The 261,983-nt window shown below is 39.0% G+C and overlaps 1 protein-coding gene across 1 annotated transcript; it reads right to left on the bottom strand.

Annotated features, from left to right (window-relative positions):
* Nucleotides 1-54,321: 54,321 nt before the first annotated feature.
* On the bottom strand, nucleotides 54,322-181,766 carry GLIS3 (GLIS family zinc finger 3). Its single transcript, XM_066338551.1, has 9 exons — nucleotides 181,569-181,766; nucleotides 175,957-177,073; nucleotides 100,816-100,977; nucleotides 98,819-98,929; nucleotides 80,329-80,470; nucleotides 73,125-73,284; nucleotides 64,692-64,873; nucleotides 56,262-56,441; nucleotides 54,322-55,023 (listed from the first exon to the last, which is right to left on the bottom strand). The coding sequence occupies exons 1-9, from the start codon at nucleotides 181,697-181,699 to the stop codon at nucleotides 54,887-54,889; spliced, it is 2,322 nt and encodes a 773-aa protein (XP_066194648.1). The 5' UTR covers nucleotides 181,700-181,766; the 3' UTR covers nucleotides 54,322-54,886.
* Nucleotides 181,767-261,983: the final 80,217 nt, after the last annotated feature.

A 261,983-nucleotide genomic window follows, 5' to 3' on the forward strand; every position in this document is an offset into this window, starting at 1 on the left:
AACCCAAAATACTGAAGTAAAGTGTGTGAGAGAAATCAAACTGATTCAGACCATGGGTACATCTAATCCAGTACACTTACTAGTCCAGATGGTATGAGTTAATGCTTAGACAAGTGCAATAAGAAGCATAAGTGCATTTTACTTGTTTAACTTGCTCACCCTATGACCATTTTCAGCGCAGTGATTTTCTGCATCCTGCATGATTAATCTTTTTTTTATATATATAAACATCAGAGAATCTTTTCCAAGAACTTCTCTAGTCACCCCTTAAACCCATGTATAAGCTTTACATTTGCAAAATCTTTTGTCAAGAACATCCAACTATCTGGCAGCTGTTATATGAGGAAGCAAGCCCTTTTGCTTTCTCAGAAGTCTAGTCCCATTGATTTTTTGTAGTTTTAATTCTCAAGAGTGTTATGATGTGAGGGAGAAAGCAAAGGAGGTATATATAGATGCTGATGTTAAAGGATAGGCAGCTAAGGCGGATCTAGACACTGCAATGTCCAGTTGCTTTCCAGGCATGATTCTTTTGGATACTGTGATAAATGCACAGAAGACTAAACAATTCTACTTAAGTAAGTTAGTTATTACTTACCTTTTGGGTAAATAGTAGAACATAGAACAATCTTACTCTTCCATTATCTTACAGCCATAACAAGTAATTCACTTGTCTCTTGAGTATTTTCTGCTTATCCCCCTTATGGAGTGAATATCCCCTTACTTGGTGATCTGAATACCTTTACTCCAGCTCTATGTAGTACATGTTCTCCACATGCCTACTAATTTTGGGATTTGTATAGGGTTAGGTAGAGTTGTCTTGATCCATAGGGTCAGTCCCTTGGAGTTTGCATAAGCAGTATATGGAGTTTTTTATGTTGACTTTTCTTCTTCAGTTAGTATCCTAGAATGTCACAGAATCAGAGTCCTAAAATATTTTGGATGAAAGGGACTTTTAAAGGTCATCCAGTCTAACCCCACTGCAGTGAGCAGGAGCATCTCCTGTTAGATCAGGTTACTTGAATCAGTGTCCAGCATGACCTTGTATAGTTCCAGGGATATCCACCAGCCTCTGGAAACCTTTGGCAGTGTTCACCACCCTTATTGTAAAATACTTCCAAATATCTAGTCTGTATACCCTTCTTAAGCTGAAAACCCTGTATACCCTGTATAAAACCCTAGATACCCTTCCTAAGCTTAAACTTACTCCTGTCCTGTCACTACAGGCCCTACCAAAGAGGTCTTGTGTTAACCTTTCTTTTAAGTTCCCTTTATAAGTACCAAAAGAGTGCAGTAAGCTTTCCCGAGAGCCTTTTCTTCTCCAGGCTGTTTAACCCCAAATCTCTTAGCCCTTCCTTATGGCAAAGGCGCTCCAGCCTAAGCCTTGTGGCACTCTTTTGAGCCTGCTCCAACAGGTCCATGTCTTTCCTTTACCAAGGATTCCAGAGCTGGATGCAATACTTCACCTCACTAGAGAAGAGGGAACAGTCACGATCCTTGTTAATCATTCAGGTACTCCAGAATTCCTCTATCAATCTGTACCAGACAGTTGAGGAACTGAGGCTCTTTTTCCTCTGCTGACTCAACTGCCTGTGCAGTCCACAAGTTTGACCTCAGGGATGGGAGCAGATGGCCCCACTGCTTTGCTGGGCAGGAGACTCAGGTGTGTGTGCACTTTAGGGATGCCTAGGCACTCTGTCATACTGCTGTGCTCTGCAAGTCCTGGGTTCTGATGAGGATATGCTGATACCTTTTCCACATAGAAAATACTTGATTTTTGTAAATTATATTTTGTCCTCACTGCTGGTCCTCTCATCAGAGGCTGATGAGACATTACTGGTAAACCATCAATTTTATGTCTTCCTCGTACTCTCTGTGAGCGCTCTGTCCACTCAGTTTTATAAGTGCTCTTTCCTGGATTCCTTGTCAGGTCCCATGTGGGCCCATGTTAATAATTCTGAGGCACAAGTCATGGGCAATACCATCATTTGCAGAAAAGGGCAAAGAGAAAGGTTGAATGAGAAAGATTGCAAGAACTGATCATAAAGAGCATCAGTAGAACTGGTGACACCTAGCCTTTTATGTGCATGCAAAGCACTGCAGAGTATGGCATAACATGCTCATACTGAGAGCTTTCTGCTCCTACCTCTGTGCTTGCTATACACTGGTGGACTCAAGTGGATGCAGCTTGATCATTGAGTTGAGGCTCTGGCATCTGCATTAGCAAATGAAGCATGTTATGTGAACTCATGGAATGCACCTTCCATGGGTTACGTTAGAAAGTGGTTGGAAAGCAGTACGAAGTTTGTATATCATCTCAGTTTTGTATCACCTGCAAGATGGCATCATGAAGGGAGCACGATAATGGAGTGTAATAGATTTTCCTTGACAGTGTATGAGTTTTAGTATGAACTAATATACTGTAGTACCACATCCATGGATAACTCAGAAGCTTGACATATTTATCAGTATTTTCAGTATAATGAGGAACTTATAGATTAAAAGGGAGGGTTTATGACCTTTGGAAGAAGTAGGTAACTCAGGAAGAGTACAACGATGTCATTAGCACATGTAAAGAGAAAATTAGAAAGGCAAAACTCAACTAGAACTCAATCTGGCCACTGCTGTGAAAGATAATAAAGAGTGGTTTTATAAATACCACAACAAAAGGAAGGCCAAGGAAAATCTCCACCCTTTATTTGGCATGGAGGAGAATGTTGTCACTAAGAATGAGGAAAAGGCTGAGGTCCTTAATGTCTTCTTTGCCTAAGTCTTTAACAGTAAGACTCATCCTTAGGGCAAATAGTCCTCTGAGCTGGGGTGCAGGGAGCAGAATAGGTCTTCTGCAATACACAATGAAGTACTGAGCCATTTAGACACTCAGAAGCCTGTGGGATTGCATGGGATTCATTCAAGGGTATTGAGGAAGCTGTCAGAAGAGCTCACCAAGAAAATCTCCACCATTAGTCCTGGCTAACTGGGAAGGTCTCAGACCCAGAGGCTGGCCGATGTGATGCTCATCCACAAAAAGGGCTGGAAGGAGGATCTGGGGAACTACAGGCTGGTCAGTCTGACCTCAGTGCTGTGGAGGGTTATGGAGCAGATGATCTTCATTGTAATCACTCAGCACATACAGGACAACCACAGGATCAGGCCCAGCCAGCAGGGATTTAGGAAAGATGGGTCCTCCTTGGTCAACCCAATCTCCTTTTATGACCAGGTGACCTGCCCAATGGTTGATGGAAGAGCTGTGGATATTTTCTACCTGAGCTTCGGCAAAGCCTTCGATGTTGTCACGCACAGCATTTTTCTGTAAAAGCTGGCAGCCCATGTCCTGGACTGGTGGCTGCGTGGCCAGGCCCAGAGGATGGTGGTGGATGGAGTTACATCCAGCTGGTGGCCAGTGGTGTTCCCCAGGGCACAGTACTGGGGCCAGTCCCATACAGTGTCTTCATCAATGACCTGTACAAGGGTGTCAAGTGTACCCTTGCTAAGTTTGTGGACAACATGAATTTGGGCGGGAACGTTGATCTGCTGGAGAGTGGGAAGATTTTTCAGAGGGATCTGGACAGCTGGATCATGGGCCAAAGTTTCCAGGTCCTGCCCTTGGCTCACAACAGCCCCAGGCAGGGCCACAGGCTGGGGCAGAGGGGCTGGAAAGCTGCCCACAGGAAAAGGAGCTGGGGCTGCTGGTGACAGTGACTGAACAGGAGCCAGCAGTGCCCAGGGGGCCAAGAAGGCCAGTGGCATCCTGGCCTGGACCAGCAATGGTGTGGCCAACAGGAGCAGGGCAGGGATTGTCCCCCTGTGCTGGGCACTGGTGAGGCTGCACCTCAAATCCTGTGTTCTGGTTTGGACCCCTCACTCCAAGAAAGATATTGAGGAGCATTGTCTGGAGAACGTGCTGGAGCGTGTCAGAGAAGGGCAGTGGAGCTGTGAAGGGTCTGGACCACAAGCCCTGTTACAAGCAGCTAAGGAAGCTGGGGTTGTTTAGGCTGGAGAAAGGGAGGGTCAAGGAAGACCTGATCCCTCTCTACAGCTCCCTGAAAGGAGCTTGTAGCCAAGTGGAGTTTGGCCTCTTCTCCCATGACAAGAGGAAACAGGCCTTAGTCTGCGCCAAGGGAGGTACAGGTCGGACATCAGGAGGACTTTCCTCACTGAAAGGGTTGTTAAGCATTGGAATGGGCTGCCCAGGGAGTTGGTGAAGTCACCATTCCTGGAGGATTTAAAGAAATTACTAGATGTGGCACTAAGTGCTATGGTTGAGTTGACAAGGTAGTGATTGGTCAAATGTTGTACTTTATGATCTTAGAAGTCTTTTCCAACCTAATGAATCTGTGTTCATGTGATTTAAAAGTTACTCAGAGTTTGGCTGCACTGTGTTTTTAATAAGCAAGTATCATACACAGAAGTGTCAGTAATTATTTTTAAAATTATATTGAGATATGTTCCTAGAGCACCTTTACCTGGATAATAAGTAAAAATAACCCAGTATAAGATATTTGTTGTTCTTCAGTATCTGATATTGCAAATGTAAAATATGTTTTGTAGGCATATATTATGCTACATTGTATCTGAAATAAAGAAATACAGATTTGTTTAAATACCATGAAAAATCTGAGATTATAGAAGCTACTGAGGATATGTATTTATTTTCAGAAAATTACAAAAATTTTTAGCCCTAATCCTGAAACTAATTACTTTGATCATAGAATTCAGGGTTTTTAGTTGTTTAACCAGAGTTAGGATAGTAATTTAAATAATTGCTGCAGAAGTAATTTTGCCCCAAATTTTTTAGTGTCAGGGAATGGTGTCAAATTGATGACTTTTGTAGGTGTGGCAATGTCAGGCATTCCTGAGTCTAAGCAGTGGTGTTTGTAAGACACCAAAAAATGTTCTGGCTGGCCATAGATGAGGCTTTAAAATTTCTTCTTTAAAATTTCTTTCTTATTCAAAGATAATGGCAGAAAAGTCTTTGGATGGGCCAATGGAATTATCGCCTTGATCTGTTCTGATTAAATCAATCTACTCCAGATAATGACAAAGGATAAAGTAATGAATTGTCACCTTCTGCATTCCGGTGTCCAGCAGAGTTAGTGCAAGTCCTTGCCTTCATCACAGTGTGGCTGGCCTTCATAGCTGCTGTAAAAGACCAAGTAAGCATTGTCCTTTCCAGAAAAACAACTTTGAAACACCTGAAGTAGTAAATGAATGCAGCACACAGTACTCTTTGTGAGAACTCTACTGCCTACTCCATGAGTGGGTGATATTGCAGATGAAATTCAAGAATCTAGTAGAGACCTTCTCTAATACAAATGTGCACCCGGAAGAACATACGCCTAGTAGATCTTAATTTAAATTCAGCTTACAATTATAAGCCGAATCATCCACTTATTTACATAGATTTTGCTCCTTTGCTGAAGTCAAATGGTGATACTTCATCACTGGCTGGGCTAGAGTAGACTGATCTAGGGTCTTGTAGTAGGCTTGGCATCTGTAAACAACAGCCTTTGTTTGTGATATAAGGCTTTGTATGTTGAGTTAGAGAGCCAAACACATACAATGTTATGGAAAACAGGTTTGCGGTGGGAGTTGTGGTGTACAGTCAAAAGCATTATAGCCTTCTTTTGGTATAAATATGTACAGTTTTGCACTACAGTTTTTTACCCATTGCAGTGAGCCTGGAGAAAACATTTATTCAAGACTCTTACGTATATTTTGATTTCTTCCCTAATTTGTACAATCAAATCTGTCAAATTCAAAACCTGTTACATACTAAAACTTAAAATCTGTTGCTATTTTGGGATTTAATTATTTTTTTGGTTTTGATAGCATCTAAAATTAAAATAACGTGAAAAGACTCAAAAAGTTTGAGTATTTCTAGGGATGGAGACTTCACAACTTCCCTGACCATACTGTTCACAACCACCCTCATTCAGCCTTTTATCAGTCACCCTCACCGTAAAAACATTTTCTTAGTATTTTTGAAAGGAATTTTGTATATTTTGATTTTTGCTCTTTCTGCTGTCACTGGGGACCACTGAGAGGAGCCTGTGTCTGTCTTTACTCTGCTTATCATATATTTACATACAATGATAAGATCTCCCTGAGACTTCTGCACACAGCTCTCTCAGCCTTTCCTTCAGTGAGAGATGCTTCAATCATCTCTATCATTATGACCCTTTGCTGGACTCACTCCAATATCTTCATGTCGCGCCTGTGCTGGAGAACTCTGGACTGTGCACAGCACTCCAGGTGTCTCTCATCAGGGTGAGCAGAGAGTAAGGATGAAATCTCCCTGGTTGCTGGCAACACTCTTCCTCATGCAGACAAGGAAACTGTTTGCCTCTGCTGTAAATGCAGGTTGCTGGCTCATGGTCTACTCATCCTGCAGGCCCTCCAGATTTTTTTGGTCAAAGCTGCTTTCCAGCTGGTCAGTCCTCAGCCTGTGGTGGTGTGGAGGATTATTTCTCTCCAAGTGTAGGACTTGGCATTTCCCCTTGGAGTTTCTGTTGACCCATTTCTCTCCAGCCTGTCCAGATCTGTCTTAATAGCAACACTCATCTCAGTTTTATGTCATCTGCAAATTTTCTAAGATGGCAGTCTTGTCCCACCACTTCTAGTCCCTTAATGAAATTGTTAAACAATGTCATGATTAACAATTAATGAAATTGTTAATCAGTCTCAATCCCTGTAGTACACCAGTAGTGACGACTCCACACCAGCTGGTGTTTGTGTGAGTCAACATGACCTTTTGAGTCTGGGACTGAGGTGAGGATGATAAGGCTGTAGTTTTCTGAATCCTCTGATTCAGAAAAAAAGAAAATCCTTTTCTTGAAGGTGGGGATGGCATTTGCTTTTTTCCAGTCTCCAGGAACCTCTCCCACTTGCAGTGACTTTTCAGAGATACTCAAGGGTGGCCTCACAAGGACTAGGGCCAATTCTCTCAGCATTAATGTGTGCAACCTGTCGGGTCCTGCAGATGCATGAATATCTAGTCTATTTAAGTGTTCTGTAAGCTGCTCCTCCTGCATCAAGGATAACTATTCCTTGCCCCAGTCTTTTTCTGTGTTCTAGTGAACTGGAATAGCTTTATCTCTTAAGACTGAGGTGAAGAAGGTTTTGGCTATTTGGCCTTTCCCATGTCCCTGATCATTCAGCAATGAGCCCACGTTTTCTCTTCTGTTTTTCCCAGCAATGAACGTGTAGAAAGTTTTCCTTTTCTCCCCATATCTCTCATCAGAGTCAACTTTCCTAACCCTTCATAAACACCTCTCCTCTCACATTAGTATTTGCCTAATAATCCTTAGCCATCAGGACCCAGCTACTTTATCACTCATCCTTAAGGCAGAGCTATCTCAGGTGTCTTGGGCTGCAAAGCAAGATGTAACTGAAAGTGTGTATTCTATTTGCCATCTGTTGAAAGCTGTGGGGCAGGTGTTTTCTTTATCTCTTCTCTGACCCATCCCTCATAACTCGGGGTGAGGGGGTGGGTGTCTTCTGTTAATGGGCAGCTGTTAAAACCAGGTGGGGCAGTGTTCTTTATCTCTTCCACCACCCATCCTCCCTCCAGGGGATATCTGCTGTTAATGGGCCATCGAGGCTGACTGCATGGCTGATACAATTACATCATCCCATTGGGAGATGTTCCACCCAGGGGGAGGAGCCAAGCATTCCTACCTGGATAAAAGGCTGGGATTCAGAACAGCAGCACAGCCTGTGTGCACTGGATTCCCAGAGGAAGACTGGACCCATCTCAGCACCACTGGACCCTTCTACAGGATCATCTCTGCTCCAACAGAACCACACCTGTCATTCCTGGAGGACTTAATGAGACTGCTACCAATGCCCTGGCCAACAGGGTGTCAGGTTTTATTCTGACTGTCACTGTTTTCTTTTTTTTGTTTGTTTACTTTTTTGTACTACTGCATTTGCATTTTTAATTTTCCTAGCAAAGAACTCTTATTCCTATTCCCATATCTTTGACTGAAAGCCCCTTAATTTCATAATTATAATAATTCAGAGGGGGAGGGGTTACATTCTCCATTCCAGGGGAGGCTCTGGCTTTCCCTGGCAGACACACTTTCCAAACCAGGACACCAGGACAGAGACCCATGCATCCTGGCTGCTCTCTCCAATAAAAGATGATGTCTCCTTCTCACCTTCCCAGCCTGTCCTTCCTGCAGACCCTGAATCTGCCCACTGCAATTCTCTCATTCTGTGAGCTGTCCCAACATTCCCTCTGATCACCAAATGTTCTTTCAGGCCTTCTAGTTAGTGCATATTGGTGCTTCTAAGCACTAAGTAACTGTCACTGTCATGATGACTAACGTATTTTCATAATCTTTATGAATCACAGAAACCTTTTTGCACTTCAGTATTTGGACCACATTTCACAAGAATCTAAACACAATATATGTGATAAAAGTGCACTCTTACTTTACATTACTCTTAAGAAAAGTCAAGAGTATATTTTCTGAATTTAGACATCCCTTCTGCAGAATTTCATTTAAGGTTTTAGATGAATGTGTTTTTAAATGACCGTGATTAAGTGGATGTATCACAAATTAGAAGATATTTCAAGTAACTGTAGCATGTTTTATCTTTTATTTTTGGCAAGGTGTAGGGGGAACAGTAAGATCTAGATTGTGCAAGTTGCTTACTGCCAAATTCGGTGTCTATTCAAATACAATGTTATCATCCAAAGGAGTACAATGACAGTTTTTGAAGACAAGAGAACAGAAACATGAAGAAGTGTGAAGATTTTTCCAGGATAACACACTGAACAAACAGATCAAAAATTTGAGGTCCTTGTATTCTGCATCTTGGTAAGAATATTTTACTTCTCTAATACCTATGCAATTATTAGACAAGTTCATAAGGCACAATTTAAACCCAGGAATTTCATGACACTGTTATTATCTCTATGTCCATTCAGAAAGTACAATCTGTAGGTCGTGGTTGGTGGCTGCAGAAACACAATTTTGGCAAGCCATCCAAAAGGTATATGTTCATAGTCACACTACAGACAGAATGGAAGGAATTTGGTTAAAATTAATACAGATCTTGTTCAAGCAATGGAAAGGGAGTTGTGGTGGAAGGGTAGTTATTTTAACTTCAATACCCACAAATATATTTGTTGCAAAAGTGAGTATACACTATCTACCAAAATCCAAAGCTAGAGTCCTGGCTGCCCATGAAGATCACAAGATTTGTTGCCACAGAAGAGATTCGCTGCCCCTTACGAAGGCCAAAACCATTTAGCTTTCAGGCCATCTACTGTTCACAGGGTTGTGTTCCTAAGCCTTTCATTCTGGTAGAGCAACAACATAGAAACAACATGGAATCACAGAATCATCTGATTTGGAAAAGACCTCCAAGGACATAAAGTCTGACCATTAAACTCCAAGATCACCATTAAATGTGTCCCCAAGTTCCACATTTACACCCTTTCTAAATCCCTTCAGAGCTGGTAACTCTACCACTTCCCTGGGCAACCTGTTCCAGTGCTTGGCCACTCTGTCTGTGAAGAAACTTTTCCTAATATCCAAACAAAACCTCCATTAGCACTCTTGAGCCCATTTCCATTTCTCCTGTCAGTTGTTACCTGGGGGAAGAGGCCAAACCCCACCAGAAATAAGATCTCCCCTGAGCATCCTTTTCACCAGTCTAAACAGCCCCAGTTCCCTCCAGCCACTCCTCACAGGACACATGCCCCAGACCCTTCCCCAACTCCATTGCCCTTCTCTGGACATACTCCAGCAACTTTCATGTCCTTGAAGTGAGGGGCCCAGATCTGGACTTGAGGTGTGGCCTCAGCAGTGCCCAGCACAGGGGGACAATCCCTGCCCTGCTCCTGCTGCCCACACCATTGCTGGTCCAGGCCAGGATGCCATTGGCCTTCTTGGCCCCCTGGGCGCTGCTGGCTCCTGTTCAGTCACTGTCACCAGCAGCCCCAGGTCTTTTTCCTGTGGGCAGCTTTCCAGCCCCTCTGCCCCAGCCTGTGGCCCTGCCTGGGGCTGTTGTGACACAAGAGTAGGACCTGGACTTGGTCTTGTTGAATCTCACACCACTGGCCTTGGCCCATGATCCAGCCTGTGCAGATCCCTCTGCAGAGTCTTCCCACTCTCCAGCAAACCAACACTCTCATCCAAATTGGTGTCATCCATACAGTGCCAGAGAGGGCACTCAATTCCCTGTCCAGACCATCACTAACCATACTAAGCAGAACTGTCCCCAGTACTGAGCCCTGGGGAACACCACTGGTGACTGTCCACCAGCTGGATGTAATTCCATCCACCACCATCCCCTGGGCCTGTCTGTACAGCCATTTTGCTTTCACAGTGTACAAAGCACCGATCCAAGCCAATTTCTCCAAGGGAATGCTGTTGGAAATGGTGTCAAAGGCTTTACCAAGTCCAGACAACATCCACAGCCTTTCTTTCATCCAGTAAGCATGTCACTGAGTCATAGAGGGAGATTGGGTTGGTCAAGCAGCACTCAACTTTCACAAACCCATGGCTCTGATCCCTCTGGTTGCTCTACAGTTGCCGCATGATGAGACTGAGGATGATCTATTCCATGACCTTCCGTGGCACCAAGGTCAGGCTTACAGGCCTGTAACTCTCTAGGTCCATTTTCCATGAATTTTTAGAGATGGGAATCATGTTCGTCAAAATCTAGTCAGCTAGGACCCTCATGGGTAGCCGGAACTGCCAATAAATAATGAGAAATGGCTCAGCAAGAACTTCCATCAGTTCCCTTAGTACCTCTGGTTGTATCCCATTTGGTCTCACAGATCTGTGTGTCTAAGTGGTGTTTCCCCTTGGATTGTGTGAGCTTCTTTCTGTTCCCCATCACTATTTTCCAATGGGTGCATACCCTCAGAACACCTTGTTCTGCCATTAGAGGCAAAGGTGCCATCACGTATCTCAGCCTTCTTATCATCCTTTGTCACTATTTTCCTTCCAGCATCCAGTAAGGCATGAAGATTCTCCTTGGCCTGCCTTTGTTGGGAATATATTATAGAAACATTTTTTGTTGTCTTTTATGACAGTAGTCAGATCAAGTTCTAGTTGGGCTTTGGCCCTTCTGATTTCCTCACTGTGTAGTTTCACGACACATTTGTCGTCCACCTGAGTTGCATGCTCCTTCTTTAAAAAGGCTTAAAACTCTCCTTTTTTTTTCTTGAGTTCCAGATAAAGCTCTCTGTTCAGCCAGGCTGGTCTTCTTCTCTGGCACCTTGTCTTTTGGCACATGGAGACAGCCTGCTCCTTGCCTTTAAGATTTTCTTCTTGAAGAATGTCCAGCCTTCCTGGACATCTTAGCCTTTCGGGACTGCCTCCCAAGAGTTTCTGTCAAGTAGTGTCCTAAACAGGCCAAAGTTGGCCCTCTGGAATTCCAAGGTAGCAGTTTTGCTGACCTCCATTCTTTTCTCTCTGAGAACTGAAAACTGTCATTTCATGATTAATGTGCCCAAGACAGCTAACCATCACAACACCCACAAGTCCTTTTCTGTTCACAAACAATAGTTCAAGAAAATGCCTTTCCTAGATTGCTGACTGACTAGATGTGTCAGGATGTTATCTGCCACACACTCCAGAAACCTCCTGGACTGTTGTATTCCAGCAGACATCTGGTAAGTTGAAGTCTCTCACAAGAACAAGATCTAAGTCTTCAACCCCATCATCACAATTATTAAGCTCCAGATAATCAAAACACTCCCTAGCACACAGGACTACCACACCTTCTCCCTTGCTCATCCCTTCTGAAGAGTTCACAGACTTCCATTTGCCTGGATCCTCCCACCATGATTCTGTGATACTATGTCATAGTATTTATTCCTCCTGCACACTGGCTTCCAGCTCCTCCATTTCTTGTCCGTGCTGTATGCATTGGTGTAGAAGCAGCTCATTTGGGATATTGATCCTGCCACCTTTTCAGAGACAAGCTCTACTGCTTATGTCACAATTCTCAGGCACATGTGTTGTTTCTAATGCATCAACAGCCCTCGCATCTTTGCTGTTGCAATGTCTTAATCCCCTGTGTCTATTGAGATGGCCATGCAAATGACCTCACTAGTGCACCACCCCTCAAACAATGTCATGCTGCCCTCAAGCTTATCTCTAGCAGGCCTGGTTTTATCCCTGTCCCCTTGACTTTATCAATGAGTCCTGTTTGGCTCCTGTGCAAGTTCCTTTTCCTCCTCTGAGACAGGTGTACCCCATCTGTTGCCAGCAGGCCTGGTGTCATGTAAACCAGCCCATGATCAAAGCACCTACAATTTTGCCAGTGACACCAAGCGCAGAGCCAGGTATTGATCTCTGATCTTCTTGTTTCTTCTCTCATCATTCCCTGCAAGTGGTAGGAGAAAGGAGAACAAACACTGCTTGTGTTCCTGATCCCTTAAACACTCATCTAAGGCCCTAAAATCTCACTTGATTGTCCATGGACAGAGACTAGCAGAGCCATGAGGCTCCAGTTCCCCCTAATTGCTGTTACATATTGTGTATTTGTGAGCAAAATCCTGGGAAGGGGCAAAAAAGCAACATGAAGGTACTTGTTTCTGCAAATTAGAATGAAAAAGCCTGTAGGAGCAAGGGGAGAATATGTCCTAAAACAAGGCTAAAAAGAAGACAGGAAGAAATACTACCTGCAGCAGGTGAGGATTTTCACAAATTTTTGTAGATGTCAAGTTCAAGGATAATAAAATAAGAAAATAAAATGCCAGAATTTGTTGTTACATGGGGTTTTTTTTTTTGCCTATTGCAGCTTGTTATCCTTCACTTCTTTTGATACATGGTGCCATTTTGCTGTGTTATCCCTAGCAGTAGGATGTAGGCATTGCATGTTGCTTTTGATGCAGACAGCAAAGACGTTATAGTGATTGTAAATGATGGGGTGTTGGGTGTCTCTTTAAATATTTTGGTATAATAAACAGTTGAGGTAGCTCTAAATTTAAAATTGAAGTTTGATTCTGGCATTTCTGGAATTCTAAGCGTAACTTCACAAATTTAATATTCTTTCAACCTTTTTTTTTTCTCTAGGGAATGTTAAAAGAATCAGCAGTAGAGATAATTCTGTCATGTATATTCATAGCCAGTTAGTGTCTCTTCAACTTTTAGGATACTCACACGTGATTATGTGCGATTCTCTGTCTACAAATGCAAAGAGGCAGGAGGATGCCTTCAGAAAAATATTGTTTACTTGTTTATGCACTTACAATAGTTGAAAGAATAGGATTCTAGAACAAAAGTATTGTAAAATTATATATTAATTGTAATATGAACTTTCTTATAAATATAAGGTATTATGTTTTTAATACTAGAGTGTTTTCTTTTTATGAGTTCTCATACAATAGTTCTTTATAATTACTTCGGGGTTTTGTTTTGTTTTGTGGTTGGGGTTAGTTTGGGGGTTTATTTTTTTTGTTTGTTTGAGGCTTTTTAGTTTGCTTTGGTTTTTTGGGGGGGAGAGTGTTGGTTTCTTGTGGGTTTTTTTGTTTTTTTGTAAATTCCTTGGAGGTCTCAAGATTATTACAGCTCTAGTTTTTATTTCACATTTTATATTTTTAAGATACAATATATAATGCAAAATCAGTGCTATGTTATTTGATTCTTCCCTCAATATATATTTCACTTTTCTTGTCTGGGTTCAAACAGACTTCATCAAAACATGAAAAGCAATTTCTCTTGCGCTGGCCCTTTTGATTAAGTCTCTAGTCTCTATGCTTATGAAATCCATATAGTTATTCGTTTACTTAGTATGATAGTTAATTTCAAAGTATGATCTTTTCACTTTTCACCAAAAAAATTTCCGGTTTATGCTAATAATTAAAGTAAACCATATCTGAAAAGTGACTACAGCACCTTTTTTATTAGACAAGGATTCTATGTGTACAGACAAGCCAGATGTGATGTGAACCCTGAAGATCTCATAAGCAGTGTGAGAGACAGGGGAAGAACTAAACAAGAGAGGAGGAAAAACTAACCTTCACAGGTTCATGTAACCATTGTAGGACTTCCTGCCCTTCTACTGAGAGAAGAGCCCAGTAGCCCCAGAAGAAAAAAGGGTTAAAGGAAGCCTGGGGTTTTACAGTGTTTGCTTGATTTTTGTGCTTCAGTAGGAAGCAAATAACTTGGGAGCCAGTATAGGATGCATTTAGCCATTGCAGAAGGTAGCATGCCAAGCACTTACCTTATCCACTACTCCTCATCTTTCCTTTTGTATGTATACTGGAATGTGTTTATGCCTTCTCAGGAGACATTTTGACAACAGCAACCCAAGTATAAGTGACTGCAGTGATAGGAAGACAGAGACTGAGTAGCAGTCAAGAACTAATCAGAAATAATTAAAAGCAGAAGAGCAAAGTACCTGTGTGATATTGTAGGGCTAACAAGATGCCCCATATCTTGTGGGGATGGTAGCTTGCTGATACCATTGCTGGCTGCTAGTTTATGGAAAGTGTAATTCTATTTTTCTCCTTCATTGCCCCAGTAAGTCTGTCTGGCAGTGCCTGAAAGTAAAAAAGTTGCACTGAAATTAAGAATGCATGATGCAGCAAGTAGTTTCAATATTCTTTTTTTTTTTCCTATATGATGGGTTTGTGTGAGCACATAAATCCTTTTCTAATCAGTCACTGTGGGAAGGAAGCTAGCTTAGCACTTTTAGGAAGCCTCCCCAGGAGACTCTCTCAAAAGTCATTCTGAAATCTTTGAGTAAAATTTCAAATATAAGAAAATTTAAGTTCTTACAGCAGTCCAAAGCAAACTAAGCTTGACATAAAACTGTCAAGCTTTCTGCACCAAGTTTCCATTACATATGAAAATTTAAGAATGGAAAACTGCCCTTAAGGACAGGTGGTTTCTATCTGTCCTGCCTCTGCTGCTTCTAAAACTTTGAAAAGCTCAACCATCCACACCCCAACTTGGATTCTAACTTCTCTGTGCAGATTAGGAAGGAAATACTGAATCTCATTTTCTGGTATTTTAAAATACCTATATGGCTGTAACCAGCTTATATCAGTACAAGAAAAACACCGAGGAAGTGGTAAAGCTGAACACCAGTTAATGCCATGCAAGTGTTTTGAGCTATCATAGTCCAGTTTTCCCAAGGTGTTAGTTTCCCAAAAGAGCTGGACAAAGAAATACTGCCACAGTATCTGGGACCAGCACCATCAAAAGAGAAAGTAGGGAACAAATCAAAACAAGTAGGTTGCTAATGGGTCTTTCAGCCTCCAAAAAATGGCTATACAGATTCTACTGTGTCTCCTGCTGAGAGAAATTATAGAGAACTCTGTCCTGACCTTTCCTGTTTGTCAGGGCCTGAATCTATGCTGCACCCCCTGCCTGGCAGGTAAGTGTTTATATAGACCATCAGCCCACTCTTCATCCCTAATAGCCACATTTATAGGGCCTTCAAAAAATTATGTCAGTCTTATGAGGTAAAAATAACATGCAGAACGTTTAAAGACTGCCCAGCAAAACTACATGGAAACCTAAACTTAAGTAGTCCTGCTGCTGCTATTTTAACCTTTGGAGAGATAATGTACAAAAGTGTTAGAAGTTTTCTACTATAGAAGTATACTAATTTTGTAGTAGTATTTCCACTTTCACAGAAGTAACAGCATGTCTCAAACTTAAGAGAACAAAATGAAAGAAACAAAAGGTAAGGAAATGTTTTTCCAGGCTTATCCCTATAATGGCATTCATGGGTATTGATTTAAAAAACTAATACTGCCAGAATGGCCAAGTGAAAATAACTAGTCACTACTTCCAGAAAATACTGTTTCAAATTTTTAAGAATTTTAAAGAGACTATACTTGCTCAGCTTATATTTACCTTGGCAAGTATTCTTCCTGAGTCACATGTTCCCAAAATGAAGTAATGTTTAAAGGTCAAAATACAGCCTTAAATACATGTGAGATATTTCCTCTAGTTGCGGAAGAACAACTGCTTTAATCCCCAGCCATTACAAGAAAAACAACCTGCCTTTTCATCCTTCTAAACATGATTAATGTCTTGCAACATTTTACTTGGTCTTGCCTCCGATTACTTTGCAGTTTGTTCTTTGTACTCCTGCCTCTCATTTACTTTCCTTCTCTTCTCACTTTAGGGTTCTAATGTATATTTTCCAACATATCTTTTGCTTCTTGCACTTTCTAAGCAGTATTTCACAGTGCCCTGTTCAAATCAACTATCCTCCCCGTACAGAAGGCCAGCAAATCCTGGTAACCTTGGTCCTTATTTTATTTAAAAAAAACCCAAAAAAACCAAAAGAAAGCCATACAGAACACATTTTAGCATCAACTTAACTTCTAAGTTTATGGAAAATTCAACTCTGCAATAATTTATCACACCTATGTGTGAATGAAAATTCTCTGACTTGGGACAAGCAATGTTTGCTTTTAAGCTAGTAGAGCAATATCAGGATATCAAAGCTCAAAGGCTGCTGCAGTTTGTGTCCACTAAACTTGGGATAGTTTTTGTTAATTCATATATGTAGCCTGTATGGGGTTTTTGCAGTCTGAATTTTCCACTGAAGGGTACTAGCTTACATGACTTCATCAGAAAACAAACACTAATTTTAACAAAAAAGTGTTTATCCTGTTGACTCCAGCCCTGCAGAAAGTAATGGAAATGCAGGGACTTTTGGGTGGGAAAAGGAGACTGCTGAGGATTACCAGTTACATGGCAAAATATTAACACCAAGGTTTGTCATTACTGCTAACATAAATAAATCAACAAATGGAGATAATATACATTTCCTACAATGCCCTGGAAAAAGCTGGAACCTGTCCAGGTGTGAACCGTGTGCATTACTATAATACAGATAAAGACAGTTAATAACAATGATAATAATAGAAGTTTAAGTTCAAGTCAAAATGGAACCAAGAAGCATTTAACCATTTCTCTTTGAAGAGGTTTATGGAAGAAATTACAGCATTTATATAGGCCAAAGTACAGCACTTAAACAGCTAAAATAGTTCAGAACAGAAAAGATTTACAAAATGCTTTCTACATACTAAAAGACAATATAAATTTACATTGGAGGAAGCCCTGCTAGGACTCATTAAAGTTTAAATAATTACCTTAGCCTCTGATTGCTGTCATCCATTACCAGCTGTTAGGGGTAAAGGGAATGGTTTATCAGCTGAGATTGACTTGGGGACCAACAGGCCGTTTTGGAGCCTGCTATTCACTCACAGATAGTTTAAATGCCATTAGCTTCCAAGAAATGAATATTTGGAGTCACTGGAATAAAAATCTCCACTAGAATTAGTACCGTTACTGCAGTAATACTCAATCACAGTCCTTTCACAGTAGTCAAAAGAGTCCCTTTGACAAAAGATCTAAAACGAGCCAAATCATGACCAAAAGATCAGAGGTAGACAAAGCAAAATCTGCTAAAAGTGAGAATACTCTGATTTCATTATTCTGCCAATACACAAATTTAATTAGATTTTTTTCTTTATATTTGAAATTATGCATGTTTACTTTTTCATTCTTGTGGAAATAGCGGAAATGATGACATGAAATGACTGAAGGATGAAGATGGCTAGAGACAGGTAGGAGAGATTTTAGTACAACCAACAAAGCTTAGCACATCAGAGTTAAGGATGCGATGAAGTTTCTTGCATTTCCATTTTTATATAGTAGGGGCTTTGGTGGAGACCTGAGAAAACAGAGAGGAGAGGATCAGATGAAGCTTTGATTTACAGCCTTCATGATTTGCCTGCATTGGCCTTGAATGCACAGAAGAAGCTGAGAAACTTCCACTGGGCAGGCAAAACCCCTCCAGCAGCCTGTTGGTCCACAAGTCAGCGGGGACCTGTGCAGCCTGTGCCTGATCTTTTTCCAATAATTTTTGTGAAATGTGAAATCAGTAATGAAGTAATTAGGAGAAACCTTATTTCATTTCCCTCGGAGTATAAAATGAATTAATTTGGTATTTGAGAGGAAAGGCCATGATTTGATATTAAAATGGAGAGTGGCAAATTAAACACTAGTTGTTATGAGCTAGCACTAGCTGACCCTCACAGTCTTCTGTGGAGACCTGTGAGCTAGTTGGCATTGCATCCAGTGAGCTCACATTGCAGAACAGTTTCGTGACAATACTGTCATTAATCCTACAAAACCTCAGGCAAACATATTTTAAAGAAGAAGAAAGGTCCCAAAACCTTAAACTGTCTCAGCATGTCTTCATAGAAGATTTGGTCCAGCCCTTTGGGCATGTTCATGGCCAATCCTGTAGCTGGATGCAGCACTCCAGGTGGGGGCTCATGGGATCAGAATTGAGGGGCATCCTCCCTTGCCCTGCTGGGTGCACTGCTTTAGCTGCAGCCCAGAACGTGGTTGATTCTCTGGGATGCAAGTGCACATTGCTGGTTCATGCTGAGCATCTCAGCTGCCAACATGTTCAGATCCATCTCTGCAGGGCTGCTCTCAGTCCATTTATCATCCAGACTGTATCCATGTCTGGGATTCACCTAACTCAGGTGCAGGACCTGAGTGTTAAACCTGGCCATACTGAGCTTTGTAAAACTCACACTGGCCCATTTCTTAGTGTTCCTCTGGATGGCATTCTTTCTCTCTAGAGTATCAACTTGCACCTTGAGTATCAATTAGCTTGGCATTGTCGGCAAACTTGCAGAGGGTGTACTCAATTCCACTGTCCATGTTGCCAACAATCATGTTAAATAATATTCATCTTGGTACAGATGCCTGAGGGACCCAAGTCATCACTGGTCTCCACCTGGACATCAATCGGTTGGCTGCATTTCTTTCAGTGAAACATCCAGCCAATTCCTTATCCACCAAATGCTCTATCCATGAAATCAATGTCTCCCAGTGCAGAGACAAGGACGTAGTATGGGACAGTATCAAATTACACAAGGACAAGTGGATTATGTCAATCATTTTTTCCCCATCCAAAAATGCTGTAACCCAATTGGGAGGCCACCAAAACAGGCAGGCACAATTTGCCTTTAGTAAAGCCATGTTGGCCATCACCAATCACTTCCCTGTCCTCCATACACCTCAGCAGGGTTTCCAGGAGGATTTGCTCCGCTATCTTGCACAGGTACTGAGGTGAGACTGACTGGGTCTTATATTGCAGTTCCCTGGGTCTTCCTTTTAAATCCTTTTAAAAAATGCAAGTTATGTTCCCTTTTTTCAATAACTGGGAACTTCATCAGGTTAAGAGAAGCAATAACTCCTTTAACCTGGACTAATCTCTTTGTTTGGCCAGGTGGGACCATCACTTTCTCTAGGTATTGCTGGTTTATTAGTAACAGAACACAATCCATCCATCCTGTGTAAAGAAAGCTAACATAGATTGTATTTTTTTTCTCAGTCTCTAAGTATGCCCTGCTTAAGTACAACTTCCTTCTTTGCTGGACATATGTAATTTCTTCTAGAATTATACTTGAAATATTTATAGTAACCTTCAATTCTATTAAAAATTTACAGTATCATATTCATAAAAAGTGTTCACAGCATAACACACCATATTATTCCTAGTTCATGCAATCATCCCCAAACAAAACTAAATATGGGAAACAAATACATGTCAGAGTCACTCACATTATATACAGGCATGTCTGAAAAAGATGGTTTAATAAAATGTAAAAGTCCTTATTGGGTAATCCAGACAATTAATATTTAAAATCCAAACAAATTCACATGGATTAGGTTCATCTATATGATATGATAATACTTCTGAGCTTTGTTACAAGAGACCTAAAGGTAAAATCAGTTTCTTTTACATTTAATATATTGAGACATGTATAGTTTCTAAAATATACTTTATAGAATACGGAATAGGTAAGTCTGGCTTCACTTGAAATCTGTTTAGGTGAAATCTACTCTGTCATGTCTATTTATCATGGTTTTTTCTCACCTGCTAGAAAAGTAGTGATGAAGAGTTTGAAACTTATTTTACACCTTTCTGATGGTTAAATCACCAAAGATACTGTGCAGTATATTTAGAAGAAGTAATCTTAGGAAAAACTGATCTTAGAATATACTTATTGGTAATAGGATTTTAAAGAATTTCTGAGGCATTTTGGAGGATATATATATAAAAAGGTACAATCTAAAACTGTTTTGAGGAATCAGGTAATAGCTTTTCATTAGTGTTAATTATTCCTAACTACACAAAAGGACTAGATGAATTCTGCTTAGGCATTCATTAAAATTACTGCATCACATGTACCCACTGAAATGACTGAAACCTTTCAAAGATCATGCTCACAGTAAGTTGAGAAAATGCAGATTATTATCTGTCTTTTGCATGGGACATGAAAACTTAGCAAATCAAGATCAAATACATTAGAACAAACTATTCCTGACAAAAGTTAACAATTTAATGGCAGGTTAGGGGGAGAAGTATGGCTAATGTTGAAATACTCTATGCTTTTGAGCATGTGTAACTTCAAGATAAAGAATGTTCCATTAAGAATAAGCATTAATTTTTCTCTCTGTAAAATATCTTTCTCTTTTTTTTTTTTAGTTTATGTAATGATCTCCACTTATGATGATGCTAAAGAAAAGGTAAGAAACCCCAGTGGATAGGAAGCTCTATCTCTTTACCTGAAGTGATAGTAGTAGTAATAGCACTTATAGTAGTTAAACATTTACTATAAAGTGGGATATAAGCAGACAAATACAGGGTAAGAAATCAGGCTTTTATATTAATGCAAAGCATATTAAACCTAGACAACTAAAATGGAAATCTCAACTGTTCCTTCTGCCCGTTCTTACTGCTACCACATGACATCAGCATAAAATTTGTCTGAAGTTTTTCAGCATGATTGTATTGATTCCGATTTACCACATGATTATGATCTTATTATCCTGCAATGTCTAAAGCTCTCACAGAAGGAAGGCAAATGAATCTGGTATTAAGGAATATCACCCTTGTTTAAGACATTTCTCATTATAAAACCGAAACATTTCATTTACACATTTAAAATTGACTTTTGGCAAGGCAGCAGCTGCTCTACAGAGGATTCTTGGCTATTGAACAACAGTGAATAAAGAGCTCCACACTTTTCCCCATCTGCGTTTCCAATTGTTAAAATAAAAATAACAACTCTGAATGGGAATTAAGTATTATTTTATACAACATTGCCGTGCAAAAAAAAATTTTTGGTGTTGTTAATTTAAAATTTCTTCATCTGAAATCCCCTCAGTACTGATTACATCCTGCAAACTTTATTCTTTTGAGATTAGTCTTCAATAATACAAATGTTAACTGGCAGAAGCTTTAACATGTCCTGTGCCTTTGTATTATCACAGTGTAACAGAGGTGATTAGGCCATGTCCCCAAAAGATCTTGTTATCAGCTGATAAGTAATGCTGCCAGGTCCAACCTCTCCCTGGCAGAAGAAACTGAGACATACAGAAAATCACTCACTATGTCCTTGTTCTAAATTGCTGCCTGGTTTAGATTTATAGTTTCAAGGCCATTACTTCAGGATACCAGGATAAGCACTTAACCAATAGCCAAGCAATAAATTAAGTTTCACTTACAGACTATCCACATAAATTTAAAAACCAAAACTTGTTTGTGGTCAAGAGAACACTTTAAGGCTGACTTACCACATTCAGCTTATTTAGGTGATACTTTTCTAGTAACTAGCATATGGATCAAGCTTACATGAGGAAAAGAATTTACTTCTCAAAATTGTGCAACTCTTGGTATATGCATGGAAATAAAAACTTTTATCTCGTGCTGGAAGGAATCATCAACCATTTAACTACTGATCTTCATGTTCAATTAAATCAGTGCTGGCTAGAGACTCTTAATTGAAAGAGGCAAAGAACTTGTCTCTGAGGCATTCATGAGATGCTAAAACCTAATACGATAAAAAAAAACTGTTAAGATTAAGACAGTATATATAAAATATGTAAATAATATAAAACCAGTGCTCAGTAGCTGTGACAATGTACATGGAACTGTAGCTCAGGAGCATTTTTTCCTTTCACTGAGACAGGCTATAGGAAAAAGTAAACAAAGCTCTATAGTTTGCATTATTGTCCCCACCTTCTGATCTTAAGGCCAGACAGAAACTGGGGATGGGGTGTGTACTTCAAGATGTTACAGTCACATGAATGGCTGAATGTCACTCTGATGATAAACATATCAACCATGTACCTCTACTGCCAATTGAACACTGAAGTGCCTTACTGCCCAGAGCTGCTTTCGAGCACTTCCTATTGTCATCTGGATTTGTATATCAAGTCCTCATTAGAAGTGTCTTTCCTAGTTATTCCAGAAATTATAAAATGAAAAAGGTATTAGGAGACCTGAGCCCAAGGGCACTGCACCTGTTACCAGCACAGGGAAATCAAATATCATTCTGTGCATATTTTTCACCATAACCACAAAACAAATATTTCCTTACATTTTGCCGTTATCACAAAACCCTTTGAAGAAAAATTCTTCAAAGATTTTGACAGACTACTTTTGTGCAGCACCTGGAAATATATTTGCTAATCAGCCTCCCTGAGTTTTTTAGGCATATTGAAGAAAAGACTGGAAATTAGGATTGGTGAAGAAGGCCATATGGAGATGCATAAAATCAGAAGATGACGTATGTTCTGTGTGCTTTGTAAACATCCAGAGGAGCTGATTTTATTGTGATATTTATGACTATCAGGGCAGCATTAACTCTTCATTCACAATCAAAATGACTCATTTTAATATTAATGTTTTGGTTTGTGGCCTGCCATATGAAAAAAAATTAACTATAGTTACTCTGCAAAGTCATACTTGAAGATGGTGGTCAGAGAACCTTCTATGCCGTAATTATTCAAGGCCTCAGAAATAAAGCAAATATCAAATTCTTCATATGAAATAAGCCAATATTCAGACATGTATCATAAATTCATACTACGATTATTCTACACCTCATATGAGTGCTTCTCAGAAGTTTTTATACCACATTAATTCTTTCAGGTAATCAGATTCATGAATCTCCCTTTTAAAATAAAGACAATGGATTGATCACAGCCCTCATACACACTGTACAGCTTCAAGCTGAGAGATGAAGTGGAAGTACTCTTTAGTAATAAATAGATGAACTGCATATTTATTTCACCAGAACAATAATGGAAGAGAAAACCTGTCAGCCTGATAATCATCTGCAAAGATGTACTTCATGTACCTCAGCGCTGAAGATGATGAAAATAGACATATTTACATTAGCATTACCTTCAGTCCAAGCATGAATTATAGGGTGTTTTACTGTAGTCAACAAGATGCTCTGGAGCAAAAGCATATCACTGTAAAATAATACCATTCATCATGACTGAAAAAAAGGAAGAAAAAATAAACAGCTTGTGCTGACAAACATTGTCAGTTCTGTGTTCTGTCTTTTCCTGACTTGTGCACTTTTAACATGATGTAAAAAAGCTGCATTCTTGCATGTTCATGTTTTGTTCAAGTACCATCTGCCAGGGACTGGGAAAAGCTGACTGGCTGCCTGCAAATGCAATTTCTGCAGAGAAACTTCTCTATTGACTGCAGGAAAGGCAGCTCCACCTACTGACATTCCTGTCTGTCTGCTTTTAAAGGGTGGAAAGATTATTTAAAGGTGGCATCTAATCTCATTTCCCAGAGGAAATGCTGTTCCCAAAACACTGGCTACTAAGTTCTGAGCTCTAAAGCTAGCAGTCAACATTGGAGTGTATTTTCTCTTTTAGAATACTTCAATCATTCTGTAGATTGAGTTACTTAAAACACAACTTTCTGATAGTATGAGATCTTCCAAAAGCAGTACCCCAGCACACTTAAAATGAGATATCAATTTGACTTTAACCATGATGTCCCCTAAAACAGCATGTCTATCTCTTTAGTTTTGGTCTTCTCCTCATATTTTTCTGTGTTGCAGATATTCAGATGTTTATCTTTATAACCTAGAGCATATTAGTCCTCAAAGGTCTTTCAAAGGATTTTTCAAGGAATGGCAAATTTTGATCAAGTTTGTTTCTGATGCAATGGTGCTATACTTGGTAAATTGGGTTTTTTTCAAGACAATACCTAACGCATGGTCAATGCCATTGAGGCAAACAACACGACTCAGACAGTGTCAGGATTTGGAAGGGGATGACTCATACCTTCTGAGCAAAACTTGGTCTTTGACCTCACAAGATTGCTTCTCACTTCTTTAGTACAAGTCAGAGAAACTGAAAGCACACCTTTCAAGTGGCCAGATGTGGAAAAGATGAAAATATCTGTTGTGCCCGGAACAGCCTAGACTGACTGCTGTAATGAGATGTTTGGGTGGAAATGTGAGTGAAGTGAGCTTGATCTGAATGCTAATGCAGCCGTAAGTAGAGCTGACCTGATTTCTACTGACTGAGTGGATGGGAAATGAACTTACACAACCTTTATTCTGCTTTTTCTGGGAAGGGAAGATGTCAAATACACGTGCATTCCAGATTCTTACAAAAATATATTTTTTAATTCTATATGGTACAGTTTTGGCCCCAGATTTTGCAGGATTTTGAATAATTTGGCTTAGTTCACTCACTTAGAAAAAGTAAACTTCTCAGTCAAAACAGACTTGCCTTGCTGACTTTGTTGCCTGTGTACTCCCTTTCACTAATTCAGGCATTTTACCAGTTTGGTTCACATTTATAAAAGTGACAATTAGCTTATCCAGTGTTAGTAATTAACACTGGTCAGTCCCTTAATATATCCAGTATATGTCTAGTCAGGTAAAACCAACTTGTAGTGGAATAGTGATCATAACCTGCAAGACAACCTTGCTTGATATGGTGCAGACATGCAAAGGCAGAAACAAGAGTGAGTTACTCAGAGGGTAACTTCAGCCAATATCTGAGAAATGATAGACTTAGGACACAGAAACTGACATCCCTCAGATATGAGAAAAAGCTGCTTTGCTTTCATTTAGTGTTTCAGTGGCAGTTAGGAGTGCTTATTTAAACAGTGAAGAGGTAAATATACCAGCAGTTTTACCAGAGAGGTGTCACAACCATTGTCAGGTTAGCATGCAAATGGTCCACCTAGGCAGCTGTTGAAAACCAAGTTTGGAAGAGAACTCTTGTTTCTGAGACTCAGAGACATAGGTTGTTGCCCCTCCAAAGCTCAAGATGAAATAAACTAACTTTGCCTCAGAACCTAGGGATCTAACTATTCTTTAACACAGGACTTCCATTCATCATGTCTGATTTTTTTTTTTTTAATGAGTAGCTTTATGTACATTATTTCATTATTATGCTGAAATACAACTTACTAAGTGCTCAGCACAAGAGGAGCTCATTATGGCCCAAGGTCAGAAGTATTTCAACAATATAAAATTGATCCTTAGAATTTCTCTGTTACCACTGCAAATGTGGTTCCATCTCTTTGCAAAGACACATATTGTAAATGTAAAACTTCAGGAGCTACATATGAAAACTCTCAGAGGCAAAATAATTTGTTCCATTGTTTGTCAGGTGATTAAACACAACCATGTTGAAACTCCTGTATAATGAAGTTGTACGACTTTGCAATAAATGCATTAAATTAACTGAGTTAAGGTCTTAATTTTCAGATGAGTAAGACAGTATTGGCTTTTTTCAAGTTTTTAATGCAGTTTCACAGATGCAAGGCTGATAGAGTAATCTCAGAAAAGATCCAAGTCAAGAAATAAGGAAATAAATAGTATGCTAGAAAGGAAGATTGATGACAGGCAGATTACAAAAATGATGTGAAAAACCACGGAGCTAGATGTAAAATGAAAAAAAATTTACTCCTTCCCAGAGAGGTTGTCTGTGTAGAGTCTGCTGTCACTACTGCTCAACAATATAGGGATATAGTCTTATTTTTCACCAAGGCTTACCAGATTGTGTCACTAGTGTTCAATCTACACAGAAAACTCTGCTGCAGGTCTCTAAAAATTCCCCATTATGTGAATAAAGGAAATGATTATTAGCATGTTTTCTAAGACATACTCTTTTGTGAAAAATGAATACCTCATATTTCTTTCTTATTTGGTTTCTGCCTCAAATTCTTCCAGTTCTTTATTCCCATCGGCTCTTGTGCAATCCTACTGTTCTATTTCCTCTTCTGTCTTGAGAACTTGAATTTTGCTGTTGGCTTATATTCTGTTATTATGAAGTGACAATACGAAAAATTTCTGTAGGCCCACTGAGCCCCAAAAGATACTGCTCCAGTTGAAGATATGGACCCCCTGCTAGGGACTATAATGAAAATAAGGACAGTAGTCTACTAAGGACTCCAGTTTCATTTAACAACTTCAAAAAGACTCAGGGTAGTGCATCATTATATCCTTAACTGCTGAGAAATTCCTGAAACTGGTGGAAATTTAGCATGGGGAAAGAATGGACACTAAAAGACTCTGAAGTTTACCTTCTGTGAGTTATTTTATGGCATGTTAAAAAGTGAGAGTAAAAAACCTATTTCTGCAAAGTTTCGTAAAAATGGATTTTCTTCTGTTTTCTTCTCCTCTCTCCCCTCAACAAAAGGCGTGGAATTTTATGCTTTTTTTGCTTACATCCACTTTTCCAGGCCTTAGTTTCTTGAGGATCTTTAAACCACCAACAGCATGAAAATAGTTAGTTTAATCTGAAATAATATTTGAAATACATGATAAAGAATCAGACTCCAAAGTAGTTTATCATTGCTTAAATTCTTAATTGATTTTCTGTTTTTTTCCCTGTTTGATTTTTTCCATTTTGGCATGTAAGATTGTTGGTTGTTGCCATGGTAATTCTATTTTTTTTTTACTGTTATTGAAGCTTTTCAGAAGAGAAGCCCTTCTTTATGCACATTTTATTTCCTGTAGAACAAATGATCACAACTGACTGCTATTCAAGTGTATAATGTAGCATCATCTTCAATACAGTGTTATGCCTAGATCCCCAAATTCCTGCCATAATGAACTCTTGCATACACTTCCTGAATGAAATCTGAGGTAAGGCCTTTCTAATCTATCTGCACAAATAAGAAATATCTTTCAGGGCTCAACTGCCATCCTAATTCTCAACTGTAATTGTGCCAACGCTCTTTTATCTCTGAGCAAAGCAAAATGTTTCACTTACAGCTCTTCATCATGCTAATGCAAATATACTTTCACTAAACTGTGATTTTCATTACCTACATGTGCCCTGCTGCACTCTGGAAATTTCTCTTCTTTCACCAATCATAAAATATTGATTTTCACTTTTTTGTGTCCTTTTAGTCTTACCTCCCATGTTTTACTTCCTCACCCTCAGGAATTCAGCTCCTTCCTCTAATCTGTCCATAGTAGTAGTCTTTGTTGCCTGTTATTTATACACACAAATAAACATTTTCACATACTTCTTTATGGTCAGAAACAACTTTCACTAAGTATTTAGGCCTAAATAATCTCCACTGCTAGTGTAATGATAAAAGAAAGAACATCCTCAAAAACCTCTGTAGAACTGGGGGGGGTTTTGTCAGTCATAGTTTTAAAAAGGCAATTAAACGTGTTTATTTATATTTTGGTGTCATTTCAGGCATCTAGTAATAGAAAGGAAACAGATAATCTCATGTCTTGTAATGGTATCCACATTTCACAATCCATAGTGTTTAGTCAAGCACAAGTATTTATAGCTTTGCATAATATATACATATATATGTAGTTATATCTACAAACAACTGTATGTATGAGTATATATCTAAAATATGTTTACCTCTCCATATATTTTTTTAAAAGTTATAACTTAAATGTACATTTATTTTTAACCTGAGGAGACGAAAATTATAGGAGGAAAGCACTTTCTTAAGCTTTTCTGTAAAAAACACAGGGAACAGGATTCCTAAACAGAAGAGTCTAGAAGTTTCTTGAAAAGATGTGATAGTTGCAGAAGTGTAATGCACTAGAAGGCATGCAGATGGCTTTGACAATGAGCAACATTTTTCTCTATTCGTCGTCTCAGAAAAGTGGAATAAAACCAGGAGAGTCTCAAGACAGATTCACAGGCTCAAAACCAATACAGAAACCAGTTCTGTGTTTCTTTGCTAAGCTACACATTTAATTGCCTGTAAACTAATCAACGCAGATTTATGGGTTTTTTTGCTTTTATCCCTATCAGACTAATGCAGCTCCATTTCAGGGAGCTGTCCACTTGGCTTTCAAACCCTCAGCTCTCACCCTGAATGAGCATTACCTCTCTGGTGCCACAGAAAAAAAATGGTGCTTGAGAGTGGCCTCTGAGGGGAAGTGTGCTCAACTTCCCCATGCAGCTCAGTGAGAAAATTCAGGACTCATCACTTCCCACTCCAAGAGCACAGAGCACGACAAATCTCTTCTGGTAGTATATTGAGGTTGTGCTGCACTATGATTCCTCTAGTCTTGTAATCCTCTATTTGTCCTGCAGAAGCACTCTGTGGCCAGTTACTGTATGGGCTGCTTTGGAATAGGAAATGATAAAGCTTTAACACCATTACTTCCATTATTGTTCAACATGTTAGGATAATTCTTTTTTGATTCACAAAATTTAACAAAGAGCTTTTCTAAATAGAGCTTGAATGTCTTAAAAATAAATCTGAGTCTTTAATGCTCTGCAATTATCTTGTCTATTATCTCATCTGCCACTTAATCTTTCATGCCTTCTCCTGCTCTTTTAACTGGAGGGGTTCCCATTTTTTAAAAAAATAACCCTTCAAACAAATTCTTGTCATTTTTTATTATTATTTTTTTCCTCTTCTGATGCTTCATAAAATTCACTTGAAGGAAATTCGTTTTGGGTCCTCATACAGAGATCACTGGCTATTTTAAACTTGAAAGTAATATCTAATTATGTGATTGCATTAGAGTTCCTGAATTTAACATCTTCCCATTTTTTACTTGCCTGAAGCACATAATGGTAATTCTACCACTTTCCTGTGTTAAGTTGTATACAAAGTTTTTCTGTTGAGACATAGTAGCATTAAGGTGACTTTGGAATGTAGATCTGTGGGGGTCAATTTCTAGATTTTTCTCCAAAGTAAAGACAGGAACTGGTGCTGAGTCCCACACAGGATTAGATACATAGGCTCAACACCATTGACTTAGAGACAGCGTACATCCAAGAACTGTAATTTGGCTTCATGCTGTTTTAATGCATTTTTCATCCATATTTTATAGAAGATAACCTGTGATTAGTGATAACTTCATCACAGCTGTTTTTAGAAGTGCAAGAGGCCCAGTAGTTGGTTCCTGCCTTATTTTCACTGGTTAATTCTGCACTACCAAGTACCTAGGGAGCAGGGAGAGGGAAGAAGATTACCTTTTGCTTCCAAGGTACTGAAGGCCAAAGATGGCAATTAAATGTACAGACATTTTATTCAACAATATCTCAGTTTATGACCACCACCACAGTAAAAAGTTTCATCTTATGTTTGCATGGAATTTTGTACATTTCTTCAGAGGGTGGGGAGGGTGGGATTCCTCTCTGTCCTGCTGACAGCATTCCCAGTGCCTCCAGGAGCCTCTCTGTCTTTTGGCAAACAGTGCCATTTTCATGTTGATGTCCCCAGGCCCTCCAGGCCCTTCCCAGCCAAGCAGAGATGGATCCCACAGGAATGCAGTGCAGGGTCTCACTGGCTGTGGGAACTCTCTGCCAGCAGTGCTGGGGACCCGTGTGGGATGAGGGGTAAAAATCTGTGGGGCTGCCCCAGCACTGCAAGAGGGGATTGCTGTGGAGCTTGTGGACGTGTTCAACTCTGGTGCTGGTGTGTCTGGGCAAAATAAGGGGCCAGTAAGACTCGGAGGTTGAAAGGGTGGGAAGCCCCTGTTTTGGCCCCTGGCACAGGTATGCTTTGGGATATGCTTCTTGGGTGCCAGTCTGCTTCTTGGGTGGCTCCCAAAGTCCTGGGATGCTTGGAGTTCAGAGCTTTGCTTTCCCAAGAAACACCAAGCCAAGGTATGTGGTAACCAGATGGTCCCCAGCAGGGCTTTTTGTGAAGCCTGAATCCAGCCCTTTTCTGCATTCCAGCCGTGGCAGTGGGGTTTGGGGCTGGAGGAGCTGGGCTGCTGCTGTACTGAAGGCTCAGAGGGTTGTGCCAGAGGGATGACTGAATTCATTTGGGTGTGGAGGCACCAGGAGGGAGAGAATTGACAGCATGCCCTGTGTCCATGGACGTGGCTTTGCTTCAGGTCAGGCATCGTGGCTGACGGCCACAGAGCTTGGGCAGCGATGCTCTGCTGCTTGGAGAGGGAAGGCTTGGGAAGCTCAAGTGAAAGGGGCTCTGTTGCAGCATTTATATAAAGAAGTTCACAGCACGTTCCACACATTCTCCCCTTTTTGTCTTCATACATTAACAAGGCACTGTTAGAAAGCACTGCCTGAAGTGCCTTTTTTTTTTTTTTAGTTTTGAGAGCATCATGCTCTGAAAAGCTTCTGGATCTTTGTTCAGTGGCCACAAAGCCAATGATTTTTTAGCAACAGCACAATGAAAGCTGGGGTTCTTCCAGCTGGAGAACCCCAGCTAGCAACCAAGATCCATGCAGCCACTTGCCACCCCCTCCCCACTGGGGAGGAGTATTGGCAAAAAAAGAATAAACGAATTTAATATTTTTTAAAAATAACAATACTATTATGACTAGTCATAATAGCAATGAAAAAGAGAGTAAGATAAAGTAACACCTCCACCTAATTAGTACAATATACCAAGTGGCTGTGAGAGACGCGTGTCCCGGAAAGGCTCTGGATGTTCATTGCCGTGCGCAGGGCCATGAGGCCGCCCGCAGCCCCGGCAGGAGCCCGGCAGGAGCCCGGCATGTCCCCGGCAGGAGCCCGGGATGTCCCTCGGCATGTCCCCGGCCGGGCGCTGCCCTGCCGCTCCTCCCGGGCTGAGGTGTCGGAGGCCTCGGAGCTCTCCGCGGTGCGCTGCCGGCCGCCCCCTGCTCCCGGCAGCGGGATGGCGGCGGGGCCGGTGCGGGATGAGCCGCGTCCCCGCTGCCCCACCGCGGCTCTGCCCGGGCCGCAGGGGCCCGGCCCCGACTGCCGGCAGCCGCCGTCCGCCCCGAGCCGGCGGCAGGCGCGGCCCGAGCGGCCGCCGGGCGGAGCGGGAGCCGTGCGGGCCGTGCCCACGGGGCCCGCGGTGTCCCGGTGTCCCCGGGCCGATGGGGCACGGCCCGGCCGCCGCCGCCTCCCGCTGCCCCCGGCCCGGCCGAGCCGCTCTCCTGCGGAGCCGCCGGGGCCCCGCTGCCGAGGGACGGCCGAGGGCTGGAAGGGGAGACGGCGGCCTCCCGAGGGGTGTCCTTGCGGGACAAGGAGACCTTCCTGCGGAGTGACCGAGCGGCCGCTCGGCTGCCTCCCACACCCGCTGCCCCCTCCGTGCCCCCGGGAACGCTGCCCCGTTCCGGGAGAAATCGCCCTTCCACAGCAATCTCCCGCCCAGCCGGGGGCACGGAGCGGGCACCGGGGACCTGCGGGAGGCGCTCAGGGTGCTGTGGGGCTCTGCCAGGGCAGGGCCCGGGTCCTGCTGAACAACTCTGCGGGTGCAGGTGAAGTGGCTCGGGATCCAATCGTATTCTGTAGTGCTAAACAAAGCAATCGTCCTACTGTATCATTTTGCGCTACTCTTAACACTGAGAGGTTATTTGACCTCACCTTTGGTAAGAAGACACAGATCTCTCTGAATTTGTTGTCTTGGTTTGGTTTGCTTTTTTCCCTAAAGTCTAGGACACAGACTTTTTCACTGAAAAATGATTTTTAAAGGGAGATTTAAACAAGAGGTTTAGTCTCACCCATGAGATGTACCTTCAGTCTTCACATCTTCCCATTATTTTGTCCTTTTGCAGGTCAAACTTATACAAATTAATAGTGATAAATGTACATCAGTTATAGCACCTGAGCACCTATAGCACCTGAGTCATTCTGCAGTCTATAGCCTGTAGTGAATTCTCAAACTAGGCTTATAGACTCCTGTATATTTATAGGTTTACACTTCATGAAAATGAACCTGAATGGTAGCAACTGACATCTTAAAGCATTGCTATATGTCCTGAATGATTTATGAGAGTTTAAGGTTGAATCCAGAACTTTTTCTAAATCACAAAATCATAGAATCATAGGATGTTAAGGGTTGAAAGGGACCTTAAAGACCATATAATCCCTACTTCCTTGCCATAGGCAGGGACACCTTCCACTCAAGGCCTTACCCAACCTAAAAAATAAACATCTATCTGGAATATTGTTCTGCATCTCTGGGATGTTCTTTCTTCAGAAAAAAATCTCATCAAATTTCAAAGCTGGTTTCTGAAAAACATTTAGCTAATGTATAGAAGTCACTGACTTAAAATTCAGCATGCATTACATAAAAACGCAAACATGATGATCTCTCACTGGTGGATATAATTACAATGTCCTAGAGGGCAACAAGACTATTTATTGTCTGTATTCCGAGAATGTTGCATGTGAGTGAGTATTAAGGTGCCTTCTGCATGAGCAATAACCTCATCATAGGAAATTGTATTGCTTGGCATATGCAAATGTATCTGTTTGGAATGACTTGCAGCTGATTTTTCGATTTGTCCTGGGGCTGCAAGTAGAATGTTGCAGCTGTCAATAAGGAAAAAACATCACCAACATGATCGTATGGTATCTCTAAATTCATTTAGTTGCATTGCTTGTCTATCTTGTCAGAATCTTGTTGTCATTTAGGTAGTATAGACAGGTAGTATTAGGTAGTAATAGTAGTATTTAGTAGTATTAGGTAGTTAGAAAAAATTCCAGATACTTTAAGAAAGGCATGAGAGGGAGCAAGCTTTAAAAAGAAGGGAGAACACATGAAGTAATTTTTGGCCCTAAAAGCAGCTGCTGAAGCAAACCTCTAATTATTATATTTTTAATAACATTTTCTTATCCTTTTAAAGTACTCCGTACAAGCTTTATACAATCAACAGGGGAAACTGATACCAGTAATGAGGGGGATTAGGGTAATAAGTTAGGATGAAATACATCACAACAGTAAAAAGGAATCTTTCTTTGTTGGTTTAAAGAATAATCAATGACACTTGTAGCAAAAGTGCGTGAATGTTTTGGGGTTAATTATAAGTTGTATTTAATGTTTTAAAATGTTTGTAAATATTTTGGACAGTGGGCTGCATTGAAAGTAAGCATATTCCTGCAGGAGAGTTCAGTTCAAGGCCACAATATCGTATTACCTTGAGACAGCATGTTAAAATGAATGCACACAAAAATGAGTCTCCATGGTCTGCTTTTATTGTTATAATTGCACAAAGAAGAAAGAGAGAGACCTATCAAAAATGGTCTATGTAAAAGGGATTTTCTTTTCATGGAACTTTTTTATAAAAGATATTTGAAAATACAGGTTGTAGCCTCACAATGCCCCTTTTAGTTTATGAGATCAGGCAGAGAAACTTCTTACACCCACACATCCTTCATACTGCCCTGAGGGCTGGCAATTAGTAAGATAAGTAGATCTCCATTTGCAAAAATAATGGTTTTGCCACTTTTGATTCTCTTGAACTTTCAGAGAAAGAAATTGTTTATGACTGAAATATTACATTATACTTTGCTTCACCAAGAAGAGCACTATAAAAGAAATTCAGGGAACACTGCTATTATTTTCACAGTAGGCTACAAATAAAAAAACCCCTAAAACTTTCTACGCAAGCCATATGAAGTAACACAAATAGCTTGTATCTTAGACACATTTAATTCAATAAATAAAACCTCCTGTCAAGTTGCAACAAAAAAACCCAAAACCATAACAAAAACAACAACAACAAAAAGCTAAAACAAAAAAAAAAAAACAACACAACTTCCTAGCTGTAAGACATGCCTAATGCCTATTCAGGGTAATGGCTGCCTCATCAAGCAAACAAATACTATTAAATTCCCTTGTCAGAAGGATCAAATTGCTTCTCAGAGAAATTCAAAACAGTTTTTGGTTTGTATAACAATCCATGTAAAAGTGTATTTGGTGCATGAAGAAAACTTTTATGTGTGGACATAATACAGATACAAATCTAAACATATGTGTTTATTGTTGAGGATTACCCAGTCTTTAAGCCCTTATTTCATGGCATTGGGCTGCAATGCTTATCTAATTTAAATATGGTGAAATATTTTAGTGAGGTCAGCATTGAGAACTGATTGGATCCCTCTGTTTTTTCCTATGACATATCTGGAAGTATTTTACCTTTTTCCACTGGTAGAGAAGAACTGCAAATATCTGTATTTTCATTGATTTCACAGGCATCCTCAGGTGACCCAATATATAGCAATGTAATATGCATATTGCATATTATCTCTGGTGTGTCTGTATCCTAAACGACAGACCAGATGATATCACAGTTTTGTGTTTTAACTGAAAAGGTGCTTTCCTGAGGCCCTTATTTCCCCCTTTCATTATCCTAGTACCACTGCTAGATATTAGGTCAGTGCTTTCAGTTACATAATGAACAGATTCAGGCTGAAAAAACAACTATTAACTGTGACAAGAGGTTTCTTCATCACTCATATTTATGTTATTGATTTGTTCATCAGAACAGTGGCAGGGTTTTCTTGTAACACTTTCACATGTAGTGTTGGATCACATGTAACTATAACCTAAAATGTCAAGTGACAGCCTAAGATATATATGTATGTATATATATTATCACAGGCTGTCTTTGAATTGTCTCTCACAGCTGAAGGACACATGATGGTTAATGCACGTTGGCAGATTAGCCTGATGGAGAAAGGTTTCTCTTATTGGTGTTAATTTTTGAGTGTTAGTTTTTGATGCCACAGTTTTCTGAATCTGAGACCATTTTTTGTTTAGAACAGAGACCAAAATGCTGTGTTATAATAATCTTTGAAAAAAAAGAAAAAAGATTTTTGTGTTCTCTAGACTTTCCCTCCTTAAATTGGTGAACACCTACAAGAAGTGTGCAAAGCAAGTCTACCTTCCTTAAGAAATGTGGGAAGCTTATTGTCCTGACACTTCTTTCTGTGGTTCAGCAGAATTAGAAGAGAATATATTTTTGTCTTGCCACTTCAGGAGTGGTTGCTTTCCCAGCTTTGCCTGCATTCCTTCTCCTGAAAAAAGCTGCTGGGTAGGAGAAAATAGCGTCTTCCAGGCTTTGATCCTTCAGTTTTCCCAGGTCTTGCCTTCTAAACAAATCAGTTAATCTCATGACTTTCCAAGAAGTGCTTTGTTTTCTGTAAAATTTCTAAAATTTCTGCTGAGAAATATATTTGTCTGGCTTTGTTAGACTGAAGTCTAAGCTGATGGAGAAGAGAGAGACGGGGAATTTAAACCATGTGAAACTCAGAATTGCCTGCAAAAATGTTATGCCACCCTAAGAAATTCTTCTTAGAATTCTTCTTAGTCTGTTTAATAGTTTGAATGTTATTGATGAATTTTATAACTTATTAATAGAAGTGTCATGTCTAAATTCTGGTGATTTAGTCCTTCCCCTTCCATTGGGTTGTAAAAATGTCCTTCACTTCAGCTCCAAGCTTTCAGTTATCTTGTGTCTCCAGGACATGTGCTGGATTTCACTGCCAGAAGACCAGGAATGGTCTACAGCTGGTCTGTATTGTACATATATTGCTTACCTGTAATAAATTATTTATCTTACCTTTAAAACAGACACAACTTTTATGCATATGTCTATGTTAGACTCTTTCTACTTTATATGCATTTTCATAATGAAATAAGTTGTATGCAATAAATTCACAAATGCCAGCTTCTTTCTTTAAAACAAAATTTTAAAATTAGTTTAACATTTCAGACACAGTGTAGAAAATTCCAGATGTTTTCTATGGCGGTTGTAATACAAAACATATATCATGCTGTCCTTTTAAAAATGAAATTATGTTGTGTGTTATCAGTCATTGTAGGAATTGGTGTATTTAAAGAAAAAGAGATAAGTAGTTCTCTAACTCTGCATCTCCCTTAACTATTCTCCAGAAAAGTGCAGAGTCACCGAGCTGGTTTGATGAAGGGCTTCCTGTCATTAATACATGACTCTAAAAGGAAGAACTTAACACAGGCTTAGCACAGAGTGTTTGCAGAAAGAGCTGGAAGGGAGCACTAGGAATCTTCTCAGTGCCATAAGCAGTGTCAGACAGTGCAGGAAGTGTCTGGATCTACCTTTTAAAGATTCTTGTTCTCTGGGTCATAAAAGAAATGCAGCATTTGTACAGTAAAATGATTTTCATCTGATAGCTTGACTTTTTTTTAAATTTTTTTTTTTTTTAAATGGACGCAGGAATGTAGTTAACTAGATTAAACCTGTTTAAGATACAACACTACCTTGTACATCTCTCAGGTCTGGTGCTAGTCCAGCTACAGAAGAGCTGTTTTATTCGGGATGTCATGAAAGAATGTGTCCTTTTTGTATTGCTTTTATTTGGTTTTTTGATGATAGTGAGCATTGAACTATTCTTCCAAGTACATCTTGACTTATAATTTAAATGCAGTGCTTAGTTTTTTCAGCAGGGGTCATCAAAGGTCTGGAATTTCTTTGTCTGCTGAGGTGAACTGAATGATGACATTTCACAGCTTTCTCCAGGGCTTGACATTTGGAAATGTTCGTGTACCCTCTTACACTCTATTGCTCAGTCTGTTGTAACTATAGAATGCATTCTGAAGACTTATTTCAAATACCTAAGACCACAGTGTTTGCTTTGGCAGACAGCTTAGTTCAAGAGTATTTTTTATGTGGTATTATTTTTCTGTTAGTGAATAGTGTAAATGAAACTGTTAGAAAATGCAGGAGCCATAATAGTTTTTGTTCATTGCGAATATTTCTAAAAGCAAATACACGATAAGGTGGCAAAGCTTGGATTAGGTACAAATTTGATCTTACTCTGAATTCTGGACTGTTTTGAAAGCAGACAGATCACTTTTCAGATGTGGCACCATTATAATATCTCCCAAAGACAGCAACAAGGAAGAAAGCAGATACACATTTGTCTAATGAAACACTTCTGGTAACTCCTTTTTCCAGCACTGGGTGAAATGTGTACTGCTGGGCATAAACAATGCAGTATAACGTCAGTATGACTCATGTTATCTGTAGGCTTTTGTCACTAAAACACTACAGAAGAAGTACATATTTTCCTGAACCAAACTTGTTGATGCAGAATTATCAGATCAAGTATGTTCTCCATCAACTTCAGAGGCTTTTGGACGTAAACTGGAAACAGTTTAACTCACTTTGTTGGCCAATTTAGGATGCACTTCCTAATCCAAGCCTGACAACATAGTCAGTGAGAGCTAAGTTCTGGGTGGTAACAGCAAAATCAGCAGCTTCAGCTGCTCAGACTGAGTCTGGGGTACCTTTCTTACTGTTTCAGCTGGTGAATAATGGCAGCTTCCTAACCCAACATTTTGTTGAACAGAAAATTATTTCTAAAAGGCTGGGACGGTTAGGCAGTGTAACTAAAACATATATATTGGAATATGAGTCCAACAGACCACAGTTCAGACAGTAATAAATGTCCTGGCATTACTATGTCATGCCTGCAAATTTGTGGTAACTTACTGTCTGCTCCAAACTTCATTATTGTTTCCCATGGTAGGTGTATTTAGTGATCACCTCACTTCCATTAGATTAAATGCCAGACCTGTGACACACGGATTTGTCTCTTTTTAGATGACCTCCAAGTTCTCTGTAAAGTGTACCTTCCACTCAAGACATTAGCCTTCAGAACTTCCACATTTCTAAAATATACAGCTCCATGAGCAATAAATCACTATTTCCTATGGTTTCTATTTCATGTTTGCATTACTATTTATCTAGGATTAGATAAAGAATAAATATATTGCATACTGCATATAAATAAAGATCTTGCATTCATCTTCAAATCTGTCCTATAATGAGACGTTTTCTCTGTATGTTTTCATTTTCTAAAGGCAAACTGATTTCATGCTGCATCCTGACAGTGAGTCACTGGAGTGCTGATTTGTTTTCTCTTCTTCACTCTGTTTTATATGCATCTGCAAGAGCTGTTATCATTGATACCTGTGTCACATTTGTCTAAAACTGACCAAAGGCATTCAAAAATGCTCAGGGGAAACTTGGTTGACATAAATATTTAGAGATATTAAAACATACTGTTGCCTTTACTCCGAGGAGAAAAATCCTTAGGAAAGAGACATCAAACACATCCACATTGTCTGAAAGAGAATTTTTATGCCTTTTTTGCACTTCTGTGGTTTCATTTGTAACACGTTCATGACAATTACCTTATAAATGCCTGGCACTTCAAGTTGTTTTGTCCTTATCTAGGTCTTTATATATATTTTTGACCACATATATTGCTAAAATCTTCAAGTGCTTTTATGATAAGAAGCTTGATAGGTTAAAAGAAATTATTAAAGCAGTAACATAAGAGAGTCATACATAAAGGAATATTAAAGATAAGAAAAAACACCCCAAAATATTATTTTGTAACAGTTGCTGTAGATTCTGTATGTTCTGTGAGTTGCCTTGTGGTCCTTTTTGAAATCTCAAAAAGATTACATACTCTGAGATACTCAGTTTTACCAAGAATACTTATCTGATTTACCATCATGATGGTCATGGTGAGCTGAAGGTAACCAGACAGAAAATGTACATACTTTAGCTGAGATTAATGCAGCAGTGGTGATTCAGACCAGCCATTCCTAATTCAATAAATAATTTGTAGGTCTGTACAATTAATAATATTAACTGCTTTTTTTCTGAAAAATATCTCTTTAGCAGTCTAGGTCAATAATAAGGAAGCTGAAGTAAACAGTGAGTGGAATGCCAACACTGATATACTTCTTTTTTGAGATCAATTTCAATAAAATTTTCCAACACATAATCCCTTTGTTGGAAGGACAGTGAAAGATTATTTAAATTTAAAATTATAGATTACCTGAATATAATTTAATTTGTCTTAGTATGAAATGTGTGTCATAAGAGATAAAAGCAAGAAAGTGTTCAGCAAATACAGTGTCTGTGGTTGAGTGGCATGTCATGAAATAAATCCAGTGTATATAATGATGCCCAAAGAATTTCCAGTTTTCCCCATCTGTTCTGTACTTTACCTGTGCTGAATTTCCTTCTTATGCTTTATATATAAATAGGCACACACACATATATATACACATATACATACATATATATATATATATGGCAACTATAAATATGGAAGTAATATAGTCTCTTACTCCCAAGCAGGAAATAATTAATGTACATGTAATGCCTTCAATTGTCTTGAGTTTGTGGTTATCTTCTATGATACTGTTGATAGACAATTACATCTTTGTAAGCTTAACTGTTTTCAACAGTAACACTGAGAGAAGACTAGTGGGCTCTTCCAAAACCACACGCAGGAAAAACTGTTTTGCCATCAGTCTTTTACCTGGTTTTATCTCACAGATCTCAGAATTGTTATATCGCAACACTGAGGAGAATGCTCAAGTGGTGTCAATACTCGTTACACACTTGTCAAGCAATTTTGCCTCTTGAGGAAATATGATAGCAAATAGTTATCTGAAGCCTCTGATAGTTAACTTTTTGTAAGCAGCCCTTGTTCGGCTCACCTAGGAGAAGTAATTGATTTACTTTTTTTTGCAACTTTCCAGCAGTTGGTATAGGTAGAAGGCCATGAGCTGTTGGTGCTGATCATCTCAGGTCTCTGCCCATTTCATTTTATGCAGTAAGAACTTCCACAGATAAGGAGCAGATATGCATGCATGCCAGGCTGCAGCACTAGGCTCATCAAGTTTACCAGTGTCAGTCTTCAGTGAAACCAAAGCTCTATCATTTAACATCATTTAACAGATATCTCTGTCAGACTTGGCCTATGCTTGTCTGACTCCTCGGACCTAAGAAAGCTTAAATTAACTCCTTTCACATACAGACTATGGAAAAACATTTCTCAGAATCAGAAATACAATGGGTGATAGTCTCTCTGAGCATAGCTGCACAATATTTTTGACAGGCATTTTCAATAAAGTATTCCCTTCTCACTGCTTTTTATGTTCAATTTAGTGAAGAATGGCAACTATTAGGAAGAAATTTCTTTTAGCAAAGACAGAACATCATATTACTCATTGGAACCATCCTTGAGACAAACAACCTGGAAAAACAAATTCAGTTTCTATCTGCCTCTTGTAATTGTCTTAAACACTGTTAAGATCCCCAAGGGATTTTGCCTACTATGACAAAGTGTATAAAACCTGAAACCATTGGTGCCCAAATATATACCTGCAGGCAATATGCTTGGGTGTTCCCACATATATCAGAACATTTATGAACCCATTCAACTCTGTTTTTTGTGGGATACCCCCACTACTGAGTAGACCAGAAGAAGAGGATGGACAGGACAGCCCTGGATCCACAGGGGTGGTGATTATGTTTCTGCTTAATCTGTCTCTCTTTCCTTCCCTCCCCCCCGTCCACCTCTCTTTTCTATTTCTTTCTCTCTTCACCTAACATTTACTGTTAAATAAATTCTTTACCATTGACTTTGGCATATGGTCTTTTTTGCTCCTTAATTTGGGCAGAGGCATCTCTGTAATTATTAGATCATAACACTCTCCTAGGAGGGAGGCAACATAGCAAGTCATTAATACTCATTAACATATGTATAGACATCGACAAAACATTCCTAATTTACAAACAGACCGGTAATCTGGTTTTTGGCTGTGGGAGTAGGAGTGTGTGCTTGCTTTTTTGTTGCTGTGGGGCTTTTTGTTTCCTGACAGACAGCAGTTTATCTTTACTTGTCTTTCATTTATGAAACTGTAAGAGTCAAAACTAGCACACTGGCTTGCTATCAGTGTTATCTGTGAAATTGTAACAATGGGATATGTTGCATATTAAATATGGAGTGCAATAATACTGAAGCTGACAATTTGAAGTATGAGAATGAACTAACTTGACCATCCTTTGCCATCTTCGGAATAGATGTTATTGATTCAATATTCACTTTGTTCTTCAGTCTATTTGGAAGAATTCTTACAGGCTGAGTAACATTTATGTCCTCTCATAAATGTGTGTATTAGTATGTAATTCCCTGTGCAATCCCCAGAGTAACAAATGTTTCTGTGCTTCAGAAGAGAAGAAAAGTGAAAAGAAAATTATGATTGCAACAGTGAATAATACTTGCTGTGATTCTACGACGCCTCCTGATTAAATAACTGTTATACCATACCTTCCAGTGCTTTGCAGAAGAGCAATACAATTGAAACTGCTCTGCAGAAAGTATAATGCTGTTGTTTAGATGCTTTTGCTTATTTTTTCCATTTCATAAAGATGTTATAGCTTTCTTATTTGAAGCTCCCTCCCCTTGGGAGGGAGACAGCTAGATTAAGCAAAAGAGTAAGTTTACTTTTTAAAAGTAATTAACTTTATAGGCTATTATCCCCATAAACGGATGGCTTGTATGAGGAAAACTTAAATATACTAACCCCAAACTTTCTGAATTTTTTAGGAGGACAAACCAGATAAAATTAATTATCAGATGCAAGCAATAGCAGTAGAAAGTGTGATAGCATTGAACTACTTCCCAGTCACAATTTTTGCTGACTCCTACAAGAAAATGCTCTTGGTTTTATTTCATTTTGGCTTTGTTTTCTCCGGTTTTATTAGTAGAATTAAGTCTGACGTTCTCTGAAATACTTGTGAAATCTGTTTATTTTACCCGTTATAAATCCATAACTTTGGCTTGAAAGTTTCTTCTTTTCAGGTTTTAATGAAAGAGGAAGGCTGAGAAGATTTTTAGTGCTCCAGCTATGGACTTGGCCATCTTTTTTCTGCATGTCCTTTACTTGAAATGCCATATAGTTGCCATCATTAAATGCTATACAGTACTGGAGTTCCTACAGCTGACTGCTAATAACCTGGCAAACACGGAGCAGGATATTTTCATGTGAATTATGTATCCTTACCATCTTTTCCAGGTAAAACTTAAAGTGAGGTGTTGAACTCTGACAAATCAAAATGTTTCAAAATGAGTCTAGAAGTAATTTCCTGAGGCATTTTCTTTCAAAAACATTTAGACACTCATCTGTTTCTTGAGTTAGCTTCTCAGCAGTAATACACTTAGAATTGAAGATGAGTAGTTTATTCATAAAGTTGTAATTTAGGGTAATCATTGCAGTTGGTACATTTCCATCTTGTGCTGTTTTTTCCTCCCAAAGTACTTCTTTGACTGATAGTGTACTGTTAAGGTATGGATATTGTGTTTCTTTGCTTTTAAGTAGCACTTGAATTAGAATCTCCTAGAGTTTCCACTGCCTTTTTTTTTTTTTTTTATAAACCATTGTTAGTTCTGCTGTTTTGCAGCATTTCAGAGTCCTTTGTTACTTGTTTAACTGCCTCAAAACAGTCAGAAATTTCAAGACAAATGATTTACTGTTGTTGTCATATTGGAGATTGGAGATTTTTATCTTTGCCTTCTCTTCCAGTTGCAGCCATCCTACAAATACGTACAGCCAGTTTGCATTGCTTTACAGTGCAAACTGTACAAGTATGGAACTAAATCTCTTAGAAAAATCAATAAATACTAATTCAATGCCTGAGATGCATAACTCAAATATTCATCATCACCATCTATGGCTGTTTTAAAATCACTCTTAGAGAGATTTTGTCAGAATAAGAACTCGTCAGATTTGACTTTTGCATTTTGAAATGCTTTGCTTTACAGTTTACAGTTAATGGATGGCAGACAGAGATGAAAGATGTGCAGTGTAAATTGTTTCTCTCAGCATTACTACGAGAAGTATTTAGACATGGCATCGTTATCATACAGTGATCACAGATATGATCACAGGGCTTAATGGTTAACCATGAAGTGTATGAGTCACAAAGCTTTTTGATGGCGCTTACTTCAGAGGATATTTTCCACTGGCATAACACGTGAGAAGAAATGTAGCTGAATTTAGGAATACGTAATCATGTCAGTCCAGACTTCACTGTAGTTTGACTGTGGAAATGAGACCATTTTATCCACACTCCATCTTGGTTTTTAAGACTGCCAAGTAATAAATTTCTCACTTAATTCACTTTTAGGTCACCTTATGCTGACACATCTGTGGCAGTTTTGCTTTTGAAAAGTAAAGAATGTGACAATAGTGACAAATTTCTATGCATCTGCTTGCAAATAGTTTTTAGTTTCTTTATAGCCTATCTTGTTACCCAGAACATCATATTGAAGATTCCCGGAGCAAAATACAACTGCTACCATCTGTCTTAAAAACTAAATTCTTTTAAATATTTTAATAGTAGAGTGTTCTTTTGAGTTCTTTGGAGTCAGGGTCCCAGGGGAGCACACATTTCCCAGCACAGTCACTTTTTAAGGCTGAATGCCTGATTCTGACTCTGCCAATACTGATTTATGTCAAGCTGGTTCCAGGAATTTCAGAGAAACTGCTGTGGAATTTCAGATTACAACTGCTATAATTACACAAGTACATATCTGATCATTACCAGCTTCCTATAGAAAGGAAAAAAAATCCTGTGAGCTTGTTTTAAGATCTCTCCCAAAGTTTGACTGTACTTTCCCTTGTACAGAAAACTGATATTTCATTTTCATAGGCATCATATATTAACTTCACAAATATTTTTATCAGTGCAACCTTTCAAACATCAATTAAGTACGTGGCTCATTTCTGCTAAACACAAGCATTCTATGTATTCCCACTGTAAGCATGAAATTAATTCCATGGAAACAGTGACACCACTTCAAAATCAGAGTAACTTAGCTCAAAAGCAGAACTATCAAACATAAAGGAAGTGGAACAAAATTAGCATTGTCAAGCAGTAGGACTGAGACAGTAAAAAAATTTAGAAATATCACATACCAGCTGAATGAGGCATGTCAACAGTTATAGGACTGATGGCACAGTTTCTTAGAATTCTATGACTCAGCAATGTTATTTGGGTTGGCGTAAGACTGGAATTTTTTAAACAATTTGTATATTTTCACTTGTCTTATGCAACTGCCACATGTGTTACCAGGGCTGTTGCTCTGAAACAAATAGAAACCTTACCCTCTGTTTTGTTGATTTTGTTTGTGCACATAATTTTTCTTGGTTTTATGCAAATTAAAAAGTCTCTTGAATAGTAGAAGCAGCACATGCTTGCAGTTGCTCTGCTGCTTGAAGCATGGCTCTTGCTAATTTCACCTTTTGCTTTTTGGTATTGAAATAACTCAGCACCCAGTACCAGGTTTTGTTCTTTGTTTCGGATGCCTGTAAGTTTTTTACACAGCAAAGAATCCTTGAGTTCAAAAAGGCATGAGGAGACTTTCCCTGACATTCTCAAGAATATTCTAGACACCTGTGACCCTGAATAAAGAGGTAGGTGTGGGGCCTAGATCTCTCAGCAAATGCAGAGCCCAGGCAGAACCTGCTGTTATTTTTATCAGCACTCTCCTCTTGTTGCAGATAGAGGAAGGTAAAAGAGATAAAGCCTCAAGGTTGTTCCACTCAATTCCTGCTTTTAGATAGCAGCTCTTATTGTCTCAATATGTTATTATTCCATAACAGAACTTACCTTGGCTGAAGAGAAATTATGCTCACCAGCATCCCTGAGTTTTCCTCAGTTGCTAACCATGAGTAGCACTGAAAGTGACCTTGTAACTTTCAGAGATGCTTGATGGTGATGACCTTGTAGAAAAACAGCAAGTCCAGGAGATAATCTGGGCAATGCACCTTTCCAATGTATCCTCACTTAGAAAATGCACACTCACAAAGGAGAGTCTGGAGAGTGGGGGTGGTGGGGTGTTTCCTTTGCTCTGAATTTGGTCTCGGACATAACTGGATTATGCTTTTCAATTTTTTTTCAAGATACGCCATGCATATATTTAAGGGGGCTATCACAATTATGATGTCCAAGGAATTCTTTAAGAGGGCTATCACAATTATGTTGTCCAAGGAATTCATTAAGAATGTAACCCTTTGAAGAAGTGTGGTCAGGCAACCTTTCTAACCCTGTTTTTTCTTGAATGCCCTTTCACTCCATTAGATTTTGTTACTGTGTAAAGATGCATGTTTGAAATTTTCACGTACAGTCTTCAGGATTAATTAACTGGAGGCTGTGAGCAGATTTAGAGAAGCAAAGAACCTCCCAATTCTTGCATGTAAAATACAACCCTTCTGCAACAAGCCTTTACACACTTGTGCAGGTTAAATGATGTACAAACGGGTGACACACTTATTAGTTGCCATTTCTCATCAAGTTCTCCATCTCCTCTGCTGAGAAGAGTAAGCCTATTTCTGGAGTGCATGAAATGTTGTTGTACTGAAAGCATGTTATCCCAGACATCGTGGTGAATTATTAACATGCCATCATGTCAGGTGCTCTTTGTCCCCTTTTTCTCTCACTCACTTCTGATAATTAGCTGAAACTCAGCATTCAAAAATACTGCCTTTGTTAAATGCCTGTGGGATGAGGTAAGGCTACAGGATTAATTCCAACATTTTACAGACCTATACATACTTTTAGCAAGCAGCAGCTTTGAGGGGCAAAAGAAGTAGATTACTCAGTTTTTCTCTCCTCTCCACCAAATGCCAAGTATATGAAATTTAGATGAGCTTTTAGTGTGCTGGGCTTGATTTGGTATTTGTGTTTATTACAGGCTTTTGCAACTACAGACTGTAGGAGAATCACTCCTTGTTCAGTTCCACTGGGGCCTAGATTAAAGTTAACATTTCTGTGTTCTTTGCTTCTATTTCATTGACTTTTCTGTTATCATCCCTGTAACAAAAACCTGGATGAGAAGATCACAGAGGTTCTTCCTGACTTTGGAGTGAGATTTTCTCCCACACAGGGAGAAAAATATGTACTTTCCACCTAGGGACACTTGTCTTACAAATGAATCTCAGGGTATTCAGTAAGTGCCACAGAAATACTAAGGAAGACTGCATACCTGGTATCAGTTCTCTCTCAAAAAATGCGATACAAAAGAGTAGAGGAATAAAAGAACAGGAATCTGTGAGTGCAAAATTCTCCTCTGTGGTATAGTTTATGCAGTTGGTTGTGTCAGGGAGGAGGGGATGTACAACTGCCATGCCAAATGACAGTGCTTGTGAACATGGCAACTTGTTACTAAACAGGTACATATAGTAAAGTGCCATTGAGAATCTGCTCAAGGGTTTACATGGAATTGAAATAAGACTCTCAAGTGCAGTGGGCATAAAATCAAGGTAAAACAAAATTAGAAGGCAAAACCCCACAATTGCAAGGTTTTCCAGGTTGTAAGCTACCTCTGCCTTTCAGTAAGTAGTGATTTTTGTTTCTGATTATGTTTACAGTAGACTGAAAAAATGTCATTTTAGTCTTATAAGTGCTACTGGAAACTAAAACCCCAAATTTAGGTTAATGAAGTCATCTCCTCTTGGTTTAGGAAAAAAGCCTTGAGAGCTTTAAAAGCCAAAGTAATTTATCAACTCTTCCATGTCCTTTCTCTGTCTCTGTACCTATACAGAGATACATTGTACTATGTCGTAATATGACTCCTTTTATTTTTTCCTTCACGTCACTTTTCCTTTAGTGATGTGTTTCCTGAACTTATCTCTGACTTATTTTTGCTTTTGAATCCAAGCTTCTATTAAAATTTAGACTTGTATATGGTTCTCAAGGAAGACATCAACATCAGTTTTCCTACTTACCTTTTTATGCAAAGAGAAAGGGGTAAAATTATCCTCATTCACATTTGTGCAGCCCCAAAATGACTTAAATGTTTAGTGTGCTTTGTCAGGAAGACTTTCAGAACAACATAAAAGAAAAGATACCACAGAAGAGAGAACCAACAGAAAAGATACTTTCCCCCTCTCCTTTCTTAGTACTGATTTTAGCATAAAAGTATGCTAAAGCCACTAAACAGAAAGTTACAGCAGTAAGAACAGGACAGTATTCACAAGGATTATTAGGATGCAATATTGGGAAACTGCCCAATATTAGGTTTAATTGGGAAACTGCCCAATATTATGTTTCTGCTCCAGTTTTTCTCTGGTACAGGCAGCCAGAATTACATCCTGTACCTTTGGTGATGCCAAATAACCACAGGTCCTCAGCTCCGGTGTAAAATGCAGCTGGCCAGGTTTCTGAGGATCCTTCCTGCTGGTGGGATTCTCAGGCAGCAAGAATCACCAAACCCACTGAACCTTTTCAGAAAGTGCATTTGGGAGAGGTGCAGGCTGTGTGTGGGGCACACTGGTCTCCAGTTGTTTCAGGGAACCTTTTGTCCTCACAGTCCTCCAGTTTGCATCACCAGGCTCAGCACTGGTGATCCCTTGGTCTAAAGGAGCATCAAGGTCCCTTTTGGCTGTCATTTCCCTTAAGGCCCTTGTTTATCTGCTAACAGCCTTTAATGTGTGTGATGACTCGTGTAAGGCCATAATTCATACAGTGAAAGCAACAACTTCATCAGTAAGGGATGAAAAACTGATCAGATGAGCATTCTGGCTTCTGCTGGCTCCTGTATGGTAAATGTCCTGTTTGAGGTCACACACTGATGTAAGAGTAAAATGAAAGACAATGGGACTGGTATGATCAACTCTTTTGGTCTTTTTGAGCCACTAAGTGCAGCCTCCTTGACTGTTTTAGGATTAGGCTTAAGGATCAAAGAAGAAAGTTTAAAGTGAATGCAATGAAGCTACTATTACTTAAGTCCCTTTTAGCAAAATTCAAATTTCCCCCTCCTTTACTCAAAGTAGGTTTGTTCAGCAGCATGCATAGCATGTGATTGCTATGAAAAAGGCCCACCAAAATAAAAAGTCCAACTAGCCAGCACAAACCCTGCACCTAACAATCAAATGGGCTGTATACCACCTGAAACACGCAGGTCCAAGTAGGAAAAAAAGTGCAGCAACAAGAGTATCACAGTGGATATGACTGCCATTCTTTCCAATTCAACCTTTAAGCAGCATTTCCATTAGTTGGAAATATCACTATAGTGATTTTTAGGAAAAAGTTAAAATCACCCTATTATAAATGTTGGTTGAGCTTTGGTTTGAGTAATTCTGATTGAGTAAATCTGCACAGTTCTGTTTTGTTTCTATTATTTTCTTCAATATTCTATTTCAGCAGGTTTCCTAAAATTAATCATTTTAATACAGTTTATTTTCTATACATACCTTGATGACAAAACTGCTGTTGTATTCAATGCTGTTGAGAACTCTCTTAACAAAGTCACAAAAGAGAAAATTGACATTGGAACTAGAAAATTTTAACAAGCATTCTTAGGCTTCTGCAAAAGGGTTGGAAAAAAATGTATTACAGGAATGCAGCCTTCACTGATTTTAAAGTTCCAGGGTCAAAACTTCTAATTTCTTTTAAGAACTCTTTTAACACACTGCATAAAGGTTTTGTGCAATAATGGTGCAATGTAACACGATTCCTACTTTTTCAATGGAAAAGCTGCCCCAGTAGTACTGCTTTAACTTTTTGTCTAGGATCTTCCCTCATATTCTACTTACATAACTTCCATTAAAGTATCCTTCCTCTTCTTCCAGTCAAAGATGACTACAGATTAATTACAACTGTGTGCTATGCAAAGTGGTGGGTTAACAAGTGAAATCACAATGTTGCCAGTCTAGTAGTGACAACTGTAAATATGGCATTGTTGCAGAAGCCACTCTGGGTTTTATTTTTCCAAGAAATTCTAGCCAAAATTTTCAGGGACTAAGAAGGCCAGTCACCCTTTCATGAGCTTAATCAATCTCACTCTGTCCATTCCTAAAATAGCTGAAGCTAGATGATTTACATGCAGCCAGGCTTGATGTTTGCCCACTGATACATTTTCGATCAAAAGGAAAAAATGTGTAACATTGAGGAAACGGTTATTTTTTTTCTTCTGTCTGCCTAGATGTATTTGTAATGCTTTATCCTGTGTACCTAGCTGCAACCATGCATAAGGTTTGCATTTTTTAGTAATAACAAAGGCATGTTGGAGCATTTAACTAGACACATAGAAAGGTGTTCTTTGTTACAGTTCACTGAACTAACCCATCTCATTTGTGAATCATTAATGATACTGACTGCTGGGTAAATTTACTTTGGTTGTAAATCTATAAATGGCATGGGAAGATGTGGTAGAATGACTTTTCATACTTAGCTTTTAAATGAGAACATTATAATTTCAAGGAAGGTGAAGGAAAAAATATAACATTTTGGAAGAAGACATAGGAACCTTTAAAGTGCTAACATTTTTCATTCTCTGAGATTAATTTCACTATTCTGTTTCTTGTAGTTTTATTGCAATGAGTATACACAATCATGAACAAGTTGTCCACTTTAAGACTATCCATTAAGGGAGAAAATTTTAAAAACTGCTTTTCAAGGAGTCCTTTTTATGGTGGGTAATAGACACAGTCTAAAAATCAAGGAATTCAAAACATATATGACATTACTTGGAGTTACAAAGTGATCCAAGGTAGGAAACAGAAAGTTTGAATGAGAAGCATTTTCTTGAGGATCATGGCATGAATTTCCTGAGGAGCATGGTCTAGGAAAATGCTCAGTTTTGTTTTCATATAGACATCCTCACTCTTACCTGCAAATATAAGGTAACATGTAATTTGGTACAGTAAATATGAGTAGATACATATTCAGAATGGAAGAATTATGGGTTTTTTTCCCTCCTCTTATTGAAGGAGATTGCTGTACATAAAGCTTTATTGAAGTATTTTCCATTAGGGCAGAGCTGATTTAAATTCATGAATACAGTGGGCTTTGACACAGTTGCATGGGAGAACTCCCAGCTGTAAGTACAAACAAGCAATGAATTATCATCATCTCTCCCGCCCCCCAAATTTTTATCTTGTAAGAATTTCTGATGTTTCAAAAAGGAATTCTGTTCTGAAATAGGAAAATCCCAAACAATAACGCTTTATCAAACAAAAAGTCTAGAAATTGTTCTTTCATTCAGAAATTGTTCTTTGGAGGAATATACCTGTCATGTAATGACATAATAATGACTATTTTTCTACAGGATAGTTTGCAGGACATCAGGACCCACTGGTCCAGCTCAAGCACACAGGAAAAAGCACATGGCTTTGAGGTATTTTGAGTCATGTTACTTTCCACTGCATATGCAACTTGTATACTTCTTGTATACTCCTCATTTTAAGAGCTCTCCATTAGAAAAGAAAAATTTAATTTTGGAACACTTGAGTTCAGCAACTCTCAGTTCTTCGTGGAATTGTAGAATTCACTAACAATTACTTGCTAAAACATGGAGCATTTTTCCTACACTAAATTAAGATGCAGTGTAAATAAGATTGCACTGGGCTAAGCTTATTTTTAGCAAAACTCTACAGGCTCATATGTGTCAGTGACTGTGGGATTAGTAGTTTGTTATCTGCTCATGGTTGACACAGAGCCAATCATGTCAATAATTTCAGAGTAAGATCAACTAGGACCATTATTTTCAAAGGTCTCTTTACAATCCTGTAACAGGATTTTTCTGCACTTACATATTTTATTAGTTTGTATATTGTCATTTGATTTCTAGTCCAATATGTGGGTGTGGTAGAGGTAATTTCTTATCTCCTAAGCATGTTGGGTTCTCAGGATGTGTTTTGGACATAATGCATGTCCAAAAGCATGCATCAACTTCTGTCTCTGTCTTTTGTTTGCATTTTGTCTAATACTGAGTTTAAAAAAAAAGCTCTTTTCCTTGCATTAGGTGCTCTGAAATAGTTTAATTGCTTGAGTATGTTGGAAACAAGAACCAGACAAAAAGCAAACTACCTTGGTATGTTGTACTGTCAAATCACATGACCAAAGAAACCCCCCCAACATTAAAAATTATCACAGCACAAAAATGCAATTAAATTTTCTTCTTTTATTTGTGTCTCCACCCAGGGTGTAAACACACACCAAGGCATTCATTTATATCTACAAATCTCTAGCCTCACCATAACAATAATTAAATCCAGACTTAAAACTCTGAGCCAAGTGGGATATTTTGAGAAATCTCCAAGAGTTTGTTTCCTAATTCTGTTTCTAATTATATAAATCCATACAAATACGAGTAGTTTTATGGTGAAGGACAATGGCTGGAGCAGTTATTTATAAGGGCATCTCAGAATAATATGTTCTGTAGGTACTGTAACGGAGTTACAATTTTCCAGTTTTATTTTGTACCATGCACACACACCTTTCACTTTTTACCTTTTACATAAAACAGAATGTATGATACAGGACAAAATAACTTATGATTGTATGAAAAATAACTGTAAAAAATCACAAAATTACACCTACTAGTAGAGCAAAAGGTGTAACTAATTCTTTTGAATTTTCATTTTTTTATGACATGCAACAGACATTTCTTTAGAGCAAGATATAACAGCCAGATATACAAGATGGCAAATTAAGATCATATGTATATACGTAAGCATGTATAAATATACAGATTACTCTGTAAGGTTTAGCAAAAACATAATCCCACTTTCTCTCCTCACCAAAGTGCTTTGTGTAAAAAATATTACACAAGATGCTGCTTTCTGTACAGATGCTGTTTTCTGTGCAGAACAAAAGGATTTCTTTTTCTTAAATAAAAAAATCACTGAGCTAATTTTAATTTGTGGTCTTTTTCTTTTGCTTTACTTGCTTCAAGGAAATACATATATATACAAAAAGCCCCAAACCAAGAAAAAAAATTCATACAAACAAGAAAAAAGTGCCATTTAAAAATATCTGCTATAAAAATTACACAGGGAAAACAAGGAATAAACAGTTAAAATGTAGTTTTCACACCCATTCACACCTTTTCAAGAAAAGCTGAAAACAATATGCAGCGTGACAGATGGCCTTAGCACTGCAATTTTTTCAGCATCTGGTAGCAGTAAACGACAATGCCTGTGTGTTTGTGTGTATTCACACATAGAAAGGGAGACCCAAATACACATGTGCATTCTCATCACTTCCCCTTGTACACATGCACTTTGAAACTTTCAGACTCCAGTGTAGAACCGTTTCTGATGCAGATACAGACCACTGAGTGAGGAAACAGCTGAATTGTATAAAAGGATTACTGTAGATAATTTCTTCTTAATATTGTTTAATGTCGGTAGTCTAAAATAAATTCATCTCTTAGATATGAATCCCTTTAGAAAGTTAACAACATGGCGAGTAGAATAACAACACAAAATCCACTGAGGCACAAGTATTTGCAAATAACTCAGTTATGCAGAAAACCCACAACACTGTATTTTCATAGGCACCATTTTTGATTGTGACAAACAGGATTCCCTGTTTAAATATCCAATATACACGAGATACAATGGGTCTTTTTACACAATTGCCCTCAGTGATTAAACTGATGCCTTGAAGTCAGTCCAACTCCAAAGAGAATAATGAAATAAAAGTCAAGAATCCTCTCTGTCTCTGAATGAGAAGTAAACAAAGGCATAGCTTTTTACAGACTGGTAGCCCACATTCATATGCTTCACTTGACTGTTCTCTAGGGCCTTCTTTTTAGGATTAAGGCTCATGGAAGGCTGTAAATATATATATTATATGTATGTAAAAGACTGAATTAATGACTTGCAAAAGTTTCCTTTTTTAAATATAACTGATGAAACCCCAAGTTAAAAATGCCCTTTTAGAATTCTGTACTCCCACTTTCCCTTTGGTCAGCATGTTTCAAAATGTGTTATCCCCCAACTCTACAGGAAGTTGTACATTCAGATACTAGAGAAAACAAATTTCAAAAGGTTTATAAGTTTAAAAGCAGTACAAATTGGAAGACAGCAACAGTATCTCAGTTTTGTAAACAGCAATGGAGGAATTCTGGACAATCATGTGGTTAAAAGGCTTTTGAAGGATTTATATATATCTGAGAAAAGTATATAGGTACATGTCTATGTACATGCATATGTCCACATGTAGTCTGATCCTGCTGTGCTGACTTTGGTGGAACAAATCACAATTCCACACATTTGAAACTGAAATTTCTGAATTTGTGACTAATTACTGCTACTGAACCAAGTTATGCTTGTGCAGTGACCACAGAATGGGCTCTAAGATAGCACCAAATTAAAGCTTTATTAAAAAGCAAAACTTGTGGTCAATAATGCACATCATGCAAAAGGACTGTTTTTGATTGCACATTTATAGCTGTGCAGGATGCCTGGTGTCATTTAATCCAATGCAAATCACACGTGGTAACATCTACACCTCTTAGTGCAAGCTGGAGCAGGGGGACACATTCTCTTGTGATGTGAGAAGCAGAATATATAGGGGAAGAATTTAGCACAGAATTAGCTGTATTTCAGTCACTTCTCATTGTTCTTCATTTATGTGCATGGTTTTATCCATATATTCTATGTATCGGATGAAAATCTCTCCATTAAATATATAAGCACATGACTGCACATAGGAATATACTTCATGAGTGCAAACCTCAAAAGACTGCCAGTGTGCACAAACATCTGGACATAAATTCATCTACTCCACATAATTGCAGATTAAATTATGAATTTGAGCCAAAATAGACTTAAAAACCCTCAAAAATTTGCCAAGAAAGAAAAAAAAAGTTTGTATAAACCTTTTTTTTTTTTTTTTTTTTTTAAATTTATCTTTTTAGAAGAGTGATTTCAGAAGCATAGTTATGATCCAGCCTGCAAGTATGAGCTTTCTGTCCTTGCTCTTTCAGGTCATGAGAATATTAAGATGTACACTACATAATAAGAAGGCCACAAAATGGGTGAACAGGAATTAAAACCTAAAAACTCAGTCTTACTAATGTAAGAGTTGGTCTCAAGGTATACAGGATCACAGTGATAAAATCTCCACTGCAAAATACTGGTTTTAACTCATGACCTTGTATGTTTTATGAAGGACAACCTAATTTGCTTGCATCCTGGACTAAATTTGAGGACCTTGAGCCTGACATTGATAGAAAAAGTCAAAACCACCAAACCAGTCCAGTTTTATTTCTCTAACCAAAGGACCAATAGTACACTTAAGAGTAGTTCTTCTTTCTGAAAATGTGTTACGGAAAAATACTAGGACAATCAAAATTTAATTGAATCAGTACAGATTTAACAAAGTATGTGGAATTTAAGGAAGAATCTTTCCTAGAAAATATTTTAAACCTTCCTGCAGAAGATTATAGCACATATAGCAACAATGCTCTACAATCTAATTAAAAAGCAACTGAAAGTTAAAATGCATTTATGCTTATCTAGCAGATGTGCTAAATAGAGACAAAGTCCATGTAACTTCTTGTGTATTTAAACCTTCTTATTCATGCTTAAATGATCAGAATTAATATTGGGAAAATAGTAGTAGCCATATTGTATGGCTTAGAATAAAGAGGGAAGGAAAGGACACCTAACCTGAGGCCTGTAAGAAATCCTACATCAACAACCTTTGATCCAAAAAATGCCTCCAATAGGTAGTACCAACATATATGTCTAATTTATCTTCTTTATGGATACTGGTGTGTGTTAAACTTTGGAACTATCACATGCAGACAGGTTGTGCAAAAACTGTATGCCTTTGAAATGTTTGTAGTATGCTCTGGTTCTGTTTCTTTTCCTTTTTTTGAAAAAGGAATTTTCTAAAGCTGTGTTCTTCCGGAAGTGCACCCATTCATCTTGAAACTATTACAGCCAACAACCAATTTTACTATTTGGTCTCTGAATTCCCTTTGAGAAATAAAATGAAGAAGTAATTTTAAAAGCATAGTTGATGTACAACAAATAAGAAGAAAAGAAATAATTGCTAAGGTTTTGGCAAAGCTTGCTTTCTCCAAACATTCTCCTTCTCAGCTGGCTGCTTGATTAAATGAAGAATGCTTGGTAATTGCTTTTTTCCTCTCCATTATGTATGTATATCTAGTCATATCCCCATACATACATGGCAGTTTAATGGAGAGAAAGTATTTGTAGGGCTAAAACAGAAGGGCATGATGAAACAGAATCAAGTTGTTGGAACTAGACATGCATTACTTTAGCCTTCAGTGTACACAGAAGAAAGCTGGCTGGAACAATGATCCACTGCATTTACTTGTAGGAAACTGCTGTCCTCTGGCATGCTGCAGGCTGAATCACCAAAGATACCTACAGACCCTGCTGGAAAGTCACACACTGAGAGAAGAAATAAAACAAAAAAAACCTCCAGTTAATAAGTAGTATAACTATATAATGAAGTAGGTCCTAATCCTTATGCATAGAACTGGAAATGGTTTTAGATCGAATACACAAATAAAATAAATAAGCCAATATATGTATGAAATTAATCACATAACTTACTGCTTTCTAAGGCAGGAATTTTCAGTTCTGTCATAATCAAGTCTGAAGTAGAGCAGATTTCATTGCAACTAACACCTCCCCATTTAGTGGCTGTTAAAATTGTGATGATTTAAAAAATAAACCTCATGCTTGTTTAATAAATTTCATCACATTGAACACAGGATAAAAGACAACAAAATTTTGTAAAATGTATTTGTTGTAAAGTAGACCCTGCCACAGAAATTACTACCTTTTACAAGTGTGAGTGGTAAGCCCAAGAGGAACTGTATGTTACTTGTTCTTGCAAACACACACAAAATGTTATCCATCTTTTGGATTACATTTACACACTGTGAGATCCCTCTTTGTTATTACAGGTGCACTGGCTTTGAAATACACTTCTGAAGGACCAAGACATATAAGGGACTTCAAAGCACAGTAAATGTTAAGTGGGTTGATTCATCCTGCGTGGAAGGACAGTAAAAGACCTGGGCATTAATTGAGTGCTAAGATTAGGCTCACTGTCTCATACTGATCCTTTGCACAGAGATCTTTCATCCTTCCAGAGCAGCATGCAAGCCCCTTAAGTACTTTTTATCTAGGCACAGACTAAGTTAAGTGCACACAGAGGAGTGTGCAACCCGGGCAGTTTTAGTCATGGAAACGTGAATAAATGAAATTGAAGACTGATAAAAACTAAACATGCACCAAGCAAAATCAGTAGTATGAATCATCTCAGGCCCCTGCCACAGTATGTTTAGTTGAGTGGAGTGGCTGTACAAATATCACCGGGGGCTTAATGGACTGTATTTCAATTCAAGTACACAAGCCAGAGACTGTCTAAGCCCCACAAACTAGAACCTTGAGAAGCCTTCAAGAGTGTGCAGACTGCACACAGGCCAGTTGTTACTGTCACCTTTGGTGACTGCTGTCCTCCCAACACCAACCACTCCACGAGGGCCTGAAAGCCATCTCCTCTTTGTACCGAGTCTAATCTGTTGTGTCACGTCCCACCCAAGTACTCAGCTCATGCACGTCTGCCCAAGTTCACAAACTGCACACAATCATACACGGAGTCACCAGCTGTAATTTACCTTTGATACCAGAGTGGTCTGAAAAGCTCCGATGGAAAATGCCAAGCCCTGCCTGGCCCGCTGAGGTGAGAGCTGAGCAGTCAACAGAAGGAACCATACTGCAAGAAACACTGTCTTGTATGTCCTTCTGAGTGTCAGCATAATGTGGAGGGCAGAAAGTCTGAAGCTGCCCATAAAAACCTAGAATGAGAAGAAGGCCGTCAGTAAAACACCAGGACAGGGATACAAAGGATATTATGTGGAACCATGTCCATGAGAATGATGAAAACCTCAATGGCCCTACCACCAAGTGTACAATAATTTTAAAGAAATAAAGCAGTAATGATATGATGCTCCCAAAACTTCTTCAAGTTGCTACTAATTTCAAACACAATCTGCTACATGGACATCCTGATTCCACCACGACCTGTGAGAGGCACTAACTGGCTAGAAGCTGAAATTTTCCAGATTTCTCCCTGTGCTGAGCAATCCTGTGTCTGGTACTCTCCAGAGTCACACTGTGCATCTGCCTGAAAAATCTAAGAAAATGCTGAATTCAAAATAATAGAAGATTATCCATGGAAAGTCTGAATAAAATCCAAGGATCTATCACTTATGCAAAACCTGCTGGCTGATGGTCATACATAGAGGCTCTGGGCAAAAATTTTTATAATGGAAAGAGAGCACAAGAAAGTAATGTAACTTTTGTATGTACAAGTTCTTTTCAGAATTCAGTGTCAATTATCCATCTTTTAAAATAGAAAGTAATAAACAAGCAACAAGCATATGCAATTCTCTTCCCCTCAGTTATTTAGCACTATTCTAAATGTCTTTGTGTCCATCTGCAGCGCATCAAGCCGCAGTGCAGATGTCTTAGAACTGAAGCCAAACGTGACACAGCAAAACATCCAGACTTGGTGTCTTTATTCACACAGCATTGTGCCTAAGATAATCTACAACACAGCTGAATGTAGGATAATATGAAAGAAAATAATATCAAATTCAGGCAGTAGACCTTGACCATACTTGAGATATCTTTTAGGGGACTAGCTGTAGCATCAGATTTCTCTGTTTTCATGCAGCACTGGAGAAACTTAAAAAAATGGCAAACAGGTTGGCTAGTAAAGTTCCAGCAACTGAACATTTCAGCTGCAATTCTGGATTGTGTATGTTTGTCTTTATTAAACTGTTTAAAACATGCACAAATTTACATCAGCTGCGTTTCTCTGAATCAGTGCACTACAGCCAAGATTCACGATGTCAAGGCACAGAACAAACAGCTACTTTTCTAAATGACAGCATAACTTCCTTAGCAAAGTGAAATATTTTTGAATATGATAAAAGAGCTGTAAGCTGAAATAATTACTTCTAAAAGCAAGTAGTTCTTGTTTTTTTATCACATAAAGAGCCTTGCACTGCGAGATGCTGAACATCTAAAAAGCCCTGGTGGACAGCTCAGCTCAAATTCACACGTGCAGTTGTGGTCCACACACCACAACTTGTAATAGATGTAATATCATCCTTTTCCTATTGAACTGTTGTGGACAAAGATTTCATTATAGATATGGGATTAATTACTGCCACAATTCTAATTTACACATGGTAGGAAGTTTCTAATGGACATCTTTTTTCCTCCTCAGTCATCTCTCTGCCTGTCACAAGACAGAGAGAATATTTTCTCAAGAAAATCATTATAGTTGCCATTCAGAAATATGTGCCATGTGTGAGTAGCCTTTGCTGCTGTGGCATGTAAAAATTCCAGCTGTCTTTGGTCTGCAAGACCTCAAATTAGTGTTTCTTTGGGGTATATTTCTGCATGTCCCCTAGGCAAATCACACAAACACCAAGTAATCATGTGGTACCATCTGGCTGTGAAGAACAAAAGGAAAAAAAAGAGTGAGACCCAAGTAACCTACTGTACTAACAGACTGATTTGCAAATGTGATAAAATAGAACTGTTTCTGTTTATTAACATCTTATTTGTAATATAAAGATAGGTGTTACTAGTAGACCTGTCAGTATAGAGGCACTAATACAGCTAAGTCATATCAGCTAACAATTTTTTTAAAGAAATAATAACTTTTTCTTTTGTTTAAATGAATACTTGGCTTTTTTTTTTTTGTTGTTTTTAAATTTCTTCCATGACTAAGACAGTGCTGGTCATCAGCTTAACCCACAAACACATGTGAGCAGAGTTACAGACACAATTTTAAAGGACAACCTGATTTCTAATGCAAAAATGTTCACAGTATCAGACGCATCCTAAAGCAAATCAGCTTTGCCCATGCCCGAAGAAGTTTTGCATTACTCCACACTACAAGCACAATAAATTTTCTCACTGTGAAGAGGGAAGAGAGAACTTTTGCTGTTCTTTCCTTTCATACCTAGCACATCTCTTCTGGCTTGTCTCAGAGCAAGCAGTACCTTGTTTTTGCAGCTGCCTGTGGGCTGTAGGTGCCTGTGCCTTCTGAGAGTAGTTTTCCATGGCTGAAAAGATTCATCAGTACAATGCAGGTGCTGGGCCACTGGTTGCAGATTTCCAGCACCTGCACTGTCTTCTGTCTACAAACACATATTCCATTGGCGTACAACAGCATCTGGGTGGGAATTCTCATCCCAGTCTCCAGGTCAGATTTTCAGTGTTCAGTTTTCAGAATAGTAATGCAGTACAAGATACTACAGTCTAATGAAAGCAAAAGAAGAGCTTCACTTCTACGGCTCAGTGAGGCATCTAATGTCATCACTTCTGAACATTCCATGCAGCAAAGGATATTGTTAATTTCACGAGAGCAAGAAAAGGGAATTTTTAGTCAATTATGTAATATTAACTGAAGCAATAGAAAGCCCTCTCTGACATATTTCAATCACTCTGTCCTGAGTGATTGAAAATCACTCAGGACATAAAACTTGAACTGTAGACAATGTTCTCCCAAGAAAAAGACATTTCACAATACAAGTAGCTATTAGATACAAGAAGGCTGTCTTGGATCTCATACATATTCTCTCTAAAGGATATTAATCTGAGATCACCATGATCTTTTAAGATGTTCAGGCTCTCAGAAACTGTGTCTGTTTAGAACTTGTTTTCTTCAAAAAGCTTTTGAGCAATGAAACTCTTTCTTCCTTGATAAAGCAAATTTAAATGGAACTGACAAGTTTAAGACTACATTCTGAGGCAAATTGTCACCATTGTCTAGTAGCAGATTGAGCTGAAGTGGCCACAGTTACAGCACTTTAAATCTTGAAAAGGCAGGTTATGAACTGCAGGAGATAGAAATTAACAGAGCTTCCCACAGCCACTTCTTGTATACATAATAGCATGGTGTGGAGACAACTCTGTGGTGTTTTTCTGCATTGTAATGAATTGACCAAGGAAGACAGCAATCTTTGTATTGGTACTGGGAAAACAAGAACTCTTGAAACATCTGCTTTTGAGAGAGAGAGTTTAGGTAAGCCTTTAAGCCCAACAGAACAATGCTTTCAGTGCAGCATATAGGAAGAGACAGCTGTGCTTAAGCTGGAAGGAGTATATTCTGACAAAATACCTTGTAACAGTGACAATAGGTTACTTGATCTTTGAAAAAACATTTAATACCCACATTGTGGGTGTTGAATTGCACTGTATTATATCTTTCAATGCTAAAAAAAAATTTAAAAGTTTAGTCTATATTGTCTTCATACCAGTTTTAAGTACAAAGATCTTTAGAATTCGAACTTTGAGTTGTTAGCTGTGTGCATATAGTTCCTGTCAGCAATGTCTATTTTCAACATAGGCTTTCCTAAGAGGATGAGGCAGACACAGAAATGCTAACGTGGGACTAAGTATGGCTTCAAGGTCCAAGCCCTTGAAAGTCTACCATTTTTCGATCTCAGAAGATAGCATTAAACTATAACTTAAATTTGGACGTGTAATAGGCCTTCAATTCAAACGTGACATTCACTCAGATGAGGGTCTCTACTGGGCCTTCTTCTTTTAAAGAATGATGACCCACATCTTTTGTCCTTTTAAACCCTCTTTGGACTGTAGGAGAGGGAGATGAGAACACAGCAGAATTGTTCTGGCCAGCCCTGAAGAGAAGATGCCCAAGGAGATATAAAGGTCAGTGCACAAGCTGGTTCTAATCCTGTGTGGAGCAACAATTAATCCAGGGTGATTTGTGAACCCTTGAGAGGCAGGATTCTTCAGAAAGCCTTCTACTTTGGAGCAACTGGTTGTGCTCCCAGCTTCTAGGATTCCTAAAACTCCCATGGCCATGGCCCCAATGAGAGGAAGAAGGTGTTAAAGTTATCTATATAACTGAAAGACAATTTTGTTCCACACAGAAAGACAGACCTTGATGTCTCAATGCCTTTCCAGAAGATGAGTTCCTGCCAAATGTTCAGCAAAAAAGGGAATCAAGTAAAATGTTTTGTACTGTGAAATGAGAAGGGCTAACCTGTTCCCTTCAAGCCTTGCACTAGGAATTTACCAGACCTGTTTTTCACACGTCATATGACAATGAACTGTATATTAAGAAATTTCACCTTGTACTCTGTTGGCCATTCATTATTAGTCAAGAGTTCTACCAGAGAATATAGAAAGCCAACAATAACTGCTTACTTCCACTGGGAAATAATTTCATGTTCTTCTAGTAGTGATCAGTGATTCAAGGAGTTACTACTTTGTGAAGAAAATCTCCTGTCTCAGATCCTATTTCTCTGTGGCCAGTACAATACAAAGAATGTAACAGGATTGGCACTCTCCTTTCTCTCCTTCACATTTATGGACTCAGGGAGATGCTTTCCCCTCTTTGCCTAGAGAGACTGCTTACATCAGTGGAAGAAAATAAAAGAAGCCTTGTGTCATAGTTTGACACTAGCCTAATGCCAGGCACCTACAAGAGTTGCTCATTCACTCTCCTCTGCTACTGCTGAGCACCAGATGGAAAAAGGGGAAAAAAGGGTTCATGAATGAGATAAGGGCCAAGAGAGAACACTTCAAGGGCAAAACAGGCTCAACTTAAGGTTGCAAAGTGAAATTTATTACTAACAGAATCAGAAGAGGATACTGAGAAGTGAAATAAGCCCTTAAAACACTCTTTCCCCTCCAGCTTCCCACTTTTCCCTCCTTCCCACCCACAGCTCAAGGAGACAGGGTGTGGGGGTTTTGGTGTTTGTCACCTGAGGTTTTCTTCCACTGCCCAGGGACAGGAGTCCTTCCCCTGTGAGACCATGGGGTCCCTCCCATGGAGACAGTTCTCCATTAATTTGTCCAGCCTGGTTCCAATCTCACGAGCAGCAATCCTCCAAAAACTGCTGCAGTGTGAGTCCCACCCACGGGCACACAATCCTCCCAAAACTGCTGCAGGGTGGGTCACTCTTCCACGGGCTGCAGCCCTCCAAGGACACGCTGCTCCAGCCTGGAAGCTGGGCCCCCTCTCTGCATCCAGTCCTCCACAGGACCACAGCCTCCTCCTGCAGGCATCCACCTGCTCCAGCACGGGCACCTTCCCCAGGTGCTGTGGGTGATCTCTGCATCCCTGTGGATCCCCAGGGGCTGTGGGTGATCTCTGCATCCCTGTGGATCCCCAGGGGCTGTGGGTGATCCCTGCATCCTCCATGGATCCCCAGGGGCTGTGGGTGATCTCTGCATCCCCGTGGATCCCCAGGGGCTGTGGGTGATCTCTGCATCCTCCATGGATCCCCAGGGGCTGTGAGTGGCTCTCTGCATCCCTGTGGATCCCCAGGGGCTGTGGGTGATCTCTGCATCCTCCATGGATCCCCAGGGGCTGTGGGTGGATCTCTGCATCCTCCATGGATCCCCAGGGGCTGTGGGTGGATCTCTGCATCCCTGTGGATCCCCAGGGGCTGTGGATGGATCTCTGCATCCCCCTGGATCCCCAGGGGCTGTGAGTGGATCTCTGCATCCCTGTGGATCCCCAGGGGCTGTGGGTGATCTCTGCATCCCTGTGGATCCCCAGGGGCTGTGGGTGATCTCTGCATCCCCGTGGATCCCCAGGGGCTGTGAGTGGATCTCTGCATCCTCCATGGATCCCCAGGGGCTGTGGGTGATCTCTGCATCCTCCATGGATCCCCAGGGGCTGTGGGTGATCTCTGCATCCTCCATGGATCCCCAGGGGCTGTGGATGGATCTCTGCATCCCCTGTGGATCCCCAGGGGCTGCAGGGGCACAGCTGCTCCACCATGGTCTCACCACAGGCTGCAGAGGAATCTCAGTTCTGGGGCCTGGAGCAGCTCCTGCCCCTCCTTCTCCACTGACCTTGGTGTCTCCATGTTGTTTCCCTCACATGTTCTCACCTCCTTCTCTTCTCTGGCTCCGTGTGTCTACTTTGAATTTCTTCTTAAATATGTCATCACAGAGGCATTACCAGCATCTCCCCTTGCCCCAGTTTTGGCCAGCAGCATAGCTTCTCACAGGAGTCATCTTTGTGGACCCCCTGCTACCGAAAACCAGGACACCATGCTCTTCCCAGGATGTTTCCTATGATATCTACAATGGTAATTCTCAGGCAGCCTGATCAATAAGCAGAATTCCAAGACTTTTAAAAGTCCGGTCTGCTATGTGCCTTGTGTCTATAAATATGGCAAACTGTATTTAAGCAGTTGAGAGGAAACAACAATACTTCTGTCAACACAGTCCTCAAATGTTAAGGTAATTAGCATTCAGTCTCCACACTAGCTAAGAAAAACAATCAAACAAAACAACCCACGAGCTGTTAATTTTCTTCTTGGCTACAGAAGAAATATACAGGACTGAAGAGAGAGAGAGGTCTTGTGGAAGCTGATTACACGGCACAAGTGGGAACACAGCTGCAAGAGTCTTTGTGCTTACAGAAGAGTTCATACAGAATTCACAGAATGACTGGGTTAGAGGAGATCTCCAAGATCATTGAGTCCAACCCAGCCCTAACACCTCAACTAAACCATGGCACCCAGTGCCACATCCAGGCTTTCTTTAAACACATCCAGACTCCATCCAGGTGGGGGTGACTCCACCACCTCCCCAGACAGAGCATTCCAGTACTTTATCCCTCTTTCTGTGAAAAAAATTTTCCTAGTATCCAACCTATATTTCCCTTGGTGCAGCTTAAGGCCGCATCCTCTCGTTCTGTCAGTTCTGCCTGGAGAAAGAGCCCAACCCCAGCTGAGCACAGACACCTTTCAGAGGGTTGTAGAGAGTGACAAGGTCACCCCTGAGTCTCCTTTTCTCCAGGCTGAACAGCCCCAGCTCCCTCAGTCATTCCTCACAGGGTTTGTGCTCCAGCCCCTCACCAGCCTCGTTGTCTCCTCTGGATGAGCTCAAGTGTCTCAACATCCCCCCTAAACTGAGATCCCAGAGCTGGACACAGCACTCAGTGTCCTTCCTAAACTGAGACACCCAGAGCTGGACACAGCACTCAGTGTCCTTCCTAAACTGAGACACCCAGAGCTGGACACAGCACTCAGTGTCCTTCCTAAACTGAGACACCCAGAGCTGGACACAGCACTCAGTGTCCTTCCTAAACTGGACACAGCACTCGAGGTGTGGCCTCACCAGTGCCCAGTACAGAGGAGGAATGACCTCCCTGCTCCTGCTGGCCACACCATTCCTGATCCAGGCCAGGTGCCTTTGGCCTTCTTGGCCACCTGGGCACTGCTGGCTCATGTTCAGCTGCTGTCACCCCCAGGTCCCTTTCTGTCTGGGCACTGTCCAACTACTCTGTCCCCAGCCTATGACAGAGTTTTTTGTGGCCAAAATGCAGGACTCAGCATTTGGACTAATTAAACTCTCCCCATCCATCCAACCACTCCAGGTCTCTCTGCAGAGCCCTCCTACCTTCCAGCTGATTGACACACACTCCCAGCTTCGTGTCTTCTGCAAATTTACAGATGAAAGCCTCAATCCCCTCATCCATGTCATCAGTAAAGATACTGAACAGGGCTGGCCCCAGCACGGACCCCTGAGGGACACCCTGGGACTGTCCCCAGCTGGATGCAGCACTGTTCCCCACCACTCTCTGGGCCCAGCCATGCAGCCAGTTCTTAACCCAGCAAAGAGTGCTCCTGTCCAAGCTGTGGGCTGCCAGCTTTTCCAGGAGTTCTCCATTTCCCCACAAGTGTAAGGGAGAAAAATATCCTGCCTCTTGAAAACCTGATTAATGCTTATGTGCTAAATCAGGAGAGATCAGAAAATTAAAAGCCATCACAGAAGTTTTTGCCATTCTGTTTCAGGAACAGCACTGAAAATCAGTCTGAAGAGAAACATGTAGCTCTCCATATCAGGACGATTAGCAGCTAGCTAAGGTAAGACTGTTAAGGAGGTCTGAAGGCATGTTTCTGAAGGCTTCCTCCCAGGGTCTTTCAAGGAAAAGTACCTTAAAAATATGAGTGCCAGTCCCTGAAGCACTTAATTTAAAGATAAGCAATAGCAACAAGCAACTAACATCAGTGATGAAGATTCTTCCTTCTTACCCTGGATGTGAAGGGTGTTTGGCTGCAAAGAAGGGCTTTCTGCTGGCTGGTATGTCTTCAGAGGCATCCCTGCAAGCTGTGGAAGCTGAGGAGGTTGTGGAGTCTGTCTCTGCATTATGGGATGTTGAATGGACATTCTCTGGGGGCTGATGTGATGAGGAGAAGGAGCTGGAGCAACAAACCTACAAGTTCAAAAGCACAAAACTGTAAAGTCTTCAATACGTGAGAGGTAAGGATTGTTTTTACTTTATTTAGATCACTTGAGTTATTAGCATAGATACAGACTTCCAGAATTAACAGTGTGCAGCCCAAATGGAGATTACATATTTTCACGTGGTTTCACGTCATTAGACTTGGCATCTGGGAAATTAGCAGGCTGAACTGCCCCTTATCATGGAAAACTACTTTTAACTCACTCCTTCTGTGCACATGTCTAAGTCATAATTGGAGGAGATGCCTCAAGGGGGACCTGATTTTGGAAGCACTGCCAGCTGTTTATAGTAAGGCTTTGTATCAACTTTATTTATCAGTAGATAGCTGTTCTTCCCCACTGACAGTGAGAGATCAGTTCAGGTCACTGAGGTGTTAGGTATTAGGTTCAGGCCCAGATTTCAGGCTTTAGAAATCTTCATATGTTACACAGAACTATTCGAAAATTAACAATCTGATGTCAATATAATGCAGGTAAGGGCAAGTGTTAAATTGTTTTCTAAAATCTGACTACATCAAAATGTTGATCTGGACTCAAACGATAAACTTACAAGCCTGGCAGAGGAGAGAATGCTTGAGAACAGATGTGGTGGTGCAGCTGCCACAGAGGTTCATCACCTCTGTGGTGTGTTTTACACAGCTCTGTCACTCCAGCACTACAAGGATATGCACTACTTTTGAAGATTTTACACAAGTTTTATGGAATTTAACTTTTTTTTTTTTCGGATTTTTTTTCTGCATTTCCTTTAAAACTGCATATGTCAAAGTATATTACAGTTAGGTCATGCTATATTTTTTGCGGACTAGTTGGGATCTGGCTAGTTAATGAAAGCTCAGGAAGGGCTCTGGCCCATTTTTTTTCATCAATGAGAGGAGAGCTGGAAACATTCCCAAACACCAAAAAAGAGCCATGATATTTCTGAGTGAGTGGAAAGTGACATGGTAATCCTGATGAAGATCAGCCTGTCTCTCCACCACTAAAAACAAGCTGCAACTCTGCTGAGGAGGAAGAGGAGCACACCCTCCTCTGTGTGCTCAGTGGCTGCTGTTAGGAGGGATCAGTGCCTGCAGTTAACAATATCTCCTGGTGTTCTAAAGTATGGAACTGCTCCCTGCTGTTCTGAGACTGAAACTCAATGTATTAGATTTTTTTTTTCCTTTCTTTTCCCTTTTTTTGTTGTTGTGGTGGTGGTGGTCCAGTAAAAACATGTTTTTCCTGTTTTTGGGAAAAACAGGAGAGAAGTGTAATGAAGTTTTTATCACATCCTGAGTACAACAGAAGGTGAAACTCCAGTAGCAGTTCTACAGAATGCTTCTGAGCAGGGTCATCCTACAGGTTATAACTGCATTTAAATCCAAGTCGCTTGAGATAAAAGATTATGCTGCAGCTAAGAGTCTGCATCTACCAGATATTATCTCTGTGATTTTGTCTTCATTTGAAAGGTATTTACTACATTTCTGGTGAACTATAATCTATATTTGGAGTGTAATAAGTAGGAAGATGAACTCTGGATGATGTACTGCCCATTCAGTTTTCTGTGAGAAGCACATTTTTAAGCGTATTAGGTAGGGTTTGGATGCTCCTGGTGCTGATGTGATATTAACTTCATAAACATATATTGCTTCAGAAATGCTATATGGATGGAGGAAATAAAGATGTTATTGCTGAGCCATTGAGTCTTTAATGTGTCAAATATTTCATTGTTCCAGATAACTGATGCAGCATAGACTGAAAGACATACCAGGAATAAGAGAATAAAGCATGCACATATTTCACAGTAATACTACAAAACAATTGTTTTTTTAGAAAGATAATTCAGTAGTTATATTGTGATAAAAACATCAGAGGTTTTTTAAAAGTGCTATAACTATCTGGTTATATGTCTCCTGAGTAAAAACTGGAGTTAGTTTTTTGTATAGCAGTCACATAGAAAGAATGTTATCTCCTGACAGAGAAGGAGAGCCAAACACAGACAGTCTTTAAATACTATTTTTATTTTAAAAATCATGGATATCATCCTTTGTGTTTTGAGGATTAATTTCTGAAAACTAATTTCTGAAAAATTATTTCAACCAGTAGCCACTAATGGGAAAAATCCTTTTCAAAACTCAAAGTGGAAAGCAGAGTTTTACAAATTTACCTTTGATTTAACATCCAAAAAACTTCCTCCCAGTAATAATGCATTATATTTTACAGCCAGACGGGATTCCTTTTTAGCAGACATAAAAGTGGTCTTTATAATTATTTATAAATCTACCTGGCTTACCCATATCCACGACTACAGTTATCTACTTTTTCTTTCCTTCTGCTCAACAAAAGAGAAACTTGCACTTGTTGCAGCCCAGATTTGTCTCTGAACAGATCTCATTATATCCTGGGAGTGCAGCTAATTTAATTTTGCTCCTGAAACACTCAGGGCCAGCTTGTAACCACTTGGAAACTGCAATCAAGAGCTATAGGCAAGCCCAGGTGTCAATTCAATCAGGAACCAGCCAGATTTGCAGAAAGTTGCCCTTTCCTATGCCCCTGATAGGTGTAAAATCTGAGCAGGAATGTTTCTGGAGCCTCTAAGAAAATTTTTCTTTTCCAGTTTTAGCTGTAAAAAGGTGTCTTGCTGGAGAATAACTAGATTTGGTAGGAAGCAAGATGGATAACAAAGTTACCAAAGCTTACCTGTTTGATTAATAAAATGCTACATACAAAAGGGGTTTGTTAATGACCAGGACTGGTCATATACAGTATAAATGGTGTATTTACATAGTAATTTCATTCAGTTTATTTTCTCATGGTTGGCCACCTACAAATAAATCCTTGGTGCAGTGGAAGAACAACCTCTTATGTCTCTGTGGCAAGAATATATATAAGATGTTTCTCCACCTAGAAACCCATGTGCTTTGTAACTCCTCAATTTATTTCACTACAACCAAGTATTTTTTTACATATATTGAAAGAAAAGAAACTGCACCTGCATATAAGAGACATAATTTACCTACCATTAATCCATGCTACACAATGGCACAATATGCTACTAACATTAAATATTTGAGACAGGGACTATATAATTATGTTGGATGTATTTCTGTCTTCATTCTCTTTTTTTTTTTTCCCTCAACTTTGCACTGTAAATTAAAGCATATGTCACTATTCAGACAAAATGAATCCTTACGGTTGCTACAGATATGTTTCTGAAGTGGAAATTTAACATTAAACCTGAAAACTTTGGTCTTTTTTTTTTTTTTCTTCCAGAGGCCATAGTTTTCTTTGAATGACTTGTGAACATAATTTATATGGGTTGCTGCTCTGTTAAGTGGCTGGGTCTTTTTTACTGGCCTCCAGCAGTTTGGGAAAAATCCAGGTGTTATGCAGTTCACACAGCAGGGTGATCAGACTTTCATGCTCCCTGTAACAGGTTTCTCTCTCCAACAGTGTCCTGTACTTTCTGACAATGATAAATGAAGAACAATCCATGATCATTCCTTCTTGAATGCATTTTTATTTCTAGGAAAATCCAGAAAATCTGGGATGATGTCTCCATTCTCTGCTCTGTCATTGTTCTGTGAACCCACATTTTGGGTGGCTCCACACTTTATGCTGTGTGTTAGTGTCTTCACAGACCCTCAGTCCACTGTCAGTGAAGGAAACATTCTGTTGTAACACAGCATTGTGAAACCCAGCATGTGGCACAGTAATTTAGTCTGGCTACCTATCAGTGACAATCAAATAAACATGCTTTAAAAAAACATTTAAGGAAAGCACACCTTTTGCCAAGAACAAAATTGAAAAAATAAAGGTGTTTTCCCAAAAGTTACGATTATATTCATTTGACCAAAATAACAAAACCCTAATTTTTTACCTACCTATGATGCATGTTTCTCTCCAATGGTTTCTCTGCTAAAAGTTTTGTGGGTTTTTCTTTGTTTTATGGTTGTTTTGTTTGTTTGTTTGTTTATTTTAAGGAATGCAATTTTCTTGCGTAACAGAAATATTTTGGGAAAGAAAACCAAAAGAGAGCTGAAAGAAGAAATGACTGGACGGAAGAGCAACTTCTCTGACCAGTAACTCATCTTCTTTTTGGTGAGAAGATGAAAGGAGAATTTAAGTGGAATTTAAAGTGGAATTTAAGGAAGGAAGCTGTGAGCAGGCACCTCAATATACAGACTCCCTGGAGGCAGACTATGTAACATTTTATAAAATCCCTCAGTATTTTCTGTGCCTATATTGTACCACAGAACTAAGTTTCTTGTAAATGTGAAGAAGGGGAAAAAATACCTTTGGAAAGAAAAAAAAAAAGAAGTGTGAGAAAAAATTCAGACTTTGTTAGGTTTACTCTGAAAAGAGATTGTAGCCAGGTGGGATTCAGTCCCTACTCCCAAGTAACAAGCAACAGAAAAAAAAGGAAACATCCTCAAGTTGTGCCAGAGAAGGTTTAGATTGAATAATAGAAAAAACTTCTTCACAGAAAGGGTGGGCAGGCATTGGACCACACCTCCCAGTGGAGTCACCATCTCTGAAGGTATTTAACAGACAGGTGGATGTGTGGCATTTGGGTACATGGTTTAGTGGTGTGGCACTGTTAGGTTAACAGTTGGACTTGATGGTCTAAAGTGTCTTTTCCAGCCTATATTATTCTAGGATTCTGTGACTCCATGGCTCAGGTTCAGGGTTAGCCTCACTGACTCCTCTGATTCGAGCATTTGTCATTTATATGTGTTGTTTGCTTGCTAGTAAGAAAATGTGGCTAACTGGCAATCCTCTGAAGTGTCCCACACCTGGAAAAAAGTTAATGTATTTATTTCAAAACCACACTGTTAACCAAGGACCCCATTCGAGGCAGCTTTTTGTGTGCAACCTACAAAGGGCTTTGTAACATGTGAATGTTGGGAGTCTGAGCTTCTTGGGAAGAACTATTCAGAGGCTTTTTTAGCTTCTGGAAGTCTAGCTTGGAGCTACTTACTATTTTACTGTGAAATCATAAAGGGAATATAACCACACATTGAAATAAGCAAAAAGAATCACTGTTGTAGAACTTACTACAGAATAATGGTGCTGCTGAACTGAGTACTTTGGCCCTAAGTTCTTGTCAGCCTGACAAAGTCTCTGGAAATTCCTGTAAAGCTGGGATGAATCATACTTTAGGGACATGCTGCTAGCTCTGGTTCACAGGTGGATTAAAAAATCACCTGGTACATCACGTCGGTGAAAAATTTTGTTCTTGTCTCACACTGATTAACAGGCTAGTTCTTGCTCAAAAGCAAGATGTATATTTGGAAAATTCACTGTACAAGGAAAGAATTTAAAAATACTAATTTCAAACATTTAGCACCAGCAGTTTTGGGGCACTGAGCTGCATGTATTAACTATCCCATATAAACATGTAATTTTTGATCTGAGTTTTAATCAGATTGTTCTTTCAGCTTGTTTGTATGCTCTGGCCTTCTTGTATTTAAGGAAGTGAGTGAAGGGGAAGTGCAGCATATATTCCCTATTATAGATGTAGGTACACATTTGGTACCTTTATTGAACAGCTGCAGTACTTCACACTAGCAGAGCACTCAAAGTTAGTATCAAAGAGCTGGGACAGACAAAATGTAAGTCTGCACTTTATTATTTATGTTCTTTCCTTCGATAAACGAAGTGGTTTCTTGGATTCAAGCTCTCTAACTGCCTTGCACGATGTGTTCTCAGAGTTTTGTGCACATGATGAATGCAGTGTAAGATGTGTTCCATATTTGGTTCAGTTTTTCACATTAATAAGGCTTAATCAAGTCCACACTTTCCCTCACACCACCTAGAAGAGAAAGACACAGAAGAAACCCTCCCATTATTTCTCTATCCCATGGCATCTGGAAATGTAGACAAACTGCTTATTTCCTTCTGCTTCTGTCTCTCAAAAAACTGAGTCTGCTTGTCCAAGAAGTGGCACAGGCTTGGTCCCCAGCACCATCAAAGAGCCAGGGCAGTTTGTATCAGCTTCAGCCCAATGAATACAGCCTTCTGCTGGAGCAACTGCTGGTCAGCCTGTGCTAGCTGTGAAATGACCCTGGGCATGCACAGTGTGTCAGAACCACACAGCACAGACCCACAGAACAGTTTTGGTTGGAAGGGACCTTCAAAGGTCATCTAGTCCAATCCTTATTAGCATGTGGGGCAACAAATCCTCTACTTGCACCCCTTAATCCTGCAGACCTCTCAGCAAGGAGGTTGAAATGAGCAGGGTGATTCACACCTTTTAACAACACTCTCTCTTGCCACTTTCTCTGCTGAAGGTTTGTTCACACTTTCACTGTTCTCATCACACCCAAGAAGTGAGCTGACAGCCTACTCACCAGGCCCCTGGGCTAGATTCTGGATGCAGGTTCTGTCTTAGTTCTTCTTTTAAAGAATTCCCTTAAGTTTTACAGTATGTATTGTAATTAAACCAACACTGCAGTGATACTTCTTTCCTTTTCTGAATTTAAACTACCATCTGTCACATGATCTAAATGAAGACACTGGAACTTTTATTTAATCCAAAGCAGCTCCACATATGGGAATTAGCACTTAAAGCATTCTTAGAGAGTGTGTATACACTTAACACATGAAAAAGGAGTATACCATGTTAACTTTTTATTATTCCACAGAGTACTCTATTATCTTGACGTTTGAAATACCTTCAAGGAATTGAATGAATGAATGAAGAAGTCTCACTTTAGGCACCTCTGCTATGGTTTTACAGTAGAAGAACCTTGGAAATGGGCCAATAACACCACTGTCTTTTATAATAATATTTATACCTGTAACAACTATTAATGTGTCCCTGCCTGTCACCTCATGCTCTGGCTATCATTGGGTGTGGATGTTAGACAGGCCATGCACTGAAGAGAAAACTGGGAGAGAAAGGCTTCTCTGTCAGGCAAGAGAACAGAGATAATCCCAGAGGATGTGCCCAGAGGGACAAAGCCAGCAGAAAAAAGACCAGGATCAGGGGGGCAGGAGTGGGAAGGAAGGAATAAACCAAGCAGGTGAGCTCCAGTGATCACGAGGTAGTAAGCTCCACCTCAGACTGATGTACAAAAAAAGCTCAACAACCTCCAGTGGCTCCAGAACTGGCTGAATTCACATGTGAAGTCTGAAATAAAAATGTACTTTCACCTGTTGTGAATTTCCCAAGACATCATGTTCTTCTATCTTCTTGATACAAGGCAGAATGAATATTGCTTTCATCCAAAGAAATTATGCTCATTTACCAGTAATTGAAGTCTAGAGAAGGTTGTTTTCAGGTTTGTAATTGGGGATTTTGTACTCTTCAAATTACTGTCATATCTGTCACTCAAGAAAATTAAATACTTTGAAATACATTAGTGAAATACAGCAATTTATCACTTAGAGCACTGAAAAAGAATTAAATATAATGTTTAAGTATCCATGAGCAGATAGTAAAAGTTTAGTATTTTGTGTAATGATGCTATCTTCCTGACTTTTCCACTAAAAACGATTTACTTGGGTCTCTTCAGACTTGTGGTCTGGTAGACTTCTGGTCCAATGAACTACAGATTTCCACATCTGTAGTACCACACACTACCTAAATCATTGGAAAGATTGCTGAAAATAAATTAGGAAATGTCTAATGATGAAAATCAAAACACATCCAAGCAACTGTTTTTTTATGTCACTGAAATATCTAAAATCATAGAATTTGCAATACCTAACCAACATATAATAAAACATACATAACTGTCATAAAATAAATCCTGACTATAAATCAAACTAAAACTAGTGAAATAAATATCTTCTCATTATCTATAGTCCTTCATAAAATGGCAATTAAAAAAAAAAAAGGCAAAGTCTTTCTTCAGAAATACCTAGTATTGGGAGAATATGGACAGAATATGACTCTTCTTCCACAGACAGACAGAAACATGAATCTTAGGGCCCTCATTCTAAGGTCATCTGAACTTCAGTGTGCCAGCTGGTCTCACTTCCCTTGCTTGAGCCCTTCGTTGGGATCAAGAAGGGATTGAAGGAAGTCCCTGAAATGGAGATGGATGGAAAGCCTCCCTCCCAGGCTGGAATAACACTGTTATTCCATTTCACCTCTCCATCTCCTTATAAACCTCTACCCAGAGAGCAGTTTTTAGGCCAGGGCTGCCACCAGTGCCTTTCTGTAAACCAGGAATTGTATTTCTCCCCATCCTGGCAGCTCTGAAGACAGTGCAGCCTCAGGTTCAAACACAGGGTCTTACCTCTCTGGGTCTGCAGCAGCAAGAAGAGGTATCTGGGGAGGATGCAGAGGGCTGCCCTGGAGGTTATGTCCTGGGGAAGAGTGGCTGCTGGGGTGGGACAAAGACACTGACCCAGCTGCTGTTCCACTCTGGTTTATCTGTGTGCTGGGGATCACAGCTGCTGAAAGTAAAAGAGAGAAATAATGCTCATGGGCAGAAAACAGCACTGATAACTCACCCAACAACAACAATATTGATAAATGACCAAGCACCAATATGTATCCCTTCCTGTCAAGATGTAGTGCCAGCTCTTAGCAACTAAGAAAATGAAGGGTTTTCTGAAGTGCTGCTTTCCACACAAAGGGAAGAAGAAAACCCACATGAAAATAGGTAAGCACTCTTTGCCTCTTCCAAATGATATTCCCATAAAGCCAGGCATCTATGGTCACAGCCATGGACAATTCCATTGTCTTGGAATTTTTCTGTCTGAATAAGGCTGCAAATCTTCTATACTTTTCTACTGTAGAAGAGGTGTCAAATACTTCCTAAGATATGTATGTTCAGAATTAGTGAACAGAAAGAATAGTTTAAAAAAAGGGAAATGCTTTCTACATTTCCCTCTCAGCTGTAAAAATCACAAATTTCTTGAAGAGCAATATTGCTATTATTGGCCCAGATTCCTCAGCAATACCTACAAAAATTTTAAACCATCTTTAACAGCTTAATAATTTTCTGTGAGTTTTCTCTTGTATTCTTTTCAGTAAGGAAAGTTTCCTGCCTCTTTCCTGCCTGACTAAACAAAAAGCAATTAAGGACTTTGTTCAAATGTCCTAATTAGTTGGTCCCAAATCCTGAATTTTCTTGTAACCCTTTTTTAAAAAAAAAGTTTAAATCAGACAAATTTATATTTTTCTATCTCTGAAGATCCAGTTATCCAGCTATTTCTACTGACATCTGTGTCAAGTAGCTTATGCTGATGTTGACTGGCAGACAAATAAATGCTCTTATATATTTTATGAACCCAGAGAATGAATTAGATAATCTGTCTAAGGAATTAAAAAAAAAAAAAAATAAACAAACCACCTCTCCTGTTTGTCTATTGTATTCTCTAATCTCTTAAAAAAATACATATTGTTCAGGTCTAGTTTACAGTGTAAAATTCTACCTATAACATTTACATTATGCTAGTGAATATGTTGGAGCTAGAGATTTGAGTTTCTTGATAAAATCCTAGAGTTTAAGCCAGTTCCCTTTGGGGGCACTGTCGCCAGTAAAACACCTCTCTAGGCTGAAATATCTGCATAGATGCTGCAATCCTAGCAGAAGAAAGACTGCATTAGAGATAGCCTCATCACAGATCAGTCTTCAAAAAAAATATTTCACAGGTCATAATTTTCTCATTCACAGGTGTGAATTTTGCTACAGAAGATCAAAAGGGTGAAAATTGACCTCATCTCTCAACTCCTGAGCTTGTTCTTGGGAAGACTCAATTAATCCTCACAAGCCCACCTTTGTGACACACTGGATATTCACCAAGCTAAGACGGTTAAAAAAAGGCTCATGAGTTTAATTACGCTGTAGCCTCTTTAATGAGCAGCCCTGGACATCTTCCATCTGGTGAAAATGACACACAGTGCAAGATGACAGACAGGAAATCAGTTTGTGAATAAAAACATCCAACACAGATGCTGCATACCCTGATGTCAAAGATCAGGGGAAGTTGACACTGATGGTCAAGGCTGGAGGAGTGGAGGCTGACCTTGGTGCCAGGCCCTGCTCTTTGCTAATTTCTAATTTCCAGAATTATGTGGACCAGAGCCACCTAATCTAAACCCAAGTGACAACAGACATCTGACAGTAGAAGACATCCCAAACCTTAAAGAGGAACAGAGGAAGCAGATCCCACAGGAAGATGAGACATCACTTAAAGACAGCAGAGTAAATCACAAAGAAAGGACTGAGGACATTTTCTTATTGAGACAGGGGAATGGGTTTTTTTTTCCTCCACTTTACTCACACACCCCAAAAATTGCTTTTGCCATGTCTGTCTCTCAGGGTAGCAACAAGAAAAGTGCAGAAGGAAAAACGCAAAGGAATGAAGTTCTGAAATTCTTATTTTATCTCACATGCAGCACAGAAAAAAATACTGAAAAACAATCAAGCACACATTCTGACAGCAAAAAACAGAGAGAATATTTAACTAATCCAGATACTGCAAAGGAAAGCCCTGATTGTCTAAATAAAAAGAGACTACTTAAATTATTCCTTGGCAAAATAGGGTAATTTGCATTTTACCATGACAAAAACTAATAAAACTGCTTCCAAATATACAATGGCTTGGTTTACCAGTGACCTTTGCATTAAAACTCAACCTCTTCAGGATCAGGAGTAAAAAGGCTGAGTTATGACCAGGTCTTCAGCACAAGGTAGCAAGAGGTGTTCTTCCTGAAGTAGCTGTTCTCTACCACAGCAATTATTAGCATTCCATGTAAGGATTTTGTAAGCCAGGCTTGCACATTTTCTAGCTGGTTCAGACTGTGGTAGCACAGGCTCCCACAGCACTGCCCAGGACGTGGTGGATCTGTCTCTGGGAAAAGTTTATCCGTAGCCAAGCACAGGCAGCCACTGGCTAGGATTCCCAACCTTCTGGCTAGGTTTCCCAGCGGTACTTTATTTTTCTGTTTCTGATGATGAGAGAGAGTAGAGAGTGTAAAGTAACAGCTAATGATGACAGGGACTAGAGGACTAGGTAGGATATTTAAGGATTAAACACACATGTATCAGCTGCAAAAACGTCTTCCTTTACTCAGGATCTGTAAAATGCTCAAAGCATGCCAGAAGAGTGTATCTGGGCTCTCACTATGCTTTGGAATAAAGCAATGTAGGAGACCAGGGAACACCTGCTGGCAGTGCAACACAACTTTTGTCAGTACAACCTCTTCCAAAATACTGTGTTAATCAAAGCACCTCTGAGGGCACCCAATGAAGTGAAATCACAATATCAGCAGCTTCTGCCTGGCAAAAGTGCCACTATTAAAACCTCTCAGTGTAGACGTGGCACTGGTCCAAGCTGCTACCTGAATCTTGTAATTACTACATAAAGGGAAACACTGTCAGGCAATAGCACTGTACAGATATATGGCAGTCAAAAAATACTGTCAGTGACAGGTTACTTCACTAGTGAAGAATGATAAAAACCTCTGGACACTATAGTAAAAACTGCTAGAAAACTTGTTTACATTTTCTTGGGATCAAGCTTTCCTTGTGGGTTTACTGTTATATGTGGGTTACTTGCTCAAAGTGTTGCCAGTAAAGTCCAAATGCAGAGTCCTGCATTTTGACCACAACAACCCATTTTGTGTATGATCCTACCTGGGAATAGACCACATTAAGCAGGAGTTCCAGATATAATACAATACTTAAATTCAGCCTAAAAGGTGAAAACAGAGGTCCTCTTCATTATTGGTAGTCCTACATTACTGCTTCTTTTGCAGCCATTCCCTATGCATCAAATACAATTCTATTTTTCACAGCAAGGGCCATTCATGTGTCAGGTCCTCCTTTCATTCTTGTTTTTTTTTCTTACAGAAAGGAGCTGTAACTAGTTTCCAAGGCTGTCATCCTTAACCAACTACATTTTAAAGAAAAAAAAAAAAGACCTTTTTTTAAAAAAAAAGTTGTTTTTTTTTTTAAAAAAAACCCTAGGCTGCTTTTTTTTCCCAGACATTTCTTAGGGACTCACTAAGACAATTGCTTTAATAAAATTATTTCAAGAATTAATCATTTCATTATTCTATTCCTTATACTCTACCTGCCTGTTCTACCTACCTACTTTCCTATTATTACCTTAGATACAATTCCTGGGGGATTGGATTGTTTCTTATTATGTGCACATAGCACCCAGCTTAGTAGTATATCGGTGAGGGAAAAGAAACAAAGAAAAGTGTTACTCAAGCAAAGCACAGCAAGTCATATGCATAGAAGTAGTTAGGTCAAAGTTTCACAATACAGCGTAAGATATTATTTAAAAAATACTTAGAATTAAAAAACTGTCTGTAACTTTAAGGATACAATTTTTAAATTCCAACTTACAAAGAAAATCATGCACTTGACAAGCTTTAGAAAGATCCCTTGGTTGCTCTGGAACAGAGCTAAGTGTGATATTCACTAACTACTTAAAAATTAATTGCACATTCTGGGTTATGCTTAAATATGAAATGGTCAAGTTTTATCTGAACAACACAGTAAAATTATGGGTTTTTTTTCTGCTGCATTATTTATGATTCTTCCAGTTTTAGTGATTCTAGATTGCTCTATACAAAGTAAGTTCATACTATTACAAAGTAGAAAAGAAATCATTCCTATGTGGTTATTATGAGTGCATTGCTCTCATCTTCACTCTGTGAACCAAGTAAACCCAAACGCCTAAGTATTTTTCATAATTTAAACCTAAATATTACCACAATGCTTAGCCCTCAGTCTATCTGCTTGCTTTAGACCCAGAAATGTAATTTTGTGTTAGTTTTAAGCAAATAATGTCATACTACCTCACTGCATTAGTAAGATTATAGTCAGTTTGGATTTCTTCCATGAAGTCGTAAAGACTACAAGATAAGAAAAAACACTTTTTGAGACTTAACTCCAAGTAACAGATGTGTAATCAAAAAAGATTACAGTTATATTTCATTTAATTGTGTCTGTGTTTATAGATACTGTATTTTAACAGTACTGAGTTTATAGGCACTGTATTTTAACCAGTACTCCTGGTCACTACAGGGGTAAGTGAAAATGGACTTGCATGTAAGCATATACTTTTGACTTTTCTCATATATTTCTAATAGTTTGCTTTCAAATATTTATTCTGTAGACTTCTTCTACAATAAAAAAACTTACCTTTGCTTTAAACATGCATCAATAATAAGTGAAGTCAATTAAGAAAAGTTTGATTGGACACCACAGGAAGAATTATACTTTAAAAGTAGCACAGAGACACTTTAACTAATATGCTGTCTCAAACAGTACACAGTAAAAATAATCCATTTAATTTTTCAGAAGTCCCAAAGCTGTTAATCATATTTACAAAAAACCAAACCAAACAGAAACAAAAACAAACAAAAAAACCCAAACCACAAACAAACAAACAAAAAACCCCAAACAAACAAACAAAACCCCACAATAAAACCAACCAACCAAAAAAAACCACCCACAAAACCCCCAAACAAACAAACAAACAAACAAACAAAAAACCTCTTTCAGTGAATTTTGAAGGGTAGCTTCTCTGAGGCAAGACACTTATGTTTCTGTGTATTTTATCTCTATGGGAAATGAATAGTTTTCATGTTTCCATTTCAATAAAATAATTGAAACAACACAAGTGAATAGAACTAGGAGAAATTTGCCAGGTTATAGATAGCTGGGAACACATGTAAGAGAAATCAGATTATTACTTGCGCAGAAATTAATGCTGATTGAACAGCATTACACAGCAATGAACATTGTACAATGAATAATTGCCATAAAAATCAACTCACCATAAAAATTGCCATACAATAGGAAGCAGTGCCAGGAAAGAAACTACCAAAATAAATTATTATATCAAGGGAGGTTCATGGTTAGTAGTGCTGCAAAGATCAAGTACTGAAAGACAATGCATGAATGAGACTACAGAAAGTAATGTCAGTCTCAGAGGCTGTCAGTAGACATCATGAGGGCAGACAATTGCCAGCTGAGGGCTGGCTGGAGGCAGCAGCTTTACCCAACTTGTCCAAGCCACTGTCAGCCTGTGTTTGGATGGCCCAGGAGACAGTTTTAAGCAGACATTTAAGCATAGTCTGGAAGCTAGGGAGGAGTGCTCAACAGATTGCCATAGCAATCTCCTCTGAGGATATCCTCAATTTCTGAAATCTGACACACTGTCCCATCCCAACTTCCATTCTGTCTTGGAACTTGAAAAGGAAAAGGAAAGCTGAGTCTTTGTTATCTCTTGGTTTGGCATGTTACACTTGGTGAAACCATTAAATGATTTTTTTTTTTTTTTTTAATCTCAGCATTCCTCACTATCCAACTCCCTCTCAATGTACAATGTAAAATAAACAGCTATAACCAACTACATGTTCCCAGAGTTTCTCGTCTTTAAAATCTGAAATTTCCCTTTTTTTTCGTGTAGCAATGTACTGAGTGTAGTACACATTAAGTCTGTACTCAGACTAAGGCATTTAAAAGTTAACAGCACACAAGTAATACCATCTACTTAATAAACTAGAATACAATCAATCACACCTTCAAATGTCATGACTTTTGTCATATAAACCTACATCATCACCAGCTCCTGTGTGACTCACAGCAGCCTTGACAAAAACATGAAATAGAATTGATAGGTTTACAAGCCTCTCAGTAAAATAAAACCACTTATTCAAGTGGACACTTCATATAATGTCATTTTCATCACTGCAGATAACATCAGTGAAGACAATTCATTCACTTTCTGGTTATCACTTAAAAGTTGAAGTGATAAAAGACATAATACATTCTGCCTGAAAGTTAAAAACAGATGCCCTCATAACTACTAAAATATTGCATTAAAAATGCTAACATCCTGTCCATTGCCCTCTTAAGTTTTAAGGCTTATTATCACTCACAACTTACCAATTGTTTCAAATTTATTTAAAATGTTAACAAAAATGGTACATGTAGGCAGGTATGACAAAGGTATTTTAGTAGTAAAATCTCAGATATTTAACTGAACCAATACAATAGGATTACTATACTCATAGTGTAAATGTTTTTAACTGTATATTTATAGTCAAAATATGTGAACTCATAATGCAGCATTTCAGTTCCTTAATGCAGATCAATTGTCAAACTGGTAAGTGATCCATGAATAAGGCAGAGGAAAAATACTATGATTTAAAAAGAAGCTTAATATATTCAAGATGTCTACAGGGAATGGTAGAAGTAAATTGATAGCATAATCAAATGCCTTATAGAGCAAAAATATCCATCTATATTGCATTAGGTCTTTTCATGGGCATATTACAATTTGTTCTGCTTCCTTCCAAACACATATAAAAACATGCTCAAAATCTATCCTTTTTTATATTACTTTTCATATTCTATCCTTCTTGTGAGATAGATATGGATTTCAGAGTATATTCCAATCTACCAAATGATCCTTAATATTAAGTGAGGAATTAAACAGCAGCTTTTTATCTCTCTTGTTCTATACCTGGGTAAATATCACAGGCAGGCCCTGGGGAGTGTCCCATGGTGTTATCCACAGCATCATGTGGTGAGAGGGCTGGCTGGAGGGACTGGATTGCAAGGCAGTCATTCAGGATGTCCTGGCCAATCTCTGAGCTGGATCGCAGCTGAAAAAGAAGAGATAAAAAAGGAGAAATTATAACAAAATATGGACATGGACAAAAGTAAGAAAATAATCACAAAAATCTTTAAGACAATGAAAAATTACAATGAAGAAATGTTGAGATTAGAGGAAGAAATGGAGCACAACCAGAAATCATCTCTTTTAAATCCTCATGAATACCATCCTTGCATTCTAGCAGGCACTCTTTGAATCTCAGGAAGGAAACATTTCCAGATGCTTAACAAGACTGTACATAGGACAAAGACTACTTGTACAGGTAGGACCATGGACAGAAGGACTTCAGTGTGCTCTTTTGCCACACATGCAAGAGAGGAGTGGCCTGGTTAATGGGCACTGGAGATTCATCAAATGTCTGGCTGACATTGCTAATATCAGCAGAGGGATACTATAATGGATACAAGTACTTTCATGCGTTTAGGGTTTTCATGATTTTCAGGGTTTAGTGCCCTGAACTGCCTCAACACAGGATCAGAAGAGCAAAGGTGCTCATAACACTGGAACAAGCAGCCATGAGAGGTAATACACAGGAAAGTCAGCATGGAAATGGGACTACTTCATATGGACTAAAAATTGTCCTGAGACCCCATTCTTAAACTGACTAGGACTACATTTTTTTCACATTACAGCAGAATTGTGAGTGCTCTGTCACTGCCAGTAATCCTAGCTGAATGCATGGCCATTTGCCTGGTACTTGATCCATCAATAGCAAGTCTGTTAATCTGGCTGATAACCAGAAAATTCACTCTACACACAATTAATAAACAAATTTATAACAAGAGTTTTCCTTTGGATGAAATTGGATGGAGAGTCTCAGTGTGAGGCTGCACTAAAATACAGTAAAAAACCCTACAATTTAAAAAAATCCCAACACCAAAATAAGGAAAAGAGAGAAAGTCTGCTGCAGCACCCTAACAAGGGTGGTAATAACTGTAATCCCAAACTGCACCCTGAGGTTTAGGGCAGGTTATGGATGCTGCTGCAGGCTGCTGGGACTGATGCCTGTCCTGATTCTCTGCCTGATGTTGATGTTATATATTACAAAAATTTCCCTGTTCCTTAAAGTAATTTTGGCTGGTTTAAAAGCCTGGAAAATTAAGGTCTATGTAGCATTGCAGTGGCTGAGATGCCCACAAACATCCTGTCCTGTCATCGAGGTTGGTGCAGCATGATGGAAAAAACCCTGGCCTGGTGCACTTAGATGTGCTGCACTTTCTCAAGAAGCAAATTCTACAGAGGCCACAGAGACTTCTCATCTCTTGTTTGGTGCCACGGGGGTGAGCTGGTAACAGTTAACTAGAACACAGCCTAGCATCTCTAAAAGGTGAGCAATGGAAGGAAGAGGAACAACAAGACAAATCTCTGCAAATACCATTCTCAGAAATTAATCACAGGATGGCTTTAATTTGAAGGTTAGTTCAAGTTCCAACACCCCTGCCACAGGCAGAGACACCTTCCTCTAGATCAGGCTGTTCAGAGCCCCATCCAACCTTGCCTTGAACACCCCAGGGATGGGACAAATTAAGAAAGAAGAGTAAGAGGAAATTACTCTGAATGCAACCATAAAAAAGAGCCATTGCTGCAAGATGATCCTTGTGCCCCAAAATGCTGATAAACACTCAAATTACTTTTGACAGTATGCACTGCTGTAAAACCATGGCAACTGAGTGGAGAGTTGGTCTTACACATCATAAGTAGCTGGAGATACTACATAGCTTGTGATACCTATGCACTTACTATGCACGCTGGAGATTCCTTCTCTTAAAAACTTAGCCAGGCATTATTAAGCCCAAAGTCACACTACCTTTGTGAGGTACATTTGTTTTTCTAGAATTGTAGGAAGGGGGAGAATGGATGTGGCAGAGGGAGAAGGGAAGAAATACCTTGACAAATTATTTTGTTTATTATCCATATACACAATCTTTTGTAAGCACAAATGTTTCTTCCACTTTGGAACATGTCACTGTCTGCTGTTATCCAGTAATTGTGCCAGGTTTGCTGCTATCACTAGTAACGTGGCTTTTTCATGAAACTCAGTGCTTGTGAAATTAAATGTCAAATATGTTCTCATTCAAATCCTTACAGTTACATTATTAATAAGCTTTATGTGAATTTAAATTTTTCTGGAATCTACAGTGAATATAATGTGAAAAATCTGACTTCTATAAAAGAATCAGGATCCTATCATATAGAATACACATTCACAGAAGCTGCCTGTGTAAAGCTGTCTGAATTTTTTTTTAAGAAACAGATCAATTTTTCTATATCAGATGGCACTCAGGGATAAAACAGTGAGAAAAACAAGAAAAGGAGAGCTAAGTATTTACACATTTGTTACAAGAATTAAGTAATTCCTGTAAAATAAAGTAGGTAACCACCTATTTTACAGATTTTCTAATTTGCATGGTTCAGTAATCTCGCATTCACAAATCCTTTGATATTCAGAACAAACCTCTCCTGACAATCTGAGCTGGCATAAATTTTCTAGCTTTTCAAAACTCATAAAAATGGAGAAAACCTAGGATCATCAACAGAAAAACAAAAATAGAGAAAGAAACACTGAGACAGCTGTGGTCAGATTTCTGAGGATGGTTCTTATTTCATGCATTGGCTATTGTTGATTAATATTTGCAGTCACAGGGCCTAAAAATACAACCACAAGGGCTATAAACTAATGTATACAAACATACATGTACGTACATGCATCACAATATTTAACATACGTATGTAATGTGTAATTTTAGAATGACAAGATATTTAAGGTACATAGGATGAAATATCCTGAGCAAGAGGTGGGTATTCCACTGACTTGTGCAACGGCAGATGCAAAAAGCTAATTCAAATTACCACTAAAAATATTACCACAGGCCTTCTATATACCCCAGACAACAGATGCTGGGAATAATTTCATTGTCCCCTGCTGCAAGGTATGCTTGTAATTTGCTCTTTAAGAGTAATTACTGTGGTACCCTTGCAAAGAGGACAGCAAGGACTAGAGAAGCCTTCCCTACTGTATTGCTTGAGGAATAGGACCAGAAATGGGTAATTTTCCTTCAGCAGAACCAGCCATTAAATGACAGCTGCTTCCAAAACTAGGCACAACCAGAAAATTCCATTTCCCACCATTATTGTTTTCTTTTGACAGAGAAACAATGCTTTATTTGGTTACTGGTCCTCCTTCCTCTGCCATTTAAAACTCATCCTCCTTCCAATGTTTTTTGAGATCTTTTCTCTGTAAGGAGGCATAACCTGTATCATTTTTGGAGCAAAACAGAGGGAAGAGCACAGTTTCTGGTAAAAAGGCAGTTGATCGAAGCATTTCTTCTTCCTATAAAGACATGGAGGGTAAAAACCTGCTGTATCTCAGTCAAATATTTTTACATATTTCACAGAAAACTTGTAATTAAAATTTTTAACTAAAAGCAATGTCTTGCATTATGAGAAATGCAGGCAAATCAGAGCTATGATTCTTCTTTAGTCTGTCAAGAAACACAGAAGAGACAATGAAAAGACAAATGATCTTAAAACCAAGCAAAATCCATGAACCATTCACTGCAAGCATAGAATTTTATCTTCAGTTAAAAAAGCTGTAAAGGTGAAATAATAATAATATAGCTGCTGCCATCCATTTCTTGCTCTCTTTTAACAACAATGTTGTGGTTTTTTTTTCCAGCCTGGACTGTAGACTTACCATCCAAGTGAAAAAGGAAGTTGACATTCTCTTTGACTTCTGTATGAAGCACAAATGTCCCAGCACAGATGTCCCAGCACTGTGACTGAAATACATCACCTCCCCATGACCATTTTGCTTCTCTCATGATCACTCAGCTGAGCACTAGTATAATCATGCTGGAACTGAAAACTTGACAATCTGTTCTTAAGACCTATATGGTTATAGATTAACCTCACTGAGTAGTGAGATCAATAACTGACAAGTCTGCCATGCTGAGCAGAGCCATTTTCTGTGTGCTGGAACTTAACCTAAATTTATGGCTGACAAAACTGCAACTTAACAACCAATTGCTCTGACCACTTAAAACTTCCCTGTATTATTTGGTATTTGTTGCAAATAATAGCTTTTTATGTTAATAGCTCAGTTTTATGGTAAAACTTTTGAGGTTTTGTATTTGGAAATACAGAAGCATTTCTTGCACTTCACATAATCACAATGTGCCAGTTTTTTCTAATATAGAAAACAAATAATTTTTTAGTCCTGGTTTACAACTGTTTTACTTCTGTGCCAATCAGCTAATGTTTATCACCTTTCAGAACAATGGACAGATATTCTACTCCTGTACATTTAGCATATGAGTAAGTAATTACCCAAATTAAATGAATCATGCAGAAATAATCAGAATGGTGTAAGATTCTTCCTCAGTTTTCAATTCCACTATATTTGAGTTCAAAAGAAGAGGCCTGTTGATTTGATGTATGACATAATCCCAGAGAAAATGTCTCCTTACAAGAAAAGATATATTTTTTCATTTTACTCTCACCAATGTGCGTTTTATTTGACATCTATGTGTTTTTGTACCACCTGGCTAATTTCTCCTGTATAAGAGAAGTCAGACACCATCAAGGAAAACATATAATAGGTGTGTTTATGAATACACTTCATAAGAAAAGAAGCAGTATAGCTTGAGAAATCCTAAACCACACAAAATCGTTCAGTAACTTCAAAACCTGCCTGTACGTATTCAGATTAACTAGATTGATTCTTCAGCAAAGTGTAGACCCCTTCAGCCATTCAAAAATGCCAATTATCTCATCAAATCAGAACATTTTAAATCTCTCTTACATAAACATGTGCTTAATATACATGCATATGTAAGTGAGACAGTAGTTATAGTCCATTTATTTTTATGCAGGTTAGATTTGTGTCTACCATGTCTAAAACCAGCAAAACCAAAACGAAAATCAAAAAACCCAACCTAAATACAGCTATGTTTCATTGACAAGAACATTTTTACACAAACTGTAATAGTTCCACAGATGTGCTTTTGTTTCGCATATAAAGACAAGGATGAATTTCTGCCATTCACATATTCTGTGTATTAAGTTTACTAATGTCATGTACAGAGTAAGTCAGTAGTTTTTACTCATTTTCATTGTCTGCAATTTAAGCTGGCATTGCAAAAACAATGCATGCCTGACCTGTCTATGCAGAGCCACATTGTATTAGCTTTTCTGAATGAGTTCTTGGAATTTCATATTTGCCTGTAGTTAGAGTAAAATTATTTTTCTCCTGTTAGTGTCAGGACATTGAGAGTACACAGATATCACCACCAAAAAAATTGTAAGTTCACTATGAAGTAATGTTGTAAGAGAGTATTTGCTTATATTATGTTTTTTCTTGTTAGATACAGATCATCCTTTTACTCACAAAGATGAGCTTCAAGGTCCAGTACTTTCCTGCACAGTGCTAAACTTTTCTGACAACAGACAATGACACAGATTCAATAAAAACTGCCCTGATACTTGCCTCTGGGGGCTACAGACATCTTGGGGCAAAGAAGCAATGCAGACATGCCATGGGTTGCAATGCAGGATGTGACCAGGGGTGTGTATTCTATTATCATCTGCTGACACCGGGTGGGGAGGTGTTAATGGGAAGCTGTTAAAACCAGGAGGGGCAATGTTCTTTATCTCTTCCACAGCCCATCCTCCCTCCAGGGGATATCTGCTGTTAATGGGCCATCGAGGCTCACTGCATGGCTGATACAATTACATCATCCCATTGGGAGATGCTCCACCCAGTGGGAGGAGCCAAACATTCCTACCTGGATAAAACCTGAGATTCAGAACAGCAGCACAGCCTGTGTGCACTGGGTTTCCAGAGGAAGACTGGACCCATCTCAGCACCACTGGACCCTTCTACAGGATCATCTCGGCTCCAACAGAACCACATCTGTCACTGCAGGGGGCTTAACTGGACTGCTCCCAACACCCTGATCATCAGGCTGTATTCTGACTCTGTCAGGGTTTCTGAGACTTTTTGTTTGCTTGTTTTTGTACTACTACCTTTGTGTTTTTTAATATTCCTTTTCCCATATATTTGACTGAAAACTCCTTAATTGCAAAATAGTTTGGAGGAAGGGAGTTAATATTCTCTGTTCCAAGGGAAGCTTCAGCTTTCCCTGGCAGACACCTGTCTTTCTAAACCAAGACAAGACAGAAGGGATTCTTCTGTACCCTTTGTTTTCAGTGAGTCATCTGCGCAGGACTTTGAGAGAAAAATGTTCTCCAAATTGTCTACCACAGCTTTCAGATATGCCTGTGTGTGCCTGTGTGCACATGTGCTACTATTCCCTGCTTTTAGATCCTCTTTCAATTAAACATTTGACCAGAAAAACAATAAAAGTCAAATTAAGCTAGCCTACCTGCACATTAGTGATGTTAGGTTTTATGCAAGAAGTAGTTACTCTTGCAACTCTCCAAGTTTTACTACATTGAACACTTGAGTTCAATAAAAGAACGCTTTCCATCTTCATGTTCTAGCATACATCAGAAAAACATATCAAAAAGGTTTTTCAGTGTCTTGCATTAAAAATCAAAAGGACCTGAAACCTACACAATTAGGCAATTTTGGTAAATTTCAAGTCAGGAAGAAATTCTGGTTTTACAGCAATACTATAAGAGGAAAACACTGTTGCATTAAGATAGATAACACTAAAATTAATTTGTTTTTATTACATATAGAAAATAGAGTTTTCCTTTGTTTGGTATTATTCTAATTTGAGAAATATTTTGGATTATATCCTCACTAAAAAGATACAGACCACCAAGAAGACCACTTTAAGAGGAAAAATTGCAGCTGGGACAGATATGAAAGGAAACTTCAAATTAAAAAAAAACCCTGAAAATCTTACTTTAAAGAAGGAAAGAACAGTTTGAGTGAGTGCAGTGGCCTTTTTCTAAAATAAACAAAAGAGCCACAGTTCTGTTGAAAATTATTCCTATGCTCTACACAACTAGAAGGCACTCATGCAGATGTTTGAACACAAATACACACACACACACACATATATATATTACCTCTCTTCCTGTCCTTTGATACAACATCAGGTTGTATCACATCTAAAATGTTACATAAATATACCCGTGACCCTTTCTACTTCATCCTCTTATTCAGGCAGTTCCAAGAGGCTTGTAGCTGATTTTTGTGTGAACATCAGTCTAATAGCTGACCTGTTGAATTCAAAAAAAAGGAAAAAAACCTACTATTGCATGCCAGACTGATTTGGAGATACAGCTATTATATGATATTGCTAAGCATCAGTTTTTCCAAGTAAATGCAGCCTGACAAAGAAAACACTTATAACTGCAGAATTACTTGCTTTCCCTTTCTGAAAATACATCTGTTTGGCAAGTTTCACTTCATGAGAGGAAAAATGTGTAATATAATCATATACTTATCCACCAGGTGCTTCATTTTGCACAAACATATTTTTTCCCTATCACAGATTACTAGAAATTGCCATGGTAATCTGTAGATAATATCAACAATTCTTAGTATACAGAAAGAGGTTTTCAGATTTCATTTTTAATTTTTTTTTCTTTAACTGCAGCCTCCTTTATATAACACTGGCCTCCATTTTAAATATTTGATTCTGCATTTGCCTGCACTGGAACCTAAATGTGTGTACCAGCTCATACATGAAAATACTCTCTTCAAAATATTACCTTGAATAGAGTCAAGGACTAGAACTGAAAAACTCTACTTCTGTCAGGAGGTGAAAATTATTAGCCTTCAGGCATATAACTTTCTACTATTGCACAGATTCCTCAAGATGTCCCTGTACATTTTCATTCACTGTCTGTGAGTTGTCTGTTTAGTGTGCTACATGGCACAATACCCACACCAGCCAAATAGGAACTTTCTGACACAGTTTTGACTATTAGAGAGCAGGGATTCTTTAGTGCAGTGTCCTGGTCACTCAGGGAATCCTTCCTCCAGCTGAGTGTCCTGAGCATCACATAAAACAGCGTGTTTATCACACACACCAATCACACATTCTTTAGCTATCCCCATTGACTAGATGTTTAGGTATTGCTTTATTTTATAGTGTCACATCCCCAATCAGAAGTCCTTCTAGGTTCTTTGGGGTCTTCTTTGGTGGTTTTCAAAGTCCCACATCCTTTTCATGTGTCTCGACCCCCACTTTCCTGTAAGTGCAATATTGTTGTTTTGCATAACTTCTGCTTCATCAGCAGAGCTGGGCTGGAATTCTGCTTGTATTTTGTGTGGCTTCTGTTTGCCTAAATTGCATCCCTCATGTATTTCTCCAAGACTGTACTGTTCTATTCTCCTTATCAGAGTAAAATGCTGTTCAGTTTTACTGTCCTTATGAGGCAAGACAACGATGTGAAGCACTGGCTAGGCTGGCACTGCTAACTTTCCCAGTTTCTACTGCTGCTGATTTACTGCAGGACACTTCTGTGTCAGGTTGGGGTTTTTGTTGTTGTTGTTAAAGCCTTAATTCAGCTTGCAGAGCAGTCTCACAAACAGCTGTGCCAGAGAAAGGGCAAAGCAGTGCATCACAGGGAGGAAACAAACAGGCAGATGAAGGTCCCCCTCAAATGGGCACTGCAAGTGAGGCCAATATGTGACTGCTTCAGGAGCTGTGCTGAGGACTCCAAAATCAGTACCTGCCAATGCAGCTGTCCACACCCATATCCAACAGCGTGAAACCACAGAGAATGTCTCAGCCTGGAACAGGAACACTTGCTGAGGACAGTACTGAAGACTTGAAGGGTATTTGTGCTGCTGTCAGGGTGCTGAGCTGCAACCTCCTACACATACTATGCACAGTTTAAATCTTGCTTGCTCAGACCCTGTTGCTGCCTAAGGAGCATAAAGAACAGGACAGTGCCCTTAAAGCCCAGACTAAAGTGTGACAGGCTAATGAGAATCACAGAATTACAGAATCACAGAATCGCTTAGTGATTTATCTTCTTTTTGTCAGGGTCAGAATTAAATGTGTGAGATGGTATCTGTTGCTAGAACTCAGGTGTTTATTAATTCTTATGTGAGCGATTTCTACAGCACTTCTAGCTAACAAACTAAAAATGGAGCTGTATCTCTCCCTCTACAAGGCCTTTTAAAGATAAACTCTCCAATTAAGAAATGACACCCTAAATAATTTTTATTTTTAACCCAATAACCAAAAACGCGTGGCCCGCAATGTGGACTTTTCTACCCAATTACAAAATACCACCCAGACCCATGAAGAAGAAGGTGAAAAAGAAGGACTGGCATACACCCTAAAACCTCCACCTTGCTTTTTATATATATTACTATATTCTAAAATATTAAGTTCTAAGTTTTCCACCACATTCACCAGATGTGTGATATCACATATTTCTATTCAAACCATGCACCCATAATCCCAGTTCTATCATTCAATTTTGGAAGCCTGTTCCATGGCCTCAGGTCAATGCAGTGTTTGCTTGGGAGTCAGTGCCTGTCAGCACAGAAAATCTAGAATTCTCAGTGACCAGGGTTCCTATATCATTTAGGTTGAAAAATACCAGTAGGATCACCCAAGTCCAAGTGTACACCCAGCACTGCCAAGTCAACTCATAGACTCTCTCTACTGGGCCACCAAAAGAAAGACAGATTCCTGGTCTATTAAGACCATGTTCATGCATATGCTTTGACAGGGAAGTGAAGACAAAGAAATAGAGAAAAGGATATTGTTTGCTATCAAAAATGGACCTGAAGAACATGAAATAGTATTACCATGAACTGACAGCTGTTCACAGAATTTTGAGACAATCTAGATTTTTTTTTTTCCTGCCATGGGTGTAAATATAATGAGGGTGACAGCACTTGTTCTTTCTTATGTTCTTTTTTTCTCCCTGGTGAAGAAAGGTTTAAATGTAGTGCTGGCAAAGCAAATCTCCCACAATGGGTCTTCCTTGAGAGGCACACACCTTGTGTATCCCACCACAGCAGACACCACTGCTGCAAAGCTGGTGTGGGTCAGCCACAGCCTGTGCTACACTTGTTTCACAGTCAAAAGAACTGGTCACTCCTAGTTTCAGAAGTTTTCCAACAAATTGTATAATTAAATTCCTTAAACACTGCTACCCATTCGTAATCCCTTTTTGCAAACATGCCTTTCACGAAAAATTGCTGAATGCCATGGTGTCTGATTTATATTTCATTCTGAAGACAGGAAGTAAAGGGATTAAAGTTGGGGATTAAAACACTTACTCCTTACTGCATTTTCTTCTGCAGAATAGTTTCTTAGTTGCCATAGGCACTGCTCACTGACCCCGTGGCCCTGAGTACACTTCTTTTTGCATTGGTGACATCTTTTAAGTGGACTTCATAGAGAACAAATGAGGGAAAATATCCTTATTTTCAACTGCTCTCAAAGCCAGAAAATAGATTTGCTTCTCTTTCAACCCATTCTCTCCCATTTGTAATTTAAACACTGAAATCTGAACTAAGAGTCTGAATAAGGTCAAGCAAAAAACTGAAAGACACAGAAGCCACTTATCTCATATGGTAGGTAATATGTTTGCTCCCCATGAGGAAGGTGTTCACAGAGCAGTTCCTCCAGATTAATATAGTCACATAATGAAGACTGTCACTGGTAATTAGCTTAGTGCCTGAATGACCTTCTGAAACAGCAGTGGTGTAATGCTCTAACCCTCCTTGGCTTCCTCCTTCCTTATCAATTAAGTGTCCTCAGTTAGAAAAAAATTATTAAAAAAATTTCTTTCATGTAAAACACAATAAGCACTGCGTTTCTTGAGTTGCAAACAAACACTTAGTCCAAATGCTGAGAAAGAATGGAAAGAAAAAACTGGAAACCCATCATGAAATTAACAAACCTAGCTAAAAGAAAAAAAAATCCCCATGCATTGTTTTCTTCTTATGTTATTCACAAAATCTAAAGGCTGGTATAAAATTTTGTTTTTTCTAGAACCTTGTAATGAACTGGTATATTCATCAGTTGTGTGGTAAAATCAGTATGTAGTCACAATAAAATGCCTGTTTCTACTGTACTGTAAAGGAATTAAAAAACTATCAAGAGGTATGCAGCACTGTAAGAAGTAACAGGTCTGTATTATTTTGCTGAAGGAATAATATATTTGACATAACCCACATAATAGAAAGCCAGACAATCTCTCAAAACTTAACAGAAATTTCCATGTTAACCTTTTGTATATCTTAGCTCCAGAGAAATATTGTTCAATAGGAAAACATCATGTCTTTAAGCAACTGGGTTTTCTCCCATTTATCATTTTCACTGTCAGGTTGACAGGTTTATACACTGTACTACAGGTTTGGCTGAGAAGTGCTGAGAGCAGACCTGTGGAAAAGGACTTGGGAGTGATGGTTGACAAAAAACTCAGCATGAGCTGGCAATGTGTGGTCACAGCCCAGAGAGCCAAATGCGTCCTGGGCTGCATCCAGAGCAGTGTGGGCAGCAGGGCCAGGGAGAGGGGATTGTGCCCCTCTGCTCTGCTCTGCTGAGAGCCCACCACAGGAAGGACATGGAGCTATTTGACTGAGTCCAGAGGACGCCACAAATTTCATCAGAACACCTCCCCTACTAAGACAGGCTGAGGAAGTTGGGGCTGTTCAGGCTGGAGAAGACCCCATAGAAGATTTCCATTATCTGAAGGAGGCCTGCAGGGAAGCTGGAGAGGGACCCTTTTTCAGGAACTATATTGATACAAAAGGGTGACTAGCTAAAAACTGAAAGAGAGTAGGTTTGAATTAAATTAAATTAAATGCCAGGAATCCTTTACTGTGAGGGCGGTAGAGACACTGGAAGAAGTTGCCCAGAGAAGCTGTAGAGGCCCCATCCCTGGAAGTGCTCAGGACCAGGCTGGACAGGGCTTTGAAAAACCTGGTCTAAAGGGAGGTGTCCCTACCCATGGCAGGAGCACTGAAATTAGATCTTCTTTAAGGCGCCTTCCAAGCCAGACCATTCTATATTCTATATACATTACAGAGCTCTAAGAGACAAGAGGTGAGCTTTTAGACAAAGGAATATAAAATAAGTAGACTTCAGAAGAATTCAATTATTAAAATCTGCCTCTAAAGGTGAGGACTTTATATTCCGTTTTTGCTAATATGGAGGTTGCACAATGGGAGAAGAGGAATACCTGTAGGACCTTAATAAGCAAGGTGGCTTCTGTAAAGCCCCCTCAGTTCAGATGGGAACCCTTATCAAGCTCAGCAGAGGCCACTTGGCAAGGGAATGCCAGTAATTGCTTTGACCAGATGATTTATATCCTTATCCCATAGTTTTCACTGTGCTCCACACCTTATGTGTGCACACCTTATGTCTGCTCTAGTCCTAGCCTCTACTACAAGTAGGAGTGGATAAGGCTGAGGTCAGTCACACTGCCTGCTTCATCTTCATCAGTGCAGTTTATCGCCCTTTTTCTTATTGCAATCAGGAATAGTATTCTGAAAACTTCCTACCACTGCTAGCTAATCAATCGTGGAAGAGCAATAAATGCAACGGGGAAGAAATCATGCATAAATAGCACCAGGATTAGAGAAATTCTGACTGCTTCCTGTGTTTTGCTCCTGTGCAGCAAAATAACACCTGAAAAAATGTCCTTCCAGTCAAATATCACAGGAATAAACGATGGAAGCATCCATCTGATTGGGATAATGTTTTGCTAACTTCTCAGAAGTGACTGTTCAGCCATCATTTTCCAGCTGACCAATCTGTGTGAAAAAGAAAGATTATCAGACAGGAAGAAATCAATCTAGAAGCTGTGCACATACCCCTTATCTTCTTCGGTCTCACTACTTCCTCCATCTCTTAGTGATTTGGTACATGTACCATATAAACTATAACTTTTAAAAATATCCATCATGTCTAGATAATTGTTGGAGGTTAGGTTTCTTTCCTTTTGTTCCTTTTTACTTATGGAAGTTTTTTCCCCCATAAGTTGCTAGGAAACACTAACAACTAGGTACTTAAGAAAACAAAAGAAGTGGCCAAGCTCAGGGAAGGACAGCATCCATTGTAGGTTCCTGTAGCATGTAACAATGGAAAATCTAGAGGAACAAAAACTTAAAGTGAGTGAAAGAGAAAATACTTACACCCAAATTTATTTATTTATTTTTAACTGTATGAATATGTAATTTTAGGAAATTTGTTCAAGTGTTTGGAAGTGTACAAAGAAAGACTGGGAGGAAGTTTGTCTCTGAAGTTCTAAGGACAATAGAGAACAAGAAGTTTGGCAAAAAATCTGTGTAGTCTGTTGGGCTGTACAGTTATCCTCCTGCTGAACTGCCATGAAGCATAATGTGTTGTGGCACGGCATTGTGTGCTTAATCCTATATTTTTTAATTAGTGCTGTCGATACGCAAATTTATTTTCAGAGTTTTCTGTTTTATGTAAAAATACTCTATTCTCATATTGATTTATTGTAGGAACAATTACACTACCATTTAGCATAAGAAGTCAAAACGATTATTTTTTTGTTTAATGCCTGTAAGTCGAAAAGAGTAGTTTGGAATAATTGACTAGACACCATTTGTGAAACAAACATCTCATATGCTCTCTGTTTATTTTCTGTAGTGATGTCTTCCTTTTCTCAATACACTAACCATGACTAAAATAACAAATACAAGCAATAACGTTGGCTTATGTAGTGTTAAGATGCCATTGCCATGTGTTCCCTGAGTTGCACCACAGCGCCCCCTGCAGCAGTGGAGGAATCATTGCATCTACCCCGCCCACTGGGAACCACCAGCGCCCCTTCTGGCGGTACCCAGAACTGCACCAAAGGGAAAGGGTACCAGAAAGGGTCACTGGGTTTGTGTTCTGTTTGCCGTTAATCCCAGACTGTGTGTTGGTTGTTTGCTTTATTATACATACTAATAAAGAACTGTTATTCCCATTCTCATATCTTTGCCTGAGAGCCCCTTAATTTCAAAATGATAATAATTCAGAGGGAGGGAGCTTACATCTTCCATTCCAAGGGATGCTCCTGCCTTCCTTAGCAGACAACCTGCCTTTCAAACCAAGACAGTAATTTTCAGAAATATCCTTTGGACTGCCTTTCCTGAAGGTATGCCTCTACGATACTTGATTTCTGGGAGAGGGAGTACAAAAATTTTTGTCCTAGGAAAAAAACCATGAAAATAAACGTACCTCCTGTCTTAGGATAAGACGAAGTACTGACCTAGGAGTATCACTGATGAATTTGCTGACATGGTAACCAATTTATCTGGTCAGTTCAATCCTCGTATGGGCTCCTCCAGGCCCATTTGAGTGATCTAAAGGACAGCTTTTAGAGGAAGTTGTCAGGTAAGCATTCAATACCTCAAACCTCATCCAAATAATATATCTGACCCATAAATAATTTTAATAAAAAGACCAAAGATATGATCTGGCCACTGTTAGAACTGCCAAGGAATTAAAGTCTGGTCAGCTGAACAAGGAAATCATTTGGTATAAATCATCCTTCAATTCAAAGTCCAGACTAAGACTTCTGCATTCCCTTTAGCTGGTCTAGTTTATATCAACTGTTCAAATTATCTATTCCTTTTTTAAACAAAGATGGAACTAACTAGTTGCATCTTAAATTATTTCACTTTCTTTTAATTAAATAGAAACAATATGTTAAATAATATCTAAATAATAGTTTTGGTTTTTTTGGCAGGACACATAGGCCTAAAGTACTATTATATATGACAACAGTTATTCATTGGCATGGATAAGATTAAAACTATTTAAAAGCATAGCCACAGCATTGTTCAGATGGTAAGGTCAGTGTTACTGAACTGATCTTGTCTTTGCCAAACAGCTGCACAAAATCAGAAGAATTTTTTTGTCCTTTTAAAATGACCTCTTAACTGTTTGAAAATGCACTTTTTAAAAAGAGAAAAGCTTTAAGAAAGGCAATAGACATTGCAGATATTCATGACAATATCTACAAAGCCAGTGGAGAGTCCATTCCATTCACATGGGAATTGCACTGCATTATTAGAAAGTGAATTAAATATTTTCTTTAGATTTAAAAACATGGATTTCTTCAGCATCATTGCGACAGAAGCAGCAAATTACTTTTCATGGTATACTTGAGTGGAAAAGACTATGATCTCATACTTGTACAAGGCTGAGTGCTATCTTACACAACAAATGGACCTTCATGAAGAGCATGATGGTGGTACTGACTTTCTATTGACATGATGGTGGTATTGACATGCTTCAAACCACTGGATCTCTCTTACAAAGAAGGCTGAGGGAGCTAGGTCTGTTTGCCTTGAGGAGAGATGACTGAGATGGGACCTCATCAATGCCTGTAAGTCTCTGAAGAGAGGATATCAGAGGCTTTTCTCAGAGGTGCCTGGCAATTGGACAAGAGGCAACAGGCAGAAACTGATACTCAGGAAATTCCAGCTGAACACAACGAAGAACTACTTCACTGTGAGTGTGACTGAGCACTGGAACAGTTTGCCCAGAGAGGCTGTGGAGTCCCCCTGATTGGGGATATTGAAGAACTGTCTCACACAATCCAGTGCAATGTGCTCTGGGATAACTCAGAGCAGGGAGGTTGGACCAGATGACCACTGCGATCCCTTCCAACCTGACCCATCCTGTGGTTATGTGTTCTAATAGCACAGGATCTGGATTGTGTTAATGATACAGTATGGACATGATAGTGAGTAGATGAGTAGAATGATATGAGTAGAACAGAACAACATTTTACAACATCAAGGACAGCACAACAGAACAGCACAGCCTTGGAGAAATAGATAAAAGATGTAACTTAGGCAAACAGAACCCATGCAAAACGCAAGCAGGATGCCAACTCAGCTCTGCAAGGCTGACAATCATTAAAAAAAAATTATACTGTGCTTACTCAAAAGCAGGGGTCCCTGATCAGGCACTTAAAAAGGACATGGAACATTGAAAACAGACCCCAAGGAACCTATAAGGACTTTTGATAAGGGGCTATGTAAAACAAAGTAAAACATATACATCCAGTAAGGGGGCATAGCTAATGAATATATGATCACTACATGGTATATATAAAGTGTTTGAATGATAAACACTCTGTTTACCCGAAAATCGGGCATTGGATTGGAGACAGGATCCTTGGAGTGACCACCAAACTGCAGTAAAGAATACCTGCCCTCTAATACTCCAAACCATGTTAGAAAGTTTTTATCTGGCTGTGATATCACAATGTTCCATAATTTAATTTTCATTATCTTCAATAAAAAGACTTTCAAACTAAAAGAGCTCTGGATTCTTGACTTTGAATACAGTACCATCAGTTCACAGATGAAAGACATTTGTGCTTTACTGAAATCAAAAAATGTAGCCAACTGAAAATAGGCTTACTTGACTAGCAAAGTTATAAAAAAAAAAATCTCATAAATTGTTGTCCTTTCAAAGGTTAAATGAGAACAAGATTAAAAAGAGAACACATTGCAAAAGTAATTGTAATTGAGGAGCATGTTGTACATTAACATTCCTCTCAGCATCACTTTAATCTCTCATTCTGGGAACTGACTAGTTTTCTTTCACTGACTTCTTGGCTTAGAAAAAACTTCATCTATCTTCCCAATGGGAAGATGAAAGAAATCCTGGCACAGTCAGCAATTTTTCCTTTTAAGTATATGATAATAAACAGTGCTTTTTACCCCACCAAAATATTTTAAAATTACAGACTGCATATTATCTGATATACAGAGATTATACCTAAAATGTTTTACTAAACATTTTCAGCATCTGTTCCCAGATATTTGCATGGTATTTGTGAATATGTCTGCCCTCATTTTTATGAAGAATTTTTCAAATTACACAAAGGCGATTAAAGCAGGCATGACTATCTTTCCTCTCTCATAGCTCTGCCTTCCTTTGAAGAGTAAATGAAATTTTATTGTGCTATCCATTAAATTACTTTTATTAAATGCATTTTTTCTGGGATCTTCTTGGTATATAGGATTTCATGTCATTACCTGGCAAGATTCCCATTTAAATGTATTTAGTGGATAACTAGGAGCTGAGAAGGGAAGGAGAACAGTGGCTGCATTACAGATTTGCAGAAAAGGAATTTTGCCTTATATGGTAAGTCATAGCCACAGATCAACAGAAGGTGCTTAAAATAATTGAGAGATGGAAATTTAACTATATCCAATTGCATAATCCCATCTTAGAGAGCCAAGGAAATATTCAAATATTGAAGAAACACCTACAGAATTTGGGGTGAAGACTCAACGTAAACATCAGCACAGCACATAAGATTCAACTCTTATGAATATACTTCATCCTGCTATTTCAGTCTGTGCGACATCAAAGACACATTTGCAGGTACAGTCTTGGAGACCCAGCAATTTAAGATGCCACAATAATGCCACTTGGTATGCAGGGGGAGGTTAAAGCGAGGATTAAAACCAGTCAGGCACGATATATTAAAAGAAATCCATGACTAACGGGGTGTGACAGCAAAAGGTTTCATTCTTTTCAACAGAAAAGATCCCTAGGGCTTGAAGTATTAGTTCACTGTGCCTTTATCACTTTGGAATTTTTATGGTTATTTTTGATGAATTCACATTTTTGTAATTACCTTTTGGCATTAAGCCAATTCTCACTTTTAATTAAACCCATAAATAAACTTAATTCTTCATTAAGAGGTTTGTTTTTCTTATTTTTCATTATTATTACTGTCAGGAAATATTTCAAATACCAAAGCATAATGTTAGTTAGCAATTATAACTTCACAAAGGCCCAGTAACTATATATGTTGCACCTTGTAAACATTATGCCAGTGATTAATAGGAGCTATGATGAAAAATGGTAAAAAAAAATCCCTTAGGTCACAACTCAGCTCTTTAAAGATGCACTAATACATACAAACAGTTGATGACTCATGGACTTGACATCCACAGGGAATCAGCATTGTGAAATATCTTGTTATTATTGGAAGTATCTGGGATATGGAAATACAATTTAGAGCTTAGTCCCACCTGCTGCCCTCAAAATCCACCCTTCCATCTGAGACTGGCCAGTATTTTCTAACACTGTGTATTTACCAAGTAGCAGAACTTGAAACCAAGCATTTATGTTTGCAAAAATAATTTTTATTTGCCCTGTTGTGTCTGTTTAGTGATTAACCATCCCATCAGAAAACACAGAACATTAAATCAGGCAGCCTTATTAAGTCAAAGATGAAATTATCTACATACAAACAACATCCATCTATAATTTGCTCTTTTTTCTAATTCAAAGTCTGAAGTCAACCCAAGTACTTGAAGATGCATTGAAACATCTAATATTATAATACTGATTTCTTCACATAAATTCTACACCTGTCAAGACAGCAGGAAAATTACCTTTTTCCTGACTTGTTGATCTTTGGAAGAATGGGCTTTCACATGTTTTCTCAGGGAACTTGGATCTGTGTATCGCTTAGTACATCCTGGAATCTCACATGCATAAGGTTTCTGAATAAAAAAGAAGAAGGATAAATCTGCTGTTATATCACAGATTATTTTAACTCAAGAGAATCCTTTTTGAGCTGTGGGATGCTGCAAACCACATGAACACAGAGCAAACACATTGTACATTATTACAAACAGAATGCTTGGCAATTTGTTAGAAAAGGAAAGGATGAAGCAAAGCTTTAAAGGAAGACAAACAAAAGGAAAGCTTTCATTACAGCACCTTTCATGATTACCTTTTTTTTTGCTTAGCAGTACAATGAATATTGCTAGATATACTTACAATTCTTCCACCCTCAGAGCAATCTTTGACTTAATCAGAAATTAGTCGTTAGTGAATCAGGTAAGGAAACTGCAGTAAAGGCCCAGAAAGACTCTTTAGGATTATAGAAGGATCTGCTTCAGAAAAAGAGAACAAGAAAAAGTTTTAGTTCACTAAATTACAAAAGAAGGCAAGCAAAAACTCAGCCAAGCATTGAATACTGAAGTTTCAAAAGTATTAAATAAAAAAAAAAAAAAAAAAAGCATTTTAATATGAACTACTGCCCAACTCCTTCAGCTCACACTTTCTAATAATACTTCATTTTTGAATGAAAATATCCTGCAATATCTTTATAGTTTTCTTAAAAGAATACCAAATAAATCTAACTCATATAAATATCTCATCTTGCCTGTTCTAATCTGTCTTTCTTCCCTGAAGGTTTGTAGGTTCACAATACCAAGTATTAAGTGAACATTAGATCCAACTGTTTCCTGAAAGCAGCTAATCAGCAATTTATCCACTTTTTCAGAAATTTAACCGCTTCACAAAGAACTTCTGGAAACACCTTGTACAAAGTATTAACTTGCCAGACTGTTCAAAATGGATAATTCACTTTTTTAAACAGCCATTTAATTCAAATGGCATTGTTTTAATTGTATTTCTGGACTTCTGCCCTTTGGAAACTGTCTCTGAGAAAACACAAGGGGTTTTTTTCAGAAAAAGAGGTTTTTAAACAAATCTCAGCCATGACTCAAATTTACAAGGGACAATCTGTTGGCATGAAAACTTTTAGATTTGCAAAATTATTCTACTTCTCTTGACTGATGCACAGCCTTAACTTTCCATCAAAGAAAAGCACTTTATATTGCAGATGGCTCCAGTTTCCCCAAGGATCAACTGAGTGGAGAGAGCTACTGCCTCCACCTGCAGCAAGACCATGGACCTGTGGTCTTTTTATCAAACAGCCTGGGTCCATCCTCTAGATTACTGAGTCACTTTTGAAGCTGCTTTTAACAGCCTCATCAGAACATCCACCCTCCTGTCTCTAAGGTTATGGGCTGCCTGCTGCCACCAAGCTGGAGGTAAGGAGCAGATGGTCAGATGTAGTAATGCAGCCCCACCTTAGTGGGTGTTTCCATGAAAGGAAACGCTTAAGACTCACCCCTTGCTGTTCTAATAAGGTAGAAGCCCCAGAAACTTCCATGTTCTTTTCCCACTAATTAGCCAGGTGCCAAGCAAGGGCAGTAGTTGAGCTTAAAAAATGTTTCTCCAAACCTGTAGCTAATCCTACTGGCAGTAAGCCAAACCGTCCCTCCTTAATCATCCTATACTTTAGAACCAACTCAAAAGCGCCCAGTGCTTTTTAAGGTGTCAGAGGCTTCTCCGACACCTGTGCTCAGTTTTTGTTTGGTTTCTGCATCGTTTGTTATTTTATCTTTTATTAAAACCTTTGCTTTACAAAACACGCTTAAAGACCTGTCCCACAAAACTATTCTAAGCCATTTCTTTGCGAAGACTGGCCCCTCAGAGGTGACAGACCTTCATGGGGTTTATCACATCTGACCCTAGGCAAGATTCCATCAGACTGATGTACAGGGAGACTGCAATGGAACCTCTGTGCCCTTACAGTGTCCAAGTGTGTCCTCTGGTGCTTGGCGCGGTCGCTGGAGTTGCTGAACGCCTTCTGGCAGCCAGGGTGCTGGCAAAGGTACGGTTTTTCACCCGTGTGGCTCCTCAAGTGAATCTTGAGATTTTCTAGTCTGGAAAAGGCTTTCTTGCAACCCTCAAACTAGAAAAGAGAAAGAAAATGTTTGAAAGGAAAGCACACACAGTAAACTGCAACAGCAAACACTGAACAGAAGAGTAAAAGGGTGTGCAGAGACCTTCAGCCTGCTATGGCTGGGTAGCTCTGCAGGGTCTGGTTTCTCAACGTGGGTGATGCTACAGGATTCAAACCATCTAAGCTGTAAAAATGTACCTATCCTCCCTGCATGTGGCTGAACTAGGAGAGTCTGTCCTACATTCTGCAGGTGGCACACTGAGACCCAAAGGGACCGACCAGCTGAGAGCGCAGCACCTGTCTGGGAAACACAGCACCAGCTCATTCTCCTCCCTGTAGCACACAGAGAGCAAACACTGAGGCTTGTAACAGGGCATTTCCACAACCAAACAAATGTTTCCAAACTCCAAATTTTAGTTACCCCTGAGTTTTAAGCAGATATTCCCTCATCCTGGTTGGCCCCGTGCCAGCACAGGGGCACTGGCTGGGCATTGTAAATGTCTCTCAAAACCCGTAGCTGTTTCTATTGGCAGCAAGCCAAATTAGACCTCCTAAAACATGAAGTATTTAAGGAGCACAGAGGTGCTTGGGTGCTTTTTTGGACTGCCTTAGCCAGTGCAACAGTTCTCTCTACACTGTGTTCGACTTTCATTTCTTTTGTTCAATACTATTTGCTATTTTTGTCATTATTAAAACCTTTTCTTTTACAAAGCACGTCTAGAGAAGCTGTCTCACTATCATTAAGCCACTCTGGGAGGCTGCAGGTCAATCCTCAGACTTGATTCATCTTCACAGGGCTTATTAATCTCTGGCTGGGTAAGACTGTATCAGAGATTCCCAAGACCTCTGCTAACTATCCCTGTCAGCTCCCCAATATCTTTCCTTGGATATTAGCAACTGAGCCTAACAGAGGCATCTCTCAGTACCAATCCAACCTACAGAGCAGCAGCAGAGACATGCAGGGAAATTTCACCTTGCTAATGGTGATGCAAAAAGTGAAATGATTTCTGAAATGTATTTTTACCTTTCTGCCATGAGTAAATGTACAAAGTACTGAAACTACTGTAAGCCTGTCGAAATAGGATGTAAGTCCTATGGAGAACCAATAACCACGCACAGAGTACTTCTAAACCTAATCAAGTGCTGCATCTGTGAAGAAATCTATGTTTATATGGACAAAAGACATGTTTTTCATCTATCATGTTCTCATAGTATACTGTAGCCTAGGGGAAACTAAAAGATCCATTCTATTTGATACCAGAAACTTCATATATGCTTTATTTCAATTAGACCTAAATATTAATGAAAATCAGAAGTATAGGCTTTCTAAAATGCTATCAGTCAGGATCAATTAATCCCATTAGTTTCAGTTGCTTCATATCATACTATGCAACATCTAAAGCTTCTGTTGCATAAAAAACTTCTAGTTTGTGGTTCTTGCATGCTTGCAAAAATAATAATTCTGTAGCAGAGATATCAAACATTTCTAAAGCTAACACAAAAAAATTCCATAATTTCACTACCTATTAGTTTTATTTACTTGAAAAGAAACAGGTCATTTTTCACTGGTGTCAGAATGACACAACTGAATTTCATCATATATTATGCAGTTCATGTACGTTTACAAAAGCACAAGTAGGAAAAATGTCATAATTCTGGTCATAATTAGCATGCCTTTCTTAAAAATCTGTAACATCCTCAAAAAAACAGAAAAATTGTGTAAAATTTGTATCACTTAATTTTAAGCTTAAAATTTGTATCACTTAATTTTAATCTTTTGGATTACGGCAAAAAAGCATTACAAGTTCAAAGGACAAAGTATAAACCACATTACCTACGAACTAGCAATATTAAAATGGAGTTTAAGAAAAAAAGGCTTGATACAGAGGATAAACCACCCCTCTTATACCATAATTGCAATATATCTTTTCCTACACATGCACTTCAGAAAATATCTCAACCCATGAAAAAAATCTCTATTTATATTCCATCCATTTATCCAAAACAACCATTGTTTTCTAGATTATCCAAGTTTGATCACTGAACATTAATTTATGCTTGTATAAGTAGCGCTGCCTTTAAGTTTACAGACCTTTAGTATGCATACCAAACATTGTTACAAGTGTAAACATACTTCTACTCTTAAGGATGCATTTTTAGAAAACATTACAGGATAATTAAAAAAAAAAAAAATTAAAAAAGCCCCACACGAATATATCTTAAAATTGCCTTGATAAAAATATCACTTTTCTAGGAAAAAATAAAGAGTGGAGAGAGCATAAAAACTTGGGAATTAAAAAAACTGATGTAAGAGATTAATCACAAAAGTGAAATAATTATAGAATGGTTTGGGTTGGAAGGGATCTTAAAGATAATTTTGTTCCAACCTCTCTGCTATGAGTAGGTATTCCAGCTGCCCCCACAAGTAGGTACACCTGCTAGAACAGGTTGCTCAATGCTCCATCCAGCCTTGGCTTGAACACTTACAGGGATGAGACAACTTCTCTGGGCAACCTGTGCCAGTCTCTCACCACCCACTCTCACAATAATGAATTTCTCCCAAACATCTAACAGAAATGTACTTTTCCAGTTATAAGCCTTCAAAAAAATGACTTTCAAAAAGCAAAATAATTCAAGAGGACCTCTTGTAAAACTAGAAAGAAGTCTATTTGATTAGCTTGTCTTACACAGAAAAGTTATTATTTTGTAATAACATTATGGAAGAACAACCATACATTCTAATGACTGTAACTATGCTATACATAAGAATAATTGTAGTATCTCAAGAAGCCATTAATTTTATAGGGTAAAAAACTCAGACCAATGAAAACGTTGTAGAAGCATGACTCTGTTTTGGGTTTTTTTCCAAGTTATTAAACTTTAAATTTTCAAGTATGCAAATGAACTTTAACATGTAATTGATTGTTTACATGGCTGTAAAATTACCATTAATTTTACATGAGCAAAAATGTTTAAGTAAGTAGAACTGGGGAATCAACATACAAATTTAAGAATTATTATTTCTGAAGACTTCTGCATTTCTGAGTATAAATTGGAAGAAAAGATAGTTTTCTCTTCCCTCCACAGCCTTAAATTACTATCTAGCACACTCACGAAGCAATATATAGTCGTGTGTAGCTGGAAAGGTCATTCTAGCAAAACAGTCTACAAGCTTGTATTATTAAACAGACCATCTTTACTCAACAGTTAATGAATGGTTCTTCTATAAATCAAATTTCTTAAAGCTTTGGATATCTTTGATACTTAAGATAAAAGGAATGAAAAGGTCTCTTTTCAACAACATAGAACATATTTTCTATCCTGATAAACAGATTTCAGTGGAATTATTTCAGAGAAGACAGGATCACTTATGGGGGAAAAATGTCAGGTAGTTGATAGATGCTTTTGAAATGGAACTCATAATTCTCTAAGATATTAACTGTTGTAGTAATTAAGTATATGGCATACCTTTAACATTCTGGATCTGTATAAGAGTCCTAGACATATCCTGATTAAAATAGATTTTTTGCAAATGTGAAATTAATTGTGCAATGTTTTCCCAAACTGCAATACAGAAATCAGTTACTGAGCTTTTATTTTTAGTACTGCATGCAAATTAATACCATTAAGCAGCTCATACAGAAAATTTCCCCTCTGTACTTCCTAAAATTCTTTTTTCAAATATATTTTTATTTACTTTCTCCTTTTATAAGGACAATTATGAAAAGCGAGAAACAATATATTTACAGGGAAAGGCAAAGCACACCAACAGAAAGAAAAAGCAGTCTTATGACTTTAAAACATTTGTGTTCTCATGAGTGCATTGTTCATCCTTGTTTACACAGAGATGATGTTCAGCATACAACCTTCCTGTAAAATGACAATATAATTTCATAGGTTATATAAAATAATCTGTGCAACGTGCAAAACCCTGCTGGATGCACCATGCATTTCTGAGCCCTGACTGGAATTCACTATAAAATATATTAAGACTCTTGAACCACAGAACAGTATGGTAATACCTATGTGAACACTTCAATTTCAGTAGCAGATAGTCAGTGGCCAAGTGACTAAGAAATTAGTCAGTTTTCTCTCTGAAAGGAACTGTTCTGATTATCTCAGTTGATCACTAGTATAGCCAGGATTGAAGAACTTGTTCTAGAAGACAGCTGTCTGAGCTCTGATCCATTCACTGAAATGCATGTAGTCTTCATATAAAAGTCAAACACAGCCAGCCTAGCTTCTTCTTAATCCAGTATCTAACATTATCTGGCATTAAATATATTCAAGTTTTCCTGTCTGAATTGGTTTTGCTTTAGCACCCAGGCAGCGTATTTTCTTTTGTCATTTTTCTGCTGTATTAATATTAGAAGCAATGTAAAAAGTAACTTTTGATTCTAGGTATTTTCTGTTATCAAGTCACTTAACCTTCTTCAAAACAATTTATACGTATCAAAAGTATTTGCTTTCTCACTATACACAATGCTTTCTCAGACATATTTCAAAATTGATTCCAACCCCCCCACAACTGTAACAAAATTAATTACTTTTAAAAATAATAACACCTAAACAGTATTTAACAGAAATATTCAATCCAGTATATAACATAATGTTACTATCCTCAAGTTTGGGTTTTCAATATCTTTTTCCATCTGAACCAGTTATACAGTGATCCACAAGTATTTTTAAGCATCACTGTATATGGCAAAGGATCATCTTTTATTTTTTGAAGTGTGAAGGATAGGCATGTCCCTTCTCCATTGTCATGTGTGAGGAAACATTTTATGGGATATTACGATGAATACATTTCATTAGATGTGCCTCATCTGGGAGAGTGGTGGTTTTGCTTTTTTAATTTGACTTTGCTAGACATTAGCCTGTCTATAACCATTAAATTGCAGCAGCTGGCCTTCTGTGTACAAAAGCTAGCTATTGTCCACACAGTATCTCAATAACAGACCTAGATACTTCAGGGACAGAATATATTTGTTCTACAATAAAACTGAATGTATGTCTCAGGCAAGAAGCAAAAGAGACTGAGAGCCTCTCAAAAGTCTCTGATATAGGGAAACACACGAGCTACATTTAAATGACCTCAGAAAGTTAGATATGGCATTGGCTTGATGGAAAGGTGAAGAACCTCTTTAAATCTCTGCCTATCTCACTTGGGGGAACCCAACCCTAAGCACACACAGAGGATGTATTAACCAGGTGGTTCAAATGCACACCCAGAGTTGCAAAATACCAGCTCATTTGGCTTAGTAACCTGTTCAGCCATGGGGAACCTTTCACAACGCAAAATGAGAAGAAAAATGTGCACCCAGAAACTAAGATACATATCAGAGGGGAGAAATTCCTCACTGATTTTAAAAGGCAAATGGTATGAGAAACTTTACCCTAGCAAAAATACTTTCCATGAAAAACCAAAAGAAAATAATCCACATCTCTACTTTCCATGCCACATTTTCATTAAGTACAATGGATGCCAGAGTGGTCCAAGGACACATGGCATTATTACTGTGGGACTGGGCTTTCCCCATTGCATCCACAAGAAAACCAGCAATTTCACAGATATACAGTTCAAACCAGACCTAGCTCTTTTTTTTTTTTTTTTTTTTTTTTTTTTCTAGTCAATGCATGGCACACCCACATTTATCTATGACTGATTGCACATGACCACATGGACACATGCTCTAAAAACTTCTCACACAATATGATTTTGTCTCCTTCTGACTGCTTCTGCATTCACCTGGGATACAAAACACATGATCAAAATCTCAGTGGTAGACTTACCCATGTTAGGTATTCAGGTAACATGAATCAAACTCCTTTTTTCACTTATTCCAGGATCATCCTAGCCTTAATTCAGAGCATTTACAGAGGATTTTGGTTACAGTTGGTATGATTAAATTCCAACTCAGTCTTTCTTAGGAAGACATAAGCTATATGCCTTCAATTCTGCTCACATTTCTTTGCATTTGGCTGATTTACTATGTATCTCTTTATAATGCAATAATCCAGCAAAGTCAGTAAGATCATCTCTGTCAATGGGACAGTCTCAGTGTCTGTAGCTCTACTAGACTGTTGAAAGTACAAATTTAGTTTAATTACTTAAGACCACTATTCTGAGAACAAGTGAAGCACTCTTCATCTAGTATGTGCCTTCCTAATGAAATCTAATACAAAAAACTTAAATCATGGAACTATGGAATGTTTTAGGCTGGAAAAGACCCTTCAGATCAAGTCCAACCATTACTCCAGTGCTGCCAAGCCCACCACTAAACCATGTCACCAAGCACCTCATCTACAGGTCTCCTCAGTATCTCCAGGGATGGTGACTCTGCCACTTACCTGAGCAGTCTCCAGCACTTACAACATTTTCAGTGAAGAATTTTTTGCTAATATCTTATCGAATCCTTCCCTGGCACAACTTGGAAGTTACTTTCTTTCATCCTAACACTTGGAAGAAGAGAGGGACATCCACCTCAGAACACTCTTCTGACACATGTGATCAATCCATACAAGGTTAAAACAGCAAATTAGTGTCTGAGATTGGCTTCACAAGCTATTTGACTTGCTTACTTTTGTAATATTCATAAACTGACCATAAGCATGACAAGTAAAAGTTTTAAATTTTAAACTTTGAAGGGAGATTTCTTAATAAAAATGCAAGCCATTCCTAGATTTTAGGAAATGCTGTCATACATGAGTGCACAGGTGCAAATGGAAGAAATGGTATTCTTCAAAACTATCTAGAAAAAAAAAAAATCTAGAGTAGCATATACACAAGGTCCCAAAATAAATCTTTGAATTATTCAACAGCCATGCAGCATTTTCTAAGATTCACTAGCAGCTAAAAGGCACATTCATTATTTAACAATGTCCATCTGTCAATTAATTTTAAATGCTTTGAAATGCTGACCAGGTAGGTTCTTCTGTGTCAGCACCAAGGCAGGACAAGGACAAGGTGTCTCTCTACAGCTTTGTATTTATCACACCAACAGATGTAAAAGCTGTTCCTTATATGGCTATCAAACAAGAACAATGCATTTCAAGCATTAATTAATAGTCTTTAATCCATTTTCCTTCCTCAGCAGTATTAGCAGGATGCTGCTCTGCAAAAGATACATTTTCAAAAAAAAAAAAGAAAGAGAGTAAGACCTCATATGAAAACCTTTTAAATAGCTTTTTCTATTCCCAGACTCTCCAGCCTGGCAATCTTGTGAATGACACATAATTAGTGTCAGACATCATTCAAACTGCTGACATCAGGTGCTCACTGACAAGGAGGCTGAAGTTACAGCTGAGATTTAAAGGCCCAGGTTCATCTGGTGCTGTGCTTTTAACCCTTGGAGTGTTTAAATGGGGGAAGATGTAGCATTCAGAGCAGCACTTCACCTTAGTGCCTATCTGAACAGAACACATTTTCTAATGGGATGGCTGAATGCTTTGGTGAATGCACTAGCTTATATAAGGTCATATATTTTCCCCAAAACTGTGCAAAGGCTGGCATTTATTTTTGTTTTTATAGTTAGGCTTATGAAATTATATGTCTTGGAATTCATTGTTCCAGTAAACAGTGACAGATTATGTTTACATGCCTTACACAGATTATAGTAGATACTTCTTTACCCAGTCTTTCAATGACAATTTGGTCCAGAAGTAATTAATCTCTTTTTCATTCCTCTTAAAAAAATAGAAGGTTCCCTTTACCGCAATATCCTCACTCCAAGTTTTTCTGGTAGATTTCTTAAAATTTTACAATCCAGCATGCATAAATATAAATGCAAACAAAAGATAATTACAGACCATGACAAAACCTAAAGTAATTTGTTATTTAGCTTCATTGTACTTTCCTACCTTAAATTAAAAGGCTTATTATACTCAACAGATGTAAAATAAAGTTCACATTATTAGTCAGATGTAAGACTTATGGGACTAGTCAGTGCATAGAGCTATAAACTCATATTTTAAGAGCTTTTAACTAAGCAGCACATAATGCTTTTTTGTATTGAGCAAGATTAATAGACTACATCCTAATCTGACTCCAGTTTTCCAAGACATCCATCTCTTTGGGTATTTTTAAGTAAGAAGAGACACATGTGCCTAGACAGGCAATGAAACCAATGGAAAAGAGGATATATCGATACAGAGCAAAAAATCTACATATTGGTTCACATGGGAAACTGAATCAGGCTCCTTTTTCAGACAGTTGACCATGAAGGCAAATTTCTTGCATTCCCTTTGAACAATTCTCACTTTTTGGGTCACACTGAACAGACTTCATTATTTCTGTATATAGACAGATTACTTGAGTGGCTCCATAAAATTTACTTTTAATCTCCTTTCCTGGGAGATCTGTATTCTGATGTCAGTTTTGTTAGGACAGTGGACAAAAGATGGCATTTCTTCTTGCAGTACAAGAAGAGGTGAAGTAACTGTCCCTACCTACCACACTATTTCATTGTGAAAACTCTCTTTACAGATGGCTCTTTTTATTCCTGTGTTTCTGACAAATGTAGCATGCTCTTTTTTTTACTATTTCATATCAGATCTCCAGAGGTCTTCATACTTTTCATGTTCTAGAGATTTGTGGCACAATGTAGCCTTATTTTCTAGGTAACACCATGCTTAAGCACACAAATATCTCAGTTGAAATTAAGCACAGTGCAACGAATGTTATTTATCCCTGAAATAATGGTGTCAGGAGATTCATTCACCATGGTAATGTCTCTTGTTTTCACCAGTCTCAGTAAGCATGGCCATTTCAGCCTCAGAAGCTATTTCTGTTGCTGTAGAGAAGGTAAATATTATGACAAGTCCCTTCAAAAGGAACTATTACTGAATACATCAGCTGCTACTGATTCAAAAACCATATGGTACGGAAACTATTAGAGGAAAAATGAACATTTTGGGAATTCTTTCTTTGCTTCCTTTTAAAAGACTGTGCTTACATTTTTTTTTCCTGGTTTTACTCCTTTCTTTCTCTTCCTCTTTAGCTTTTCTAAGAGGTTGTCTTTGAGTCTCAAATAACTGAAGCTATCATCTGTAAACATGCATCTTTCTCTACTAAAAGTTGTTCACTGCTAAGGCAGCTACTACTATCATTAAGCCCCGGAGAAGTCCTATGCGTTTGAATACCTTTTCCTTCTTGAATGTAGACATGTAAGAATTAAACAACCTTTTGTCAAGTGAAAAATCAGTTATTTCCTTTCAGGTATTTAAAAAAAATATATGCAAGAATACCATCTTTAAAAAAATGCAAACATGTAGCTACATCTCACTTCTGCAGTTCGGTTCTCTGCAGGATTTCATACCAGAGATGCATTGCAAATTGAGATTATAGGCTTTCAAATACAGAGATGAGCTAGTGTAAATCATATTCTCAACAGGAAGATTCTGTTGTTTTAGATTTTGCTCCTTGTGAATTTCACAAAGGACTAAAATCAGATCTCTATTACACTAGGGAAAAAAGGTACAATAACCAGATTTGAAAGATCTGAAACCATGAAGCTGAAATGGGAAAGAAATTGTTTTGAGGCTTCTTCCTCACCATACTCTATGTCAAGATTATCATTCACGATTCATTCTGTTTTCTATAAATAGTAACATCACACAAACATCTATTTCTATCATAAGAGTATTCCATTCTGTCCTATCCTGCCCTGTCCTATCCTATTTATAAACATGCAAATTGGGACTGAAAAACCGAAACAAACGTACCTGCTGTTCTATAAACACTAACAAAGTATTTCTTCTTACAGTTATTTGAAAATATTGACACCAAATTGCCATTTTTCATAGATACAAGGATATTACAGACAGGAAAGCATTAGGACAGTTCTCAGTAAACTCACTTATGGTGCACAGCTCACAGTTGATACACTAAACCTCCAGCATGGTGTTTTACAAATCTGGATATGAGGTTCTTTTTATTCCCAGCAAATGTACACAAGGCAAGCTGCTATCTGGCACAGGGTCCCTTGGCAAACTCTATTATTTAAAAAGACAAACCTTAACTTTCTTAGTTTTTTTTTGTTTGTTTTTTGTGTTTTTTTTTAATCCTTTAGATCACTGTCAAGAGCAAAATGAGCAGTAAAAGATCCATTTGATAGTTCCTGAGTGCAGCATTTGCATTTAAATGCAAACATGAAAAAGATACAGCAGAAAACATGCCAAAATACAGCAGAACATCTCTAAAAATGCTAACTTCATGTCTAAAGAAATTATGTACTTTTGCTGTCCTGGGGAAAAAAAACCAAACCTCTGACTGGTTCTAATTTTGACAAACTGAACTGATATAACTTTGAGGGCCTAGGTAAAGTTGTTTTATTAAAGCAAACGCATAAGGTATAATTTAATGGGTTACTTGTCTACATTAAGCAGTGTTCAGCTTGAAGTCCCTGAGACAAAAAGCAAAATACATACAGGAAGAGGCATCATTATTAGAAGGAAATTTGCTTGGCAAAGCCTGGACTTGAATTTAGAAGTTCAAGTTTCACTCAAAAAATGCACCAAACAATATATTAAAAAGGCAATTATCTTAATTTTAATTCAATATTTACATATCTGCTGCAATGTTTTCTTCTGCCAAATTGGCTCAATCATATGTAACCTCTAACATAAACACAATTTTTACACATGTAAGTAGAATACTTTATCATAAAAATAACAGGATTGAACTGTGCCAGTGTGCAATGGTTTGAGAAGTATCTTTTCCAAAGTATGCTGTTTCATAGAGATACACAGAAGCACAGTTTCAAGGACCAAAAGGTCTTATATTCTCCATTATGAAGCAACAACCTCATAATTTGCAAATTTCACATGTCAAAATTTATTTTACTCTTTTCCATCAGAGAGATAGTGCTTAGATAGAATATTTCTTATAGAATTAATAAGTTCAAGCTACTCAATCCATGGTGTATTCGTGGTCCACTCAGTTCATAATGGATAAAAGAGAAATGGACTTTAAATGAAGAAAGGAGCATTTCTGTTACACTATGGCAGAACCACAGCCAGTAATTATGATTTATAACAAATGTGCCGTGGAGACCAAAACTTTACAAGTATTATTTCTAACTTTTATTTCTTGCACTGCTTTTTAGTATTCTTTTTCCTTAAAATATAACATGTGCATCTTTATAGCTATGGCCATCTAGTATACTTGTATACACAGCCCTAAGAATTACTTGGCTATCCTCTAACTATATTACTAACTTCAAATTTCCATCCTTATGGAAAACAGACACAATGCATGTTTTTCCACCTCTGATTTTTTCTCCCTCTGATTCATAATACTCTCTACCATGATAATGCCATCTCACTGATATTCATGAGAATTTTAATCTTGATAATCGTACATAAGAAGCAAACTAGAGTATATTACCTTGTGCTGCTTTTAACTATCTGGACAGAAGTAAATCATGCTTTTAAGGCTATATACATCAGTCAATATTCAAAAATTTCTAATATTTGGAATGGCTAATTTGGGGTTACAGTTGTAACACACTCACTTTAACAGTCTGAAGCATATTTAATCACAACATGTTCTGTAATACCTAAAAGCCACCCCACAAACCCCAAAGCTAAGTAATTAGAAAGTAAGGAAAAATAGTATTTTAATGTTTATTTTCTGAATTCCAGAACTTTTTAAAATAACTCAATTACTTCTAAATCAGATTAATTGGTGCTTTATTGAAAAGTACACAGATTAGTATCTATGGCTATTAAAATATCTGGACCAGAAAACTTCACAGAATCTACTATTCAGCAAAAACTTAAGCAAATTAAAATGTGGCAAAAGTGACTTCTTAAACAACCTAAGCATGGCTGCATTACTGCCAGCCTATACTTAAACAGTTCTGTCATAATAATCAGGTCCTAATTCTGCAGTACTTAAATACACCCCACTTTCACTGCAGTCAGTGAGAATTCTGAACATGCAAGGAATGTAGAATTACAAGTAGTTTCTTAATCCTTAGGTCACAAACCGAGATAATTATAAAGCCTCAACTCATAATGTTGCTGGCTGAACTGCTCTGCAGCACCTTTTAGGGCATTAATGGCAGGATTCTGCTGAATTAGACTTAAAATCATATCAGGAACTTGCCTCTGCACTCTAATCTGTAATAGGTAATTTAAACTAAGGAACCAAAAGATTAGAGTGAAATGTATTCTAGCTGTTTAGCAATGTAGCCTTACCTCTTCTTCCCCCTTTGTCCCATGTTAAAGGAGAAATCAATAATACAATTCAACATCTAAAATCCCACTTTCTCCTCTTCTGAGCAGAGCTACTTACACAGCTGTCTTTTCAGGGCAAAATACAGACCACTAGCAGAAAAGAACAGTTGTGGAAAACAAGGCAAAGAGGCTTGAATTTTAATCAGTGGGAGTCCATCACAATAGCAAACAGACAAGGAGATTTATTTCTTGCCCTACAAGTAAACCACATAAAACTTTCCACCAATATCCAAAATGCACTTTTAAGCCTAGTAAATGTTTTCTGTTCTTGACTGCTTAACAATCTCAGCTTTCAATTAGGGCCTGTTTGTTCAACTAGTTAAAAATGGAAAAAAAAAAAAAGGGAAGAAACAAAGCTTTAAAGAAAAGATTAAGCCTTGAATTTTATGGAGAAAGAACATAAATTAGAAATTCTTTTTGAATCTGGAGTATGCATTCTTTAATCTTCTGCCCTGCTGGGGAGTGTACAAGAACAAAGGCAGAAAGAAGTTTTTTTGCTTCATTGAATTTGTTCAGTGGAAGATATGCTTTTGACTGTCTCAAAAAAAAATCACAAAATTCACGTCAACTCAGACAATACTCCCACATTTTATAAGCTTGTGCATTAAAAAGAGAGCTAGGAGAGCTTACAGAAACCCACCTGGTGAGCAAGCACTCCAGATTCACAGGAGCAAGACTGAAGGCCATGTGGAAGTGAAGCAAACAAGCCATGACTGTGAGAAGATGGTGACAAGACTTCATGTACTGGCAGTGCAGTTCTTCAGTGTGGTGTGGCTTCATAAGCAAAATAACTTTCAAAATAATCAGCAGAACTGACTGATGGGTGTGAGTTAGGGATAAGAAAAACAGTGAAAGAGGTTAAGGGTTGGACAAGGTAGAAGTGTTGTTTACTGATTCTTTGCAGAAGCATTTACTAAAATCTAAATATTATGCTTTAAATTTAAAATTAAAACAAGGACAATTTGATGAAAAATACAGAAGTCAAAAGGAATGCTAAAAGCAGAAATAGGCACCATCTTCCTTCCAAGATAGCAAATACTCTTTGCCTGTTTGTGCCTTGTCGAATTGAGAAAGATTTTTGCTGAGATACCATGACAGTAAAAACAGCCCCCCCCCCAAAAGAAACCCTTAGAAGTTATTTTTCTCCTTTTGATGCAGTGTACCCAAGTGCACAGAACCAAGATGTACATACAACAGGAAAGAAAACAAGGCTGCTTTTCCTCCTCTTCCTCCTCCCTTTATAAACCAAAACCAAAACCAATAAACAAAACCCAAAAATAACCCCCCCCAAAAAAAACCCCAAAAAACAAACAAACAAAAAAAAAAACCCAACCAACCAACCAACCAAACAAAAAAAAACCCAAAAAAAAACCACCAAAAAAACCCCACAAAAAAACCCCCAACAACCCCACAAAACAAAATAAACCATAGCAAGGAAGCAGCATGAACTTCAGGTAATGACTAGGGTTTACAGCTTTCTGACATTCTATTTAATGCCAGCAGAGCTCATCCCTCAATTCCAACAAGCTGAGTACAGACTGCATCACCAGCAACTCAATTTACATGCACCAGAACCTCCTGTGTCTTGCAGACATGTCTCACAGGAGACAGAAGAAAACATCTGACAGAAGAAAACAGCAGAAATCACACTGTGAAGGCAGTCAAGGCTGTACTGCAGGAAAGTCCTGGCCAGAGCAGGGCCACGAGCCTGGGCTGGACCATGGCTGCAAATGACAAATGACAGTCACCTCACTCTACTGTCCCCAGTGCATTAGGGCAAAGGAGTGATGTAGTAATGCACACCCACCTTAGTGGGTGTTTCCATACAAGGAAAGGTTCACAACTCACCCCTTGCTGTTCTAATAACATAAAGGACCCAGAAACTTCATGTTCCTTTCCCAGTAACTGGCCAGGTGCCAAGCAGATGTACTGGTTGGACTGGCTGGACTGGTTGGTTCTACTGGTAAGACTAGTACCTAAAAACCTGTTGCCTATTTCATAGGGCAAGATGCCAAAAAACTCACCTGGACCATCAAGTACTTAAAAGCCTGCTCAGAACTGCTCAGTTGCTTTTTTGGACCACCTTAGCAGTGTAAGAGTGTTCTCTGCACTGTGTTCTCCTTATATTTCTTTTGTTTGATAATGTGGTTTTTTTTTTTTTTTTTTTTTTTTTTTTTTTTTTTTTTTTTTTTTTTTTTTTTTTTGTCATTATTAAACCCTTTTATTTGACAAAATATGTCCAGGGAAGTTTTCTCGCTGTTACTGAGCCACTCTGGGAGGCTGCAGGTCAACCCTCAGACCTGATACATCTTCACAGGGTTTGTTACACTCTGGCCAGGTACAAGACTGTATCAGACTGAGATAACAAGGTGATGAGGAATCTGGGAGCACAAGTATTTGGGTCAGAACTCGGTTTGGAAGGAGGCAGGGCCATCTCTAAATCAACAGATGTGTCTGGGTACCAGGTACAGGATTTGGTGTTCAGAGCAAGGCTGAGCACACAGAACACAGTCTGAACGTGGCAAGGCTTGGAGCTGGACTGTGCTCTGCAGAGCTGCTGGCACGCACTTGCTGCTTGTAAAACTGTGGTTAAGGCACAATATGTTTTTTTTTTTTTCTAAAGAGCTCAGCAGCCAACAGCTTCTGGCTCAGGAAGATGCCAATGCCAGTATTTTCTGACTCACTACAGGATCATTATTTCTCCTGCCACGCAGATGATACAAAAAGATTCAAGTTTCCAAAAACAGAAGACAAGGTAATGCAAAACCTATGTGGATGCCAGTACTCATTTAAGTCACTCACATAACAGGGGGTTTCAGTCCCATCTACTGAAGTGCTGCCTTATGCAAACAAAATCCTTGTGACAAAGGACCTAAGGTGTAGGGACTGTGAGGGATAAATGCAAAACAGTTCCCCCAGATAGGACAAAAAAGCTGCTCAGCAATGAAGAATTTAATACAGGAAAAGTTGAGAATAAGCTAATAAAGACACTGTGGGGTTGAACATATTTTTATTTTCCATCTTTCTAATAAAGTTAAATCATTCATACAACATCAGGTCACTTTTAAACACTGAAGACCTTCTAACTAGTAAGAAAAGCATGCTAATATTTCACATCAGGCATACTTTAGATCTGTGTTGAACCTTTTTTTCTTCCTGGGGCTCCTGAGAAAAGTAGCATGGCAGTGACTGAGAAAAAAAATTCCTATGTAATTTAGGATTAATCAGATTCTCTGCTTTATAGCACAGGTCATCCAGTGCATATAGGAATGCATTTCTTCCCCTAACTGAATGAGAAGATTAATCTCTTACACATCCTACACAGAAGTGGCTCTCACCACACAACTGAGGTTTCAGCTATAATAAACCTTAGGTGATCATTAAAGAAGAAGGGCAAGAAAGAGTGAGTGCAGGAATTCAGTAATAAATGTAGGGTGTCAGTGGAATAATCACAAGCCTTGATAAATCTAATGGTTTTGTTCCTAATGGCTTTGTTCCTATCGTGTAATGGTTGTGTTCCTATCATGAAATAGATGATTTTCAAGGGAAGCCTCAAAAGATTTTAAAGGAGCAAAACACTTTGGAAGAGAGTCCAAAGCTAAGATGAGAGAATCCAGCTCAAAACATGCAGCAAAACATGCAGGGCCAAGAAGAAGAATGAGATACACAAAACAGGGACAGGAAGAAAAATAAGATCAGTACACATGACATAATTATGGAGCAAGTACATAATGCCCTCTCTCAAGTGAAGTGTTCAGTGAGTGAGTTACCAGATTTTATTTATTTAAGTGGTATGTCTGACGCCACAACTGGCTGTGGAATACCTAGAGGACATTGTAGATAATAGCAGGTTGGTGACTGTGCCTAATTTTTATTGCTTGTAAGCACAGCCAAAGAGAAAAAACTCAAATACCTGCAGATTCAGATGCATAGGGGATGAGCTATGCAATTTTCTGAGAGCAAGAATAAAAAAGCTTTGGATTTCATCAAAGGAAAATAAAAGAATGACTCAGTAAATAACTATCCTTGTGAAATTTTTGGTGGATATTACATTCTTCTTAATATGTGTTTCCCCAGGGCAACTTAACATTTACCTCATTCCCTGTGAATCATTAGAGCATTCAATAGTCTTTGAAAATAATCTTTTCCCGCTGTGAAAGGATGTTTTAGAGAAGCTACAACAGATATCTGAGCTATATTTGCACTGTTGGACAAAGTCATTGTGTGTGGTTTTTCTTAACTGACAATACAAAGCTTATTTTCTATTTTAATTGTTTGTACTATTAATACAAGGCCAGATGATAAAAATACATATAAGTGCACAACACAAGGACTAATTTAGGATGAATAGCAGATTAAACTTACATTAGTTAAAGGAAAGAGAAGACTAACTCTGAGCATGGATTATGCTCACTTCCTAATCAAGTGCAATGCTAGAAGTGCATGTTGATGAATACCAGAAAATAAGTTAAAAACATAGCAGAAGAGCTTTATTGCACTTCACCTCTTTGGAGTTCCTGTTTCAAAATAACTTTATGTTTACACTGCTATGGAAAAGGTTACTATCTTGCTAGACAGATGCCCAATGGCAGGGCAAGCAAATCTGGTATCTATTACAAATATATTAAGTGGATTGATAAATCTGATAGGCATTTGTAATTTATTACCTCATAGATGGTTTCAAGTAACCACCACACAAGAATAGTGTGTGGGAAGGAGAGGATGAAGAGTGAGAGGGAAACTGGCATGGTTTTAGAGATGTGGAAGAATAAAGAAGCTGAAGTGAATGGGCAGGCTCAGGATGGATGATGCTGGACTGAGCACTTACTCCAGTCACACCAGCAGAACTGTGAAAAACACGTGTGATATCTGTATTCTGTTCTCTCCTTTCTATCCCATAGGCTAAGAAAGCATTGAAACTGGAATGGTTTATCTTTGAAGGTCAATTGAGTTTCAGACCTTGGAGATAACTCAGAGAGGACAGTATACTGCACTGGCAACTTGTGCATCCCCTAGAAAACTGACCACTTGCAGAAAGAGCTACGGCTTCATTTATTTACTTTCAACATTGTTACTCACAGGGGGAATTGGAGCCTACCAGTAAAGAAAAATGTTGGTGATGATAATATTGCTGGTAAAATGGCAATACAAAATCTTTTGCTTCCTGCATTAATGTTTACTTACAAGGCTGCAGATCTGACAACCTTTGCCAGCTCAGCATTTGATGCTTATTAACAGCACACTGTGTGATTACAAAACAACACACATTATGAGATGCTGATGTTGAAGCTATGTCCCTATAGTGACTGCTTTGTCTTTAGAAAAAGATATGTTTAGATCAAACATTAGACACTCTCCATCAACTACATTCCAGCTCTTACTTTGTTAGTTACATTACCTAATTTCTTCATTTTTGGTAGCTTCGTTCTACAGTCTGAAAATTGGGGGAAAGCCTGAGTAAGTCTTTTGCATGTAGCTAAACCAACATACACATATTTACCTGAAACATTGCAAGACACTATTGTCCAGACAAGTCTAAAGGCTCTTATGAAGATTTGTCTTTGGTTTCGACAATGTATAGCATGAACAGTGTTTGAAAGGCAGTTGTTTCCTTCAGTTTCTTGATATCCCACCAAAGCAATCTGAGTTGATTCAAATAAAGCCTACTGATGCTTTTGTATCACTTTAGAAGCTAATGGCAACCTTCCACCTCTTTTGTTGAATGGTGTAATTGGCCTGCCAGAGAGGATCTGGGATCTTAACATGTTTCTTGTTTGGCTGAGCTAACCAATTATTCCACAGTTGCTATCCAGGCTGCAGACTTTTCTTCACTGGGGTCATTAAGCTTGTCAAAACTAGTTTGTCACCACAACTGCTGACCCTCATTGCTTTTGACAGCAGCACAAGTGTCAGACTAAAGAGGCCTTTGCATTACAAGAAAGTAAATGACTGATCAGAGCCCACCAAGCATCCTGACCATATGCCACAGCATGCCCTTCTGACACCAAGAGAGGTGGAAACAGTACCAACTAAATTACATGAGGTCACCAAACAACACCACTAATCATTTTGTAGAATAAGTAAACAAGGCTTCAAACAGCTAAAGAGGAGGAATACTTGAAGGCAGTGTATGACTTACATGGATAATAGTGAAGCATTGTTTACATTTTAGTTAAAAGATGATGCAAGTCACTTAGTCTGAAACAAAACTCTGTTAAAGATGTTACGAGCTGAGTCAGACCATATTTTTGGAAAGTTGATCAGACACAGCAGCTGGCAGCAGTGCAGTTTGAGCCCAATCCAGCATATCATTACTAGATAATCCTCTCTATATTCTTGGCCACCCAAGTGATGTCTGAATCAGGCCAGTGGCAGGTTCCTTATCTGATGTAATACTAGCCACTAAATACTTAATAACAGACCACATTTACTACAGTGTGGTAAAATTTGTCATGAAACCATCCACATATACCTAGAATTTGCTTTACTGAAAGTACAACATGTAAGAACCTAATGATGGAGTTAATCCCTCCTAATTATCCATATCACTTTATTTTGGTGGCAAATAATTCATAACCCACTCCTTCACTGTTGTGATCATATTCAGTTTAATGAGTAACTTGGAATTAGCATCCTGCCCTCTGTTGCTATAGGGTATTTGACAGGACAAGAGAAATAATTGAGAAGTTTCAGAGGAATGTTTTCTGTCATCACATTCTTAACTATTCAAGGCACCAGTTCTGGAAGGGCCTTTTATCCCCAACACCACAAGAGCTCCTACTTGGTTCAGCTGAGATGACTTGTACAGCCACAAGCTCATCCCAGAAATAAATCCTCACAGTGTCAGGACCTTCACCTGTGTGCCACCCTACAGTATTAAAAAAGTTCTGTAAATATAGTGACAGCAAGATGTGTTCGGTTTTCCCCCTAGAAGTCTTCAAATTTTGTCACTTCTTCTCCACACTTTTTGTAAAGCAGTTGTTTTTCTAAGCCTTTAAAGATACCTTTTTAATGAAAGCAGGCATATGCAATGCAGCTCAGCAAACAGGATCCAGTCTCAAGAGACAATGACTGTTGTTGGATTGTATGTCTATGTGAAATATGCTTATTTAAACAAGGCTGAGTGACTTAATGGTTCACAGCAATGTAATGACTTTGAACATCATTGTTCCCATTTTAAAAAGGAAAACAAAAGAAGAAGAGGAAAAGGGACAAAGAAGAAAGAAAAGCAGAGTAGTGCTTCATAGGATCCCAGGATTTTGTTGAGTCCTAATGATGTCATTCAGTATTTAATCTATGGTGACAAGAAGGCTTTTTTCCTCCTTTCAGCAAGAAAGTAAATTCAAATTAACAAAGTCCTGTATCTGAAGCCAAGATCTGGACGTGAATCTTAAATTGTTCCTAGCCTTCTCTATCCCTTCCCCCTAGACATATAGACTAACCACAACAAAAAAGCTATGCTTAAAAATTCACATAATATTTTGAGCTTATTTTTAATTTATACTCGGATAGGTTTGTACAAAGAGACTATTGCAGTCACTGGCCAAAGAAAAAAAAAATTACAGTGGTCATTGTGGTATGAAGAGTTGGACGAATGACAAATATTGCAACTTGCCAAGGATCACAGACAAAACTTTTTAAAATATGCACATTCCTTGACTGGCAAGTTTTATTGTTAAAATCAGGTAGGGGTGAAACCAATCTGAAGAGGGGAGAGGCAAAACAGACTAGGGAAAGAATGGATGTGACACTTCATATTTCTTACTGCTGATCACTTCTAGAGTGAGGTACTTCTCATGGAAAACGAATTATATTATTCTTGATGTTTTTATTCATGGAACAGCATTGAGGTTAGGAGTTGCCATGTGCAGAGGAAGGTGAAAAAATGTTTTTCCTTTTTGTTTACCTTAATGGTTAGCATTCACACACAGCCAAATGAACTCTTGCTCTCACGTGTTGTACATCAAAATTCATAGAGTCCAAGTGAATGGGCCAAATAATACCCAAACCCAGCATTCCTAGTTTAGATCCTAGGAAAGCTGAATTTAGAATTTTTTATGATTGTCCACTAGCAGCCTGAAGCAGTAAAGTTCAATGTAAAAATAATGACTAAATGCATATGAAAGGTTCCACAAAGATTTTAAGTCAGGAAAGCAGCTCCTTAAGTTGCAAAGTGGTTTAAGTGGTGTTTTTGGTTTTTTTTGGTTTTTTGTTTTTTTTTTTTTTCTTAAGGATTTCCACCAAAAGGCACAGGAAACAACCCATTATTATATATCTTTTATTTTCTGAAAAGCTAAGAAATGTAACTACCAAATGCAGATTCTTACCATACTAAGTGTAATGTACCTTATATCACCAACAGGTGTCAGGGAATGACAATAGGTGTCAAAAAAAAAGGAATAAATATACCATGCAAAAGGTACATAATAAATCATCCACACGTAAATAATCCTCTGTCATCTTCTCATAATTCCTTTAATGTGCCCAGAACATATAATTGTTCCAGGAACCAACAGGAAGGAATCAGAGTTGTTCAGATTACTGTCATAATTTCAAGCAGAAATCTGTGACCCTTGACTCCTGAAGATACAGTGAGAGAAGTATAGCATCAATGAAAAACCTGAATTTTGATAGTAGCTTTTCAGAGTAGTCATTCATCCCAGAACTAGACTTACCAGGTTAAAATTCAAGGTCAGGTCGCTACACCTAACTGACCTGCACTGTAGAAACACCCATGTTTTTTCTTCATGGGAATAAAGTACATTTTTCAGTGTAAAAGTTACAGATTCCTGCAAAACTATCCCCTTAACTGGTATATGGATCTGGCTTCTATCAGAAATCATGCTTTATAGATCTTAGAATGGACAAAACCAGCAAAGCTGTGAAAGACAAAAGCACAGTACGACTACATGTAAAGGCTGGTAGGTAGATTTCCCAGTAGTGTTTCTAGTCAAGTTTAAAACACATCTCTATTCAGTCTGAGCATTCTGCAAATCTACATATTTTAGCCCAGTTTTATAAAAAAACTGATTTCAAACTGTCATGCATGACTATCCAGGGAAAATACGCTTTTAGTGTATTCCTAAATATTTGTGCTGTTCATACAAGAACATGAATAATTTTAAGTAATAGAAAACAGCTTGTGTACCCAACCAGAATATAAAAAAGATTTAGAGTAAAGGGCTCAATGAAAAAGGTTAGGATGAGCATGTGAACACAAGTTAAGAGTCGTGAGACACTACTGGTCTCTTTTACACAGAAAATTTCACAAGTGAGAAACTAATGTGAGTAAGATATAAATGTACCTGTAGAAGAAGTGGCGTTTTGCATTCATTTTAATGACATCTAAATACCTACACAAGCACAGCAACATCCACAATACAACTTAAGGAAAATTATCTATATTCCTTATTACAAAATACATCTGAGGCCGGAATGTGCTATTGGAATGAGCTGTTCTATGAATATGAAAAACCAGACACACTTACAAGCCATTCTATACTTAGCTATAGAAGAAAAAGTAGACCTGAGTTTTTAGATTATCAATCATTTACTAGTAACCTGCACTGTAAAATGGTTAAAGATCTTGGTGAAAAAATTGTCATTAAGAGATGCCATTTACAGCTCCAGGGCGTATTGTGACAGGACAGGCAGAAATGGCTTTAAATTGAAAGAGGTTTAGATTAGGTATTAGAATAAATCCTTTGTCATGAGGGTGGTCAGGCACTAGAACAGGGTTGTCCAGAGAACTTGTCTTCTCACTTTCCCTGGCAATGTTCAAAGCCTTGTGTGATACGTTTGAGCAACCTGTCCAGTGGAAAGTGTCCCAGTTCATGGCAGGGAGACTGAAACCAGATCATCTTCATGACCCCTTCCAACACAAAGCATTCTGTGACTGTGAAACCAGCTGACAAGATCTTTGAATCAAAAATACACTTTGCTAGCTAATTTAACACAGTGATTTTAACATTGTTCTAACTTGATTGGACATACAAGGAGCAGGTCAGTAAGATAAAGCACCTGATGAGTACAGGTGCCAGCCAAAGCTGACTCCAACTTTAACTTTTGGCACAGTGCTGCCAAATGGTTTCCTAATTGCTCCACCAACACCTCTGATGGAAGTGATGATGCTGCAGAGTTCCTTCATCCAAGAAGTCAGGTAGGTTAATTTCCATCATTAGTACTTAAGCAAGAAGCCTTAACAAATATTCACACAACTAGGGAAAACCTATCCTATTATGTAACTTTCAAAGCCAGTAAACACAGGAAGAATAAATGCCAGCAGAAACCAGCTACTGGGAAAAGCTTTGTATTGTGCCATTCCACTGTCCAAAAAACACATTATCTATGGTTGTGCCTGAGTAGTCTGGATTTTTTCAAATTGTTAATACTTGTAGCACAAATTCATTCCTCAGTACTTTGTAGTTACATGTTTTCCAATAATTTGTCAGCTCATAAAACCTCGGTGGACCTTTGTCAAGCAAATGAAAGGTCAGAAGAGCTTTTCATCAACTTTCCAGTGGGTGTGAATTTACAGCTTCATCTACAGGTGTCTTAGAATGTCAGGAATCTTTCTCCAGATGATAACAAAAAAAAAAGGACAAAACGTGAGGGAGGATGAGAGAGCTGCAAATTTTGTTCCAGGGAAACTCTAAGATTCATCCTCAGATTTCAGTGTAAGTTATTAAGTTTCACTCCTCCAGATACAAAACAGAATTTCTCAAAAACAATTTTAAGAAAAGTCAGCAGAGAAATTCCAACTGCCTCAAAACTGGACCCTGACATCAGCAATGCAGTGCAGAACTGATTGCAAGGATCCTCTTCCCTAGATCTCCTACCTAGCCACAGACCTAGCCATGGTTCTAGGTTTTTGTGTTGTTTCTGCTGGTTAAACCTGCATGCAAGTTTGCATAACTTAATAATGTTTTGTGTCAAAGCTCAGTTAAATTTTTGACTAATTATTGGCTTGGTTGTGTTCTGTGCTTTGCTAACAAAACAAAACCAAACCAAAAAACCAAACCAAACCAAACCAAAAAAATTCAACATTGAGTCATCAGATCTTGGGCTTCTTGGCATGTATTTTATCTACCTGTAATGGAAAATGTAATTTTAAGCAATTCAAAGAGAATTTAGGGCAATATTTTACAAGGTTTCAAAGAACCAGATTCTTTTTTCCTATATGGAAAGCTAGCGTGCAGACTGCAGGTGAATGAATTCTTGGAATCTCAGTTTATAGGACTGAGTGTGACATAATACAACCCAAGGACATAAATAGAAAATTATCTAATTTACAGAAACAATTTCACCTCTCCTAGGGTAAATTAATTGCAGTCTCTTTACTTGAAAAATTAAGTGTATATTTTCCCAATCTCTTCAATGTCAAAAAAGAACTGGAAAATCATGACTAAAACAAGCTATCTTAACTTCTGAAAAACAGGGCTATAATAACTTACACGTCTTATTTTCCTCAAATTACAATGTGCTACTAACAACAGAACAAAGACTCACCAGAATTTTCTAATTACAGCTATCTATACCACAGAGCTGGATTACAAATCACTGTTTTTTCCCCTCTAATGAGAAAGCATTTCTTGAGTATTTACTTGAAGCAAGGTCCCACTAACAGGAAAGGATTACGCACTCAGGATCAGGTGTATTTCAGCTATTAAAAATGACTCTAAATGGAAAAAGATACAGCACTTTGCAGACAAAAGTGGGCTAAAACTCCACAAGTTAGTGCTGATGAGGGAAGATGTGTAGTCTTGTCCCTCCAAGTAATACTCTTGATTTTCCTTGTCCACCACTATCTTTATGACCCCCTACAGATGCACAGAGTTTCTGAAAACAGTTTCTTCCAAGGCTTATGGCTGTGCATATGCAGGTTATTAACAGGTGGATGGGTTTCCTAAAATCTGTATCACTTTTTAGCCTGATTGGCAGGGATGTTTCTAGAAAAGCACAATTTCTTTAAAAATAAACTGAGAAATCTCTCATTACAGTTATACAGCACTGCTGGAAAGAACCCAGCAAATGACATTCCTGTGAGTTGCTGCAAAAAATTCCATGTGAAGTGAGTTATTTTAACATGAAGCACAGGTACAATAATTTATAGGCAGCACTCTGAGTGACAGGTACAGCCAGCCAGAGCCTCACACAGATGTTACAATGTCCTACTCTCCTTTGAGACTCAATGCAGCAGTACTAAGTGCAGCACTTCGCACAGAAAAAAGGTCCTCTCTCCAATTTACTCTTGAAAATCCCACAAAACATGGACAGTAATAGGTGTTAAGAGCTTATACCAACACAGATTGTATTCCTCTTTCAAAACTGCTTTGGAGGAAACATTTTATTTCCTTTCTTTTTTCTTTTCCTCCATGCTGGCATAACCTATGGTAGGATTTCACCTGGTTTATTTAAATAAACTTGGTTGCCGTTTTCTCCAATCAGCAATCAGTTTCCACCAAAAGTCCCCAGTTGTAAAAGTGCTGGTGTATTTTTGGAAAGGTAAAGCAAAGACAAAGGAAACTTCGTTTAAAACCAATACAGACTTCTGGGGCCACTGGTTAGCTTGAATCAATGCCTGTAAATTTTTATTTGATTTTAAAAATTCTTTTGGCTGATTGCAAGAAAAGCAGGAGCACGTGTTTAGTTTTTTTCTAAAATGCAACAAATGTTATTTTTAATCTTGAATATTACTAAAGCAACAATTCAAAAATGTATTTCTGCTACTAAAACATACTTAATTTTACCTTACTTCATACAGAAAGTTTTATATAGAAAGTTTATTTTATACTTACTTCTTGGAGTGTTTGGAGTTTTTAAAATTACCTCACTGGCTCATTTTTCATGACAGAAGAAATTGAGATGAACCCTCCCAGTTTTCAGAGAATAAAGAGAAGACAGATGCCCAAGAACAAGAGGGGACAAGAAACTCATGAGCTGATAAAGAGGAAGACCATGATAATAAACTTAAAATGGAAGGAGGCTGAAAACATCATCATTCTCCCACCTGTGCAGAATCAGCTCACCAAGGAGGTAGGAAATCTCCTCCAAGACTAGATATGGTGCTTGCAGCAATGTTAACAAGATTTTTTTAGAAATAAGCATCTTCCTTATCTGCACACACTGTATTTTCAGATGAGTGAGTATACAGCTGGCATTGCTGCAGACTTCACATTGTGCATACTCTCAAGAAAGTTTGTAGCACTTGTGAAGCTTAGCAGACCTAGGAAACAAAAAAAAGCTTTCCATGGACTTTTAGCTTTCTTTTTTTCTTATTTTTTCTTTTTTTGCAGCTATGGAAATCAAGAGTTGAAACAGCTTACCACAACCACCCTACCTTGGCAGGGTAAAATTTGGCACAACATCAGGATATCTTTGACTCACCTCTGTCTGCTTCAATCTGGTTCAATATTTTGATGTGTCTGTCTGGATACTGGCAGTAAAGGATGCTTTTGTGAACATTTCAGCTTTGGAGAGTAACAAAAAGAACAGACTTGATAATGCCCCTGCTTTGTGCTGTGGGTATTATATTCAGTTATTTTACTGTTTCACTTCTCAGAGAAATTTTCCTTCCTTTCTCAGAAATCCTGGCCTGCTCCTGTGATTCATTCAAACCCAATAAAAGCTAAGGACATAGAAACCTTGGTAAATTCATACTAACAGCTGACACCTTTCAAGTTATCAAAATTACTCTTACAATGAAGTTCTCCTGTTTCTTGGGACTAATTGCACACACAAATGATCACAAGTTGAAGATATACATTCTTAGGTAATTATCATTAGTCACAGTAAACAAAATGTGAATAACTGAAAGCTCAAAATTATTGACAATGTTAATTCACAACATATGGATTCAAAGGTAAAAAATTCAGAGTTGTGATCACAACCAGCAAAGTAATCTGAAGTAGATACAAGAGCAAAATTTATTGAACATTAACTCACACAGTGAAAATCCAAGAAAGCTACAGAACACAGAAAGCTGCTGAGAGGTACACTGTCCTATTCAAGTGAAAAATAAGTATTTAGAGAATTCATATGATGTCACAGATTCCTCTGAGGAGGCAACTCTCTAGACCCTTCACAGCTCCATTGCCCTCTCTGGACACGCCTCCAGCACCTCAATGTCTTTCTTGGAGTGAGGAGCCAAACCAGAACACAGGATTTGAGGTGCAGCCTCAGCAGTGCCCAGCACAGGGGGACAATCCCTGCCCTGCTCCTGCTGCCCACACCATTGCTGGTCCAGGCCAGGATGCCATTGGCCTTCTTGGCCCCCTGGGCACTGCTGGCTCCTGTTCAGTCCCTGTCACCAGCAGCCCCAGCTCCTTTTCCTGTGGGCAGCTTTCCAGCCCCTCTGCCCCAGCCTGTGGCCCTGCCTGGGGCTGTTGTGAGCCAAGGGCAGGACCCAGCCCTGGCCCTTGTTGACCTCCCACCACTGGCCTCAGCCCATGATCCAGATGTGCAATCCTCTGCAGAGCCCTCCTGCCCTCCAGCAGATAAAAACCTCATTCAACTCAGTGTTGTCTGTGAGCATACTGAGGATACACTCGATCCTCTCATCCAGATCATCAAGAAACATATTAAATAGAAGAGGTCACAGCACTGGGTCCTGGGGAGCCCTGCTGGTGACTGGCTGCCAGCTGGATGCACCATCCACCACCACTCTCCTGGCCCAGCATCCAGCCAGTTTTTAAGCTCAGACTGCATGTAGTCCAAGCCATGAGCTGCCAGGTTTTCCCAGGGAATGCCATGGGAGATGGTGTCAAAAGCTTTGCTGAAGTCCCCAGCCTTTCTCTCACCCATTATGCAGGTCTTGTGAGGTACTCAGGATCTTGTAGGAGCTTCATAGATCAAAGAATTTGGAGGGAGATAAACTGAAATAAGCTAACATATTCCAACATCACCAAACAAATTTTCTGTTACATAAAAGAACATAATCTTGCAAGCTAATGTTTAAATGTCAGAAAAAGATGCTTCCAGCACAATACATTTTTGACTTCTAGCACATATTATGCATGTAAGCTTAGGGAAATTCAAGAGGACAGCTTATTTAACAGCAGTTTAACTCTCACCTCAGCTAACAGTGAAAAATGAGGGTCACTGCTTTAACAGGAGAGAATAATAGTACTATTTAGACCCATAAGGCATAATGTGATTTGTACTTGATATCATAAATAGAAGGTTTCTGTAAAAAACTGTGGAGTGTGTGTGCAGCAGGTCAGTTAGGAATATTTCCTAATTTGAGCTCTGTAATCAAGGCTATAAAAAAAATGGAAAAAGTACTACTGACCCTATCTTCTGTCTGAATCAGTACAGACTGTCTGGCTCTTTGTCCTCTTTTTTTCTTGCTTTCTTTCAGAATTTTATTCTCACTTCCCTGTAGCTGGTTTCCAACAACTCAGCTAATTAAATACCACAGTGATGACAGTGAATTTCAATAGTACTATGTGATTGCTCCATGGACTCTTGCCAGCTTCTTAGCTCAGCCACCAGAGAAGTTCTCACTGTACAGCTGAAGCAAGTCCATCACGTTTCTGCATATACTGCCCATTATACCACCCCGTAAAATGGCTTGGCATTTTATTTCATGCTGTAAGAGAAGGGCAATGAACTGCCCCGGCAATACTAGCCATAAAGAAAATAAACCAGAAAGAAAAGGATTGTGGCTTATCTAACAAAAAATGCCAGCGTTGCAAAGATGTCCACATTATGGTTTTCAGTTAATTGAAAGGAAAAGCCTCAGTGAGGAGACAAGCTAAAGAGAAAGAAAATCAAAGAACATAAAGGAGCAACAATGTAGGTAAAGAAGGGAAGAAGAGGAGACTTTTGATTTATGGGCAGGGCAGAGAAAACCCAGTGAAAATACTCTATGAAAAAGATTATTTCTTTCAGTGGTTCCAGCAGATGCTTCTGTCAGGTTAAGCATTTGAAAGCAACTGCTTCTTGAACTAGAGTTGTTTAAACTGTTTTCTAAACTGAATTTGGAGAAAAGCTGTTACCCCACTTTGTGTCCCCGAAGTGATGGTCAATGTCTACTGCTGAGATGGGTTTAGATGGCAAAACTGAGGCAAAGACAACCCTCTCTGAGCAATGGTTTACTCCCAGTGATCAATACCGAGGTGTAAGACCTAGATAATTTACCTGGAGACCCTGCAGCCCTCTGATATCACATTTCCAGGTTCCAAACCCTGGGAAGCATTCACATCCAAGACCTTGAATACAGATACACAGATACGCCCAACTAGAAACGGTGCCTACAGTTTTTGAGTGGGACAAGAGTAATCCTTGGGAACACATCCACAAATCTTTAAAATGTCAGAAAAACGGGAATTTAAGATGATAGAATAATCAAGACAATCGAAATACCTCACTTCCAATTTCTTGGTCAGATTTCTTGGCATATTTATGAAGTTTAAAAACACAAGTAAACAAACCTACTACAATTAAGGATAAATTATCCTCAAGTTTCTTATAAATTGATATAGGCTTTTATGGCATAACCAAAACCGTATTTATGAGTAAGGAACAGCCTCAACTTTAAAATTCATAAACTGGAACCTTCTCAAGAAAGTAAACATTACCATTTCCAGGACTCAAGAATCTGACTAAGGTCAAGATACAAATAATGTTAGAGCTGAACAAATAAGGTTTTAATCCTTAAAATTCTTTCTTTTTCTTTGCACTACAACTAACAATGTCCCTGCAAGTTGTTCTTGAATGGAAATAGAACTCTTCTCTAAATCAATGGCCTTGAGAAGTTACAGGTTGAATTCTTTTACATTCTCTGCTTGAGAGCATCTTGTTACACAGACTCTGTATAATCCTTTAAATTACTGTTCAGAAAGAGATCTCACGTTCCTGAACAGAAAAAATGGGTTCTTTTACTGGTATGCCTGCCATAAAACCTTCACTCGTTCCTTGTTGTGATTGTCAAAGTATTAAAAAAAGCTTGCTAAGTTGCAGGTTTTCTTTCTAATATACTGGACATGAAAGCTACAGGTTTATTTACACCATGCTGTCCAAAGTACACAACAGACAGCAGAAGTAAAGTATGCAGACCTTATCAAATCACAGTAATGTGATTTCTTACTGTATATTCTTCAAAATAATTTCTCAGTATGTTTTAGATAAACTTGATATAAAAATACATGTTACTTTTATCTTAGTGTTGCATGTCAGTACTGAGTTCTTAGAAAAAGAATGTTTTTACTCTTGGTCAGGATACTTAGGCTCCATGAGAGGATAAATACAACCAGCTTGTGTAGTCACGTTCAGCAAAAAACCCCACCAAACCTTCACAGGCTTCCAGTGTATTTCCTGGGTGATCAGTAGGATAGGATATGGCATGGATGGGTTTTAACTTTAACATAATTCTGACTATAACTGGGAGAGAGTGAAAGAGCAACACTATGGTTTTAGTTTTTGGCATATTTGTGAAGCGTTCATGGAAAAAGAGGGTCAATATAAACCCAACTTAGGGTGCAAACAGTCCCATGAATGGAGTACTGTCTTCCTGGTTGGAAAAAGTCAGTGATACAGGTCTAACTTTGGTACAAACATTCTACACTTGGACACGTGATTAGCAGAATCAGTCCTGGAATAAGAACAGACTCCACGTTTGTCATTCTCAAAATACCATGTGTGAGAACAGCTTTCCATTTGGTATCCATGAAGGATCAGCATTTAAACATTTCTGTTTTGTTCCAGTACCCTGCTTTCTAAATCAGTAATACTAGGCTCATGCAAAAAGTGAATCTTTATTTCAATTACTTTATAACTGGTTTGGTTTATGTTGGGGGTTTTCCTTAAGTTACTTTGTGAATTCATTACTACTTTACAGAACAGCACACTTTAATTCCTTTATTTTGTTGCAGAACTATTGTGTTTACTTATAGTGAAGAACATGACATGCAAAAATGCAATCCTATAATTTGTTCTGCCTCTAGCAGCATGTACTCTGAATTTTAATACACCTGCATATATAAGAAAAAAGTTTACTAGAGACCTAATTAAACAAAAGGCTAGCATATTAATTACAGACCACTTCCAGAAGCATTTCAATTTTCCATTTGTTCTTGCAGTGAAAAGTTTGAACCTTTGAGATGACATGCCACTAATAGGTTAATCTTCTTCTTTTTCAGTGCCCATTTATACAGAATAACGACAATCTGTCCATTTGCTCTGTGGGCTTCTCTTTCCACTCATGGTATAAAACCCATTCAGGAAATAATAATAATTAAAGAAAAAAGCTCAACAAACCTCCAAGAAACTGAGGAAATTCTTTTCTGGAAAGACTTTGTTGGTGGTACATTTTACATTTAAATGTGAATATTGTAAGCATCAGGTTTGGATTCACATTACCATTAGCATCCCAAGAATGTCTCCAGTAGCTACCTAAAGCTAAGAATACTTTAGTCCAAACACGAACCTGTTTTAGTGCCAACAGCTGAAATGTGTAGCTTTTCCTTCCAGCTCCTAAGCTGAGGGTGCCCTTGTGCTTCATATCTTTAATGTGTATAAAATCTAAAAATAGCAACTGCGTTCTTTAGATTAATTTTATTCATTAAAAAACCACACAAATCAACACTTTATTAATCATAAAGGAAGAGAAAAACTAAAGATTATATCTATGGAATGACATTTAGAGTTCTAATGTCTTTGGTTCAGGTGTGTAATTGGTTTGCCACTGTCAGACTTATAAATGTGTAACTGTGCTTGAAAGTAAAAGTATTTCACTTGGAAGCACAATTTGTAAAGTAAAGCGAATAACGAAATAAATTTCCATAGTTAAGCTCAGTGCTAAAATATCTTTGATCAAATCTCAGCCTAGAATTATATTTTCATACAATTTTAATCCTCAATCCATAGACTGATGGATTGGATGCTGTATTTAGCTCATAAAATTGAGGAAAATCACATAATGGGAAAAAGGAGTAATTCTTTACAGCCTTGTAACAATTTAAGCAGGAGACATTAGAACAGCTATTGTGCAAAAGTCAAGTGTCCAGTTTGAGCAGGAGTATGGGTTGTGGAGTAAAACAGCACAGCAGAAAAAATTTATTGCCCATACAGCAGACCAGCAGAGTGTTTAGGTGAGTAAGTGTTCTCATTTTCCAAGATGACCCATACAGGTTGTTTTTTTTTTTTCCTCACCTTCTCTTAGTACTTCAATACTACTTCCTGTGCCTGCAATCACTTTAGTTCCCCTCCTATTTACCCTGCCTCACCTCTTCAGCCCTTCCTGCAACTCCTTCTCTCCCCGGGACCTGCCCCTTGCCACTGGTGGGAAAAACAGCAACCTGTGACGCAGCAAGGTTGAAATAAAGGGCACTGACTGGACAGAGTGTTTCCACCAATCTGAATTATTGCATTAGAACTGCATTTCACTTAACAGAAGTAACAATTTAGGCTCTTACTGGATCAAGTTACCAATTTTCAAACAAGCTGCAGGAATTTCAGATGCACTTCAGATCAGACCCTGTCTTCTCTGTTTTTTTTTGGACAGAGACTGCAATACTGAAGCATTTCCTCTACCAAAAGAGGAGAGAGCAAAAATAAAAAAAAAAAAAAAGAAAAAAGAAAAAAAAAAGTTGTGTGAAAGAGAAAGGATTAAAAGTTCAGTCTACTATTGGATTTGTTAAGTTTACTTCCTGTATGTATCAGAAATTTTACTTCTTATTTGTATCAGCTTTCCAACTGTGGTTTAAAAATTCTGTATTTCTTGGAAGATATAATGGTGATTGGTAAAGTATTTCATAAGACCTTTATCCTCACAGCCACATTAATGACTCATTTAGGGTTAGCTTCCGTAAGTTCAGCTAACCCAAATGACTTCTTTACTTTGTCAGCTAGATTTGCTTGCTGTGTTATTCCAAATATCCGTTTATATGGATAACTGCAGGATGTGATCTTGCAACATTTTAATGTTCTTTCCAGTTGTGGTCTTTCAATCTCTTTTCTCTCTGCGAAAAAGTCATACTCTCTGCCTCATTCTCTCCATCACAAGGAGTGTTTTCAGAAACATGTATTTCACAAGCATTTTCTTTCAGGCTGTGTTTAAGTTCTGTATCGTTATAATGAGTGGCATATTAGATTTTTTTCTGCCAGGGTTGGCCTGGAAAAACTGCTCTATATTCATCAGGGACTGAACAAGAATTGTTCTTCAGTACTCCATTCCTTAGCTAAAACTAACACAGCCCTTAAGTATTGTCTAGGTTTTGTTGATCATTCAAATGGTCTTCCTGGATTCTAGAAGTGAGGCTTTTCACTTGTTCATGTCTACTTGAACTGCAGTGTTTAACTGGAGAGATTATCACGGGATCAAGAATAAGTTAAGGATGGTATCCCATGTTATACAGACAGTGCTACCACCTAAAAAAGCCTGTGTCCTAAAAGTCCTCACTTGCCACACAACAAAATTATTTAATGAGTTCAGCTTGAAGACCATTGTAGTATTCTTTCTTTTTCCCTGAAAAATCTGTACTCAGACAAATGTTACTAGGCTCCTCATGGTTATTATTACTGTATAAGTACAATCTCTTTTTTTTGTTCTTACTGATACCATTCAAACTAAACCAAACCAAACCAAAACCAACCCACAAACATTAAAAAAGAAAAAGTTTTGTATTCTGATCTTAATTACTCAAGTTCTGACTACACTGCTCCAGTGATTATATATGTATCATGTGCAATCACCAAAAGCTTTCCAAAAGAATAGTCCATCTGTGTATTTATAAATGTACTCTCATAAGAAGTACTGGGGTCAGATATAAACTAAAACCAGCACGAGCAATTGCACTTTAGAATGAAGCTGAGCCTTTAATAATAGAGCAGATATCGGAGAACAAGGATGATGTCATGAACATGTCTTTACTCAGTCTAAAGAATCCAAATTATTTCTTCAGTTGTCTGGCTGTAGTCCTTATTTACACAGACTGACTCACCAGAGAAGGAATTTGGGGAGGGAGGAATCACTTGAATCATGCAGCCTGACCGGGCATCATCCACAGAGCTACTCACTCTATTTTCCTGAACTCTTGGCTCAACTGTATTTACATATTTATGGTGATAACCTCTACTGCCTCCTTGTCTGTCTAGTCTGTAAAACTGTGACAGCACATTATTCATGTCATTAGGATTTTTCCTACCTCAACATCTAATGTCTGACTAAATCCAGAGTAACCAAGTACATGAGTCAAGTTTTCTATTTTCACTTAGTGTCTAAGCATAGCCATACAGTGCCAATTACTAGCCTGTTTTAGGACTCCATAGATTTTCAGTGAATTTTTCTTTTGTCTCTAAGAAAGTTTTGAAATTAAAAACTTAGAGGCTTTGGTAGGCACATTACACATCATACATTAAGCATCATCTAGTTCCATCCCTCTTGTTCCACTGGACCAGTTTGTTCAGAGCTCCATCCAACCAGGCCTTGAACATTTCCAGGGATGAGGCATCCACAAATTCTCTGCTCACTCAGTTCCAGTACCTCACACCCTCACAGTATAGAATTTCCTTCCCAATATCTAATTAAACTTACTCTCAATTTGAAGCTATTCCTCCTTGTCCTGTCACGACATGCCACTGTAAAAGTCTCTCTCCAGGTTTCCTTTAGGCTCCCTTCAGATACTCTCAGGCCACATTAGGTCACCCCAAAGCCTTCTTTTCTCCAGGCTGACAGTCTGAATTTCCTCAGCCTTTCTTCATAGGAAAGATGCTCCAATCCCTCCAATATTCTGGGTGCCCCTCCTCTGGACTGCTCCAGCAGCTCCATGTCCTTCCTGTGCTGGCCCAGAGCTGATGCAGCCCTGCAGGTGGGCTCTCAGCAGAGCAGAGCAGAGGGGCACAATCCCCTCCCTGGCCCTGCTGCCCACACTGCTCTGGATGCAGCCCAGGACCCCTTTGGCTCTCTGGGCTGTCAGTGCCCATGGCTGGGGCGTGTCCTCCCCCAGCAGCCCCAAGCCTTCTCAGCAGGGCTGCTCTGACCTGTTCACCACAGCCTGGGCTGGTATCAGGAGCTGCCCCAACCCAGGGGCAGCACCTTGCACATGGCCTTGTTAAAACACAGGGAATTCCACAGATTCGCTTCCTGAGCTTTGTCCAGGTCACTCTGGGTGGCATCCTACCCTTCGGGTGTGTTGATTGCTTGGTGTCATCTGCAAATTTCCTGAAGGTACACTCAATCCCTCCATATGTGTCATTAATGAGACATTAAATAATTCTGGTCCAAGTACAAACCCCTGAGGGACACCACTTGTCCCTGATGTCCATCAGGACTCTGAGCCATTGACCACAACCCCCTGGATGCCACTGACAACTTTCCTATCCACCTAACACTCCATTCATGAAATCTCTCTCTGTTTTAAGGGAGAAGGATGTTGTGGGGGACCATGTCAAGGGTTTATATAAAGTCCAAGTGACATCTGTAGCCTTCCTCTGCCCATGATGCAGCCACCCCATCCTGGAAGGTCACTGGATTGGTCTGGACAGACCTGCCCTTGGTGCAGCTGTGCTGGCTGTCCCAAATCCCCTCCCTATGCCTTAGCACAGCTTCTAGGAGGATCTGTTCCATGATCTTCCCAGGCACAGAGGGAAGGCTGACAGATCAGTTGCTCCCTTAGACAAAGAAAACTGTAGATAGAAATTTGGCAAATATATTATCCATGTCTATTACCTCTCACATGATTTTACAATGATGCTTGGAGACTGGAGTGGATGTCCCTTGTTGTGTTTCAGCATAGGAACGTGATGATGCAGTTTTTACAACTTTAATCATTTAGTAATAGCAGGGGGATTGTTTGGCTTGTGTTGTGGCTTGGTTTCAGGTTGTTTAGGATTTTTTGGATGTTTTGGCTGTTGGTTGGCTTGATTTGGTTTCGGTTTTTGGTTTTGTTTTATTTTGTTGGGTTTTTTTTTTTTTTACATTTTACCTAAGCATACAATCTGAAAAGTATAAAAACCCCCCATTTTTTCACCTTCTTACACTTGCTCTCCCTGATCAAACACAGGCAAGCCCTGAAAAAGTGAAAAATTACTGCAGTTAAAGCCCAGCACGACAGCGTTCAGAATGGCTGCAAGGTTTAATTCGCATTTTCTACACTGCAAGCCCTCATATAAAGTAATAGTTTGTTCCTGAGTGCTTTATGGACTGCAGCTAAAATGGTGCTCACAGGGGCTCGATCCAGGTACTTTTCACATGTTACAGTATACCCTGTGAATCACCACCGTGGAAGGTAAGAGATATTGAACTGCGCTGAGCAGCACCTATCCTTTACGCAAACAGCTTACAGCTGCAATATTACATGATTCAGTGAAGTAAAGGGTCTGTAATCAGCACCCCTAAACATGATCTGCTACAGACCACGGGCGCACTCAGGAGACAATTCCCTCCTGTACAAGAGCTGGAAAACTTTACCTGTGAGGTTCAGATAAGCTTTAATTTTTATGTATGCAAAGATCAAAAGGCCATATATTAACACAGAACCTCAATATATTACAACAGTATTTGAAGATCAAGCAGTTAGGATGGAAATTTCTAGAGAATTAAATAGTTACTCCAATGTTAATTCAGAAGAGAGCTCAAACTCAGATACATATTTTTTAAAGGTTAAAGAAAAATTCCAGTGGAAATCAAGTCATAGCAAACCAGAGATTAAAGAACCAGCAACTGCAGAGAGCTGTAGATCTTAACAGATGACAGATTAGTCCAGACCTAAAAGGCATACACAGAAATGAGCTTACAGCAAATGCCAAGAAAGTTAACTCTGAAAACTCATAGAGGAATCATAGAGCTGGAAGAATTTACTAAGAAAAAAAAAAAAAAAAAAAAAAAAAAAAAAAAAAAAAAGGAAAGACGAAGTTAAAGCATGACTGAAGCAGTCAGTTGAGCTATAATTCAAAAAGCTTGAATGGGCAGAAACACCTAGCAAAGGCATCAGATCCAGTATATCACACAGGACTACATGCTATAATGACTGTCCATAAACCCTAAGCATGGGACAAGCAGTTCAAGAAAGTACTGATGTACCACAAACAGCACTATATATATGCAGGTTGATTAATTGTGCTTTTCCAATCTTCAGTGTTTTCCAGTTTGCATTACCCACACTCTGTGAGTTCTTCACAAAGCTTAGAAAACACCAATTTTCCACTTTCTAGGGATCTGCCTGAAACCTGCACTGTGACTTAGTCTCACCTATGTATTTGTGCTGGTAATTCTGAGAAACTTCATGTACACACGTGCACACATACACACACACACCTGTATTCCTTACATTACTATGCAGGGTGTAAAGTTGGATGGCCACAAATAAAAAAAAAAAAGCGCCCATTACCTCATAGTCCAACACTGCAAAATTTGGCCCTTAGCATGCCCAGGTTTTAACATAATAAACAAAAAGCTACAAGGCATACAGTGAGGAGGAGGTTTTCATACAACTGCCATATGCCACATACCCCAGTAAGTGACCCTGTGCAGCATCTGGAAAAGCCTGGCTACACCCCCAGGACACCTCAGCAGCCCCCAGAGCCTCCACTCAGGCACGGGGATGAGGGTGACAGAGCCATGGGAGGGGACACAGCCTGTGCGTCTGCCTCAGCCTGTGATTACAGGCTTGATGCCCCTCGTCAGCAGCCTTGCCAGCAGCACAGAGGAGCACTGGCTTCCCTGAAGGGAATCACACGTTCAAACAACCCACAAACAAAACAACAACAAAAAAACAAAAAAAAACCCCAACCAAACAAAAACCCAAAAAAACCAAAAAACAGAAAACAAAACAAAAAAACACCAAAAAACAAACAAACAAAGAAAAACAACCACCACCACGATCTCAAATGAGATCTATGCCCTCTAAAACCACGAGAAGCCTGAGGCACTCCAGAACAGCCCCAGGTGTGGTGGAGAGACTGCACGACCCTCCTCTCTCAGCCTCCTCTCTTCCCAGCAGGAGCCTGAATATAGCCTTCAAGCACAGGCTGGTAAAATTTCTGCTGTAGTGGGTGGACAAATGAATGACCTCTTCACACAGCAACTCTAAAACATGGGCTACACTATAGTCAGGTACATTTTGGTTAAAACAACACTGAAGGAGAATAGAAAAGGCCAGTTCAGAAAGGATGTTCTCTTTTTCATGCTTCAGTCCTGTATCCTCCTGAACATATTTGAAACACTGCTGCTGTATCTCATGCGTCAACCAGGTTCTCAGGAAAAACTGAAAAAACCCCAGTCAGTCAGAGGCCAGCTAACCCAAACACATTTCTCACAAGAATGAGCAGGTCTGACTAAATATGTACATGGAAAACTCATATTTTTCCAGTTGGATATACTCTGTTTCCATATCCTCATGCAAGCATTTTCTATAAAAGTATCATCTATAAAATCACTATACATCCTAAGTAAGAATACCAAAATGTTTAAAAACTTCGAAAACATTTCAATTTACTGAATTTCAAATGTTTCATCTAAGCTTTAGGTGCAGCTGTTCAGCAAAACATGTAGTCTGCAACAGTCTGACATAGATCATAACAAGTTTTGTACTGAATTGTTTGTGTAAGGAACATGAATCCTGGCTTCTAGGTTAATTTCCATGTCATAACCTAATCATGTTGGCTAAACTGCACAAGCTCTGTCACCTCAGCCACAAATTGCGAGCAGGTTAATCATAGCTTCTGTTGCTGCTGTAGTTTATGTCTGGCGAGAACATGACTAAGAAGACAGTTCTGGTCTGGAAAGTCAGCAGGAGGGATCAAAGAGCAGACAGAGAGCCCCTTTCCTGACTCAAGTACGGGCCCACTACCCTGACCACAAGTGGGACCAAAACACCAATTTCACCACTGACTATATCTGGCAAAGATGAGATGTAAGAAGCATACCCTCAGCCAGATCTCCCTGCCCAAATCTAGTTTCCAGGAAGAGTGCTCTGAGGCTGTGGCTCTGATGTGCCCCAGACTCACAGCATTTTTTTCCATGTGTGCAAACACGGCTAAGGACAGAGGATGTTAGCAGCACTGAGCTTGGCAAGATTGTGATGACTTAAGGATTGCAAAAATAAAATATTGTAAAATATTAGGTGCCAGAGAAAATCACAATCAAGCACTGAGAAGTAAATATTCACTAAATTTGTATGATGCTAGTTTATCCTACAAGAAAAGAATACCACCAAAACCTCTCAGAAAAACCTTATAAAGGTGCTGTCCTGATGAGAAAAAAAATTCCATTTAAAAAAGAAGGCAGTGCTGCATGTCATTTCACTCTCACACCATTCCCTCTTCAATTCTGGCACTTAAGTCTGAACCGGCAATTTATTTCTCTGTTTATTTGTGGGACCGAGCTTATGATAACCAAAGGCTTGTTAGCAAATATCAAAAAACCTAGCAGTTTTGATAGACATAAGGAAATACTCAGCCTCTGAATCTATAGATCTAATACAAAGCTCCGAGTGATTTTCTAGAATCCTAGAGAAGGTAAAACTAATGCACTGCACAGCAGAAGAAGCCAGTTTGGGGTTAGATTTCAATTGCAACAACTCATCCTATAAATCACACTTTGTAACTAGTCTTCTATCTTATTTTTGTCTTGATTTTTAATCTTTATTATTATCTTTATTTTACCTGCATTATCTTAATTTTAATGAATAACTCATCAAATATCTACTGATCAATTCATACATGTATTAGTACAATTACTGATTTGTACTTTTTGTGAATGCTTGGAGTTCAGCATATATAAGATACTAAATTAAGTCAACAAATACATTTGTAAGCTAACCAGAAAACAAAAATAAATCCTACTACATAAACAGCTGAATACGGCCTCAGCTCAAGAGTTATGTGCATCGAGGGCAGCTTGCTTTCAGCCCCCTTGTCAGCAATCGGTTGTACTGTTCACCCTGAACCTCAGGAAAAACCCTTTTAATTAGCATGTCATTTTAACCCCTTTACGTAAAGTATATGAATAAAGACATTCTTGTTCAGCTTGTTTTTCTGCATTTAAGGATTAAACACAGGGAAGATGGTGACCAAATTAAGCCTTCCTAAAATAATCTGTGCTTATGTATTCTTCAGAAGACAGCAACATGCAGCAGAAGATGATATGCGTGCTCGCTGCCCCCACTTAAGCACAGACCATCCCTCCTGAGAACTATGTGGTTCTGTGCATACTTAAAACTCCCACACAAGGAGTACTAAATCACTCCTTTCTTACCAAGTGACAACAGGAGGATACTGCAACTGCAGTATTTTTCAGATTCTTTGAGGATTTTGATGACGACAAAGACATTACAGTCCCATCACCAGATGGCAGATGGTCACAGAACAAACCACCACACAGAAACACTTACACTGGAAGGATGGATTAAGTCTCTGTGGTGAACAATGAAGCTCAGGAAATTTTCTGGTGTATCATCTGCAGCTACAGTCTCAACAAGCACATTTCCATTGGTGAAGAAAGAGCACACATGGCTTCTTACAGTCATGTATTATCTTGAGTGCTGAGGGAGGATGCAGAAGAGCTTTTTACCACTCTTCAGCAAATACTGTGCCATTCAGAAGTGTTTTTCTGAGTGTTTCAAAGTCACATACTCTCTAGTAAACTTTATGTGCCTGAGAGAGAGAGATACATTAGCCTAGGCAATAAAACCCCACCATATTATCTTTGAATGATTACTATTTGTCATACCTTTTACTTGCATAAGTATGACCATCTGCCATAATGATTAATCACACAGAGTAGTGCATTTAATCAATTAAAAATAATAAGATCTCAGATCTCTGTAGCATGTTTTTCCTTTGCACAAATTGTCATTAAGTGAATCTGAACAGTTTGTCAGAGACAGCATAATTGGATATTGAAAGCACAGGTGAAAGTCAGAATCCTGTCAACCCTAGCCTTGCAAATAAATATAATTGGACACTGAGAAAGTCAGTAATAAATTCAACCAGGGACATAAATACCTTAACAATTACAACACTAAATTTTCCACTTTCGTGTTCCGTGCAGGGGCACAGGGAAAAAAAAGTGAGCCAATGGAAGCCATTGCCATCATACTTCCATCAGACTCACACAAATATGATTGGTATTCCCAAAAAATGCCAGCTTGGTTGAGCACCTCAAGGAACAGACAGAAAGACAACTATTTTATGACCTGACTGGGAGTCAAGAATGAAAACTGTGCTGAGTCACTCAGCTCTGTTGACACCAAATATTTGCACACATTGTCACCACAGAACTGCAGGTGCCCATGGGACTTCGAGGTCAAAAAATTTTATGCCTATGGACCTGCCCAAAGCCAGTAGTTAAATAAGGAATTTCAGGACTCTCTGGTGCCAGCAGGGACACAGGTTTCTTCTTCTGGGTCTAACTCTGTTTCTGTAACAAATAAAGCCCTCTAACAAAGGTCTATGCCCTCAGAGTAAGTGTCTCATAGCTTGCACTGAAAGATGACACAGAATTTCCAACCCATAAAAGAGAAGCAGCTTCCACCCTATACCTTTTCCTCCATGCAGTACTTAAATTTGACATTTCAGGAGTCAGGCTTAGGAGTTAACTCTCTGCTTACTGATTACACAGTGAGAGATGAAAGATAGATCCAGTCATGTGAATGGATCATTAAATCATTAATCATGCTACATTAAAACTGAAGAAGTTATGTATAAATTAAACTGCATATGCTTTCCACACGAGAAAAGGGCAAGAGGCATATAAACCCCCAAAACTTTCAGATGCTGACAAGTCTACACAGACAAACAGCAGAAGTCTAAAATATACTTAGACAAAGGAATACAAGAATAGCATAATTGCATTGTTCCCCCAATCACAAGCAGCTCAGCTTGTTTCTACCTCAAGTAAAAATTCCTATTTCTATAACAGATTCTCTTCTAGGTGTGTTCTTCCATAACTATATGTCCTTTCATCTAAGCCAAAAATGCCAGGGGACACAAAAGTACGTGAAGATACAAGACTTCAATTAATAAATATCTCCCTTGATTTATAAGGAATGCAGCACTTGTAGAAAATAGTCTGCATATAGCTTTTAACAGAGGGGTTTATGTTTACATGTAGAAAGAAAATAGTTTACATCTGAACAAAGCAGACTAATTAAAAACTCTGCTACAGTCACCTTATAAAAGGTGACCCTGAAAAATCCTCAACTAAACTTTTGGGAACCTATAACCATCCCACCCCAACCACCCCCCCCCCCCCCACCCCGACACACTTGCAAAGACATAAGCATTAAAGGATGAAATTTTACACTAAAAATGGAAATTTACAATCAACCTATCAGAAATTTTTCAAGACAGGAAAATTTTTTAAATATTAATTTTTTTCTAAATTATTCAACGTTCTAAAAAACCTATTTGGTTTCTGCATTTATTAATTATATATATGTCTTAGGTCAAAAAAAATCTTAATTTCCTTTGTCTGAAGATTCTGATCTCAACCTTCTACTTTATCTTCATTACTGTAGGCTAATTTTCCTTTCAAATGAATATTTCATTCCATCTCACTTCCTATTTCACATTTTACTTTATTTTTCCTTCTTTCACATTTCTAAGACAGGAAATCCATTTTAAGTCAGAAATGTTCTTGTAAAACATGCCAAAATAAATATCTTGTGACTCATTGCAGCTATTGATCCCTGTTCCACACTAGAAAGGAAATGGGACCATCAAGCCCTTACTCTGAGGAGCTGGATATTTACCCTGTTCTGCAGGAGCTCATGCCTTTTAATGAGGCAAGCCCTCATTCAGTTACCACCAAGAACTATCAGACCAACTGGTCAGTGAGGGTTGAATGTTCCCTTGTAAGCCCCTCTGCAGACCTGAGTCAGAACCCAGAAATGAGCCTTGAGATGAACTGTTGACGTCTCATTATACATCAGTTCCCCAGATCAGCTCTTGTTGTGAGTGATGGAAGTCGTCAGAAAAGCATAAATGCTGTTCTGGAGACTTCTAGCACTCTAAATCTGATATTCTAATTAGTAGGAACAAGGTTCTAAAAGCTGGCAGCAGCCGCAAATTAATGATCGCACCATTGGCTAACAAGCTCCAAGAAAAGCTGGGAGAGAAAATCCATGCAAGACTATTTTCATCCCAGCTTGGATGGGAGAAGCTCTGTCAGAAGAGCAGGGGTCTAGAATAGAGAAGGCACATGTACAGGACCATTAACCTCTTAGCTTTTCCTCTGCTAAAAGACTGAAGCATCAGTAGCAAGGTAAGGAGTTACAAGAGTCTGAGTAGCATCTGGGCAGTGTAAAAGCAGTGTCCAGCAAATAGTTATTTTTATCAGGCTCATAGAAAAGTACAGCAACAAATGACCTCAAGAAGCCAATGATTTGTGGCAGGCAGCACCTCCTCTACCCACTCATTTCTGGAAAAAGTTAGTAGAGACACTGTAGAAAAGCTGAGATAACCCACTCAAGTGACTGTTTCAGGATCAGATGAATTGCCCTTTGGAAATGTTTGTGTCTGCATGTGTGGCCTCCCTCCAGAGAATTTGGAGAGCCTGGACAACTTTCTGAGGAGAGTCAAATCCCACTAATGGAGTGCAGAAATCAGAGCAGGAACAGCTACCAAGAGCTAAATGGCAGAGCCCACATTTTCATGGCAATTTTCTTCAATACCTGTGTAAGAAAAGAGCTCTGATCGCTAACAACTGCACAGGAAAAGTTCACAGGTGTATAAAAATTATTCACAGGTTTGAAAGCATACTCCTACTCAGGCTGTTTTAGAAAAGGTGCATCTACTAACAGTGTTACAGAAGGGCCTTCCAAGATCACTCACTGTACTTTTTTAACTTGCTTTAGAGAAAGGCCAAAGTGTACACATTTCTTTAGCTCAGAAGACTGTCAGTATTGTTTCTGCACATTATGTTGCTATTCAGAATATATATTTTAGCAGATAAATTTTAAGTTTATTTGTAATTTGCCTGAACACTACAAATACGTTCAAATTGAGACAGTGTCTGAAACTTAACTAAACTAATTTAAAAAATCTAATATGGTAGGACAACCAGTGGATTACTTTCAAATCACACAGAGAGAAAAAAAAATTTATATGGTCCTCTAATGTCTACTATCTTCTGGTAGTAGTTCTGGTACTACACCCTGGTAATACAGAATTCAGTGAACATTAGCAAAGGTGAGTCTGTTTTCTTTGTGAGTCATTGCTTGAAATACACTTCAGGCAAGACCAAAGACATATAGAAAAAGTGTTACTTTCATAACATCTGAGGGTTCTGCTGAGACACAGACTTCTGCACAGATACCCTGGAAATGAAAGAGAAATCAGGCTTTGGTGCTTTTACATCCCCAGCCACAGAGTTGATTTTTGCAAACTTTATTACACATTCCATTACTGCTGAAAGGCTGTACACACTGCTGTGCATACTTGGAAACAGAACAAGTTCTGCTTCACTTTAAATGGAAATACACAGTGTTAACTTACCAGGAGCCTGGGCAGGCACAGCACTCACTCTGAGTGGTTACCACACAATTAAGCCCAACTGGCTTCTTGCTAAATCCAGCCTGCTTTCCAGGAACACACTTTCCATGTTTTATGGAATCTTGGGGAAGTGGAAGCCTGTAACTTCTGGTGCTCAGATCCCTGGCCAAAAACAATAGCAGCTGGAGCATCACTGTACCTATAGGACTGTGGGACTAGAGAAAAACCTTCAGAAAATTCTTGGCTGTCCAAATCTGAAAGTGAGGTTTTAATAAATCATGTAGATAAAGAGGTATTTCATAATCTAATTATACATGGGAGTATTTTCTGTGGAAGGGATGCTATGGTGTCTTTCATTTTTGACATTCCATAAATAATACTTCTTCAGTGATCATTTCTCTTGAAAAGTTCAAAAGAGGAGAGCTGTGTAACAAGTTACACAGCTTGTTACCAAGCAATAAACATTACTTTGTCAACACTCAAGGAAACTTCTAATTACATGAGTCAATGGAGGTTACAACTAATAAACAGTTAGGAAAACTGGAAAAAGTGGGTTATGGAAGAGAAAATGTCTGATGAAAAGTGTAATGCTCAGCCATTTACTCATGTCTTACATGAAGCATTTATTTACAAAGGAAATAATGATGGAAATGTAAAAATTATTAGATCATAACAGAATTTTTTTTTGGTACATTCACCAAGGTAAAAGCACTGCATTGAACACACATTTAAAATCTTTTTTGAAAAAGGTATCCCTTGAGTTTTTAACAAAATAAAAGGCATATTCTGATCAGAAAAAAGCACCCTTTTGCACACACAAATATGTATTTTTCTGCTTTATAATCTGTCGATTTTACTGCTATGCTTTTACTGCTCTTGTGAGACTACTGTGAGTACTGTGTCCAGTTCTGGGGCCCTCATCACAAACCTTTTGGAGCAAGTCAGAAGAGGTAACTAAGCTGATAGAGCAATGGAGTAATTTCCTATTAGGATAGGCTCAGACAGCCAGGATTGTTCAGCCTGCACAAAACAAAGCTTCAACGAGACCTTTCAGCACCTTCCAGCACCCAAAAGGAGCCTACAGGAAAGCTGGATAGGGACTTTTTACAAGGCACATAGCGACAGGACAAAAGGAAATTACTTCAAATGAAAAGAAAGTCCTTTTAGAGTAGGCATTGGAAGAAATTCTTTAGTATGAGGTTGTTGAGGCACTGGAACAGGTTGCCCAGAGGGGCTGTGGATTCCTCATCTGTGGGAATGTTCTAGATCAGGAAGGATGAGGCTCTGAGCAGTGTGGTCTAATTAGAAGTTCCCAGCCCACGGCAGAGGGTTGGAAACAAGGTGGTCTTTAAGGTTCCTTCCAACCCAAGCCATTCTATGATCCCTGCCAAAAGTGTTTTTATCATTAGTCTGGACCTTGAGAACTAGATATGGCATTTAGCTTCAACAACAAAGATTTACTTTAATGGCAGAAATAACTCAAGAAATACATTCTGACAAAAATTTCTATTTGGTGTTATTTTTGAAATACCAGATCTTTTTGCTCCTTCAGGGAACAGAATAATATTTCTTTTATTAAAAAAAAAATCCTTACAGAAAACAAAAATTACATCATGAAAAATCAGATATTCTAAAACACTATTTTTCACAATACTAGATATATTCCAACCACTGATGAATTTTACTGTATTTATTTTACTGGCTCCTTATGAACTAGCTTCCATTAGATGGAACAAGGGTCATTCCTTCTCTGGCCTAAGCATCACTCATTTCCATCAGATATGATTGTAAAACTGCTTCATCTTATTAATCCAAAGACTACACTGGTTTCTTTACGGGCTCTAAATTGGGAAAGTTATTTAGCTTCAGAAAAAAACCTGTCTTTTTACTTATTCATATTCATCCCTACTTTCCACTCCTTCTGCTTCAATTTTTCTCTTCTAAAAACGTAAAGAACTACCTAGATACAGCAGAGAGTTATAAAATTCTCAATTAAAAGAAGTCCAAAACATATTTAAGGGCTGAATTTTGCTGGTATATATTATCTACAATGTGCAAGAGAAAGCAGTCTGACCTGCTGCTGGTTTTTTTCCTGCTGGGGAGCAGGAGCAGTGTGCTACACAGAAGGTAACACCCAGCCTGAGCTAGCAAAGAATGAGGTGGGAAGTAGGAAAACAGTCAGATATGCGTCACTGTAAGCCAGGGGTATACAAAACACAAGTTTAGATGGCTACACATCATGCTAGATGCCACATTAACACAGTGACTGCTCCAGCACTACCAGAATAAAGGCATTTCCATGCAGAATATCATGCAGTATTACCCAGTCACTGTTGATTTCTGTCATCCAGCTTCAATAATCTCAAATTAGAGAGATTAGGAAGAGAATGGTCCTATGATTAAAAAAATGCTTCTTAAAAGATGCTTTAGTTAGATGCTGAAAACCCAGGGCAGATCAACCTGTAGGTGTTACTTGTGCTTCCTACAATGCCAGCAGGAGAGTAAAACACAAGAATAGGCTTTGCCAAAGGTAGATCAGCACTCCTCAGCATCCTGATCTCTCACCCAGGAGAGAACCTTGGTTTCTCTAACTAAAAAAAAAAAATTAGAATGTACCCCAGATGCATCCTAGACTGAAAATCCCAGGAAATCAAATCTGTACCATGATTTCCATGCAGGGTTGGGGCAGGACTGGCTAATGCAGATGGGACAACTGCAGCTTCTACAGTGTAAGTGGCACTTGCATGTCAAATTATAAATCCTCATGCTACTGTATGGTGATTAATTTATCCTCAAAAGTTTTAAGGTGGAAAATATTGCTACTCAAGGAAGTTATTTTATTCATGCCACTGAAACAATTTTCAGAATCATTAATATTTTCTGGTTTTTGAGAATTCCTTTGTATCTCTAAAACTTATAGTAGAAATAACCAGCCTTCAAGAAAATAGTTAATTTCTATGCAATTCCTATTTATTTAGAATGTTATCCATGGATGCAACAAACACTTAAGTATATGCTTTATTCACATGCCTCAATATCCTGAGTAGTGTTGCTTCTCTGAACCTGAACCATGGAAAAACACTTATCCATTTGCACACGAACAGCACATAATATTTCTGCTTCTATCCTTTTGACTCGTTGTAGGGGGCCCACAAAAAAGCCAGTAGTGTCACAGAAATTCTTTCAGCCCTTTTCTGCCCTTCTCCTTATACAATAATTATATTTCATCTCCCTGGAACTGGGAAAAAAAGAAAACACCCTCTAAGATACAAAAAGCAAATACAGGAGGTAAATACAGTAACTGAATAGAAGAGAATATTTAGGATGCACATTTATGTTGGTATGTTTAATTATGTAGAAAGTTGAAAAAGAGTAATAAGGACACAATCAGAGACATTAAAAAGAACAATTAAGGTTTTGATAAAAACTTTGCAATGCTTCAGCTAATAAGAGCATCACTGGAAATTATCCTGTCTTTTCATTAAATTACAGAATGGTTTGAGTTGGAAGGGGCCTTTAAAGACCATCTGGTCCACCCCACTTCCATGAGTACAGACAGGTACCACTGCAGCAAGTTGATGGAAAGCTCCATCCAAACTGGCACTGAATAATTCCAGGGATGAGAAAGACAATCCTTCCAGGAAAAAAAAGTACCCTTCTTTCAGGGTCTGACTTCCCTCTGACCCCTCTCAAGATTCACATTATTATCTCCCTTGTATATTACCCATTCCTCCATTTTTTCTGGCTAGGTTTGGATTTTGGTTGGTTGGTTGGTTGGGAAGTTGTTTGGTTTTGTTTGGTGGAGTTTTTTATTGGTTCGTTTGGTTGAGCGATTTTTTTTTTTTTTTTTTTTTTTTTTTTTTGTTTTATTTTTTGGTTTTTTTAAGATAATCAGCTCTACCTAACAACAAGTACCTCTGCTTGCAGTATTGAATATTAAAGAGGCTAACTACACAAGTTGTCTTGCCCTTTTGCATTTGAAATTCCTTGGTTTAATATGAAATAAATTTTAATGTCTGTCTTCTCATAGTTTTAATGTCTCCCTAGCATTTTCAAGCACCGAACAGTTTTGTTCTACCTCTTCAAACATATATTAAGACTTAAATGTTTACAGAAAGCATTTAGTTGTCTTTACATTGGTTTCTAACAGACTGCACAAAGTAAGTGACTCTTAAATGTCCAATTACTGGCTCATTAACAAGAGAGAGGGATGTACACTTATCAAAGAACTATCTTACCTTAAAAATTTAATTCCTTCCATGCAAATAAGAAAGGTTAAGATGAAAGTTCCTATTTTTATGCAGCCCCATCTTTAACAAAAGTAAGTTCGGGTAGATGCACTAGAAAAAGTCCTAGCAGAGATCTACAATTTGTGCCTTATGTTTCTCAAGGAAGTCTTGAAACTACTCAGCTCAAAATAGGTTTTTTAATGATTGTACATAATTAAAGATGTGATTTGTATGAAATATAGCAAACCATTTCTATATGCAATACTGATAAACTACTGTAAGACTTCTCTAAATGAAAACCAAATTTTAAGCATCACCCACAATGGCTTCCATGTGCTGGCAGAGATAGATATTCAGAGAGAATAATTAAAAGATATATTCTCAAATATTCATATATAATTCAGAACTGTACAAATGAAGCCAAAATGTCCCCAAACCTAAAATCCCACCCATGTGATTCCCATTTGAATTCTGTTGTCCTGCAGATCTGGATTAGCTCACCTGTATCAACCAGAAGAAGTTGGGGAAGCATTATGCATGCTGAAATCAGTTCTGGATAACAAGTGCTGATGTGGCCTGAAAAAACTTGAACAGAGAACTATGTCTCAAAGCATCCTGTTCACTCAACACATTTTTAGGCAGAAAGAGAATACAACTGATGCTCCATGCTTTTAAAACGTTCTTTCTGCACTCACTAGGCCCTGGTCATCCAGGGATTACAGCTGTATTGGCCTTTCAAAGAGGGCTTGCACAAATAGCAAGGTGTTCAGGCTCTTCCTATATAAAACCATGTACTATACAGGGGGTCAGGAACAACTGTTTGGGAAACTTGTTAGCCTCTTCTGGAATTACAGTAAAATTATTTTTTTTCTTTTTTTCTTCCTTTTTTTCCCCAGTATTTGCTCAGCTGTGTGCAATATCTGCATGTCTATAACATATATCGATTAGTTGTATTAACCTTACTTTCCCATTAAATGAGGTAACACTGCTAGAAGCAAGGTGATTTTATACAAACAAAATTGCAACTTCGGCCGAGGAGGAGAGCCTGAAAAGTTCTCTACATGGGGAAAAAAGCTAACACATCTCTCAGTTTACCTGTAGCAGCATCAGTAAGGACATCGAATTTGATGCACAAATCAATCCAAAGGAAAAATTCTATGTCTCATATGGAAGAAATTAACATATTCAATACACAGATCTGGTCATACATCCAGGAGAAGTACAACTGAACAACAGCAATGTGTCTTCAGCTTCTTGGGGGGACAGAAGGAGCCAATTTGAAAATTAAGATCTGGGGAGAAGGGCAGCAGCATGTAAACACATGTGCACAGAAATACACCCATAGCTGAAATAACTGAGCACAGAAAAAGATACGGGGGAAAGAAAACTAGCTGCCTTCCTTAGGCTTTTCTGAATGGTCACTAGCAACCATTGTATTTGCAAAACACAAGATACACTTATTCAGACATTTAAAAATTCTTACCACTCTATCCATCAAACAGAAATATCTACTTACCAGAACTGCCCAATTTAATACAGGTATATGGGAGAAAGTTAAAAAAGAGGTGGATTACTGATGGGACATCAATGATCTTCCCCATGGGAAGAGTATGCAAGACTGTACTATACAGAGGCAAGGAGGTCTTTGAGAATCTATTTCCCAGTCTGTGCTTTGGAAGTGTGCTTGGGAGTTCAGGTAGCAGTGGGTGTGACTCAGTGCTTGTCTTGGATTGCAATATGTAACCAAAAAATGTGTATTCTATTTGCCATCTGTTGAAACTGGATAGGGAGGTGTTTTCTTATCTCTTCTATGATCTATTCCTCATAACTCTGGAGGGAACCTTCTGTTAATGGAGCACTGCTAAAACCAGATGAGGCAGTGTTCTTTATCTCTTCCACCACCCATCCTCCCTCCAAGGGATATCTGCTGTTAATCGGCCACTGAGGCTCACTGCATGGCTGATACAATACAGCATCCCAGTGGGAGATGTTCCACCCAGGGGGAGGAGCCAAGCATTCCTACCTGGATAAAAGCTGGGATTCAGAACAGCAGCACAGCCTGTGCACTGGATTCTTAGAGGAAGACTGGACCCATCTCAGCACCACTGGACCCTTCTACAGGATCATCTCTGCTCCAACAGAACCACATCTGTCATTCCTGGAGGACTTAATTAGACTGCTCCCAACACCCTGACCAACAGGGTGTCAGGTTGTATTTCTGACTCTGTCAGGGTTTCTAGGATTTGGTTGGTTGGTTGGTGGTTTATTGTTGTTGTGGGTTTTTTTGTTGGTTTGTTTTTTTTTTTTTTGGTACAACTACCTTTGTATTTTTTAATATTCCTAGTAAAGAACTGTCATTCCTATTGCCATATCTTTTCCTGAAAGCCCCTTAATTGCAAAATTATAATAATTGGGAGGGAGGGGCTATACATTCTCCATTCCAAAGGAAGCTCCAGCTTTCCTTGGCAGACACCTGTCTTTCCAAACTGAGACAGATTTTTTCACACAACCAATTAACTATTTGGCTTTTTCTGGAAATATTCATCTATCTTCTGAGGACCACATGTAATCTGCAGCAGTAAGAAGTGTGAAGCCACAAAGAGCACACCTCTCTGCAGTGGCCCAACATGGACAGCAATGCTGGTACAGAGACCACCACAGAGCCCAGAGGTAGCAATGCAGTTCATCAGCAAAAATGGGGTTGTTTTCAAGTGTAAAACAGTAAAAGTCCCTTGATTCTGAGAGTCAGGATTTATTAGCATGACCTTTTTACTGAACAAAAGTGACAAAACTGTCTGAGTGTGCATGGGTTTACTGTTCTTCATCACCACATTAGAAATAAGTGGTCTAATCTGAAATCTCAGCATTGTGGGGTCAGTAGCTAAATACCTGATTGAGTGGTCTGCAAAATTGACTGCATTCATTTGGAATTTTGGCCTCTTATTTTATTGGCATGTTGTCTGGCAGTGGTCTTCCTATTTATTCTTGCTGAATACTTCAATATGCAGAAGTCTTAAATCTCTCCTTTCTGTGTTGCCAGGACTTTCCAAGGTATATGAGGAAACAAACTAAAGATCTAAAATTATAAAACACTTCAATGTTCAAGGTAGGCATTTTAGAGTATGCAAAATATGAATGAGGTTTATATATGTTATAAGGATGTTTTAATAATATATATGGGAATAAAATTTCAAATGTGAGTACCCTGAATGTTCATTTTCTGATGCTGTCAGCTTCTTTACGTCTGTAAAAATAGAATAAGCAAGGACTGTTTAAAAAGTTCACAGCACCCTGTAAACACCAGCTGAGCCAGTCCTGCTTTTGTAAAGTATAATAGACCCATCACCTGCATCTAGACTGGTGTCTTGGAAAAAACCCAAACATAATCAGTAATCTTGAGTAAAGGAAATTATTCATGCTCACTCTTTAAGTAAATTTTATGTAGTCCAGTAACTTACGATTTAAGTAGCAAGTATGGTTTAAAAAGACATCTAATGTCAGTGTTGATGTTAGAAACCAAAGGTGAAATGAATCTAAACAGTCCGATATAAATAAATATTTCTTTCTCTGATTTCCAAGTTCACTTCAGAAATGAAAGCATAAATTTTACTTTTAATCAGTAGAATTCCTCATGGCCTACTTTTTATTCATTATTTGCTACCTAATATTGACTTAGAGCAGTGGAAATGTGCCAGAGCAAAGATGTGGAAGTGTCAGAGCTCCCTTTCTCACGGTAGGATTTGCTGTGTTACTTCTGCCACTGTTGCAAGTTAGCACTGAAAAATGCCCTTGCCTTGCTGACAGTACACAGAGAAGGTGGCTCTGAGTTATCTTTTCACAGTTCAAGAGAATATAAAAAGGAACAGAGGGGTGTACCCTACACTGTGCTTCGTGATACCAGTTGTACAGAAAGAGTTTGAAATAGGTAAGCATCAGTCACATTACTGGATTAAATACATCTGTGGTGCTTACAGATGCAAGTATCACAGAAGCCACAGATAAATCAGCTGGGAAGTGAAATGGCAGTGGAGGAGAACACAAGTAGAGAACTACAATACATGCTCAGTGGATACAGCAAACATCTTTAGGAACAGAAGGGGCCTGATACAGCGAACATTACCCAGAAACCACAGTGCTAATTAGGGCCAGTGCTGACCCAGCCAGCTCACAGGCAGGCTGTGAGTACAGCCTGTACAGAAAATAAACTACCACTTAAAGGATGCTAAGGCAAAGCTGATAAGGGTCCTGTCCTTCAGATAACTCCCATCTCCTGCCATGGTACAGATCAACCTTCTACAAGAACAGTGAACAGCATATTAGAGTTTTGACCCTGAGAATCAATGTTTTTAGTCTCTCAAGTCAGGATTTTGCAATTATTCATTCCTGTGACAGATCTCACTAAGCTACATATCCTGTAGAACTCTCTTAAGAGAAAATTCTTTCCAGCATATAGAAAAAACAACATGGTATCTCTGACACATTTTACAAGTACACATGAAGATCACTTAGTTTGTTCTTGAATATTTAAAATCTGTAATAAACATTTTAAAACTATTTTATTGTTTCATAGGTCAAAGCACTTTAATACCATCAGATTTCAACTCCACATAATAGCTAAGGACAAAACATAGCTAAACCAAGCTTAGAAAGAGGTTATTTAGAACAGATGTTACAATGTTTTCAGCAGAACGCCATTGTAAGTAAAGATAATCCAATTTAATATCTGCAGTGACAGATTATGGAAACAGTTACCCCTCCTGAATAACGGAAACACTCTTCTTAATTACAGACTGTAGCCCACACATTTTATTTAATTGAAGCTTTCTAACTGCTTGATATTTTATTTTCTTCAGGGAAATTTATTTTGTATCCCTATTTGAGCAAGCAAGAGAAGTGTTTTTCTGTAGCTACATCATACAGGACTAATAACACAATGTAATTCTTACTCTTTGGTCTTAAATGTTGGCAAGTATTTACTTGCTGTTTAAAGGACACCAGGCTTACTACTTAATCTGACTGATTCAGCAGTAGAAAAGCATTAACCTAATGCCCAGAAGCTGAAACTATACAAATAAAAATCACTATATTTTAAATATACAATTTTAATTAATCATGGAAATTATTTACTAGCATGACTACTGAGTCCTCCTTCCTGAGGTTTTCAAGATTAAATGTCTTTCTGTACAGGATATTTCAACTATTCATAAATTACTAGTTCAAAGTTTAACTGCATAAAATCTAAAGGTCCCCATTAAAGGGCTACTTATTTAACAGACAAACAGCATCACAAAATAAAGTCCATCTCATCAAAAGAAGAGACATGTCTCTTTCGTCCTGTGGGCTTCAGAATATGTTAATTCATTTGAGAGTCTGCTGTGTCACTTCACACAAGTGAATCGCGCCTGTATCACAGACAGTACTTACTCAGAACATCAACAGCATGTCAGCTGAACCCTTGATCTCACTAAAATCCTGGTTTGTGAACCTTCTTCTGGTTTCACTGAATGTTAACAGTAACAGGTCTGTTCAAGGCATAGTAAAGATTTATAATCTTACTTATGCACTTATAGAGAGCAATAATTTCAAATACCGGAGAAATATAAACATAAAGAATAATTTCTACCCCAGTTTATACTTTCAGATTGTTATGGGTTTATGCCACCAGATGTTAAAGTGGGGATTTTTAGACCATTAGAGCATACTACACACTCAGCATTCTGGAAATGTAACTCAGTCTGATCCCTTTACAAAAAAAAAAAAAAAGTTAGTCATTACAGAATACTGTTCAACAGTCATCTCTTTGTTGAGTTCAGGTATTTCTTTTTTCTCCTCACTTTGTAGTACAATTGCAGACATTATTCTTAATGCTGATATCAATTTAAGTAAGATTTTTAGAGGCAAGTAGCAATTAGCAAAAAAAAAAAAAAAGTGCTAAAACCACACATCTGGTTTATCTGGCTTTAATTTCATGCTGTGTCTTCATGAACACTTCAAATTCCCTGGTGCTGTTTATGATCTTGGGAATCTTTCATTACATGTGCATCTATGCTGATGGATCCCACGAGGGTAAAGTGCCCATTCTTTGGCTTCCTCCTCACAGAACTGATCCAGCACTGTATCAGCCAGGCTAGAGAAGATTTCTTCCCAGTGGCTGTTCCACTATTGTGTTTTGGATACAGGATGAGAATGGTGGCAACACACTGATATTCGGGGTTTTGCTAAGTTGTGTTTATCCCATGTCAACAAACTTTTTTTCTTTTTCTGGTGTTCCACCAGTGAGGAGGTGAGCAAAAGAAACTGTGACAGAGCAGAGCTGGGACAGGGGACCAGAACTGACCAAAAGGATATTCCACACCACAGAACACAAAGTAAATAAACTCGGAGGGATTTACCTGGAAAAGGAGCTGGTCTGGGTTCAGGAAGAGGGGTCTGGCAGCAGTATGAGCAATTTCATTTGCTACCCTTGTTTTTTTTCCTTTTTATTATCATTATTATCACTTACCATTATTGCTGTATTTTACTTTATTTTTGATTATTAAACTGTTCTTCTCTTAACACACAAGTTTTGCTTCGATTCTCCTCCTATTCCATTGGGGTGGAGGGAAGGAGAGGGAAGACTGAGCAAGCAGCTCTGTGGTGTTTTACCTTCAGCTGGGCTTAGAGCCAGGACAAGCACTAACCAGACATCAGTAGAACTGAAGAACAGAATACTGGAGCAAATAGCTACAAGAAACCTTTTTGTTTGGTTGTGGGTTTTTTTTTCTTTTTATTTTAATAGCACTTGCCAATTGATACGTCCAAGATTCCTTGTGGAGAATCCCCAGACAAAATAACATTGCAGACCCATTGTCCTGTGATCATGTCTAAAGAACTGCCTTCAAGATGAGAAAACTGATACAAAACCAGTTCATGAAACTAAAGAGGAAAAGCTGTTTGTGGATCTAGTCCAGATTATTTAGTTAAAATGTCTGAAAATGTTCTCATATACATAGGTGCGCGAAAAAAAAAAAAAAAAATTCAAATAGAGAATGTTCTCAAAAATAGCATAGGGCTACATAATATGTCACCAGATGGCACTATTAACATAGTCTTCAAGCTCTTCCAAGCATGTCAGCAAGTTTTTACCTTAAAGGTAGTATATCTTTTTTGTTCTTGTTTTGGTTGTGAGGTACACAAAAGAAGTCATTGCAGATAAAAGACTCTCGTTACAGTTTGAGGGACAAAAGCACTCCCAGAGAGTTAACCAGCATCAGAGAGACAGACCATGAGTCTTGGGTGCAAATTTTATAATGTTTTATCAGTCCTTCATGGGAGTTGCAATTGCAAGAATTCCCTGACCTTAGAGGGGACCACAGATCTCTTTTCTGAATCTTTCTTCCCACTGGGAAGACTGCTGCCTCAGATGACAAGGAGCAGCTACAACAGCAAGGCTCAACTACCTCGTATGTAGTGCAGCTATAACATCATTGCTTTACCCATATGAATAAAACTTCAAAGTTTTATTGAAAATACTTTCCTTCCCTGTCTCCTAGGAGAGACCATATCCTGTTCACTTGGAATATAAAATTCTAAGAATGACAGAGAAAATGGTGAATGCTAAAACCTCATCTGTTTTTACCCAAGTTTTGCAGTGATGTGAGGTGTACAGTGAACCTTCCCCTGAAATGTCATAATCTGGTGCTGTCTGGTGTTTAGCCAACCTAAGTACTTTAAAAATCTGGAAGAGACACTAAAAAATTATATATCCTGTTTTTTGCATTACTTTCACAATTATTCTAAATTACTCTGTTTATGCAGGGGAAAAAATTATGGAGCCAAGCATGTCCAACTGAATAGTGTAATGACAATACTTCAGAGAACTCAAGATTTCTGTCTTAAGCAATGTCCATTCCTGTCTCAATATTTCGTAACACTGAGTCATAAACACTAAGGAGGAAAACAGAAATTAATATTGGCTACTTCTCTTTGCCTCTTACACCTTTGCATAGTAGTTTTCTCAGAAAGATACTCCTGAGATAACAAGTTTTTAACATAGATTTTTAAAATCTAGACTACTAGAATAATCTAAGCAACGCAGTGTACTTTTACAATAATGTAAAAGTAATGAAGATGTCCCACATCTCTACAGAGCACTACTGACTTGTCTCCTAAAAACCATCATGAAGGAATAACAGCTTACCACCTCTGACTGGGTGCTGTTCTGCATGCTTCAGGTTTAATTACAGAAATCCCAAATCTTCAAGGAATTCACTGGGGAGTATAATGAGTAACTCTTTGCATTAGAAAGATTCACAGAACTTTGATCACTGTCCCAGGAAGCATCAGGTCACTGTGAACTATACAAGCTGATTAGGGTCAACCATCATCATTCTACATGCAAGCATTGCTGCTGTCAATTGCCCAGTCAACCATAACAAAATATGCCCAGTAATAACCATTCATATCTGATGTGCTAACTAGGAGTTTAGCTACTTAATTCATAATGAAGTAATTGTGAGGCTTTTCATCTTTCAATGTAATTCCATAGAAAATTAAATCAAGCCATAGTATCTGGATAAAAGAGACTGTAATGATCTGCATGTTAGTGGTTTGCTTTGTTGCTGGTTTCATAAGAGAAGCTCAAAACTCATATCTCAAACTAACTAGAAAAATCTCTGTATTTTAAATATCTGAGTCAACAGCCATGCATGTGAAACATTTTATATGAAAACATTTTATATGAAAAGACACATTACTTCTATTCTGTGACCTTTCTTTTCCGTTCCATAGTCGGCCTAGGATCTTAATTACTGAGAAGGAATTTTAAAAGATAGATGTTAAAAACCCCATTAGCCTATCCATCTTATCCTTCTCCCTCCATTAAAATGGTCTAATATTTCTATTATGTTCAGTAATTGTACATACAGTATACATACTCTATAACATCGCACAGAATACACAAATGTGTGCACAACGTTCTGAAAATGAGTAAGGCACATGACCTGTGGGGTTCCCTGGTTCTCCCCTAACTAGTCACTTAAGAGACTGCAACCACTACAGCCAAGCATGATTCCCAGACATCCTGAATAACTGAGGCCAAGGTGGAAGCTACACTTTTCCACAAAACTTAAGAGCCTCTCAGGAAGTTCTTTTCCCTGTCAGGACATTATCTATCCGAGGCAGGCAACCAGTTACACACTGACAGTTACCACAGGTCAATTGTTCTTCTTTCATCAGGAACAATTGATTTAGAGACAGTTCAGCCTAAATAAAATAACCAAGATACACATGGCCACTTTTGCGTTTCCATAAATCAGTACTCCAGGACATGAAAGGCAAGACCATGAAGTTGACAGAGTAGCCTGGAGCGACCACGTTATTCCCCCTAGGATACAGCAGATATCCTCACTGACTGCTCAGTCCTAAATCCTGCACCAGTATTCTAGATCAGATAAAAATCAGCAGTGTTCAGTGTTCTGTTCTAGCTACTGCTTTTTAACCATTTACTCATGGTCTGCTTAGGTTTCCAGTCTATCCCACATCCAAACTTTTAGCCCAGGTTCCTCTGATGGCTTCTTTGGGCAAATTAATGCCAGAAGCTCTTCATAAGGTTTTTGAAAGAGACCATTTCTTAGCCTCTTTGATCTGGACCACAATTTACCTGATAGTGGCATCCAGCTCAACCCTTGATCATTGCCTGGGTCTGGCCATTAAAATTGACCATAATTATTGTCTACAGAAATTTTTCAGATATTTCAATTATTTTAACTTCAGGGACAACACAAAAGGTACACTACTATTTCATTTTTTAACTGGAAAATGCACTCCTGTCTTGTCACACTTGTACTCAAAAACACCTGAGACAGTCCCATCTAATCTGAATAAACACTGACTATAAGCACTATGATAAATGTTCTTGATGTATCTGCTTGGGAATGCATGAAAGAAGATTCTGTTTCTTGCTGTATTCTGCTTTCCTCTGTATTCTGACATTTTGTACTAGATGCCTCTCATGTCTCTGTAGATAGGCACCACTGCAATGACCTCTGAAGTAAAAAATAAAGCAAATTATATTTTACATGCATATGGCAGTCTGATTTATAAGACTGCCAGATGTCAGTCTGGTAAAACATAAAGCATAAAAAGAAATAGAGATCACTAAAAATGGGAACTGCATTTCATTGCAAATAGAATTCTTATGCATCATTCAGCTACATAAAGATGTAAGATTTTTGTCGAAAAATACTTTCAGTGACACATACCTTGACATAATTATAAGAAAGTGGTTTTCAACATGTGGAAACTTGCAGGGCAGAAGAGTGCAGTTGGTTATGCCTTTTCTTAAGAGCTGGGCTTTTAACCTGATGCACAGGCCTTATTTTTTTTTTTTTCTCTAAGTGCTTAGAACTATTTAATAGTTCACTGTTCGCAATGGACAAGTCACTCTGCTCCTAACAGATGCCTTTCCTTTAGGGTACCAGATGTCTCACACCACTGTTGCTAAAAAACTTTCCAACTGGGATAACATAAGGAAACAAACTGTCCATTTTTAACCTGTTTAAAATAAGACAGCTAAAAACCTGCAACTTACAGCCCACCCTTGGGGTGTTCAGTCCCATTTCAAGACAAGGGCTTTTTAAATCTAACTGCTGATCACTGGAGCCAAGGAATACAGTCTTCACTCAGCATCTTACTGCAAGGAGCTACGTACTGCATGGCATGCAGCTTGGAGATTTCAGATTGTACATTTACCTAACTGTGAATTCCTATTTGTGAGTCAGAACTGTTCAGCTTGAAAGCTGCTGTAATTAAGCTGACATGCCATTCAGTGACCTTGGCATAATCCTAATGAGATCTAAGTCACAGACAACAATTACTGAAAAAACAGAGGTACAGTTCAAACAAAGGAGAAAGTACTAACATTTTCCACGAGCAAGATCAATGTATTTTACAGCAGAGAAACATAAAAAACTGCTTTATCAGCTAAGTCTCTTTAGCCACCACAAAAAGTGGCTTATACCTGGGTAGTGCATCTGGCAACAGAAGCAGGCAAACAAATTACTCTAGGAGATTAATTGACTGCAAACCAAGGCCTTTAATAGTGCTTCTTTCAACAGACAAAACACAATGCAGGCATGCCTTTTAAAGAAAGTCAGCAATCAATGCTACTCCAGAGTCAGTCAAGTTTTGTAGTTACTGCTCTACACTGCAGGTAAGGAACATTCACTTATGCATTTTCCTGTAATTCCCATTCATGGTCTCCTGACTGAACTGAGAAATCAGTTTTCGTCTCTCTCTGAGAGGTTATGGGCCCTTACAACACAGAGGTATTTTCTTCTACTTACAATTAACTGAGAAAGGCATTTTAGAAGTGTTTGACATTTTTTAAAGAAATGCTAAAAGCATCCACGTTTCATAGTGCTATTATACTGTTGATGGCAGGTGTTCAATCAAGGGAAAATATACATCTAATATTATACACCTAATATCTTAATAAAACGAAGAGCTGTGAAGCAGATACTCCAGAATTAGTACAAAACTCTAATTATGTTAAGCAGTAACAGCCATTTTTTCTTAGAAAAAAATCAAATGACAGGACAGCATATGCTGTTTTGTTACTTTGGCTTCATTTAAAATAATACAACTCCCACTACCAGTTGGAATTTCAATGCAAGTTTAGCCAGATGAGACTCTTGTTTACGGCTATAGGAGAGTCAGCTTTAGCTATTCTTGGAGGGTATGGTGATACCTCTGATTTCTGTTCAAATATTTGTGAATCACCCAAATTTCTCAAAAGAAATCTGTCATCTATAAAAGGATTAGTCTTGCAAATTAGCTATTTGTAGTGGCCCAAACTTGTGTTACTTTGCAATGTATCTCTAGCAATCTAATTCATGTTCTGCCACGCACATGTCAGATGGTATAATTCCTTCTAACAGTTGAGGAAGAAACTTGTGATCCTCCCTGATGTGGGTATTCTGATACATCACTCAAACCAAAGGGCATCCACAGTAAGGCTATTACATTTTTATTACCACAAACCATAAAGATCATACACTTGTCAAGTGGACAAGACTGAGATACTTTGTTTGCTGTTCTAACAGACAGCAAAGGGAGCCAGCATGTTTTACACAACAGATATTTTATGAAGAGTTATTTATAACAAAGAAAAAACCGGGCTTTCAAAAATATGCAGTTCTCAAAAATCAAAATGCCTGTTTACATACACTGATATGAAGCAAAACTAATCAAAATGTATTTTAAACCACTTCTTTACATACAAATGCAATTTGCAACTAGCTCTGGACTCAGGGGAAGCCAGTGAGGAAAAACTTCACATTTCCTGGGATGGATGCCCCTGGGACATACGGGCCATGTACCATACACCTGCATGCTTATCAGGATGTACCTCATTAACTTCCCTAAAATAATGAAACAATGGTATGATAAAATCCACCTGACCACCTGAATATAGCCAGGAAGTTGTTCCAGGTGATAATGACATTTTTTCTAAGAGGCCAGCTTCAAGGAAAGTAGGAGGGGTATTTCTGTGAAGTGCTCAGTGCCCCACAGAAAATACAATAAAAACACCCTGGATATCTTTGATGTAAGGAAAGTGATCAAGCTCTTTACTGCTTCCCTATCCTTCCCTCTAATTTCATACAAAGCTCTTATACATGACCAAACACTTGATTTATTGCACCTTTTTTTGCACCATAAGGACCAATGCAGAAATTTAAGTGATTCTGGGCGACAATTAACTAGGAAAAAGTACTCCCAATTTTCAACAATTGCTTTTTTTTCTATAAGTCATAATACGCTTCAATTTTTTTCTCACCAAAAGATGCAGCTAATTACACACCTGAGCCAAAAAATATACATACCTTATTTGCATCCATGTTCACTGACAAGACCAGCTCATAGGAATCTCTGACCCAGGAAACCAGGGTAAGGAATTTTGCAAGGAAAACTTTCTCCTGGTCAAGGATGACTGGGTTTCAGATCACCTAGGTGATGTGGATACCCGCAAGTCCATGGGCCCTAACGGAATGCATCCATGGATGTTGACAGAACTTGCAGACACCACTGTGGGGCTGCTCACAATCATCTTTGAAAGGTTGTAAAAAATCAGGAGAAGTGCCTGAGGACTGGCAGAAAGCAGATGCCATTCCAGTCTTCACAGCAAAGGTGACCAACCTGATTGCCTCTACCATGAAACAAGTATATGGATGGATAAGGGAATAGCAGTGGATATTGCCCACCTCAACTGTAGCAAGTATTTAATCACTGTCTCGTACAACATCCTCAAAGATAAACTCAGGAAGAGTGAACTGGGTGAGTGGGCAAAGAGGTGGATTGAGAACTGGCTGAACAGCAGATCCCAGAGAGTCATAATGAGTGTCACAGTGTCTATTTGGAGGCATGTCTCTAGTGGTGTCCCCAAAGGTTCAAAACTTGTCCAGTTCCACCAATAACTTTAATAAAGGGACAGATGTGTCCTCAGTGAGTTCACTCATGACACAAATCTGTGAGGAGTGACCAATACCCTAGGGGGCTTGTGCAATCCTTCAGAGGGACCTCAACAGCTTGGAGAGATGGGCAGAGAAGAACGTCCTGAAATTCAACAGAGGCAAATGCAGGGTCCTGCACATGGGGGAGAATAACCCTGGACACTAGAAGAGGCTGGGGACTCACCTGCTGGGGAGCAGCTCTGTGGAGAAGGATGTGGGTGTCCTGGTGGACACCAAGCTGTCCAGGAGCCAGCAGAGTGTCCTTGTGGCCAAGGCCAACTGGGAGCATTAGGAAGAGCATTCCCAGCAGGCTGAGGGAGGTGATCTGTGATGTTTTTATATTCTTTTCCTCTTTGTGTTAGAGCCAGGATTAACACACAGGAATCAAAGTTCTGTGTTCAGACTCAGTGTTTATTATTTCTTACTTTATTAGAGCTGTGAGTTCTAACAAGCAAGTTAGAGAAACGAGGTAAAATGGAGTACGTCTATCTCTTTCTGAGGTTATTTAAGTGCTAATCACCCAATAATGAGGTGACATCTACATTATTTACATTTCTGTCCCAATAATGACCACTCCAGGCCCACAACGCAGACATCTCTCACATAGTTACTGAAAACCATCCAAACCCATCCAGAAGAAGGAAGAAGGTGAAGAAGGACTTAGACAATGCCCAAAGTCCCCCATCTTGCCCCATATATTAATTACTATATACTAAAATCCCAAATCTAAGCTTTTCACCATGTGAGATCACACAATACTATTCAAACTACACACCCACAATCCCAGTGCCATCACTCAACTTCCAAAGCCTGTTCCATGGCCTCAAGTCAAATGTAGTGCCTACTTGAGGGTCAGTGCCCTTTTAAGAGAAAGCCTGAAATTTTCAGTCTCCAGGGTTCCAACAGTGATCCTTTCCTTCTACTCAACCCTGATTAGGCTGTATCTGGAGTACTGTATCCAGTTCTGGGCTCTCAGTACAGAGAAGACATGGAGCTCCTGGAGCAGGTCCAGAGGAGGGGAATGCAGATAATTAAGAGACTCAAGCACCTCTTACAAGGAAAGACTGGGGTAGCTGGCCCTGTCCAGCCTTGAGTTGGATGATAGGAGATCTCATTAATGTGTTTATGCATTTGAAAGGAGAGTGTCAAGAGGATGGAGTAACAGGCAGAAACTGACGCACAGGAAGTTCCACCTGTACACGAGGAAGAACTTTACTGTGCAGGTGACTGAGCACTGGAATAAATTGCCCAGAGAGGCTGTAGAGTCTTCCTCAATGGGATATTCAGGAATGTCTGGACACAATCCTGTGCCATGTGCTCTGGGATAACCTGCTTGAGCAGGAAGGTTCCTTCTGACCTGATCTATTCTGTGATTCTGTGAACTACAAGTATTTTAGAGATCAGGCTTACTGAAACCCTCACAGGATATTTTACAATTCTGACAGTTCCTTCTCTTACACATTTAACAGGTACACTTGAAAGCAAACAAAGTACTAACACTTTACAAGTTACTACTTACTAATTATTGTGTACTATATGTATAGAAACAGTCCGCTCCAAAAGGGAAATAAAATGCATGTGTGAACTCAGCAGCTGTAGCAGATTAAGTGTTCAGAAATCATGATTCACCATGGCTTTGCAGGAGGCCAACAACATGCAAAGCTCAGGTAATACAACAATTTGAAACTGAATGCCCATGGATCAGCTCATCTTCTCACACTACAAAATCTTGCACATAGTTCTATCAGCAAATGAAGAAAACGGTAATACTTCTCCTAACTTGAGAAGTAATTCAGATTTTCGTATCAACAAACCTGAATGACCAAAAGTTGCTGGCAGATCTGTTATGAACACAACCAGAAGACAACCTCAGAACACAGCATTTGATTTTACCCTGCAGGCAGATATAGATGAAGACACTAAAAGAAGATAAATAATTAAATAATGAAATAAATGTGCCTGTTCCATAACAGGGACAGATGTGTTCCACTTATATATGTTCCCAAAATACATATGCCTTTTTTACCTTGGTTGAATACTTCACAGCTTCCTGTGCAACTTTATGTAACACATTTAAATTATTTTCTTATTTGTTTTTGAAGTGGTGACTGGGGAGGAGGGTGTGACAGCAACAACATAATGTTTTATGAGATCAAGACCTTGAAAAATCTAAATTACTGTGAATGTGCAGAATGGATAACTATTTTTCTGGGACTCAAGTCAAAACACTTTTCTTTGTAAAGATTTTAATCAACTTTAAAAGAAAAGGCTACCTGTTAGTAAACTAGGTCCTCATTTCATTTAGAGAAATTGCATTTTGCCTACACATTTAACTTCAGAAGTAAAGTTACTTCACCTGCACAGTTTAGTTTCAGGGAAGCCTACTGTCCAAGCAAACCAGGACACTGCATAAGTTAATGCAAAGAACCCCAAACACCATTCAAAATTTAATGAGTTCAAGGTATTTAACTCAGGCCCCTCTTTCCACGCAAAGGGATTTTTAAAAGTAAGGTTTGAGATTGTTTGCTTGTTTAAAAAGCCTTTCAATAAAAATGAAAACTGTTGGAATACACAGCACCTTAAGGTGTATCTACCAAACCCACAGCAATGAGTCAGATTCCAAAACATCAACAGAATATTTCCTTCCCAGAGTCACTCTACAGGTGAAACAAAACAACTATATTATGATTTCCTCCACCATTTTAGAGATGATGTTATTGTTTGTATGGCTCACCAATACACTGAGGGGGGCTGTCAGGATCACTGATTGTATCTATAGGTCATAAAGAGCCCTAACCCTAAACTCTGAGGTTGCTGGGTACATGCCAGAACAGATCCAAATACCACATATCCAGGATTAGTGTACTGGCCAGCTTCCTCTACACAGAATTCCTACACAGAAGGACCAAAGAACTTTGCAACTGGTACAAAAGCGACTGAATCCTTTATGTAAAGGTTAAAAATGGAGAAAAAATTGCAAATTTTAAGTACTCATAAAACAAGAAAGCCTCTAATTTGTGTTTTGCCTTCATCACACATGAGGTAAAGCCTGGTAGCCTAATTTTCTCCTCTTCCTTGTCAAAGTTTAACCACTCAACCATGTCCTTCCATATCATCCTCTGGAGAAACAAGTAGCAGAAGCCAGAAATACCACAAGCAGGTTAAGAGGACACAGCAAAGCATAATGTTTCCAGCCTCTGCCACCAGCACTCTGTTGCAGAAATGTTCAACATCCCTACATCCCTTTAAGTGCTCTCTATATACACACCTGAGACATGACTCCACCATTACCTTCTGGAATATGGAATATTCCTAAAGGAATATGCAGCTGCCTCACCCTGTTGCAAGCTTGTTTTGTGCTCTCTGAGCCTCTAAAGGCCTCATGATTCTCAGTTATATCACATACACATTATTAAAGAAAAAAAGTTATCTCAAGATAAGAGGTAAGTTTTTCTGAGAGATTGATAACCTACCAGTTTTTTCATCTGTTGGGACTAGAAATAGAGCATTGTTTTGTCTTATTCTCCTTCCTTTATAAAGACTGTAGTTTTACTGCAGTTCTCAAAGTCATTTATCCTTACTGAAGCCATTCATTTCCGTCTTTTGTTCCTCTTTAATTACTCCTAACATCTTTGACACAAAATTCTATCAGAACTTCACAGCCATGTAAGTCTTCAAGGGCTGGATGATTACTGTCCTCCTCCATATAAGCAACCTAAAATTCTCCTTATTGAGGTCACTTTAGCCTTCTCTATCTCCCTCAGGTTCATAGGGTGTCCAGGTGTACCATCCCCTTGCTGACCAGATACCATTTTTTGCCTGATGGTAACAGAGGGTCTGTCACACCAGCAAAACACAACATGAAACAGCAAAATGTTAACATTTTAATCTTAATTCAGCTGTAAAAGCCATGCTGATGGATTCAGTGACTCACCTCTCCTTTCCTAATGGAAAAAAATAAAGTACCCACATACTATTATGATGACGAAAGAACTGAAGTTAATAAATAGAACCTGATAAGTTTATTTCTGCTGTCTTCTAAGCCTTACAAAGACTATCTAAAAGCTTTTCACTGTGGATGGTTGAAGGATGATGGGAGGGGAGTGTCCAAAGTGGCCATCACCATTTTTCAAGATCCCTGATGATTCAGATTCAGTATTCAAGATTAGAGTTGCATTCAGTGGCCCTTCAGCTACTGTAACAATCAGAACTGGAACTAGCGAATGTCTGCCTTCAGAGAAAATGTCATCTCTCACAAATTTGCTAGATACACTTTTGAGAACCTTCTCACAATCAAAGGAGGTCAACAATCCTTCAGATGGCTTGCTTTAAATTTGTAACCAAACTCTTTGCTGATTCACTGAAATGCCACGTCCCCCAACCCACGCTTCACAGAGATTCATCTAAGTAACTTTAACAGTCTGAGTTTAATTGGGGAAATATTGCATATTTTCAGTTACCGTGCCTACAGGGCTATCAATTATAATGATTTCTACAGTATTTATTCAATCTATATTTCTCTTTGACAACTTACATGATACTGGACCAGCTTCACTGTTGCAGGCATAAAATCAGTGGCACAACATAGCAGTTCACATTGTTAATTTAAGTAATGGATTCAGGCCACATTTATCCAGTCATTCAAAACTCAAGAGTCCTTATGACACAGTCAGAGCTGAGCAACCTTGTTTCCCAATAGTGGCTCATTTTTAAAAATTCAGTCCCAATAATTTCAGCAGTCTCAACATAAATACTCTCTAATTCAGTTTATGCATATCCCACTCCTTTAAACAAACAAAGCAGACCTCAGGCTCATGCCATCTACCAACTTCTGTAACAGATTACCATCAAATTCCTAAAACAAAGTTGGACAAGTATGTCTGAATCACTTGGAAACTTTAGGATCACAGGACTGAAACTTTGTCATACCAATTATGTAAAGCCATTGGAAAGAAATCCATGTATTTTTGCAAGCAGGCAAAGCAGGCTTTTCACAGAACAAAAGGAGCCTTGTCTTTTTCTGCTATGTGACAACTCCTAATTAAAATCAATGATTTTTTTATTGTTGGCCCAGATAAGCTTGTTTGCATAGCTGCAACTTCTTAAAAGAGAAATCTGAATGTTATAAGGAGAAAGACATCCATTGACAGTACAGCAGAGCTTAAAGAAAAGTGGCATTGCTTGATGTTATCATCTGACTAACTTTGGAGGCAATTATGAAAATGTAAAACAGTAAAGAATATAATAAAGAGCAAAACAAATTTAATTTTGTTTTAACGTATTTATAGAATTGTATCAAGAATGCCCAGAAAGGGCATTTTTCCTTGATGATTTTTCCTTGAGCTTGTGCCAGTTGATGACCAATAGAAAGCATTCACAAAGCGAAAAAGAGATAGTGGGAAATTATTTATAACCACCCTTTGTATCAAGCACATTGTTTCATGGATAGCTGAGTAACACTGGATTTCAACATTTCATGAAGAAACAACCCATAAAATATTTCTTACCACAGTGACATTTCTCTAAAATGATTCACTTATGATCTTGAACTTTTTAAGTATGAGTGATAATTCTCAAGAGCTGAATACTCATGGAATAAAATTGCTGTATATCCATAAAAACAATGTTAAGGAAATATAAAACCTAAATTGAAACAGTCTTTAATTGACAGGAAAAATAAGTATCCTGAGTGGATAAATGTGGTATCAGAAAACAATCATCAGGTGGCTATAACAACATTTAGCAAACCTCAATGCATTTAACAGACCACTGCAGTTCTAGACACAATAGTCACAGCATCCTCACTAGCTCCTTTCTCAATTTGCTTTTGTTAATTAGTCCAGCACTCTACACAGAGAAAGACTGAACCTTCACAGTGACTAGCTCTAAAAAGACCACCCTATTTGCATTCACCCTGTTCAGAAAGGTTTGTTCAACAGTTGTTCAAACCCTGCTAACCCAAGATGAACAGCAGCTGTGTTTCTGTGACAGAGCACTCCAATGCAGTGGCTGTATTTGGTAACAATCCTCATTCAAGGTGCCTATTTCAACCACTCACAAGGAGAGCCTACTACAATCATGTTCTAGACAGTGCTTAAACCCTTATTCAGTCCAACCTCTCTGGAAGCCTACCCTGCAAGCATCTATCTGTAAAAGCAAACAAGCTTTTAGCATCTGCTAAATGCCACCCCAGCTAATTGGGACTATAGTGGCAATAAGAGAATGGCTTCAGGGATCAGAGTGAATCAAGCCAAATCTTGTCTTCTCAGTGTTTGGATTACTGTGCTTGAGGCTCAGCAGAGACCTTCTTGCTCTCTGCAACTTCCAAAAGGAAGGACAGAACCAGTTCCATCCCTTGAGTCTTTTAAGCAATAAGTCAGTAACAAAATCTTACACTAAATGTGAATAATGAAAAACTGTCCAAGAGTACCTCAGGATGTATAAATGCTTCAGCTTACATTTGTGTTTGGCTTTCAACATACTTAAACATATGTAGAGCACTAAACATATTTAGTGCAAAAAGCTATTTGGCATTTTTCCATCTCCTAACTACTCGGTACAAATAATCCAGTGATTGTTCTGTGCAGCTTAATAGTCAACACTTGTACTTAAAATCTATGTTCACAGATATACCATAAGATTTAGATGTCTGGGAAGTTTTCTACAGAACACCAGAAGCATTAATTAAATCCCTAATCCTCAGGAAATCAGTGCCAATCACCTGAATGAAGCCGACAGTGTGTTTACTTTCAAGGAAATTTGTATTTCCTTTCTGAAGGAGTAATATTGCAATGGATGGCACAATCTATTAACTAGTTCCCTCCACTTCTCTCTTCCTTTCTTTAAAACAGAATCATGTTTTCTGGGAAAAGTACCTGTCTGTTTCTGTTGTAACTGTATCATAACTTGCATATTTTAGATATTTAGAAAATATCTAAATATTGTTAGATATTTTCTAACAATATCTGCCTATCAGATATTGTTAGCCTTTTCTACCACTAAATGGAAAGTTTCAAAGTTTACTGACTCTGTTCCTGATAGAGGTCCAGTCACCAACCAAACAGGGACACTGAAAAGCCAAAAGAAAATTACCAGGAAAGAGCAGAAGTTATTTAAAAAGATTTCATGACTTGGAGAGTAATCCAATCTTCACAAAGACATGCTCCAAACTATCAACAGCAACATGAGTCCCCTGCCTCCCATCCTCTCAGCTTTGAATTCAAGTAATTTCCTAAAACCTAAGTTTAAAAAACAAACGAAAACCCAAACCATGAATCCAAATCCAACCAACCAAAAACCAATACCACAACACCCTTCAAATTTCTTGCAGATGAAATCTTGGAAGATATAAAGTATGTTTTAGGATTCCTTACTTCAAGTAGATTAAGAGTTCTCTACTTTAAAGTTTATTATTTATTTATAGTTTGATATAGCAATGAAAAATATCTGAAATATATTTAATTAAAATTATGCTATGGGGAATGAAAAAAAAAAGCCCTTTTTGTTGTGCCTATCTACAAACACAGAGAGACAATACATTAGAAACCTTTCCACACAAATATAAGTATTTGTACAATTAGAAATGTTCATTTTTACTTTGGGATACCTCACATTCACATTCTGGATTACAATGGAATTAAAAATATGCCTGTTTGCAAAATTTCATTGAAGTTCTGTCTTAAATTTTTCAATTCTCTAAGTCAAAAGGCAAAGAAAAGCTGATTCAAATACTTAAAATCAAATGACCAAAAATTTTTATACTTTATATTTTATCAAGATTTCAGTACGATACAGGATGTGACATGGTCTTATCAAGAAATATGGCATATATTGTAAATAAAATACTTGCACATGCCATATATAAAATACCATATGAAGACACAACGCCAAAGCCCAAAGATGGAAAAAAATTCCCAATCATTTTTAGAGAATGCATTGCTGGTTTTAATCAAAATTTCCACTTGAACACCATTTTCCAAGGACATATTCTTCAAACAGCACACATACATCCAAATACTCATGCTTGCCCAAGAAAGCTTGGTTGTGTGTCAAAATAAAAACAAAAACAAAAGCATTAAACAAAGCATTAAAAAAAGTACTTTACGATTCAGGTTATTTTTTTCACATACCTTCTGTATTACATGCTTTGCCGACTCATGTGTTGTGGGATAATTTCAGATATTTAGCAGATGTTAAATGGATGTTGCTTTGAACTGGACAGGAATACTAGCAGCTTTATTGGTTTGTATCATTACAAGCAGCTGCACTAAAAAAAGGCTGTCATGTAGTACTATCAATACTGAGGGCACTGGGCTGAAGCATAGTTTAGAGTTTACAGAAGCAACAAGCCTGAACTCATCAGCATCAAAAGGGGAAGAATTCTTAGTGCATCTGAACGAAGCTGTAAAGTGTGAGCTGGGAATTTATCTCTAACACCACGCTGTTGCTGCTTACACCGGAATAAATGTGTTAAGCTTCATGTTTGCAGAGCAGCACAATAAGGCTAATTAAATACCTCTTATTGGAGCTAAACTTAAAAAGTAAAAATGCTCACTAAAAGAGAAGGGAACCTGAGTAGAAAATAAGCTCACAGGTGGAGACAAAGAGAACAAAGGTTTGCATTCGCCAATTGCTACTCTGAGGTTTCAACAGCTACTGGGAATTCAGCCTTTTTCCAATCCAAATGAAATCTGTGGAAGCCTCATATGCCACTGTGAAGTAAACTGCTGTCAAATGTTACAGATTATATCTCAACCACTGTTGTAGTTACTACTTGCACTTCAATATGAATTTCTATTCATATTTTTTCTTATTTGACTTATTCCTACAAAGTACAAGCTAACGCACAGATTGATAGATAAATACAACACATTAGAGCATGCTATACCTATTTTATATAAAGAAGTTTAGGAGCAGAGAGTAAATATACATTACCGTGTCATAAATAATTTTTTTTAGTCACTAAATCAGGCCACTGAAAAGAAGAATGCTTCCCATGTAATGCAAGTTAGAATAGAACATGAAAGATGTTTAAGGAACAGTAAGGGAGCCCAATGCATTTTACCAACTATTTAAAAAATTGCAATTCCAACCAAATTATTCAAGTTTGGATCTGATGATCCTGATTGGCACACGTTTTTATGTGCTGATGTTTGGTTACTACTTACTCTTTTAACACTTTTTCTTCCAGAATCAAAGAAGAAAGGTCATCCAGAATGAGGTGGAACTAAAGAGTAGGATATCACTTGCAGCTTTAGTTTATTGCCCGAATTTTTGTTACAGAGATAAACAGATATTAACTCAGACGTGGCAATACAAATGCTGAGGTAACTTGACTCTGATTTTAGCTATAAGCATGGCTCTTTACGGGTTTTAATGATAAGCATATCAAGTATTGAAGTCCTAGCTGTTCTGCAAGTCTCTTCTGTTACATCATTTCATCATCACAAAACAATAATAGAGAAGAATATAATCATGTCACAAAGTTCATCTTATGAAGTTGTGTATCTTATTTCACATTATCTCTAGTATTGGCACAACAACGCAACTTAGGAGAAATCCTTAGATGTAACCTTAAAAATTAGTGAGATTTCTTAAATCTCACTGATGTAAAGCTCACTGACCTACCACAGCAATCCTTAATGGACACACCGCACAGTGTGTAATAATGCACTTTAAACAAGAGATAAACAATACTGACAAGTAAATATACTGACAAGACAAGTACATTGACTAGGACCCACTGCAACTTATGCTCAGTGAGAAGATTTTGTCCTGCAAACTGCTGGAAACCATCAACACATGCAATGCTTACACAGTGACTAGTGTGTTGCCTTTGATTACAGAATGTCTGGAGAGATTACATTAAGATAGTTCCTCCCAATGACTTACTGTGGGAAGTACTAAAGGTAAGAAGACTTTCAAAAAGCTGTGAAAACAGGCCTCAGAAACAGAGACAGCAGAGAGCTTAGTCAGCTGCAGCTGCAAAGTCTGAAACTAGAAAAGATGCAATTTATACAGCAAACAAAGACATGAAGCAATAATTTGAGTTTTTAGGTTTAGCCAGGAAAGACCTTAAGACTGCAGAAAAACATGCCTAGCAAGATAGTAAAAGGTTTTAAGCTTAACAATGGAATATTGTGTATTATTGATGGAAAACGTACAAGCAAATTTTGTTTGAAGCAGTTGTACATGTGCTTTTAGTGATTGGCTAGAACAATTGTCTGTCAGCTTTAGCAATATGTTATTGGCTAGAAATTTTTTAAAATACCCTGTAACAAAGAAATCTTTAGCTGCTGACAAGATGTGAGCTGTTGCTATCTTTCAACTGCCTCAATCTTGTAAATGAGAATAATGCTGCAATAAAATTCAAGTAACATATCCCAGTAACCCTGTCCCATTTGTGAAAAACTTCCAACACAACTTCTGCTGCATTCTTTACAGTAAATCTGGCTCATTAATATAATAGAAGTATATTTGGCTTTTTTTCCTTCCCTTTTCCTGCTCAGCCTACTGCACTGCCTCTTACTAGACTGCAAACTGCAGCAGATATAGAGACTATTAGTTTATAACATTTTCAGAGAAACAGGCATGCTACACCTAGAACCTAGAAAATAAATTATAGAAGGACACTAGATGGACAAATAAAGATTATAAATGGATTGTTCTGATTTTGCAATTAAAAGCATAAATTTGTAGATGTTTAGTGAAAACTTTCAGATGTCTTTAGCATAGTTTTTTATTAATTAGGAAATCATTATTCATTATCATCTTTCCCAAAATGTTCTCCCAAAAACCTCACTTAAAATCTTTCTTTAAAACCTTACATGGCATGGATATGATTGCAAATTTCACTGCTTGGTGAGAAAGGTATGATGTTTGACTGAAGTAAATTTTCTAAACATATCAAGAAACAATGGCTGCTGGACATTAGAAAGCCAAATAGATTTTTCCAAATTCACATCATTTGTGACGTGGTAAAGGAAAAAAACAGCAAGTTATTTCATTCAAACCATGCTAAAGAATGCCATTTCTGCTTGCTGATCCCAAGAAAGGTAACCTATGTTCCATATTTATCCTCACATTATGAGGGTTATCATATCACCCTCAGTATTTCTACATTTCATTACAATTCTCAACATGAAAGAAAGTGTGTGGGTGCTGCTTCTGACATGCAAACTTCTTAGTGCTATCCAGCAATGCTTGCTTCAGTTCAGAAAAGTTAATCACACTTTATTGTTCAAAAAGCCACCACTCATTGAGAAGCTGATACAGACAGCTCTTATTTTTTTGGTGACACAGCAAGACTTCATGTGCACTTTAGTTTTGGCTTAGTAATCTCAAAAACTTTATTATATCAAATACCTTATCCACTTACACATTATTTATCATCAGTGAATGATCTTCAAAGCTAAGGATGCCTCAAGGAGGCTTTACAACCAGGTCATTGCAAGCACTCTTTCTGAAGAGGGAGGGCAGAGAGTTTAGTGTGTTACCAACACAATGTTTTCCCCAGTATTACAGGATCTTTCATCACAATTCTTCTATTGTAAAGACCTTGGGTACTTGGATTTACTTTTTTTTCAGTGCTGTTTCATCATTCCTGATCTATTTCTTCATCCTGTTGTCTGTCCTTACCCATCTGCTGATGTCTGTCTCCATATCTTTAATTGCATGTGATATTCCCTTGAAACATTACTTTCATGACTCACATTTTTTTTCCTCATTCCCTCTCTTCCCAGAAAGTGATGAGAAATCCTTAAGAAAGAACTGAAATTAATAGCAAACCCTGACCCAATATACCTGGAGAAAAATAGTATTATGGATTTTTTAAAAATATTCTGAGAGCACAGAGTCCGCATTAAGACTCTGGTGTGATAAAAAAGCCTTTCTAGCATTATGACACAATCTCTAACAGGTTCTTTAAATTCAGGAGAGAAATCTGGAAAGATATCCACTCTATCCTGCAGGACACTGGCCCTTTGAAAAAACAAAAGCAAAAGAAAAAAAACTTTTTCTCTTAACTGTACAAGAAGTTACATCATGCTAAAAAAATATTCAACAAGGCATACACTGATATAGACTCCAAGTAAAAAATTACCCACATGTAAACATATGTTTTTTAATCAGTGGTTATTCCTAGAAATTATATACTCATTATCATTTATGCTGGGGACTCAAAACTACACTGGCAAGATTGCTGTCTGACAGTACTAAATTAGCACTTAGTAAGGTTAAGCTCATTGTCATCCAAAATACAGACCATACGTAAGGCAATTCAAGAATCTGAATTACAGAGATTACAGGTGATGCACTGGAGACCAAGCACAAACTGATTACAGCCTGATTATTAACTCATGTGACTACCTATGTGTTAGACTGACTTGCAGTGACCCTAAGAAAAACAGCAAGAAAAACATGACTTGGGGGGGGTTTGAATGCTCATTGCTAGAATCTGTGAAGAGAAAAACTATTATGGGATTTATTCCTAATGTATTAATAGAAACAGGTATGTGAGTTTGGTTTTTTTAGCAGTAGAACAAACAACTGCCTTAAAAAATGCCCAGCTCTTCTCAGTTTCTTGTGGTAACATTATGCAAGGTCTTGAAAATTCCTCAAGTTAAATGTGTAACATGATGCAAAATATTTCAGGATAAGTTGTGACATTTATTCTGCAGCACTTTTCCTGAATGTATCCTTCCTGCAAATACTTAAGTATTGACTGTGCCTCAATTTTGCATTATGAAGGTTTGCCATGTCACTTGTTGGACTCTACAGTAAAAGCTTACGAATGTAGAAAATACAACATTTTGTCTAATCCTATCTGTTGGTATGTATCAAATTAAAGAACACCTTTCTGTTGGTTTTATCTTCTTTTCTTCTGTTAGAGACAGGATGAATGCTCTGGAAATGCAGTTTTCATGTTCAGACACAGATGTTTATTAACTCTTATCTATAGCACAATTTCACAAGTTGTGAGTTCTAACTAGCAAGGTAGAAAATAGCCATGTCTCTAACTCTTTCCAAGGTTATTTAAGCACAAATTGTCCAATAATGAGATGCCACCTAGATTATTTTACTTTTAACCCAATAACCAACCACTCATGGTCTGCAATGCAGATCTTTTCACCCAGTTACAATCCACCATCCAAACCCATGAAGAAGAAGGTGAACAAGAAGGACTTGGTCTACTCCCTAAGTCCTTCATCTTGCTTTATATTTATTACTACATACTAAAACCTCAAACTCTAAGTTTTGCACCCTGTGATGTGATACACTTCTATTCCAACTACACACCCACAATCCCAGTGCTGTCACTCAGTTTTGGAGCCTGTTCCATGGCCTCAGGTCAAATGCAGTGCTTGCTTAAGAGTCAGTGACTGTTAGCACAGAAAGCCTAAAATTCTCAGCTTCCAGGGCTCCAACACCTTTCTTTTCTGTTTAGGTGAGGAGATGGAACAGTCTTTCATTCTCTTGGACTAGTTTGAGAAGTACACCATTAAATGGGAGAAGCAAAGGCAGAATTACAACTTCACTGTACTTTCCTAAGTAACAGAGAGCCTTTAGTTGGTAAGAAAGACAGAATTCAGACTTACTGTGCATTTGTTCGGCTTCTCTCCTGAGTGGACTCTCATGTGAATGAGCAGTTTGTAACGGGCATTAAACGGCTTGAACCTCCGAGGGCACCCTGCCCAGAAGCAGGTGAAGTCCTCCCCTTTCCTCTGGTCAATGTGGATCTTCTCTATGTGCCTCACAAGCTCCTCCTGATGGTCGTACACCTTCCCGCAGTCCACCCAGCAACAGCCGTGCTTGCCATTGAAATCATCCAGCTCACCATCTTCCTCCAGCAGGGTGCCTAGGGCGGGAGGCAGCTCCTGCAAAGGGTGGCTGTGGTTGGGGAGGCTGAGGGGATGCTGGTGCTGGTGGGCATGGTAGGGCGGGGGTGGCCCCTGTGGAGGAGGTGGTGGTGGCAGCACCAGGGGTGAGAGAGGCACGTCAACAATAGGGCCTGAGAAGTCATCCAGCTGTTCATTTTTCAGGATGTCCATTGGCTGGCAGTCCAGAGGCAGCACGCCCTGCTGGATCACCATATTGTTTGTGGCCAGCATCTGCAGGCTGGCTTGCTCCAGCTGCTGCATCCGCTGGTACTCACCTGTCCCGTTCTCAGCGTACCCTGGGAAAGCAATGCTGCCATTCGCCATGGGGAAGCCTTTCTGGGCAGTTGAAACAGAGCAGTTCTGGGGTATACAGCTTCCTCTCACTCCCAGAAAATGTCCATAGACCTCGGGCTGTGGGGAGATGTTTCCTGGCGATGCCCTGGAGCTGTTGATGTAGGCCACCAGAGAAGTTGGGGATGTCCGAATGATTGTGTTGAACTCGATCCCAATGCTGTCAGACAGGGGAGACAGAGACAGTGCTCTCTTTTTGGAGCGGGCTGCTTGAGACCACACTGAGGACTGGCAAGGACTAGAGTAAGGGCTATTCTTATTTTCCATGCCATATAAATAGGATGGTAATGAGTTACTGGACATAGATGCTTCAGGCGAAAAATTTATGAAGTCCCCCCGCTCACTGCCATTTTGTAAACCATGGTCAGGAGGAACAGAAGAAAGTGTCCTGTACCTGTGTGACCACTCTTGTTCAACACTCAGGGAGTGACCTTCTGACAAGCTCAACGTTGTAGAGGCCAGAGACTCACATGACAAGAGTGACCTGAAATAAAGGCACAATAAAGTCAGCAGTTAGAAAATTCAGAAGCAGATCTTTTACCTCCACACACACACTTAAAATTAAGGAAAGGCTACATGTGAGAAGAGGTCTCTCTAATTTATTAGCGAGTTTAGCACACTCAGTTAATGTACCAGGGGTTATACAAAGGCATGTAAAAGGTCATGTAAAAAGGTCTTCTTAGGAAATCAACTTTAAAACTTCAAGATTTTGAAAGAAAGTTACTGAAAAGATTCTTGATCTATCACTGCAGAAATTATTGCGTGTCTTTTCATCAACTGTAGTGTAAATAGGCTTGGACTTCTAAAGACAAAGCATTATGTTCCTGCCTTTTATGAAATTCATATTGATTTGAGTCATCTATTATTTCTGCTTGAAATAAAATAGAAAGAAAATTAATCCATAGAGAATAAATATTCAACCTGAATGACTTTGTCAACTGTAATGCATACAAATACTACAAATACTTCCCTACAGAAGTTTTATATATCAAGTTTATAAATATAGATCATATCTAACTTTACAAAACAAACAAAATAAATGAGTAATGTAGGAGAACTGGTTGAAGAGGTTTCTTAGATTTGATTTGAAGATCTGCCTCCAAGCCAGCAATCAAAATTTTTCACAGAAGTGTAATCTTGCTGTTATCATTCATTTTTCACAGACATATTATGAAACTTCTTTATGCTGCAGATACTCTTTGGATAGCTTTAAAACCCTCAACATATAAGCCCTTAAAAGTACTGTTTTCTACAGAAAGGAATAAAAAAGGAAGTAAAAGAGACATCCAGGGCCTTGACTCATGGCTGTAAATGCTGGGTAAAGGTTAACTGGATTTATTTCTTTGTTTTCAGTTCACACTTAAGCAGACTTGGATTTCCTGCCAGCTAGCGGTGCTATCAGTATATAAACTTCTATTTTTAAGGAGCTCTTACAATAGGGAGAACTGGTTATGTATCTACATAAACCTGACAATCTCACAGAAGCCTCTACACCTTACATCCTGAGGATTAATTCTTGGGTTTATTATTTTCACAATTTTGAAGAAGAGAGGAATTTCAGTGACGGATCAAGGACACAGGAGGGGAAGCTTGGCACAAGGGAGAGGGGAAGCAGATTGCACGTGCTGTATCTGTAAGATAGCTCACAAACAGGGAAAATAGACCTTAAAAGAACAGCAAGCCTTGCTGTGGTGGCCAGTGGAAGAGATGGTTAAATGTCCCTTTGCACAAGATACTTGTTTTCTAAAGTGTGGTTGATCTGCTGTATCAAAACGAGAAACATTGTGTTATCAGCGCAATATCAGTGCAGAGAACTGTCATGGACCTTGTGCCACTCCACCAGGGCTTAAATGGCACTTGTAAAACAGACTACAGGCAAACAAGCACTATTAACATGCTGATTACAATTTGCATTGAGAGAAATGCATGAGAAATGAAACTGATCTGTCAGGTCAGTCTTGTGCACCATTTACATCTAAACAGATGACTGTTTGTGAAAAAGCTGATTTAGGCTTCACTGACTTAGCTGATTTCAGTATCAAACCTGGTCTGTATCATCAATGTTCAGTTACACATTTTTCAGAGAGGTGTCTTTAGTATGTAGAACCAAAGGCGTTCTGCACCAAATTATATAAAAGAGAAGTGTACCATAACAGTGTAGGAAACTCAACCAGGTTTGACACTGAAATCAACTAAGCCTAAATCAACTTTGTTAAAGCACAGGTCATCATAGGATGATTAAATCATGCTAGTATTTTGTGACCCCAAATAGAGATCCAAGTTTCCAACAAAACAAGACAAGTAAATAAAGTTTGATTTCTCCACACTATGACGTATATATTCACACCTAGAAAATATAAGGAGAACGTGCGGTTGTTTTGCCAGGTCTTCTTTAGATTTTTATTTTCTCTTTTATGAACAAAGAAAAATAAACTATGCATCAATAAATGTCTGGTTTTGTACTGACAAGAATTTGATTGATTAATGCATAGTAGGACCAGTGTCATACAAAAAGCTACCAAGCTACCAATGCCTAACACAAAGAGGCATACCCATTGGTGAATCTGAAGAAAAACTGATATTTAAAAGTCTCGTAACAGGACAAAACTTAAAAGATGGCCCAGAAATTCAAGTATGCAATAAGTAAGAGCCAGTTATTCTGAAGAAGCTGCAGCACATCAGCATCCTAATAATAATAAAAAAAAAATAAGATTTATTTAAAATTCAGCCCACACTGTGACTAAGTAGTTTTCTAATAGGGGGAAAAGAAATACATCTAATATGAAAATGAGGAAAATGAGGGACCAGATCTATTAGATTTCAGATTTCAGGCATTAGTGCCTCTGCTTATTGTAAACTAAACTGGTTTGAGTTTGGACCAGCAATTTCATTAATATTTGCAAGAGATTACCTGTAATTACATTGTATTCATTCTTTGTGTAAGGAGGCCACAATGTCAGAGTATAATCCAGAATCTTAAACACAAACATGAAAGCATGAAAATTATGTTTTTCCCTCTTTTTGTGGTCTTCTATTTACCAGCCAAGAGCTTTTGCTCTTTCCTAGGTCTTTTTCTGACTTGAGTCAAAGCAAATGGCAGTACTACATCTGGTTTCAAGCAACACAACTGAATACTCCGAAAAAGTTTTTCAGAAACTCAAAAAAGATGGGGAAGGTTTTAATCTCCATGGTCTGTATACCAGAATTTGATGCTACATGTAAGCAAAACTCTCATTTTTGCCAACTGTTTTCTTTCTTGCATCAATAAAAATCAAGAAAATTCACTTCAGATTTGGTAAATTCAACAAATAATCTGGTTTGGATTGAGCTGCCAGTGAACATTGTCCATAGTGTCTGAGAGATAAAATCCAGAGAAAGCACTCTGCCCAGGAAAAACCAGTCAACTTCAATTAAGCAAAAGCAGTTTATAGTTCAAGAAATTTCATCAAAAAACACAGAACAAAAGCCCAAAACCCAACAACAAATAACCAACCTCCCCAAAAACACCAATCAAAGAAAAAGAACCCCATACTGTTTTGATAATCCGTGAGTTAAAATCTGACTTTAAACTTGTTTTCCTTATAAAAGAGACAAATTGTGGTAAAAATTGCTGAAATGGACATTCTTTGTGTGACAAACTTATTTTATAACACCTTCATTGATAAATCATTAAAAGGTACTCTAGGGGCACCACAGCCTTGATTCTGTCAGAGTTTCAACTTCAGTTTGCCCTTAGTAAATGTTTCTTTGAAATAAAACCAAAACTGTGTAGATCAGTACTGACACAGTACGTCCAACCATGCATTCAGTGTTTGGAACCATACAGGCACACCTAAAACTTAAGTAAGTAACAATTATGTAACTATATTTTTCTAGCATTGGCTTTATTTGGTCTGAAAGGTATGTCTTTGGATTTGTCACTTGCCATCATCTTAGCACTGAATGGTTTTTGCCGATGTGTCTACACAGGAAGCACAATTAATTTTGTAAATTTTTCCAGGAGAGTCAGTCTTCACAACAAAAGTGACAGAAGTGTTAAAAATTACCTTAAGAGTAAAGCAAGGTTTAATTCCATTTGGATAGTACCAATTTCAATTATTTCAGGAATGGGCCTTGGCTTGCAATAAAGCAACACAGTAAATGTAAATTGCTTTGAGAATTAAGACTCTTATGGTCTTTGGTAAATAATAAACTACATTTCAACTCAGTAGGCAATGGGGAATCTAGATTCCAAAATAATACACTTGAATATCTTCTCACTGTATGTTTGACATCGAGGATGTGCCTAATGTACTTACACGGTGGTTCTCAAATATCTGTTTTCCTCTAATTCGTGTTTGTTGACAAAACTCAGTCATAACCTCAAGACTTATTTAAGCATATAAAACTAATAAATATTTATCTGTGGGGTAGTGATATAAAAATGCAACATTTACGGGAAGGGGTCATAGCTTTTTTTAACTACCTGACAGAACTAGTAAAACTAACAAGTTTTCAAGGACAATTGATCTGATTAATTATGTAAACAAACCATTCGAAAGCAAAAGCATTTGATGAGAGAAGAGGGACATGTGCAGAGCATTTATGGTTTTTTTGTCTGTCTTTGGTGTTACTTGAAAGACACCAACATGGCACACTTGGCACTATGTAGATGTAATGTGGACTATTTCTGCTTTCATCCTCCATAACACTTCCTATACCTAGTACAAAAATCTAGTTTGTGAATATAAAACAGTCTTTTCTAATGAAAAAGTCCTATCATACACAAATTTTGCACGGCCAAATTTCAACCATCATTTGAATGATCCGAACAGAATGATTATAGCTGATCTGAATTAAACTGCATGGAATTCAATTTCCTGTGGCAAAACAGAGAATGATTTTCTGGTTTTAATAATCAGAAATACCACATTTCAATTACAGAAGAATTTTAAACCCCCTCCTCTTAAACTACTGAATATAAAAAGGTAATTGAGGACCTTGTATCTGATGGAGAAGCACTCAGGCTGGAAGCATCCATAGACCTCTGTAAACTAGAGTTGATTTGGCTGCATGCTGTTGGAAGCTGATTCACTGAAGGTGGAAGAGACCCCAGCTGCTGAACTGTCATGGGATTGCTGGTGATTATTGCATTGCTGCTGCTGCCTTTTCCAATGGACTTGCACTTGTTTCCATAACCAAGGCTTCCTAAAACAAACAAAGCAGGTTAGTATTTATCTTATGAATGCGTGATGAGGCACAGAACCCACTATGCACACCCCAGGAAGTAATGGGAATCCTCAGAGAAGGACAAAACAGGGAGCAGCACAAGAATTTTGCACACTTCTCAGAACATAAATAGAAATATTCCACAGGAGAATTAATAGATTACGCATGTGTAAAACATGTGAAATACATACAATAAAGACCAGCTAAACATCATGAGAAAAAGCACCAGGTCAAAGAGTCCTCAGCTGAGGGACAGCTCTCTATGAAGAAGACAGGAAAAGAGAACCCAAGGAGGCTGCCAGAACATCACCATGTCCTACCAAACACTGCAGCTAAAATCCATTGCAATCTTTTAATCATTCCTACCCCATGCCATGCAACAAGCAAGGAGACCACGCAGGCTGCAGTGCTGGCTGCATAGTTTCACCAGCAGAAGACAGTTACAGCTGGAATCCAGCATTCCTTAGAGGTCCAGGTAGAGGAATCCTAGGTAGAACAGAATCAAACTAAGAGGCATTCTGGACTTTCTTTAAAGGCCACAGCCTGCCCTTAAACTCTTGCTGCCATGACTCAAACTGATGGCTATTACACAGAAACACAAAAGACACTTGGCCACTGGGACATACCTTCAAAATGCCCAGTGTACTTTGTGCTGTGATTTAGATCACAGCAGGTGGTTTACAAGGTCACCTGAATTAAAACACACTGAGATTAGAAAGTTAGAATGCAGGTCATACTATGGACATCTAGCAAATTCTCATCACAGATGGAAATGAATAATTAGACAATTCACATTTCTAGCTGTTTCCCTGTATTCAGAATACTCCACGAATCAGGATAGCAAGATCAGGACAAACAGTGAAAAGTATTTCAATGAAAACCATTTTCCTAAATGAAATCTACTTTTGATATGGGCTTATAGCTCATACAGCTTTTTCTCCAAGTTCTTCAGATGGGTTGTGGACTGCAGTGAGAAGTACATCAAGGTATTTATGGCTCTCCCAGTCAAAGGAAGAAAATCCAAATCTTTCAATACCCTCCAGATCAAATACTCCCAAGGACAAATGTGTAAAGAGAATTCCTGATTCTGCACTCAACTCCACTTTGTTGTGCGGACACCATGACAAAGCATTTCAGCTCTTGTAGGATTACTGTCTGTTCTCACAACAGATGTTCAATTAAATCAAAAGAAAAAGAGAAGGTATTTATCTTCTTTCCCGTGAAGCAGGACAGTACATATTTTGAACACACTAAAGCTGAATCAATGTGCTACTCAGTAGTTGATTTTATAGTGTTACAGATAATTAAATTGGAACCAGTAGCAAATATTAGGCAAAAACTGTAAATTGTCTCTGATAATAATGTGTTCCTCCTCTTGTCAAAAAGCTGGATGAGGTGAAATAAAAAAATTTACTATCCCCATTAATGCCATAAAAAACACATAATGCAACACAATATGCCTATATGTGTTCAGTAACCTATTGTAAATGTTCAGTTACCTCTTTTTCAGAAAAGTGCCTTTGTCGGGGAGGTTTCCTCACCCGAGCTTTAGGTGGTTTAAAGTCCTTGGCCCTCTAAAAAGCCCCGAGTCATGTGTGTGTAAGAAAGCAGAGTCCTCAAGGTTTGTTTTCAGGTTTCTGGCATTGTTTATTATTTGACATCTCAGAATTTTCTCTGCTCCCAGCCGAGGTCTGGACAGCAGCTGGGACACGAGGCGACTGCCCCACAGATGGGATGTCCCCTAACATTTATACAGATAATTACGTACTAGTTATTTACTATTTTGTGCCAATGCCCAGTGCCCACACCAGAAGTGACATTTTACTTCGGCCCAATCCACTCTAACTACTTTGTGCCATCACCGCCCCAAAAAATGGAGGACGAGGAAGAAGGAGAAGTACATAAGGTACCACCCAAATTCCACCATCTTGTCCCCATTTACTTCTATTCTAAAAATTCTAAGACTATTAAATTCTACATCATCTACTGTGCTAGACTACAATTTTCACATCCTGGAAGTTTGTAATTACTTCTGCAATGTTGAAAGCTTTTCCTGTGGATTAAAATCAAACCCGGTGTCTCCCTGGGCTCTGTGCCAAGGTCTCTGAGCCCCCTGGACCGTCTCCACACCCCCCTGTCCAGGGCTCAAACTCCTTTCCTCAGGTCCCAGGCCATCCAAGGGGATGTCCTGGACTCCAACATGCCTTTAGTATGTAGAACCAAAGACATTCTGCACCAAATTATATAAAAGAAAAGCATACTGTAACAATGTAGGAAACTCAACCAGGTTTGATACTGAAACACAGTTGCAATGCTTGGAGAGTGTGTATATACATATACGCATTAATACATAAATCTACTATTTAGCATTGAGAAAATGTATACTGAATATATATATTGCAAATACATACTGATCCTTTCCTAGATGATACCATTAACACCCTTCACTTAAAGGCCACTTAAAACAAATTTCAGTAGTAACAATAATATCTGCTTTATCATATCAGGCAATCAAGGACTGTGCATTTGTCAGATTTCCATTAGAGAAAGGCCATATGTCATCTCAAGTAACAATCTGCAATGATACAGTGAAATTGCTATTTATTCACTACTAAATCTGAGCTGCTTGAAACCTACACATCAGAAAAAAACCCGAGATCCCAGCAGAAAAACCAGAAAAGGGAGTAGTGCCAAACCAGGGCTGTTAAATACAGAAAGTTGCATCCTCAGTGCAACCTAGTTTCCCCTTCAGTTACAGGGTCTGCTATTAATATCTGTGTATAAACAGTACCTCAGGGATGCCAACTGTAGGTAAGACAATTTGCTGTGTTATGGTAAGGAGGATGACCAAAAACGGCCTGGTTCCTAGCCATTGAAAAGAAAGCACAAGAAATTAAGGGCTTTGAAGAGACTGTATTACTGGAATGATAAACTAAAGTTATGCAAGACTCATGAACATTTGCCTGGACTTTTCTCTGATGCGGAAACAGAAGCAAGAGGTTTTTTTCTTTTTTACCATTGACAAGCATTTGCTGTCATAAGAAAAAAAATAACCATTCTCCCACTAAAAAGAAGGCAGGGGATATTATCATGGAAGAATAAATCATCAGCTCCCACCACTGAAAGAGACTGTGAAGTAAAAGGCTGCTGCTGTGGAAAGCCAAATCATAGTAACATTTCATCAGCTGCCTCATAAAGGCCTAAATGTGTCCAACAACCATCATTATTACCTTGTCTGTGCCCTGCAGGTCACTGAACAGAATCAAATTGACCTGAATCAGGCAGCAGCATGGAATCCCATCTGTGCTGAACCAAGTCTGAGCTCCAAATGGGAAGTTTATGCTGACTTCAAACCCACCACAAAAGTGGGCACAGACCACATCTGATCTAGAATAAAGTTAAATGGACACAAAATGGACATCTAGCCTGCTGTCATGAGCCTGCTGCTAAAAGGCAAGCTGACAGAATTTTGTCAATTTAGTGTGTTCAAAAGCTCAGGATGACTATGTCTGGCATCAGGCTTTGGAAAGAACTACATATCCCCAGTGCCAGAGAATCCCCTCAGTTCAGGTTTCCCTGTATCATTGTCCCAGAGCCTGAAAATTTCAGGACAGCAAAATGACAATCAGAAGTTCCTCAGTGCCTTGAATCCACATTAGATGAGATAAAAAAGGAACTCTTGGGAGGACACCAGTGAGTTTAAATGACACTGTAGATTCTAAGGAAAATATGTTAAATAGTTAATATTTTAAAGAAGTAAAAGAAGTAATTCCTTTTCCTTTATACTAGGATATAAATCAGGAGACAGTCCAATAAAGCCAACAACAACTCAGGAGGTGGAATCAATCCTGCAGTGGCTCTCACTGTAAGAGTTACAGCTGACCAGAACAGACACTTTATTCCAAATAAACATAATAACACATAAAACAAAGCTGTTCCTTATCAACAAATAACAGTAATAGTTAACAAGTAGAAACAGAAAAAATTTTATGGAAATATTTTAATCTGTTTACTTCCTCATTCATTAGCCTGCCTATTTTTCCTGTTTATTCTCTATACTTGGTTAATGGCTAAACTTCACCCAATCTTGAAACGCAAAAATATTTCACTGCTATGTCCTGAAGAACATTCAAAGAATGCAGAAAAATACAACTACTTTAGATACACAAAATTTTAGATGAGATTTTCCTAATTTATGTAGTTCTCTTACTGTCTGGAGGAAGAATCCAATAGGAAATCAGTTTCATTTTAAAACCTTTTTTTAACCAGAAATTGACGGAAAATCAACCAATTTCTTTGTATACTTCTCCATGTCAAGAGCAACATTTTGTAAATTCTGCAAAGTATCTCATGTTAAAAAATTAAACTACTTCACCAAATGTTTGAAACTGTAAACAATGCTTTCCATACATAAATCATGGTCAACAAAAACATATAAAAGCAACACCAGTTTTAATTTTTGGGTGTTCTGAAAAACAGTACATACATAACAAATACGTAACACCAGATCCAATTTGAACATCTCTTTGATGAATAAATTCTATAGCTACTGAACTAATCACTATGAAACAAAGCTACTAAAGTGTTCTGAAAACCTGTCTCTCATTACTGTTAGAACAACAGCAACAGCTAGAAATAAAAGAATTGCAACAAGAGTGCAGAAGCTAATTTCCCTAGGGGATTTTCTGCGTCCACATAACACAGAAAATGTATATGCACAATATTGTAATGTAAAATATTGAGAGCTGGTGGTTGGTTTTAATACTTCCCTTGTATCAGGCTTCCACTCTTGTTTGTGTGGACTCTCTATTCACCAAAATGGGGAGAAAAGAGAAAAAAAGCATGTTGCAAGACAATAAATACAGAAGAGGACAGAGACTAGAGGAATAAGGCAGATTGTGTGAATGTATCCCTCACATAGATTAAAAGACCTTGAAGTTTCCAGGTGAACTAGACAAAAATTCAGTCACAAGTACATTAGGTATGAGCTTTTTTTTATGGCATGCAAGCTGGAGTTTTTTCAGAGTACAAGTAAATTATTAAACTATGACTCAAAATTTGCTGAATTATCATTTGTGTTGCAAGTCTTACAAAATATTGTAGTTTCTCAACTGCACTACACCACACAGACAATATGTGCTAGTGAAACAGTGATTCTTAGCCTTTATTATCTTTAAAAACAAAACAAAAATTAAAAAAAAGAAATAAAAGATTTGTAGTTAGAGACAAAATCCTGAAATTAAGATCCTAAAAGCCCACTGGTTTTAACATCACGGTTATGATCATAGCCTACGGTTTTCTCAACCCAATCAACAATGACTTTTAAATAACAAATTTTCTCCAAATCCTCTGGCAGTGTCTACCCTGAACACCAAGTTAGATACACCATTAATCTGACTAGTACTGAATATACCCATACTCTTCCCTGTTTACAGAGTCCTAATCTTTACAATCAATAACAATAATCTCAAGAAAATACATTAAACCAAATTATATAATGGCCTGATATTAAGAGACAGTATGTGTATGCACTTTAAAGATTCTTCATGTTTTGAATCTTGGAAAAGCAGTTTTTTCACTGTCAGAGTGCATTTGGTTAAATTAACTCACACTAATTTCCAATGTTATTTGCAATCTTTGTATGAAGTAATCAAAGATGTACTTTCAGCAACTCTACTGTGAGACAAAAGAGACTGACAAAGCACAATGAAAAACAATGTCTCCCTTCAACTGGAACTAAGGTAAAAAATTATCCAGAACTGACCAGTGAAAACAATACCTCACAGGTGATTAACTTAGCTGGTTTAGAGCAGACAGCAATGAGATCACCTACTTCTATGGAACACTTTAACCACTAAATTTAAACAAATGAAAACAGTGGTCCTGTAATGACTAAACTAAGAATACATTCTGAAACAGCCAGGTTCAGGAAACTTTTAGGAAAGAACAGACACAGTAAAACAAAGATGTTCAGTTAGATCTACAGACATGTTTAATATCTTAAACTAATCTTGAATCAGCTTTATCTATATCAGGAAGACCTATCAGTTACGAAAAAGTTATTTTGAAAGCTACTTTGTTTTTTTATTTTGCATAAAATGTAAGACGTTATCAGTTAACTAGTGCACACACAAGTTAATGTTTAACTGAACTAAAATATAAATGTTTTAGCTGCAATGGGTAACTCTCTATTTGTTATCAGTAACATTAGATGACTTCTGCTTTTGTCCTTATTAGGATAATATGGTATGTGATTTTCTATTGCAGAAAACTTAGAGCTTTACACATTTGGTTTTTGCTACTACTTTTCCATGGTATTAGTAACCAGTTTCTATTTACAAAACTTAGCCTATTTTGTATTTCTGAAATATTAATACACTGTGCAAGCCTCATAATTAAATAGCTGGTATAAATCAAGAGAAACTCCACTAGAAATACAATATATGAATCCACTGGTGAATAATACCAGGTGGAAAACCCAGCGAGTTTCATGTTTTAAGTTTCAGTACTGGCCAGCTTCTCAGAATACCACTACAATACAGAAAAAGAGAAAAGTATTATTACAATCAAAATGGAAATTTACACATATTTGAAAGACCAGAAGATAATTGTATTAGAATTTGAGATAATAGGAGACAATACCTTCCAGCTGCTGTGCCAATGGGCAACTACTGACTTAAATAAACACATATAAATATCAGTATGTATGTGAGAGCACAGAGCACAATTTCACTTACATGTGGCATTACTTGGGAAGCAGATAGAAAACCAGTATTTTTAAAACTGCCTCATATCTTACGAATTATAGGACTAAAATAAGATCAACAGGGAAACACCCTATCCAGTGTTTTAACAGCGTTGCAGTCATCTGCAAAATAAGTGAATTGATTCCAGCAATTTGGTTGTAATACTTCTTTGTTGATACCATCTGATTGCAATGCAGCCAACTATGGAGAGGCAATAAGAAAATATTCTAGAAAATATAATTCTCTGTACTATGTAACACTTAATCTGCCACAACAGCTTCTAGCACTGTTCAACCTTCACCGCACATCCGTGCTTTTCTTCATGTTAGAAATACATTCTTGGAATATTTTCCATTAATTCCTGATTTTCTTTTCCCTCAATTTTAATTAAAACATGCTCAAGTAACTTCTGTTATCTGAATGTTCCTAATGCTTTTGAAAACACTACATAGGAGCTTTGCTGTCTGTGACCCCGGGCACGTGCAGATCCATTACTCTAAAGACCTTATCATCCCACTTATCAAAGCAAATCAGCACAGTAATCTGTTCAGACACTAATTTCTGATTTCCTGCTGTGTTCACTGTGCTGTTATCTACTCTTCTTGTGGCACACCTTATGTGTGCTTCTCCCTGCCTGCACAGGCAGTGATGGGAAGAAGACCACCCCTTCCTTCCTCCAGGCCCCAGGCAAAGGGAAGACCTTCTGCCTCCTTTATTCACTTAGAAAAAGGGATGCAGCAGAGCATCTCCAGGAGTGAGGGAACAGATTCTCTGGGGATGAAGGCTGACCAAACCCCAGTGCTCTACAACAACATCCTCCAGACAAAATTTGCTGCCATCTGTGCAGGAGATCCGAGCAGAGGAGAGAAGAGCAAGAAGTTTGTTTTCTAATTCCAGCATGGGCCAGACCTCAGTCTTTGCCACATAATTTGTCAGTGCAGATATGCTGCATGTCTTGATTCAGTAACAGCATGAGCTCAGCAAAAAAAAAAAAAGCATGCAATAAAGGTGCTGTTTAATGTTAAACTCTAATCCCATATGAGGTTCCCTTTTGAAATCTTTACAGATAATCCAAGGTATTTGACTGCTCTTTCTCAGAAAAGCATCTTTCCTCCTCTAAGATACCAAAATGTACAAGAAGCAGAAATAAATTATAAATGCTAAACTTTAATATAAATGATATATAAACAAAAATATAAACTATAAATGCCAATGTTTACTAGTGATACCCATTTAAAACAGGTGACAAATGTTAACATGGGAAGAAGTTCAGAAACTACGGAAGCAGGAATCTAAGCAGCTTGCAGTCACATTCAGTATGTTTTTGTTTCCCAGATAAAGTCAGTTGTTCAAGGACACCACTATTTTTCGAAGAGTATAGTCCCTGAGATTCTAACCAGTGTATTTTTTTCTTTCCTCACACCAAAAACAAGATAGTTTATGGTTGCTTCTCCTAAAATGTAAGAATGTTATCCTGGTTGTCAGTTTAACCAGGCAGAAATAACAAGCATACAGCCCATATAACATACGTATTCTAAGAGGCTTTACACTCAGTTAATTAGTTTAACTGTTGCTTTCATGGTTCATTTAAGTCTTTCATGCTTCATTAAATATCAATATATTTTATCACCTCAGAAAAACTTCTCAGTAAAAATACAATTGTATTTTCAAGTGATAATCTTGTTAACTAATATATACATTTCAAGCATGTCTATCAGACACCAGCAAACTCTGAATTGCTACAGTAGCAGTGTCTCAAACCATTTTGCAAATTTCTTTACACACAAAATGAAAACAAAAGCACTTTTGGTGAAACAAAAGTACTTTCTCAAGGAAAAGAGAATTATTTTGACATACATTATTTTCATCATTAATAAAGTTCTTACAACGATCTTTTCACCTTCACAGCAGTCAGCTCAAACATACCCTGGATTCAGTAACTAACTGTAAGTATCTTGCCAAAAGTCCTTAATTCATCCAGTCAGAAAATTATGCCTTGAAGGAAGCATAAAGACCAATGAAAAGTAATAGTTAAAAGTTTGCAGAAGCCAAAAGCCCAGTGCAACACTGCTGTGGTTAAGAGAACATCTGTCCTACCAGAAAGATTTACCTACTTATGCATAGCATGGATTTTCTCAATTCAGGATACAGGAATACGTCAGAGCTATTTGGAAGAACATTTTCTAGACAGAGAAATTAGTCCTTACAAGTCCACCTGCATGATTACCACACATTCTCTGGAAATTTCTACTACTACCTTCCCATGCAATCTCATTCTATGAAATATAGGGCCAGTAAGGTGCATTGCAATAACAGAATGACAGTGGTTCTTATTATTTAAACTGACTTTTAGAGAGAAGGCCACTATCAGCATCATCATGGTCCAAACAAAACTCTCTTACTTGTCTTGCCACCTTAGCTCTTCATGTCCATGAGGCAAATCCTGGGAAAATCATACAAACAGACAGAAGTACTTAAAATCTGTATTAGCACCACATGCTTCCACTCCTCTCAAAGCTTTAGATATTTTTCTTTCAATTTTATTCTTTATTCCTTATTCTTTTCATCAGCCCAAGCCATACTAATTAATTGGAGTTTCCCAGGTCTTTTTGTTGTTGCGACCAAAAAGAAAAGACCAAAATGAAAGCTTGATTCATCTTTTTAAAGTGAGTCCATCTACCTTCCACAAAGCCAGGCTAATAAGAGGGAGGATTAAGGCCAATTGAATGGCTTAGGGCCCTAAATACCAGTCCTGCTCCTGCCCTTAGCTGTCGCCCTTGCCAAAACTGATTTACAAAGAATGACGTCTTAACCACAGCTATTACTTTGGGAAGAGGAGGCTGCCGTGTTGGCAGGGCTTGGCAGCCAAAGCTGGCTCCTGACTAAGGTCTGAGGTGAAGACACAGGAAACCATAGTGGGATCCCAATGCAATGGTGTCTGCAAGGGCCTTCTGAAAGGTGGAAAGAAGTGCTCATAGACAAAGGCATAAAAAAGGCAAGTGCTTGCACGCTCTGCTGAGCTGAGAACCTTTGTTAAAGGGGGAAACCACACAAAAAACGTCCTGATGGACACTGAAACCTTTTTAAGAAGCTGGCCAACCCAATTGTATATGTCTCCTCCATGTCTCTAAAAAATAGAGTGCTATCCATTTTAATACTAGTTTGAGAGAGAGAATGTGCTAAACAGGTAAAAGATTCAAAATAGGTCATGTTATTTTTGAGGACATCATCCTAGTGAATTTTGGTGACATTAAATTCACAAGCATACAGGTAATTTTTTACAAGCAGAACCTAGCCTTATGGGCTACCTAGGAAATTTTTCAAACTTCTGTCATATGCAAGAATTTACACGTCCTTCATAAGATTTAGTGTGTATTTTTTTAGTATTCTGGTGTGATTTTCATTAAATTGCAGGGATTTGAGTCCCCACAACCCAGGGACTGCAACTCCTGAAGTTAATACAGCCAGCTGTCATTGTACCTCAATAACACTGAAATTCACACTCTATTATACAGTTCATGAAATTCTATGTTGAAAAACATGTTTTGCTTTTGAAGTACTTACAATGCATACTGCCTGCTAAAAATGCAAAGCAAAGCCCATTCCACTTCCAAAAGGCTACAAATTATTAAATCAGGCCACAACAGAGAGGACTAGAAGTCCTTCTAATTGCAGAAAAGGCAATAAGCAAAACAATTGTTATAATATTTTATCCTTTATATGACTAGCTTCTCTTCCTCAAGCAACATTCAAGAATCAAGTCTGGATGGGCAGGCTGAGTGAAGAAAGAATATTTTCTTCAAAAACCAGACATATTAGCAGCCTGCTTTTGTGAGAGTTTTCTGTGAGTGCCCAGATGTTGTCAGATGCTGGCTGACAGATGCCCACCCAGCTGGTCCCTCTCCCTGCATCCACAAAAGCACAGCAGAAGAAAAGATGGGAAAAGCCCCTGGGTCAAGGTAAGGACAGTTTAATAAAAAAGACAAAACAACTTCATGCTGAGGCAAAGCAAAGTAAGAAATGTATTCACTGCTTCCCATCAGCAGGCAGGTGTCCAGCCACTTCCTCAGTCTGTGCAGCAGCTGCTCAGCAAGACCTCCTTTTCCTCAGCCTTCATGACTGAGCACATCATGGAATATGGAACATCCCTTTGGTCAGCTGGGATCAGGTGTCTTGGCTGTGTTCCCTCCCAGCCTCTTGCACACTCCCTTTCCTAGTGGATTTTTTTTTTTTTAGGGTAATGGAGAGAAAATCTTGACACTGTGCAAGCACTGCTCACCAACAACCAAAACACTGGTGTGTTATCACTGGCTTTTTGTCAAGACTGGTCAAAAATACAAACTCCAGCAACAAGATGAGTTGCTATGAAGGGGAGTTAACTGCATGCAGACAGATGCAGTTTAGTTCCTGTAGAAAAACCCAAATAAATGTTAGGAGACTCCTCTGGAAAAGTAAAATACCTAGAGAAACAGCTCAAGGGGTAAGGAGGAGGAGCACTTCCCAGGGAATGTCCAGACCTCAGGCATCACTGCAGAATTCAAATTTACTTCTAAAAGCATTATCATTTTGAAATATGTTTTCCCATTGTGATTTTAGTTAAAAATATGTAAGAAAAAGGAACATTGAAATAAACATTGAATAGGTATTACTCAGCTTTCTACTGAAATAATGTATTTGTAGGATTTCACAAGACTTAAAATTTCAGGAAAGTAATTTATTTTAAAACCAGAAGTGTCTTACTGGTTTCAGAAAACAGCAAGAACTCCAAACATGAACACTTCCATTTTATTCACTCTGTACAATTAAAAGCCAGTTTCTGTTCTCATCACATAAGGGTTGTTGCTCTTTTAGCAGGTGTTCTTTTAAAAGGATGTTTTGGCCTAAGAAATCCATGAAATGAGGAATCCTGAAGGCTTAGGTAAAGATATGTCTATAGTATTTTTATGTATGCATTAGGTGGTAAAACATGCTTATGTGATTAAATACAGTATGATTTTGTTTCATGTTCATTCTTAGTCATACCCAGCTACAAAACCTACTGAGAAACAATGACATCATTACTATAGTAGCTATTTATTATGTGATCCTGACTGCATTGCATGTCTGCTCACGGAATAAGATTTTTAAAAGAAACAACAGTTCTTAAATTAACAATTCATAAAAAGATATCTGTAAAGTCTAAAGTTTTCAAGACTACATTTTGATCTCCTACATGTGTCTTCTACTTCTCTAATCCTGTTATGTTCAGCATAAAATTTTTGAGTAGACTGCCACCTTGTCTTTCAAAAGGCTGCAGCTAAGGGACAGGAAAAAGCCACCAATATTTCAAAGGTTATCCACGGGGTAAAGAAGGTTGCTTCACTGAACATACCATGCAATCTTGTCCCAGTCTTATTCAACTTGTTTATCAACAACCTGGACTAAGGGATCAAATGCACCTTCAGCAATGTTGGTGATGATATGAAACCAAGGGGAATGGTTGATAAACCTGAAGGCTGTGCTGCCATTCTGTGGGACATGGACAAGCTGAGAACTGGGCAGAGAGAATAAATTGCAACAAAGGCAAGAGTAGGGTCCTGCACCTGGGGAGGAATAACTCCAAGTACCCCAACATGCTGGAGACTGACCTGCTGGGATGCAGCTCTGCAGAGATGGACCTGAGTATCTGAGTGACAACCACAAGCTGACCATGAACTGGCAGTACCTTTGAGGCCAGGAGGGCCCAATGTACCCTGGGGTGCATTAGGAGGAGCAATGGCCAGCAGGTGCTGTCACAGGGAGGTGATCCTGTCCCTCTACTCAGCCTTAGTGAGGCCACATAATCACAGAATGACTGGGTTGGAAGAGACCTCCAAGATCATTGAGTCCAACCCAGCCCTAATACCTCAACAAAACCATGGCACCCAGTGCCACATCCAGGCTTTCTTTAAACACATCCAGGGATGGTGACTCCACCAGCTCCCCAGGCAGAGCATTCCAGTACTTTATCCCTCTTTCTGTGAAAAAAAATTTCCTAATATCCAACCTATATTTCCCTTGGTGCAGCTTAAGGCCGTGTCCTCTCGTTCTGTCAGTTCTGCCTGGAGAAAGAGCACAACCCCAGCTGAGCACAGCCACCTTTCAGAGGGTTGTAGAGAGTGACAAGGTCACCCCTGAGTCTCCTTTTCTCCAGGCTGAACAACCCCAGCTCCCTCAGTCATTCCTCACAGGGTTTGTGCTCCAGCCCCTCACCAGCCTCGTTGTCTCCTCTGGATGAGCTCAAGTGTCTCAACATCTCCCCTAAACTGAGACACCCAGAGCTGGACACAGCACTCAGTGTCCTTCCTAAACTGAGACACCCAGAGCTGGACACAGCAATCAGTGCCCATCCTAAACTGACACACCCAGAGCTGGACACAGCACTCAGTGTCCTTCCTAAACTGAGATCCCAGAGCTGGACACAGCACACAGTGTCCTTCCTAAACTGAGACACCCAGAGCTGGACACAGCACTCAGTGTCCTTCCTAAACTGAGATCCCATAGCTGGACACAGCACTCAGTGTCCTTCCTAAACTGAGATCCCAGAGCTGGACACAGCACTCAGTGTCCATTCTAAACTGAGATCCCAGAGCTGGACACAGCACTCAGTGTCCTTCCTAAACTGAGATCCCAGAGCTGGACACAGCACTCAGTGTCCATCCTAAACTGGACACACTCGAGGTGTGGCCTCACCAGTGCCCAGTACAGAGGAGGAATGACCTCCCTGCTCCTGCTGGCCACACCATTCCTGATTCAGGCCAGGTGCCTTTGGCCTTCTTGGCCACCTGGGCACTGCTGGCTCATGTCCAGTCAGTTGTTGACATATGGAAGGCTCTGCCCAGCTCTGGACTTGTCAAGACAAGAGAGACACAGAGCTGGTCAGTACAGCAGACAAGAGAGGGTGCAGCAGAGGCCACAAAGATGATGCAGGGATTGGAGCATCTCTCTCATGAGGAGAGGTTGCAGGAGCTGGGTCTGTTTACTCTGGAGAAGCAGAGGGGATCTCATCAATAGACATAAACACCTCAAAGGTAGGTGCCAAGAGGATGGTGTCAGAACCCTTTTCAGTGCTGCACATGATAGGATGAGGGTCAATGACCATAAACTATAACACATGTTCCACCTCAACATGAGCCCTGGAACAGGCTGCCCAGGGGGGTTGTGGAATCCTGATTAGAGATATTCAAAACTCAGCTGGATGTGCTTCTGTGAAACTTGCTCTGGGTGACCCTGCTTTGGCAGAGGAGTTGGACTAAATGATCTTCCAAGATCCCTTCCAAGCCTGAAAATTCTGTGATGCTGTGCTCTTTGTGATATTAATTTGAAAAAGTACAATGTGGTTGCCCAAAAGGATTAACAGCCCAACAACCTGACCACGTGCAGTGTTGTAAATACTTGGGAATAGGCTAACTCTCATCTGTAAAGGTGTGTAAATTCTTAATTTATGGGACTGGATCACAGCTATGATCAGGATAAAGCTATATATTTCAATTAAATAATATAAATGTCAATAGCCACACCAAATTTTTCTATTTTAAAGAAACAATAAAAGTAGATTTAATGGGAGCAGTTTTGTTAGGACCACAACTTAGCTCCTGGTTTCTACTTTACAAGTCTTGAAATTTTTCTTTCTCTATAAGCTTTTTGAAAGAAAGAAATCTTTCTTTCAAAGTCAAGTTACAACACGTTAGGTAGTCATGAAGGAAAAAATGAGATTATTATCATTATGTTCAATGTTCAAACTCCTTGCAATTTAAGAGACACATTTTAGAGATCTGTGGGTAAAGAACTATTCAAATCATTCAGTTTGACCATTAATGAACTTATAGGTTAGTATAGAGTGAAGGAATTCACAGGAGCAGTCATGTGGAAAGAAACGGCTCACAACTACTGTTTGTTCTTGTTTTGCAGCACTTTTTTTTTTCTTTTAGTCTAATCAATGTGGGTTCCTTCTTTCTGGTTTAATATACTACAAAGCTTTTTAAGTCCCCTCAGAGACCGAGGAATTCACAATCTTTCTTGAACCAGAATCCCTAAAACTTAACATAAAAATAAATGCAAAATAAAGATCACCAAAATGCAATGCATTGGATCACCAGCAATGCAAACATTGTTATTGTTTGCACAGAATTGATGTCCTGATGTTTGCTATATGACTGTACAAAAGCAGGCTAATTGCTGTAGTTCTTGAGGGAGCATTTTTATTAGTTAGGGATAGGAATATATATTTCTTGTATTAATAATAAATACTTAATAAATACTTAAATAATAAATACTTAAATACTCCCAATTCAACTTATATATCACCTAAAAATACAAAAAATACAAATACACAAAAAAATTACAAATTTACTTTTATAAAAAGCAACTGTGAGGAAAAAAAGTTGAAGATCACACTAAACATATTCTTCCCCACATTAAAACCCCAGGCTGTAAACATATATTTTGCTAAAAATACAGTTTTACATAGTTTTTTTCCCTTGAGGTTTTTGCTGAGTTACTTATTACACGTAAAATGAGTGACAGAAGGCACTGCATGCCTCAAATGGTATTAATGACTTGACATCTATCAACATATTTTAACTGTGGAGCTGTCTGTAAATGTGCTCATGTGCATTTTCCTTTCACAGTCAATCCAAGGGAGACTGGCAAGGGTACTGAGAAAACCCTGCTTGTCCTCCACCTCCAACACCAAGGACACTCATGTTTATCAGCTGGTGATACAAGAATACCAAGATCAGGATGTTTCAGCTACCCTCTGCAGTGCAAGAATCCTGCCAGATGTTACTGTGATGTCTGCAGCAGCAGGGAACTTGCTCAGTCCAGCTCCCAACCCCACAGCTGCTCATCACACCTGCACCACACTCAGCCCCCACCTCTGCTGCTGTAAAGTGAGGCTTCCAAAAAGTGCCAGCAGACCTTCAAATTCGCCTACACCATGTTAAGATCTCAGGATCAGGCAAAGTATAACCACTTCTGGAGGTTTAAGAATAAGCAATATCAGACTAACACAGCTATTCTCCACCCAGGACAACACACACCCCAAGGCTGACCCTACAGTGTTGGTATAGAAAAAGGCAGACAGTAGCGAAGAGTAAAGAAAAGAAAGTAAATCAGAACTGCATTCTGCCTAGTGAAACCTGTGAACTCTGAGGCACAATACTTCCCAAGTCTCTCCTTCAGGAAGAACAGCTTTACAAAACTTCTCAAGTAACCCGAATGTCATTTACACAGGTTTGGTCCTTGGTGTTCCACTTGGCTTGTAGCAGGGCAATTAGCAGCACAGTCCCTTTGTCCAGCTGGCAGAATTATACTATGGTTAAGTAAACATGGGGCACGTACACTTTGTTCTCCCTCTTCCTCCCACAGGTATCCCTTCACACACTTTCAGCTCTGACACACAATTTCAATTAGTATCGGTTTTACCAGAAGTCAAAGGCAAAGGAACGAAATCTCCATCAACAAAACATTCTACCTTTTTGTGCAAGAAGACTTCAGTAATTCACATGGCACACATTTCACTCTCTACCTGCTTTGTGTGTATGCCTTTCTGTAGCTGTTTATAAACTATGTGTTTTTAACACTAGAAAACTGTTGCTTATCATGAGTGCTGTCCCAGTAGATCTTCATCACTCCATAAAGAAATTCGAGACTGTGAGGGGATTTGAACACTGCTTCAAAAAATCTAAAACAGAAGGTAGGAATGATGGGGAAGTAACTAGAGCACAACAGGGATGGTGGAAGAGAGACTAGAAACAAAACCACCATCAGAGAGCTGAAAAGCAAATGCCACACTTTTTAAAGGTCCTCCACCTCATTTGAGTTCACTGCCTCTGTTAAAGGACTGCTTTCTCCTTTGCAGTTCCGACACACACTGTCAGTTTGGGGAAATAACAGACCTGAGTCTTTACTGAGTTACCATCCCCTCCCCAGCCCTAATTTAGAGCTGATACTCCAAATGACACTGATTTAGAGTTGATACACTGCTGCCAGGAATTCACCTTCCACATCCAACTACAGCCTTAATGCAAAGGGTCAAGTCCCAAAACTTTGAATTGGACTCAGCAGCATGTAGAAAATATTTATCAGCATTCATAGACAGGGTCCATTTCAGTCAAAAAGACACATACAGAAGGCAGGTGACAGGTATGGCAGAGGGATGACCACTATACAGATATTGAGACACTTTAATTTGCAGTTGTACATTTTTGTGTCATAAAAGTCACAGATTTTGATGGAGTATTAACAACAACTCCCAATCCTGGTTCAGGAATTGCTGGTGAGAAGGCATCAAAAGTGGAGTTACGGGAAAGAAAAAGTAGTTTTCCACAAAAGGTAATAGGCATGATTACAATGCAGGTATTTCCTTTCATGTGCAGTAGGCTGGGATTTTTTTTTTTTTTATGTAAGGGGGAAAATATGCCATCATGTCCTACTGCAACATAAAAAAGGCAGTTGATGTGTTCTTTTGCTCAGGTGGTGAGAGTATTATCACATACACAGAGCAGTAATCACTATTTTTCTGCTTACAAGTTAGACAACTATACGATTTGATTAATTTTTACACAGGAATAAAGGACAAGTCACTTTTTGAAATTGTGCTACTCAAATAATGCCATGTAAAATTAGGATATGTGTGTACACTACTATGCAAATAGATAACAAGCAGAAATACTGTAAATAATTAGAATACTCACCAGAAAAATAGATGAGAACAGACTCTAAGAAGAATATCCTAAACCTTATATTGTATTAGCATCAGCAACTGACTAATTTGAAAGAAGTCATCTGAACTTCAGACTGCACTTTTCACAACCAAGTATGAATGACTGAAAATACTGATGCTCAATGTTTTGTTTCCATAATCAAAACATTTAAAGAATGCTTTCACTCATAAATCAGATGCTATGTCATTACTTTAACAGCTTGTTTTTCCTTATCTACAACAACTCAAGGCTTTTCTGAAGTTTACAAAAGACAGCTAGACAAAAAAAAGTCCTATGTATCCTTTTTTCTAGTCTTTCAAAGATACTATTAATCTGTAAGTGGTTTATCTTTGGCAGCTTTTAATCCAAACTCAATTGACTTTCTTTTATCACTCTTTTACCACATTAATTTCAACAAAACTTGTTCTGTGTGGAATTCCATATTACAGGTTTTAATTAAAATGAAATAAATCAGTTTAAACATTTAGAACCCAATATAAACTTTCTTGTATACATGCAACACTTCTGCAGAAAGAGCCAGTATCAGCATAGTTTCCTATTAGATTCTATAGAACTCCAGCATTTTCTAATAAAACTTGTATCACTCCTCCACAAATGCTAAAAATAAACAGGTCCAGCAACATTTCACTCAAAGTTCAACTTCACCTTTCGACAAGGAGAAGTTGTTACAATCTGAAAGAAATTGTTTTTCCAGCTCACTGACCTACCACCTCTCTCAATGGAAGATGTTAATTCTAAAAAACCTTTAGATTAAAAAAAGAAACTAATGATAAAGACAGGGAACATTCATGCAGTATCATCTGATAACAAAAATGTAAAAATTTGTTTTCATGGCCAACAGAGGACGGCACAGCTGTGCAAAAAGAACATCCCAGATTGTATTTTCAGAATTCTCTGAGAGAGCACTGGAGCTTATCTTCCCACTCTCAAGGACCCATGGAAAGCCATATTTTCTCCTCACTGAAGTTTTCTAGTACCATAGTCAATGTTATTTGCAACAATCTCCTACTGAATGCACAGAAAGATCCTTTTCATTTTACCAGGAGGAAGATTTTCACACTGGGTCTTAGGTTTGAAGGCTTCAGCCATTTGTCTTTCAAAGCAAATACTAAAAAAAAAAAAAAAAAATCCCCTTAAAGATAGTTGATAGTGCACAATGATAAGAAAATCCACAGGTCTAAACAAGTCTTTTGAATATTAAGACCGAAGCTATGAAAACAAATCTACAAACCCCATGGAAGAGCTGAAGCCTATCACAAGCTAAGTTTGATTCATGAGTAGTGTTGCTAAGTAATTATATCTGTATTTGAATTACACTTTTTAACTCCAATCCTGGTTGCCCTATGTACACTGAAATTTTCATCTCCTGTGGTCCAGATGATGATCCTTTTCTTTTACTGGCCCTTAACATTATACATGTAATATTTAGGAGGCAGAAGGTTTTCAGCATCTGTTTCCTGTATCAGATAATACTTACATCTGTCAAAGGCAAAATTCAAAATCAATATCTATTTAGACTTTTTCATATTAGATTCTTCACTGGACTTGGGGAATTTGGTGTTTTCCTGCGCAAGTGAAAGAGAGAAGCCCCAAGTTTCAGTTTCTCCACCTCTCAAAATGACAATTCACTCTTTGTACAAGCTTGTTTTCCTCTCCCATCGCTGCTGTTGACACACTTGGAAGAAGCTGAGCTGCAGGAAGTTAAGAGGAATGCCAAGAAGACCCAAATGAGAAGACACAGCTATCTGAGGTACAGCACGGAGCTCCAAGGCACAGACTGCACAAGCCTGCTGGTTTTCTAGAAATGCTGGTTGAGAGAACAAGGGCAAGGAGAACAGAGTTGTGATGCTGGGGTCATCAGGACTTACCCACATCCCAGCTCACAGGGACCCTGGTAATCTCCACACAGAAGACTCTGCAGAAAGGCATGGATAAATAGTTTCCCAAAAGCTAACTGGACATGTGGTCTTACTCTTTCGTTTCTCAAGCATTTCTCTGGGCAGACTCAAAGCTGCTGTAAATTTCAAATACCCACAAAGTTTAATGTCACAGTGAGATATCAACCCTACCTAATTTCTGCACAGGACTGTCATGAGAGCCAGTTGGAGTTGAAAAGCATCCAGCAGTTTCCATATTTAGCAAGAAAGTGATTTGTCTTTTGTGTGAAAGGAATTCAAAGTAGTCATAGGAAAAAGATATTTAAATTAATGGATTTGGTTCTCTACATTCTTCTAAGCAGAGTTAGTAATTTGGCTATTAATTTTAAAAAGTCATTTTATGAAATAAATGCTTTCAACCCCCTTTCAAGTTAAGACTAATAGACTGACCAAAAACTGACAGTCTTACTAGGATTTCAAAACTTCCCAGTGTTTGTGACAACAAATGAAAGAATGGATGTGAAAACATCAATCTACACAAAATAATTTCCTCATTTCTTTTTCTCTCCATTAATTTTTAAAATCCATTCAATGAACCAAAAAAATTTCACTATAACTTCTCTACTCCTTCTTCCATATTGACAGCAAAACAAGTGCAGTTAAATAACAATTCACTGTAACCAATCAAGATGCCAGAAACTATATTCCCATCACAAGAACCCAGTAATTTCAGAGGCAAATACTCACAGCAGAAATCTCCGTGTTCTCTTATGAGCACATATAATGCATCCAAAAATAAATGGCTTTTCACATGGAACTAAGATGTGTAACCATATTTCACACCAAAGAAGGGAAGTAGTTGAGAAAGCACATGCAAGAGGGGAAAGACACAGTAAGAGGTCAATTCAGAAAGCCACTTCTGGTGGTGCAGCAAATCTAGCAAGAATTCCAATATAGTTTAAGCAGGCAAACCACACCAGCCTTGCACCTCTCTGGACAAAGAAGAGTCAGGGAGCAGCATTAACAATCCCACTGCTCATGGGTTGGCCAGGGAAGGTACACCATGGCCAACACAGCTTCCATTAGGCTGTCTTGAGGCCCCAAGATGAACAGCATTTCTCTTACATTACTAAAAATTTTTTTAACATTTTCTCCTATTTGAAATTCAACTAATTTTATAGCTACTTGTTTATGCAAATAATTATCCAAGCAGTCCTCTCTCAGTGCCAAAAGTGTCAAAACATTCACAAGAAACAGTCGATTGTGTTAGAAGATATATTTCACTAATTAATTGACACCAATGCTGGGTCAGTAGTCTTTTTAAGAACAACATTTATTTGTGAATACTGATTGACAGGCCAATTATAGTTTGCTTAGCTGGAACTTGACAGCCAACTGCAGATTTATTAACAAATGTTCAAACAGTAGAGTACAACAAATGCAAGTTCAATCCAGGTCAAATATCCTACAGCTGAACTCTGAAATCAGCCATTAAAAATGTCTCATGAGGACAGAACAAGCACGTCAAAGTGTATGTTATACAATTAAGAACTGTATTTGGCTGCCAAAGTGGTATGTCAGCAATGATGATGACTGCCTGTCATATTATACTGGTATTTGAATAAAGCATGAATTATAAATTTATTCTGAGTTTTCTTGAGTGCCATTTTAGTAAGAGCATGTATTTTCTTTTTAACTTCCTAAGTAAAAATTACTTAACTGCATATAAAGATTTCTTTTTCCTTCTTTAAACATATACTTATGATATTTCCAAAACATTCCTAGTAAAACTCCTGGTAAACCCAGGGCCTTTACACTGGCCAAATCTTCACTCAAGTCCCAGAAACACACAGACCAAGACAAACTGTAATTGCTTAACTGTAAAGGTAACTTTCTTTGTGCAAAAGGCAGAATATAACACCAGCTGAAAGCACTCAAGTAACATTAATGAAAAGAGACATTCAGGTGAAATAAAAAGTAACATTTTTTATCAAAACCCTAAGATTTGAGGATGCTGAGAAGCAGACAGAGAACTTCTTCTATCTGTATTTCCATCTTCAGTCCAGTCAGTACTAAATATCACCTTAACAGAAAAACCTGTCCAATTTCCTGTGCTTATACAAAAGCCTCACTCTTGGTGTTTATTTATTGTTTATTCAAGAAAACTTGAATGAATTACATGGCTAATAAAACATAATCCAGCTTAAAAATTCCCCCTCTGAAAGGAAATTCAAAACCTTTTGGAACCTTTTTTTTTTTGGAAATTATGTGATAACGTTTCTTCATCCTTGAAGAAAGAAATATTCCTCACATGTTTTCAAGGTCTCCAATCTCACAGCTCCTGAAAAAGAAGCTGGGACAGCCTGACCTGAGCAGTATATTCCTGGTTGCATGGGCTCCTTTTGGAAGGGACAGCACCAAGGTCATCCCTGGTGAGGAGAGGAGCTGCTGGTTTAATTTCTCTTCTTACTGCTTTTACTCTTTCTTTTTTATGTTACCTCTAGTTAACATCTAGCTCTAATCTCTTCTCTAGTTATCTTAGATATCCCATTTTTAATAACAGCTTAATCTAGAAAAATTCTGTAGGGCTTGGCATATCTGTTTTATAAAGGCCAACCAGCATCCTCCATCAGCATTAACAGCTGTTACCTCCACTAGCAGCTGGAGAACTGGATCAGACATTGCATGGAGACTCCATTTCCAAACCCTCTTAGTACTATTTAGTAAAAATAAACCAGTCAGGAACCACAGACACAGAAAGAAAATCTGCCAAATTTAAAGATTTACATTTTCAGTATTTGATCAACAGAAAAAGGAGAGAAGATTTTAGGGCAAAAGTGACTTTGAAGCTTGCCATTTCCAGTTGGTATTTGCCATGTTCAATTTGACAGCTCCTAATATTTGTCAGTGTTTTTTTAGCCACATTGGAAATTTTAAGCTACTGGTGCGTTTTAATCTACTAGTTTTAATCTATCATTAAATATTTTAGTAATTCATTCTTCATAGCCCAATTCTGTAAAGGACTTTTACTAAATACAAGGTAGGAATCACCCCTAAAATTTGTAAAAGCAGAAAGACCTGGATTCTCCGGCAGATGACAGCAGTTCCTGCAGGGAAACTTCAGGGGAAGAGCATTATCCCACTGCTCTGCTGGAGACCCAAATATGCCTTCTTTAGAAGGAGAGATATTTTAAGCTGATCGAGCTTATTTCCCTGCAGATGAGATACAGACCAGACAGCAGTGGCGAAGCATATTTTCTTTTTTTTTTTTTTTTTATTTCCTTTTTGTTTGGTTGTTTGATTTTAGGGAAAACGGGGTAGACACTGAAAGGAAGGAAAAATGGAAAAGTATGTGATTACCAGGTACACCAGGTACTGCATTCCTCACAATTGTTTAAATATTTTCTTCTTCCTATTCATCTCAATTTTTTTAAATTTACTAATTTTTAAGGCTTGATTTCATTAAAAAAGGAACAGTACCTAGGTAGAGTTAGACAAAGCAACCTTTTCTGAACAGGAAGGAATCCTGTTTACTCTATCAAGCTGCCCTTAAAGCCACAGGAAGCTCTGTGGAACAATTCTGACAATGCAGGTAAGTTACATCAATATGCAGAGAAATCACTTACTAGAGCCCAAACTCGAATTTCTGGGTACAGCATTGATTTCAACAGGGATTTGTCTGTATCAAGACTCATTATCATTTCAGGGGACTAAATTCATTAGGCTTTTTTGGGCACATTTGCAAGGGGACAGTGGAGAGGGAAAGCCAGAGCTTCCTCACTATTGCACACAGCTGCCATGGGTCAGCCAGGACACCAGTAATTCTCACTGGTTGAAGTTAAACCATGCCAAGCAGCAGTAGAAGATTCATGCCCTGGAGATGTTTCTTGGACAGTATGGGCAGGGAAACCTGCCAGGTCAAAATTCTCTCCAGAGATTTTGGGAGGGAAACTGTTGTAATTCTGGAAACTTAGATTTTAGGATATTTAGTTACGCAGCAACTGCTTTGTTGTAATAATTAAAAGGTGGGAAAGGCATGTCTCTTCTACTGACCTCTCAGTTGCTACTATCCTCAGCCAGAAATGTCAGACTCAGTTAAGCAGAAAAAACTGTGGAGGTGGTGGTCTCTGCTCATTAAAACATGATAATCCAATATAGACAGGCTCTCCTCTCATCATTTGAAACCACTAACAAAGTGTCATGGTTTAACTCCACCACTCTAAACCTCCCACAACCACCACACTAATAATGTGTCAAATGGTTAAACTAAATAGGGATAGAGTTCTCTAAAAAGCCCAGAAAAAAACACTTAAATCATTGATTTTATCAACCACATAGTATCTATAGAACTGACTACATGAAACCTCTATGAAATGAGATTTTTATCTCAAGTTGCATTTCATATATTTAGAGCTGCAACGGGAGAATATTGCCTGAACATGTGCTTTATTTGCTTGGGGTTTTTTTTGTTGTTGTTGGTTTTTTGGGGTTTTTTTTTTTGGGGGGGGGGGGGTTGTTTTGTTTTGTTTTTTCCACAAGGACCTATGTAATTCAGCTGTATCCTGTGTCACAAGATGGAGGCACAGGGCTCATGGAAGAAAAAAGTTCACTCCCTACTCTTGCCCCAGGCCCTCCTACCTTTCATTTGAGATGTGTATTTTACATCCCATTCTGGTTCTGGGGGAACTTGGGGTCGCCCACATTCCAGGGAGACTACTGAGCTGACTTCCAGCTTCTGGAAAAATTCAAAAGTTAATCAGCTCCAGCAGCACGTGTAGCCCTATGACACCTAAACCACTCTAAATCACTCTTAGATTATATTACAGACCCAATGACTATGAAACAATGGAAGGCCACGCTCATCACAAGCAGAATTTAACAAACAGCAGTATAAATTGGCAGTATTTGACTCAGCCCCACAAACATGACAGGTAAATACACACTTTGATCTCTGTATTCTATGCCTAGTGCCCCTTCTGCTGCACTCATATTGAGCTGGTATCTCAAATCTGCTGAAAAAATGGTGTACACCCTCACCACTAGCAGTGAAAGACCTGCTCCACCAGTTAAGAATAAGGTAACATGCCTGCAAACACCTCAGTGGCCTGAGATGAAATTTAGCCTGGAAAGTATAAGAGGAACAGAAATATGGGACATGGGACATGTGCAAGGTGCTTATAGCCAAGTTAGAAACAGGTCACGTACAGCTGATTGTCCAAGTAAAGCAAAAATTCAAATATGGAAGCATAAAGACTTTTAAATTTTTTTTCCCCCCAGCTTCCTTGAACTCCAAGAGAACACTGATTACAAAATTCAGCTTTGGAAAGACTAGGCATAAATAAAAAAGAAAAGAAAAATATCTCATTGGTGCAGACTATTTCTGATTTCTTCAGACCACTCCCACTTTTATTCACAGGTGACTTGTAGAATCATAAAATCACAGCACGTTTCAAGCTGGAATGGATCTATACGAATTATTAACTTCAGCTCCCTGCTCCTTGCAGGAGTGCTCCATGCATTTACAGCTGCACGAGGACCCTGAAATTAAACAAAAGATAACTTTGCATTTTTTGTGCAGAATAGCATGTCAGAAGAACAGCTTCTCTTCTGACGGGTTTCTTTGGGCGAGCAGGAGAGAGCAGCTAACCCAAAGCAAACAGTGGGTTTGCTTCCTGTTCAGCACCATCTAACAGGTCTGCAGCAGCTGGGACCAAATAAAAAAAACCCCACATTATTACCATGGTGAAGATCATGTTACAGTAGTGCTAGGAAAGGCAATATTGTTCTGGAAGAGGACAACAGAAATATGCCAAAACGCCAAATCCTACTGTAAAATACAGTATTTGCACATTTATGATATATGCTGAAGGGTGTATGAGACAGCTTTTTGGCAGCCTGCTCCTCTATGAAAAGGCATAGACAACCTGTTCCCTTTCCAGAGGTTCATATGCAGGTCCAAAATTAATTTTGTGTTTGACATCAATGAATGGCACTTCATGTGGAGATCTCAAATCTCTTTATGAATGTAAAAATAACTTGTCAAAAATTTGGCAACAGAAATAATAGAGGCACAAGAAATTTATGTGACTTACCCATATTCATACCAAAACAGTGAAATCTTAATTCACCCAGAGAAGCAGGTGGCTTCATACAGTTTTCAGGAATTTACAGGTACAAAACTTTCAGAACTTTCATACTTCAACTGGATTTTTACTACTAATTTCAATTTCCCCTATAAAAGGCGGCTGAAACAGACATCTCTGCGTGAAAACAGATTTTGTTAGCGCCATCTCCTGGTGAAAAAACAAAACTGAAAAATAATTAACTAGAGTTGAAGATTCTCAGAGTAAAGTGAAAATATAATAGTTCGATCTGGTTTGGTTTATTTGTTTTTAATGGCTTGACCTGAGGCATCAAATTTTACTCTCTGTAAGCTGGGAGGATACAGAACTCATTAGCCAGTTTTAGGATGAATAGAAATAAGCATCAGTGACAATAGAGGAAAACCACAAGCTGTCATCATAGTGAAAACAGGTATCATAAAGCTATTGATAAATACACCCCATCCTTTGCATTGGGTTTTCCCCAGTAGGAAAGAGTAATATATGGTCTAGGAAAACCAAAGAAATGTGAGCCTTACTTAAACCAACACCTTTGCTATACTGCACTTTGGATAGCTGCCATTAATTTTAAATCTCACTGTCCAAGTCCACACACTGGAGGGTAAAGGGTATAAGACACAGTATGAGAGAAGTTAAAATACACTCTTAACACAGAATGGGTAACTGTTGGCAATATGCCTAATACTCTTGAGTGGTTTTATAGTTCTTGTGTAAAGTAGCTCCTTTTTGGCATTAAGCCTAAGACTCTTCAGGGCATTTTTCTAAGTTGCCTGGGGCCCTTATAACACAGAATCCAACATGCATTTTGGCATCACCAACTTTTTTAATTTTCTTCAACATTTTTCTCTTAAACAGAATTCTGAATGTTTAAGATAAAGACTGTAAAAGTACAGAATCAATATAAATCATTCTCTTCTGTCTATCATTTCTATTCAAGAGTTGCCTGAACATCATTTGTATTCAGGAGCTAAACCATGCTCAAAATATGAAAGATAGAGGAGAAAATAAAAAGGCCTGAAACAAGCACTCCAATGGAATGTCTTGCAACAGGAATCTGTGCACTAGCTTTTATATAAAAGTTAAGTAAACTTCTTGCACATTCTAGGAGAGACATAGAAACAGAGAACCAGCTCAAGCCCAACCAGGACTGCTGGTCATCCATCCCCTAAAACTGACTGCAGATGTAAACTCAAGGAGTCTCATGTTCACAGCTGTGCCATTTTGTCAAGTCCTAGACCAGAGAAAAGAATCCACCAAGGCCCATCCTTATTGTCTTCAGAAACTGGATTTCCCCAGACAACTGCCAGAGCAGCAATGCCAACGCATTCCTCGCATTGATGGATTATATGTTCTTTTTTTCAAGCATATCAAGACCACCAAAAGATGTGCAAAGCTGGAAAATGTGTCATGCTGGATAAAACTAAGATCATTGCCACTTACTTTTTATACTTAAAATATCATCAGTACTCAGGCTTTAAAACTGCCTGGTTATTGATTATAGAAAACAACTGAAAAAGAAAGTGAGTCTTGAGCAAATCTTTCTGCATAAGGAACTGCACAGAATACTGATGAATGTCTTTTTTTCAGACTGCGCCAACTGACACATAAAAAACAAAAGTACTAGAGTGCAAAACAAGTATGTTAAAGAGATTTCAAGTGTAGCTCAAGCTGCTTACTGATTAACACTTCAGCATATAACACTTCTCACAGACCTGTGTGGTTATTGTTCAAAAGTGAAACAAGGCTCTTTTGGCAACTGGAGACAAATTATCCTCCCTGACCAAGTTCATAGTTCTCACACAGCTTAGCAGCACTGGAGCTGTTTCTTCTTCCAGAGTCTCTGGAGGGAAAATCAAATACCAAGATGTAATGTCTGTCACCTATTTCCAGGACAAGGAAGAGCCCTAATGATCTCTAACAGAAAACAAGCTCATCTTACACATGAACAAATGAGCAAATTGACTCATTTCACCATTAAAAAAAAATTACAGTCACATTTGCAAAAAAGCAGAATATAAAACACAGAATTGTCTTTATGTCAAGGAATAAACAACACTACAGAAATCCCAGAAATGGAAGATGACAGCTGTCTTTTCAATGCCTGAAAAAGGGGGGTCCATGACTGTCTGAACGAGTTTCTGTAATTCTTACTGAAATGCCCCATTGAGGGGCAGATAGCCAGATCTGCTGCCTCAAGCCCCATTTCAAGTTTATTTATGCCAAGTCTTCACTGCACTGGTTTTAGCAGTCAAGGGAGAACAAAAGGACAGACTGGTTTCAAGGTTTGAACTTGACACTACCCCCACAGGTAGTGCCACCTGCTGCCAGGGAGAATGGGGAACACAAGGAGATGGCTGTGGCACTCACGAGCCACTCACAATTACTGAAAATCCTGCCAGCTCAAAACACAATCACAAGAAAACAAAAATAATCATCTGGTTTTGAAGTGACTGCAGTTGTGTTTATGAATGCTTCCATGCCACGCTTTCCTCCAGTACTTCTCTGTTATGAAGTGCCACAGAGTTTGAGGGACCAGAGTATTGTCTGTGGTTTTGCTGGTTTTTCTTCTTCTCAAAAATGTGTTATTTTATGCATATCCTTTAGAATGTGAATTGCTATTTTTTCCTGTTCTGTCAATATCTACATGGTGCTTTCCTACTGCATGTGCTTTTCAGCTTAGACTGAGGAGAGGGCAGAAAAAACCCTGCATTAGCTGAGTTCATCCTAATGAACATCCTAAGGAAGACAAAAAAAACCAGGCTTGCCTCTCCCTTCCCCCTGTCCACACTGGACCTCTCCACCAGGTTGTGAGTGCAGTGCTGCAGCTGCTCTGATGTCACTAGTAACATGTCAGAATGGCATTCTGGTCACAGTAAAAATTCTACATCAGCCAAATCCAGGCTGCTTTTAAGACCTCAATATATTGTATTACTCCTCCTAAACTTTGAATGGATTGTCACAGCACATTAAATGGGACCTCTGTGATTCAGATTAAGGATCCAACTTCCCCAGTAGGATCCTCTGTCCTGTAGTGTTCCCCAATAATGCTGAGGGGGAAAAAAGAAAGTGATTATTCCCACAGGTATGCAAATATCTACACCAGCAGGGATATGTTTATCTTTAATACTTCTTGGTGTACTTCAAAAATATCTTTTCATTAACTGAACATGAGAAACAAGTAGAAGTGTTGAACACACTGGTGTTTTCAGAAAGTATGCGCTGTTTTCAGGAAGATTTGGGATTTTTATTAGAGCGTGAAACATGAGAACACTCAAGATATGCCTGAACATGGTCCAGCTCACACAAGTCCATTGTCTGCACACAGGCATGAACAAGACAAGCAATAAGAATAGCTACTAGACTTCCTAGAAAACAAAATTATTATTCAGATGTGCATGAAGTGTAGATACGCTGGTACTAAATCCTCAAATATGTAACTTTTTAGACATCACTACACTAGATCACAGTTCTAATTTGAATTGTCTGAAACACACACACCTTAAAATAATTTACTTTCTTAATAGAACATTCAGTAAAAAGCTGGCCTTTAAAAATTGTATTATTTTTCATAACTAAACTTCTTCCAAAAGAGCTGCATTGATGAGATACGATGAAGACTAGTGCTGGTATCTCAAGTCCACAGTATTTTACCATGTCCACAGTGTTTATACATAATCTTCCCTGTTGCTAGCCCTTCAGCTGAATTTTCTGCCTGCTATACCACCAAAAAAAAGTGTACTGTATTACATGTGTGCAAGTTAATCAGACCAAGAAGGAAAGGCAGAATTGACAGCATCTAGGAACAGAGCAATCAGGCACAGCAGTTAAAAATCCCAGTTCAAAAACCACAAGCCAGGGACACTGAACTGGCCGTGCTGCTCTGCAATACACATTGTAGGTGGATTAGCTATTATGCAGGGCTACTTTAAAGATCCCCAGTATGGATTCTTAATTTTCAGACACATAGTTTTGAATACAGTAAGAATCAGGCTCTGCCTGTAGTGAAAGAGAGACAGAAAAGTTCCCCCAGAACTTAAAAATAATTTCATCGTGTGGAGAGTCCACATCTTTTCCCTCTGTGTGCTGTGGATTACAGCTACCACCTCCACCACCTGGAGCACCAGATCAGCAATCTCAGAGGTCAGGCAATGAATATGTATACGTGTTACCACTGGTCTGACTCAGCAGAGCACTCAGCATGCAGTTAACGTTCAACCAGCTCTGGAATGACACTGGTTTGAGTTTGCAAGCCCTGTGGAAGAGGGATGGACTTCCTAAGTTTTCCAAGGGAAGTAGTGGAGAAAAAACAGAAAATGGAGAGAAGCAACACACTCTGAATAAAATGGGAAATCTCTCTCTGAGTCCCCACTTTCACTTGGATATTAATCCAAGCCTTTTTTCATTCATTTGATTTTAAACCATTTAATACTTTTCTGTACATTACATTCTCATGTCTGTGTACATCAAATTTTGAAAATATGATAAAATCTCCTCCAAAGTAGTATCCTCATCCCCAGAGTGACCAGAGTCAAGAAATATTGCAAACTTAAAAGTTCCATTTTGGCTTCTAAGACCCAAGAGCAGACGGTCAAGTACTTTTTCATCTGATGCACAAGCACGTACTCACAGAGAACCAGACTCCAAATTTTGTGAAGGTTATGCATCATTAATTTCTACAGCATAAACAGTGGTTTCAAGAAATGAATTACAAACCTATGGTCAAGACAAAGCACTCAACACCATGTCCAGCCTAGACACCTTAAAAAAGCATGACTATGCCTGCTTTCGTCAGTAAGCAGCTGTTAGTCACCAGTGGAAAGGTGTGTTCATGCATCCAAGGAGTATTCCTGATAGCGCTGACAAAATTCTGGTGCCATCGAACATAAAAATACTCTCTGGATTTGTTGAGTCAAAAGGTTAGGTTATTCTGTTTATAAAGAATCCCAGGACAACTCAGTGATTCTGAGGAACTGCTGCATAATATGCACCTGAGCATAATCAAATTATGAGTTTCTTTTGTGGAAAATATCAGGACATCTTGTTGCAGTGTCTCCTCCTTTGTAGGAAAGGAGTGCTAAAAAAGTGATTAGCTTCTGTCTACTTAAACCAATACCATCTGAATATGTGCTGTTGGAAAAAAAAAAAATTACTATTACTGATGGCAGTAGAAAAATGAGTATTATCTTCACCTCTGCATGGCAAGAAAGTATCTAAAAATCCTTGCTGTTTTTGCCTTAAAAACTCTGGGACTGGCAGATCTGGGGGCTGTGGGACTCATAGTAATAGGTTCTCATTTGTTACCACACATTTCTTGGAATTTAGGGCAAGGGAGTGAATAGGACTGTAAGTGGTGCTGCCCTGAGGGGATATCCCTCCTCCAAGCGCAGGCTGGCAGACAAATTTCCAGTTGCTGGGATTGGGGTGCTGTGATTTAAAGATAAGCAGGGTGGGTGTTCCTGCATGAATTGTGATAGGTGAGATCTACTGTCCATGAATTATCCTAGATCCATGAGGAATACCTGCTTCGCTATGGGTCATACTGTATGACCTCCCATTCCTTTTTAAGAAGTTAATGTAATCAAAGTGTGCTTTTACAGACCCATAGCTGTGACTGATATCAATCCAAAGTCAGTGATGAGTCCACTGTGTATTACATGTTAAAAAATACATAAATAAAACCAAATTATATTGTAGTAAGTGACAGATGAAAGAGGACTGCACAATGACTGTTAATTTTGTGACTTTACAGGTGACAAGAAACAAAGTACAAGCTCTATATGGTCTCTCAGGAAGTAAGAATAAAGCCAAGCAATGACTTAAGTAAGCTCTAACACAAGGAAAACTTCTTTTTACTTTCTCCACTCTTCAAAAAGCTGAAGTTTGCAATAAGGTCAGCTGCCTTTACATTATCTAAATCAGCCATGACATTGAGGGCTGACCAAGTACAGTAAAGCAGCCAGGACTGAAAGGACCCTTTGACAGGGAATTGTCATTAGGATGAACTCAGATAATGCACCTTTTTTCTGCCATCTCCTCAGTCTAAGCTGAAAAGCACATGCAGTAGGGAAGCACCACACAGATATCAACAAAACAGGAAAAAACAGCAGTTCACATCCAAAAGGACATGCATGAAACAGCACAAAGAGAAAGCAGCAAAACCACAGAAAAAAGACCCTGTGATCCCTCAAATTCTGTGGCACTTCACAACAGAGAAGTACTAGAGGAAAGCACAGCACAGAAGCATTCATAAACACAACTGCAGTCACTTCAAAACCAGATGCTTACTACAACCCTACAGGTATGTCATAACTGAAATGTAATCACATAGTAGCATCCATCCAGGACTCTCCAATTACACCAATAATTTCTAAATTCTGACTTTTCTCACTTATGTTTTCCTATTATTTAAATCCTAGAGGACAAGGCTGTAAGGGGTTTTAGAGTTCATCTCAGCCACAACCTACCCCAAGGCAGAATCAACTAGACCTAAACATTTCCTTTCCTGACATTAAAAAGAGTTTTAGGCAAAAGCTGCACTTGTCAGTGTAAGTCACTGGGCTAAGATATCATACAGATGGGGCATAACTTCAGCCCTAATTCAGCTGAACAGCTCAGGCCCAATTTTCATCACCAGGTTCATCTGTTTAGCATTAAGCACATGTTTAAGCAGTTTGTTCAATCATAGACTCAGTGCCTAATTAACTTGTTCAGACAAACAAGTTAAGTTGACAGAAACAAAACTGAAGTATGGCTTCAATCATAGTTTTAATTCATTTATACATTAAGGTTTTAATTAACTGTTATGGTCTTCTTGCAACAAAAAACAGAATGGTAACTTTATCTTCAGCACAAAATTTTCAACACTGAAACCAGCAAGATTCTAAAAAGTATATTAATGATTGAATTTAATGTAAAACCTTTACACTTAAACCTTTGCTTACTCTGATTCTGCAGTGTCTCCTTTTCTCCATCTCTGAGCAGCTAAAAAACACAAACCATCCTGCTTATCTGCATTCACAGCACACTTCTAGACTGAAAGTCATCTAAATGTCTACAGACATCTATGCATATTTATTCACACATACTTTCCAGGTAAAACTCACTAAAAATGAAAGGCCTAAGCATGTTATCTTCAAAGGCAAGAGCAAAATCCCTATTGGGAGAGATATGCCTTAACCACACTTAAATGTTCATAAAAGTCCTATTCTACATACTATTTTTTATTGTTTCCTTTTTATGTTGTGGGAGTAAAAACTGTAAAGTACAACAATAAACATCAATATTATTTATTTTCAAGCCTGGGTAAAGCAAAAATTGCTCTGTCCAATTCAGCCAAGGACAGGGAGAGCTGAATCTTCTTAAATTCTCAGAGTTTTTTTCAAAACCATAAAGTCCCTTGCCTTAACACAGGTGACCAAGTCTTCAGAAAAGGACCTTAAAAAAAAAAAAAAAAAAAAAGGCATGTTCTGCTGGCAAGAGCAAAGCACAAATATAATCAATAAAAGATTATAATATGATCAATGCATTAGCTTTATTCAACAGAAGCACCTTTAGTTTAATCAAGAGAATTTTTCCACATAAGTTATGCAGACCTACAAGGCCTATAAAACTGAGGTCAATATACAACTTGTTATAATATGTAACTTGTTATAATGCTGGTGTTCCTTGCTATTCTTCTCCAGTAATATTATATCTTACAAGGAATGACAGGGTTCTATACTATCATATTTTCTCATTAGCTCCTGTCGTGGTTTTTACACTTGAAGAAAGGCCTCTGGACTCACAATTTCTTTTCTCATGTAAGCAAACTTTTTTTGAACTAATTGACCTGCAAGTAGAATCAAACCATTTTTTTAATGAGAAACATGTTAAGGCATTCTTCTGCATTTTCTCCCTCTAGTCTCCTTTCTGATTCTATCATGAAAATGTGTAACATTACATTGACATGACAATGAATATATCCTTTAAAATATTAAAGCACCTTGGAGAGCGTAAGTCTTCTCATTTTAAAAATTATTATTTTGTGGTATTTTAATATCAATTTCCATCAGGAAATCAGGACCTTCTCATATCAGTGGCCAAACTGGATCAAACCAAAACACCAGATTATCTAGAGGTGCATTAAATCATACGTAACTAATTCAATGTCAACTGGACATGAATTCTTTCAGGAAGTCTAACTAACTTTTGCATCAGATCCATAAACAGCTACCCCTAATAGTAAAAGCCCATACACTTCTAATCAAAGTGATCTTGGAAACTGAGTACAGCACCAAATACAATGGCTTATTTAGAAACAAGCTTTACAACCCTGAATAGGGTTGAAACTTAATGTGCTAAGTTAAAACACACAAAAATCCCCCCACCAAACAAACAAACAAACCCCAGAATAATAAACTGAAACTGAATGGCTGTACTGACAAATTATTTTATCAAAGGAACAGAAGCACTTTCCATCTTTTAATGCAATATTTCTGTCCTCCAGTAAGACACTGTAGTGACCTTTTTGTGCTCCCAGATGCCAAAAGAACACTTGTGTTCACTGCTTGTAAAGTGTCTTCTTTCTAAGCTGACATTACTCAAAACTCTATGACTCCGCATCAATAACATTATGACAACATAAGTGCTCAAAATCCATAGCAATGATTCATAAATTCTCTTTCATCAGAATAAAATTTAAATTCAAGCTGAACCGAAGCCTAGGAAAATCCAAACACTAATCCTTCAGAAAGTGAAACAAAAGAATAATTCACAATGTCTGCAGCACAGTATGCTATATAGCCAACTTTTATAGTGCAATTTTGAGAGTTTTAATCTGAGTCGGCTTACTGCTTCACCCACTGAAAGAGGAGGTAAAATACTTTTCAATTTCAACAAAAGCCAAATTACTCCACTGCAGAGATCAGTTTAAGGAATTAGTAAATCCAGCTCAGGAGATGCTTTCATGAAAATAGTTATTAGACACTGGCATTTTGCACACAGAGTAGCAAGCACTATTCCTAAGGAGAAGATTGAAAGACAAGGCACTGAACCTCCCATTTTTCCTCCCTGTTTTTCCACTGGACACATCTCACCTCTACAACAGCTACCAGACACTACAGAAAGCAAACATTAACCACAGCCCCCTCCTTTGGGACTGTGCATTCCAAGACTCTGAGTGCCTGCCCTCATCCCAAACACGAATATGGACAGCCAAGCCTCTCACCATGTTCCCCATCACAACTTCCTTGGCAAAATGCCAGGAAAAAATTTACTTCCTCCCAGGGGTGAGCAACCACATGGCCACCCAAAGGGTCTACCTACCCTTTGAGCTTTATTTTCCACTATCAGCCCTTCCGTGTTTGCATGGCCATGGTTTTTGGACCATCATCTCTCAGTGGCACCATAGTGAAATACTCAGAAGTATTGAGGTCACAGCCCTGATGAGCCAGTCTGGGTGGACAGGACTGTGATGGAGAGGGGGAAGGAACAGGCACCAAAAGCTGTAGGGATGCTTCTCCTCAGCCTCACTGACTCCTCTGCGCCTCATAACTGCTTGTGAGAAAGATACACCCCAATACAGGTGTAAGCTGCCATGCATTTGCTAAGTAAAGCATACATGCATAAGAGGTGTTACAGTTTTTTGTGCAGTTTTCTGGCTCTAGTTAGCAGACCAGAACATGGTAATAAATTCTCCTTGAAAAGGAAAACCCCACAGAGATTTAACTCGGCAAGAAACAACAACTGAGAGCTTGAAATTAGGCTTGGAACAATAGGTACATTAAGAATCCCAACTGCAATAAAGGAAGACAATGTGCTTTCAAAACTGTGAGGCTAAAAAATAAGCTTTTCTCTCAGTTTATATAGAGTATCTTCCCCACCCTCAATGTGTGCCAGCATCGCAGAACTCACACACTACTGAGTATAATAAATACATTATATTGGCATCCACTGTTTTGGTCATTTGTATCCATTTCTTGACAGTTGTATTCTTGAAATACCACAGGGGGCTTCATTCCAAACTGCAGCTTGGATATATCACATTTTTCTAAAGCCCAGGTCGTCAGCCAAGGGAAACTAGAAAAGGTCACACAATCTAAAAGTTTTTAGTTTCTCAAGCATCATCAGAATGCCCTCTTGATGCAACATGAACAAGCAAGGCAAACGATAGCTAAAGATCTTCCACAGCACTCAAGGCAACCAGCCCCCAAAACATGAGTTTCTCAGAGCTAGTATAATGAAATCTACTAATTACTTATTACTTGCATCACTATAATTCCTAGGAAGATTAGTCACAGAAAGGAATGCCTTTGTGCAAGGGACTGTACAAACACAGAGCAGAGCACAGTCATTGATACTGCTGCAACTGCCACCAAAAGGGCAGCCATTATCAGCAGACAGGATGATGTATGTCCCAGTGTAGCCACCATTTCTGCCAGTCTGCCCCAGAAACCTTCTCCAGTTTATTATGTTAATTAAGATCTCCTAAGCTTCTTCTCTACTTACTAGGACCTTAAATATCAGAGCTGTGCTACTGCAGGAGGTTGCTCCAAAAGAACAGCATGAGCTTTCCGGGAGCAAAGTTATTCTCATTAGGGAATGCAACAGTCAGACGAGACGCTTGAAAAATCCAACACAAATCAGGCAGCACTGAGTACCTGAGTCTGAGGCAGGTTTTCTGACATGCCATCAATAGCCACAGCATCCTCACCAGCAAACAAAGCTTCCTGCAAGCCTTCGTGCACCTTTTACTCTCAATGCTGCCTTGTTCACTTTGCCTGTAATGGCTTTGGGCTTTCCAGGAGCCGCAGGCACAATTGTTAACGCTGCAGTGTCAGCAGCTGTGATATCCTCAATCCGTGCAGGACGTAGGAAACCACCAACAATGTCCCTGTGTGAGCCAAAGGCAGAGGCATGGGGCCATGGGCACCTACCCCGCCTTGGTGCCCCGGCTGTCACCACCACTCGTGGGGTGGTGCAGGAGCCACCACAAACTGCCCGGCTGATGAACAACTATCGCCGCCCTTATCCCAAACGCGGCTCACCCCATAGATCCCGCAGCCAAAGCACCAGCAGCTTCAACGCGAGCAAGCGAGGAAGGCGCAGCTAAAAGCCATGAATTTCGAGTCTTTTAAGTCTAAGAGGCTGGAGCCGCTAGCAACACAGAGGCGGGCAGATGAGCAGAGCTGTCACCTCACCAAGCACGACACGTGTGGTCTCTCTGGCGCGGGGACAGCGCTCGGAGGAGAGGAAGCCCCGGGCGGGACAGTGCCCGGCACCAGAGCCGGGAGGCTCCGCACGGCCGCCCGCGGGATGCACATCCCTCCGGCGGCACTCCCGGCCGCTTCCCGCCCGCGCCGCTCCGCAGCCTCCCTCCGCGGCTACCTATCTCCGCTTATTCACCAGCGGCATGACAAATCTCCCGGACGTGTGTCTGTCCCGTCCTTCCAGACAGCGCTGCGTCCCCATCTCGGCGGCGGGCGGGCCGGCCGGCGAGGTGAGTAACCGCGGACTGACGGCACCACCACCACCACCACCACGGCGAGAGCGTTTATTTTGCTTTCCCTTCTCCTCCGCCCTCCCCTCCGCTGACACGGAGGCCGTGAGCCGCCGACTCACCCTCTCCCAGCGTGGGACCGGGAGCAGCTCCGGCGAGCGGGGCAGCGCGGGGGCCGGGCCGGGCCGGGCCGCACGCCCCCGGGCGCGGGCAGGCTCGGCGGGGCGCGGCGCCGCCGCGGGGCTCGGGGGCACTTCAGCTCCCGCCTGCCCCGCCGAGCTCGGCCGCCCGTGCCCCGCTGTCATGTGCCCGCGGTTAACCCTTGCCGCGGCCCCGGCTGGCCCCGGAGAGCCGCGCCTCCTCCGCCGGGCGGGGGCAGCGGAGTCCCGCCGGCAGCGGCCCCGCTCTGAGGGGACGCGGCGGCGGGGGAAGGCGGCGGCGTCGCTGCCGGTGGAGGGCGGCTGGATGTGAGGGCTGGGAGATGCCGAGGAGGAGGCTTGGAGGGGATGGGGGAAAGGAGGGTGCCCCGGGGGCCGGAGATGTTTGCGGTAGGGGTGGCGATGGGGAGATTTTGTGTGTGTGTGTGACGGGACCGGGGGCAGCTGCAGGGCTGCGCTGGTTCTGATTATTTAGAAGCTCTAAGAGCTGCAGGCTCGCTGCCCGTGCTCTCCTTCCCCCTTTCCTGGGAGCTGCACGCTGCTGGTTTTATAGGGAATGAGTGGGGGATTGCACGGAGGCTGTAAGGGGAGCTGTGTGTGAGGTGTACGAGAAAACCTAGTGGTAGGGATAGAGTAGCAGGTCAGCCAGAGGAACAGGACTTTGTAAATGAGGAAGAAGAAGAAGAAGGGGTTTAATGTCTGGTGGCATTTTTCCACCGGGCATAGAAAGCTGTGATAATGCATGCAAGAAGAGCCTTTCTCAAGTAGAAGGAAATCTGACCTGGAAATACCACAGGACTAGCAATGTGATAAAGTGGATGTATCCACTCAGAACAAAAGCACAGGGATATACTGAAGGTCCAAGCTGATGATCAGCTATTGCAGGAGCAGTTGTAGCAAGAGGTAAATGCTATAGAGGGCACCCACTGCTCTCAAATAGACTCCTACACATGCAGAATTTGGCCCAGCAACTGAAACATACTGTTTCTTTCAATTTGGGTCAGTCCTATGGAATAAGACTGGTGTAATTGGGGTATTGAGAATATAAATGGGCTGAAGCCAGAGGTGAATGAAGCAGCTGAAAAGCCAGGCTCAGAGAGCAGCAAATTGCCCTATCACGTTATATAGATAGAGCATTTGCAGACCTCATGGCAAGGTGCCCTATCAGCCAGGGAGTCTCTAAGCAAGGGAGCCCACCAGAATGGTTGGGCAATTGAAGAGTACAGCAGCTGTGGGCCTTTCATGCCAACCATGGCCAGCTCTGCATTTAAAACAGTTTTTAACCCCAGTTCTCCAAGAAGGAGAATGGCACTGTGGCTATCTGGATGGCTTTTTCCAAGGAGAAGGGGAGCCTGTATCCCTATTGTGCTCCAAGAGCTGTTAGGAGGAGAGCTGAGGGAGAAGGATGTGTTTTGGTGTGTCTACATCACTGGGCTTAGCCTTGCTCCTTAGCTGAATTAACTCTTCCAAGCTAAAAGTCCTTTGTCATTTATTCATTCATATTACATCCAATTAATGTAACAGTGAAATTTGTAAAAAGTCACTATTGTGTTCTTTACATACTCAGAAAACCTAGCAGAGATATTGAGGCTTCAGTCTTTCTTTTGAAGTTTCATTGCTTTCCAGTGTTTTGGGATTTTTTTTACAAGTGCATGGACGCTTAGAGATTGAGACGCTTGTAAATAAGTTTACCATTCATAGCACATTAAAAGCAGAAATTATTGTAAGCTGTGTCTTACTTTAGAAATCATATTAAAAGAACTGAAAATTATGGGTTTTTTCCACATGAAAGTACCAAATTTACTTGTGAGCTCAATGAGTTTTTTGTTTATTGTCTCCTTACTAGTCCTATATACCAGAATTTTCTATGCAATTATCATTTCATTGGAAGGCCTTAAATTAACCATAATTTAAAAAAATCTATATGCCTTATCAAGTTATTCCTATGTATGGAAGTAAATTGTCTTAGTTTTTCAAATGAAAAGGAGTGATGGATCCTATCAATGTACCACCTTGAGAAACAAATGGTCTAAAACACAAGATAAAGACAGCTTTTACATACAGGATAAGAATTTTTGCTGTCATGGATGAAGCCTGCTGATGACTCCTGAGCATGAGGTAAGGAGGACAACCAGAACCTCATATTAACAAAGTTAACATTAGAAGCTGCAACTCATATCTGAAGATGATTCTTAAATTTTGGTGTGCTGAAATAGCAGCAAAATTTATGTAAAAAAAGCCAAGTAAGACTAATAAGTGCATTAAAAGTAAGTGCATCTGAAGTTTTCTTAGTGGGTAACACAACTGTATGTTCATACCTGTCATACACAACTGCATATTCATATCCTTATCAGTATAAAACCATACTCATTCCTCACATAAAGCACACATCCCAATCATGAAAAGATTGTGTCTTAGTCCTTAAGAACACGGATAATTTATATTTATTCTGTTGCAAATTTTATCCCCTCAACTGAAAAGCATGTATGTAATGGAGCTAGTGCATTCTGAAATTCAAGAAATGTGTCTGAATCCACAGTAATACCTGTGAACTTCTTCTGCCACTCATCTAAGATCTGAGGGTAAAAATTTATATTTATATAGTCACTTCAGTCCCAATTAAATTTTCTTAGTTCAGTAAAATTTTTTGCTTACTGCTGAAGGAAATGTATGTTTACATGCTATATGGGGGTACAGTGAACTTTGAATTAAGCCTTCAGTTTACAAACTGTCAAACACAGAAGCATTTTTCAGAACACTCTTTTTTAAAGAAAATAATGTGCCCTTTTTCTTCTTTTTCTCTGTCCCAAGGTCTGTTGGAATAACACAGAATCCATCAGTCCTTGCAAAGTCTCTTTTTAGTCTGATCCTTGCATTATACCATTGGGTTTGTTGTCCTAGAGTGTTAGTCCCAGCTACACAGGAAAAGAGAGACATCCTCATATAAGTCTTTGTCTCCTTTGTCCCCTGAAAATACCATCGTTATGAATGAGCCCTGACAGGAGATGGTCAGAGGCTAAAAATTCTGAAAAGACCTCATTTAATGGGGGAAAAGAAATTGAATGAAGATGAGATTATTTATTTTGTTTACTGGTATTTTTGGGGGCCTTTTTGAGAAAGGGAATTACTCTCTTGATGTTGAAACATAATTTATGGAAACTCAGTTTATTTTTTTTCAGGGTCCAGAAGAAAACCATTGAAGCAGAGGGAATGAACAAGGAATGTGGCAACCCAAAGATACAGATGGTCTTAGTTTTTCTTATCTCTTTTTTCTGTATACTGGTAGCAGCAGAATTCAGTTTTTAGGGGGAAAAAAACTTCGGCAGTAGGATTGTAAGACAAAATAATCTTGCATGTCTGATCTGTTGGAAAACTGACAATAAATTTGACCCAAACATGAAATTTTGAAATTGTGGCAGTGAGTTTAATGAGAGGGCAAGGTTTCATTGAAAATAAAGATAATCTCAAGAGTACCTACAATATGATGATTATATTAAATATTAGTTAGAGAACACTAACAGAATTAAGAGGGCTTGTCTCAATGCTTTGGACATCCTGATTTGAACAAACCCAGTCTGAACATTCACTTCTCAGATACAAACACATATGCAGAAGCTTTTACAAGTTGTTTGGGCTTTTGGAGTGTTTGTTGGGGTTTTTTTGTTTGTCTCGGGGGGTTTCTTGTTTGTTTTTGTTTTTTTTGGTTTTTGGTTTTGGGTTTTTCTGGGGGGGCAACAGATTAAAAAAAATCTTTCTAACACTTTCGTTCGAATTCTTTAGTTTTACCTCAGATCTTTCATTTCATATCTATTCTTTTCATAGTTGCTGGCAAATGAGAACGATATTTTTGCTAGTTAAGGTGATATGACAACAACAAAAAAAGACAGTCATTGAATTCCATCTTGAATACTTTTGCTGACACCAGTATATTGAAATACCATTGAACTGGGTTTTCCGGGTTTAGCTGTTAAAGCAAGTCTTGCACCTCTCCCATTTTAGCATAGACTGACTCTGGCAAGAAGGAACTCTGAAATGGGCTCTATTTCCCATCATCCATGGGTCCAGCATCTCAGGGCTGATACCACTTTTTTTTTTTTTTTTTTTTTTTCTAATAGAAAAAACAGGGTATTATGGGCATAAGTTCTGGGGTTTGATCTTTTTTCTTCATCTTTCCAGTCACAGGTCACAGGTTACCTGCTCCTCAGAGGAGATCAGGGAGGGCTGTCTGACACCATCATGATACAGCAGGACCACAGAGCTTTTTTCTGTGTTCAGTTTCCTTTTTCTGTATCCAGATTTCACAAATACTACTTTTGTAGTGTGTTTTACTTGCCAGGCAGCACATGAGGCAATATATTTCTCCTCCACATTGAAAGAAACTAACACTTACGAAGAGCATATTTTAAGATCTTCAAAGTTTCTGACAGCATCTAGATACTCTTATAACAAATCAGTTCCTCTCCTTGCAGCTCCAGCAACTCACCCTGCACTGTGAATGGAAGAAATGTATAAAAGCTGTTCCATTCCCAATCTTAAATGTAAACTGTCAGGTGGAGAGAAAGCTGTCTCTGGAATAGTTATGAAAAAAAAGTATATGCATCCTACTAACCTCCTCAAAGAAACTGAGTTTGGTCTCCCAACATTCTTATACAGACAAAGCTGGCACTGGTAAACAGGATTAATTTAATTAAATTGTAGTCTAGTTTTATACAGTACAAACATAATGCAGAACCTTTGCAGAGGAATGCAGTCACTATAACAGTATGTGATGATACCATGTACCTTTAGGGCCAGAAAATAAAGTTATTAGATGAAAATCAATTGCAAGGGAGTTCTGCATTCCTACAATGCACCTGAACAAGCTATAGCTGAGACTGATGAGTGGAATAAGTTTTCCAGCTCTCATAAAAATTTAATCAGTGAAATACACATATAAAATATACATGTATCAACATATATCAGAAATACACATAGTATCAGCAGTGGAGTTTAGTTAGGATCTATTAATACTTAACTGATGCTTTTTCTAGGTATAAATGCTGGGGTTCAGGTCACAAAGTGGGAATATCATGTACAGCAGCAAATCAGTGGAGAGAAAAGAGGGACCACATTTGCTTGGGCACCTCTGTCTTCATGCCTGAATCGAATTTGAGGTCAAATTAAGTTTGGTGTGGACCAAAGTATGCTAAACCAAACAGGTCCAATTTCCACTGAGAAACTCAGGGAAAAAAGGGGGTTTTAGGCTAGCATGATATCCATTCCCTAATATCTACTGAAGAATAACACTTCTAGAAGTAGCATTATAGGTAGGATGCTAATTGAGGGCAAAGTAAGAAAAAAGAAGGAAATTTCCCACAGTCCGCTTAGAAACCTTAGAAGAAAATGCTGTGATAAAGTGGAACTACTGTTTCCTACGGTAAGATCTTCTGATATTAATAATTATTTCTTTTGTAGGCCCCAGCAATTTTAGATTGAACAGCAGATAAGTACAATGCTGAAACTCACTTTTCTTGTTTGGGAGAGTAAGCATTTTATTAATCACTTCAGTGGTATGCACACACCACTGCAATTTTTCTCCTACTCTTGTTTCTGTGCCTACTCACCTCAACACTGTTTTTTAATGTTAAATTTTACTTCATAGCCTGTAATAAATACTGACATGTGTGTAATCACCTTTCTTCATTATAGTACCTTTTGACTTCTAAAGAAACTAATTCAGTTAGAAAATACTGGTGGAAAACTAAATGCTAAAAAAGAAGGTCCTTGATCAATCAGATATTGAACAGTTCACCCCAAAAGTGGCTATCTCCAGCAGTCAGTGTGCCTCTTCCCAAAGCTGACATAAAATCAAGGAAAGGGTCTGGGGGAAGCATATGTATGAAGTTGTGGTGTTGCATGCATCGTATTGCCACAGAAAGTCATTACAGTTATCAACATGTTGTCTCCATGAGGCCCAAGTAAAAGATATCTTGACTTTGTACTCTCTACCATGTCCTTTAGAAAAAAATCACCCACACTCCTTTCTTTTCATTGTTTTAATGTATTTCCCTTATGAGAAGATGTGCAGTTTAAAAACAACATGCGAATAATTTGGTGTTACTCTTTTTGTTGTTTTTCAATTTTACATGGAATTGATTTTGATAGAAATTTAACTCTTTCCTAGGAGCATATATTTCACTGTTACATCTTCTGCTTCTACACCATTGAATTTTCTCCCTGAAACACTATTTCTCTACTTGGAGTTAGAAAGGATTCCTATAGCCTGTACTGAAATTAAATCAAAGTGCAGATATATATGGCCAGTCAGTGTTCTCAAAAGCTTGTGTTTAGACCACTACACATATGTAAGAAATAAGAATGTTGTCTATATGCTAGCCAAGTGTCAAAATACTGATTTAGCTGACTTTGTTCTCACAACAGTACTCACTCATATTCCCAGCCTAGTTCATATAACTGTATCAACTTTTCTTCACATTTAATTAGCTCTGTAAGAACTAGAGGGATGTAGTGGCTGAGCCTTGCCTTGAATTTAAGTAAAGCAATGCTAACACCTTCTCTATTTTGATCTATTTGTAAAATGGATATGAAAACAGCAGTGATAATATCTATAATACTACAATCTGTACTTAATTCCATTGGAGTTTGTCACTCTACTCTGTAAGAGTCTACATTACACAAAAACCCCTTATAAATGTTGCCAATTCCTATTATACTTCTTTGCTGTAGTTTAAAGAGCCCAAAACAGAAAAGAATAACACCAAGTCACATGTTTCACTCTTTCTGGGGATATGATGTATCTCAGATTATCAGAAATTCACAAGTGTATCTAAATTTTTTAATAAGCTGCATTTTTACTTATTATTTCTTGTACTACACAAGATTTTTCTCTATGGTATGCTTATACACTTCACTAACTTCTGTGAGCCTGATAATACCTATCCATAAGCCTAAGTGATTTAGGTACATTTCTATTTCCTTCACATTGCTAAAAATACATTCTGATCCTCCCAAAATGTTACTTTTTTATATTTTTTATTTATTCTGTAAGGAGCTCCCTTTTAAAATTTCTTAATTCAAAGCAAGTTACTATTTTTCTGTGCTCTGTAAATGAAGGGGTTTGCAGTTCTACAAAAATCTCTAGCATTCATGGATTTAAGCAGACTTAACTTGAAAAAAATCACACTGTCAGTAAAATTCTAAAATATAAGGATTAGTCGAACAAATCCAGTGAGCTTTAGCTGTAGGAAGAAAATCTTCCAGAGAAGTGCTGTGACACTTAATGAGATCTTTCTTTCCTTTTCTAGCTTCCTGATCACACCTGTAATGAGGACTGAGTCCTGACTTTCAGAAACACGTATAAATTATTTCTTGTGCAGTTGAATTCAGACTGTTGTTGCTGGGTTAGATGCAAAGTGTCATATGTACTAATAGAGTTGGGGTTTTTTTTCTGACAACTCTGACAACATAAAATGTTGCATAGCATGGGGATACATAAATTGTGGAAAAACCTGACCACAGAGAAACAGGATAATTAAATACAAACGATCTTTAAAAATCATTGTGTCATTGTTTTCTTTCTTGTTGCCATCCAAGAACTTTGGAATCATCTAATTTTTGCAAGAGATACCATATCTCTAGAGAGAATATATGTACACACATCTGCACATGAATAAACTCAAAAATACAAATAAAAGTAATCATATTAATACCTGAAATGAAAGCCTGTACCCATTAAAATAAAACACTGCATGCTAGTAATGACTGTCAATACTTGTGAACATTTTTGTTGCATTCCTCATATCCTTTTTTTTGTTTCTGGAATTTTCACAGCACTGCCTTCCAATATTACAGGGAAACATTTGAAACACTTGAATTGGTTTGGATTTCAACAGAAAAAGATAAAAATACTTAAACAGGTTTTAAGTGTTTAGCTGGACTGCAGACATGGCTTTCGGTATCTCACAAGACAGGGACACTATGAAAGAGCTAAAATACAAAAAGAAATGCTGTCTGGCTGGAAAGCACGGGTAGCCAGAAGGGCATTCCTCAAACTAATGATTTTTCAGAGCATATGCCTTTGTGTAGTGGCACAAATGAAAACCTAATCTCTAAAGCAGATGCTAATTAACTTTCACTGCTGCACCATTAATACGCTCCCAGGTGCTTCTCAGCTTCTCAGCTTTGATGTTATAGTGTCTGGGAGAGGGGAAACTGCTGCCTGCCTCTTCAGTAAGCCTCTCTTTTGGGTGCCTCATTCCATGGAATATATTTGCTCAATCAGGGACTGTCCTACAGGCCCTGATTGATTGTGAAAGAGAGAGAGTAAGAAAAGGGCACCCAAACATAAGAATGAGGCACTGGGTTTTATTTACTGAGAACTTGGCAGCATATTTTTCTACTCAGATCTTGCTGGAGCTCCTCAAAACCTGTATTTTGAAAGACCACAAGCACCTCGGGTCTTAATAGAATAGAATTTTACTCTCCATTCTGGCCTGGATGATGTTTTTGGATGTTGGCCAATGATTAACATTCCATGGTGAACATTTTTTAAATTTCAGGCAAAACTAATAAATTAGTAATATAAATAGCAGGAGGAGAAAAAACCCAGCTACCTCTGTCTTTAACGGCCTGTTATAATCAAAAGTCCTATGATAATTTCTGTAACTCGGCATAATAAGATCATTAGGTGATTTTGTAGGTTCTTATGATTATTCAGCTCAAGACAGAGCAGAAACTATCATAAAATAGTTTCATTCCTGGAATAATCTGTTTCTTACTATCTTCTCCTTAACTGTTTTGGCAACAAAGGTTGCTGATAGCTCAAGAAACAATCATAAAGTCAGTGGATATATTCAAGCATGGCTGAGTCCTGAGTCACCTTTTCTTGTTAATAAACTATTGATACTCAAGTATTCTTTTTCAATATTCTGCATTTCATTAGGCATACAGGGGTTTTTAACATATTGTAAAGCAAATAAAAAAACCCTCTGTGGTATTTATTATCTATAGATAATAAATATAAACATTAAATATCTATATTTATTTTTAGATAAGTATATATAAATATCTATTTATTTTATATAATAAATACATTGAAATACATTTAAATATAAATATATTTTATTTAATATATTATAATTATATATAACATAATTATAAATTATATATGTGATTATGTATTGTTTACTATATTATAAATTATATAATATATATATTTAAATAAATATATATTTCTATAGATAATAGAATATAGAATCATACCATGGTTATGATTAGAAGGGACCTTTAAAGATAGTGATGACCAAGGGACATCCTTCACTAGATCAGTGTGTGAAACCTGACCTTGGACACTTTCAGTGATGGTGCATCCACAACTTATCTGAGCAACCTGTTCCAGTGTCTCAACATCCCCATTGTAAAATATTTCATCCTTATATCCAAGCAAATCTACCCTCTTTCAGTTTAAAGCCAGTGCCTCCTCTCCTCATCACGGGGCAGTTGACTGCAATGAGATTTCTCCTCAATCTTCTCCAGGCTAAACAGAACAAGTGACCTCAGCAGCTCCTTATGGACATTTCACCATCTTCATGGCCTTCCTTTGGACACTCCCCAGTAGTTTTATATCTCTCTGTCATTGTGGCCCCCAGAGCTGCCCCCAGCACTGGAGGTGAGGCTGCCCCAGGGCAGAGCAGAGCAGGACAATCCCCTCCCTTGCCCAGCTGATGCTGTCCCTGATGTCCCCAGGACACGGGTGGCCCTCCTGGCTGCCAGGGCACTGCTGGCCCATATTAAACCTTCCCTTGACCAGGAGCTCCAAGTCTCTTTCTGTGTCACTGCATTCCAGCATCTAATTTGTCTTTACATCTGGAGCTGCCCCATCCCAGGTGCAGAAGTTGTAATCCTTTGGGAAAACACAGGAGACGGTCATTCCAAGCACTGGCTGCAGAATTCCATCACAGCCAAAGCTGGAAACTTCCTTAAGTTCATGAATCAAGGTCTAAATCAAACTATTTGAGGTCCTAATCCAGCTGTGAGCCTGTATGTTCTCCTTTAGTATAGACTTTAAAAATAGTAATGTAGGATGTAGACAAAAGCATGATCTCGGCTTTTTTCCTAAAGCTTATTTCAGTGTTTTGGAAACCATGTTCCTAAAACAGTGTCAGGGGAAAAGAATCAGTATGTCTTCTTTCACCACTTGCACTCCAACACTGCAGATAAACACTTGAACTGTAATAAAAAAAAAATAAACCTGTTATTTAATATAATCATATTACTGTTAAATAAGGGTTAGCATCTGAGAAAACTCTTCCCTAAATGCAATCTGAGGTTCAATTTAAGTGTTGAAAGTGGTATTTCAAAGGTTCTATTAGCTTTGTTTCCAATTTGAAAAACTCTATTTCACCACTCTTAAATACTAACAAAAAATAAAAATATTTCACCAAAAATCATAGACACAATGTCACAGACATCTGTGAAATTGCAAATCTTCTTAAGGTAGGAGAAAATCAGAATTTCAAGAATGCAAGATTTATTCTAACTTAGAGTGGAGTGCCCATCTTTAAAAACCAAGATGAGCTGGAGTCCTAATTTTTTCTTTTTCCTGGCTCAGAGAAGTCAAAACACAGTGCTTACTAATGTCTTGCTCTCAAAGTTACACTGGATCTGTCTGAAAGGATACATGACATTTTTATTTGTCACTGTGCAAACATGTGAGATGCGAGTAAACACTGGTGACAGACAAAGACACTTCAGCCTGCATTCAGTGTTATAACACCATGAAGCAGCATTGCAGTTTTCTCAGACGTGGGTTTGCAGTGACCCCTGTAGGACAGACCTGAGACAGGGCCCTTTCATGCTACAGACTCATTTTTTGGGAAGCCGTAATTCTATCGGACACTGCTGCAGCTTCAACATAATCTCAGTGCAGATTTTCTGCCAACTCATACTAAGATAAGAAACTGGGTCCCTGATACCTGACAGTTCTGCTGCGGCAGTGTAGCAGTGACCTCCCTACTGCTCCTCTTAGCCTTTGACATCTTAGTACTATTTGTGAATATCATTAATTTCTGAAAAGTGAAATATTTGTGAATATGATTAATTTCTGTGAAACCACGTGTTTTGCTAGATTTCAAGTTCTGCAGTATACAGAGATCCTCTGGCTCACATACCCCATGGAGATACAGCTGCCAACCACAGAATGTTCAATTCAGTGTGACAGCTGTGATTATTTCTCGAGTAACTTTGCTGCAAGATAGGGACAGTTTTTGCAGCATTTTTTGATCTCTGGCCTCTTGCACATTTTTAGAGAGCAACATTGTCTACCTGCTCCTCCAGGGAAAACTCAGTGGAGAAAAAGCAGAAGTTGAAAACATTGAGTTACAGCTTCACACACTTCCTTATCGCAGCCCAAGTTTTTGAATTAAAGAGACAAAATTAATTCCAATGTCTGCTGTTAAGCAAAATTTCTTTGACTAGTTCAAGATTCATACTCCTCAATTATCCAGGAAAACTACAGTAAATTATTACTTTTCATGACTACCCTATACCGGCCTTAGAACAGGAAATCCAGGAGGTCAGGGGCAACCAGAAAGAGTTTGTGAAATGCATATCTTGCTTGACCAACTTGATCCCTTCTATGACCAGGTGACAACCTTAGAGGATGAGGAAAAGGCTGTGGATGTTTCTCCTTGAGCTTTAGTAAAGCCTTTGACACTATTTCCCACTTTCTCTTGGAGAAAGTCTCTGCTTGTGGCTCAGACAGGAACACTGTTCACAGGGTAAAAAACTGTCTTTGTGGCCAGGCCCAGAGGATGGTGGTGGATGGAGCTACATCCAGCTGGTGGCCAGTGGTTCCCCAGGGCTCAGTACTGGGGCCAGTCCTGTACAGTGTCTTCATCAATGACCTGGATGGGGGGATTGAGAGCAGCCTCACTCATTTTTCAGGTGACACCAGTCTGGGTGGGAGTGTTGATGTGCTGGAGGGCAGGAGGGCTCTGCAGAGGGATCTGCACATCTGGATCATGGGCTGAGGCCAGTGGTGGGAGGTTCAACAAGGGCCAGGGCTGGGTCCTGCCCTTGGCTCACAACAGCCCCAGGCAGGACCACAGGCTGGGGCAGAGGGGCTGAAAGCTGCCCACAGGAAAAGGACCTGGGGCTGCTGGTGACAGTGACTGAACAGGAGCCAGCAGTGCCCAGGGGGCCAAGAAGGCCAATGGCATCCTGGCCTGGACCAGCAATGGTGTGGGCAGCAGGAGCAGGGCAGGGATTGTCCCCCTGTGCTGGGCACTGCTGAGGCTGCACCTCAAATCCTGTGTTCAGTTCTGGGCCCTTCACTCCAAGAAAGACATTGAGGTGCTGGAGCATGTCCAGAGGAGGTGACAGAGCTATGAAGGTTCCAGAGCACAAGACACATGAAGAACAGTTAAGGGAGCTGGGTTTGTTTAGGCTGGAGGAAAAAGTCTCAGGAGAGACTTGCTTTGAAGAACAACCTAAAAGGTTGTGGTGAAATGGTGATCTGTCTCTTCTTCCAGGCAGCTAGCAATAGGAAAAGAGGAATTGTGCCAAGGAAGGTTCAAGTTGGATACTGGGAAAAATGCCTGCACTGGCAGACCAGTTAAGCACTGTAACAGGCTGCTCAGTGAATGGTGGAGACACCATCCTTTGCAGCATGGTGAAAAGAAAAATGTGGCACTTCTTGCTGTGGTTTAATGGACATGGTAATATTTGATCAGTGCTTGGGCTTGATGGTCTTGTATACCTTTTCCAACCTAAATTATTCTGTTACTCTGTTACCTAGAAAACAGGATTGCAGCAAAGAAACTCACCCAAACACTTGGCTATACTGGCCAAGGCAGAGACAGAAGATCCGGGGAAGTTATCCTTTCCCTATTAATGATTCAGCCCTTGTGAGGTGGCTGTGAATTGTTGTGTCTAGTTTTGGATCCCAAACAATATAGGGAAGCGATGGATACATTGGGCAAGTTTCAGCAGAGCACCCCTGCTTTCTGTCAACCTGGAAAAAGAGATGGCAGATCTGTTGCTTTTTCCACTTCATAGAATGATAGAATACTTTGTGTTGGAAGGGGCATTTGCAGGTCATCTGGTCCAACTCCCCTGCAATAACCAGAGATATTTTCACCTAGATCAGATTGCTTAGAGCCACATCCAACATGATCTTGAATGTTCCCAGGGATGACCAAAAGGTCTCTGGGCAACCTGTTTCAATGTTCTACCACCTCCCTGTAAAAAAATGTTCTCCTTATGTCTAGTAAAAATCTACCCTTTTATTTTAAAAGTGCTACCTTTTGCCCTGTTGTTTCAGTCCCTCCAAAAAAAAGTGTGTTATAAGCCCCCTTCAGTACTGAAAGGCTGCAAACAATGTGACCCCAAAGCCTTTTCTCCAGACTGAGCCCCAACCCTTAGTCTTTCCTTGTTGGAGAGGTGCTCCAATCTCTCTGTGGCTTCAGATCATCTTTGTGGTCTTATCTGGACCGCTCCAGCAGCTCCTGATGCAGCCCTGCAGGTGGGCTCTGAGCAGAGCAGAGCAGAGGGGCACAATCCCCTCCCTGGCCCTGCTGCCCACACTGCTCTGGATGCAGCCCAGGACACCTTTGGCTCTCTGGGCTGTCAGTGCCCATGGCTGGGGCGTGTCCATCCCCCAGCAGCCCCAAGCCCTTCTCAGCAGGGCTGCTCTGACCTGTTCACCACAGCCTGGGCTGGTCTCAGGAGCTGCCCCAACCCAGGGGCAGCACCTTGCACATGGCCTTGTTAAAACACAGGGAATTCCCACAGATTCGCTTCCTGAGCTTGTCCAGGATACTCTGGGTGGCATCCCATCCTTCAGGTGTGTCAACTGCACCACTCAGCATGGTGACATCTGCAAACTTGCTGATGGTCCTTGATCCTTTTGTCTGTATCATAGATGAAGACACTAAACAGAATCAGTCCCAAGACAGATCATGGATGTCCCTCAGATCCCTTCTGAGGGACACCATTTATCACTGATTTCCAGGCAGTGTTTAATCTGTTGGCCACAGCTCTCTGGATGCAGCCATGCAGCCTTGTTGACTGAAGAGTCCACCCATCGAATCCCTCTGTCCAATTTAGAGAGAAGGATGTTGTGGAGGAACTGTTACAAGGCTGTACAAAAATCAAGAAAAATGTCATCTTTATCCCTTCCTCACCCACTATGTGGTCCCTCTAACATAGAAGATCACTTGGCTGGTCAGGCAAGACTTGCCCTTGGTGAATTGTGTTGGCTGTCTTGAATCACTTCCATGTGCCATAGCACCTCTTCTAGGTAGATCTGTCCCATTGTCTTGGTTTGGAAAGACAGGTGTCTGCCAGGGAAGAGCCAGAGCTTCCCTTGGGATGGAGAATGTAAACTCCCTCCCTCTAAATTACTATAACTTTGAAATTTAGGGGCAAAGAAATGGGAACAGGAATAACAGTTCTTTACTAGGAATATTAAAAACTTAGTAGTACAAAAAACCAAACTAACAAAAAAAAAAAAAAAGGGAAAAAAAAACGGACAGAGTCAAAACATGACCAGACACCCTGTTGGTCAGGGTGTTGGGAGCAGTCCAAAAAAGTTCTCCTGGAGTGACAGATGTGGTTCTGTTGGAGATGATCCTGGAGAAGTGTCCAGTGGTGCTGAGATGGGTCCAGACTTCCTCTGGGAATCCAGTGCACACAGGCTGTCCTGGTGTTCTGAATCCCAGCTTTTATCCAGGTAGGAATGCTTGGCTCCTCCCCCTGGGTGGAACATCTCCCAGTGGGATGATGTAATTGTATCAGCCATGCAGTGAGCCTCGATGGCCCATTAACAGCAGATATCCCTCGGAGGAAGTATGGCTCATGGAAGAGATAAAGAACACTGCCCTACCTGATTTTAACATCTGGCCCATTAACAGAAGACACCTGCCCTCTCCCCCTGGAGTCATGAGATAAAGAAAACTCCTCTTCAAGTGGTTTCAATAGATGGGAACAGGATACATCTAGCATTGCAACTCAAGACACCCATGCTCTTCTCAGATGCAGAGCAGAAGACTTCTCCAGATCCTCATTTATATCCTTTTAAAAGATGGGTACAATGTTTAATTTTCCACTCACCTGGGACTTCACCTGATTGCCATCACTTTTCAAATATCACAGAGAGTGGCTTGGCAAGTACATCAGCCAGTTCTCTCAGGACTTGGGATGTATCTCATCAGGTCCCGTAGACTTATGTATGTTCTGACTTCTCAAGTAGTTTAGAACCTGATCTTCTCTTGCAGTGGGAGGACTTTGCTCCCCATCCACTCCAGAATTGTGGAAAGACGTTGCCAATGAAGACCGAAGGGGAAAAGCTGTTGAGTACCTGAGCTTCCTCATGAAGAGGAACTGTTGTTACCAGTTTGCCAGTTTTATCCATCAGGGAGTTGCACTTCCTCTTTCCTTCAACTTCCTCCTGTGAGGATATAGGATAGAGAAAAATTCTATTCAGAAATGCACATCAATAGATGAAAAGCAAGAGACACAAGCTGGAGCAGGAAAAGCTCAGAGTAGAAGTATTAAAATGTTTGTTGTTTACCATGAGTGTGGTTAAACGCTTTGGAACAGAGAGGTTTTAGAATCTGTCTGCCTGTTCAAGGCTCTGATTAACTTGCTGCTGTTAACCATGATGATGGACAGAATGATCTCCAGAGGTGCTGATGGGGTCAGCTACTTGCTATTCTTTCAATTGTCTTCTACACAAGATCGTGCCAAGGCGGCTGATTTTTTAAATTTTGTTGCTGTTTAGCTTGAACTAACAAAATGCAGTAACTATTCAGCTCTTGAGTCTAGACTCTCAGAACAAAAACCTTCCACTGGCAAATACCATGTGCCTCATGATTTTAAATTGCAAAAGCTTCAGAGAACAGTACAAATTCTGACGCTGTAGAGGACTAAGAGAAAAATGTTTTATACTTTTTCAAGCTGAAATTACCATGAACAAGCACTCAATTTCCATGAAATACCATCAAGATACAATGAACTGAGAAACTGGTATTGAACTGAGACATCTCTATCAAGCTTGTCTTTACTTCAAACAATATTTACCTTGAAAGACAGGTCATGTCAAGCCTGAAAAAAAAATTACATAGGTGTGTTTAAGTGCTTTATATATTCAATTACTGGCAATACAGATGGTGAAAGGATGTTCTCTATTTACAGATGAAGAGCCTGATTGAGTCTGGATGTATTTTCAACTTCTCTCAGCAACCCTGAAGTTAATAATGCAGTCTTTGCCTTGGTGCTACCAGTGAGCAACTCTTAAGCAGTCACCTGGAAGATGGGTGGGAACAGAAAAAGCTGTTTTCTTGCATCAGCAATTTTCTCAAAAGTTCCCATCATCATGCTTCACAAAATGTATTGCTATTCCCATACAATATTGAGAATATTGAGTCATCCTCTTGCCAAACCAGGAACAAGTGCAGGAACAGGGAACAGGCCAGAAAGAAGTGCTTCCTGCACCACACAGAAAGCTAGTGCCTGAATCTTGTTAGAGAAGGCCATGAATCTGTTTTTCACTCCAATCCTGTCTCAATACCTCCACAATCAGCAGAAGGTACATCCAACAACGTGGATTTCACAGCCCACCATGCTTTCCTTTGTGCCCATCATCCCAGTTAAACACTACTGACACAACTCACGGACTTTTATCATCTATACAACCCCAACCTCGCAACCAGCCAACAAAGCAGCAGCCCACAATGTCATTGACTGAACAGAGTCTGTTGGCATGGCTTGTGCTGCATGAACACAATTGCTTCATGCCATTTTGTTACTCTTCAGCTCCTGTATAGGACAACAGAGGTCCAGGTCCCAGCTGAAGCACATTCCAGTCTACTCTCCCATTGGAAGCAGAAGATGCTGCACCCAACTGCACCACTGCTGAACACACAATAAACTCTTCACACAGCTGTAGCTCACCTACATGGAGACCTCCAGGCCAGTTGAAAAATAAAGGTTTATATCTGAATAAAACACCAGCCCATGCTTCCTCATACTTTCTTCTCGGGGAGGGTTTCCTCACCTGAGATTTAGATTGTTTAAAGTCTTTGGCCCTCTAAAATCCCTGAGTCACGTTGGTATAAAAAGTGGAGTGTTCAAGATTTATTTTCAGGTTTCTCATGATGTTTATTATTTTATATCTCAGAATTTTCTCCTCTCCCAGCCGAGGTCCAGACAGCAGCTGGGACACGAGGAGACTGCCCCCGATGGGATGTTCCCTTACATTTATACAGATAACTACATGTCAGTTATTTACAATTTTGTACCAATACCAAGTGCCCACACTGACAGAGTCATTTCTACTTGACCCAATCCACTCTAACTACTTTGTGCCATCACCACCCTGAAAGATGGAGGACGAGGAAGGAGAAGTACATGAGGTACCACCCAAATTCCATCATCTTCATTTACCTCTACTGAATTTTTTATCTTCTACTGTGCTAAACTACTGTTTTCACATCCCAGTGGTTTGCAATTCCTTTCTCTGTGTCAGAAGCCTCTCCCATGGACTAAAATCAAACCCGGTGTTTTCCTGGGCTCTGTGTCAAGGTCTCTGAGCCCTCTGGACCAGCTCCACACCCCCTGTCCAGGGCTCAAATTCCCTTCCTCAGGTCCCAGGCCATCCAAGGGATGTCCTGGACTCCAACACTTTCTCACAAGCTAGTCAGGGCTTTGCAGACAAGGGCTGACCAGTGGAGTGTGCCAGGTTGTGTGTGAAGAAAGCGACTCAGGAACAGCCACACTCTGGATGGAAAAGATGGCACAAGACTGAAATAGAGGCAGGAAAATGTGCCATAAAGCAACATGCCATATATGGTGCATAATATGCCCTGTATGGCATGACTGAATCAGCATGAAAGACTCTAGGAGCTTCAAATGCGAACACAAATTTCAGCATAAAGTAAAACTTTTCACTAGGCTGGAAGTATGATTGAGGGGAAAAGAAGTGTGCAGGGACAAATGCTTATTTATCTAAGATCATAACCTCAGTATGTATAAACCCTATTAATAAATTAATGCAAGGAGTGGAATTTAGCAATACAGTCATTTCCACAAATATTCCTTTCGTTTGTTTCACCATTTTTTCAAGCCATTCCTCTCAGAGCTGCCCTTTTTACATTTTTGAAAGCAAAATGTGCTCTTATCATTGCAGTTACAATGACAGATCAAGAGTGTCTTGAGAAAATACTTTGGGTCTCCGAGCATAATTTTTTCCCATTAGTGAACATTTGATCCACTAATACATTATCCTACCAGAGCTGATCCACATAAACGTGAAAACACTAGAGTTTCTTCCTCTGACATTCAATAGCCTGCAGGTAGGAGTACTTCATAGAGAACTAGAGTGGTCATGGTATCTGAGGCTGGGCAATGGCTTACTTTTAGTTCCCTCTGTGGAATAAACATTCATCTAATCCTGCAGCAGTTTTTCATGTTTGTTTCTCATCCTCCCTTCAGAGCCATTGCTTACAGCCCTGGAGAAAAACTGAAGCCGTGGTTGGCAAGTGTCTGAAGCCTGTTCCCCTAGCCATGCCCTGATTATATTTATATTGTATATCTGTTGTTGCTTCAAGCAATGTTTTCACAGAAAGTGTTTCTCTGCTCCCTCAAGCTACCTGTGGAACTACAGTGAAGCCTTCTCTAAATGCTGAGAACTTTTTTGGAGCATCATGTTCCCAGGGACAGGCTTACACTTAATGGTCATTTACACAGCAGGTCTGTGTGAAAATCTTTGTAACCTGTCACACATTAAATAGAAAAACTTTCTGTAACTTGCATTACGTTCTTTTGTTGCAAGTGTTTTTCTGTTTGTTTGTTTGTTTGAATTTTCTATGTAAGCAGTGCACTGACTTAGTGACTGTAAAGCTAGGCTGTCTTTGTGTAAAGAGGTTAGAGGTGATGATAAATTACACAGAAACTGAGTTGCATCTTAGATGTGGTGTGAAGGAGGATCCCTGTATGGACAAATAGTGATAACAAGCAGTGCTATCACAACAAGCAGATGTTGGAGATATCTAATATAGGAAAGATGTTTCTGGCAAGTGAAACAGTTCTTTGGTAACAGTCGGATGTTCAGCCTGAAGAGACATTTGTACTTCAGCAGCTACTTCAACATTTAGTATGCTTCCATTAATAAAATCTGTTGTTTCATTTTGATTTGTTGTAGGAGCTGTAATGTCTTTGCTTCCAAGATGAGGAGTTACCAGAGGAAGTGACCAGGCTGCATAGCAGAGGAGAAAGAGAGATAGGATGTACTCTGAGACTCAACACAGAGTCTCAGAGAACTCTGAGCTGAGCAGAGCTGTTTTCAATCGCTTGGAAAGTCACTAACCCCACCTGCAGTTGAGAAGTTGGCAGTGTTCACCTCTAATATGAAGGTAAGTGCAACCTCTGGAGAACGGCAGAGATGGAAGAGACGAACAGGTGACTTATGGCACAAAGAGGAACGCTCTGTTCTCACCTAAAGGCTCGCAGCTACACAATAGGTTCACTATCCTCAAAGCTCAGTAGGAGCTTCATGCACCTTCAAGCAAATGATATGGTCGACCTGACCCTAAAACATGCAATACCACCAGGAGGAAACTGATTAATGGCAGTGGGTGACTCCTTCCTGCAGGGGACAAAAAACACCATCTGTTGACCTGACATTAATTGGAGAGATTTACTGCCTGCCAGGGTTCTCTGTCCAGGATAAAACTTGTCTGACTCTCTGAATAATACCCCTGCTGATCTTCCATGGGAAAGGAAAGGATACTGCTAGGGAAATCTTGTCTCTTGGGCCCAGATGGTGTTCTCAGTCCTGCTGGTGAGAGGAAAAGGACCTGCATGTACGTACAGAAGACTAAGGGACCAGATGAGAGGCATCCCAGAGTCCTAAAGGAATTGGCTGATGCATTGAGTGGGCAGGGGAAGGGCTACAGAAACCATTCATCTCAGCTTCTGTAAAGCCTTTTTGACACAGGTCCCCACAGCATCCTTCTGTTATAAACGACGCTGTAGATCCGGTGTTAGTAAAAAAATGGCCAATAGTTTATTGAAACAAAATGACTACTGGAACAGCAAAAGGGTGGGGCTAGTCCCAAACACTTTACAACAAGCCAGAGTAACAAAAAACATATAGTACTATAAGGGCTGTTCCCCACTCAGGAAACAATATCCCTCAGGGAAAAGGCCTCCCCTCACTCCATCACTCTTCTTTATAGCCTCTGTCCTCCTCTTGATTGGTGGATTCAGGATCCTCGACGGGATTGGCTCGTTTTCCAGGGTTCTATTGGTACTTACTGGGAGCTCCTCTGGACCAATCATTTTTCTTGCCTTCGAATGATTGGTCAGTTGTGTCCACCAATCATGGCCCAGAGTGATGTTCTGGTTCAGAGCTTTCTGTGGAGGAAGAAAAATCTCCCCTTTCCCTTTTCTCTCTCTCGCTGGCATCAGCATTTTAAATACTCTAGCAACCCTTCAACTGTGACTTCTTACACTCCTAACTATTCAGAACTTGTAGTGGCAATTCTACAAACTTGCAATCACAACTTCTACAAAACTTTCAGTAACAATCTGTACAAAGTTGTGAATGGAAATGAAACTTATAAGACACATAAACATTTGTGACAAACCCATACAAAGTTTCAAATGGAAATGAAACTTATAAGACACATATCCATGCCCTTATAGCTGAAAAGGTCTAACTTTAAATATTTATGATGCTTCTCTCTAAAAATGGGGAGAGAGAGGCTTCATGGATGGACTGTTAGGTGGATAGAAAATTAGTGGGGTGGTGGCATCCGAGGGTTGTGGTCAATGGCTCAGAGTCCCAATGGACGTCAGGGACAAGTGATGTCCCTCAGGGGTCTGTACTCCGACCAGAGTTATTTAATATTTTCATTTATGACATAGACAAAAGGGATTGAGTGCACTGCCAGCAAATTTGCAGATGTCACCAAGCTGAGTGGTGCAGTTGACACACCTGAAGGATGGGATGCCACCCAGAGTGACCTGGACAAGCTCAGGAAGCGAATCTGTGGGAATTCCCTGTGTTTTAACAAGGCCATGTGCAAGGTGCTGCCCCTGGGTTGGGGCAGCTCCTGAGACCAGCCCAGGCTGTGGTGAACAGGTCAGAGCAGCCCTGCTGAGAAGGGCTTGGGGCTGCTGGGGGATGGACACGCCCCAGCCATGGGCACTGACAGCCCAGAGAGCCAAAGGTGTCCTGGGCTGCATCCAGAGCAGTGTGGGCAGCAGGGCCAGGGAGGGGATTGTGCCCCTCTGCTCTGCTCTGCTGAGAGCCCACCTGCAGGGCTGCATCAGCTCTGGGGCCCAGCACAGGAAGGACATGGAGCTGCTGGAACAGTCCAGAGGAGGGGCACCCAGAATATTGGAGGACCTCTCCTATGAAGAAAGGCTGAGAGAATTGAATTTGTTCAACCTGGAGAAAGGAAGGCTTTCGGTGACCTAATTACAGCCTTCCAGTACCTGAAAGGAGCCTACAAGAAACCTGGAGAAAGACTTTGCAGAAGGGTATGTGGTGACAGGACAAGGGGAATGGCTTCAAACTGAAAGATGGTAGGTTTGGATTAAATATCAGGAAATACTCTTTGCAATGAGGGTGGTGAGACACTAGAACAGGTTGCCCAGAGAAGTTGTGGATGTCCTGGAAATGTCCAAGGCCTGGTTGGATGGGGATCTGAGCAAGCTGATGCAGTGGAAGATGTCCCTCCCCAGAGCAGGGAGTGTTTGAACCAGATGATCTTTAAGGCCCCTTCTAACTCAAATCATTCTATGTTCCATGATTCTGTGACATGGAAAACACTGTGGTACAGAATGTCTTCTTTGTATCAGTCTTTACTAGCAATCCCATCTTTCAGAAAACTCAGAGACACGTGAAAAATGTGGAGAAATGCATAAGAAATTCTTCCTTGGTGGAAGAGGGTCAGGTTTGGAACACTTAAGCAATCTGGACATACCAGAGCCCTGTTGGGATGCACCCATGAGTGCTGAGTTAACTGGCCAGCACCACTGTGAGGCAATTCTCAATAACCTTTAGTAGATGTTGAAGAGACTGGAGAGTGTCTGTGAGGTTTTTTCTTCTTTTCTTTGTGTTAGAGCGTGTTCAATACACAGGAGTCACAGTTTTGTGTTGGGACTCAGTGTTTATTAATTCTTATCTATATTACAGTCTCACAAAGGTGAGTTCTGCAGTACCTCTAGTTAACAAGGTGCAAATCTCTACAAAGTCTTTTCAAGGACAATCAGTGCAATTGTGAAATGCCACCTAAATTATTTTTACTTTAAACCCAGTAACTAACCACATGAAGTCCACAATGTGGACTTTATTATCTGGTTACAGAAAATTACCCAAACCCATGAAGAAGAAGGAAGAAGAAGGTGAAAAAAGAACAACTAACCTCTACCCTGAAGTCTCCATCTTGTCCCATATACATTACTATATACTAAAACCTTAACCCCTAAGTTTTTCACCCTGTGATATCCCACACTTGTATTCAAACTACACACCCACAACACCAGTGCCATCACTCAACTTCAGAAGCCTGTTCCACTGCCTCAAGTCAAATGCAGTGCCTGCCTGAGGATCACTGCCCCTCATCACAGAAAGCCCCAAATCCTCAGTTTCCAGAATTCCAGCATGTCTCCTGTGGGAAAAACCTGAAGTGAGTTCAGCTCAGGAGGGAGAACTCATCCATACCTAAATAAGAGCCATGGTCTCCTCAGTGCTGTTCAGTGGCAGGACCAGGGACAACAGGCATAGACTGAAATACAGGAGGCACTTTCTAAACCACAGGAAACTTTTTTTTTTTTTTTTCTTTTTTTTTCTTTTTTTTTCTGTGAGGGTGACTGGGCACTGGCACAGGCTACCCAGAGAGTTTGCTGTGTTTTCCCCACTGGAGATCTGCAAAAGCCATCTGGACACAGTCATGAGCAACCAGCTCCAAGTAGCTCTGCTGCAGCAGGGGGTTAGACCACAGGACCTCCAGAGGTGCCTTCCAAACTCAGTCATTCCGTAATTCTGTGTTCATATAACCTATCATTTGTACATCTCACTAAGAGAAATGACAAATGACTGCCAATTCTTTTCCAAACTTAGATCTTACATGCTGATAAATTGCCTAATGCTCCTGCTGGAAATGTCTCTAAAGTTATGAAATACTAATAGTAACCAGGACAAAGCTTTTTAGCCAATTTAGTTATATGAGGGAGAAGAATTAGACAATTAACAATGTTTATCAGATGTTTCTGGCATTGCTTTCAATACAATTTTAGATATGCATCTCTGAGACCTTACTTTATAATCTATTCCTGCAATCAGACCTAGACCAGATTGTTCAAAACATGGTTCATTTAGATATTTACTATTCTACACACAAACTCTAAGACATGAATTCCTTGATTTTTTAAACTTTTTTCCTTTCCTGTGATCATCTAAAAGCTTTTGTGCAGATGTTTAATTTTGTGCAGATCTGAGCGTTCCCAGAGCCACGTGAGGTACTTGCTCATCATATTGTTTCTATATATCATGGTGTTCTAACTAATAAGGTTACAGAATTTCAGCCTTAGGTGTACCAATGCTTTACCTAAAGCTGTGATGCTCCTTGCACCAGTGCAGTCTGCTGAGTTCCACCAAAACTGATCACTTGCATTGGTTCTGCAATGGGTGCTTAGGCTGTGCCTTGGAAGGTGAATTTCCAGTGTCCTCCTCACTGAAGTTTCAGCATCTACTGAAATCCAAGACTGTTTTCATGTGGGACTCATACAAACCCTTCTCAAACCACGTTTCTTGCCCTTGTACTGAGCAATTCACAGGGTCAGAGATCCTTGGCCAGCATTCATGGGAGCACTACCTTTTCTGCCTGTTTCCTTTCCTAGCTCTGCAACATACCCCTCTCTTTAAACAAAAGGTATAGAGGGACAGGGAATATTAAAACAACCTAAAAACCTTAACCATATATCCTGCAAGGGCAGATAAAACTATCCATGTCACTATGACCATGCTAGGCATAGGCATGTTTTGGTATGCTAGCCACAAAACTTTTTCACTTGACAATTTGGCCTACTACTTGCCTTATAGTGATACTTTCTTTCTTGTTAGTAACTAGGGTAAGGTATTTCGGTTTAAAAGAGCAAATAAAAGTGTCATATTTTTACAGCATTCATCAGCTGTTTTTTTTTGTTTTTTTTTTTTTTTTTTTTTGTACTGTACTAATGCTGGTAGTTCTTATTTAATAGTAGATTTTCACTGTAGCTTTGGGAATGACAAAATATCCATGTCATTTTTTGGTAGTCAGAACCCATATGAGAGAGGAGGCTCAAGACTGTGGCATTTGCAGTCCCCATTATATAGACTGACATATACACTTCCCCATTTGTCCCAGAGCTTTATTAACCAGCCTTTTTTAGCAAGAGTTTAGCATTTCCCAGAAGGAATCATTAACTTTCTGGTCCAGACTAATTACAGTTATAACTGGTTTGATTTTGTTCTCTTCTTTCTGTGGCTGGGGCGAGGTTTCTTTTGACACTAAACTTAGGCTAGCTTTATTTTATTAAAATATGTAGTATATTGTCATCATTAAGCCTTACACAGCATTTTTATCAATTGCAGTACTCCATCCCTCAGCAGTAAGCACATCTGCAGAATAAGGATGGCAAAAGCAACAGATGCTATTTCCCTTGACTAAAATCACCACAAGATGTCACCCTTGTCAAATATAAGAAAGTACAAAAACTATTTCAGAGGCTTAGGACGTGTTTGCAAAGCTGGTTTACAAAATACACATGCTATAAAACTCACCTCTGCTGTAAAAATTTATCCAGTTAAAGCAAGAATTTTAATAATGCATATAAGTACTGGTGTTACACCAACTTTTAGCTTGGTTCAAACAAGGATTTAGTTTGCTGTGTTTGCATCTAAATCAGTTTCTTTGGTTAGATTTTAAACTTTTAACACTTTTTAAAATATGGATTCAAAATTAAATATTGAAATATTGAGATAGATGTTCTCTGAGTAACCAATGTTTTTCCTGAACATTGTGTGTTTTGTGCTTTTTCAGTGAATTAATTTCTTTAAAATGTGCTATGTACAAGATTCTAAGTTAGGAGGATTTTGAAAGTAACTTGATCATTGGAAACGTTTTTCTCTTTTCTCATAGTTTTCTTCAGAGTGTTTGGTTTGTTTTTTGGGGTTTTTTGTTTGTTTGTTTTGGGTTTTTTTAAGATGATATGTGCTGTATTTGGAGACACTGCTTGACATCTTGCCTTTTAAATAATTTGCATCAGCACAGTTTAATACATTAACCCTCTAATCAGCTATTCTTTTGTATCTACATTTTGTTAGTAAAAAGAAGACATAACAAAGATATAAGGTTATGATTGCTCAAGATGTTAGCTCAAAACTGTAACCAATTGTTTAATCTACAGGATTGTTAGTTAACAAGTGTCATCACCATTTTAGTGATGTCATTTCAGTGACGTATATATCCATTTATCATTGTTCACATACAAAATAGGGAAAGTAGGGTAGTTAGATCCCAGATAGATAAGAAACTGGACCCTGCCCAGAGCACTGATTCATCAGCTGATTTTAAGGGAGGGGATTCCTATTCTACAGGAATTCTGTAGTATCTTCAGTAGGCAAAACCAGCAAAGTTGCCAGGAATGCAAGTATTTTTGTCCTACACTGACTCCAAACTCTTTTTCTTTCATATTTTACCATAACCAGTCACATCTCAATCAACGTCATTGTTTTCAAATTCCTCCCTCTGGAGGGTTTTGATTCTTACTGTTCTCATTCAAAAGTAGGTTGGAAAGGAAATTCTGATGGAGCTGTGGACTTCTTTCCATGAAAACTCTTCTCAAAAGACAATTTAACACTGCAGTTCAAACACAGCTTCAGCCACACACATTCACACATTTCTGACACCAGGAGAGGATATTTCTGTCCTGCCATTTGTGTGACATGATTTTAAAATACATTATCATCAAAGACAATGGTTAAGCCTTGATATATTTGCCTTAATGTTATAGCAATGTGTACTGATGCCTTAGGATTTTAGCTTTTATATTTTTCATATATTTGTAATCCTGCAATTCTTTAGTGTACAACTCTGAATTCCATACACAGTGTGAACTGCTGCTTTCCTATTTTGGAGAGACACAACAATTCCTCTCCAAGCCTGGGAATCAAAGACACCTTGCTGCCTCAGGCCCTGAGAGATGTAAACAAAAGTGAGTTGAGCGGGGAGCCAACTTAGGGTAAATGGCTTCACTACCTGATGCTGTAACTGGAAGATTAACTCCCAAAATACAAATGGACCAAAGTTAAAAAATATGAAAACCCATGACCAGTTGTCCATTTTTTGTGTGTAGCCCCTGAATGGGCTTCATCTGCCCAAATATACCTGAAGGCCCTTCAATAAATATAACTACTTTTAATTCCCTTAATTTTCTCTGGCCTCTGTTTTAGGTAGTTCAATAAGGCATCAGAACCACTTAGGGAAGATGATCAAAGACCAAAAGCTAGAGAAGCTTCACTGAAACAGGAATAAGAAATACAGTATCTGAAAAAAATCAGGAGTCTACCGAACCAGCAATATTCGTATCTGCCTGAAGATCCCACAGTACAGGAGTGGCAATAAAAAGCAATACAGGTTATGGATGTGTGGGATGTGAGCTTCAGCAAGAGGGAGAGGCACTGGAGCTCTTTCATGAGCACTTCTGGGGCTCAGGGAGCACCTAAGGAGCTCTCTGTGTCACCTCCCAGAGCTGACACACTGTGGGTGCAGAGAGAAAGCTTGGGCACTTCTGCTCTACTTCCACCTTGCTCTCCTCATTTGCCTTTGAATGCAAATAGTCAAGTGGCTAGTAAAGTTCAGGAGCCCAGTTGTTCATCACAAAGCTATTGCACAGGTCAGGGGGGAAAGGTTGGTGAGCTGCTGCCCCATGGATGCACTGTCCTCTGCTGGCAAAAAAAATGGGGCCACGTTGGAGCAAGCATCATTTTCTCAGTAAGTGTCTGTCAGAAATGCTTGGAAGAAAAGCATCTGCTGACTGGTTTGCCAGAGGACAGCTGTAAGCTGAGGGCTCAGCATCCTCACAGCAAAAAAAGTCTTTCCTCATGCCCATAGGGAACCTCCTGTGTTTCAATATGTGAAAGAAGCACAAACAGGGAGGCAGGCTAGTAGTGCCAGCTCCTCTTTGCAGCAGTACCAAAGGACATCCAAGAGCCCCCCATACCCCTGTTGCTGTGTCTCCCTGCTTTATTTTCTGGAGAAAAGATGTGTGACAGAGGGAGAAACAAGGTTCCCACAGCTGTCCCAGCAGCTGTAAAACCAGGAAGCAGCCCCAGACATTGGGCTGCCTGGCTGTTACAAGCTTCAGACACAAAATAGTCATGACACCAGGCCTGCCATGAAAAGCACAAATACAGTGAGTAAAAAGTACTTTTTGAGTGTGATATATTTTCTTCCTTCAAGTCCTATTGCGATATTATGGCAGCACAAATATAAAGGCTCCTTCCTCTTCCCCTCTCCCAGTCTACTCCATTTCATATCAACATCCAATTCTGCTTCAAAGATGTGCTCTATAATAAATACTTGAGGCAGGGAGTACAAATTCTCCAACACAGAGTACAGGTTCTTTCAAAGCTGCCTCTCTCCACAGTCCTTGAAAAAAAACCACAGTGTTTCTTCATCACTCCCAGGCTAAGTAAAGGAGTTAAGACATTTCTCTAATCACAGTGCCTGTGGATATCTGGCAACAGCATTTTAAAACAGCTCATTTGCAGATATGTTCCTGTCCCTGGCTAAACCAGATGCTACCTCACCCAGGGACTTGCAGCAAACTGCAAAGGTTCAGTCTAGAGTTCAGTCTAGATATTTCCAAATATATTTCTTAGCAATAAATAATGTGGAAAAAAAGTGAAATAAAAGGGCAAAAAATCCCTTTCATACATTTACATTACAAACACTGTTTCAGGTGCTGCTGTTGTGATCTGCTTTCAGAGTACATCAAGTTATTAACTTCAGGAGAACCAGGAAGGGAGACATAGGATCAAAACCAGATGAAACAAAAAATGAACCAAATCCCCTGACAGAGAAATATTGTTACTGTCCCTGTTCCCTGTCTGAACAGAAATGTAGGCTGGACTACACAGTCCTTTCTGGGAAAATGACCGGAGACCAGTAGCCTGGGGGTCCAGTACCAAGACTGGATCAATCTTTTCATGTGCTTATTCTGGGCTGAGTGCACCAGCACTTGGAAAATACCTCATTTATCCCTGCAGCAAACATTTCTCAGTCAGTGATCAGTTTTTCATAACGAGGCAGTTTCCACCTTTAGCTGTGTATTGTGGCAGCAAATTCTAACAGTACTTTCTGGGCAGCACCCAGTTAGCCACTCCACTTTATTACAAATCTGCTGCCTGTGGAGAGCTTAAAATGCTGATTTGTTTATGAAGATTGCTGTTCACTTCCTTTTTACTTTGTGAAAGGCATTCATGAAGGTCACCATCGACTTCACTGCAGCGGGTAGGGAGGGTTGAGTGACCCTCAGAGCAATCACAACAAGGGTTTGGGTCAGGCTGTAGCTTTCAGCTTTTTAACAAACTCTGGGACTAGGTTAAGAGTGAGCACTAGACAAAGTGGAGGTAGTTTCCCCAGAGTCTGAGGGTCCCCAGGTGATAGCAGTACATCTCAGTGTCTTATGCCAAAGCTATTCCTCTTCCTTTTCATCAGCTGAACAGGAAAGACAGAGAAAATTGCTGCTGGGAGACAACAAGCTCTACAATGCAGGCAAACCAGAAACAGGCATTTCACACCCCTTCTATTGTCCACAGGTGAATTGTCTGGGTCATATCTGACTTTTCATCTCACTACTTTGATTTCAGACAATACATCCATCCTCTTTACTTCAGGTTGAATAAAGACTCTGTAAAAGACCCTGAAGAAATGAAATGCAGCTAGTTTACTAGTCTTTGAGGCTGTACACCACTAAGAGACAGCCTTTTATTATAATAATTTCAGAAAACACACTTTTCTTATGTACATCAAGCTTTTATGAAATTCAACTTAAAAGACCGGTTGAACAACAAAAGTTTTCAAAAAACAACTGTCTAAATAAGGACTGGGTGGGTTTTTTTGTTTGTTTGTGGTTCTTATTCTTTTTTTTTTTTTTTTTTTCTCCCCCAGCCTTAAGGCACTGTTTTGTAATAGTGTGAGATTACACATAGAGCCACAGAAAACAAAATATGCCAGGTCATAGAGTCAAGCCTTCAAAAGCCAGGGTATAACTGTATTCAGGCTGGTTCAGCTTGGCAGCTGTTTCTGAAAAGCAGTGGTGAAAAGTTTGAGACCAGGTGCTTTATTGATACCAAGCTGCTTGAACACAGCCTCCCACAGGGATGAGTAACTGCATGGAGCCAAACAGACTCATCACCCACTCTGACTCCTTCCTATCACACACCTCTCAGATGCAGAGCTAAATCTTAATGATATTTTTTGTAACACATGAGAAAATGTGGCAGTACTCTAATTTGAAGGGTTGTATTTTGCGACTTGAAGAATGAATATTTTGAAAAAAAAGAGTTCTGGGGTACAAAATGCATGACTAAGGGCTTTGCTATTGCCCTGCTTTTGAGTTAATCAACACAAAGAGAAAAGATTTAGTAAACTCTCATGTTCCAGACAGTTTTGTACTACACTCAGTGATAAACTTATCTTTAAAATTATTGATACAAATATTTTGAAGCAGTGTGAATGACGCAGTGCAGTGTGTTGCTCTTCTGTTTTCTCACTGAAGGCAGGTTCCATATGTCTTTTTGGAGTGACGTGCAGGACCAGTTCAGCAACACAATGCCATAATGTAGAAAACACAATGCCATAATGTAGAAAACACAACAGAACCCTCCATCTAAAGGAGGGTTGATAGTCAATCATAGGCAGTCAGAAGTCAAAAAATACCCTGAATATTTATCTGTGTGTCCTGCTTCACTTTGCTGTGGGTGTCCACACCAACAAAAGCACCCCATCCACACTGTAACTGAAGGCACAAAATTACCTAGGCTTTTATCCTCTGGCCGCAGCTTCCTTTCATATCCCATGCACTCCTCCAAGAATGTGGATGTGGAAGAGTCCCAGTATATCAAATTTGCTGTATATTATTCTATACATCATGTACAATGATCCACAGTGAGCCACTTCAACAAATAAGCGACCCTTGACAGGGTTACCCTTCTCTTATTTTTTCATTTTAGGTATTTGCATTTGTAAATATTCTGAGAGTTATCACTACACAACAGTAACAGTTACTCACTCTTTAAAATCACAGCATATGCCACTGGCTTTCTGGCTCCCCATAAGGATAAATTCTAATTTTAGCTAAACTCTGTGGACCATTAACTGCATTTTCACACCAGCACATAAAACATCCTAGTGTTTAAAAGTTGCCAAGTCTCCAGGTCTATGCATAGCTTTAGTAAAAAAAAAGTTTGAAGGAATAATCAGCATCCCTGCTGTTTTCTGTTCCCAGAATTGACAGTCATTCCTGGGAAAGCCCTTCAGATCTATTCAGCAATTATGTCTCCTCCCATTTTTGTATTTCATATGGAAACCAGTGCAGGAGAGGCAGATTAACTAACACTGTATTGCAAATGTCAGCTTCATACAAACTCTCTTCATCCACAGCTAGGTCAAGAGAGCTGTAGCATCATTTGATTTCCTCTTTGCACTTTCAAACTATAATGGAAGGCTACTTTGCAATGAATTGTGACAGCATAAAGTGTGTACCAAATTGGAGGTTTTTTCATTTAGTAATACTGCTTGATTGTTTTCTGCTGCAGAAGAAACAAGGAAGATCTAGGAAGGATTCCTCACACGCTTCTTGTCTAAATAACTGGGAGAGGCAAATGCATCCAGACATTTCAGACCAGGTTCTTCACAAGTTTTTTGCTAGTTTGGTTTTAAAAACTAAGTTTTTTTCTCTCTGCAGCCCCACTTTATTAGAGGTGATGGTCAAAAGGACACTTTAGTTCTGCCTGTAGGGCTGTACAATTTTTCTGCATTGATCACCCAGTAAAATGGGTCCTCTTCTCATTATCTAGAAGTAGGGGAATGCTAAAAACAGGGATGAGTTGTCTCTGCAATTCAGTTTCCCAACAGTTGTTTTATCCGCATGCTCAGAAGGACAGACTTCTATCCTGAGAACATATCTCAAATGGCAGGGACATGCTCAGAATTTTGGCATCTAGGCCTCTGAATACAGCAAATCTGCAAATTTATAAATGGTCCAAACATTCCAGATGTGCAGCTATACTTGTCTGCTCCTTATCTGTCTACTTCATTTTGTGGTAAAATGTCTTGGTTTAGATAGACAAGTATCTGCCAGGGAAGATTGGAATTTCCCTTGGAACGTAAGCCCCCCTCCTCCCCTTTTCCAAATTATTATGAATTTGCAATTAACAGGCTGTCAAGCAAAGATTTGGGAATTTGGCAATATTAAAAATACAAATGTTGTAGTATAGAAGAATAAGCAAGCAAACAAATAACCAATCCTAGAAAACTCTGAAAGAGTCAGAAATACAACCTAACACCCTGTTGGTCAGGGTGTTGGAAATAGTCCAAAAAGTCAACCCTCCTGGAGTGGCAGATGTGGTCCTGTTGGAAGCAGTGATGATCCTGTGGAGCCAAAGGGTCCAGAGATGGGTCCAGCCTTCCTTTGGGAGTCCCATGGGAACACTGGATGTCTGGTGACACTTTTCACACTTGTTTTTTATCTGGGTGAAAATGGTTTGGCTCCTCCTCCCTGGGTAGAGCATCTTACAATAGTATGATGTAATATGTCATTGGTGAGCTTTAATGGCCCATTAACAGAAGATATCCCCATGGGGGTAGTGGAAGAATGAACAGAGATAAGCAACACTGTACCATCTGATAAGAAACACTGCCCCATCTGATAAGAAACACTGCTCCACCCAGTTTTTAACAGCTGGCTTCTTATCAGAGAAGGGAGTTAAACCCCCCCTAATAGATAAAGAAAAAATCTCCCCAACTGGATTTCGGCCACTTCTTTGTTTAAGTATCCAACATTTGATCTCCTTGGTAACTTATTGGGAAAAAATTCTTTTCAATGAAAAAAGGACAAACCTAACCACCAACATAAAGTTGTTCTGTCTGTGTGCAGCCTTAAGAATATGAAGGGCACTGTGCTAGCAGACTGAGAAGCCTTAACTCCTGAAACTTCAAAATGCTTTTGTGCCAACAGGTCCTTTGAAGAAGATAATGCAGTCTGTTTCCCAACAACTCTTCCTTGAGGAATTCCCCATCAAGACTGTCAGTTGTATATCAGCAGGATGTCCTAGGAGAAAAGTGTCATGTTTTGTTGTCTTTTTTTTTGCTAGGGTCAGGATGAAATGTGTGACATGGTATTTTGTGTTTGGACTCAGATGTTTATTAATTCTTATCTATGTCACAGTTTCACAAACCATGAGTTCTACAGCACTTCTAGCTAACAAAATAAAAATTGAGCTGTCTCTCTCTCTCTCCAAGGCTTTTTAAGGATAAAATGTGCAATTAAGAAATAACACCTAAATTATTTTTACTTTTAACCAAATAACCAACCACCTGTGGTCTGCAATGCAGAATTTTCTACAATTACAAAATACTACTCAGACCCATGAACAAGAAGGTGAAAAAGATTCAGCCTCCATCTTAAAACCTCCATCTTGCTTTTTATATATTACTATATTCTAAAACCTTAAACTCCAAGTTTTCTGCCATGTTCATCACACAGTTCTATTCAAACTACACACCCATAATCCCAGTTCTATCATTCAGTTTTGGAAGCCTGTTCCATGGCCTCAGGTCAAATGCAGTGTTTGCTTGGGGGTCACTGCCTGTCAGCACAGAAAATCCAAAATTCTCAGTGCCCAGGGTTCCAACAGAAAAGCAGGGATGGATACATTGAACCACCACAGAAAGGATCTTTGCCAGACCTCTGCTGTGAAAGCAAACTCTCTCTTGTTAAAGGACAGTACGTTAGCAGCACTGTTCTTTCCAGAAAGGCACACACAGCTTACTCCACTCCTGGTGCAAATCAAACACCTAAGAGCCTGTTTGAGTACGGGCCTGAGCATGAAATTATTTCACAAATGATGCCAGTGCAAACTAGTTACTGTGACAGCAGGCCCCTATTAAGAAGCATAACTTCCGTAATCAGTGAAATATGTTTTCATTTCCTCCACTAAATATTCAAATAAATCTAATCATTGCTTTTAAAATTGGGGTGTGTGACTCTTACATCTTAACATTGCTCTATTATAAATTGTCCTTTAGGAAAAAGATATGAATTCATCATACGCATTCAATGTTCCCATGCTCTTAGTAACCTGGCTTTAATTCACATGATGTATGGAATCATTGTTAGATAAAAGAAAAAAAAAATCAAGTAACATTTAGACTACTGATAACAAATCTGAAATCCAGTTCTTACTCAACTTACTGGACTCTAAATCTAGAGAATGGCCAGTAACTTGATTTTCGTTATCTAGTATTGCCTTTTTTCCTATTGTATTCTCACAGTATTCATTTGACATAATTTTTTTTGTTTCTGTATACAGTCGTATCACCCTTCATTATTACTAGATCACCCACCACCCTACAGATCAGCATCTATTCAGTGAAAACTCTTACTTCACAGCAAACCATTCCTCTGCTGTCATTGCATTGGGATATTATGTGGTCATCACCTCTCCTTTTCAGAAAATAAACAGGTTTTCCTCCCTTCTCTTCTCAATTCTTCTGATGTTGCATCAAGAATTATACTCTGCACATTAGCCTCAGTTATTCAATATATACTTTAAGGAAATCCACACGTTAACAGATTTGCATGAAGCTAGCAGTATTTTCTCCTGCCTCACTGCCCTGCCTTTCACCCCTTTGCAGAAAGGTGTGGTGTAGCCATCTTCCTGAAATGGGACTTTGGAGATAAGTGTCGTGGACCAGCCCTGCTGCACTAAGACTGTCTGGACAAACAACAGAAGGCAAAAAGGCTGGTTATGGTCCTCAGCCAGGGGTGAGAGCATGATATAATCTGCATTCAGAGAAACCCCACCAGAAGACTCGCTCCCAAGGTGTATCTTAGCTTCACAGCACAAATTCAGGCACCAGTTTTGTTGTATTACTCTGTATCAGTAGTAGAAAGTGTTTGTTGTCTGTCTTTTCTATCAGTGGAAGATGTATGAGCCAGTGATGGGTGGTAGCATCCCTGTGAGCAGCAGACATCCTTCCAATCACATAGAGTTAATTTTTAGGAAAAAAAAAATATAGGTGAGGGTATTTGGTTGACAAGATTATTAAAAAAAACAGTGACATTCTCCCTTATGTACACACAATGGGAAAAATACTGTCCATGAACTAATTAGAAAGATTTCTAAGTGACCTTACTTGCAGAAGTGACCTTACTCTTTCTATGTAGGCAATATAGTTTAGAAATGTTGATGATTTAATCTTATTTAAATGATATTAACATGAATTGTAGTAAACACTCTTTACACAAAAGAAAAATTTATGAGACAAAATTGTTTTGCAAGGTAGGACAGAGTCAATGTACGATGAAGCAAAACTCTGCTGACTATAACTTTTGCAAACCACCTGAAGGACTCTATGCACCTCACTGAAAAAATTTGAAAGATATCAGCTCCTACAAATTTGGGTTCTACATGTTTATACTGAAGAAGTGTTTTTGAATGTCTAAGTGATTTGAGCTGATCATTTCTTAATAAAAAAGAGGGAAGTCACAAGGAGTGGCTGAGGTCACTTGGTCTGTTCAGCCTGAAGAAGAGGGGACTGAGGGGAGACCTCATTGCAGTCTACATTTTCCTTGTGAGGGGCAGGCACTGATCTCTGCTCTGTGGTGACAGTGACAGGACCCGAGGAAATGGACTGGATTTGTGTTTAGCTTGGGTATCAGGAAAAGGTTCTTCACCCAGAGCATGTTTGGGCACTAGAACAGGGTCTCCAGAGAAGTGGTCACAGCATCAAACCTGACAGAGTTGAAGAAATCTGGACAATTCCCTCAATTGTTGTGATTCTTGGGATATCCTGTGCAGCACAAGATGGACTTGATGATCCTTGTGGATCTCTTCCAGCTCAGGACATTCTATGGTTCTGTGAAAAGAAAAATCTCAAATTCAAGGAAAATGTTTAAGGTGCTTGAAGAAAAAAAAAAAATGAACCCAATTTTAGGATCATATTAATTACCCTCTCTAAAGGTAAACCACTAAGGTGATGCCACATACTAAGGAGTCTCCTCTTCATAGCATAAATCAAAGATAAAAGGAAAAAAAGATGTAATTAACACATTCAAAACCAAAAAGTTCTATTATTTGAATAACAAATGAAGCTTTCTGACTGATATGTGTTATACATTATTTCCTCAGCAGAGTTTTTTATGTTTTCTGTCTCTTGTGACTTGCAGAATTTTTTTATCTTGGGACTGTCTTTGCATGTAACTAGGAATTTTCAAGGTGCAGAAGTCCTTCCAAGAAGAGAGGGAAGAAAAACATACACAGACACAGAGAAACGTTCACAGGCAAGAATGCAGATATGCCTCCTCCTCTAGGAAACAGAGTAACCAAAAACATTCTGATGATAAACTCCAGATGGTCTTTTAGATAAACTAAACACATGAACTTTTATAACCTGATTTGACAAAAAACTAGTCCACTGGTCATCTGATAACTGTTTAGTACCCTCCAGCCCCATTCCTAATGAATGGTGACCCATAGAAAAAGATCATCCTGTAAAACATGATGTCACAGAAAACAGAAATTCAATGCTGTGAAAGCTCATCTCCCCTCTGCCCCAACACATCAGGCAGCACAGGATTGCATGGGTTGATGTATGCTTTTTCAGTTGTAGGTGGAGGGCTTCAGTTTTCACATCCATCTGCCTGGTATCTTTTATGAGAACTGATGCAGAATGAAGAAAAATTTGCATTCATTTTTGAGCAAATGAACTGCTGACCATCTAAATGGTATCTGGTCAGAAGCAAATAGAAAGAATGAACAGCACCATATGAGGAGCAAATGGAGAAAAGACATTCGTACTTCCCTGATTCCCTCTTCCATCCTTTGAATTAGTACTGCCTAGTATACCAGAATAAAGCTTTGACCTTACACTGCTCTGGTACTCACAGAAAGTCCCTGTGACCACAAACATTGCATCTATGCAAACTTTAGAAAATGAGCTCTGCTAGACAAAACATTACATTCTTATTTAGACTGCCTCAACATCTCTCCTTCCACCTGTCTTCTCACATTGTTATCATCAACACCAGCAATCATTGTTGGCACACGTGCATTTACCTCATCTTTTTCCAAAGACCAGCATATATCATAGCAAAACTCCCCTAGTTTCAGGTTTTTCTACTGAGAAACCAAGTCATTATCAAAATGTGTTTTTATGGATGAGAACAAACTGGGACTTAAACAAACAAATAAAAATTTAAAAAAAAAAAAAAAAAAGAGAGAGAGAGAGAAAAAAAGCAAGCAATAAACCAAGCAGCCAACCAAGACCAACACCAAAACCAAAAAACATGACAAGCTGAAAACAAGACAAGGGAAACAAGATACTAGAAGGTAATGCAATTGCATGCTTAAGAACAGGAGAGAGCTCACAGGAATGGGAGGAAAATTCATTTCCATGGTGCTCCTGGTACTGACTATTACTAGAGACAGAATATGAGCCTAAATGGACCTCAGTTCTGACCCAGGATGGAAATACCTGTTTTTTTAACACAGCCACTGACAGATGGATGTAGGCAAAGATTTGTTTCTACCTAAGGAATGAAATGACACACAGCAAGACTAATCGCTAAACCATGACCAGGGAGCTCATCACTATAATGGCAAATTTAGAACAACAAGAGGGAAAACAACATCAGCCCTAATGAATATGGATGGGTGGCCACACCACCTGGGAACAGAGAATTTATTTTTCCACATATGAGATCCCTTACAAAATCTTGATGGGATGACAGCTGCTAAATAGGGAAGGAACCAGGGTGTGCAAGCATCAAGTTTTTGTGCAGGGTAAGAGATAAAAATAATCTGTACCTTTTGAGACAAAAGAGCCATAGCAAATCAGTACATTAAAAGTTCAGCAGGGAAATCTAACCATGGAATCATTATTATACGTACTAGATAGGTATTCTTGCTTCAGGGAGGTCGAAAGGAATTTTGCTACATGATGAAAGTTTTAAATGTTCTTGCATTTGAAGGCTGGAACAAAAAATGTTTATATAATTTACTCATTCTCCACATGAAAAAAAAAAAAAATCAGAAGCTTCGCAGCCCAGATTCTCAGCTACATTGGAAAAATAAAACCAACCCAGCAGTATAGGTCCTAAAAGTACAAGTAATTTCTGTGTTCAACTGAGAGTAGATGACTCTGGACAAAGCAGAGTCAAATTTGGATGGAGACACCAGACACAAAACTTTAACAGAAAGCAGTAACTGGCCCTCCTATGCCTTCTAAAACAGAGCATGGAGATTGGCAAGTGATCTGCTAAATCTCTCATGGCACCTCATAATGGCAGATGATCTGTGTACATCAGGAGGTCCTCCCTTGGTTGAGTTCAGGATCAGAATGTGCATTGAAGGCAGAATAATTGGCCACAACAGATTTCTCTTTTGATGCTGTTACAACTTTCAGTGAATAAATGGGTAGCTATGGTGTTTGCACATAAGGGTGCACTTGGCATTACTGAAGATTTTTCACCAGCAGATTTGACAGACATGCCTACATCAATGACAACCATAACTAGAAAAGGGAGATGGATTACATTTCTCAAAGTCTCTTCTATCCCTATTTTATCTTGTTCTGTGGACTTATTGACACCATTTAAATCTGTGGTTGTTACACTGTAGTTGTATTTTTCATGCTCTACCGCTCTAACAGTAACAAATACATTCTAATATTAACTTAATTGCATTCTGTTTTCACCACACTGGAGTAAATTAAGACGATTCTAGGCTTTGAGAGTGCAGAGAATTCGGAATGTGCCACACAAACAACTTGACCAACACAGTTTCCTACATCAGTATTTACTATTATTCAGTGAGCATGAGCCAGATTTTTTGGTTTCAGATGAATGCTCACAGTCCTCAGGACAATTGGATTATAGCAAAGAGCAGAATCTGACTGCAGGGAAGTATGCTCTTGAACTTTCACTGTGTTTCTGTATGCAGTAAAAGGGATGACGCTGTAAAACAAACATTTGTTCTGAACACCATAAAGTTCATTATAAATTAAGTTCCATCAAGAATTGAAATGAAAACTTGAAGTAGCTAGTTCTTTCCACAATGAAACACTAGAAGGGTGATTCAGACACTAGAAGTGACTTGTGCTCTCCAGCAGATTTGTAGAGACATGTATTTGTGATCAGCCCTGCCTCCCAGACACTCATGGTTCTTAAGATGGGTCCAAAGACCAAAGCAGTGTCTGCTTGTGCTCTGTCAGGTGCTGTCCTGACGAGTACATGGCAGGTGTCAGGACTCTGCACTCCAACCCCCTTCAGACAATGCATCAAGATAATGGCAGTTGGATTAATGTTTTGTTGACTTGAAATAAAATATTTTCCTACTTTTAAAATTTACAGCACCTTGATCAATCGTTTTGGGCACAAAATTAGCACTTACAGACACTTTCTCTCACTTTGCAGAAAATACAATAATAATGAAAGCATTCTAAAGAAAACCACCCAGAGAGCTCTATTTCCAAATTGAAATGCGTTTTCACTCACAGAAGCCTATTAGACATTGACTTCAGACAAAATCAACAGAATAATCTTTAAAAAAAAAGCAACAACGACAAAAAAAGACTTGAAAATTACTGTACTGTTGTGAGTTGTTCTGTGGTTTTAAAAGCAGGAAATTAGAAGGAAAAAAGACAAACAACCTGAACATACTCCTAGTTAAGAGTTTCTTTTTAATATCTAATCTAAACCTTCTCTCTATCATTTTAATGCCATCAGCCCTTGTCCTGTCATGGACTACATGCCCTTGTAAAAAGTCTCTTTTCAGATTTACATAGACCTTCTTTATGTACTGGAGGGCTCCCTGGAAACTTCTCTGCTCCAGCCTGAACAGTCACAACTCTTTAATCTTGTCTTCCAAGGAGGAGAGGTGTTGTGATCATCTTTATGACCCTCCCCTGGACCTGCTTCAGCAGGTTGACATCCTCTTATGTTGGGTCCCCAGAGCTGGATACAGTCCTACAGGTGGGACTCTCACAAAAACTTGGGAGCAGGGAGATTGGACCAGATGACCTGCTCTGGTGCCTTCCAGCTTGACCCATTCTGTGATTCTCTAATATATTGTGGCCCCCAGAGCTGCCCCCAGCACTGGAGGTGAGGCTGCCCCAGGGCAGAGCAGAGCAGGACAATCCCCTCCCTTGCCCAGCTGATGCTGTCCCTGATGTCCCCAGGACAGGGGTGGCCCTCCTGGCTGCCAGGGCACTGCTGGCTCGTGTTCAACTTGCCATTGACCAGGACCCTCAGGTCCCTTTCTGTGGCACTGCTTTCCAGCATCTCATTCCCCAGTCTGCCTGCACATCCCTCACCAAGTGCAGGACCCAGCACTTGCTCTCGTTACACTTTATTCAGTTGGTGATTAATCAGCCCTTTAATTTGTCAAGATCCCATTCTTTAAGGGAGTCAACAGCTCCTCCTAGTTTAGTGTCAGCTGTGAGCTTGCTTAGTATCCCTTCTCGTGCTCTGTCCAAGTCATTTATGAAGATGTTGAAGGGCACAGAGCCTAAGATGGAGCCTTTGGAACCCCACTAGTGACAGGTCCCAGCCTGATGCCACCCCATGCACTGTAACCCTCTGTGCTCAGCCCATCAGTTGCTCACCCAATGCTTGATGTGTTTACCCAGCTGTGTGCTGGATATTTTGTCCACAAGAACACTGTGAGAGACAGCATTAAAGTCTCTACTGAAATCTAAAGGGATTATGTTAACTGGCTTCCCTTATTCTACTAGGCGGGTAACATTGTTGTAAAAGGAAATTAAGGTTTCTAAACAGAACTTTCCCCTCGTGAATCCATGCTGACTATGAGCAGTGACTGCACTGCCTTTCAGGTTTTTTTCAATAAATCACAGAATTTTATTTTCTAATATTTTGCCAAAATAAACACCTTCTCCTCCTTGTTTTGTCTTCACTCTGTTCAAGTAACACTAAAGGACCTTGAGCACTGAATCACTTTGTCAGTTTTGTAACCATCATGACCTAAACACAGGATGTATTTCCTTCTGCTCAGCATACACACCTCAGGTGTCTAAACTTATCATGCAAATATTTTTGTACACTCTTCTGTGCTGAGGAAGGGTAAGTTTATTGTTATTTGGAATTTTTTTCATTATTTTGGTCTGGAATTTAAAACTACTAAATTAATTTATATTTAACAATGTAAATATTATAGATGTAAATATTTGCAACATAGTTTCTTCCCATATAGATAACCAGCTCAAGAAAATGAATTAGGAATTAAAGAGCTCTTGCTGGTCTTGTATTCACCATGATGGAATTTTATTTAAATATCAAAATAATCTGCACAGGATTTCTGAACTAGTTTTCCCAGAAAGTCAGCTAAAAATACCAAATACACGATACATTAAAGAAGCATCTGTGGAAAAGAGGAGCAATTGGTGGAAAACACCCTTTCCAAGACTTGTAGTTTCCATACTGAAAATACTCTCTCTCAGCCTATGCATTCAATTTCTCCTCAGAACACCTGACCCAGCAACAGGCAGGAAAATATATTTGTCACTCATTAGATGAGCACAGCTATCCCCTGTTTCTTTTTTTTTGTTCCCCTGAAGCACAGAGACATTTAAAATGCAGAAAATCATCCAGTAGTCCTCATTCATCTGATGGGATTACAGAAAGCCCAAGATGCAATACAGAAGGTGGCAGACAGAGACTGTGTGCTCAGGTCTGGTGTTCCACACTAAAGGTAGAGATGACTTGGCTGTGCAATATTTGCCCTTACTGCTGTTTTCTCTTCACCATTTTATTGAAGAGATCATATTTACAGGAAAATATTGAAACCCCTTCCCACTCCAAGGTCATCATTCACCTGGGTTAAGGGGATCAGAAAATCCAGCCAGGGCACCACCCTCAATATGTAAACTAAATTACAACCTTCAGGCAAAACAGCATGTCCTAAAGTGATGTGTTCCTCTAAATGCTGCAGTGTAGAATAAGCCTGCCCACCACTCTGAGGCATTACAGATAACAGCCAAACATCCACGAGACAGTACTAACTGTACTAATTCCTCCACAGCAAAAAAAAAGCCACAGGTCTGCCTTGACCTTATGGAACCCACTCAAAGGCAGCTGAGGGATGCAGAGAAGAAACTGTACACTCCATTGCTTGCACACAACACACCTACCTGTGGCTTAGAAACAAACAGACTGAAGTTTACCATGTACTAACCTTTTCTTCTGCTTGCCAGTCCATGGAATTTTGATCTGTGTCTACAAATAAAAAAAAAAAAAAAAAAAAAAAAAGGCGTATCTCAAAGAAATGCCTCTATAGCTGCAGAAGCAATAATCATTTATGTCACCCTGAGCCAAAGTCAGCCATGCACACCACCCTCTGGTACAGTGTTTTCTTACAAGATTAAAAGTACTTGGCATGCAGAGCTAAGCAGAGACCACTGCAGTGCCAGGAAAAAAGGTGAATATAAATCCTCTAGCCTGCAGAAAACACCTTAGTAAAGTCCAGTATATCTGGCTTGAGCTTTTTTTCAAGCAAATTTGTCCCAGTATTACTTTCTGTCAAATCATCAGCTCCTTTTAATGGCTCTCATCAGCTACTCCTTGTACTTAATGGATTTTACAGCTAGACTAATGAGTTCATTCTTGCTACAAGCTTGTTCCATAATATATATATTTTTAAATGCTGCAAAGATATTAAGATAAGTAACAATGACTAAAACTATATTCTGAGGGCTTGTACACTTGCTAAATTAACATGCCTTTTTCCATTTTGATGGCCTACCAAGCTTTTCTAATTTTACTTAATCATCCAGGCTGAAACTGTATATGCCAGCTGCCTATCAAGAACTGATAATTTCTCCTAATTTTATTGACAAAGTTTTATTGGAAGTATTCCATTGTCTATAAGAACAGGCCTATGGAAATACATTCCTTTACTGAAGTTAGAAATTTGAGCAATGCATCTCCATGAGAAACTTTACAGTCCTCCTTAAACTGTGTAGAAAATCAACATCTTGTCAGTCTAAGGGCATCAGAAGAGAGGACAGATCACAAAAGCCACTGTCAGTCTGTTTCCCGGCTCTGATGACACAGTGGTGATGCAAGAGTTTCTCACATCCTCACATCTACTGCTGAAGAGCTTAACCAAGCTGTAGGCAGAGATTAGACCAGTACTTCAACAGGAAAAGTAACTTTCCCTGCTCCAGTCTCTCTTAATAGGTTCCTCTTCCACTCTGAGAGACAGGTAATGCTCTTTTCCAGGTTAGAAAAATAGGAAGGACAGGAAATAAATACATCTGATAAATTAAAGCCTTTATTAACACACATCAGTTCTTCCATGATCCTCTTTCTGCTTTTTAGGAATCATAACTGCAAATTCAGAAAAAGCAAAAGGAGGCTGTTGGTTTGGAACAGGCCAGTGCTTGCAATGCATATCTGAATGTTTGACTGAAAGTGCAGAGATGGCATCACATAATTCCCTGTGCCTCTTTGGATCTGCTTTTCTCTGTGAAGTCAATGCTCTGTTACTGTGTAAAAAAATATCACGTGTCATTGTAATTAAAAGGTATGTGCCAACATACGTGTGGAAAAGCAAGGAATCAAAGTTGAGTGAAAACTAATCCTGGAAGCTACTGGCCTTTTAAATTTTATTCTAACAAAACTGTTGTCAGGTTACATGGCATAACTATGACTGACATTTTGGAATTACACTATTTCCTACCAAATGAAGATACTAATGAAGATGCA

The sequence above is a fragment of the Sylvia atricapilla genome, chromosome Z, assembly GCF_009819655.1.
Source record: "Sylvia atricapilla isolate bSylAtr1 chromosome Z, bSylAtr1.pri, whole genome shotgun sequence".
NCBI lineage: Eukaryota > Metazoa > Chordata > Aves > Passeriformes > Sylviidae > Sylvia > Sylvia atricapilla.

Excerpts from the sequence above, each read along its gene's own strand:
- GLIS3 (XM_066338551.1), bottom strand. The coding sequence starts at position 181,699 with ATGACAGTTCAGCAGCTGGGGTCTCTTCCACCTTCAGTGAATCAGCTT. Across the intron at positions 177,074-181,568 it reads GCTTCTCCATCAGATACAAG|GTCACTCTTGTCATGTGAGT; the intron begins GTCCTCAATTAC and ends CCTTTATTTCAG. Across the intron at positions 100,978-175,956 it reads AGAAGCCGAACAAATGCACA|TTTGAGGGTTGCAAGAAAGC; the intron begins GTAAGTCTGAAT and ends TCTCTTTTCTAG.